The 288358-nt window shown below is 45.0% G+C and overlaps 1 protein-coding gene across 8 annotated transcripts; it reads left to right on the top strand.

The window, feature by feature from the left end:
- The first annotated feature begins 18796 nt into the window (after nucleotides 1-18796).
- LOC128405944 (integrator complex subunit 6-like) lies at nucleotides 18797-156911 on the top strand. 8 transcript variants are annotated; one of them, XM_053372986.1, is made up of 18 exons: nucleotides 18797-19360; nucleotides 19563-19640; nucleotides 65016-65165; nucleotides 78025-78114; nucleotides 78768-78951; nucleotides 90347-90475; nucleotides 91308-91471; nucleotides 95231-95383; nucleotides 100029-100161; nucleotides 102406-102500; nucleotides 104044-104154; nucleotides 122928-123143; nucleotides 123259-123382; nucleotides 127316-127458; nucleotides 127596-127827; nucleotides 152848-153225; nucleotides 155284-155377; nucleotides 155690-156911. In XM_053372986.1, exons 1-18 carry the CDS (start codon nucleotides 19250-19252, stop codon nucleotides 155787-155789), a joined length of 2685 nt encoding a protein of 894 aa, XP_053228961.1. In that variant the 5' UTR covers nucleotides 18797-19249; the 3' UTR covers nucleotides 155790-156911. The 8 variants fall into 8 exon arrangements, 6 of the variants coding, with proteins under 6 accessions (XP_053228961.1, XP_053228963.1, XP_053228965.1 ...); XM_053372988.1 differs by having other exon boundaries at nucleotides 156476-156911; XR_008328380.1 differs by lacking the exons at nucleotides 155284-155377; nucleotides 155690-156911 and adding an exon at nucleotides 129876-130003 and having other exon boundaries at nucleotides 152848-152933.
- The last annotated feature ends 131447 nt before the right edge of the window (nucleotides 156912-288358 follow it).

The following is a 288358-nucleotide window of genomic DNA, read 5'->3' on the forward strand; positions in this document are numbered from 1 at the left end:
GGACAGTGCTATTTGGAGTGATGAAACCAAAATAAGTATTAACTGACATGGTGAGAATTTTTGTATATCTCATTTTTTCTATGTGTCTCATGTTTCTTCTTGATGACTGCTGTTGTAATAAATAATCCTTCATAAAATTTATTGCATTACATTCTTCATTAAATTATCTTTCCATTGATATATAATTTTATGGTATTACTCCAAAAAATAGTGGTGTTATGAGCCATCAAACCTCGGAAATACACTTTTTCCAAAAGGTTTCCACAATTTTGGCCACTAGTGTATACAGAGTGCCTCCTACATTCCTCACAGAAAGTAAACTTTTCATTCAAGAAAAGCTTGCTTTGCTGTGTGTAACTATGAATTTCACATTGGGCAGCATGGGCACCACAGAGTGCAGACATCATATGGGGACAGATAAAGGGAGAGCAGCATTAAAGAAAAGAAAACCAGATTCTGTAAGTGAGAGCAATTAACATAACGGGGAGACTTGTTTGGAACAAACAGTGACTGATTCCCTACACCGGCAAGCAAGCACCATCTCGCCTGAACTTGTGAACTGCAGGGAAGGCAAGGGAGGGAAAGTAGCAAAGTGATTGGAAGACCCAGCCCCAGAAATCTTTTTGTCTTTGCAGACAAGTTGTTTATGATTTACTGTACAGAGAACACAGACAGGCAAAGCAGCAAAAGCTTCCCACAAAGGTGATAAAGGATTTGCCCATCTGCCACACACCTTTGCTTTGGGCAGTGTACAGAGAAGAGACAACATGCAGAGCATCCCAGAATGGCTTCCCAGAGCCCATCACCAAGAGTATCCTGCTACTGCTGCCACTGTCCACTCCACACCTGCTCTTTCAATCTTCCAGGGCTCATCCAGATGGTGAACACAGGAGCAGCCACCTCACTGCTTCACCGGAAATTTATAGGTGCCACAGTAACACTCACTTGCCTTGTATGGAGGCAGTGGCCCCCTTTTTCTCCCAGAGTCCCACACCAACATTAGGAAGGCATTCTGCTTCCCACGTAGGGGACTTGAGAGGGTGGTGAAGGGGAGGGGGAGAGACATGCTCTGCTGCTATGGGGGTAGTTAGGAGGGTGAGAGCCCAGACAGAGGCTGGTGGGAATGCAGTAGCAGAGGAAGATACTCAGAGGCAGCGGGGAGCAACCTAGAAACCAAGTCAGGACTGGGGCTCAATTTCATATACTTGTCTGTTTGGAAGTATAAGTGACAGAGAGGACATAGGAAGTTGCTTTGTGCTGCTGAGGACCATTGGCCCAACTTTCTCAGTATTGCATACCCTTGCACACCCTTCAAGTATCCCTATTTTCCAGGGAGAGTCCCAGAATTACGAAAGCCATCCTGGCTTCTGATTTGATCTGGGAATGTCCCTGTTTCCCCATGTCAGTGCTGCCGCCACCAAACTCAGGGAGGAGCTGCGGCGGTGAGGGAGCATCCTGTGGACTCTCCATGGCCATTGCCGCCGCCACCAACCCCCTCCCTTGGGTAGCTCATAGCGGCTGCTGGAGAACGGGTGAGGATGTGGAATGTTGGAGGGCAGAGTATTAGCTACACTGAACCACTTCCCTGAGGGCACCACTGAAAACTACAAAGGCTTACATCTCCAGAAGCACTGATGTCCATATCATTCACTTGGGTATCAACTTGGGTATCCATATCCATATCCATATCATTCACTTGGCCAACTCCTTGGGGTCGAGGTACATTCGGCCCAGGGTTCAAAACGAACACGTGCTTTTTGCAATTCAATAGCGCCACCTTGCAACCAAGTTTAGATTTCCTGTTGCAATGTTGCGACTAAAATCTCCAGCAAGGGCAACATCCCTAAGAGCAAGCACAAAAGCTGAAAACCTGTTACCAGGTTGTTGAGCTTAAGGCACTCTGCAAGAAGCCTTTAGATACGCAGGAAGAAGAAATCTGATTCCATTGTGCTACTGTTTGCAAGAGCTGCAAAGCAAATTGTCTGCTGGTCTGCTGTAGAAAAAACAGCAGAGCAGCTGGTTTTTCAGCCCACCCCCACACCTCCCCTCCAGAGCTGCTTGTGTTTAAGCCAGCAGTTTTTTGTCGCTCTTTTAACGGGGCACGTTTTTGGAGAGGGGGTGGATTGGTTTCTCTCTGCTTCTTCATTCTTCCCTGGGCGGTCAACTTCCCTACCCCACTTTCTGCTACCACCCCCTTTTGTCAGAAGAGAAGAGCCAAAAGAAGAGAAGGGGTGTGTATGAGTGTGTGTTTTTTGTTCAGTTTCTGTTAATTGGTTCTCATGGGAAACTTACAGATTCTGGCTTCACACAATTAACTCAAGGCGGTGTCAATTTAGTCTTGGCAGAAAGCCAAGGTCAGCTTGACCTAGAAACTACTTACTCTGATTGGTTAACGACCAGCACTCAACTCTGTTATCTAGGGATTGCTAGCACAGTTTGGTGTGTTAGGAGTAGGAGTGCTGTGCATGGTTAAGAGAGAGAGAGAGAGAAAGAAAGGATTTATTTTGCTTTGTTTTGTATGCAGAAGCTCTGCTGGTTTTATTTTTCCTTTTAATAAATCCTGTAAATAGTTATTCTGAGTCTAGCTGACTAGTCATTTCCACCTCAACTAGCTTCTTCGCTGTGCAGGAAAACTCTGCTACGTTTGGGCTAAAGCCATTAGAGCTATGCCTGACACTTCAAAGTTCCATGAGGTTATGGGTATTGTGCTGCCAGCCTGAGTTGTGGTGGTGTCAGCATCAACGGTGTTGGTTCCAGTAGTTCCAGAAGTTGTTGTTCCTGTTGGTGCAGCAGATGGACACTGGCTGGTTCCTGACTGTGGTGAGCTGGTGACGCAGCGGACACAAGGACAACAGCTGCAGTGTGTGAGTGCTGGGTGCTGTGGTTCCTGTTTTCTCTCTCGGTGGTCGTGAGTAGCTGGTTCCGGGTTCCAGGGACATCGCTCTCAAGATGGCCTCACAACCAGTTCAGATGGCTTTTGAGCGCCTGAATGACTCCAATTACTTGCTGTGGTCAGAACGCATGCAGGCAGTGCTGCAGAGGGATCGTCTCTGGCAAGTGGTGAGTAAGTTTCCTGCGAAGCCTGATGATGAAGACCTCGATAAAGACCAAAGAGCAAGGGCCACAATTGTCTTGGGGCTGGAAGATTCCCAGTTGCCGTATGTGAGGGGAATCAAGACAGCTAGAGGTGTGTGGCAAGCACTTAAAGAACTCCATGTGCGTGAGACAGCGGTTTCCAAGCTGTTCATTCGCAAGGCATTGTACAAGGCAATGTTACAGCCTGGGGTTACAATGCAGGAACACCTACACAGTTTACAGTTAAAGTTTGCTGCGCTACAGGAAAGAGACTGTGCGTTAGACCAGCAGGAGAAGGTGGCTATTATTTTGAGTTCTCTCCCGGAAAGCTGGGATAATTTAGTTTTGTCTCTAGAAGGCATACAGGAGCGTGATTTATCAATCAGTTACGTTACTGGGCGTTTGATTGAAGAGTGGCAGAAGAGGCAAGAAAGGTCGTTGGCTGCAGAGGCTTCTACAGGCGGGCGGTTTGGAAGGAGTTCTCATGCCGTGCCAGGGGTGAAGCAAGAGCAGCGTGCCGGTGAGGAGTCTGCGTTTGCTGTTAGGCGTTGTTTTCGATGTGGGTCTTCAGCGCATCTAAAACGACAATGTCCTGAGTTGGTCAAGTCTCAGCTGCCGGTGCAGGAGCAGAGACGAGATCAGCAGCAGCAGCAGCAGCAGCGGAAAAAGAAATTCTTCAAACGAAAACAGTCGGCTCAGCTGGTGACCGCCGAGGTCAAGATTGCTGATGAGAAGCAAGCTGTCTGGGTGGTCGATTCGGGAGCGTCTCGGCACATCGTAAATTCAGATGAATTGTTTGTTTCCAAGAACTCAGCACAGCGCAGCCAGGTGGCTCTAGCAGACGGAAGTACTTCCGAAGTGATTTCGGGGGGTGCAGTTTTTGTTCCTTGTCTTCATGAATGCCTGCAAAATGTACTTTATGTGCCTTCATTAAGGAGCAATCTGATGTCTGTAGATTGTTTGCTAAAACCTGGGTTTAAAGTGTATTTTGAAGGAGACAGTTGCATTATTAAGAAGGCTGGTGAGATTTTAGGCACTGCTAAGTCAGAGGGAGGCTTGTTTTGGCTTAAAGCAGGATCTCAAGTTGCAGCAGTAGTCAGTAAATCTCAGCCTGCAGTGAATAACAAAGCTATACATGACAACTGTGTGCACTTATTGCATAGGAAAATGGGGCATGCTTGCTGGAAAAGTGTACTAAAAATGTCTGAATTGGCTGATGGGGGTGATTTAAAGAGTTGTAACAAGTACCTTGATTGTAATGTTTGTAAAAAGGTTAAAACCCACAGAGTCTCTTACCCCAGAAGTGACAGAGTTAGTGAGTCACCGCTACAGCTGGTTCACATGGACGTAATTGGTCCATTTGCTGTAAGCAGGGGTGGATCGCGTTTTTCATTAACAATTGTGGATGACGCCACGCGTTATTCTTGGGTTTTTCCCATGAAGAATAAGGGTGACGTGTTCACTAAGTTTAAAGGCTGGGTGGCATCTGTGGAAAGATTTCTGTCCATTAAACTCAGAAGGATTCAGACGGACAGAGGTGGCGAATTTATGTCAAATGCTTTTAGAGATTGGTTACAAAAGCGTGGCATTGGGCATAGAAAAACGAACGCTTTTTCCCCAGAGGAGAATGGCGTTGCAGAGCGAAAAAACAGATCTTTACAAAATATGATGTTTGCCATGCTTGATGATGCTGATTTGCCCATGTCTTATTGGGGGGAGAGCATGCTCACCGCGTGTTATCTCCAAAATAGGCTCTGTCAGAGACTTCCGGGTTAGCGCCAGCGCTGAATGGCGGATTTCTCCCGGAGCTCCGGGAGAGATCTGCTTCGCGGGTTCGGGTCCCGTAGCTCACGGCGGAGCAAGGACCCTCAAAAGTCACAGGCGCGTAGCCTGTGAACCGGAGACTCGGCGGGCACCTTTGCCCCCCCCCGACGTTGTGAAATAGCCTTTTTAAAGGCTATAGATCAGCGGAGGGTGCGTGGAGCGGTGCTGAGAGTCGCTTTCACCCAGCCTGCGAAGCGAAGCCGCGTCGCCATTAGCGGAGAGCGCTGACTTCTTCCGAAGATTTTGGATTAAAAAAGAGCAACTTTCCGTGAGTAGGATTGAGCTTGCATTAATAATTGGACACTAAAATTAAAGAAATTGGGCACCGAGACGGATAAGCATTAAAAAGGAAGTCTGCTTTCCGTCCTGCAGCAAGATTAAAGCGAAAGGCATTTAAGCTGTAACTTTTGACAGGAGAGTTTACGAGCCAAGAAACCCAACACCAAGTAAAGAACTCCCCCCCCAGAAGGCAGGAGGGGGGGGGAAAGAAGATTTTAAAGGGATTCCCTGCCTGTTTTTAAAGGAGATTGAACTGTTTACCGCTGCTCATCTACCTGGGGGTCGGACTGCCGGAGGAAAGGAACCGGCTAAGGACGGTCGTTACAAAAAAGGTTAGAAAGTAACTGCAATATAGACTCTGGTTACTCTCAACTTGAAACATCGTATTTTGCTATATAGTAAGTTACTTGTAGGACATTATTGATTTGGATCTTTTACAAAGAAAGGGGCTTGGAGGGCTTTTGCCTTTTGGAAGTGTGGGAACAACTTAAAGTTTAAGAACTGACTTTACGCCCTCTAGAGGATTTGGACAGTTTCAGCAACAAGTGGAATTTAAAACCTGAGAACTTCTCTCTTTTGACAGCTTAAGAGTGTGGGAATGACCTTGACTGAAAGACTTTGTTATGGCAGATGGTAAACAGAAAGAAGATTCACAAGAAACAACTTTGAGATCTGGTAGACAATACAAAGTTGATCTTTCTATGCAAAGAAGGGCCTCTGTATCAGGGGCCTCGGGAACTGCAGCTGTCACAAAGGCAAAAGTGAAAACAATGTCTTCTGAAGAAGCTTTTGCAAAGGCATTGGGAAAAATAAATGATTCTTTAGAGGAATTAAAGAAGCAAGGCGCTGAAACAAATAAGAAAATTGAAGAAATCTCTGGGAAAATTGATTTAAATACTAAAAGCATAACTGACCTCGGGAATAAAGTGAACTCTAACGCAGAAGCAATTGGAAAACTACTGGAAGATTCATCTACAACACGAAAGATAGCTGAGGAAGCCAAGGAAATTGCTACTGCTGTTGAAGGGAAACTTCCACCGGTGTACAGGAAACTGGATGAGTATGAACTGACACTTTCTATGCAGGATATGCAACGCAAGGAGAAGAACTTAAGGATTAGACTTGTGCTGGAAAAGGAAGGAGACAACTTGGTGGATTATCTGACAAAAGAGTTTTCTGACTTCTGGAAGCAAGATTTGAAAGAAGAAGAGTTCAAAATAGAGAGTGCATTTAGGTTGGGAATAAGGCAGAGGAAGAATAGACCCAGAGATTGCTTGATAACTCTAAGATCCAAAGAAGAGAGAGATAAAATATTGAACCTGCACTACCAAACAACCCTTCGAATTGAAGATTTCCATATTGAGATCTTTAAAGATATTCCCAAAAGTATTTTGGATGCAAGAGGTCCTTACAAGGATTTGGTGACACTACTGAAGAGGAACTACATACTATTCAGGTGGGAGTTTCCCCAAGGCCTGTCTTTTAAATACAAGGGGAAGAAAAGAAGAATAAAAACAGTGAGTGATAAAGACAAGTTCCTGGGAGAACACGAAGAAGACCTACAGAAAGAGACCTATCCAGGAGAAGGACATCCTTCAAGACTAGATACGGACACAGAACCACCGACAAAGGACGAACAACAACTGGGAGCTGTAGGAGGAATTAAATAACCCCATCATGGCTTTGCAACTTCTAACCTGGAATTGTAATGGTCTAAACAATCCCCGAAAAAGGAAAAATATATTTCATGCTTTAAAGAAAGACCAATTGGACTTGATTTGTCTACAAGAGACCCACGTGACAAGAGCACACAGAAAACTATTAATAAATAAGAGACTGGGACAAGAATTTATATCTTCAGACAAAGTAAAAAAAAGAGGAGTGGTGATCTACGCAAAGGAAAATCTGCAGCCGAAACAAATTTTTAAAGATGACCAAGGAAGATATCTGGCAATTGAAATTCAATTTCAAGGAGAAAAACTTTTGATAGTGGGGATATATGCACCAAATGAAGGGAAAGCAGAATTTTTTAAGAAGTTGCATGAGACTTTAATGGACTATATGGATTATAAACTAATCATGATGGGAGACATGAATGGAGTAGTTTCAACAAATATGGATAAAGCACAAAGACAGGTAGTTACAAAAGATGGAAGACTACCAAAAACTTTTTTTGAAATGACTGACAATATGGATTTGATAGACATCTGGAGAACAAAACACCCATTAGAGAGAGAGGGAACCTTCTTTTCTGAAGCCAAAATGACATGGACTCGGATTGACCAAATTTGGGTGACTAGCAACATGGCGTCGAATATAAAGAAAGTGGAAATCTGCCCAAAAACTCTCTCCGACCATAACGCAGTAAAGATGGTGATGAAGCAAACAACAACTGGTTCCTTCAGATGGAGAATGAACGACACCTTATTCAGAGACGAGGAGATCTGTAAAAAGGCCCAAAAAACTTTGAAGGATTATTTTGAAATTAATCTAAGATCTAAAGTAGAAAAAAGAATAATATGGGACGCAAGTAAAGCCGTGATGAGAGGGTTTTTGATACAACAAAATACATTAAAGAAAAGAAAGCAAAATGAGAGGAAAGAGAAAATTCTGGAAAAGATAAAGGAAGGGGAAAGGAAACTAAGATTGAAGCCAAAATCGCAAGTGGTTTTAAGAGAAATTAAACTGTACCAAACACAATATATGGAACTGATGAATCAAGAAATAGAATGGAAAATTAAACAAATGAGACAAAAGACCTTTGAATCTGCAGATAAATGTGGCAAGTTACTGGCTTGGCAAATAAAGAAGAGACAAAAACTCAACACGGTAACAAATTTAGAAGTGGAGGGAAAGAACATATGCAACCCAGTGGAAATTAGGAACTGTTTTCAGAGCTACTTTAGACAATTGTATACACAAGGGCCGCAGAAAGATAAAGATATACAACAATTCCTCGAGAAAAATGGGCTGAAAAAGATTTCTCAGGAAAGTAAGACAATTTTGAACCAGGAGATATCAGCACAGGAAATAGAAGATGCCATTCAAAACATGACGTTGGGCAAATCACCTGGACCGGATGGATTGACTTCCAAATACTACAAAGTTTTGAAGGAAGGGCTTATACAACCTTTGAAGGAAGTCTGCAACGAGATCATGGAGGGGAGAAGGGCACCCGATACGTGGAGAGAGGCCTACATTACACTTATACCAAAGACAGAGACTGAAAAGACCCAACTTAAGAACTACCGACCCATCTCCTTACTAAATGTGGATTACAAAATCTTTGCTGATGTTTTAGCAAAGAGACTGAAAAGAGTTTTGATGGAGGAGATTCATGGGGACCAGGCAGGCTTTCTCCCGAAAAGGCATTTGTCGGACAATGTAAGGAATATAATTGACATTTTGGAGAAGTTGGAAGTGAATATAAACACTAAGGCTGTTTTGATATTTGTGGACGCCGAGAAAGCCTTTGACAATATTTCTTGGAGCTTCATGTTGAAGAACCTCCGGGGGATGGGGGTAGGCCAAGGGTTTGAAAATGGTATAGGTGCAATATATTCTGAACAGAAAGCAAAATTAATTGTAAATAATGTGGTAACAGAAGAGTTTAGGATTGAAAAAGGGACACGTCAGGGGTGCCCTATCTCCCCATTACTTTTTATCTCGGTCCTGGAGGTTTTGCTTAATATGATTAGGAAGGACCAGTTGGTGAAAGGGGTTCAGGTCGGAGTTAAACAATATAAACTGAGAGCATTTGCAGATGATCTAGTACTTACTTTACAGGAGCCAGAAGCTAGTACGAAAAGAGTTTTGGAGATAATTCAAGAGTTTGGCCAATTGGCAGGATTTAAACTGAATAAGTCAAAGACTAAGGTATTGGAGAAAAATTTAACACAGATTGAAAAAGAAAGGTTTCAGAATGAGACGGGGTTGACTGTGGTTAAAAAAGTGAAATATCTGGGTGTGAATATGACAGCTAAGAATGTGAATCTATTTAAAGACAATTATGAAAAAACTTGGACAGAAGTGAAAAAAGACTTGGAGATTTGGTCAAACCTGAAGCTTTCCTTGTTAGGTCGAATTGCAGTTATAAAAATGAATGTATTGCCAAGAATGTTGTTTCTGTTTCAAGCATTACAAATAATGGATAAAATGGACTGTTTCAAGAAGTGGCAGAAAGATATATCTAAATTTGTCTGGCAGGGCAAGAAGCCCAGAATAAAATTTAAGATATTAACGGATTCAAAGGAAAGAGGGGGGTTTGCCCTGCCAGACTTTAAATTGTACTATGAAGCGGCAGCTTTCTGCTGGCTAAAAGAATGGCTGCTTCTTGAAAACACAGACATTTTGGATTTGGAAGGATTTAACAATATTTTTGGGTGGCATGCATATTTGTGGTATGACAAGGTTAAAGCGCACAAAAGTTTCAAAAATCATATTGTCAGGAAAGCACTATTAAATGTCTGGGTTAGATATAAGGACTTGCTGGAAAATAAGACTCCAAGGTGGCTATCACCAATGGAAGCTAAGGCAGTTAAAAAGCTAAATATGGAGTCGAAATGGCCAAGATATTGGGAAATTTTGGAAAAGGAAGGGGACAAATTGAGATTGCAGAGTTTTGAAAAACTAAAAGGGAAGGTGAGAGATTGGTTACATTATCATCAAATAAATGAAGTGTTTAAATTGGACAGTAAAATAGGCTTCCAGGTGGAAAAATCAAAATTAGAGACTGAACTGTTAGAATCCAGTACTAAGAACTTGTCAAAAATGTATGACCTGCTGCTGAAATGGAATACACAAGATGAAATGGTAAAATCAAGTATGATTAAATGGGCTCAGGACATTGGTCATAACATTATGTTTGCTGATTGGGAAAAGTTGTGGACCACCGGGTTGAAATTTACGGCATGTAATGCCTTAAGAGAAAATATAATGAAAATGATTTATAGGTGGTACATAACCCCAGTCAAGCTTGCAAAGATCTACCATTTGCCTGACAATAAATGTTGGAAATGTAAAGAAAAGGAAGGTACATTCTTTCACCTCTGGTGGACGTGCCCGAAGATTAAGGCATTCTGGGAAATGATTTATAATGAACTGAAAAAGGTATTTAAATATACTTTCCCCAAGAAACCAGAGGCCTTTCTCTTGGGTATTGTCGGCCAGGGGGTGCTAAAGACAGATACAACTTTTTTTATGTATGCTACAACAGCAGCTAGAATACTCATTGCAAAGTACTGGAAGACACAGGATCTACCCACACTGGAAGAATGGCAGATGAAGGTGATGGACTACATGGGCTTGGCAGAAATGACGAGCAGAATCCGAAACCAGGGAAGAGAAGCGGCGGAAGAAGAATGGAAAAAGTTCAAGGACTATCTAAAGAAATACTACAAAATTAATGACAGCTAGAATGATGTTGGATTAAAATAAATGGTTACTATTAGTAATGGTTAAGACAAAGAGAATAAGGATGATTAACTTAAACTTGTAGTAAAATAAGGGAAGATTCGCTGAATAATTAATTAGAATTTGGAATACAGAAACGGGAGGCAAGAGGAAGTCGAAGAAGAAAGGTTTAAGAAATTAGGATATGAAATGGTACTTGTTTTTTTTGTTCTGTTATTGTTTGTTGTCTGTTTATGTATGTTTTGTTTGCATTAATATAAAAATTGTTTAATAAAAATATTAAATAAAAAAAAAGAAAAAAAAAACAAAATAGGCTCTTTCATCAAACAATAGGTACAACTCCGTACTTTAAATTGTTTCAGAAAAAACCCAAAATTGACCATTTGCATGTGTTTGGATCAAAAGCCTGGGTGTTAATTCCAAAACAAATGAGGAAGAAGGGAGATCCTAAGACCAAACAATTAGTGTTTGTGGGTTACCAGGAGCTGGGAAAAGGTTTCCGCTTTGCTGAAGGGACAAATGGCATTGTGATCTCCAGGAATGCCAGTTTTTGTGAACATAGTGGCTGGGAGAGACTACATGCCAATACTGAGGTTTGGTTTGAACCTTCCCAGGAGCTTCATGACTCTGAAGGTAAACATAGAGAATCAGAGTCTGAGGGGGAGGAAAGTTCAGATAAGAGCTCTCAAGAAAGTGGAGTTGCCCAAAGACCAGTTGTTAAGCAACAAAAGAGAGGTCGTAGTTCTGAGGAGGAAAGTGGGTCAGAAGAAAAAATTTCTCCCAGAAGATCTAAAAGACAAAACAAAGGAGTGCCTCCGGTGCGTTTTTCTCCAGATACTGCAAATGTGTTTAGTGTAATTGCAGAGCCCAAGAGTTTCCAGGAGGTGTTAAAGTTACCAAAAGAGGAGGCAGAGCTCTGGAAGCAGGCAATGGAGGAAGAGATGTCCTCTCTGAATGAGCACAAGGTTTTTACACCAGTAGCAGCGCCTGAGGGGGCAAAGATTGTAGGCTGCAGGTGGGTGTACAAACTTAAACCTCTGGTGACAGGAGAGTACAAATACAAAGCTCGTTTAGTGGCTCAAGGATACTCTCAGAGGCCTGGAAAAGATTATGACGAGATTTTTTCCCCTACTGCTAAGGGGGACAGTGTAAGGCTGATTCTAACGCTTGGAGCAAAGAGAAAACTCCTGTTAAACCATTTTGATATCCAGACTGCATATTTACATGCATCAATATCAGAAGACCTGTATCTAGCCGAACCGCCTGGTTATGAGACAGGTTCCAATGGAGTGTTGAAATTAAACAAAGCTCTATATGGTCTTAAACAGGCTGCAAGATCTTGGAACAAATGTTTCCATGAGGCCTTAGTGTCATTTGGTTTCAAGCAGAGTACAGCTGACAATTGTGTTTATGTACGTGGTACAGGCAGTGATCAAGAGTTTTGTCTGATTTATGTAGATGATGTATTGTATGCCTGCAAAACAGATAAACAAACTAAAAGGTTTGCCAAGCAATTGTCCAGTAAGTTCAAAGTGAAAGACTTAGGCCCGGTTAGGACATATCTAGGGTTGGAAGTGTGCTGGGCCCAAGATGGCAGCTGCCTAATTAGTCAGCAGAACAAAGTTAAACAACTACTGACTACATACAGGATGCAGGATTGCAAAGGGGCAGTGGTGCCTATGGATCCAGGTTTCATATAAACACTTCATACAGATGAGAGTCCTGAATTTGAACATCCTGATGTATATCATTCTGTAATTGGAAGTTTATTGTATCTAGCACAGTGGTCCAGACCTGATATTAGCTATGCAGTAGGCATATTAAGTAGATTGGTCTCAAAACCCACACTAAATGCCTGGAAAGGGGTAAAACAAGTTCTGAGATACCTCAAACAGACAATTGGCTATATGTTACAATTAAATTCTTCAGAGGATGAAATGTTGAGTTGCTACTGTGATAGTGACTGGGGAAATTTGCCGGATAGAAAATCTGTCACAGGACTGGTCATAATGGTCGGTGGAGCTTTAATCAGCTGGCGGTCACGCAAGCAAGACGTTGTAAGTGTGTCATCAACGGAATCAGAGTACGCCGCGTTGAGTGAATTGTGCAACGAGGTGATTTATTTCAAGCATTTGTTAGCAGATTTAAATGTAAATTGTGGAGAACCAGTACAAGTTCACATTGATAATCAAGCTTGTATAACCTTAAGTAAAACAGAGGGTTTCAAATCACGTTCCAAACATATCTCTGTAAAATACCAAAATGTACGTTGCTGTGTACAAGACAATGTAATCACCTGTACTTATGTATCAAGTGAAGAAAATGTAGCAGATGTGTTAACTAAACCATTGGCAAAGATAAAGAACAAGCAAATGTGCAAGGGTTTAGGTTTGCTGGAAAAATAATCTCCTACATAGGTGTATTTGATGTTAATTGTCCAGCAGAATCTGTGAGGGGGTGTTCAGTTTCTGTTAATTGGTTCTCATGGGAAACTTACAGATTCTGGCTTCACACAATTAACTCAAGGCAGTGTCAATTTAGTCTTGGCAGAAAGCCAAGGTCAGCTTGACCTAGAAACTACTTACTCTGATTGGTTAACGACCAGCACTCAACTCTGTTATCTAGGGATTGCTAGCACAGTTTGGTGTGTTAGGAGTAGGAGTGCTGTGCATGGTTAAGAGAGAGAGAGAAAGAAAGGATTTATTTTGCTTTGTTTTGTATGCAGAAACTCTGCTGGTTTTATTTTTCCTTTTAATAAATCCTGTAAATAGTTATTCTGAGTCTAGCTGACTAGTCATTTCCACCTCAACTAGCTTCTTCGCTGTGCAGGAAAACTCTGCTACGTTTGGGCTAAAGCCATTAGAGCTATGCCTGACACTTCAAAGTTCCATGATTTTTAAGCAAAATGAGCTTTGTTTTGGGAGTTGGGGGGGTGGAGAGGCTGGCAAGTTCCTTTCTTGTTTTAAGTAAGGCTGGAAGGCAACTTTGGAGAGGTCTGAGACATCATCTGTTCCCCCAACCCCATTTTTTAGGAGGAACTGCTCATAAAACTATATTTCTACTTCCCCTCCCTCCTCTTCTCACAGCCCCTCTCCAAATAATCTAGTAGTTGCACATTTGTTTCACTTTCTCAAATTTCTTTCAAGTTCAGTAATAATAGTAACAATAATAATAGTAATAATAATCCACAGTAGTCTTACAAGTATAAAACAAATTACAAAATATGTAATAAATATGCACAATAAAATCATTTCATTGAAACATTAAAATAAGCATCCACATATAAAAAATAAGAGCAAGCACATTCAAACACTGCAACAGTTAAGAGTTAATACAGCAAGTAAACATTAAATATAGTAACAGTAACAAGTGTTTGCATTGTGCTCAAGTGTTCAGATGCTGCAGGTATGTATTCTTTTAATCTTTACAACATCTCTGTCAGGTATGCCTCGCCTCCTTTACCCACCCCTTCCTTGGAGGTTTTTAAGCAGAGGTTGGATGGCCATCTGTCATGGATGCTTTAGCTGAGCTTCCTGCATTGCAGGGGGTTGGACTAGATGACCCTCGGGACCCCTTCCAACTCTAAGATTCTATGATTTCCTATGAGCGGCCAGGTAATTTCCTTAATAACGGTAAAATTAGCTCTCTTCGAGCACCACAGTACAGCGGGCAGTATATAAGAATGTGTCCAATGGATTCAACCTCACTAGAGTTGCATGGACATAACATTTGTTCAACAGGGGTCATGGTATCTGCACTCTAGTAGTGCTGAAGCGAGAACATTAAGACAAGCTCTGGAAGATGTCCAACGATGTTTAGGGCAGGCATAGGCAAACTCAGCCCTCCAGATGTTTTGAGACTACAATTCCCATCATCCCTGACCACTGGTCCTGTTAGCTAGGGATCATGGGAGTTGTAGTCCCAAAACATCTGGAGGGCCAAGTTTGCCTATGCCTGGTTTAGGGTATCCAGTGTACTTATGTAATTTGCTGGATGGGATCGTTGGGGTTCGTGTAGAGATTTATAGATTTTAGAAGATTGGATAAAATCGGTACGGAATTCTATGTCCCAAATTCGTTCTTTGATTATATATCTGACCGCTGGGGAAGCAAGAAAGCAGTTTTATACTCTCCAAGCCAAATTCTCCACTATGAACAATCAAATTTAGACTTTAAAAACTTATATTGGCTGCCAAGGAACAATTACCATAAAAGACGTTTCACCAGAATAGAACTCCATCTAAGCTTTTGCAAATGCAAGATCTTTTGGCAAAGTCCCAAATATACTTGACAAGAGTTTTTAAAGACAGTACCTGCCCTCCATTGTGCAAACTAAGGGTTAAACAGATCCAGGGAACAAGCAACTGCCATAGGAATGGAACAATGACCTTGGTGAGATAAAGAGCTCAGCCAAGAACAGCAAAGCCAGAGGAACAGAAGCTCCCATCTCCATAGCAACAAGACCAGATTTACATACCTCACAGAAAACGGGGACTATGACTCAGTTGAGGGAGTCAGTAAGTAGACTTACAAGACTCTCCCCAGACTCCAAAAAGCATCCAGAATAAAGGGTCCTTAGAACAGAAGATGGACCAACAAAACAAAGAGGCTGCAGATAGTGTGGAAGCTATGGGACTTAGGGAAAACAATTATTTAAAAGCAATTTAAAACAATTTACTGTCACAGAAATAAGGTGGGTTCTAAAAATATGCCCAAGCAGGCAAATGGATAATTTTGCAACCAGCCAACCCTTGTTGATTTTTTTTGTGGGGGGGGGGGTGTGGAGGCAACCAGATGGGGAGAAATGGATTCAAGTCCCTAACCTGCCCCCCAATGTTTTATTCAAGTAGACGCCCTTGCATGCTTAAGTTACAGTATAAAAAACCCCAATTGTGCAACGATACAATATAGCTCTGTATTTAGGATACTATCTAAAACGCTCCCCACTCCAATTCCCAGCAAGTGACAGGGCCATAGCCTGTCCCATCAGGCTCTCTTTTAAACCAATTCAGACCACTGTTTACACAGACTAGCAGCAACCATCCAGAGTTTCACACAGAGGACATTTCCAGGGCCATCTGGAGATGCTGGGGATTTAAACTGGGACCTTCTGCATGTGAAATACTGTATATGCTCTACCAGGAAATTATTTCAGCCTAGGTGGTTGCAGTGGGGATGGGGGTGGGGAAATATAAATGGGCAGTTCTCTGGTGGGTTGAAGTATGTGTCATAGGAGGTCAAACACACAAGAACCCTCTCCTGTGTGTGTGCAGATCAAGAAGGAAAGTCACATATTTGGGGGCTCTCCCCAGGTGTGTATTAGAAGGGAAGCAGCAAATGCATGGGGTGTTGTTTGTTTGTGTGTGTGTGCCCGTGCAAGAGAGATAAAAAAAAGGGCGGGGGAAGAAAATGCGGAAAGGGGGGCTCCTGTGTGCCTGCTGTGAGGGGGAAACTGAGTCGCATGGAGAACAAATGAGGTGAGAAAATATGTCCGTTGAGGGCATGGGCGTAGCCAAGGGGGGCAGTTGCCCCCCTAAATCAAGTAAATCCATACAAAATACTTAAATGAGGTTCCGCCCCCCCATAAATCCTGGCTAAGCCCATGGTGAGGGGCAAAAAGTCAAACACATGCAGTGGGGGGACGGGGTCTCTGCGTGTCCGTCAGGAGTAGAGATGTAAAATTTCCAGAAATTTTGAAGCCACGAGAAAAAAATGTTTTCCCTCTGTTTTTTCCTGGGGAAAAATGGAAATTTTGGAAAAATTGAAAAAAAAGTTCAGTGTGGAGTACTTTTACAAATTGCGTAAAACACAGTGTAGATAAAAGTATTATGCTTGCAATAAAACAGGTAACCAACCCCTTTTCCTCAAAAGCAACAAAAAAAGCAAGAAACCATCAACATTAAAAATAATCAGATTTGCCCCTTAGAACCAACAGCAAATAAAGTTAAGGTCCACCTCAATATTTAAGCTCCATAGAAGGTCTACCCTTTGAGTAGTGCTTAAAAAAATTATCCAAAACAAATTCCAAAACAAAAACAAAACCAGAAGAAACAACATATACAGTTCATTCTATCTCATTTTCTGAACTACTGCTATCATTTTCCATTTCTTCTTCCTCTTCCTCTTTGTCATTTTTCTCATGGACTTCTAAAAAAAGGCTTTGGGGGAAAATGGGGGGGGGGGGACACACATGTTTTTCCCCGTTTCCCCCCAGGTCTTTCAATCTCTACTTGACCACAGGCAGCGCAAAGCATAACGCAATTTTTCTGCATGCCAGGCCAAGAAGTAACCAACATCCAGTTACTGAATAGTATGTTGCACTACGGCTTAAACTCTGAAAGTAAAAGGCGTGTATGTGGTTTTTTTATTGAATTTGTTGTTATATATTATAAACCGGACGCGGGTGGCGCTGTGGGTTAAACCACAGAGCCTAGGACTTGCCGATCAGAAGGTCGGCGGTTCAAATCCCCGCGACGGGGTGAGCTCCCGTTGCTCGGTCCCTGCTCCTGCCCACCTAGCAGTTTGAAAGAACGTCAAAGTGCAAGTACAGTGGTACCTCGGGTTAAGTACTTAATTTGTTCCAGAGGTCTGTTCTTAACCTGAAACTGTTCTTAACCTGAAGCACCACTTTAGCTAATGGGGCCTCCCGCTGCTGCCGCACCGCCGGAGCACGATTTCTGTTCTTATCCTGAAGCAAAGTTCTTAACCCGAGGTACTATTTCTGGGTTAGCGGAGTCTGTAACCTGAAGCGTATGTAACCCAAGGTACGACTGTAGATCAATAGGTACCGCTCCGGCGGGAAGGTAAACGGCATTTCCGTGCGCTGCTCTGGTTCGCCAGAAGCGGCTTAGTCATGCTGGCCACATGTCCCGGAAGCTGTACGCCGGCTCCCTCGGCCAGTAAAGCGAGATGAGCGCCGCAACCCCAGAGTCGTCTACGACTGGACCTAATGGCCAGGGGTCCCTTTACCTTTATTATAAACTGCATGATGGTAAGAGAGCTTTCTAAACAGTTTACAAAAATATACAACAGAATATTAAAATGATTGATAAAACACAGTTAAAAGCAGGTATTTAAGAGTATTCAAAAGATCTTTAAAGTCAGCAGTGGTTAAAAGGAAGTAAATCACATGCAGCTTCTACGTGTTCAGATGGGCTGGCCCTAACGAAAATGTTTTGAGCAGCACCCAGAAAGAGTACAGTGAGAGCACCTGCCTGGTGTCAGGTGGAAGGCCTGGGGGGGTGTGTGGAAAAATTGGGGGGAGGGAACAGTTTTTTTGTTTCCCCCCCAAGCCATTTTTTTTCAGGAAAAATTGGGGGGAAAGAGTGTGTGGAATATTCAACCTATATCAAACTTTCCCCCCCAATTTTTCCGGAAAAAAGGGGCTTTGGGGAAAAACAGAAAATACCTGGGGGCTTCCCCCATTTTCCCCGGTTCCCCCCCAGGCCTTCCCCATCTCTAGTCAGGAGAGAAACAGCCATATATAACGAGAGCACCCCTCTCCTGGCATGGGGGAGAGGAGGAGAAGCAAAGGCACCTTCTAGGATGTGATAGAAGTGACGGGAGAGTTGTGAGGAGTAGCCGAGAGAGAAGGAGAATAGAAGTACCAGCACCCCATAACAATAATTCATGATAATTAACTGTTGTTGTTATGATGATGTGTTTTTGTACTCCCCCTTCACCACCGCCCCTTACCTGCTTCTCCGGGCAGGAGTCTCCGGGGCAGTCAGCTGCGCTCTCTCACTCCTTCCCAACCCTCACACCGCCAGCCCGTTCTCCTGTTCTGGGGCTTTGCCTCGCTCCCTCCAGGCATTTCCGGTCGGAGTGGCCCATGCCACTCCGCAACAGAAAATACTCATCCTAGGAGGTGGCCGCGCTCTCCTTCTGTCCCGCCTCTGACCGGAAAGAGTAAATTTTAGACCAGTATTAGGAAGAACCCCGGAGCCACTTCCGGCTCTGCTTCCCGCTTCTCGGTCTCCTTACGGACTCTGCATAGACTTAGAAATCTATGATTGTTCTCATTCTAGAGACGAGACTTCCGAGTTATCTAGGAAATGCCTTGCTCACACACTGCGGCTGCGCGATATGATTAGACTGAGCAGAAGTAAAGCGAGGCGGCAATACGGGACCTGAGCACGGCGGTGATTGGGCGGCAGAGTGCTTATAACCATGTTTTCCCGTCATTGTGGCCCCACGAAACAGTGGATGCATGATTTTTTTATGCTGCCTACAGACAAAGACAGTATCATTGTGGTTTTATTTAATATGAATGAAAAAATCATATGAATTCATGAGGATCCGTTTAAAATCATCTGGATCCGCCTTTTAACCAGTCCCGCCAATGGCGTTCAACTTTTGATCACATCCTGTCCTAGCCGGAAGAGGCTACTGCAGAGTAGCAGCTCAGGCAACAGAATTTGAGATTCTTTTCAGTAAACCCGGCAGCTTGAGCAAGCCTAGACGTACACGCAGCGGCAGCTGAGGGGACGTTGGCGGAAGCGAGCAGCCAGTCAGCCGGGGAGGAGGACCAGAGAAGGCAGAGCCGGGACGCGGCCGGCCGCTCAGCTGGCGGGACCGGGCACCGGTACGGAATAGGACGGAGCGGGCTGATACTGCCTGTCCCGGCGTCGTCGCTGCCTGCCGTAGGGGTCGTCCGAACCATGCCGATCCTCCTCTTTCTCATAGACACGTCCGCCTCCATGAACCAGAGGACGTATCTGGGCACCAGCTACCTGGATATCGCTAAGGGCGCAGTCGAGGTTTTCATGAAGGTAGGGTCCAGCCTGGCCGTGCTTTTCTCCCTCCCTGTTACACCCCCCCCCCGCGCGTGCCTCCATCAATTCCGGCCCCTCCCTCCCTTCGCCTGGGACGTTCTTCCGTAATACGCGCGCTCGCACACGCACAGAATATAGTAGTGTGTAGTGTGTGTGTGTATATATATATATCTAAACTTTTTCTCTTCCTCCTTCTTAGGTTCGGGCCCGCGACCCGGCTAGCCGCAGCGACAGGTACATGCTGGTCACCTTCGACGAACCGCATTATTGCATCAAGGTAAGTATAAGCGCTGGTGGGGTGGGGAAGGATCCCCCTGACTCCGCATTTGTTTTCCCGTTCCTCTCCTCAACCTCCCTCTCGGTTCCTTCCCCGCTCTCCCTCCCCAAGTGCTGCCCTCGTCGGGCGCAGGAGCCCCGGGGGCACAGCTGCGAAAATGGCGGACATTTTGCTTTTGTATGGAAGCGAGCGAGAGGCTGAAGACGCTGCTGAGATGGAGGCGGGGCGTGGGAGTGGGGAGGGAGGAGAAGAGAACGGGCGAGCGAGGGAGAGGCCTGCCCACCTCCTCCACCACGTGACGCCTCCCCTCAGCCCGCCCTGCGACGTAGGCTGGGGGCGGGATAGATGGGCTTGGTCGTTCTACCGTTTAAGTGTGGGCGGGTTGCTACCTTTATTAACACACTACTTTTGAGGAAGGGTGTGCAGATATCACCAATTCTTTCCCTCTGCCTCTTCAAAGTGGGACTAGGCTGTACCTGGCACCCTCGCAGTGGTTCTCAACCTGTGGGTCCTAAGATGTTATCGGACTACAACTCCCATCATCCTTGAGCTCTGGCCTTGCTAGCTAGGGGTGATGGGAGTTGTAGTTCAACAACATCTGGGGACCCACAGGTTGAGAAAGGCTGCTGGGGCTGGTGGACTACAGCACCCATCATCTGTCAGATGGCCCTGCTGCTTAGGGACTGATGGGAGTTCAACATCATCTGGAGGCCATCAAGTTAGGGGAAAGGAGATCTGAAAATCTTCCTCAGCTTTCTCAGCTCTTGCTTCTCATGTCCTGGAAGGTACAGAGCTGCTGTTGTGGCTAGTAGGTTTGATGGAAACGTAGGTTATATAAATCCCTCAGGTGACAGTCCTCTTGGCACACTTAATGGGGCATGTGAACAAGCATAGTTGCACTACTAATAAAATAGATGGCTCACACCCCAAATTTTGTGTGTCTGCTGCCTCTTCCCATTGTTTCAAACCCCTATAAAGATTTTCTGTTCATATTTACAAGGTGCCCCCCCATCTTGTTAGACTGAGTCTGCATACAGAAGCATATTCAATTCCAATCCTGTGCAGCATCAATACTGCATTAGGCACTTGTATAAATATCAAAGGTTCTGTATTTCTACCACCACCAAAAGGAAGCTTCAGGTTTTTTTCACACGCCTCACAAGTGGGAAGGTAGTTCTAAAGCTGAAGAATAATGTGGGGCCTCCCTGCCAAATGGCATCCACATTTTGAGTTCTCAGTCCTCTTCCCTATGATGTCTACTAAAGATACCACAAGTGTGCATTTTCCCTCTCCCTGTGTGATGATATGGCCCCTGTGCAGGAGTTTTTCCAAGCTGCTCGCCAGGCAAGAGGGAGGTAGGGAGGCTGGGGCTGCCTGTGGCTCCCCTGACAATTGTTCAAGGCTCCCCAGGGAGCTGCAGTTCCCTGGTTGATAACTGCTGAACTAAGGAGTGTAGGGGGAAAGATTATTTATAAGCTGGTTGTGAAGCCTGGGTTTTAAGCATGGGTTTTTAAGCACCGGTATAATGGCAGCAAGTAATGGGCACTAACACTAAGTTTTGTGTTTGACGTTCCAAAATTGCTTTTGCTCTTATCCTTCTGGCCTTACTGTGTCCTCTGCTGCTTTGGCCTCTTAAATGAGCTGGCTGGTCCCAGTGGATCTGTCACTGGAAAGTGCTTTTGAATCTGGCCAGGATGACACTTACTGTTTTTCCAGTTCAGCTTGCATATTCTGTCTGGAGATGGTGTAGGCCACGTGCACATGACCCTTGAGGCCTTTTTTTGATGGCCCTCAGCAGCATTTGATACCTCCCACCCAGCCCTTGTGCTGCCTTCCCAAAGCTGGGTAAGTGAGGTGCTGGGCTTTGGGGAGGAGGTGTGAGGGCTCTGACGGGGCCTTTGAGTCCTCCATCCTCCTTCCCAAAGCCTAATTGGCGCTTTCCCAGCTTTGGGAAGGAGGTGGGAGGATTCCACAACCCTGCCAGAGCCCTCATACCTCCTTCCCAAACAAAGCCCAACGCCTCACTTACCCAGCTTTGGGAAGGCAACATGACAGCAATGTGTGTGTGTGTGTCAGTGTGAGTCAAATTTTGGCTTTGCTCCACCCTCACGTGACAAGGCAGTGTGTGGCCCACGAGTTCCGTGTTGAAGTACTCTTCCAGCCCACTTGGTATGAAAAGGTGGACCGCCCTGGTGTAGGCATTTCTTACGTAATAATAAAAGTTCGTTTCCATTAACACTATAATTGATGTCTCCTTGCTGCAAAGTCTAATATTAAAATATTGCTGTAAGTCTAATATTAAAAAAAAATAACTCAAAACTTACTAAGGTACGGTGGTACCTCGGGTTACATACGCTTCAGGTTACACACTCCACTAACCCAGCAATAGTGCTTCAGGTTAAGAACTTTGCTTCAGGATGTGCTCTGGCAGAGCAGCAGCAGCAGGAGGCCCCATTAGCTAAAGTGGTGCTTCAGGTTAAGAACAGTTTCAAGTTAAGAACAAACCTCCGGAACGAATTAAGTACTTAACCCGAGGTACCACTGTATTTGTTAGGGAGTGTGCCACTTTGAGCAACTGATGGAATAAGGAAGCAATGGCAAATAAATAGTTCAATAGCCAAGCGGAACAGAGCAATTATTAAAATGCCACTTGCACCCAGATAGCAATTATTGCAATGCCTCAATGGGAGTAGCTGGACATGACATTTCTGCAGTAGAGGAATTAATAATGCTTAACTCATCAGCCCTGCCTCCTGCCCCCCAAAATTGGCAAGAAACACTACTAAAAATAAATCAGTAGGGCAGCTGAAGAATTTGATAGAATAAATATTAAATGTGATGTCCCACTATTCTTACTGAGGTCTTGCAATAATTGTGGCTGCTGAGCTGGCCAGTTCCATGGGTTTTAGCAGATAGGGAGGAGGGGTGCTGTCCCTGCTGGTGGAGTTTTATTTCCTTCTTTCCCGTGTCTTGGGATGGAAGCAAGCAAGCAAGCACTTGCTTTCCCTCTGAAGAGCTCAACAGCTGCTCTTGGGCCAGCAGTGCCTTGAAATCTTTTTAAAGAGAGAGGGAAAGGGGAGGAGAACAAAGGAAGGAAGGAGGGAGGACAAGTCAGAGCCTTGGAGGGTGAGAGAGAGCCAGGAGCAGCCACTGCCTCAAGATCTCACATCAATACAGGCAAAGAGGGATAATATTAGTCAGCTGCAGAACCTCCCCCACCTTTCCATCTAACCCAAGAAGGAAGGGCACCGGAAACAAAATAAGAATTAGCCCATGAAAAAGAGAGAGGAACCCTGCAAGTGATTTACACAGCATCATATCCTGAACAGCTTCACTTGGATGTCTTTCTGTGGCACTTACTTCCAAGTAAGAGTGTCTGAACATATCCCAATCCTAAGCACAGTATTTGGGAGTTAATTTCATGAGAAACAGTGAGTTTCTCCATATATGTGTCTAGGTGTGAAAGGCAAATCAGAACACGTCTGTTCATAGAATCATAGAATTTTAGAGTTGGAAGGGACCCCAAAGGTCATCTAGTCCAACCCCCTGCAATGCAGGAATCTCAGCTAAAGCAGCCATGACAGCTTAAGCCTTCCAACCTCTGCTTAAAAACTTCCAAGGAAGGATAGCTCCTTGATGGGTCCCCACCCTGTTTTCCAGGTGGTATAGAGAGGGAGGGCAGGAGATGGAAAAATAGAGAGAAGGGCGAGGTCACAGTGCTTTTTCCCTGTTGTAATCCTAACCATGCTTACTTGGAAGTACCGGTAAGTCCTATTAAACGTGATGGGGCATACTCCCCTGTAAATGGAATCAGGCTGGTAGCCTGGAGCACATTTTCCCAGCTAGCTTGCCCCCATCTCTAATTGCTATTGGAAGATGCTTGCAGGGTGGGGGCGGAAAAAGACAGTCAGTGGGCTTCTGTTCACAGTATTCTCTTTCCCCCACCCCACCTCAAAAAGAGTCTTTTGACATACAGTGGTACCTTGGTTCTCAAACTTAATCCATTTTGGGAGTCTGTTCGACTCCCAAAATGGTTTGAAAACCAAGGTGCAGCTTCTGATTGGCTGCAGGAGCTTCCTGCACTCAAGCGGAAGCTGCGTTGGACGTTCGGCTTCCGAAAAATGTTCACAAACCGGAACACTTCTGGCTTTGCGGCGTTTGGGAGCCAATTTGTTCAGCAACTAAGCCGTTCGAGAACCAAGGTACGACTGTACACATCCTACTGCTGTCTCCATAGGAGAACATTTGGGGGTGGGGGTGTAAGATGTGAGAAGTGAGTCCTAAGTCCCTTAAAAAGGTCAAGGTACCCCTGCCCGTACGGGCCAGTCTTGACAGACTCTGGGGTTGTGCGCTCATCTCACTCTAGAGGCCGAGAGCCAGCACTGTCCGGAGACACTTCCGGGTCAAGGTACCCCTGCCCGTACGGGCCAGTCTTGACAGACTCTGGGGTTGTGCGCTCATCTCACTCTAGAGGCCGAGAGCCAGCACTGTCCGGAGACACTTCCGGGCCAGCGTGACAAGCTGCATCTGGCGAGCCAGCGCAACACACGGAACGCCGTTTACCTTCCCGCTGGTAAGCGGTCCCTATTTATCTACTTGCACCCGGGGGTGCTTTCGAACTGCTAGGTTGGCAGGCGCTGGGACCGAGCAGCGGGAGCGCACCCCGCCGCGGGGATTCAAACCGCCGACCTTTCGATCAGCAAGCCCTAGGCGCTGAGGCTTTTACCCACAGCGCCACCCGCGTCCCAAGTCCCTTAATCTCGCTCCTTAAAATACAATCTGAACAAAATTGGTGAAGCAGCAAAGAGTTTATTGAATACAATATGTTTTTTCAAGAGCGGGTGTCCAAAGTAGGCACACTCCAGCTTTGGCAAAGCATAAGGTTATATTCCCTATACCTGAAGCACAGGTTCCCTCCCTTGTCTCCCCATTGGCAGGGTACCACAAGGTTTACAGCCTATCACGACCACCTAATTACCCTACTAACATTATTAATTCTCTTATTTGGTCTATATTCCTATGCAATTGCTTGCTAAGTCAATCAAAAATACTGCTTTCTGATCACAAGCTCTAACATTTCCAGTTAAAAAGTGTGAGTTGATCTGGACTGCTGACACTGGTCTACTTATTACAACCACATCCTGACCACAAGCTCTAAATATCTCCAGTCTAAGAAAGCAACATCCTCATTCCTCACAGGGGGGCAGGACTGGCATTTAATGCTTGTAGTACATCATAGCTGAGGGGTGATTGGTTGCGTTTTGAGAGCTACTCCCTAAAAAAAAATTAAGAGTCCAGATTATGCTCTGTGTTCCCCCTCTTTCCACAATCAGTGTTTTCATGGAGTAATCAGCTGTAGATTTCTTTAGGGCGCTACTGGGGTGGCAGCTGCTTTTGAGGTTGCAATCATGTGATTTTTGATGTGTGTGTTTCACAAGTGTGTGTATGTGAGAGGGAGGGAGGGAGATGATGAATAGGAAACCCCTTAATTCTTTGAGACAATAATAATAATTTCTCCTAGCTTTCCTATCCCAGTTTCTGATAAGAAACAAAAAAATCAGTTTGAGCACCATTTGGGGGAAAAGGGTTGTTTCCAATCCTGATCTGGATGCTGTCTTCTACTCTGAAGTAAATCCCAACAGTTCAATGGGATTTCCTCCCAAGTAAAACATACATGGATTGGGGACTTCAACTGGATGTGTGTCAGGGTTTAAAACTAGGGGGCGCTAGTTGCATTTTGTGACATGGAATTTGCAGATTCTGAGCACTTTGAGAAGTTTTGTTGCCATCTGTGGCGACTGAGAAAATTGCAGGCTCTCTCTCTAAAAAAGTGGCTGTTGCTGTCTGATTGAATTGTCTCTGCTTGCCTCACAGCAGGGAGGAGTTGGCTTATGCAGTAGCTTTCTAGCAGAGTCTGCTGCTGCCAGCCAGCTGTTTCATACAGCAGTGTGGAAGCAAAGTTTTTTTTTACCTACATGTTTTGGTCTCTCTGAGCTTGGGCTGACATTGCGTTGTTAAGTGCAGCTCAGAGCCAATGGGGAACATCAAGGTGCTGGCAAGTAAAAGAGGCACAACTGCTTGTTGTGCAGGGGTAGGAAGGAGGTGACTGGAAGAGAGAAGGAAGTGGTCAGCTGCAAAAGGAGAGACTCCGCTTCTTCCAATAATCTACTTTTTCCCTCCTTTCGGCTCAATGCTGCTCTGCAGCTTCTTCTTTCTGTAGCCTCCCTCTTTCTCTGAGTTCTGAGCACTGCCAGAATGTGCCTTTTTAAAATTATTTTTTAATGTGCCTTAAAAAAAAAGTAAGGAGGAAAGAGCGAGAGCGCAGTCCCCTCAGGCTGATAAGCCCAGCCATCCTCCATGTCCTAAAGAGGGCTGCAGCAGCACACAAAGCCTGTACTGTTGTTTTTCTATGTTTTTAATTACTCCTATACCATCACTAGGCAATGTTTATTAAAGTTTTTGTAACATAAAAAAATCAAAACAATTTGCACTTTACATTCAGGCTGTGCATTGGGGGTTGCATCCCAAAATTAAGCTCTTGGGTTTCATGAGTTTTCTCTGTGCTTGCAGGTTTCATGTATGTCTTCAAACACCACTCAGGGTTACATCATTCTGTGTAATTCCTTGTTCCTGCCTGTGATTACCAAAGCAGTTTCAAATTCATGCAAGGAATCTATACTATATGCAAACCTTGTTCTTGAAGGCAAAAACAGAAAAAGAAATTCTATGTATTGTTGATGCTTTAGCCTGAATGCCTCAAAGATGCATTTGAACTTCCAAATGTTTTGATTGTGTCTGCCCCCACTTGCCCCATAACACCCATATAATATTAGTTTTCCGAACAGTTAGAACATTATATTTAAAAAGAAATCAGAGAAAAGGAAAATCAGTCTTATTCTGGAAAAGAAATAATAACTATTTATGGAATTAGTGAGGAACTATACAGTTCATTTTCCTGCACATGCGCTTAAAAAGAAAGTCAGTGTGAAGAAATAAATTAATACAATTAAAATGGCGACTAGATATTCTTTTTTGGCACCCACAACCCAGGTCCCAGGAGCCATATGGCTCCTACCTTTTCTATCCCAGTTTTGAACAATGCTGAGCGTGTGTGATTGTTAAGGCTAGAGTGGAAGGGCACTTACTTTCTTTTGTTAAAAGTGAGTTCAAATCCTTCCAGCACAATATTTACATAACACATATACAATATGTATATGGTGGTCTTTGTAAAAGGTTGGGGAAAGGGGGAGAGGAGATGGGGCGGTAAAGCTTAGATTCTTTTATTTAGTGTCAGGGTGGATTTGATTTAAATCAAAGTGATTTAAATCACTAGTCAGGCTTGATTTAAATCATTTTTTTCAGACAGACTCATTCTTGTTGGCTTCATTTTTGGAATAATAAATTTTCACAGTAGTTTTTACAGTTATATCAAAAATTACTGATTTGGTTATATTATTAGAAATACATAGAGAGATAATTCTGAAATTATTGTGAGGTTTAATAAGTTAACTATTTATATTTGGACAACTTTTCTGCTGTACTTTTTGGGGGGGGGAGGGGGAAGGAGAGATACAGTTGGTAGGCCTGGGCTGGAAGAGGCCTGCAGAAAGAGCAGGCTGAGGAGAAACAGGCTGGTGGAAATCTGGAAAAGGGGAACCAAGGACTGGAGCAGAGAACTTCAGGGATTCCTGCCGCAGGACTGAAGTTCCGGGTAAAGACTATTGCTTGGACAATGTCGGGCAAGCCCTGGGAAAAAGGGCCTGGAACCAGTCAACTTTTATTAGTTGACTGGCAAGCACTTCAAGGTCTCACCAAGGACTTACAGATCCCAGCTACTATTTCCACCTCCCCACCCCCCTTTGGATTTGCTTCTGCATTCAGGTGCCTATTCTGCACAGTTAAGTGTGAGCGCAGTTGTTGGAACCCAGTGGGATTGGGAAGAGGCTGCCAGCCCTGAAGTGCCTTCAGCACTTGCCTCAAGTCGGAGTTGCACAATTACTCCACAAAGATCCCAAGACTTGTGGAGTATTCTGCTCACAAGGTTGCACTTTCATTTTTACTGCTTCACACTTAGCTACTTGTGCAGATCTATTCCACTCCAATCTGTTCATTGAACCTCTTGGAACTTATCGTTTAAGAGGTATGGGGTTGATTCTGTGTATATAAATTTGCAAAGGAACAGTGGAATTAAGGTTTTTTCCTCAGCCCTGTATGTTTATTTTATAACACGTTTCCTGTGAAGAAAAGGCATGTTATCTCTGCAGACACAAATTCACACTTTTGAAAACTTTTTGAAAACAAGCATCCGTGATAATATATTCTCATTAGAAAAACTGCCCCAAATAATCTTACAGAAACCTCTGGAAGAGCATGACATTGTGAATGGATTAATGGAATTCATTTATCAAAAAATTTAAACCTTGCATATAATGCCTTATGCTACATAATTAAAAACAAATCCTTATTTCCTGATGAATAGCCTTTGGACTATAATGTAACTTAAATAGAAAACTATCTTTAAAAAGATTTTTCCTCCAAAAGCATTTTATTTTAAAAAAATCCAATTTAAATAAAAAAATCCGATTTTTAAAAATTTTATTTTATTTAAAACATTGATTTTTATCCACCCTGCTTAGCGTATGTGTGGGGTCTTTGTGTCAGTGTCACTTGTTATAGTTCTTTGGTAGTGAGCGAGATTTGGGGTGGCCTTGGGTTTGATTGGTTGTCTTTGGTTGGCTGTAGTGAGATTCGTTTGCATGTGTGGGGGGGGGGACTGTTGGTTTAAGTTAGCCATATTGATTTGTATGCTATCTGTGGGTTCTTGTTGTTGTCCTGTTGGGTGATAAAGGGGAGCTTTACCAGAGTGAAGGCATCCACCTCTATTTGTCCCTGTGTCAGTTTCAGTCTATTGGTTAGCTTTTCTAGTAAGGCTCTTCCCCATACAGTTTGATATGGGTGGTCCATGTTCACTGCAGACAGGTCTCTCCAGTGTCTGGCTATGATGCTTCTGGCTGCTGAGAGTAGGTGGGTTATAAGCTCTTTATAACGTGAGTGGGTATTATTGTCTTGGAAAATGTTCAAAAAGGTCAGTTCTGGGGTGACTTCTAATGCCTGTTTAATTATTTGGTTATTTCTTGTAGGACTGTTGTCCAAAAGGGTTGGATTTTGGGACATTCCCATCACATGTGTAGGTACGTGCCTATAGAGGTACAGCCTCTCCAGCATTTTGGTGAGGTTCCTGGGTGTATCAGCACCAGTTTCCGTGTTGTTAGGTACCACCTGTAGGTAAGTTTCAGAGTGAGTTCCCTTCTTTTGGCTGAGATGGATTTAAAGAGATGTTTAGACCACATTCGAGTTCATTGGGTAGGGTTTATTTCATAGCCTATGTCGTGTTCCCATTGTTTTTGATTGTGTCAAGGGGGTTTGTGGGGTTTTGGAGCAAGATTTTGTATATTGTAGATGCCATCCCCTTTCCATGTCCCTTTGCTATTGGGAGAAAGTTTTCAAAGGTGGTCAAGGGCCTAGTGGCTGCTGATTTTACTACTGAATTGTTTAAGAAGTCATTTAGTTGGTGGTGTTAGCTAGGGTATTTGTATTTCTTATGTCAATATGGGTTTGTTATTTTTGTAGAAATCTGCTAAATGATATAGGCCTTTGGCTTGCCAGGTTTTTATCTGGAAGTTTTGTGCTGCATGGTGGAATAGTGGGTGATGAGCCAAAGGGATTAGTGGGATAACACAAGAAATAAAAGACAAACTAGGGGACACCCTGGCTAACATGCTACCAATTGCATGCCTTTTTAAACAATCCAGTAGTAAAATCGGCTGACACTTGGCCCTTGACCACCTTTGAAAGCCTTCTTCTAACAGCAAAGGAATACAGCAAGGAGATGGTATCCACAATATGCAAAATACTACTCCAAAGCCCCACAAACCCCCTCGACGCAATAATAAAAAGACAACATAGACTATGAAATTAACCCCACCCAATTTTTTTGTCATTTTTGCATGGTAATATCACAAATTCTATGTTCTGTTTTAGCGCTGTGCGATTTTTCAATATATTGGCCAAAATCAGTTTTGAAATCGCACTGCAATAATGATTTTAACCTGGCAGTACGCAGAAATATATTGCTCTTCGCCGATAACGCTGCTGATCTGAGCTGCCTTCCCTCATGCCTCATACTGAGGGAGACCAGGGCAGCCGATAATGCTGCATCCTTCCCTCATGTTGAGGGAAAACAGGACAGCTGATCAGCCTCACTTCAAGGCACTGTGGCACTACCTTCCCCTGGCACTGAGGTGGAGCAGCTTTTCTCAGCAGGAAAGCAGCAGCCAAAGTGGATCACAGTTTGATGACAGCGGTTTGATGCACACCCCATCCCCTCCTACTCAAACCATGCAGTGGAGGTGATTCTGCTTCTCCTCCTCCTCCCCCCCCCATCCGATCTCTGTGGCTGCTCCTTCCCTCATCCTCATACCTGATCTCTAGTTTCAGACATCGTGATATATCTGAATATCACAGTGTTTAGTTGCTGATATATCACAGTGTTTGGGGACTGCGGGTGGCGCTGTGGGTTAAACCACAGTGCCTAGGACTTGCTGATCGAAAGGTCGGCGGTTCGAATCCCCGCGCGACGGGGTGAGCTCCCGTCGTTCGGTCCCAGCTCCTGTCCACCTAGCAGTTCGAAAGCACTCCTAAGTGCAAGTAGATAAATAGGGACCGCTTTCTAGCGGGAAGGTAAACGGCGTTTCCGTGTGCTGGTGCTGGCTCGCCAGATGCAGCTTCGTCACGCTGGCCACATGACCCGGAAGTGTCTCCAGACAGCGCTGGCTCCCGGCCTCTTGAGCGAGATGAGCGCGCAACCCTAGAGTCGGTCACGACTGGCCCTGACGGGCAGGGGTACCTTTACCTTTATATCACAATGTTGAAAACCAGATATCGCTCAGCTGTAGTCTGATTTTTTAGTATATCTAAAATCCTTTGCTTATTAGGGGCTACCCCACATTTTGTTCAAAAAATTGCTTTGCAGAGGTAATTACCATAGAATTATCAACATTTTCAAAAGGGGGTTCGTGGCTTGGCTTTTGAAAAATAGGGGGTCCTCAATAATTAGCTAATTGGGAACCACTAGATTAGAATGTGATCTAAACCTCCCTTTAAATCCATCTCAGCCAAAAGAAAAGAACTTGCTCTGAAACTCACTTACACATGGTACCTAACACCATGGAAACTGGCACTGATATGCCCAGGAACCTCACGAAAATGGTAGAGATTCAACTCTTCTGGACAGTAATCATACAAGAAGCATGCAAAATAGCTAAACAGAACTGGCACTGCTAAACATCTTCCAAGTTAGCAACGGGTTTGTTTCTTTTGTAGAAGTCTGTTAGGCAATATAGATCTTTGGCTTGCCAGGTTTTTATCTGGAATTTTTGTGCTGCGTGGTGAAATAGTGGGTGATGAGCCAAAGGGATTAGTGGGGATGGTGTTGGGAACAGTTTGCCTACTTTTCCCTTCCATGATTTAAGCATGGTCTTGGTGAATCTGTTTAGCGTTGTGGTGACTTTCCTGAGTTTACTTTGGAGGAATGGGTGTCGGGCTTCAGGGTGTCTGCTTCCTCACCCCTCTTTGGCAGTAGAGAAGCAGAACAAAGCAAAAGGAGTCTCTTACCAGTTAGAAATTTTAATGATTACAGTGAGAGAACAAAGAATCTATTCCTACGGATGAAGGTGCTTGCAATTAAGGGTTCCACCCACTCCCCCCCCCCTAGTCATCCCCGTCACTTCCTGATCTTGCAACCACTGTGCTTTCTGTTCTGCCACCTTATCTGCTCTCCTTGACCTTGGACTGAGTAGATGGACACTTTCTAGTGACAGTGAGTCTGTTCACTCTCTCTCTCCCAGTTCTCCTCCTAGCTGTTCACCACCCAGTTCTTTCCAACTTCTGTCTTCTGAACTATGTCTCTCTGCAAACCACTGTTCCAAATCTGTACTGTCCCACTGATCCTGGGAAGATTCAGGAACCTGAGCAGGAGGGGGGGGGGCTCTCACTATTCCTCTTCGGTGCAGCCCTCCTCAGCACGGTCCCTGACAATGGGTATGCTGTGGTGGGGGTGTTTTCGATTATGTTTCTCTCCAAGTGTAGCCGTTGTTTTGTCTCATCTTCTAGAATGTATGGGATTATGTGGCATAATTGGTTGGCGATGTAGTATAATTTTATGTTGGGGATTCCCCATTCTCCTGAGGGGAGATGCAGGTGTTTGGGGCGTATTCTGGGCTTTTTGTGTGAGAAAACAAGTGTACTTTTTCTGCCATTTGCAAAGTTGGGTTGAGGGAATCCAGATTGGGAGGGTTTGGAATAGGCAGGTTAATTTTGGGAGGGTGATCATTTTGATCATGGCAATTTTGTTTGAGAGGGTGAAGTTGGTGTTGTTCCATTTCCTGAGGTCTTTGTTAATTTGTCGCCATATGGGGTTGAAATTGTGGAGATATACCGTATTTTTCGCCCTATAGGACACACCGTCCCATAAGGCGCACCTAGTTTTTTGGGGGGGAAATAAAGGGAAACAAATTATTTCCCCCCCAGGCGCGGGGCTGGGGCGGGGGAAGCCCGAGCTTCCCAGCCCCCAGAACAGGCAACTCTCCGCAAGCTGTGGGAGCCCAGCGCCGGGCTCCCGCGCCTTGCGGAGAGCCGCGTGAAGTCTGGGCGCGCTGAGCTCAGCGCGCCCAGCCTTCGGCATGCAGGCAACTCTCCGCAAGCCGCGGGAGCCCGATGCGGGCTACCACGGCTTGCGGAGATCTGCGGGAAGCCTGGAGAGCAAGAGGGGTCGGTGGAGAGCGAGGGGGGGAGTGCGTCCTATGGGGCGAAAAATACGGTAATTTGTTGAGGTTTCTGGTTATTTGTATCCCTAGGTATCTGAACTTGGTGTCACAGAGTTTTATCTTTGTGATGTTGGTGAATTGTTTTTGGATATGAGGGGGAGTGTTGAAACACATAGCCTCATATTTTGCAAAGGTTACTTGTACGCCTTAGGTAAAGGTAAAGGTACCCCTGCCCGTACGGGCCAGTCTTGACAGACTCTGGGGTTGTGCGCCCATCTCACTCAAGAGGCCAGGGGCCAGCTCTGTCCGGAGACACTTCCGGGTCACGTGGCCAGCGTGACAAAGCTGCATCTGGCGAGCCAGCGCAGCACACGGAACGCCGTTTACCTTCCCGCTGGTAAGCGGTCCCTATTTATCTACTTGCACCCGGGGGTGCTTTCGAACTGCTAGGTTGGCAGGCGCTGGGACCGAGCAGCGGGAGCGCACCCCGCCGCGGGGATTCGAACCACCGACCTTTCGATCGGCAAGCCCTAGGCGCTGAGGCTTTTACCCACAGCGCCACCCGCGTCCCTTACACCGCCTTACACCGTTGCAAATGTGTGGAGTTCTTTGGTTAGGGTGGTTGCTGTGTTTATGGGTTCCAGTGTTCAACTCCCTTGATGTTAGTGCTTGCTTGGCTTCAGATTGCCAGGGGTTCCAGGGCCAGTATGAATAGGGAGGGGACAGTGGGCACCCTTGTTTTGTGCCTCTTTGGATTGCTATGGTATTAGAGTCCATATTGTTAACCCTGCAATTTGTGGATGCTTGGGAGTTCTTTGAATTTCCTATAGAATTCTGCTGTGAAGCTATCTGGGCCTTGGGCTTTGTGTGGTTTCAGGTTTTTGAGGACCGTCTCTCTTTCCTCTAGTACTGTCCATTAATACTTGTTCCTTGGCAGTTAAGGTTGGCATGGTCAGTTCTGTTAGCAATTTTCTGATTTCCTGCTCGGATGGGTTGTGGGAGGTGTATAGTTTGGAGTAAAATTCAGCAAATGCCGAGGTTATTTCTTTTGAGGAGAATGTTGTGTAGCCATCTATTTTGGTTATGTGATGTATTCTTGTTTTGAGTGATCTTTTCCTACACCTGTTTGTTAATAATCTGGAGTTTTCCCCTCCATACTTGTAGAAGCATTGTTTAGAGTAGAGAACGTTGGTCATTTTGTTGATTTATAGTAAGTCAAATTCCCTTCTTTTTTGTTCTAGAAGTTCAAGGAGTCTTTTAGCTCTTGTTTGTTTGTAGCGTGATGAGAGGGCTGTGATATCTTGTTCTAGTTTGCTAATTTTTGATGAGGTTTGTTTTTTAAGGGATGCTTTCTCTTATATGCATGCTCCTCTGATAACTGCTTTCATTGTGTCCCAGGGGAGGGGGGTTCTTATACTGTCTATCACACTTTCTTTGAAGCAGTTCTGGAGAATTTTCGTGAGACTCTCTGGTGTGTGTGTGGTCTGTGATTTTGATGTTACCCAAGTTTGTTGTTTCAACGAAGGGGGTCAGGTCTTATGTGAGCAGAATGCTATCCAGTCTGAACATTGTGCCATGGCGCCTGGACTGGAATGTGTGGCTGGTGTCATCTTGGTATTTTTCGCCCCATATTTTTTGAAGTATTTTTGTAAGAGTCTCTAATTATTTGGGGTTTCCCTTGGAGGAAGGTTCCCCATGGGGTTGTGGGGTGGATGTCTTTCAGGGAGATGCCCCTCATGTTTAGGTTGAGGTCACCTCCCAGGATTGATTCCCCTTCCAAGAAGAAGAGGAATTTGTTTAGTGTTTACTGGATGATTTCTAGTTGTTTTGTTTGGGGAATATAGGGAGCCAATTGTTAGTTTAGTTTTGTCATCTAGTGTTACTTTAGTGAAAACGAACCTGCCTGTTTTGCCTTTAGCAATGTGGTGGCTTTAAAATTCAGGTCTCTACTGAGTATTAGGCTACAGAGTTGTTCCACCAGGCCTTTGGCCAGGGCACAGCCTGACTCCCTCCTTTGGCAATCTTCACAGAGCTCTGGCCCAGTGGTTGCCATCAGTTTGATTTGAGTTAATTTTATAATGAATGATTTTGGTATGTTGTACTATTTTATTATTGTAAGCCACCCTGAGCCCGGCTTCGGCTGGGGAGGGCGGGATATAAATAAAATTTATTAATTATTATTATTATTATTACCCCACGAGCCTTTCCTGAGCCAGGTGCAACCCATGGTTGGCTGAAGCGGGGTTCGTTCAGGAGTTTGCTTCCTTTGGGTGGATTGTGTATTTTCTGTGGGACGGCAATGTGTGGTTTAATGGTATTTACGTACGAGGTGGTGTGTTTTCTTTTGATAGGGTTTCCCAACCCCCTCATATTTACTGTAATTGCTTTTGAACTAGCCATTCTGCATATCTACTTTATAGGATGATTCCCTAATCCCTTCCAACCTGTCTGGCCTGTCCCGTGTCTCTCACCTTGTATTGTCTATTGAACTTAGTGTGTTGCACTGACATAAAGTGTGATTATTATTATTATTTATTTATTTATTCAACTGATACACTGCCCTATACCTGAAGCAAAGTTCTTAACCTGAAGCACTATTTCTGGGTTAGCGGAGTCTGTAACCTGAAGCGTATGTAACCTGAAGCATATGTAACCTGAGGTACCACTGTATTTCCATACACTCAAAACATTTTCCATATACTGTATACAATACTGGGATTATACAAACCCCACGGATGTCCCCCTGTCCCACCCTGGTTTCCATATTTGCCCTCTTTTCTTGTATATAATTATAACTTATCCATTCTATTTCATCTCCTTATTTACTACTTTAATTCATTTTACTTCATAAATGTTATATCAATCCTGCTGTTTCTAAATAGCTACAGTGGTTTTTAAGGTATTCAACAAATTTTCCCCATTTTTGTTTAAATTTTTTATCATCTTTGCCATTTCAGTATAGTCCATCATTTTGGTAATCCACTCTTCTTTGGTTGGGACCTTCTCTTCCTTCCACATCTGGACTAACAACATTCTTGCAGCTGTTCTCGCATACATAAACAGTCTTTTTAGGTCTCTTGGTATTTCTTCTCCTGTTAAACCTAGTAGAAAGGCTTCTGGTTTTTTAACAAATGTTATCTTAAATGTTTTTATTTAATTCTTTATATATCATTTCCCAGAAGCCTTTTACTACCTTACATGACCACCATATATGATAGAAAGTACTATCCTTACATTTCCAGCATAACTTAGATATATTTTTGTACATTTTTGCCAACTTTACTGGAGTCAAGTACTGTGATGGTTTGTGTATACTCTTCGCAATAAGCACCCTCTGCTCACTCAGAGAGATATTTACAGTTCTTTATTTTACATACGTACAAGCGGCACAGTACAATCATGCATCCGAATTGTCAGGTTCAGATTCGGGGAGTGGTCTTTTCCTGCTTCTCCTCCAACAGAAGAGGCGGCTGGAACGTTCATGGGACGTCTCTGATCCCTGCACTTTAACCCTCTCCTTTCCTGTGCCGAAGGTCTGTACCTGTCAGCATCGCCCTTGAGCCAGTGCCACCAACTGGACTCATCCACTCCAGCCCTGACTGGGCTAGGCGAGCTGGGTAGCACTTCCAGAGACCACCTTCTACACAGGAACAGGTCAAAGTGCTGTGGACTCAAAGCTTAGAGTTGTGAGCACCGGATTCACTCCAACAAGAAGACAGTCGTCGCACAGCAGAGTACAGCAGAGTATAGCAGAGCATAAACCACTCGGAGAGGAGCTCTGTAGAATATCTTCTTTATTCTATCTACAACTATAATACAACTATATACAGAGCTAAATAGGTCTAAGCATAAATGAATGCTGAACCGCACTGAGTGTCTGCAGCTGCTCTTAGCAGCAACCTTATCTAAACACACAATATCTCTCTAACACTCAGTGTCTCTCTCTCTCTCTCCCGACACTTTGATGTGAGGCTGGAGCGGAATAAGTAGAGAGCAGAAACCGCCCCTCCTCTCTGGAGAATCAGCAGAGAACATCAGCAGATTCTTGGATATGGGAGGGGTGAACTCTCCTCAGTACCTGAGCTCCCTGTGCGGTGCTGGGGCTTTGCTTTAGCATCGGAGAGCCTTGCCTCCTCCTGGCTCTCCCCCTCTTCCCCTTGCATCATCTCCCGACCGTTTCCTTCTGACTGTTCCTGCTCTGACTCTTCTCCTCGCCCTGACTCCAAGGTGACCCTTGGCAGTCCTGTGACAATTACCAATGACACATCATTTTCATATGCACAACGAGCCATAAATTTTAAATCCTCTTTCCACAACCTCTCCCATAGATTAATTGGTATGTTATAACCTACATCCTTTGCCCAGTGTGTCATCACTGCTTTTTACTTCATCTTTTTTCTCCCATTCCATACATTTTTTATTTTTCAAACCTTGAAAATTCCTTCCCAAACCCACTCTTTTATCACACCTGAATACATCATGAAGTTGGTGATATTGTAACCGGTCTGTTAAGAAATACCTTATATCAATAAATTTTTCCAATTTTATTTGGTTTTCAACCTCTTTTAACAATTCCTTATAAGTCGCACATTCTCTTTTCATGTTGACTTTTTAAACTGATATTGCTTCTAATGGGGAAAGCCACCATGGTGTTTCATTTTCCAAGAGAAAATACACCTACAGGTGTATGATGAAGGCGCCTTGAGGAGGAGACACAGGGAGAACGGCCTCAGAAGATGATCTCAGGGTCCGGGTAGGTTCATATGGAAAGAGGCGGTCCTTGAGGTATTGCAGTCCTGAGCCGTATAAGGCTTTATAGGTCAAAACCAGCACTTTCTATTGGGCCAGGAAACTAATTGGTAGCCTGTGGGAATAACGAGACGACAAGAGGTTGGATGCAAGTGAGCTGTGCAGAAGCACGCTGGCAAGCATGCTCCAAACAAGCTGCCAGCTAGCTCTGTAGAGGCTCCTTTTATTAGCAGAAGTCAACAATTGGAAACGGTAGTGAAACCACTCTGAACATGATGTATTTCCATCTAAGCACATTTCTACCATTAGCAAATACATGTGTCAGCAGGTGTTTCCCTAAAATGTTCCCCGATACTTGATTACGTCTGTGTTGCCGGTCATGCTCCAGCCAAGCGTTATGTCTAGTAACCAAATCCGTGAGAGGACAAACGGTCAGGGGAAAAACCCTGTTTGCCAGCCAAGAAGGCAAAAGGTCAGGGAGCGTGGGTGCAACGCTCCTTGGCACACTGTTGCATGCCTGGTGCGAGGTTTGTCTCAGCACAAGCAGAGCGTTACCTCCAGTGCAGTTGGACCGGGATCGGTGTAATATGCTCAAACCGTCTTGCTCCAGTGAGCAACCTGGCTGCTGAATTCTACACTAGCTGAAGTTTCCTAACTGTCTTCTGAGGCAGCCGTAGGTATGACGCATTGTAATAATCTAACCTTGAGGTTACTGGAGCATAGACAACAGTAGTTAGGCTATTCCTGTCCAGACAGGGGCGTAGCTGGGCCACCAGCCGAAGCTGATGGAAGGCACTCCGGGCCACTGAGGCCACCTAAGCCTCAACAACTGCAGAGGATTCAGGAGTACCCCCAGGCTACGAACCTGCTCCTTCAGAGGAAGTGTAACCCCATCAAGAGCAGGTGACCTCCCAGCCATCTGGTCTAGGGAACCACCCACTAAGAGTGCCTCAGTCTTATCTGGATTGAGCTTCAGTTTGTTGGCTCTCATCCAGTCCATTACCAAGGCAAGCCACTGGTCCAGCACTTCCACTGCCTCACCTGCAAATGTAAAGGAGAAATAGAGCGGAGTGTCATCAGCATACTGCTGACAATGTACTCCGAACCTCTGGATAACCCCACCCAGCGGTTTCATGTAGATGTTAAACAACATGGGGGATAGGATTGAGCCCTGTGGAACCCCACATTGATGGTTCCACAGGAATGAAGAATATCCCCCAAGTAACACCCTCTGGGAACTACCATCCAAGTAGGACTGGAACCATCACAAAATGGTGCCACCCACTCCCAATTCGGAGAGTCACTCCAGAAGGATACCATGGTTGATGTTATTGAAAACCACCAAGAGGTTGAGAAAAAATAACAGGAACATGTTTCCCTTGTCTCTCACTCGACAGAGGTCATCATACAGGGTAACCAATACAGTTTCTGTGCCAAAACCATGATGGGCAGGGGAAGACGGGGATTAGAGTTAGAGTGTGCTGCAGAGTGGGGGGTGGGTTGCAGAAAGTAGCCTACATGTAGTTATATAACTACATGTTCTTGAAGCGACCAGCATGAGTCTGACCAAACTGCGGGAGGCATTGGAAGACAGGAGTGCCTGGCATGCTCTGGTCCAGGGGGTCACGAAGAGTTGGACACGACTAAACAACAACAAACATTGCTGGGCATTGTGTCATTCACCATTGTCAGTTCTGAAATGCACGCTACAGAAAACATTTTTATTTTAGTTTTAAAAATGCTATACATTTATTTTGATGAACATTTTTTTTGTCCCCCCCCCCTTTTGAATATTTTTTATTAGGAATTTCAACATAACAATTTATCAAAAACTCATCATCCTCATTCCCTCCCATTTTTTCCCTCCCCCAAAAAGGAAAAAAAAAACCCTCTCACCCCCCCCCGACTTCCCTCAGCTCCTCTCTCTGGTTTTTCAGCACATTATTCTCTGCATGTTATAAAATTGTAAATATCCTTAATTTATCTGTCTATATATTACCAATATAAAGTTTGTGTATGTTTATTCAAAACCTGCCAAGGAGTCCAGTTCATTTTGTTGTTTCTTTAAGTACTTTGTAAAAGGTTCACATTCTTCTCTAAAATCACAATTGTCCTTATCATATAGTTTGTGTGTCAATTTCGCCAGTTCTGCATAGTCCATCAGTTTCTCTTGCCATAGTTCTTTGTTCGGGATTTCTTCATTCTTCCATCCTTGTGCTACTAAGACTCTTGCCGCCGTTGTCGCATAAATGAAGATGTTTTTCAATTTCCTTGGCAGGTCTTTTCCTACAATCCCTAACAAAAATGCTTCAGGCTTTTTTTTACAAAAGTTAATTGGAACATTTTCTTCAACTCATTGTATATCATTTCCCAGAATTTTTTAATTTTGCTGCAATCCCACCGCATATGTTAAAAAGTCCCTTCTTTTTCCTTACATTATTTTGATTAAAATTTGAATTCATATGTATTTCAACTATATGTAATAGCCTTTTTCTATTTTGTTGTGACCTTATTCTTAGTAATTCTATACCCTTGGCCATACAGTGTGATTTTTTTTTTTTTACAGAAAATAGCTTTAATGCTTTATACACTGAAAGTACCTAGACCTATACAATTATGTGTAACAGCATGTGAGGTGGTCTTGATGTATAAAGTTGACGTTCCTATATTTTTATTTAGTGCCAGTAAGTGGTTTTTGCATTGCCATTCAATGGTACAAGGTGCCATTTACCAGAGACTGACATACTGAAATATATTATATAATGATAATATATTTAATGTTAATGGTTTCTTTTTATATGTGTGCATAAGTTTTGTTTATCACGCTGTGTTTTAGTCACCAAAACAGTTATTAAGTTTTAGAAGCGCAAGATAGCCTATTACTGAATTTACTTGTATCAAACCTTAACATGCCAATTTCACTTCCTTTTTTAAAAAAATAATATTTATTAAAAGTTTAAAGATTACAAAAAAATAAAAAAAGAGGAAACAACAAAAAGATTCAACAAAACACGCACAAAAAAGGAAAAGGAAAAAAAAGTACATAAAAACCAATACAACAATACAACAACAACAAAAAACCACAGATCCCATATTGCATATCTTTATCTTTCATTTGCTTGTTTCATTGACCTCCTCACACCTCCCTTTTTGTATTCTAGTTTAATTAGTTGTTTCAACAAATTCTTTCCATCTTTCTCAATTTTTATTGAATAATTTATCTTAACAGTCTGACCTATTAATTAACTCAGCAGATCCTTTCCATCTTTCACCATATTCTGTTATTCAATTTGCCTTAATTTATTTAACCTTGTCTTACCATAAATTACCTTAAAACTTAATACTTATTTATGCATAACTCCTTATATCATTTCTACTAAAGCCAGATAGTTTCATTCCAACATTTTCCCTAATATTCATTAATTTTACACTAATTCCCAAAATAAAAATTTTCCTTTATAAACTTTCTTCCAATCTTCATCCAACGTCTCTTCTTCCTGGTCTCGGGTTATGTCAGTCCTTACTGTCCATTCCATCTAGTCCATCAACCTGGTAATCTTATGTCCGAGGCTCTTAAGTCTCTTCCATGTCCCTTCTGCAGATCTTCTTCTTCTTGTTTATATCTGCACTTTTCCTTGTCTTTTGTTGGACTCTTTCTTAATTTCTTTCCTTTCTCATTGGGGAGTAGGTCTCTGGGAGATTCCAGCCCAAAATTATCTCCATCTCCCCTCATCAGACCAGCCCATTCCCCACAGTCCCACTCCCCACAGTCAGCAGTATAATCCAAAAAATACTTAAAAGCATGTTTCCAAATCCCTCCGGGGTTAAGAGCCCCCTCAGCTCCAAACTCCCCCTGGCCCACTCCAAATTCAATCTTCAAAAACAGCGGCTTATGCTCCTGCAGGGCCTCGGGTCTCTCCATTTGTATTACTTGAGTTGCAACCGCAACCTCCTCCATTATCTTCTGCACTTGCACTTGCCCAGTCAAAACAGGTTCCTGAGTTGGGCCCTGGATGGTTTCTGTATCAGTATTCCCTGTTTGTCCGAAGTTACTGACTACAACAGTCATCAAATCCATCTTCTCAGTCATCAAATCCATCTTCTCATGCATCTGCTCCAACAAGGCACTTGTCTTGCAAAAAGCAAGCACCAAAACTTCCTCCCAACCCATTTTTATTTAAGGTCAAAAGACTGGTCCCACGATCTTAATCTCACAGCTGTAAAGTCCCCAAGTAGACTGCAGCAACAATTTAACAAGCTCCCTCTAGAGGAGACAATTTCTATTTGTATCCATCTTTTTAAAGCAAGTCCAACAAAGGAAAGTTACTTTCATTTTTCGAATATTTTGTTCCTTTAGAATGCAAAAGGCAACATTGGAATCAGTTTGTTTCTTTTTTAGCTATCTGTCAAAATGTTCCATTCACAGTCAATGAACATCTCCAACAATTTCTGTCTCTGAGAACCCGTTCCCAGGTTTGAGACGATGGAAACTTATCTTTCTTTACTCTCTCTCCTGCAGGCTTGAACAGTCAAAGTCCCCCCCCCCTTTTCTCCTGCTTCCAAGGTGGTTTTAGCGGTTATAAATGAAGGAAATTTAGACCTTTATAAACGACTTTCCAGACTTTAGCTTACAAGGTTTTTGCTTCAGTCTATTTACAAAAGCGGAAGGCGGACTTCCTGTTTTGAACCTTCACGCTTCGGTGCCAAATTAAGATGTTTCTTGATCCAATTTTCCGTTTCTACTCACAGGTAATTGTTTAAGATCCAATTTTCCACAGGAAAAAGTCAGCGCTCTCCGGCAATGGCTGTGCGGCTTCACTCCGTGAAAGTAGCAATCAGTTCGCAGCACCGCGCCGCTCACCCCACTTCGCTCCGGAGCCCCAAAATGGGATTCCCCGCGAGTAGGGGAGGCGCTCCTGGTGCCCTGCTGAACCCCACGTTCCCAGGCTTCCTCCGCCTGGGATTTCTAGCGGGTCCCCACCTTCGCCGCGGCGGGAAGACCCAGTTTCCACGGAGCCAGTTCCTCCGGTCAGAGGAACTCCGCCATTCGCCGATGGCAGTAACCCAGAAGTCCCCATGCCAATTTCACTTTCAAGTTTGGTGCAAAAAATCAGAATGTGAATTCACTGCATTGCCCCATTGAATAAAAGTATCTACAGTTTTTGGTTGCCATCTGAACAAGTTTATCCATGAATAAACATGTATATTAACTAATTATATCATTTTCAGTGCATTAAAATGAATATTCTCCTATTTTAAATGAAAATTCTCTAATATTCTCATTAATTGAGAATATTCTTGAGAATATTCTGCAAAAGATTATTCTTGAGAATTTAAGATCACTAGTTTGGGATTTGCGTTGTATTCTGTTGAAGTGAGGGGATGTTGTTCGGTGTTTTGGTGGTGGTGGTTCTTGGGTGTTGTGGAATTACAGAGTTGTACAGGCATTGATTGGTGGCTTTCTTCAGAGCGTCTGGGTTGGGCAGCCATTTTCGTTGTATCTGGGCTTTGACTTAAGGACTTCTCTTGGGTCACCGTGGTTGTCTCAGCAGTATTGACAGAGTGGGCGGCCGGTAGATAGACAGACCAACAGATGGACAGGTGACACAGAAGGACTGACAGTCATGTAGGAGACATGGGGGTGGGGCCAATGGGAGGGGGTGATGGGGGGGTTGTATGTGGCGATTTACTTGCACACATGCCTACACACCCATGTTTGTACTCACATACACACAAACGAGGATGTGGGATCAAATTAAGGGTTGGGGGTGGGGTTAGTTAAAAGTTCACAGTAAAGAATTAAAAAATTAAGGCTGACAGGTTTAAATGGAAAGATCAAAATTCAAAGTGGTGATTCAGGTTATAGTATGATATAAAAGACCAAAGAAAAGGAAAGGAAACTATTGAAAATGGGTGGGGAGTATATGTATATTTTTATATAATTTACCTACCTGCCTATTTATCTATCAAATAAAAAATAAAATAAAATTTAAAAGGGTGAGGGGAAGGGGGATGGTGTGTTTTTTTAATGAAAATTAAATGTTGGGGTGTTGAAATAAAAATATAGTGATAACAAAAAGGAGGTGGTAGGAGGGTTTTTTTAAAAAAAGAAAAGGGATGATAATGGTATTTGTCAGGGGACTGCCATCGGAACAGGGGAATTACAGAGAGCCTCCAACGCTTCTGAGGAGCAGCTCCTCGTCCAGCGGTGGGGAAAGCCACACCTCCGGTGGAGCAGAGGGGGAAGGGGGTAGCCAGGCGAGGGGAGGGCTCAAAGATGCGACTGAGAGCCCAAGCACCTCACCTAGCCCGGCTGGCCAGGAAACAGACATGCCGTTTCCGTCGCCCAGCTTGCGCAGAGGGGTGAAATGTAAGGAGGGGAGGCGGAGATTTGGGGTGTCTTAAGTTCTCACGTTGGGGGGGAAACCGGAAGGGGCCACTCTTGGAATCTGCAAGTGACTAAGACGGACATGAACTTTGGGCTTCTGCACTGTAAATAGTTTGCACCAATAAAACCTGTAAAAGGTCGGAGTCCTGCCTGGTTATTCAGGAGCAATCACCACGCACATCTGGCAGTATTGATAAAAAAGAGATTTGTATATGTAGTTTAAAGAAACAGTGGTGGTTTGGGCTCCTGGGCTGTTTTAGCCCTGTTGCAGAACCCACAAGGCCTGGATGTCGGGTGCCTGGCTCAAGGCTAAGGCCGCAGTCCCGGGAGGTGGGCTCTGATAGTTAAGGCCTCAAGCCTTCTTCACGGGCGCCACCATTTAAATTCTTAAAAAAATTAAAATTAATATATTAAAAATGTAAAATTTCCCCCCTTAGTCTTGGGATCTCTGCTGCGTCCATCTCTGGCCACCAGTGCCCCCCCTACCAGTTAGAGAAGGCCCACACTGTGCCTGTTCTCTCCCAGGGTGATCCCCCATGCAGGATTCCCACTGGGACCTGGCCTGCTATTTTCCTTCCAGCCACTGGGAAGGTTGGTTCAGGGCTAGGCCTGGGCCAGGCAGCGTGCTTCCTTGTGGCCTCGCTGGCTCTCTTGGTCCCCTCTTACCCCTCTCCCTTAGTGGTGGTGACGGTGATGGCCTTGGCAGCGGCAACAATAAGTGTGTGCTTGGCGGGAGCAGCAGCCCCGCTTTCCTTTTTATTTAGCTCTGGAGGTCTCCGGGACCCAGACCTCTGTTGGGTTGCTGCAACAGGACTGAGTGGGGGGGGGGAGCCTGGGGGCTCCGCGCTGCCTCTTTGGTTTTCGTGTTGGACACCCCTGGCTCCCCCCAGACTGCGGCAGTGGTGTTGGCAGTGCAGGGGCCAGCCAGGCTAGTGGTTAGTGTTTCATCATGCAATGTCACCTATGAAAGATGGACTTCCAGGAACTTGAAACTGAAGTTGCTGTCAAGTTGCTTTCCTCTTGTCAGACATTGATGACTGGACCAAGAGTGCTTGTTTCCCATTAAAAGAGCAATGCAGACCCTCTCATGGGAAAACTGGTTATAGCTGGTAGGGAAATTGCTAGCATGTCAGCTAGGGAGAGGCAGGAGAACTCAAGTCGCACATACAACTGCCGTTATCTTTTTAGGGAGGTATAGCTCACTTTGGGAAATGCCCCTATTAAATTCTTTTAAGGCTTTGTCTGTTTGGTTTTCTTATCCCCAAGGGCCATGAGACTGTTGGGATTTTTGCCTAGTTGCTATCTGATGCAGCTTCCCACAGAAGCTATCAAGGAGTTGGCCGAAGGCCAAGAAGACTGAGCAGAGGGAGTTATTCTGCCTAGAGATACGGGGCCTTGGATACAACTCTGCTATTGGTCGAGGTCACCCACATAGGCATGATGACTTTCCTGTGGTTGGCTGGTTGGTTGGTCAGTGTGTTCTGAGAGTGAGTTGGAGTTTGTTCAGAGAGAGTTAAGATCCGTGTCTGTATCCTGTATATAGTAACTTGTGGGTCTGCTGTAAATAATAAACATATAAGTAACCAAGTTACTAGTAGCAACATCTTGTTCCTGCTTCATCCTGCCTGCTTGCAATCGACTTGCTTCTGGACAGTCTTCGTATGCTTTGCAATATTCAACTGGTTATGGTTAAGAGCCTTCAACAGTGACGAGTAGCATTCTCTACTAGTTTCTACAAGTGGAGTCCACAACAAAATGTTTTCCATGTGTGGAAAGTTCCTGTTAAGGATGCAAGCCAGCCATGCCTGCTTCCAGTCTTCCCTTGGTCCTTTTTTTGGTCCAAACTACTATATTTCACCGCATAATGGTCACCAGCGCATAATAGTCAAACCCCCTTTCTTTGGTCTCTAAGCATTCACTGCATAATAGTCGCAGGGTATAATTCTCTGTGTGTGCATTATCAGCACCGGTATATTTCCGTAGGTATGTGTGGGAAGAGCGGTATGTGGTCAGGGGGCAGCAGCGGTGGATTTGAGGAAGGATTATGGTATCTTGAGGAGGCATTACAGTAGAGCTGGAAAGAAAACCGAGGGGAAAACACGAGAAGCACAGCCTGCGACTGCCGAGGCTCCTCTTCTCTCTCTCTCTCTCTCTCTCTCTCTCTCTCTCTCTCTCTCTCTCTCAACTCCAGTGCCTTAGCAAAACTTTGGCTGCCCTGGATCCAGCGTGAGGGAAAGAAAGGGGGACAGGATTGAGTCCAAGGAGAGGAGAAGGACCTGGGTAGTGAGGAGATTAAGGCAAGCGAGCACATGAGGTGTTTCCTCTTTTGCTCTGACTTCAGAGTGTTGGAGACCAGGCTGAGGAGTACTGCTCTGATGAGGAATGGTGGGAGCCTCCCCTTCCCTCTGCTCCTGCACAGGATCCTGAAGCTGCCCAGGAGCAGTGGGACAGTGCAGATTTGGAACAGTGGTTTGCAGAGGGGCATAGTTCTGAAGACAAAAGCTGTGCAAAGTTGAGTGGGGAACAGCTAGGAGAAGATGAACTGAGAGAGAGTTAACAGACTCCAGTTGGCTGGGAAGTGTCCAGCTGCTCAGTCCAAGGTCAAGGAGATTAGATAAGGTAGCTACACAGAAGGTACAGTGGTTACGAGATCAGGTTGCAAGATGAGGAAGTGACGAGAGTGACTCGGGGGGAAGTAGGTGGGAACCTTAATTGGGAGCACTTTTACTCCGAGAATGGACTGTTCTTTTGCTGTGATCATTAAAATCTCTTTAAAAGGTAAGAGACTTTTAGCTTTGTTCTGCTTATCCACGGGCAAAGGGAGGGAGGAAGCCATTTCCACAAAGCCTTACACAGGGAGACACAGAAAATGTGCCTGGAGCCAGCTCAGACTGGCATGCATCCAGGACCGTCTTAAGCATATTGCTCCGGGGTGCAAAGATCCACCCAACGCCGCCACATTTGTTGACCTTTTTTAAGGAAAGGTTGCCACTCAGGGTGCATATGCATACTATTATCTCTGGTTGGGAAAAGAAGGCAGGAAAAATAAGCAAACTTTTTTATTTTTTGCTGATTTACGAAAAATTATTAGTTTATTATTTTTTATATAATTTTTAATTGATTTTTCAAATTATACAATTATATAATACCATAACATAACAACCATTATATCATTTGCTCGGCCGAGCTTTTGACTTCCCGCCATTCTTTTTCTGATTACCTTCTGTTACATTTTATTTTCCACATTTATAATATCTCCACCCTATATTTAACTTACCTTGTCTTAACATTCACTTTTTTCTTAAATAGAATATTGATTCTTCTCACAAAGTGAGTCTTATCTCAGTCCTGCTGGTGTCTTTATATGTGTACAATGAGTCTCTAAGTATAGTATAAATTTAGTCCATTCTTTCTGGAACATTTGGTCACCCTGGTTCTGGATGCGTCCGGTCAGCCTTGCCATTTCCACATACTCCATTACCTTTGTCTGCCATTCCTCTATTGTTGGTAGCTCCTGCTGTTTCCATTTTTGAGCTAGTAAAATTCTTGCCGCCATTGTAGCATGCATAAACAGTTTTTGATCTGTTTTTGGTATTTCCACTCCAACCATTCCTAGTAGAAATGCTTCAGGTCTCTTTGGAAAGGTGTACCTGAACATTTTTTAAAACTCTCATATATATTATCCCAAAAGACTTTAACCTTGTCACAGGTCCACCACATATGGTAAAAATCACTATCTTTAACATTGCATTTCCAACAATTCTTATTCCTCATTCTGTACTGTCAGGGAACTGCCATCGGCTCAGGGGCGAGAGGGGGAAAGGCGGATGGATTACAGAGAGCCCCCAAAGATCGTGGGAAGCAGCTCCTCCTCAGCAGAGGAAGGAAGCCACGCCTCTAGTGGGGAGGAGATGCAGGGCTCAGAGGATGCAAGGCAGTGCCAGGACACCTTGCCTGAGCAAAGCGGGGAGGAGGGAGGTCCCCCTTTACCCAAGCCTTCCTTGCACGGTAGGCTTTCGTGCAGAGAGGGGAGGCGTAGGCTGTTGGGATACTGCCAGGGAGATAAAGTCCATCTGAGCCCCCAAGCTCGGTGCCGGACGATCCATCGACCTCCCGTAGTCAGGCAATATCAGCAATTCAGCGACACTAAGCCTCAGGCTTAGTGCACACTATAACAGCAGAATTCACACAGCAAAAGTTGCACAGCATGAGAGCAGAACATGCATATTTACAGTTTTATTCAGCGTTGGTCAGAACAAAGAAAACATGACCGTCTGCTCCGACTGCTCAGGCAAAACAGCAGAAAACGAAAGGAACTTACAACATAAACATCCTGTGAGACAGGAAACGCGCAGGCTGTTATATAAACATCCTGCTCCCTTTTAAGGTGGAACGGAAATATCCTAACATCCTCCCCCTTTCCGTGTAACCTGTAGTACCTGTGGTTCAACCCAATTGCAACCTTTGTGCGTAAACCTTCAGTTGTTCTCTGTTAACAACCTTAGACAACAGATCAGCAGGAATTTCATTTCCTGGCATGTAGGACACCTGAATGAGTCCTTTCTGAATACACTCTCTTGCACGATGTAGCTTAATCTGCAAGTACTTGGTCCTTTGCTTGCAACTCTCCGAGTTCAGCAAAGCCAAACAAGATCTATTGTCTTGATACACTTGTATAGGACATTTCACAGAAACCCCAATGTCCTTAAACAGTTGCATCACCCATTCACAATCCATGAGTGAAAATGACAGAGCATTGAGTTCTGCTTCACAGGAACTTAGGCTAACTGTTGTCTGCTTTTTGCACAACCAGTCAAACAGGCAGTGGTTGTACATGTAGCATACTCCAGAAGTGCTTGTACCATCCGTGGTGTCACTTCCAAAACTTGCATCTGCAAAGATTTCAAGACCTCCAGTCTTCTGACTGGTGAACCTCAGCCTATAGTGCATAGTCCCTTTCAAATACCGGGCTATGCGCTTCAGAGCTTTCCAATCCTGAACAGTAGGATTGTTAGCATGTCTGCTAAGCAGGTTAGTGCTTACAGCAATGTCAGGTCTTGAACATCTAGCAATGAAATTCAACTTGCCTAGAATGCATCTGTACAGCGTTGTGTCAGAAAACGCTTCAGCAGTACTGTCTACCTGGTAACGTGTCACCATCGGTGTGTCTGCTGGGTTTGCATCAACCAAATTCAACCTGGTTAATACATCAGTAATTTTCTGTGTCTGGTGTACCAGAAAATTACCTGCTTGGTCCCTCTCCACCTGCAGAGAAAGATAGTTGGATACCTCACCAAGATCCTTCATGTCAAAGTGCTCCTTCAGCTGAGCTAGGGTGCTTTGGTAGAAAGCCTGATTCTTCCAAAATATCAGAAGATCATCAACAAAACATAAACAATACAGTTTGTTTTGCCCCTCCTCCTTGACAAACACACACGGATCAGCTTTGCCCTGGTGAAAACCTAGAGAAAGCAACGTTTCAGTGAGTTTTGTGTTCCAACACCTGGCACTCTGCTTGAGACCATATAAGGATTTCCGCAGTTTACAGACCATTCCCTTCTGTATCTGCATTCCATCAGGTGGAAGCATGTACAGCTGCTCGTTCAAAATCCCGTACAAAAAAGCTGTATTTATGTCATGATGGGAAACATGCAGTTTCTCCTCCGCAGCGATCTTGAGCATCAGCCGAATGCTCTCATATTTGACCGTGGGTGAGTAGGTCTCGTGGTAATCCTGTCCTGGTACCTGTGAAAAACCTCTGGCAACCAATCTGGCTTTGTGTCTGACAACCTTGCCATTCTGGTCTGTCTTGGCCTTGAAGACCCATTTGCTGCCAACCAGTCTCATCCCTGGGACTACCGGTACCAGTTCCCAAGTTTGGTTCCTATTCAAGGAATCAACTTCAGCCTTCATGGCATTAAGCCAAGGCTCAGCATCTTTAGAGGTTAACTCCTGAACCTCTTTGAAGCTTGAAGGTTCCCACACCTTCTCTGAGCTACTAAGAACAGCAGTTGCCGTCTTAGCAAACTCATCAGCAAATCTCTTTGGAGGTTTGCCTTTGGTCGCCCTTTCAGACCTGCGAACCAGACGCAAGTCTTCTGGACTCATCTCCTCCTTCTTAGGAGAAAAGTGACCAATGGTGAACAGTGGTTCTTCCAGTTCATTGTCAGACTCATCAGATGGTCTGACTGAGGCTTTTGCGCTCTTGTAGTCTGCTGTGTCATCACTGTCACTGACAGCAGCAGCAGCGCCGCCCACTGAACTGGAATCCGAACTCTGATCATCATCATCATCATCATCCTCAGTTTCCTCAGCTTTCTCAGCATGATCTGCTTTCTTCACATCACCTTCATCCTCCTCTGGGTAACTCTGGAAAATTCCCACATTTTCCCCCCACTTAGGATTGTACTCAACACTCCTTGTGAACTTAATGGATTTAGAGTTAGTCATCCATACCCTGTATGCACCTTTTTCGTACCCCATGAACAAACCATGTGCCCCACGCTTCCCAAGCTTGTTGCTTTGTGGGGTGTGTACCCACATGTCAGAACCAAAGATTCTCAAGTGCTTGGTGTTAGGTTTCTTACCAAACATCTTCTCATAGGGAGTGCAACCAATAGGTGATGACATTCTGCGATTAAAAGTGTAAACAAAATTCGAGAGAGCCTCCCCCCAAAACTTCTCAGGGAGGTTGGCATCATGCAACAAGGTTTTTATCCCTTGCAGCAACGTTTGATTTGCTCTCTCCGCAAGCCCATTCATCCATGGCGATCTAGGCGTTGACATGTCATGCTGGATTCCCTTCTCAGTCAGGAAAGCTTCAAAGTGCTGAGAAGTGAACTCCCCGCCCCGATCAGTAAACAGACAGCCAATACGTTTACCATGAGCATTCTCCAACCAAGCACAGAATGCCTTGAACCTAGGAAATGCTTGCGATTTCTGCTCGAGCATAAACACATGAATGTACCTGGAAAAAGAATCAATTAGAACCATGAAGTACCTTGCTCCTCCCAAAGAGGGCGCTAGAGGACCTACCAGGTCTGCGTGAACTAGCTGGTAGGGTTTGGAAGCCTGCCTGCTAGACTCCTTGCCTTTTGGAGCAACCTTCACCTTGTTCTCTGCACAAGATACACATTTCATGTGATATTTACAAGGTTTGATGTCCAAACCTTCAACCAACTCAGGCATCTTGGCTAGCGCTTGCCAAGAGAGGTGACAAAATCTGCGATGTGCATCGTGAATGCATCCTGCATGAAGAACCTTGTTAGTTTGTGCAACACAACAAGAATCAGCATTAGACATAACAGCATTGTCATCATAAGTTAGACTGAACAAACCATCAACTTTGCATGCAAAATGTCCTCTTTGCCTTTTCTGATGACACAGACAGTCCTCTTGAAGGAAACCTCAAAACCACGCCCAGTCAGCTGTGGTACACTAATCAAATTGTCCGCAGCTCCTGGAACAAAAAGTACATCTTTGATGGTAGTATGCAGACTTGCAAGTTTCACAGTCCCAACTCCTGTAGCTTGCAAAGTCCTTCCATCAGCCAGGTGGACCTCTCCATCTTGAGGTGTGAAGGAGATAAACAGATGGCGGTCTTTGGTGAGATGGCGCGTTGCCCCAGAGTCCACAACAAACCTGGCCTTGGCCTTGTTTCCCACCGGCGTGGGCTTTTGCAGCTTGCCTTTAGCCTTTGGTGAAGCTGTGCCAGCAAACATAGCCTTGTTTTCCACTGGCGAGGGCTTTTGCAACTTGCCCCCCTGCTCCTGGCCATCAGACGTGCCTTTAGCCTTTGGTGGAGCTGTGCCAGCAAACATAGCCTTGTTTTCCACTGGCGTGGGCTTTTGCAACTTGCCCCCCTGCTCCTGGCCATCAGACGTGCCTTTAGCCTTTGGTGGAGCTGTGCCAGCAAACACAGCCTTGTTTTCCACTGGCATGGGCTTTTGCAACTTGCCCCCCCGCTCCTGGCCACCTGCAAGCATCTTGCTCTGTTTACATCTAGTCTTCCGGCCTCTGCAAAGGCTCTGACCTTGGTTCTCACGAGAAACAGAGCTCTCAGCTGCCGACTCCTTGGCTCCCCCTGGAGGCTGGAATGCTGCTTGGGATGACGTTATAGTCTGCTCCCCCTGCAGCTTGCAACCGGTGCCCTCAGCATCCCTGCATTCACTAGCATTCTGGGAAACAGCCAGGACCTCCGATGCATTCAAACCCTGGGCTGGGGTGATTGGCAGGTGGGCCTTCTTCAAAGCATCCCACATGTCACGTGCCGTGAGATTTCCAGCAAGCGTCTTTATTTCCTCCAGAGAGACGGATAAGACTATAATATCAATGGCCCTCGAATCCTGGGCCTGCCATTTCTCTGTCCGAGGAACTGGAGTGGCTTCTGATATAGTATGCCAGACTCCAAACTGACGCAGCAAACTCTCACACCATTTTGCCCAGGTCTGATAATTGTGCCGATTTAACTTAGGGCACTCAGTGGCCTCCGAAGCTTGGAAAATCTCCATTCCAGCTTTTTGCTTTAGCCGTGAGCCTTTATGCCTTCTTAAACGTGTTATCTCGGCAGCCCATAAATCACGATGCCTCTGGCTCGGCTCCCAGGCCAATTAGTCTTTGCCGGACATCAAAGGCCTTTCTGCGGCATCCAGAATAGCCTCTGCTTTCACTTTTCCAGCACATACCTTTCAGCAGTCTGTTGCTGTCTTACTCTCCTGCAAGTGCCGTGAATCTGGGCCCGAAACCTGTTGTTGGGATACTGCCAGGGAGATAAAGTCCATCTGAGCCCCCAAGCTCGGTGCCGGACGATCCATCGACCTCCCGTAGTCAGGCAATATCAGCAATTCAGCGACACTAAGCCTCAGGCTTAGTGCACACTATAACAGCAGAATTCACACAGCAAAAGTTGCACAGCATGAGAGCAGAACATGCATATTTACAGTTTTATTCAGCGTTGGTCAGAACAAAGAAAACATGACCGTCTGCTCCGACTGTTCAGGCAAAACAGCAGAAAACGAAAGGAACTTACAACATAAACATCCTGTGAGACAGGAAACGCGCAGGCTGTTATATAAACATCCTGCTCCCTGAAAGGGCGACCAAAGGCAAACCTCCAAAGAGATTTGCTGATGAGTTTGCTAAGACGGCAACTGCCGTTCTTAGTAGCTCAGAGAAGGTGTGGGAACCTTCAAGCTTCAAAGAGGTTCAGGAGTTAACCCCTAAAGATGCTGAGCCTTGGCTTAATGCCATGAAGGCTGAAGTTGATTCCTTGAACAGGAACCAAACTTGGGAGCTGGTACCGGTAGTCCCAGGGATGAGACTGGTTGGCAGCAAATGGGTCTTCAAGGCCAAGACAGACCAGAATGGCAAGGTTGTCAGACACAAAGCCAGATTGGTTGCCAGAGGTTTTTCACAGGTACCAGGACAGGATTACCACGAGACCTACTCACCCACGGTCAAATATGAGAGCATTCGGCTGATGCTCAAGATCGCTGCGGAGGAGAAACTGCATGTTTCCCATCATGACATAAATACAGCTTTTTTGTACGGGATTTTGGGGGAGGAGCTGTACATGCTTCCACCTGACGGGATGCAGATACAGAAGGGAATGGTCTGTAAACTGCGGAAATCCTTATATGGTCTCAAGCAGAGTGCCAGGTGTTGGAACACAAAACTCACTGAAACGTTGCTTTCTCTAGGTTTTCACCAGGGCAAAGCTGATCCGTGTGTGTTTGTCAAGGAGGAGGGGCAAAACAAACTATTGTTTATGTTTTGTTGATGATCTTCTGATGTTTTGGAAGAATCAGGCTTTCTACCAAAGCACCCTAGCTCAACTGAAGGAGCACTTTGACATGAAGGATCTTGGTGAGGTATCCAACTATCTTTCTCTGCAGGTGGAGAGGGACCAAGCAGGTAATTTTCTGGTACACCAAACACAGAAAATTGCTGATGTATTAACCAGGTTGAATTTGGTTGATGCAAACCCAGCAGACACACCAAGGGTGACAGGTTACCAGGTAGACAGTACTGCTGAAGCGTTTTCTGACACAACGCTGTACAGATGCATTCTAGGCAAGTTGAATTTCATTGCTAGATGTTCAAGACCTGACATTGCTGTAAGCACTAACCTGCTTAGCAGACATGCTAACAATCCTACTGTTCAGGATTGGAAAGCTCTGAAGCGCATAGCCCGGTATTTGAAAGGGACTATGCACTACAGGCTGAGGTTCACCAGTCAGAAGACTGGAGGTCTTGAAATCTTTGCAGATGCAAGTTTTGGAAGTGACACCACGGATGGTACAAGCACTTCTGGAGTATGCTACATGTACAACCACTGCCTGTTTGACTGGTTGTTCAAAAAGCAGACGACAGTTAGCCTAAGTTCCTGTGAAGCAGAACTCAATGCTCTGTCATTTTCACTCATGGATTGTGAATGGTTGATGCAACTGTTTAAGGACATTGGAGTTTCTGTGAAATGTCCTATACAAGTGTATCAAGACAATAGATCTTGTTTGGCTTTGCTGAACTCTGAGAGTTGCAAGCAAAGGACCAAGTACTTGCAGATTAAGCTACATCGTGCAAGAGAGTGTATTCAGAAAGGACTCATTCAGGTGTCCTACATGCCAGGAAATGAAATTCCTGCTGATCTGTTGTCTAAGGTTGTTAACAGAGAACAACTTAAGGTTTACGCACAAAGGTTGCAATTGGGTTGAACCACAGGTACTACAGGTTACACGGAAAGGGGGAGGATGTTAGGATATTTCCGTTCCACCTTAAAAGGGAGCAGGATGTTTGTGTCACAGCCTGCGTAATTTCCTGTCTCACAGGATGTTTATGTTGTCTGTTCCTTTCGTTTTCTGCTGTTTTGCCTGAGCAGTCGGAGCAGACGGTCATGTTTTCTTTGTTCTGACCAACGCCAAATAAACTGTAAATATGCTCTCATGCTGAGCAACTTTTGCTGTGTGAATTCTGCTGAAAGAGTGTGCACAAGTCCAAGAATGTGGCTATCTTTTCTTGAGGCTTCGTGTCGCTAAATTGCTGGTACTGCGTGACTACGGGAGGTCGACGTCCGGCACCGAGCTTGGGGGCTCAGATGGACTTTATCTCCCTGGCAGTATCCCAACACTCCCCACCGTCAGCCTCCAAACCACTTCGGGAGACAGCGAGGTGGCGGCGTTCCGCCTCCCTCTGTCCCCCGACCTTGTGGGGCTGGCGCTGGGGCTCTCCTGAAGCCTGGAGAGCGAGAGGGGTCGGTGCGCACCGACCCCTCTCGCTCTCCAGGCTTCAGTGAAAGCCTGCATTCGCCCCATAGGACGCACACACATTTCCCCTTTATTTTTGGATGGGAAAAAGTGCGTCCTATAGGGCGAAAAATACGGTATTTCCCATTTTGTCATCACCTCTTTGATTTCCTCATCTTTTGTATGCCATTCCGAAAGTAAATCATACATTTTTCATAAGGTTTTTTTTTTAACCTTCCAGCAACTCGGTTTGCAGATTTGATATTGAAATTTCAAAGCCATTATTATTATTGTCTTTGTGAAAAAAACATAATTAATCTGATGATACTGTAACCAACCTGTTAATTTGTCACATATTTCTGCGTATGGTTTCATCCTTAGCTCTCTGTCACCTTCCATTAACAACTCCCTATAGGTAGGCCAAGTGCCTTTCATAGTTAACCTTTTTACAGAGATTGATTCTACTGGTGATAGCCACCATGGTGTTTTGTGTTCTAACAATTCCTTATACCTGGACCAAACCTCATAAAGTGGCTTTCTTACAGAATGGTTTAGGAAGCTTCTGTGTAGTTTAACTTTATCATACCACCCATATCTGTTTCCGTATCCCTCTAAATCTAATAATCTTGTATTTTCCAATTTCATCCAGTCCCTCAACCAGACCAGGCAGGCCACTTCATAATATAACTTTAGATTGGGCAGGGAAAAATCTACCTCTTTCTTGGCTGTAAGAAGTTTAAACTTTATCCTAGGCTTCTTTCCCTGCCAGATAAATCTTGATATTATTTTTTGCCAATCTTTAAGCTGTCCTATCCCACTGATCACAGGGATTGTCTGAAACAAGAATAGCATTTTGGGTAACACGTTCATTTTAATCACAGAGAAGAACAATTTCAATCTCTCCCAAATTTCTAAATCTCTTTTCATCTCTTTCCAAACCAATGCATAATTTATCTTTAAATAAATTAATATTTTTAGGAATCAACCAAATGCCGAATTATTTAACCCTTTCCACTGCCATGATTTCTATTTTATTTTGTAAATCTTCAATTTGTTTTTATCTATGCTTTTAACCAGCATTTTTGTTTTGGCTTTATTTAATTTAAAGCCTGCCAATTGCCCAAACTCTTCAGTTACTTCCAGTACTTGAATTGCACTGGTCTCAGGCTCTTCTTGTCGGCATCCGGGGGTCGAACGGCCAGCTGGCTAGCCCCCAGCTGGATCGTCTCCTTCCAGCTGTCACACTGCAAAGACCCTTTGACCTCTGGTACGACATAAATCAGTGACCCAAGTCTGCTGACAAGGGCACACTTTATTTAGCAGAGCAGACTGCGCAATGAAAGAGGCTTGAGGCATGTGATCTCTCTCTATTTCCAGAGATAGGTTGTTGGTTACCTCACCAAGATCTTTCATGCCAAATTGCTCCTTCAGTTGAGCTAGTGCGCTATTGTACATTTTGACATGCTTCCAAAATAAAAGAATATCATCAACATAAAACAAGCAATACAGCTTCTTCTACCCTTCGTCTTTGACAAATACACATGGATCAGCTTTACCTTGATGAAAACCTGGAGAAAACAACACTTCAGTGAGTTTAGAGTGCCAGCATCGTGCACTTTGCTTGAGACCATATAGGGACTTCTTCAGAGAACAAACAAATCCCTGTTTTACCTGTACACCATCAGGTGGAATGTAAAGTGATTCACCTAAGGTTCCGTACAAAAATGCTGTATTCGCATCGTGATGAGAAACGTGTAGATTTTCCTCTGCAGCAAGTTTGAGCATAAGCCTAATGCTCTCATATCTCACGGTGGGTGAGTAGGTCTCGTGATAGTCTTCTCCTGGTACCTGTGAAAAACCTCTGGCTACCAATCTGGCTTTGTGTCTGACTATCTTGCCCTTTTGGTCTGTCTTTGCTTTGAAGACCCATTTGCTGTCAAGCAGTTTCATCCTTGGAACTGTTGGAACTAGCTCCCATGTTTTGTTCCTCTCTAGGGAATCAAGCTCAGCCTTCATGGCAGTTAACCATGGTTCAGCATCCTTCGAGTCCAAGGCCTGGATCTCTTGGAAACTTGAAGGTTCAAATACCTTCTTGGAGCAGTTACAGCTTTAGCTGCTTTAGCAAATTCATCAGCAAATCTCTTTGGAGGTTTACCTTTTGTGGCTCTTTCAGACCTGCGAATCAGATGTAAGACTTCAACGCTCTCCTCTTCTTTCTTAGGAGAAAAGTGGCCTATAGTGAACAGTGGTTCCTCCAATTCTCGATTAGAGCCTTCAGAGGGTCGCAAAGCGGCCTTAGTACTCTTGAAATCCTCTGAATCATCTGATTCAGTTTCAGATTCAGAACTTTCATCAGTGGGTGTGGGGTTTTGCTGTTGTTTATCCTCAGACTCTTCACTGTCATCAGGATAACATTGGAAAATCCCCACATTCTCCCCCCACTTGGCATTGTACTCAACACTTCTAGTGAGTCTAATTGTATTAGTGTCAGTCATCATTACTCTGTAAGAACCTTTCTGATATCCTAGAAAGATACCATGCAAACCACGCTTGCCTAGCTTGGAGCTTTGTGGTGTGTGAACCCACATGTCAGAACCAAAAATTCTCATGTGCTTGATGTATGGTTTCTTGCCAAACATCTTTTCATAGGGGGTACAACCAATCGGTGATGATAATCTGTGATTATAAGTGTAAACAAAACAGATGAGCGATTCTGCCCAATAACTCTCTGGAAGATTGGAATCATGCAGCAAGCTTTTCAAGCCTTGAAGCAATGTTTGGCTTGCCCTCTCACAAAGTCCATTCATCCAAGGAGATCGTGGACTTGACAAATTATGTTGAATTCCTTTCTCAGTCAGAAAAGCTTCAAACTGCTGAGAAGTGAATTCTCCCCCTCGATCTGTAAATAAACATTTCACCTGTTTACTATGCACATTTTCCAACCAAACACAGAATTCCTTGAACCTAGGAAACGCTTCTGATTTCTGCTTGAGATTGAACACATGAATATACCTGGAAAATGAATCAGTGAGAACCATGAAGTATTTGGCTCCACCCAAAGAGGGTGCTTGTGGACCAACAAGATCAGCATGCACTACCTGGTATGGTTCTGTAGCTTGTCTACTAGACACCTTACCTTTTGCAGCCATTTTGACCTTGTTTGCTGCGCATGCCTTACACTTCATGTGGTACCTGCAGGGTTTAATAGTCATACCTTCAACTAAGGCAGGCATTTTGGAAACTGCCTCGAAGTGTAAATGACCAAATTTCCTGTGATAATCATGAATACATCCTGTATGCAAAACCTTGTTAGTACCTGCAATACAACAAGTTTCATCCTGCACAACATCAACAGAAGCATCATAATGCAATACAAAGAAATGATCAACATAATCAGCATGCAATAAACAGTCATCTTTCTTGGTGATGGTGGACTTCCTTTTCTTGAAGGAAACGTCTATGTCCTGTTCAGTCAGCTGCGAGACACTCAGTAGGTTGTGTGCAGCATCTGGAACAAAAATAATGTTGCGTATCGATGCATCCAAGCTGTGAAGAGCAACCATTCCATAGCCTTGACTGGAGATCGTGTGGTCATCCGCTTGGTGAATCGCACCTTCCTGCGGAGTAAAGGACACAAACAAATGTCTGTCTTGCCACACGTGCTGAGTGGCTCCCGAGTCTACGATGAAGAAAGATCTAGACATCTTCTGGACCTTTGGAGTGTAGCGTGAGACCATAGCCTTGTGTTGCATTGTCCTGGACTTCGGACCTTTGCCTTTTCCACGCGTTGAGCTTTCGCTGCTCTGTTGCCTTGGCCTGGAATGTTTACAATCCCTCTTCACGTGGCCTAGACTTCCACACGAGTAGCATTTCACTGCCTTCAAAGCTTTGGCGCCATCTAGTGGTTGCACTGCATTCTGGGATGGTGTCTGTGAGGGCTCCCCCTTTGTGATACAGCTAGCACTACGCCGATCCTCTTCATTTAACACCACAGCAGTGACATGCGCTACCGTCAGCTTAGCAGTAGGCAAAACAGCAAGCTGGCTGGCAATTGCTTCCCAACTGGAACCCAAAGAATGTAGAATCGTGAAGGAATACACAGCCTCTGGAACGGTGATTCCATGCTGTTGCAACTAATGCCTGAGGTTCTGCATTTCCATGATGTGAGCACGTACACCTGCTCCTTCAGCAAGTGCCATATCATGCAACTTGGCATAAAAGAACAAAGAAGCTCCCACTTCCGTTCTTAAATGTGAATCCTTAAGACTGTCCCGCATCAATTTGGCTGAGGCCTTATCGTGCAAAAGACAAAGCTCTTCAGGGGACACAATAAGCGTCAGAATTCCCCTTGCTGTGGAATCCTTAGCCTCCCACTCTAGGGTCATTGGAGCTGGGGGGGGCATCTGTTATCACATGGCGGATGTTATCGTGGCGGATGTTCTCCTAAAGACACCTAGTTTGGTTATCCATGGGGATTTTAACATCCATACTAACACGACCTTACAAGGGGCCGATCGGGACTTCGTGGAAAGCATGGCCTCCATGGGGCTGTCCCTAAATAAGTTTGGCCCAACCCATAGTCATTGACATGCCTTAGACCTGGTGTTCACCTCTAGCAACGTGGGTGATCTGACACTAAGTAAAAGTGAAACAAAAGAAGTGCCATGGTCAGATCACTTCCTGGTGCAACTGGACTTCTCCGCACCCCTTCCCCTCTGCAGGGAGGTGGGACCAATTCAGATGGTCCGCCCCCGCCACTTAATGGATCCAAATGGTTTCCAGAGAGTGGTAAGGGATGCTTTATCCCATGTTGATGGCCTTTCAGCTGATTCCCTGGTGGCCCGCTGGAACGTGGAGTTAACCAGGGCTATTGACTATTTGGCTCCGAAGCGCCCTCTCCGATTGCATGGAGCCCGGACAGCCCCGTGGTTTTCTTCGGAGCTGAGGGCGATGAAACAATCGCTGAGATGCCTAGAGCGTCGGCAGAAAACTCATTCCGAATCTGACCGGACACAGGTTAGAGCTCAACGTCGAGCCTACCAAGTGGCAATAGCGACGGCGAAGAAGACTTTCTTCACCGCCTCTATTGCATCTGCAGAAAATAGTAGCAGGAGACTCTTTCAGGTGGTCCGCAATTTAACGGAACCACCTTTACCACTGGGGCCTTGTAAAGACCCCAAGATCTCCTGCAACGATTTTGCAGTTTTTTGCAGATAAAATCACTCTTATTTGAAAGTAGCTAGACACCACCGTGGGAGCAGGGCCGGGGTGGGAGAGTGCTAGAGTCCTGTCTAGTCAAGTTGCGTGGGATCAATTCCAATCTGTTACCTCCGAGGATGTGGACAGGCTGCTTGGACAAGTGAAACCAACCACCTGTCTCCTTGATCCTTGCCCATCCTGGCTGATAAAAGCGAGCCGGGAAGGGCTGGGCGATGGGCTCTGCGGGGTGGTGAATGCTTCCCTCCGTGAGGGAGCCTTCCCAGACCCGCTGAAAGAGGCGGTTATTAAACCGCTTCTTAAAAAAACATCTCTAGACCCGGCCAATAGGGCCAACTATCGCCCAGTCTCAAATCTTCCATTCTTGGGCAAGGTGATTGAGCGAGTGGTTGCTGAACAACTCCAAGCACATCTTCAGGATGCGAACCATTTGGATCCATTCCAATTGAGATTCAGGCCTCATCATGGGACTGAAACTGCCTTGGTCACGCTGGTTGATGATCTCTGGCGAGCTAGGGACAAAGGTGAGAGCTGTTTCCTAGTTCTGCTGCATCTCTCAACAGCCTTTGATACAATCGACCATAAAATCCTTCTGGACCGTCTAGAGGGGCTGGGAGCTGGGGGCACTGTCATACAGTGGTTCCGCTCCTTCCTCCTGGGCCGTGTTCAGAAAGTGGTGGTGGGGGATGAGTGTTCAGACCCCTGGGCCCTCACTTGTGGGGTGTCTCAGGGTTCCGTCCTCTCCCCCATGCTTTTTAACATCTATATGAAGCCGTTGGGAAAGATCATCAGGGGGTTTGGACTGGGTGTCCATCAATATGCAGATGATACCTAGCTCTACCTCTCTTTTAAATCAGAACCAGTGAAGGCGGTGAAGGATCTGTGTGAGTGCCTGGAGGCGGTTGGAGGATGGATGGTGGCTAATGGCTTGAGGTTGAATCCTGACAAGACAGAAGTACTGTTTTTGGGGGACAGGGGGCGGGCTGGTGTGGAGGACTCCCTGGTCCTGAATGGGGTAACTGTGCCCCTGAAGGACCAGGTGCGCAGCCTAGGAGTCATTTTGGACTCACAGCTGTCCATGGAGGCGCAGGTCAATTCTGTATCCAGGGCAGCTGTCTACCAGCTCCACCTGGTACGCAGGCTGAGACCCTACCTGCCCGCGGACTGTCTCGCCAGAGTGGTGCATGCTCTAGTTATCTCCCGCTTGGACTACTGCAATGCGCTCTACGTAGGGTTACCTTTGAAGGTGACCTGGAAACTACAACTAATCCAGAATGCGGCAGCTAGACGGGTGACTGGGGGTGGCCGCCGAGACCACATAACACCGGTCATGATAGACCTACATTGGCTCCCAGTACGTTTCCGAGCACAATTCAAAGTGCTGGTGTTGACCTTTAAAGCCCTAAATGGCCTCTGCCCAGTATACCTGAAGGAGCGTCTCCACCCCCATTGTTCTGCCCGGACGCTGAGGTCCAGCGCCGAGGGCCTTCTGGCGGTTCCCTCATTGCGAGAAGCAAAGCTACAGGGAACCAGGCATAGTGCCTTCTTGGTAGTGGCACCCGCCCTGTGGAATGCCCTCCCATCAGATGTCAAATCGATAAACAACTACCTGACATTCAGAAGACATCTTAAGGCAGCCCTGTTCAGGGAAGTTTTTGATGTGTGACATTTTAGTGTATTTTTGGTCTCTGTGGAAGCCGCCCAGAGTGGCTGGGGAAACCCAGCCAGATGTGTGGGGTACAAATAATATATTATTATTATTATTATTATTATTATTATTATTATACAGACCCTCTTTGCATAGCCGGGCTTCTGCATACTGCACCCATTCCCGGCGTAGTGCTAGCTGTATCACAAAGCCTTTGAGAGCTTCGGTACCCTCATCGCGCTTTAAAGGGCTTCCGTTACTTTAGCATTAGCCATGTCTGTGTCTTTAAAGCAGGCTGCGGTTCGAAAAGCACACTGCATGAGGCTTTTGCTTCTCCTGCCGCAGCCGGTCAGTGCTTTTGTCTAGAAGTTCAAACTCCACCCTTATTGCCAATTAATTAGGGACTGGCAGGCTTCCTGGGGCAAGAGCACATACCTCTCATCAATCTTCTTGACACACAGAGAAGATAAGCTGCAATCCGTCTTCTGGAGCCCATGACCAAAAATCTTTGAGCCTCCGCTACGACTGAGCTGAAAAAGCTCATCCTCCAGTCGAGTCCTCTGGAATCTCCTCCAACGGTGATTAACGACCTGAGCCTTTGATGAGGCTCCAGGCACGTTCTCATTACGCAGAGTATCCAAGCAGCAGAAGGACAAGAAATATATGTGCTACATCGCTAAATTTTATTTCTAACTACGCAGACAGAAATGAATATACATCGTATCTCTGTGAAAGGCAGAGAGCAACTGGTACAAAGAAACAGGAAACCAGTAATATCAACATCCGTCTCCCGTGAGACTTCCAACAGTCTGGAATGTAAACAGAGTCTTGTGACTCTAAGCACTGCACAGTGGCATAACAGAAACATAACACTATATACTACGGATTTATTAAACTTAAATCAAGACAAAGAAACATGCCATCTCTCCTTGCCGTGTCTTCTGAGAGAGAGGCAAAAGCAAAAGCCAAAAGCAACACAATGGAAGTTCCGCTTATTCCAGCAAACAGTGCTGGAATGTAAACAGACATGTGATATGCAACATTTCCATGTCTGAACCAAAAGGTGGAATGGAATCTCTCAACACTTCTAATGTTAGTACCAAATCATCTCCAGATAATGGTTGAATACTGCCTTCAGATTGTTGCGATGATTGACATAAGGTAGCATTCTGGCTGCCACTCTTTTGAACTTCTATATTAATGATTTGCTGCCATGTTTAGCCAGCGCAAACTTTCACTCTTACCAAAGACGCTAACCAAGAATATATGAGCAAAACAGCAGCCAGTAGTCTTGATCTTTATTCCAAAAACTGCTGCGACAGGACTTCGACCCACCACATGGGAGAAACAGGAAGAAGCCTTGAACAAAAGGATGCTCCAACTTTTATCAGTTTCTCAATTTCCCATAAACACCCTTGGGGAAACATCACACATACATCACGGATACATCATACACATCACAGAAAAGTTTGCCCCCAACCTCTCTTGCCCATCACCATACACCCATCAAGTGATACAGTAGGGATATTTACAAGTTCCTGGTGCTCTCAGCGAAGCAATTGCACTCCTTTGTCTTGACTGGGAGTGCTATCTAGTCTTGAATAGCCCACTATTATCTGTTGATGACTACTCGTCTAGAACCCATCTGCCAGGATGCCAGGGATTATTTCTTGAGCAAGAGGTTCCTGCGTATGCTTCAAGGATTATGGCTGTCCCCCCTTTGGTAGTCCTTGGTTCCCTGAGTAAAATGAAGTTCGGACGGTGTTGATCCAATATAAGGTTAATTTTATACAAATATTTGTAGGTTTCTGCAGTTTGGAGAAGCGAGCGCTTTAAGAAGTCCTACCCTTGAACTCAAGGAAACAATTAGAAGTTGATACAATGGAGGTTTCGATTGACTGCAACATTTCTGTGTACCGAAATATTGTTCCAATAAAGAGATGCTGAAAGACAGCCTGCAGTACCAGTGTGTTCTGCCTCAGAGGGTGTTGTTAGCTAATGCTGGTAGGTTGCCTTTTGACTGGTCATTTGAAAGCACTGGGTTTTGGAAACCTCGTCTACCCAGCTTTCAGATGGACCCTGTAATCTTCCCTTTCTGAAATGCAGTTTCCAGGCTGCCCTTATTTATGGGGGCCCTTTTTGATACAGAATAAAATATACATCTGAAATAGTGTATGTATTGTGTGGTGCTTTGTCCTGTGAGTGAGTCTGTTAAGGCACTGGGGTGGGCAGAACCCCCACCCCACCCCAACCTTGGTCTAAATTCCTGCAAAACTATTGTGCCTCAAAAATTTCTTCTGAGGTGTTCAGTACATACTGTAAGCAGGAAAGCCTATTTATACATATATATGGGGAAGGAAGGTATGCAGAATCTGAACCTACTTCATAGAATTGGCAGTGTTCTCTTTCTCACCGCATAAGAAAAAGGCTTGGGGAATTAGTCTTCAGGAAAACGTGTCTTGTACTGGGACTTTGTTTGATATGAAGGAGAGTGACCTATTCAGCATGTGTTCCTACCTAGTGAAATTCAGTTTAACTTAATGATACCCAAGGATTCAGGATTCAGACATCCTCTGTAATTGTTCACTTAAATGCACTGGAATGGGTTCTAAAAGACACTGCCAACAGGGGAAAGCACTGGGCAAGCTGCCTTCTGTGGAAATGAAAAATTCTGTAGTGGTTAAAGTGCTGGACTAGGACCTAGGAGACCGCAGTTCAAATCCCCAGTTAGCCATGAAGCCAGTTGGGTGACCTTGAGCCACGCAGTGTCTCTCAGCCAACCCTATTTTATAGGGTTGTTGTGAAGATAAAATGGAGAGAGGGAGAAGCGTATGCCATCTTGCTACTTGGAGAAAAGGTGGGATATGAATGTAATACAGTGATACCTTGGGTTAAGAACTTAATTCGTTCTGGAGGACTTAATTAAGAACTTAATTCGTTCTTAACCTAAAACTGTTCTTCACCCGAAGCACCACTTTATCTAATGGGGCCTCCTGCTGCTGCACGATTTCTGTTCTCATCCTGAAGCAATGTTCTTAACCCGAGGTAATATTTCTGGGTTAGTGGAGTCTGTATCCTGAAGCGTATGTAACCTGAAGCGTATGTAACCTGAGGTACCACTGTAAATAATAGATGAGATGGAAATACTTCTGGTCGATGGTTTTGCTCACAGCTTACCCATGTGAGGAGTGTTGTGCATTCTTTCATCCTCACCCCCAATGTTTTGAAGAAAAGCTGCTATTTGCCTTGCAGATTTTTTAAAAAAATTAGACTATCACAAAGTAAGTGTGGAATAATGTTACTTTGTAGGCTGGATGGAAGGAGAACCATGCCACTTTCATGAATGAACTGAAAAATCTACAAGCGGCAGGATTAACCACCCTTGGACAGGCTCTTCGATCATCATTTGATTTGCTAAACCTCAACAGATTAGTGTCTGGAATAGACAACTATGGACAGGTAATGGATGATAGCATTTAATACCTTCACTTCATCATCTGAAAAATCTTTACATCTCTTTTGTAAAGAGGATGTGAGAATTTGCTGACATGATTAGTCAGTCAGTCAGTTTTATTGCACATAGCCAAAGGCTGCCACAATGTACACAGAATCATTCAACAATTAAAAGAAAATATATTGAATTGATACAAAAAACTTAAAACATTTATATTATCAAGACATTACCTACTCTAAACAGAGCTATAAAAGTACCTTAATATATAAATTAAGACATTAAACATTAAAATTTATAAGCTAAAATTATCAAATGGCCACTAATATATTAAAAATAATGTTAATTAATACAGTGTGCAATTATATACGGAATTTGGTGATAAAGTTAGAATATAGCTTGATGTAGATAGTGTCAAATAAATTCATCTCCTTTACAGTTGGTGGCTACCTTGGCTATATAATTTGCTCTAATTTTCCTGGTGGCAATTGCAAAGAGTGCTACACGCCAGGTCACATACTTATCTATGTATGTGAGGAGAAATAAAATCATGTCAGAGGGGTTCTGGCCAGGGGACCTTGTCATTATAGGTGCTAAAAATTGTTCTCTTGCTTCATTATATAAGGGGCAGCGCGAGATATAATGCATAAGGTCCTCTACTTCAGAACATCCCCTTATGCAAACACGTTCGTTTTTTGGTATGCCTCTATGTCTCCCATCTCTATAAGCAGAGCTTATTGTATTTAGTCGTAGCTCTGTAAAAGCTTTTCGAAGCTGTGCAAAAGTCAATTCATTAAAATAAGAGATGTGTTCATTGACCTCTCTAAGTTTAAAATACAATGGGGCGCATGTGGATGTGCACATAGAGTTTAGATCGTTTTTAGTTGCCACTGCCCTTATGGTTCGTTTAAAAATATTTTTCTGTGAATATAAGGGGAGTTCTTTAATCTCAGTCACTGAGAGATCATATTTGCCCATCAGTTGGGCAGCATGATGTACCCAGTTTTTAAGGGGTAATCCATTTGAGAGCTCAATCAGGCATTTTTTTGGTAGCCTAGTGTTATCCATCTGTTGAACTCTAAACCAGTAGCAGAGAATTCTTTTATCTATTTGGCTCTCTATGCTCAACATGAGAGTTTCCAACCTGACCATGGCAGATTGCACGTCTTTGGGTAAACCTAAAAGAACTCTTAAAAAATATTTCTGTGAGGGTTCCAAACCAGAGACCTTTGAGGTACCCGAAACCTCTTCACCATATAAAATCTGGGCCGTTGTTTTTGCTTTATACACAGATAGAGCTGGGTTGACCAGATTTCTGTTGGAAAACAAGCCTTCGGGAGAGTGTGGCCCCTCTCCCAGGCTCCCGGCTTGTTTAACGGTGACCTCCCTGGCTGCAATCCCCACAAGTCCAGGATAGGTCTCAATAGGCGACATCTCCCAGTGTGGGAAAATGCACACCCCCTCCCTCCTTGCTTCCCAGCAGGCAAAGGAGATAGCCAGAAATCTATTTACATCGCTTTATTTCTGACTCTGCAGCACTACAGAAAACATGTCCGATCACTTCAGACTCCATCCAGCAAGTGGCAGAGACTTCCTGTACATACGCAAGAGGAAGGTCTCATATTACACTCTGAGCAAATTCCGGTGAATTGCCCTGTGAACTGACTGTAACACTGTTTCCCACAGACAGCCCCATCATGTGATGTTTTCAAGCTGGCTGTTTCCAGCTGCATTGCTCTCATATCGTAACAATTTCCACCTTTACAAGCAGTGAATTTCAAAATAGCTTTTGCTGATTAAAAGGCTTGCAAATTTAATATTGGATAGCTGCATATTCCAAGATGCCATTTCTGAATAAACCAATCCCAGATATTTAAACGTATTTACTTGGTATATGATGTGTTCATCCAGGTGCCAAACATGCTTCCCAAATACAATGACCTGCATCTTATCACAGTTTATAGATAAAGCATTCCTCGTGCAATATGAACTTAATTTTGCAAGCAGCCGTCTCAGGCCCACCTGGGTTCTAGATACAAGTGCTAGGTCATCAGCATACATTAAGACTGAGAGTTTTTGGTCGAGAATTGTGACAGGGGCAAACTGTGGGCCCTCCAGTTCTTTAACCATGTCATTAATATAAAAATTAAACAGGAAAGGCGCCAAAATGCATCCCTGTTTGACTCCAGTAATGGTCTTAATTCTAGTGGTGAGATGGCCAGCCAGATCCACCTTTACTTGTATCGATGTGTCAGTATATAATGTTTTGATGAGAAATAATGGATGGAGGTTTAAAACAAACCAAATAGGCTGCTTGAGTAACGCATTGGGGTTTTTTATGTGCAGACAAACAAACATAACACAGAGACATACATTATATAACAAATAAAAATGAAAAAAGAAATAGGAAAAAGGAAAAATAGAAAAGAAATAACAATATTAACAAAAAGAACCATAGCAGAAATAAAAACATACCTAAAAATACTCTATATGGACAGTATATTTTAACCAAATTTCAGATCGTTTTCTTTTATGACTTCCTTCATCCTCGATGCGGGTCTGTTATTGTGAGGGATGTGTTTGCTGCCAAGCTAGTTTGGAGATAACATTCCAGGCACCGAGCCATTTATTACTGCAAATTACAAGCCAACTCCGGAGCTCCAAACAACGCGTCCGTGTTGCTTAGTCAGTTGACGCTTCTGAATTTTCGTGACGTTTCTTTCTAGACCAGCATGCCCAGCGAGGCAGGGAACGCCTCTTACTTCCCCTCTTCTGAAAATAGCTAGTTCCTGGAACAGACTGGCCACTCCCTAATTCAGTCTCTTATTCAGAGGACTGGCTGGAAAAGGGCTGTTTAGGCTCTCGGTAAGTGCTTCCATGCCCCCCCCCCTTCTCTGGCTGCCTCCCTTTCCCTGACATCCACCCCCTCCTCAAAGGCCCCCTCCCCTCCGGGAGCCTCGACTGCCTCCATTTTTTCTCCATCCGGGGTGGCGGGTGGAAAACCCGTAAAACTACCCTCCTCCTCATCCGTCACATCAAAAACCTCCCTCAAGTCCCCCATTCCTCGTGTTCCCCAATATACTACTACTTCTTCTTCTTCTTCTTCTCCTTCTTCTTCTTCCTCCTCCTCCGATGGTGGGAAACCCTTGAACTCCTCTTCATCGTCCGTTGTCTCGAACACCTGTTGCAACGACCTACCCCGGGGTTTGGGCTTGTCAGGGAAAAAATTGTGAAACTCCTCCACTAGATCCTCTTCTGTGACACAGCTTTCCAGAACCCAGGTGTTCTCTGAGCTTGGGGCCCCTTCCCACGCCACCAGGTACTGTAACTGCCCCCCATGCCAGCGAGAATCCAGTATTTCCGTCACCTCGTTGCACTGCTCCCGTTCCTCCATTTCAGGTGGTAGGGGTTCCCCACCCCCACCACCCTGCCTCCTACCCCCCTTCCTGTAGGGGGAGAGCAGTGACCGGTGAAACACTGGATGGATTCCCATGCTCTCTGGCAACCGTAGCTTAAAAGCCACCGGGTTGATTTGTTGGATTACCTCAAATGGTCCCACCCTCCTGGGTTTGAGCTTCTTGCAACCTCCCTTCCAGGGCAACCCTTGCGTGGACAACCACACCTTATCCCCAACCCGGATCACTTCCCCTGGCCGCCGATGCTTGTCGGCCTCCCTCTTGTAGACCTCCTTGGCCCTTTCCAAGTTCAACTGCAGCTGCAGGTGGATCGCCTCCATTTCTTCCACAAAGCGTTCCGCTGCGGGCACACTCCATGACTCCTCCCCCCTTCCCGGGAATGCCCTTGGGTGACAACCGTGGTTAGCAAAAAACAGAGTCATTCCCGTGGAAACATTATCCGCGTTGTTGTAGGCAAACTCAGCCAGAGCAAGTTTGTCCACCCACTCGCTAGGTCTCTGACTAACATAACACCACAAATACTGTTGCAAAACAGCATTTGCTCTCTCCGCCTGCCCATTGGTCTCCGGGTGCCTGGCTGTGGTAAAACTCACCTCCACCTGCAACAGACTCATGAGTCTGTGCCAGAAACGTGAGGTGAACTGAGTCCCCCTATCTGAGACCACCCACGTGGGCACCCCGTGTAACCTAAACACGTGCTCAACGAACAGCTTGGCTGTTTCTTCTGCCATCACGGCATGCGAGCAGGCCACAAAATGGCACATTTTTGTTAGAAGGTCCACCACCACCATGATCGCTGTCTTTCCCCTGGACCTGGGCAGATCAGTGATGAAGTCCACCGCCACCACCTCCCATGGCCTGCCCGGTGTGGGCAAAGGTTCCAGCAAACCAGCGGGCGCCGCCCTTTCCCCTTTGGCCCTCTGGCAGGTGTCACATCCTCTCACGTACTGCTTAACATCTTCCCTCACCTTGGGCCACCAAAATTCCCTGGTGACCAGCAACATGGTTTTGTGCTGCCCAAAGTGCCCCGCCGTGCAGCTATCGTGAAGCTGTTTGAGCACTCTGTTCCTAAGGTTTTCCCCCGGGACATACAAAGCTCCCCTATAGTACAGGAGCCCTCCCTTTACTTCGAAACCTCCCTCGGAACCTGCCATTTGCCTTAACTCCCCCATCTTTTGCCTGGCAGTCATCCTCTCTGAGCAGCCCCATCAGTTCATCGTCCTTGACCAACGCCCCCCCACACATCCACTTGCTCTTGGGGAACATCAGTCTTGCCACCGGGGGCCCCTTCTTCCGCCATATACAGGGCATTGGCCCTCACGTTCTGTTTTCCCGGCACATACTGGATCTGAAAGTTAAAGTTGGCAAAGAACTCCGCCCACCTTATCTGTCTCTGGCACAACACCCTCGCCGTTTGCCAGTACTCCAAATTATTGTGGTCGGTGCACACCAAGATTTGGTGCCTCGCTCTAATCAGAAAATGGCGCCATTGTTTGAACGCAGCGATGATCGCAAGCAATTCTTTATCGTAGATAGTATACTTCTGCTCCAATTTATTCAGTTTCCGTGAAAAGAAGGCACACGGACGCCACTCCCCTTTTTGATCTGGCTGCAGAAAAACCACCCCAATCGCCGAATCAGAGGCGTCCGTCTCAACCTGTAGTGGTTGATCGGGGTTGACGTGGAGCAGTTGCTCCTCTGATGCAAAGACCCTCTTTAGCTGCTCGAAACCTTCTTGTGCCACCTCCGTCCAGTGAAACTTCTTCTTGGCACTAAGACAGTCCGTTATGGGCGCCGTCAGTTTCGTGAAACGTTTGATGAATTTCCTATAGAAATTGCTGAAGCCCAGGAAACGCTGAACATCCTTCTTGGTCTTAGGGCTTTCCCATTCCACCACCGCCTTCACCTTCTCCGGATCCATGGCCAGACCCTTGTCTGACAGCCTGTAACCCAGGAAATCGACCTCTTTCGTGTGGAACTGACACTTCTCCAGCTTCACCCACAATCGATGCTCCTTAAGTTTGCTCAGGACCTCCCGTACATCCTTGACGTGCTGTTTCTCGTTGTCTGAGTACACCAGCACATCGTCCAGGAAACAAACGCAGTTCCGGTACAGCAAAGGCCCTAGCACGTGGTGCATGAAGGCTTGGAAACAGGGACTTCCGCACTGTAATCCGAAAGGCATAACGAGATACTCAAACGCCCCCAGCGGGGTGAACATGGTGGTTTTCCACTCATCGCCCTCTCGCACTCTGATGAGATTGTACGCCCCCCGGAGGTCCAACTTGGTGAAAATCTTCCCCTTTCGCACCCTGGCTAGAACATCGTCAATCCTGGGCATTGGGAAGGCCACTGGTTCCGTCAGGCTGTTCAGGATTCTGAAATCTACGACCAATCGGTGTTCATTAGTCAATTTCTTGTCCACGAAGAACACAGGGCTCCCACCAGCCGCCTTGGATTCTCTGATGAATCCCCTCCTCAGATTTTTCTCAATAAAGTCCTTTAGGTTTTCGATTTCTCCTTCCGACATGGCGTAGGTCCGTCCCACAGTGTGATGGCCTGGGAATCCGATTCAGAGGATGAACCGGAGGAATCCCAGCCTGCACAGGAGTTCCCGCCTCCGGGGCCGGCTGAACTGGGGCAGGGCCTTGATTCTGAGGCGCCTGCACCTGTGCCGGATCCTCAGGAGCAGGCACCAGGTGAATCCATTCTGGCTCCAGAGGTAGTTGAGGACTCGGTGCCTACAAGTGAGTCTCCCCCTGGGCCCAGTAACCCTTCAGCCTCTCCTGAACTGCAGAGGCTCAGGGCAGAGAGGCAAAGGGAACTGGTTTCTCCCAGGAGGAGTGCTCGCCTTAAGGCCAGGAGAGGCGGGTCTCCTGGGGGCCGGAACCGCCCCTGGCCTCAGAGAAGATAAAGGCCAGTCAGCCCGGTCCCAGGTTGCGGGAGCAACGTCGTCGTTGAGTACCTGATCTGACCCTCCAGTGTTCCTGTCCCCGCTCGGCTTCCTGCTTCGGACCTCGCCCCGCTCCTTGCGAACTGTTTCCAGGCTAATGACCCAGGACCGGACTTCGACTACGTCAACGGTAACCTTCCCCCCGGGACCAGCACAGTTTGCTCCTGCCATACCCGCACTCCCTCTTCGTTGGGGTGCGTTCGGGAAGAGCCAGAAGCCATGGCCGACCAAGCAGCTACGCTGGTGGCATTGGCCAGGAGAACCAGGCCTTGACTAATACCGTGCAGCAGCTCAGCAATGCGGTTACGGCACTTCAGCAGCGGTTGGACGCCCTACCGGCTCCTGGGGCCGACGCCCCGGCTCCTGGCAAGTACCCAGTGGCCTTGCCAGAGAAATTTGTTGGGGCCCCGGCCAGCTTTCCCATGTTCCACAGCCGAGTCATCGGAGGAGCCTATGCAGCTCAGTCTTGTCTCAGCAGTACGGACCTGATGCGCCACTCTTACCCTGCGCCTTCTATTCCCGCCAGCTCCTTCCAGCAGAGCGTAACTATACTGTATGGGAGCGGGAACTACTGGCCATCAAGGTGGCCTTTGAGGTCTGGCGCCACCATCTTGAGGGGGCATGACACCCGGTGGAGGTGAGAACTGACCACCGGAACCTGGAGTACCTCCAGACCACCCGCAAGCTGAACCAAAGGCAGATCCGGTGGGCGTTGTTCTTTTCCCGGTTCCAGTTCCAAATCCGCTACATCCCCAGCTCCCAAAACCAGAAGGCGGATGCCCTGTCCCGGAAACCTGAAGACAACGCAGACATGGTACAGCAGGCAGTACCCACCACGATCCTACCACCGGCTGCATTCCTGGCCACCCAGGAGGCTGAGCCACTGCAGGCTCGGGTGCGGAAACAGCAGCGGGTCGACGCTTGGGCCCAGGAACGACTCCGGGAACTGGCCGAAGGGTCATGCCCTCAGTATCCGGGGCTGGTCTTGCATCAGGGCCTTCTGCTGCACCACGGTCGCCTGTACATCCCGCCAGGGCCACTGCGGGCTGAGGTTCTCCGGATGACCCATGATGCTCCAGCAGCGGGGCACTTTGGGCGGTATCGGACCACCCATCTGGTAAGCCGCGAGTTTTGGTGGCCCCGCCTGAAGGCTGATGTGGCTCGCTACGTCGCTGGTTATGTCTGCCGGCGGGCCAAGGGCCCTACCGGGCGACCCCCCGGCCTACTTCAGCCATTGCCAGTCCCACCACGGCCTTGGCACACGGTTTTGCTGGACTTTGTAGTGGACTTACCCCCATCTTGTGGCTGTACCTGCCTTCTAGTTTTCGCCGACCATTTCACTAAGATGGTGCACTGTGCCCCCTGCCCATCCGTACCCACAGCTAAGGAAACCGCTCAGCTGTACCTTCAGCATGTCTTCCGCCTGCATGGCCTACCTGAGCGTGTGGTGTCCGAACGGGGTGTTCAGTTCACATCCCGGTTCTGGCGAGCATTGCACCAAACCCTCAGGACAGAGGACTGTCTCTCGTCAGCCTACCACCCACAGACCGATGGCCAGACAGAACGGGCGAACGCGGTGCTGGAGCAGTACCTCCGGTGTTACTGCAGCTACCAGCCGGATGACTGGGTCAACCACCTAGCATTGGCAGAGTTCGCCTACAACAACGTGGTGAATGCGTCCACCCAGCAGACCCCGTTCCAGGCCAGTTACGGTTATCATCCACAGCTGTTTCCAGGTGTGCTGCCGACATCCGCGGTCCCTGCGGTGACGGAGTGGCTTCAGGAGCTCCAGTCCCAGCAGCAGCAAATGTGCCAGGCCAAGGAGGCGTACAAGGCCCAGGCCGACTGCCACCGCCAGGTGGGGCCGGAACTCAACGTCGGTGACCTGGTATGGCTCTCCACTCGCCACCTCCACCCCTCTTGACCTTCGCGGAAGTTGGACAGCCGTTTCACCGGCCCGTTTCCTATTGTGGGCCAAGTCTCACCTGTGGCATTCCGTCTCCGGTTGCCCGCAACCCTGAAGGTTCACCCGGTCTTCCACAGGTCCCTTCTGAGTCCGGTGGCCCCGCCCGACAAATTCCACCCGAACCGTCCCCGACCGCAGCCAGTTTTGGTCCAGGGGGAGCTTGAGTATGAGGTGGAACGCATTCTGGACTCCCGATACCGCAGGGGAAAGCTACAGTATCTCATAGACTGGAAGGGGTATGGACCGGAGGACCGTTCCTGGGAACCAGCAGCCAACGTCCACGTGCTTGCTTGCCTCCGAGATTTCCATGCGGCGTACCCCAGCAAGCCGGGTCCAGACCCTCGATTGAGGGGGGGGGCCTGGGAGGGGGGATGGTGTGATGGCCTTTCCCCCGGGACCAGCACACACAGGCAGCGTGGCCCCCGGCTTCAGGTTGATCTGACAATCATATGGCCGATGGGGTGGCAACGTGTCAGCCTCCTTTTCACTGAACACCTCCTGCAGGTTCCTGTAGCACGAAGGTATTTCAGTAGTTCCTGCTCCGCATGCTGCTGCCATCCTGGCCTCCGTCAGCCGGTGTTGCTCTAGGCCCAGGCAGTTCTCTATGCAGTCCGTCGAACCAAAAGTGAGGGACCGTTGGTGCCATGATACCACCGGGTCGTGCAAGGCCAACCAACTCATGCTTAATAATGATCGGCGGACCCGCCAAGGTGGCCACGTGAAAGGCGATGACCTCGGAGTGGGTAGACACCCGCATCCTCATGGGAGGCGTTCGATGTGTGACTTCACCACCCAACAATCCTCTCCCATCAATGGTAGTAACTTGCAACGGAAAATCCAAAGGCCTCAGGTTCAGTTGGTGCCGGGCCGCAAACTCCTTGCTAAAAAAGGATGCAGAAGCACCTGAGTCCACTAAAGCGAATTCCTCCACTGTCTGGCCATTGCGAAGCTCTAGAACCACTTTCAACATTATGCTTGCTTTGGGTTGTCCAAGCCGGGGACTTTCGCTGTCGCTAGCGCCTGGCTGTTGCCCCGGTTCATCACCAGCCAGGCCTCCTCGTTTCCCAACATCTTAGGAGCCTCTGTCTCAGTCTGTTGAGCAGCCCCAACCATTCCCTGCCATTTACGACGCTCAGGACACACTCTGGCAAAGTGCCCTGCTTTCTGACAGACAAAACATTTCTTGGCCGCTTGCCAGTCTTTTTTCTCCTTTCCGCCCGGCCGTTGCGTTTTCAAACTTTCCCGCGCACGGGCAGCATCTATCTCCATTGGCTCTGTCATTTGCTGACCCTCTGAGGCAGCTGCTGGCATTTCAGGAATGCGGTTACCATGGTAACTCCTTTCCTTGCCTTGTCTCCTTTCCCGCTGTCTGGCTTCTTGTCTCAACCCCACCGCAAGCGCAGCCTTCGTTAACCCATCCATGTCCTTAGGGCGTGGACCCCTGGCCAGTTCGTCCTTAACTTCCAAGTTCAAACCTCCCTTAAATAGAGCTTGTACTGGCTTTGACTCCAATTCCCAGCCCAGTTTGTGTATAAGCATGGCGAACTCGGACCAATAATCACGCACCGTGGATTTGCCCTGCTTCAAAGCTAACAACTCCTCCTGTGTCTTGTCAATTAAACTTTCATCTGAGTAGATAAAGTCCATAGCCTGCAAGAATTTGGACAGATTCTTGAGTGCTTCATTCCCCGAGGCAATTAATGGCCTCACCCAGCTCTTGGCAGAGCCCAACAGGTGACTAATTACGTGAGAAACTTTCTGCGCGTCATCCACAAACTGAGCGCTGTGCAGTTCCAAAAAATAACGCATCTCCGTTTTGAAATCCAAATAAGTCCCAGGGTCTCCACAAAATTTTTCCACCCACGCAGACCTGCCCCCTGTTCCTTGCCGAGATTCCATAAGCCGAGATTCCAAGTCCGAAGCACGAGCCTGAAGAGCCGCATTTTTTTCCTCAAGTCTGCCAATTCCTTTTCCATAGTGGGGCCGTCTGCTTTCTGTCACTAGCTTCCAGCAGCAGTGTTTTGAGAAGCGTCAAGCTGTGAGGGATGTGTTTGCTGCCAAGCTAGTTTGGAGATAACATTCCAGGCACCGAGCCATTTATTACTGCAAATTACAAGCCAACTCCGGAGCTCCAAACAACGCGTCCATGTTGCTTAGTCAGTTGACGCTTCTGAATTTTCGTGACGTTTCTTTCTAGACCAGCATGCCCAGCGAGGCAGGGAACGCCTCTTACTTCCCCTCTTCTGAAAATAGCTAGTTCCTGGAACAGACTGGCCACTCCCTAATTCAGTCTCTTATTCAGAGGACTGGCTGGAAAAGGGCTGTTTAGGCTCTTGGTAAGTGCTTCCATGCCCCCCCCTCTCTGGCTGCCTCCATTTCCCTGACAGTTATCAACCATAATAATCTGCTTTCTTGTATCTTCTTATGAACTCTCTTTATATTTCTATTTAAATATTTTATTCTAACCATAAATCCATTTGCAAAAGTTAATTAAAACAAGTCCAAGTAGTAATTTGCAGGCATTGCTTTTTCTGGTAATCTCTGTATTTCTTCCAATCTTTTTGATTGCTATAACCTCTGATTGCATCTGTAAATCTTGCCAATTCAACATAACTAAATAAAGTGGTACCTCAAGTTAAGAACTTAATTCGTTCTGGAGGTCTGTTCTTAACGTGAAACTGTTCTTAACCTGAAGCACCACTTTAGCTAATGGGGCCTCCTGCGGCCGCCGCTTTGCCGTGGCACGATTTCTGTTCTCATCCTGAAGCAAAGTTCTTAACCTGAAGTACTATTTCTGGGTTAGCGGAGTCTGTAACCTGAAGCATATGTAACCTGAAGCATATGTAACCCGAGGTACCACTGTAATTTATCTTCCATTCTTGTTTTGTTGGAATTATTTCTTTTTCCCAGTTTTTCGCAATCAGGGTTCTAGCCACCGCCACCGCATACAAGAATAATTTCTTATCCTCTCTGGCTATATCCATATCAATTATTCCCAACAAAAAGCCCCCCCCCAAAAAATAATAAATTATTTCCCCCCATCTCTTCAAAAACCAAATCCCAGAAGCCCTTAATTTTTTCACACTGCCACCACATGTGTATAAGCGTGCCCCCCACTCAATTGCACCTCCTATTGTGTTTTTCGCAACTTTCTGACCTTAACCAGACCTTGGCAGAGTATACACAGAGTTCACGAAAGCAATCGGCTGCAGGCAGGGTGGACGAAGCAGGAACCAGTAACTTGTACTTATTGGTGTTTATTATATACAGGAACAGAACAGAACACGGATCTTTAACTTGCTCTCTCTTGCGGCTCACAACTCTCATACCTCCAACTCCTACTCTCTGACTAGCACATTCCAGTCAGTAGGCCATAAATCATTATTCCCATGAGAACTTGGCCAATGATGGAGCTGTCTCCAGGCCTTGTATCACCAGGCAGATTTTACTCCTTCACATTGCCTTGGCTGTCGGCCAACTCCTAATTGACTCTGTGTGAAGCTGCACGTATTCAAAATCCCAACACCTCCAACATAAAGTTAATTTAGTTTCATACATTTTATGAATTTTGGTAGGTGTTAAGCACCACCTAAAGAGCATCTTTATCATATTTTCTTGTATTGCTTCGCATGCTGTGAATTTCCAATTTTCCCTCCATAGTTTTCCCCACTGTGTTATTTGAATGTTTTTACCCAGATGCATAGCTCATTTAATCATTACTTCCTTGATTTGTTCGTCCTTAACTTCCCATTCTAATTATAATCCATACATTTTAGAAATTACCTTTACTTTACTTTGTAATATGTTTTTATCTAATAGTGAGACTTCTGTCATAAATCTTTTGTTTTTGTCTTCGTTGAATTTCCCAAATAACTGGTGGTATTGAATCCACTCTGTCAGGTAGTGCTTTATTTCTTCATAATCCTTTAATTTTAATTTATTATCCCTTTTCTCTAGCAAATCCCTATATGTAGCCCAGGTTGTTTCCATACTTTTCTTTTTAATCATTATCACTTCAATGGGAGACAGCCACCAGGGTACTTTAGGTTCTGAAAGTTATTTATATTACCCCCATACTTTATACAATGATTTTCTTATAATATGGTTAAGAAAGCCCTTATGCACCTTCACTTTTTCGTACCCTAGGTAGGCGTGCCAGCCGAAACGATTATCGAACCCCTCCAGGTCCAATAAATCTCCATTGTTTAGTGTTAGCCATTCTCTGAACCACATGAAGCAAGCTGCATCATAATATAAATTTAAATCGGGTAACGACAATCCGCCTCTATTTTTACTATTAATAATTTATATTTAATTCTCACCGTTTTGAGTAACTCATTGTTACCTGCTTCTGCAGCTACCAGAGCCTGAAAAAAATGCATTTTTAGTTCCTTACATGGTGAAGTGATATATTTTCTACCAAGCGTTAGAGCAGACCTTGCGGCTTTTAAAAAAATAATGTGTTTACATGGTGAGTGTTGTGACGCTCTAATGATTCAGTGTTTAAAATGTTAACATTTCCTCCTTTGTAGGGAAGGAACCCTTTCTATTTAGAACCATCAGTTTTAATTACAATCACAGATGGAAGCAAATTGACAAATACTACAGGTGTGCAGGAGGAGGTAAGAGATGCTCCTAAGCTTTAAACTGTAATATGGCTGCATGGAATGTGTTCTCCTCTTGGGAGTTTAAAAAAGTACTCCTGTTCTGATATTCCTATGGTGTTAAAGGTGTTTCATAACAATTTTGCACAGAATTATTGTTTATATTTCTATCCTGCTCTTGCTGTGTTGCTAAGAGAGAGATTAGACTGAGAGAAGGAAGGAAACCTGTCTTACATACAGATTCAAATTTGTTGGTCCATCTATAGTTCAGGATTCTCTGCCATGACTAGCTGCAGCTCTTCAGGGTTTCAAACAGGGCGTTTACCAGCCTTACCTGGAAATGCTGGGGACTGAACTTGGGACCTTATTCATGCTAAGCAAGTGCTCTACCATGCTTAATCACAGCCCAGAGATAACTGTAAACTTCATAGCTGACTAGAAATCATTCCTATGAACAGCTGGAATATAGACAAAATTAGATGAAGAAAATAAATCTCCATCTGGGCTGTTTTCTTATTTTTCACTGTTTAAAAACACACAGAGGGCTGGATGTCATTGATCTTCCTTGAGATTTTAGCAGAAAATGGAACTAGCTACATGTTCCGTTTCAGTTAGAATCAAATGGGCTTCTTCTTCTAGCAAAGCCCTTAGATGGATGTCTGTCTTTTTAGCTTCATCTTCCTTTGACTTCTCCCCTGCCTGGAAGTGAGTTAACCAAAGAACCATTTCGCTGGGATCAGAGGCTGTTTGCCCTTGTGCTGCGCTTGCCTGGAGCGTCTTCAGTGGAACAGGAACAGCTAGGAAGTGTCCCTACATATGAGTCTGCTATTACACAGATGTGTGAAGTCACAGGAGGTAGCTGCTGCTTTTTTCTCCCTATTCTTGGTTTGCAAATCTAAATCCATCTACTTTGAAATAATGGTGTTGGTGAATTATATGGCTCAAATTCTCATTCATGTCTATATGTTGTGTGTATGCCTGCATACAGGGGGTATACAATTCCCTCTTTCATTTATCATTACTGACTAGCTTGGAAATCTGGTAGAGCACCTTCAGAGTAAAAGCTGGAAAGTGAGGTGGGGGAAACTGCCAGATGGAATAATGGAGGTGGGCCCAGAGTTCCTTGGTGTGCTTCAAATAATGGTATTTCTGTTTTGCAAAGTCTGTCTGCTCCTCAGGGTGGCAAAAAAAATAGCTATCCTGTTCTATTCTTACCAAGGCACTGAATACTGTGTGTGCATGCTTTTTCTAAGTTAAAAATCATGCAAGTTTGAAATTCAGGTCCATATTCCTAATCACATAAAGCTTCATTTCTTTATTAACTTTGAATCCCTATTACTTCAATGTAGTGCCCAAGTTAAAAGTCGCTTAGTGGTATACTAAATGCACTAGTGGAATCACTTGCACAAGAGAAGGCCCAGGAAACCAGTGCAGTTCTTGTGGCTGGTTGCACAACAGATTGCTGTAGTCCTGATACTTCCTGTTGCACATCTGGTTGCACAGCAACTGTTATTCTCACCCTTATGCTTGTGCAACAGCCCTTGCACTGGTGGTCAGAGAACATTGAGTCTGGGACACAGTTTTGCTCCGAGACACAATTAGAGCAAAACCACTGCATGATCTTAGTCTGCTCAGTGGCTGTTCTTAACCTCACAAAGGGCTAGAACCAAATTCATCAGCCCCTGTGTGAAGCTAAATATTCTCAGCTTTAGTCAAACCAGGCATTTGTGCCCTAGGGAGGTGGATGGTCTTCTTTGGTGATCACTCGTAGCCAAGTAAGATTGTCTTCCATGAATATGGTCTTAACAGTGTGTCCATAGGTGACTGTGGAGGCCAATTCTGGATCTGCATATCCTCTTTTTTTTTTTTTTTAACTTACTGGATTTCTTTATTAGCAACAGAAGTATTTTCTTTTCTTTTTTATAAATATTTATTGGAATTTTCAAAAAATAAAGAAAAAACAAAAAAATTAAAAACACATAAAATTTACATTTCTTACTGTCAATGACCAATTTCCTTGACTTGCCCACACCTCCCCTTCTTGTATTCCAGTTCCAATTTTTAGCTCAGCAAGTTCTTGTCCCCAAACTTTACCTTATTTTCTCAAATTCATTTTAGTTAACCAATTTTAACTTATAAACCTCAATCTTTATACATCAATACTTATTCTTAAAAATCTTTTTCTAAGGTCGGCCCCAATTCCCTTCCCCGAATTCCCCATTTTTATGTTATTGGCAAAACAAAATTAAATGAAACAGAATATAATTGTACACCCTTTGGATTCCCAAAGCCCCACCACCCCCTTTCCCGGTTTCGAACCCCAACAAAAGTCCATCAGTCCATCTGCAGTCAGCCTGGCGACCTCACGTCCAAGGCTCTTAATTCTCTCTCAATTCCTCTCTGCCGGTTTTTTTGATAGTCCTTTATATTGAACTCCAAATCTCGAAGAAGCTCTGTCCCAGTAAGGTCCATGTTTCTTCCAGCCAGGCCTCCATATTTAAAAGTGGAGCCAAAATCTTGTTTCTTACTTCTCTTAAGTCCAAATGTCCCAAAAGCTCCAGTTTCCACTTTAGCCAGGTTTGTATTCCATAGGTCTTCAGATCTCCACATAGGGAGATCTCTCCATTCTCCATTCTTCAATTCAAACCAGATTTTCATCATCCTGATCTTATTTTCCTTTATATCCATCTTAACCGGCCTCTGGCTCTCCTCAATCATCTGTGGCATTATAGCTCCTCCTTCTTTTTCCTTCAAATCATCATGTTCCTCTTTCATCACATTCTCAGATTTCTCAAATTTCTTTTCTTGTTCAGCTGCAAAATTTTTTAATTCGACTGCAAAACTTTCCTGTTCAGCTGCAAAGACTTGAGTAAAGTCCCTCCCAGGCTCAGTAACTTTATTTACTGTTCCATTCAGTATTGTAACATTTGTAGCCAAAACATCACTCTGTTCCTGCAACTTTCCCAAGAGGAAAAAAGTCCTCTCCAGTTCAGCCAGTGTTTTTCCACTTACAGCCATTTTTGTAATGTCCTAAACCCCCTCTAGAGGGATTCTGGTTTCTTAGTATCTTCCAGTTCCAACCCAAAAGTCAAGTTAGCGTTTTCTTCTTTATTTTTAACAATTTGTTACCAAATTGTAACGAATATAACCAGCAAAGACAACAGAAACAAAGTTCTCCTTTTTTCCCAACTTTGACAGCTAGTTTGACAGCTGTCAAAGTCTTTATGTCTCTTCCGCAGGCTCTCTCACCGATCGCTCCCGGGTCTTGGGGGAGGGGTGAATTCCGCTCTCAATGTTAGCTCTTATCCTCCAGCACAATCACTTATATTGCCAAAACGTGGAGTTAATTGCTTTTATCCACAAAAAAGAAAGGTATTCTCTCAACCTTAGTTGTAAAATCCTTGCTTTAAGATGTTTACAAGGCGGGTAGGCGGACTTCCTCTTTACACCTTACCCGGTCGTGCCTAATTCCCCCAAAAATTTCCCTTTTAAGTCCAATTTCCGTATTACTCACGGGTTGTTACTTTTAGTCCAAATGTTCAGAGAAAGAAGTCAGCGCTCTCCGTCCATGGCATGCGGCTTCCCTCAGTAGGGGAAGCAGTCGACTCACAGCACCGCACCGCTCTCCGTCCCCCGTTCCGGAGCCTTTAAAAAGGCTCCTTCGCGGGTCGGGGGGGCGCAAATGGTGCCCGCCGAGTCACCAGGTCCACAGGCTTCAGCGCCTGTGGTTTCTGAGGGTCCCCGCGTCGCCGCCGCGGCAGGACCCGACCCCTACTAAGCCGATTCCCTCCGGAGCTCGGAGGGAATCCGCCATTAGGCGATGGCGCTAACCCGGAAGTCCTGAATCGGCACATCCTTCCACAGTGGGGACATAGGTTTCTGGGCAGGCGTTGACCATAGTAAGGATTTGCCAAACGTGCCTTCCTCTTAGCTCGTTTCTCGCTTTCGTCCTGAATTTGGGCTTCTTCAAAGTCCATGACGCCTTTGGTAAAGGCTGTTCTCCAACTGGAGTGAACACAGGTCAGTGTTTTCCAGTTGTTAGTGTTTATACTACATTTTAAAGGTTTGCCTTGAGAGCGTCTTTAAACCTCTTTTGTTGTCCACCGGCATTACGCTTTCCATTCTTAAGTTTGGAATAGAGTAGTTGCTTTCCAAGAAGATAATCGGGCATCGGAACAACACGACCAGTCCAACAAAGTTGATGTTGAAGAATCAATGTTTTGACACTGGTGAACTTTGCTTCTTCCAGCACACTGGCATTAGTTTGCCTGTCTTATCAAGAGATACATAAAAAAATTCAGAGACACCACTGATGGAATCTTTTGAGAAGTTGGAGATGGCGTTTATAAGTGGTCCATGTTTCACAAGCGTACTGTAAAGTTGGTAGTATAATAGCTTTGTAAACAAGCATTTTGGTTTCCCTATGAATGTCTCAGTCCTCAAACACTCTGCTTCAGTCGGGAGAAAGCCACACTCACAGAGCTCAGGCTATGCTGGATTTCAACACTTTCCAAGGTCACAACATTAAGTTGGATTTCCGGCGCTGCTGAGGGTTTGTGACACCATTAAGTTGGATTTGTGATGCTGCTGCGCCGCCGGAGCACGATTTCTGTTATCATCCTGAAGCAAAGTTCTTAACCCGAGGTACTATTTCTGGGTTAGCGGAGTCTGTAACCTGAAGCGTATATAACCTGAGGTACCACTGTACCAGACTTTTAGAAGACATTTGAAGGCAGCCCTGTTTAGGGAAGCTTTTAATGTTTGATGCATTACTGTATTTTAATATTTTGTTGGAAGCCGCCCAGAGTGGCTGGGGAGGCCCGGCCAGATGGGCGGGTTATAAATAATAAATTATTATTATTATTATTATTATTATTATTATTATTATTTGTTTGAGAATTTGTAGGAAGTTGGGGGCAACTTTCATGCTAGTTAGTACTGCTAATAGGTATTCACACTCTAAGCAATCAAAGGCTTTGAGGATGTCCAGGGACATAATTGTCACTGGGAGTTTGGTTGTCTTGCTGTGTTCGATCAGGTTCAGTAGTTTCCTGATGGGGTCTGTAAAACTGCGACCAGGGACAAAGCCAGTCTGGTCTGGGGCTATTACGGTAACTTGCATAAGAAAAATTTTAGGCGGTTGGCCAAGATTGATGTGAATATCTTGTAGTCATAGAATCATAGAATCATAGAGTTGGAAGAGACCACAAGGGCCATCGAGTCCAACCCCCTGCCAAGCAGGAAAAACCATCAGAGCACTCCTGACATATGGTTGTCAAGCCTCTGCTTAAAGACCTCCAAAGAAGGAGACTCCACCACACTCCTTGGCAGCAAATTCCACTGTCAAACAGCTCTTACTGTCAGAAAGTTCTTCCTAATGTTTAGGTGGAATCTTCTTTCTTGTAGTTTGGATCCATTGCTCCGTGTCCGCTTCTCTGGAGCAGCAGAAAACAACCTTTCTCCCTCCTCTATGTGACATCCTTTTATATATTTGAACATGGCTATCATATCACCCCTTAACCTCCTCTTCTCCAGGCTAAACATGCCCAGCTCCCTTAGCCGTTCCTCATAAGGCATCGTTTCCAGGCCTTTGACCATTTTGGTTGCCCTCCTCTGGACACGTTCCAGTTTGTCAGTGTCCTTCTTGAACTGTGGTGCCCAGAACTGGACACAGTACTCCAGGTGAGGTCTGACCAGAGCAGAATACAGTGGTACTATTACTTCCCTTGATCTAGATGCTATACTCCTATTGATGCAGCCCAGAATTGCATTGGCTTTTTTAGCTGCTGCGTCACACTGTTGGCTCATGTCAAGTTTGTGGTCAACCAAGACTCCTAGATCCTTTTCCCATGTACTGCTCTCAAGCCAGGTGTCACCCATCTTGTATTTGTGCCTCTCATTTTTTTTGCCCAAGTGCAATACTTTACATTTCTCCCTGTTAAAATTCACCTTGTTTGTTTTGGCCCAGTTCTCTAGTCTGTCAAGGTCGTTTTGAAGTGTGATCCTGTCCTCTGGGGTGTTAGCCACCCCTCCCAGTTTGGTGTCATCTGCAAATTTGATCAGGATGCCCTTGAGTCCATCATCCAAGTCATTGATAAAGATGTTGAATAAGACCGGGCCCAAGACAGAACCCTGTGGCACCCCACTAGTCACTCTTCTCCAGGATGAAGAGGAACCATTGATGAGCACCCTTTGGGTTCGGTCAGTCAGCCAGTTACAAATCCACTGAGACCGCATTTTACCAGCTTCTTTACAAGAATATCATGGGGCACCTTGTCAAATGCCTTGCTGAAATCAAGGTAGGCTACATCCACTGCGTTCCCTTCATCTACCAGGCTTGTAATTCTGTCATAAAACGAGATCAGGTTAGTCTGACATGACTTATTTTTCAGAAATCCATGCTGACTATTGGTGATCACAGCATTCCTTTCTAGGTGCCCACAGACTGTTTGCTTAATGATCTGCTCCAGAATCTTCCCTGGTATTGATGTCAGCCTGACTGGGCGATAATTATTTGGGTCCTCTCTTTTGCCCTTTTTGAAAATAGGGACAACATTTGCCCTCCTCCAGTCTGCCGGGACTTTGCCTGTTCTCCAGGAATTCTCAAAGATGACTGCCAGTGGTTCTGAAATGACATCTGCCAGTTCTTTTAATACTCTTGGATGCAGTTCATCTGGCCCTGGAGACTTGAAGACATCTAAACTAGCCAAGTATTCTTGTACTATCTCCTTAGTTATTCTGGGCTGTGTTTCCTCTGCTGAATCATTTGCTCCAAATTCTTCAGGTCGGGCATTGTTTTCTTTATCGGAGAAGACTGAGGCAAAGAAGGCATTGAGGAGTTCAGCCCTTTCTGTGTCCCCTGTTTGCATTTCACCATCTTCTCCTCTGAGTGACCCCACTGTTTCTTTGTTCTTCCTTTTGCTACGAACACACCCATAAAAGCCTTTTTTGTTGCTTTTAACCTCTCTAGCAAGCCTGAGTTCATTCTGTGCTTTAGCTTTTCTGACTTTGTGTCTACACGTGCTGGCTATTTGTTTGAATTCCTCTTTGGTGGTTTCCCCCCTTTTCCATTTTTTGTACACATCATTTTTAAATCTTAACTCAGTTAAAAGTTATTTAGATAGCCACCCTGGCTTCTTTAGGCACCTTCCATGTTTCCGTCTCATTGGTATTGCCTGAAGTTGTGCTTTTACTATCTCCCTCTTAACAAACTCCCAGCCATCATGAACTCCCTTTCCTTTTAGTATTACTGTCCATGGGATCTCACCCAGCACTTCCCTAAGTTTTATGAAGTCGGCTTTCTTAAAGTCAAGAAATTGAGTCCTAGTATGCTTGGCTGCTCCTTTCCGCTGTATAGTAAACTTCAGAGGAGCATGATCACTCGCGCCTAATTCCACTTCTACCCCACTAACCAGGTCATCAACACTGGTTAGGACCAGATCTAAAATGGCTGTTCCTCTTGTTGCTTCTCCCACTTTCTGGACAATGAAGTTGTCTGCAAGGCCAGTGAGGAATCTGTTTGACCTTATGCTCTTGGCTGAGTTTGACATCCAACAAATATCCGGGTAATTGAAGTCCCCCATTACTACTATCTCCCTTCCTTTTGCATGCTTGGCCATCTGTTCCAGGAAGGCATCATCTATGTGTTACGAAAAAGGAGCAATGCAGAAGCGAGCTCCAGGTGGCTGGAATGGAAAACAGGATGTTGATGTTATGGGACTGTACCGTGGGAACAAGGGACAGTCTATTCTGTGCACTGAGCACCGGATGTTAGCTCAGAGTGTCACATGACCCTGTACTGGAAGTACATGGGTGGAGTTATTCTCTCTCTGCAGTTGGTGATGAGAGAGTTCAGACATGATTTCTCTGTACTGCTGGAAAGACAGGAATAAAGGCATGTAAATATATTTCTGTCTGTCTCTTTCCCCTCCCTGGCAATGGGAGGGGGAGAAGTGGTGTGTTCTTCTCACGTTAGAGGAGGATCGCCGATTGAAGACCTCCCCTGGTCTTGCCGGGAGTCGCTGACAGGGAGGTCAACAAGAATTCAAGCCGGGCACCTGGAGGGTGGCCAATTCTTCTGAACTTCGCTGGCTTTTGGCTTGAATTCAACATCTGGTAGCATTGCCGATGGTTACTGATCCATGGGAATCAGCATGAGAGGTGAGAGGTCGATGAATCGTTGCCATCCTCTGCACCTAAAGAGATAAAGAAAGCGTCTGCCTGCAGCAAGAAGCTGAACAGACAGCTGGACACCGAGAGGAGTGTTTTCCAGGCAACGGAGCCCAAAAGGTATGCTGAATTTCGGGCTAAAGAGTGTGAACGCAGAAAGATTCATTCTCTGGTTCACGAGAGCTACGTTTGGAAAAACAGCTCTGAAAGCAAGGCTGGCATACCAGGAATTCTTGTGGTTGATAAGATTTCCTGTCCAAAGTAGTGGAATGCACAGTTGCTAGGCAACGCCAGTAGGCTTGGAAAGTTACTTACTGGCTCAGTCAGAGAGCCTGGGAAGAGGAATTGTTTTGGCTAACTACGCAGCTGTGGAACAGCGTGCAGATTGCCTGCCAGAGAAGGCAGAAAAACAGCCTTTTGGAGAAAGACTTTTGGATTTTACAGGCTTGAGATTGAGAGCAAGGACTTGGATTCAGCATGGAACCCAAGAAGGGGGGAGGATTTCCCTATCCACCTCCCTTGAGTGTCGTGGTTCTGGATGAACACAACCGGCTTGCTGCACTGGAAGTAAAGGACAGGGGGAGGGAGGAACGGAGTTCTAATTCCCCCACCGATGAGGCTACTGGAGAGAAAGCTGTAGCTTTGAACGTTGTCCAATGTTACAATTGTGGACAGGCTGGGCATCTTCAGCGGAACTGTAAGAAGCCACGTCAGCCAAAAGGAGCTAAGGGCCGCTCAGCAAAGCCTGAGGCGTCAGGCAAAGGTCATACTAAGCCTATGGTGAAACCTCCAAAGGCTTTGATGGCGAAAGGAACCACGCCAGATGTTGGGAACGCGTTTGTAATCGACGCAGGAAGCACGGTTCATATGTCCCCACACAAAGGACTCTTTTCAACGTTTAAGAAGCAAAGCTTCGCTGTGAAACAGGCCAACGGTCAGGAGCTGGAAGCGATCGGGATAGGGACTGTGTATCTTAAGAGTCTGAACTTGACTATAAACAATGTTTACTTGGTTCCTGAATTGAAGTTCAATCTGCTGAGTGTTTCACAGATTGCAAAGAAAGGACTGAGACTGTCCTATGATGCTGAGAGCTGCAAGATCTACAAAGATGGAGAGTTGTTTCTTTCTGCCAGACAGAAAGATGGACTGTATTTGTTGAGTTATGCACAAAGTGATTACATGGAATGTAATTCATCTGTGTCTAACCAAGTTTCTCTTGCAGGTGTGACCAAGAAGACGACCGGGGTCAACAGAGCATTTCAGCGGGTGTATGCTGATGTGATTGGTCCTCTAGAACCATCTAGAGGCAATGCAAGATTTTATCTTGTGTGTGTGGATCATTTCTCTAACTTTTTCTGGATTTATGTGTTGAGAAAGCCACACGAAGCCTTGGTAAGGTTTCAGGAGTTTTGTGATAAGGTTAAGAGTATGCATGATGCTAACATTGATTTTCTTTTCACAGATGAAAAGAAAGTTTTTCTTTTACAGGATTTCCAGAGGTTCCTGCAGAAGAAAGGGATAAGACACAAGGTTGCTGTTTCAGAAGAGGCGTGGAACAGGGGTGTCTGTGTACGGGTGAACAAAGAATTGCAAAAGGGGATGAAAGCGCAATTGCTTAGTTCACATCTGTCACATGAGTACTGGGCCGAGTCGCTAATGTCGTATAATTATACGAAGATGAGAAAGGTTTCAAAAGAGTTGGGAAGTCTGAATCTGGTCAGGTGATTCTCACAAAATTTCTAGAGAGTGCTCCTGAACAGGAGAGAGTGATAGTACACACATTTCCCACTGAGGACGATTCAGATGATGATGTTGATTTTACAGATTACAGTGGTACTGAAAGTGATGACAGTGATAGCTCGGAGAGCTCAGTTGTCACAGTCATTGAGAGGAAATCTCACACAATGGATAGGCCTTCACAGGTGAAGGATGAACCACTGTTTACTATTGGAACTGGTTCTCCGAGGAGTCCAGAGACTGAACCAGTGAGCAGAGAGGATCAGCACCTCATACGAAGGTCTGAGAGAGTTACAAAGGGTGCACCACCCAAGAGGTACTCAAAAGAGTTTGCTAACTTAGCTGTTGCATGTGTTGCTGTTGTACACAACCGAGGACAGGTTGGAGCTGTGTCTAAGTCAGAGACAAAGACACAACAGAGAGTTGCTAGCCAAGGTAATGCAAATGCACTCATTCCTTGGAAACCAAACAACCAGAGAGGCACACTGGGGAAACCAGTGGCAGGGAGTTCCAAGGGTGGAACTGTAACAACAGGGGAGTGTTATGTGTATAACAACTGTTTGTTTTCTTCTCTGGATCACGCTTTGCTTGCCGCAACACACATTGATTCTTTTGGGGGAGGATGTTACGAAAAAGGAGCAATGCAGAAGCGAGCTCCAGGTGGCTGGAATGGAAAACAGGATGTTGATGTTATGGGACTGTACCGTGGGAACAAAGGACAGTCTATTCAGTGTACTGAGCGCCGGATGTTAGCTCAGAGTGTCACATGACCCTGTACTGGAAGTACATGGGTGGAGTTATTCTCTCTCTGCAGTTGGTGATGAGAGAGTTCAGACATGATTTCTCTGTACTGCTGGAAAGACAGGAATAAAGGCATGTAAATATATTTCTGTCTGTCTCTTTCCCCTCCCTGGCAATGGGAGGGGGAGAAGTGGTGTGTTCTTCTCACGTTAGAGGAGGATCGCCGATTGAAGACCTCCCCTGGTCTTGCCGGGAGTCGCTGACAGGGAGGTCAACAAGAATTCAAGCCGGGCACCTGGAGGGTGGCCAATTCCTCTGAACTTCGCTGGCTTTTGGCTTGAATTCAACACTATGTCCTCCGTTTGGCTTGGGGATCTATAGTAAACTCCCACAATGAGGTCACTGTTATTCTTCTCTCCCTTAATTTTGACCCAAATGCTCTCACTTTGGCTTTGAGGTTCTAAATCTTGGATCTCTTCGCAGGTATACACATCCCTGACATATAACGCCACTCCTCCTCCTTTCTTGTCTGGTCTGTTTCTCTGAAATAGATTGTATCCCTCCATTATTACATTCCAATCGTGGGACTTATCCCACCAGGTTTCAGTGATGCCCATTATGTCATATTTAGTTTGCTGTACCAAGACCTCAAGCTCATCTTGTTTATTTCCCATGCTTTGCGCATTAGCGTACAGACATTGAAGTCCATTAATCATTCCCTCGTGTCTCTTATTTAAGGATTTTTTCCTCCCACCACTAGGTCTGCGTGCTGTTTGCTCCATTTGGTCTATGACATTTGGATGATCATCTTCATCAATTGATAGACTCCTACCTTCAGGAGCAGTGTCTCCCTCCCCCACATTAGTCAGTTTAAAGCCCTCCTGATGAGGTTTCTGAGATTTTTTGCAAAAACATTCCTCCCAACCGTTGTGAGGTGCAGCCCATCGCTTGCCAGAAGTCCATCTTCAAGAAACTGCAGTCTGTGATCTAAGAATCCAAACCGTTCCTGTTTACACCATTTGCAAAGCCAGTTGTTCACTTCCACTATTTTTCCCTCTCTCCCTGGGCCACGTCGTTCAACTGGGAGGACAGATGAGATGACAATTTGTGCATTTAATTGCTTCAATTTCCTGCCCAGAGCCTCGTAGTCTCTTTTGATCTTCTGAAGGCTATTGCTTGCAGTGTCATTGGTTCCCACATGAACCAAGAGGAAGGGGTATTTGTCAGTGGGTTTTATGATTCCTTGCAGTCGTTCAGTTACATCTTGGATCTTAGCCCCGGGGAGACAGCACACTTCCCGAGACATCTTGTCAGGCCCACAGATCACTGCTTCTGTTCCCCTCAGTAGGGAATCCCCTGGGGACCAGCCAGGCAGTGCAATTGGTGCTAGCTGCCTTCAGGTACGTCGTGGCGCCCACCATTTTGCCTCCATTGGGTCTTTCCTGAGCGTTTTAAAAGTATTTCTATGTGCACAACACATTAGGTTTAACATCAGTGCAGTTCTTCGGTTCATGGTACTTTTGGTTCTTGCTATTCTGCTTTTTACCTGAAGTTGCCAAATCTTGCCTTCAGAACCTTCTTATTTCTCTGCTTTATGTTATAGGACGCTCATATTGTGTCCGGACACAAAGAATGTTGAATCAGTGTTTAGAATCCCTAGCTCAGAAAGTTCAGAGTGGTGTTGTCATCAACTTTGAGAAATCAGGACCAGACCCACCACAAATTGGGGAAGGTACAGTAAATTGTTTATGGTCATTGTAAACTATTATGTTAACAACTGTACAACTGTATTTAAGGTTTAGAAAGTACTGTATGACGTTGCTAAATCAGTGTAGATTATGTGCATAATATATTCTAGCTTTGCCTCTGACAATTAGATTGATTGGATACTGCCCTTCACTTATTTGAACAATTAAACTGGTTCATTTATTACTCCATAAATTATTCTCCTGGTGGACACTGAAAAACCTGTAACAATGTCTTCAAGTGTTTTCTTTCTTAGACACAAAACCACTAAACTATCTTTTTCCTGAACACTTTTTTTGGGGAAACTTTTTAATCTTCACTGTCCCAAAATACTAGTCAAAACTTTGGTGGTCATTTGCGCAATTTAGAGAAAATATATCTAAGTAGAAATTGTAAAGCTAACGCTGGGAACCTAATGTAAAAGGTAAAGGTACCCCTGACCATTAGGTCCAGTCGCGGACGACTCTGGGGTTGCGGCGCTCATCTCGCTTTATTGGCCGAGGGAGCCGGTGTACAGCTTCCGGGTCATGTGGCCAGCATGACTAAGCCGCTTCTGGCGAACCAGAGCAGCGCACGGAAACACCATTTACTTTCCCGCCGGAGTGGTACCTATTTATCTACTTGCACTTTGACGTGCTTTCGAACTGCTAGGTTGGCAGGAGCAGGGACCGAGCAACAGGAGCTCACCCCGTCGCGGGGATTCGAACCGCCGACCTTATGATCGGCAAGTCCTAGGCTCTGTGGTTTAACCCACAGCGCCACCCGCGTCCTAATGTACAATGTTACTGAATGTTCTGTTCTTCTTCTTTGGAACTTAGATGGAGTTGTTGATGTCACAAGACCCATCACTTCTTTTGCTTCTCAGCCATGGCACAGCTGTCATAAACTCATCTATGTGAGGCCTAATCCTAAAACAGGAGTTCCTGTTGGCCATTGGCCAATTCCAGAATCCTTTTGGCCTGATCAAAATTCACCAACACTGGTATGAAATAGAGCTTTAGAATTTCTATGCAGATCCTAGTGATACAAAAGTGAGCTTAGGTAATATGATGAAAAGTTTGTTGTAACTGGGGAGCAGTTCAAATCACAGTGCATCTCAGGGATCACTGGGTTGGCTCTAAGCGAGGACTGCCTTGCTGAGAGCCTGAGGGCCCTGTTCCTGTCTCACTCCACCTGGCCTAGGGCAGGGCCTGACAGGCTCTTAAGAACTATTGTTGTTATTTTCATATCCTTTTAAATTCTTTTTTTAGTGTTTTAACTGTTTTTAACTGAGTTGTAAGGGCATTTTGTGGGATGTGCCTGGGAGGAGAGGAGCAGGAAAGAGCCAGGGGTAGGCCCAATTTCTGTGGTTCTGGGTAGGAGGAGGTATGGCATGGGAGATGGGGCAGGCCGGGTAAGGGGCACGCGGCCCAAGCTGTTAGTGACTGCCGTGTGCCAGCCCCTCCTCCAACCTGGGGAACTGGTTGTCATTTCAGCTAGCACTCGGGTCTGCAACTGCTGTTGTGGAATGCCAGGTCGGCTCAGAATAAAATCTCCCTCATCCATGACCTGATTATGGATGAGGAGGCTTATCTGGCATGTATCACTGAAACCTGGGTGGGTGAACAGGGTGGAGTTGGTCTTACCCAGCTGTGCCCACCTGGGTACTCAGTGCAGCAGAATCGAAGGTTGGGGAGGGAAAATTGCTGTGGTCTGTAGAGATTTTCTATCTCCAGGTTCTCTGTCCAGTTTGGGGGGGGGGATCTAGAGTGTGTGTTCCTGGCATTGGGCAATCGGGACAGATTAGGGCTTCTGCTGGTTTACTGCCCACCTCGCTGCCCAGCAGTCTCCCTGCCTGAGCTAACAGAGTTGGTCTCGGAGGCAGTGTTGAGGACTCCCAGACTGCTGGTTCAGGGAGACTTCAACATCCATGCCGAGGCAGCTGGCTCCGGGGTGGCTCAGGACTTCATGGCCACCATGACAACCATGGGGCTGTCCCAACATGTCACCAACCCAATGCACATGGCAGGCCACACTCTGGACCTTGTTTTCTAAATGGGGCAGGAAGAGAGTGATTTGAAGGCGGGGGACATTGACATCAGTCCCTTGTCATGGTCAGATCACTTCCAGTTGAGAGTTAGGGTGTCAGCACCTTTTCCCCTCCGCAGATGCAGGGGATCTACAGGGGTACCTTGGGATGCGAACGGGATCCGTTCCAGAGCCCCATTCGCATCCTGAACGGAACACAAGAGGCGACAGCGCAACTGCGCGTGCACAGGTTGCGTTTCGCCGCTTCCGCACATGCGCTCAAAATGACGTCACGCGCTCCGTTACTTCTGGGTTGCCACGGAGCACATCCCGAACACGTTCAACCTGAAGCACATTCAACCCGAGGTATGACTGTATTAGGAAGGTCCTCTCTTGGAGGCTGATGGATCCAGTAGGATCCCAAACCCCTCTGCGGGGTTTTCTGGCTGACATGACTGGTGCTCCTGTCAAAGCCCTGGCCGACCTCGGGAAAACACTTGAATGGCTTGGGCCATTGACATGAGCGCCCCTGAGTGCACTCTCCCACCTTGTGGAGCCCGATTGGCCCCCTGTTATACTCCAGAGCTTAGGGCGAGGAAATAAGCTGGGAGACGGCTTGAACACAAGAGGAGGAAGGATCTGAATGAATGCAACCAAACACTGGTAAGGGCTCATTATTTCTGGGTTGTACGGAGCCTTTTAAAGACTGGCCCAAAGGAGGTGGTAGAATCAATGGTAGCTCTCTGTGACTTGTTTGCATGGCATTTTGAGGATAAAATTGCTTGCATACACCAAGACCTTGACTCTGTTGCTATAACAGATGAATCTCATGAGGTGTCCAGAGTACAGTCTAGTCCAGGTGTATTGCATGAGTTTCAGTTGGTAAGGCTCAAGGATGTGGATAAGGTGCTTGGATTGGTCAGGGCAACCACTTGCGCTCTAGACCCTTGCCTCACTTGGCTGATAAAAACCAGCAGGGAGGGAATGGCTGGTTGGGCCAGGGAGGTGAACGATGCCTCTTTATGAGAGGGGGTGGTCCCTGCTTTTTTGAAGGAGGCAGTGGTAAAACCATTCCTTAAGAAACCTTCCCTGGATTCAGAAAACCTAACTAACTACCGGCCAGTTACTAATTTCCCTTTCCTGGGCAAGGTCCTGGAGTGAGTGGTCGCGGACCAGATCCAGGCACTTTTGGAAGAAACTGATTTTCTGGATCCATTTCAGTCGGGGGTTAGGTTTTGGGACAGAAACTGCTTTGGTCGTCCTGTATGATGACCTCTGTCGAGTGAGAGACAAGGGAAACATGTCCCTGTTAATTGTTCTCAACCTCTTAGCAGATTTCAATACCATCGACCATGGTATCCTTCTGGAGCGACTCTCCGAACTAGGGTTGGGTGGCACTGCTTTGCAATGGTTTCAGTACTACATGAAACCACTGGGTGGGGTTATCCAGAGGTTCGGAGTACATTGTCAGCAGTATGCTGATGACACTCCGCTCTATTTCTCCTTTACATTTGCAGGTGAGGCAGTGGAAGTGCTGGACCAGTGGCTTGCCTTGGTAATGGACTGGATGAGAGCCAACAAACTGAAGCTCAATCCAGATAAGACTGAGGCACTCTTAGTGGGTGGTTCCCTAGACCAGATGGCTGGGAGGTCACCTGCTCTTGATGGGGTTACACTTCCTCTGAAGGAGCAGGTTCGTAGCCTGGGGGTACTCCTGAATCCTCTGCAGTTGTTGAGGCTTAGGTGGCCTCAGTGGCCCGGAGTGCCTTCCATCAGCTTCGGCTGGTGGCCCAGCTACGCCCCTGTCTGGACAGGAATAGCCTAACTACTGTTGTCTATGCTCCAGTAACCTCAAGGTTAGATTATTACAATGCGTCATACCTACGGCTGCCTCAGAAGACAGTTAGGAAACTTCAGCTAGTGTAGAATTCAGTAGGCAGGTTGCTCACTGGAGCAAGATAGTTTGAGCATATTATACCAATCCTGGTCTGACTGCACTGGCTACCAATTAGTTTCCTGGCCCAATTGAAAGTGCTGGTTTCGACCTATAAAGCCTTAAACGGCTCAGGACCGCCTCTTTCCATATGAACCTACCTGGACCCTGTGATCATCTTCTGAGGCCCTCCTTCATATGCCGCCTCCTCAAGAGGTCCGGAGGGTGGCAACACGAGAATGTGGCCTTCTCTACAGTAGCTCCCCATCTGTGGAATGCTCTCCCCAGGGAAGTTCGCCTGGCGCCTTCATTATACATCCTTAGGCGCCAGGCAAAACGTTCCTTTTTAACCAGGCCTTAGGTTGATCCAATTTACATCCTATGCCCTTTTTAATTTTGTTTTTTTGGGGGGGGGCTATTGGGTTGTTGTTTTTATTTTTATTAGGTATTTTGTGGTTTTATATATTGATTTTATTCTGTGAACCGCCCTGAGACCCCCAGATGTAAGGCAGTATAAATTCAAATAATCATCATCATCCCCCCCCCCGCAACCTCTGTCTCCTGCTATGGGGATCATTATCACAATAATACAAAAGGCATGTGGACATTTCAAACATTTAGAAATAGCGCTAGATAACTAGTGTGTTACCCTATTTTTCTTTGCAACTGTTGAGGCTTATGAAAAATGTTATATTTTAACCTTCTTGAATAGCAGATAAAGTACCTCTGGGGATAATGTAAAGCAAACTTGTGGCTTTCCTTCTCCTCTAATTGGCTCTGATTCCCTTTCTTCCTTCTAAGCCTCCCCGCACAGCCCATCCAGTGGTGAGGTTCTCCTGCATGGATTGTGAGCCTATGGTAATCGATAAGCTTCCATTTGACAAGTATGAGCTTGAACCATCACCCTTAACGCAGTACATCTTGGAGCGGAAATTACCTCATTCCTGCTGGCAGGTATTTGCTATATACTCAAAGCTAATGCTGGGCAAACTTGCAGGAGAGATCAGTGAAGTGGGTGTTGGATATTAGTGAGTATATTTTCCAACTCACAAAGGTGTACACATTTCCACATGGTTTGCAGACAATCACCAATGCAATACAAGCCCACGGCCCAGGCAGTAAGGTTTATTGCCAGTTTACAACTTAATGGTTCTATACATCATTAACCCATAAATCAGTCATTAGCATGCTGCTAGGATGGTCCGCTGCTTAAGAAGAGCAGAGAAAGAAAGGAACAAAGCTCAGTTCTTTCTCTCAGTCTCTTATCCAGGCCTAAAAAACATTGCACATGAACATTAACTCATGTTTCTTACCTAGAAGCCACCGGCTTCTAGTTTCCAGAACACAGTGCTGATAAGGATCAACTACTAGTTTCAGTTTCGCATATACCAACAGGGGGGGGAAGTAGAGAGAATGCTGAGCTTGGAGATGGCAGAAGCAAGCTAAAATTTTCTCAGCCTTGCATGCAGAAGACCCAAGATTTGAACCTTGGCGTATCCAGGCAAATTTAGCAGAGCTACAAAATAACACTCTCTTCCTGAGACAGTTTTCAGTCCCAGCCATAAGGTAGCAGCTGCACATGTTTATACGCCATGACTGAAATTGCAGAGTTGTTAAATAACCTGCAGTACTTCAGTGGTGATGTGTACTGTCAGGGAACTGCCATTGGAACAGGGGCGGGAAACAGAGGGGCAGTTGTGTTACAGGGAGCCTCCGAAAATCTTGCGAAGCAGTTCCTCTTCCACTGATGAGGAAAGCCCCACCTCCAGTGGGGAAGAGGTAAAAGCACCAGAGGATTCTGGTGGGAGCCTCAGCACCACTTCTGGCAAAGCCGGCCAGGAGGGAAGCACGCCCCCTCCGTCGCCCATCCTGCGCAGAAGTCTAAAGCGCAGAGAGGGAAGGAAAAGGCTGGGAGTAACGAGACTTTTATGTTGGCAGAGGTCCAGGAAACAACCACTCCCGGATTCTGCTAGCAATTGAGGCAGACATGAACTTTGGGGTTCTGCACTGTAAATCGTTTTGCACCAAAATAAAACCTGTAAAAGACAGGTCAGAGTCCTGCCTGGTTACTCGTGAGCAACCACCCTTGCCATCTGACATGTACCAAACTTCTTCGATGCAAGTTCAGGGAAGCTGCACCATTTTAGAGATGCTCTTATTTATAATACCTGTGTGATATGTTAACAATAAATAATTTAGTACCAAAACAAGTTTCATATTATTTAAGCCTAACCTTATTTTAATCCCTTATGAATACACAGTGGAAGTGAGGAACAGGTTTAAGGATTTAGATTTGCTGGACAGAGTGGCTGATGAACTATGGACGGAGGCTCGTAACATTATACAGGAGGCAGCAACGAAAACCATCCCAATGAAAAGGAAATACAAGAAAGCAAAGTGGCTGTCCAACGAGGCCTTACAAATAGCGGAGGAGAGAAGGCAAGCAAAATGCGAGGGAGATAGTGAAAGATACAGGAAATTGAATGCAGATTTCCAAAAAATAGCAAGGAGAGACAAGAAGGCCTTCTTAAACGAGCAATGTAAAGAAATAGAGGAAAACAACAGAATGGGAAGAACCAGAGATCTGTTCAAGAAAATTGGAGATACGAAAGGAACATTTCGTACAAAGATTACCATAATAAAGGACAAAAGTGGAAAGGACCTAACAGAAGCAGAAGACATCAAGAAGAGGTGGCAAGAATACACAGAGGAATTATACCAGAAAGATATGGATGTCTCGTACACCCCAGGTAGTGTGGTTGCTGACCTTGAGCCAGACATCCTGGAGAGTGAAGTCAAATGGGCCTTAGAAAGCACTGCAAATAACAAGGCCAGTGGAAGTGATGGTATTCCAGCTGAACTATTTAAAATTTTAAAAGATGATGCTGTTAAGGTGCTACACTCAATATGCCAGCAAATTTGGAAAACTCAGCAGTGGCCAGAGGATTGGAGAAGATCAGTCTATATCCCAATCCCAAAGAAGGGCAGTGCCAAAGAATGCTCCAACTACCGCACAATTGCACTCATTTCACACGCTAGCAAGGATATGCTTAAAATTCTACAAGGAAGGCTCAAGCAGTATGTGGATCGAGAACTCCCAGAAATGCAAGCTGGATTTAGAAGAGGCAGAGGAACCAGAGACCAAATTACAAACATGCGCTGGATTATGGAGAAAGCTAGAGAGTTCCAGAAAGACATCTGCTTCTGCTTCATTGACTATGCAAAAGCCTTTGACTGTGTCGATCACAGCAAACTATGGCAAGTTCTTAAAGAAATGGGAGTGCCTGATCACCTCATCTGTCTCCTGAGAAATCTCTATGTGGGACAAGAAGCTACAGTTAGAACTGGATATGGAACAACTGATTGGTTCAAAATTGGGAAAGGAGTACGGCAAGGCTGTATATTGACCCCCTGCTTATTTAACTTATATGCAGAATTCATCATGCGAAAGGCTGGGCTGGATGAATCCCTAGCCGGAATTAAGATTGCCGGAAGAAATATCAACAACCTCAGATATGCAGATGACACAACCTTGATGGCAGAAAGTGAAGAGGAATTTAAGAACCTTTTATTGAGGGTGAAAGAGGAGAGTGCAAAATATGGTCTGAAGCTCAACATAAAAAAAACGAAGATCATGGCCCTGGTCCCATCACCTCCTGGCAAATAGAAGGGGAAGAAATGGAGGCAGTGAGAGATTTTACTTTCTTGGGCTCCATGATCACTGCAGATGGTGACAGCAGCCACGAAATTAAAAGACGCCTGCTTCTTGGGAGAAAAGCAATGACAAACCTAGACAGCATCTTAAAAAGTAGAGACATCACCTTGCCAACAAAGGTCCGTATAGGAAAAGCTATGGTTTTCCCAGTAGTGATGTATGGAAGTGAGAGCTGGACCATAAAGTAGGTTGATCGCCGAAGAATTGATGCTTTTGAATTCTGGTGCTGGAGGAGACTCTTGAGAGTCCCATGGACTGCAAGAAGATCAAACCTCTCCATTCTGAAGGAAATCAGCCCTGAGTGCTCACTGGAAGGACAGATTGTGAAGCTGAGGCTCCAATACTTTGGCCACCTCATGAGAAGAGAAGACTCCCTGGAAAAGACCCTGATGTTGGGAAAGATGGAGGGCACAAGGAGAAGGGGACGACAGAGGACGAGATGGTTGGACAGTGTTCTCGAAGCTACCAGCATGAGTTTGACCAAACTGCGTGAGGCAGTGGAAGACAGGAGTGCCTGGCGTGCTCTGGTCCATGGGGTCACGAAGAGTCAGACACGACTAAATGACTAAACAAACAAAAAACACACCAAAAAAACCTTATTTTTGTTCAAATTGCATCCCAATACTTTAAAATCAGGGATAAAAAAGAAAGGGTGCTACGCAGTTCTTCACAAATTATTTAACAGGTTGTTTGCTATTGTCTTACGATTGGGCTTTGTACCCATTTATAGAAGTGTCGCTCAGCAGAGCTGAGTTTTGGTGGACACTGTTTTTCCTTTGATTCTAGCCATGTATTTATCTTCAGTCAGTGAAGTGGTGATACAGCTTTAATTTATTTCTGTCCCACCTTTGAATCCAGAAAGATCTCCAAAGCCCTATAACTTCTTTAAAAAATCAAAATACAATTAAATTGGGGCTGCTTCTACATCCTCTCAACACCTGGGATTGTTCTGGATTGTAGTGTACCCTCTCCCTCCCTAACTCTCCAGTTCTTATCAAGAAACTATGGCTGTTTGATTGGAACTTCATCCTATTGCCTTTGTCCCAAATGCTGGCAGTTGGGTGATCTGTCGTCTTCCATCTAGAACAACATGTAGGGATGGGGTAGCCATGTGCTTCAGGCAGTTAAAATTTTCTGATTTTAAAATTGTATATCCCACCATCTAGACAAGAAGCAGGGCCTCAAGGAGCCTCAGTCCATACAATGTTAAAGGGAGCCAATACCACTCAAAACTGCAACAGTTACTTAATATATCTACTCCAGCATCAGGGAAGACTAAAAGGGCCTGCCTACACACTTAAATTTTGAATGAGAAGAAGCCTTGATGCAGTCTCTAGTACAGAGGTGGGGATCATTTGGCCCTCTAGCTGTTCAGCGGCAGCTGAAGGGCCAAAGGTTCCCCATGCTGGCTCTGGTATTCCATTGACTGGGATTGGGATTTTACAAAAGTTCAGTCAGATAATCACATCTTCTTTTTGTAAACTTGAATCAGAATGTCATGCAGGCCAGCTGCCTTTTCATGATATGTTAACTGGTGGTACTGTGTCAAGATATCAGCTGTACATAAAGGATTAAGGATAATTTTATTATAAATGGAATGATTTTAGGATACTTGGATTAACTCTGATTAGAAAGCTCTCATGAAACTGCTGTTTCTGTATCTTGTAGTACGCTGAATGGGCCAAACACTAGTAAACTGTCCAGGACTTCTCCCCTGTGCTTTCAAGAGAAGGAGGCGAATAATTGGGCAATGACTATCTCTCAAAAACATGCACCACTTTTTTTTGTAAAAATGTTCCCGCTGGAGTTCAAAAATGTGGTTTATCTGAAACCCAGTAGCCCCTTGTGTATAATAAACCTTGTCTCTTCCGTTGTCTTTTCTAGGTATTTGTGAGCAGCAGTGGGAAGTACAGTGAACTGAGCCATCCATTTGGGTATTTGAAGGCCAGCACCACTCTAACATGTGTCAATCTCTTTGTGATGCCTTACAACTACCCTGTCCTCCTCCCTCTGCTAGGTGAGTGATGCAGAGCCATTGCAGTGCAACCAACTAGAAAAGGAACTATCTGTCTTGTCTTGTCTTGTCTTGTCTGCTGTTTACTTGCCAGCCATTTTCTTAAATGGGTTGGGAGACTGGAGAGTCTAGAGCAGGCTTTCTCAACCATGGGTCCCCAGCTGTTGTTGGACTGCAACTCCCATCATCCCTGACCACTGGTACTGCTAGCTAGGGATGATGGGAGTTGCAATCCAACAACAGCTAGGGACCCAAGGTTGAGAAAGATTGTTACAAACTGCTTCATTGGGAGGAGAGGATTTTTACGCACACCCTCTTTTCTCTGCAGTAGAGGAGGAAAGTCACCTGCTTCCAGTGCATTTTTGATGCTCCTCACCTAGGCTAGATCTACACTGACCTGTTTAACATTATTAGAGCGATATTAGATATATTGTTTTAAAACATCACAGGGCAGACCTGTAAGCGTTTCTTACCTCCAGCAAAATGCTATTTCCCTTCTGCTCTGCAATGCCCTCTGGTGTCATATTATAATAATGCATTATGAACGTTAAAAGTAGAACACCATGTAGCCATATGGTTATTAAAACTATTCCTTAACGTTAAAAACCATGATTGTAGATCCTCCATTCTTTTCCCTCTTTCAGGATGTGGCATGTTTCAGAGAGAGAAACACCCCTCCCACTGTATATAGCTGTCACGATTCACTCTGTCACTGAAGAAGAAAAATCATAAATAAACTGTCTCATCCAGGTCTGAGTGTTACATATAATCGAGTGCAAGAACTATCAGCCACAGTAACAAATGTACTGTGTGGACAATACAGAGAAAATGGTGTGTGCCCACCCAAGCTGTGTCCCTGTTGTTGTTATTTATACCCCACCCATCTTACTTGGTTGCCCCAGCCACTCTGGGTGGCTCCCAACAAAGAAGTAAAACACAATGCAGCATCAGACACTAAAAGCTTCCCTGAACAGTGCTCCCTTCAGATGTCTTTTAAAAGTCACATAATTGCTTATCTGTTTGACATCTGATGGGAGGGCGTTCCACAGGGTGGGCACCACGACTGAGAAGGCCCTCTGCCTGGTTCCCTGTAACCTCACTTCTTGCAGTGAAGGAACCGCCAGAAGGCCCTCAGAGCTGGACCTCACTGTCCAGGCAGAGCGATGGGGGTGGAGACGCTCCTTCAGGTATACAGGACCGAGGCCGTTTAGGGCTTTCAAGGTCAGGACCAACACTTTGAATTGTGCTCGGAAACGTACTGGAAGCCAATGTAGATCCTTTAGGACCAGTGTTATAGGCTCCCAGGGGCCACTCCCAGTCACCAGTCTAGTTTTGGGTCCAGCTTCTATTGGGAATAGTTTGACTGTTGAATAGCTTCTCAAATATCATTTTATTGTTCTTTTTATTTATTACATTACATGGTTCTCCTCCCCATTTCATCCTCACAACAACCCTGTGAGGTAGGTTAGGCTAAGAGATGGTGACTGGCACAAGGTCACCCAGTGAGCTTCATAGCTGAGGGGGAATTCAAACCCTGCTCTCCCAGATCCTAATCCAGCCCTCTAACCATTACACCACACTGGCTCTCAGTATTTAGTGCCATAACTTAAACACACACAGTATCTAAGATTAGCAGAATCCAAGGTGTTTAGGACTTCAGAAGTCTTCAGACTAAGCAGTGCTGGTTCTCTTCATTAAAAGTTGTGATTTTTACTCTGCTAAGATCTAGCCTGACTTGGGGTGTGTAAAAGTTGAATGTTACAGAAAGGTAGCCGTGTTGGTCTGCCATAGTCAAAACAAAAAAAAATTTCCCCTTCCAGTAGCACCTTAAAGACCAACTAAGTTAGTTCTTGGTATGAGCTTTTGTGTGCATGCACACTTCTTCAGATACACTGAAACAGAAGTTGCCAGATCCCTCTATATAGTGAGAAGGTGGGGAGGGGTATTACTCAGAAGGGTGGTGGGAATGGGTGATTGGCAGATAGCTGTGATGAGCCTGTTGACGACTCTTAACGACTGCAATAGGTCTTACAGGAAAAAGCAAGGGGTGAGAAGGTGAAAAATGGCTTTGTCATGTATAATGAGATAAGAATATAAAAGTTGAATATACAACATAAGGAGGAGAGAGCCCTGTCCTTGGGAGTATTAGTACTCTCTGGATCTTTAAGGGACAATCCTATGGAGCATGATGCTGGGATACTTGCACTGTTCTGTACATTTGTGACTTGTATTGTTTCTCCTTTGCAGATGATTTATTTAAGGTTCACAAACTTAAGCCAAATTTGAAGTGGCGGCAATCTTTGGATAACTACTTAAAAACCATGCCTCCCTACTACTTGATGGTATGTACCTCTCATCAGTTTGATGGGTCTTGTGTGTTATGCTGGAAGCAAAACTGTTGAATGTTCACAAGTCAGGATTCAAAAGCTTTGCAACATGGAATGACTTACTCGTCCTTCCTTAAATGCTCTCTTGCAGTTAGTGTTTAGCACAACTCTAGTACCTATTCTTTTGTTTCTCCTCTCCTGCTTGTTGGAAAGATTGCTTTATTGCTGGCCGGGTTTTGGCACAGAAACTGCTTTGGTCGCCCTGTTGAGAGAGAGACAGGGAAAATGTGTCCCTGTTAATTCTCCTCAACCTTACAAAGTGATGGTTTTGACCTATAAAACCTTAAATGGCTCAGGACCGTAATACGTCCAGGGCCACTTCTCCTTATATGAACTGTCCTGGACCCTGCAATCATCATCTGAGACCCTTCTTCATTTCCTCTACAAGAAGTCCAGAGGGTGGCAACACAAGAGTAGGCTTTTTCTGTATTTGCTCCCCGTTTGTGGAATGCACTCCTCGGGGAGGCTTCTCTGGTGCTTTCATTACATATCTTTAGGCACCAGGCAAAAACATTCCTCTTCTCCAGGCCTTTGGCTAATGAAACAATCTATATATATAAAAAAAATTAAATTGTCTAGTAGCACGTTAGAGACCAACTAAGTTTGTTCTTGGTATGAGCTTTTGTATGCATGGACACTTCTTCAGATAATAAAATTATCCTTAATCCTTTATGTACAGCTGATATCTTGACACAGTACCACCAGTTAACATATCATGAAAAGGCAGCTGACCTGCATGACATTCTGATTCAAGTTTACAAAAGGAGATGTGATTATCTGACTGAACTTTTGTAAAGTCACTTTGTTTTATTGACAGGCTTTAGGTATTTGCTATAACATGCTGTGACCCACCCTGTGATTGTTCTATGATAGTCTCTCTCTCTCTCTCTCTCTCTCTCTCTCTCTCTCTCTCTCTCTCTCTCTCTCCCCCAAGAACAAACTTAGTTGGCCTCTAAGGTGCTACTAGGCAATTTTTTAATTTTTTTTATATATTTCTACTGCATCAGACCAACACGGCTACCTACCTAAATATAGAAAAAAATCTATGGCCTCTAAAGATGTGAGGCAGAGTTATTGTTTGTGTTTGTTGTTATGATACATATTTTTGTGTTTTTTCTATATTGCAAACTGCCCAGTGATCCATGGATAAACCACATTTAACAGAAAAACTGGGCTGAGGAGGAAGCTAGATGGCAGAGTGGCAGCGACATAAATCACCTGCATAGCTTGGGCAAGATGCCACAGTATGGACTTGCATCATCCCAGCAGTCAGGGTCTGTAGAATCTGTGTGAAATCAGCTGGTGGTGCCATACTGCATAGTACCATGTGGCTATGTGATCTAATGCCCCCTGTGAGCCATCCGAAACCCACCTTCCAATTCTGCCTTAGCTTTATATAGCACTTAATAGTGAGAACCTTTTTTAAAAGACCATATTTTTTTAAAAAAGCAAAGATCTTATATTCTTCTTATTCTTACTTATTTTGTTTTCCTTACAGCCATTAAAGAAAGCACTAAGGATGATGGGAGCTCCAAATCTGATACCAGAAAATTTAGATTGTGGACTTAGTTACAGTGTTATCGCTTACCTTAAAAAACTCAGCCAACAGGTAGTATTGACAAAACCTTTTAAATTAGAAGTGCATTGATAGTGATGTGTGTGTGTGTGTGTGTGTGTGTGTGTGTGTGTGTGTTGCTCTGGTTATATAACAACAAGAACAACAATTTATTATTTATACCCCGCCCATCTGGCTGGGTTTCCCCAGCCACTCTGGGCAGCTTCCAACAAAGTATTAAAATACAGTGGTCTGTTAAACATTAAAAGCTTCCCTAAACAGGGCTGCCTTCAGATGTCTTCTAAAAGTCAGATATCTCTTTAATATCTGATGGGAGGGTGTTCCACAGCATGGGTGCCACTACCTAGAAGACCCTCTGCCTGGTTCCCTGTAACATGGCTTCCCGCAGTGTGGAACTGCCAGAAGGTCCTCTGTGCTGGTCCTCAGTGTCCGGGCTGAACGATGGGGGTGGTATACTGGGCCAAGGCCTCTTAGGGCTTTCAAGGTCAGCACCAACACTTTGAATTGTGCTCGGAAACGTAAGTAAATCACTAAAGGAATGTCCTTTTTTCCTGTATTTTAAGATAGGTAAAGATTTGACTGTTTCCGTTTTCAGGTAAGTGGTGGTGGGGCCCTTGGAGGGAATTACACAGGTAGAGGAAGGCAACTATTTAGCTTACCTGCTCCATTGTTTGTCAGAGTTTAGTTGTTTGCTGCCAATGAGCGTTGCAGTCATTTTTGCGAATGATTTGAGATAGTGGCAACTAGTGATGTTAAATTCTCGAGAATATTCTCAGGAATATTCTCAAAAATATTCTTGATTAATGAGAATATTAGAGAATTTTCATTTAAAATAGGAGAATATTCATTTTAATGCACTGAAAATGATATAATTTTAATGCATTGAAAATGATATAATTAGTTGATATACATGTTTACTCATGGGTAAACTTGTTCAGATGGCAACCAAAAGCTGTACAGATACTTTTATTCAATGGGGCAATGCAGTGAATTCACATTCTTTGATTTTTTGCACCAAACTTGAAATTGAAAATTGGCATGTTAAGGTTTGATACAAGTAAATTCAGTAATAGGCTATCTTGCGCTTCTAAAACTTAATAACTGTTCTGGTGACTTTATGCATACTTATAAAAAAGCCATTAACATTAAATATATTAACTTTATATGATAATATATTTCAGTATGTCAGTCTCTGGTAAATGGCACCTTGTACCATTGAATAGCACTGCAAAAACCACTTACTGACACTAAATAAAAATATAGAAACGTCAATTGTTTACATCAAGGCCACTTCACATGCTGTTACACATAATTGCATAGGCCTAGGTACTTTCAGTGTATAAAGCATTAAAGCTACTTTCTGTAAAAAAAAAATCACACTGTATGCCAAGGGTATAGAATTACTAAGAATAAGGTCACAACAAAATAGGAAAAGGCTATTACATATAGTTGAAATACATATGAATTCAAATGTTCATCAAATTAAATGTATAGCATTTTTAAAACTAAAAAAAAAAAGTTTTCTGCAGCTCGCATTTCAGAACTGCCAATAGTGAATGACATAATGCCCAGTAGTGTAACTGGATAAAAAAAATCATTATTCGTTACTTACCCTGGCAAAATCACAGCTTGACTTATTTACTAGATTTTTTTAAATGTGGGTTGTAAAACTGGTTCTTACATTAGAATTTACAGTTTGTGGAGAATATTCTCTGGAGTATTTTCTAGCAGAGAATATTCTCCGGACAATATTCTCACCTCACATCACTAGTGACAACCATCAATCTTTGTGGTTGGTGGCTGAGAGCTATATGTCTGTCTGAAACCAGTTTTATAAAGGACTATCTACATTTGTAACTTCAAGGAAAAATTATTCTTTCCCCTTGGTCAAATTATCCCCCTCCCCATGATATGTAAGCAAAGCTGCCAATGCTTTGTTGAGGGGGCTCAGAACTGACAGGGTTAAGAGTTCTGAGTGATGACGCCTCACATTCTGAGGGCGGGCAGAGAACACGGAAGGGGCGTGGATTTCTCCGTGTGTTTTTCAGTCTGCGTGTTAGGCTCCATGGAGAAAGGAGCAACATGAGCTGCGTCTCACCGGGAAGATTTACGATGTGTTGATTTGTACAGCAATAAAGACTTTAAGATAAGGACACTGCTGCGTGTCAGCCTGAGTTATTGCTGCCACACGACAGAACGTTCAAGCTTCTACTTCTGCTGTGTTTTATGCTCTGCTGAGTCAAAGGTCCCGGGGGGAAGACCAGAGCTGCGCGAGGGAAGTGTGCCGGACCCCGGTCGATCTTGACCCCGAACAGGTTATGGGGACCAGCATTAAAGATAAGCAACGTTCGTGCGTGTGAGGAGGCCAGCTGATGAGACGCTGGGAAAGAGAGACTGCAGGCAAAGAGGCCAGCAGCCAAAGGCCAGCTAAGGAGTAGCTGGAGCCAGCCGGGAGGAGCCCGCTGGGAAGGATCTGCCGGACCGGGAGGTACCTGTAAGTAAGCTGGGCCCCCGGGGAGAGATGGCAGACAGCCATGAATCGCGTGCAGTCCCTTTTGAAGAGGCAGACGGGAAGGAGCCCTGGGTCGGTCGGCAGGCACTGATGAGAGTGGGAGCCACACCAGAGGGGGCTAGACGCCAGCCTGAGGGACGCCCAGCAGGGGCCAAGAGCTGCACAGAAGCTGGGGAACGCCCAGAGAGTAAAGGAGGGGCTGTGGGACGCCCTGGAAGTCCAAAGTGGGCTGGAGCCGTGTCTAAAAGCTGCTGCGATGCTTTGACACGCCAGAGAGACAGGCAGCCGTGTGCTGGAAAGCTGCTGGAAGCAGGGAAGAGGAAAGCAGAGGCAAGCTGTTCCTCTGGAGGCTATGCATCCAAGTTTGGGGATGCAGGCCAGGAAGGCCATTCCAAGAGTCTTGAGAGTGCCCAGGCTGTTTGGCAGGAGCTGAGAGGGGTTTGCAGAGAAACCACAGCAGAAGCCAAAAGCCATTTCCCCAACAGCAGAAAAGCCTCGAGGAGGAGGGCTGCTGGAAAGGTTGGGGGGGCGCTGACGTCCAAAGGCAAGTCTGCAAAGTTTTCCACTCGGAGATGTTTTGTTTGTGCCTCGGCTGAACACCTGCGACGCAACTGCCCACAGAGAGCGAGAGAGCCAAGGCAGGATGCGCCCAAGGTCGTTTCCCATGGGAACCAGCCCGGGAGAAGAGGCCAGCGTGGAAAGTCCCAGGGTCGGCCGGAAGGGGAGGAGAGCGTTTTTCAACTGTCTGCTTCGATGGCGGTTTTGGACAACACCACCTGCAGCGAAAGCTCCAAGGTCAAGTCAGTTGCTAAGGCAACAAAGAAGGACAACTCCAGTGGGGGGAGGGTCCTACGTTGGGTTGTTGACTCAGCTGCGAATGCCCATTTGGTAACAGCGCCACCTGATGGACAAATGTGGAACTGCAAAGCTGTTTCAACTGAGAAAACTGTTAGATTTGCTACAGGTGCACAGGGCCGTGTAACCCATATTTCTAACTTGTTTGTCTCTTTTTTACAGGCTGAATTGAAGGTTTATGTTCTCCCTGAGATAAAGCATTGCTTGCTGTCTGTACCTGCTCTTTTACAGGAGGGATATTCTGTGAGTTTTGAAAAAGATGTTTGTACAATTTCCAGAGATGGGGAGGAGCTCGTAAGTGTTGAAAGAAATCAGAACAACCTCTTTGTTCTGGAATCACCTCTCGAGGGTGAGGGGAAAGCCACTGACCACACTCATGTGTCGTGTGCTTGCGTGTGGCACAAGAGGATGTCACATGGGTCCTGTGAGGACGTCCAGATGTTATCAGAGTGCACCAAAGGTTGCAAGGTAAAAGAATGTGGTAAACCTTTGAAGTGCAAGGCTTGCAGGAAAGCCAGAAACAAGGGGTTTAATGATCCCAGGGTGGAGAGGGTCACCACAAAGCCTTTTGAGCTTGTGCATGCAGACCTTTTAAGTATGCCACAGCCAAGTCTGGGCAAGGCCAAGTGGCTGATGGTGCTGACAGATGATTTTACAAGGAACGCATGGGCGTTCACGCTGAGAACGAAGGAGGAAGCAGCGCAACTGATCAAGGATTGGGTTGTGGAGGTGGAACAGAGGTTCTCCACCAAGGTGCAAGGTTTCCAGTTTGACCGTGGTTCTGAGGTCACTGGGTCAGGAAATGATCTTCTGTGGGTATGAACCCGCGACAAAAGGGTGGAGGTTCGCATATCCAGAAGGTGATCAGACCAAGCTTCTGGTCAGTAAACAGGCTGAGTTCTTTGAGCAGGCTGGTTGGGCAAGGCGCAAAGCGCGCTCTGACGTTCACTCAGATTGTCTGTCTGACTCTGAGGAGGAAAGAGAGCCAGAGCCTGAACCTGCTGGTGGAGACCAGGTCCCTGAACAGAGTAGGGCGTCTCCACAGGTTGTTAAGGGAGTGTCCAAGAGTGAGCCCTCATCTCCTGTGCGCATAATGGAGAAAGCTCACAGACGTGTCAAGTCAGAGGGGGAGTCTTCTGATGAGGAAGACGCACATGCTGGCCCCAGTGGGTCAGGAGGAGCACCCCAGTTTGTGCCCAGGCGGTCTTCAAGGGCTACAAAGGGAATTCCACCTGAGAGGTTTCAGGTCACAAATGCGTGGGTTGGTTTCGCACAGTGCGAACCTGAGGTTTGTGAGGTTCAACAGGTGCCTAACAACGATGCCAGGAAGGGGCGGAAGGCAATGGGGAAGGTGTTGAACACTCAGAAGTCCTCTCAGAATGTGATTCGAGAGGGGGTGTTGAGGGGGCTCAGAACTGACAGGGTTAAGAGTTCTGAGTGATGACGCCTCACATTCTGAGGGCGGGCAGAGAACACGGAAGGGGCGTGGATTTCTCCGTGTGTTTTTCAGTCTGCGTGTTAGGCTCCATGGAGAAAGGAGCAACATGAGCTGCGTCTCACCGGGAAGATTTACGATGTGTTGATTTGTACAGCAATAAAGACTTTAAGATAAGGACACTGCTGCGTGTCAGCCTGAGTTATTGCTGCCACACGACAGAACGTTCAAGCTTCTACTTCTGCTGTGTTTTATGCTCTGCTGAGTCAAAGGTCCCGGGGGGAAGACCAGAGCTGCGCGAGGGAAGTGTGCCGGACCCCGGTCGATCTTGACCCCGAACATGCTTCTGTTCTGATTTTGCTTGAGTTGCAGGTCACAACATTAAATGGAATAATTCAAATGTGAAATGCTAGCTAAAGCTTTCTACAGTGGAGACTGAACAGTCCTGTAGATAAGGACTGAAGAATTAAATTGGACTCTGCTCAAACATAATTTTCCGTGGTGTTCCTTCTCCTCTACCCACAGTGGCATTTCCACTACAGTGGTGCCCCACAAGACGAATGCCTCGCAAGACGGAAAACCCGCTAGACGAAAGGGTTTTCCGTTTTGGAGGTGCTTCGCAAAACGAATTTCCTATGGGCTTCCTTCGCAAGACGAAAATGTATTGCGAGTTCCTGCAGGGTTTTTTTCCTTCCCCCCCCCCTTTTTCCCAAGCCGCTAAGCCGCTTATCAGCTGACCCGCTAAGCTGCTAAGCCGCTTAACAGCTGATCCGCTAAGCCGCTTAACAGCTGATCCGCTAAGCCGCTTATCAGGTGATCCGCTAAGCCGCTAATAGCGCTAATCCGCTAAGCCGCTAATGGGCTTGCTTCGCAAGACGAAAAAACCGCAAGATGAAGAGACTCGCGGAACGGATTCTTTTCGTCTTGCGAGGCACCACTGTACTTGTGGAGTAATATAAGCTCTATCTTTTTAATAACATTTTTTAAATTAACTTTTCAAATTTTACAAATTATTTTAAGCAGCCATCAGAACAAATCTCTCATTTCCATTGACTTTTGTTAAAGGAAATTCCTGGGCTCCCCTTGGATTAGTAAACAAAGGAACTAGCCAAGAATATAGGAGCAAAACAGCAGCCAGTAGGCTTGATCTTTATTGCAAAAAGACTGTTGCAACAGGAGTTCATGGGAGAAGCAGGAAGAAGCCCCAAACAAAAGTATGCTCTAACTTTTATAAGTTTCCTATTTTCCCATAAACACCCTTGGTGAAACATCACACATAAGTACATCACGGATACATCATACATACATCACAGAAAGGGAGGAGTTATCTGGTGGAAACCAGTTTGTCAAGTTTGCCTCCAACCTCCCTCGCCCATCACATACACTCATCAAGTGATACAATAGGGATATTTACAGGTTCCTGGTGCTCCTGGCCAAGCAATCACACTCCTTTGTCTTGACTGGGAGTGCTATAGCCGGCACTCATGATGCACAGAGTTTCTTTAAAGCCACAAAGACCATCTATGGGCTAATAAATCATGGCATATTCCCCCTATGCTCAGCAGACGGTATCACACTTCTAAAAGATAAAGAAGCTATTGCACTGCACTGGAAAGAACACTACCGATATCTCCTTAACCGCAACTCCCCCGTAGCTGCTGAGGTCCTCTCACAAATTCCGCAAAACCAAGTTAGAGATGAGCTTGCAGTATCTCCAAATCTGGGAGAGTTGTGTACAGCTATTAACCAAGTGAAAAACAACAAAGCCAGTGGACCTAATGGGATACCTGCTGAAATCTTCAAAGTGGGTGGAATTGAACTTACACGACAACTTCACAAGCTCATCGGAAAAACCTGGGAAAGAGAAGCGATCTGCAGACTTTAGGGGTGCCAAAATTATCAATCTCTTTAAAAAAGGTGACAGAACTGATTGTGGAAACTATTGAGGCATCTCTCTATTAGCTGCGGCCGGCAAAATTCTTGCAAGGATCTTAGCAAACCATCTCTTAACAATATCCGAGATGACCCTTCCTGAATCCCAAAATTGTTTTCGGCCTTCTAGGGGGACAGTGGACATGATTTTCACCGCTCAACAGGTTCAGGAAAAATGCAGAGAGCAAAACCAAGCCCTGTATATGGTGTTTATCGACCTGACTAAGACTTTCAACACTGTAAATCGTAATGCCCTGTGGACTGTCTTTCTGAAAATTGACTGCCCAGATAAATTTTTAAACATAATTCAGCTCTTCCATGATAATATGACAGCAACAATCGCAGCTAACAATGGCTCCCAAAGTGAACCATTCACAGTGGAATGAGGTGTTAAACAGGGTTGTGTTAAAGGGAACTCCCCACTGGAGTAGAAATCATATATCGAACAGATGGAAAGCTCTTCAATCTGAGCAGGCTGAAAGCAAAGAGTAAGGTTACCATAACTTCCATCATAGAGCTTCAGTATGCTGATGACAACGTACTGTGTGCACGCTCAGAGGATGATCTCCAAACCATCAAAAATATCTTTGCGGAAGCTTACGAAAAGCTTGGCCTGTCGCTCAACATCCAAAAAACCAAAGTGCTGCACCAACAAGTACAAAATAACCCCTCTGCAGCGCCACAAATCCAACTCAATGGTGTAACGTTGGAAAATGTTGATCACTTCTCCTACCTAGGCAATTATATTTCCACAAGGGTCATCATTGATGCCAAAATCCAGCATCTCCTGAGCTCTGCGAGTGCGGCTTTCTCCCGATTGAAGTCACAAATCCAACTTAATGGTGTCACAAACCCTCAGTAGCGTCAGAAATCCAACTTAATGGTGTGACCCTGGAAAGTGTTGAAATCCAGCATAGCCTGAGCTCTGTAAGTGTGGCTTTCTCCCGACTGAAGCACAGAGTGTTTGAGGACCGGGACATTCTCAGGGAAACCAAAATGCTTGTTTACAAAGCTATTGTACTACCAGCCTTACTGTATTCTTGTGAAACGTGGACCACTTACAAACGCCATCTCCAACTTCTCAAAAGATTCCATCAACGGTGTCTCCGAAAAATCTTACACATCCCTTGGGAAGACAGGCAAACTAATATCAGTGTACTGGAAGAAGCAAAGAACACCAGTGTTGAAGCAATGATTCTTTAACATCAACTTCGTTGGACTGGTCATGTTGTGCGGATGCCTGATGATCGTCTTCCAAAGCAACTACTCTATTCTGAACTTAAAAATGGAAAGCGTAATGCTGGTGGTCAACAAAAGAGGTTTAAAGACTGTCCCAAGGCAAATCTAAAAAAAATGTAGTATAAACACCGACAACTGGGAAACACTGGCCTGCGAGCGCTCCAGTTGGAGAACAGCCTTTACCAAAGGTGTCCTGGGCTTTGAAGACACTCGAACTCAGGACGCAAGGGAGAAACGTGCTAAGAGGAAGGCATGCTTGGCAAATCCACACTGTGATCAGCTCCCGCCCGGAAACCAATGTCCCCACTGTGGAAAGACGTGTGGGTCCAGAATTGGCCTCCACAGTCACTTAGGGGCTCATTGTTAAAACTGTGTATATGGAAGACAATCTTACTTGGCTACGAGTGATCGCCAAAGAAGAAGAAAGAAGCTGTCTAGTCTTGAATAGTCCACTATTATTTGTTGATGACTACTCGTCTAGAACCCATCTGCCAGGATGCCAGGGATTATTTCTTGAGCAAGAGGTTCCTGCGTATGCTTCAAGGATTATGGCTGTCCCCCCTTTGGTAGTCCTTGGTTCCCTGAGTAAAATGAAGTTCGGACGGTGTTGATCCGATATAAGGTTGATTTTATATAAATATTTGTAGGTTCTGCAGTTCAGAGAAGTGAGCGCTTTAAGGAGTCCTTCCCTTGAACCCAAGAAGGAAACAATTAGAAGTTGATACAATGTAACAAAATGTGGTTTCAATTCCATGGACTTGAAATATTGTTCCAATAAAGAGATGCTGAAAGACAGCCTGCAGTACCAGTGTGTTCTGCTTCAGAGGGTGTTGTTAGCTAATGCTGGTAGGTTGACTTTTGACTGGTCATTTGAATGCGGTGCTTTTTTGATACCTTGTCTACCCAGCTTCCAGATGGGCCCGATAATCTCCCCCTTCTGAAAAGCAGTTTCCAGACAGCCCTTATTTACGGGGGCCTTTTTTTATATCAAATAAAGTACCGTATTTTTCGCTCGATAACACGCACCTGACCATAACACGCACATAGTTTTTAGAGGAGGAAAACAAGAAAAAAAAATTCTGAATGAAACAGTGGATGTATCATTTTTGTGCTTCATGCTGCGGCCACAGACATGTGATTTGACGGTGAGTTTGGGGTAGCCCAATGCAAAGATCCTGAGGATCCATGTGGATCCATGCTTTGTAACCACGTTTTTGCACCATTGCAGCCCCAGGCAACAGTGGGTGCGTGATTTTTTTGGTGCAGGCTGTAGCCATGGACATGCTATGTGATCTGATGGTGAATTTGGGGTGACCCAATGCAAAGATCCTGAGGATCCATGTGGATCCATGCTTTGTAACCACGTTTTTGTACCATTGCAGCCCCAGGCAATAGTGGGTGCGTGATTTTTTTGGTGCAGGCTGTAGCCATGGACATGCTATGTGATCTGATGGTGAATTTGGGGTGACCCAATGCAAAGATCCTGGGGATCCATGTGGATCTGTGCTTTGTAACCACGTTTTTGCACCATTGCAGCCCCAGGCAACAGTGGGTGCGTGATTTTTTTGGTGCAGGCTGTAGCCATGGACATGCTATGTGATCTGATGGTGAATTTGGGGTGACCCAATGCAAAGATCCTGAGGATCCATGTGGATCTGTGCTTTGTAACCACGTTTTTGCACCATTGCAGCCCCAGGCAACAGTGGGTGCGTGATTTTTTTGGTGCAGGCTGTAGCCATGGACATGCTATGTGATCTGATGATGAATTTGGGGTGACCCAATGCAAAGATCCTGAGGATCCATGTGGATCCATGCTTTGTAACCACGTTTTTGTACCATTGCAGCCCCAGGCAACAGTGGGTGCGTGATTTTTTTGGTGCAGGCTGTAGCCATGGACATGCTATGTGATCTGATGGTGAATTTGGGGTGACCCAATGCAAAGATCCTGAGGATCCATGTGGATCCATGCTTTGTAACCACGTTTTTGTACCATTGCAGCCCCAGGCAACAGTGGGTGCGTGATTTTTTTGGTGCAGGCTGTAGCCATGGACATGCTATGTGATCTGATGGTGAATTTGGGGTGACCCAATGCAAAGATCCTGAGGATCCATGTGGATCCGTGCTTTGTAACCATGTTTTTGCACCATTGCAGCCCTGTTTTTGCATCAGATCATTGCTATGTGATCTGATGGTGAATTTGGGGTGACTCAATGCAAAGATCCTGAGGATCCATGTGGATCCGTGATTGGAACCACGTTTTAAGTAGGGAGGGAAGGAAAAACATAGAAGCGACAAGGAGAGGGGTGTGCAGAGAAGCAGCTGGCTAAGAATGCAGGAGAGGTGTTTTACCGGAGGGAGGAAAGGAAGGCAAAAGTCCCCCCCCCCACAAGCCAGCCAGCTCTCTCTCTCTCTCTCCCCCCCCCCAACCTGCATGTTGCCTTCGAGTCCCAGACGCACGGAAAGGAATTGCCTGGAGGGGAGGGGTTTTCTCTGCTCTTTGTTCCGTTTGAGCAAACACAGTAAGGAAACAGAAGCGGGTGGGCAGTAAGACCCTGAGGCAGAATGCAGGAAAGCAGCAGCTTCCTACTTTCCTCCCTTCTCCGGACCATTTGATATTTGCCTGATTTTTGCCTTCACTCGCGCTTGTCAGCTCCAGGGACCACACATTCGCTCAATAACACGCACAGACATTTTCCCTTACTTTTTAGGAGAAAAAATCTGCGTGTAATAGAGGGAAAAATACGGTATATGCGGGTGGCGCTGTGGGTAAAACCTCAGTGCCTAGGACTTGCTGATCGTATGGTCGGCGGTTCGAATCCCCGCGGTGGGGTGAGCTCCCGTTGTCCGGTCCCAGCTCCTGCCCACCTAGCAGTTCGAAAGCACCCTTAAGTGCAAGTAGATAAATAGGTACCGCTTTATAGCGGGAAGGTAAACGGCGTTTCCTTGTGCTGCACTGGTGCTGGCTCGCTAGCTGCAGCTTCGTCACGCTGGCCACGTGACCCGGAAGTGTCTCTGGACAGCGCCGGCTCACGGCCTCTTGAGCGAGATGAGCGCACAACCCTAGAGTCTGTCAAGACTGGCCCGTACGGGCAGGGGTACCTTTACCTTTACCTTTAAAGTATATATGTGTGAAATAGCAAGAATATAGTGTGGTGCTTTTGGGACGCGGGTGGCGCTGTGGGTAAAACCTCAGCGCCTAGGACTTGCCGATTGCATGGTCGGCAGTTCGAATCCCCGCGGCGGGGTGAGCTCCCGTTGTCCGGTCCCAGCTCCTGCCCACCTAGCAGTTCGAAAGCACCCTTAAGTGCAAGTAGATAAATAGGTACCGCTTTATAGCGGGAAGGTAAACGGCGTTTCTGTGTGCTGCTCTGGTGCCGGTTCGCCAGAGCAGCTTCGTCACGCTGGCCACGTGACCCGGAAGTGTCTGCGGACAGCGCTGGCTCCCTGCCTCTAGAGTGAGATGAACGCACAACCCTAGAGTCTGTCAAGACTGGCCCGTACGGGCAAGGGTCCCTTTACCTTTACCTTTAGTGTGGTGCTTTGCAGAACGTCCAGTGAGTGGGTATATTTAGGCGCTGGGGTGGGCAGAACCCCTTCCCCACCCCAAGCTTTGTCTAAATTCTTGCAACACTTTCCCATCCACCCTTCCATGGTGTTCTTTTCTTACCTTATAATGCTGCTATATTACTTACATTTTACCCATTATATACTTTAATTGTAATTTATTAAACTGCAATTCTCATCTCTTGCTGTACTTCAAATCCTGCATACGTTTTAGCATAACCATAATATTTTTTCAAATATTCCAAAAAATATTTCCATTCTTCAATAATTTTTTCTTCATTCTGATCTTTAATTCTCAGTTAGTCTAGCCATCTGAGCATATTTTATTATCTTCATAAGCCAATCGTCTTTCATTGGGACTTCTTAAAGTAAGCAAAGTCAAAGTAGTGAACTTGTTCTTTCCCTTGGCAGCAATATGGGTACCTATGTCCCCCACTTTTTGCTGATTTTGGATAGCTTAAGGAAGTTGCTTGAGTATCTTGCTACTTCTAGGCAATATAGCAGTTTTAAGAGCATTCCCCTTGAGGTAAAATGCTTTGAAATACTCAAACAAGGTTTTATTGTCCAGTGAAAACCTAGTAGAATAAATGAATTAAAAGAGCAAAGGTGTGCAAGTGGAAGGATAAGCATGAGTATGTTCATTGAAATAACTGGGTCTCTCAGTGGGACTGAAGCATCCATAACTTTCTCTGGGTGGTGTCCCTACACGTTTTGTGACACATGGAAACTCAGCCAGATGGACAGGGTATAAATAATAAAAATATTCTTATTATGGAATAAAAGTATTGGAACACTTTGAAGTAGCTTCTCCTATGCCAGTCAGGGGCAGACTTTAAAAAATGTGTCAATGCTGCTTGCGTTGTGCTAGCTAGCCTAAGAGTCCTTTCTAGGCCTGGGTGAAATATTGATATAACGTCCAGGACTGGTATGAGGAGCAGACCGTGATGTCTGCTTCACTCAGCAGTATATTATTAGTGAAACTGCCACCACTCCTGAGTCCCTCTGCTAGCAGTGTCTGCTGGAGGGAGTCAAGAGTTCCTTCCTACAGCCAGTGATATACCGCTGAGTGAAACTGCCATCCCATTCTGCCCTCATGGCACAGAGGGAGAAACAAACTACTGTCGAGGCGCCGATACAGCTTGTTCCTCACTCTGCATCTTTAAACAGCTCAAATGAGGGGTTGGCGCTCCCCACAGCGAGCAGTTAAAGGAGCCCTGATGCTCCTGCCACTTGCCTGTGAGCATGGGGAGCACCAGAGCTGGCTCAGTTGGAGGGGGGAGCCTTTCCTCCCCCCAGCTGAGCCACGCAAACAAGCTTTGTTGTCCCAGCAAGGCACTGGGGGCATTCACATAGCACCTCGTGGGCAGAGACCAGCGCAGCTTGTTTTTTCAACATTGTGGTATATCGCCAAACTGTGATGTTTGGCTGGCGATACACCACGATGTTGAAAAGCTGGTATCGCCCAGCCCTAGTCCTTTCAAGATGTTGTTAGAAACAGCCAGGGTGTATAACCCAGGTTCAACATACAACATACATAATGCAGTATAAGAACATAAAAAGAGCTTAGCTGCTGGATCAAGCCAAAGTCCCAGGGAGTCAAAAATCCTATTCTCACAGTGTCCAGCCAGATGCTCCAATGAAATGAAATTTATTACGGTCCCAGACCAGATTCACATACCATACTAAGCGAACATAAAACACAATAGAATTAAGTTTGAATTAACAATCAAATATAGCAATAAACAATATGAATATGACAGCCATTAGAAATGTGGTTTAGGTCTTAATCTAAAATATTATCTAGAGTTTGTATCTGAGGCCTTGTCTGTGTAATAGCACAGCTTGTTCCCTGAGTTTTATGGCAGCAGTGCAAAAATTCGCCACCCTTAGTGTGATCTCTGGATCCTTATCCTCTATCAGGGATTTTAAGCATTGAGGTTTGGACCCACTTGGAATTTTCTGTATAACAGGGGTGATAAAGACCGAGTGTGTATTCTCATAAAAACGACATAGTAGCAAGACATGAGAGACGGATTCCACCTCTATCAGGCCAAGGGGCAAACTGGCTCCGCATATGGTTTACCCACATATCTGCCCTGCAATAAAGTAGATGGCTGCACGTTGAATCTAACAAGGGTGAACGACCGTCTATATTTACATATTTGTAATTTTGACAGATATATTGCTGGGGTAAAACCTCTCCCATTGCCTTTAATTGCTGGGTACTTATTTATCTGACTCACATGACACTGAAATTTTATGTCCCAGATTCATTGACAAATTGTTTGTATAATGTAGTTTTCCATTTTGATTGATAGGGATCCAGGAGGGTTAAGGGTGCCAACCCGCCAGGAAAGAAGATGAGTTTTATCCAGTAATGGATCTTCAGGATCCATATCCGAGTGCTAACAGGGTTTTGGCCAACCTCCAAGCGGACAGCTATATTAGACACGCAAGAAGGGATCCCTAGAAGGGAACAATAAAACTTGGTTTGAAAGGTTTCTAAGGGGTCAAGGTTCTGAAAGCTGCAGATCTGGGAGCCATAAGTCAGATGTGATAGTACCTTTGCAGCAAAGACCCGGGAGGCTGCTGGAATATATTTGCCACCTTTTCCATAGAAAAACCTTACGAAAGCTTTAGAGGATCTTTGGGCATTGGCAATAGGGTTTTTAACCTGACTGTTCCATGAACCCTTTTCCTGGAAAGTTATGCCCAGATATTTTAAAGATGATACCTGTTCAATGAGTCGATTGTCAATTATCCATTTGTGTCGCGATCTTTTTTGGAAAACACCATAACTTTAGTTTTGGTATAGTTGGTTGGTTGTTGTTCAGCTTTACAGTAAGCTGTAAGGGATCTTAGAAGTTTCCTTAGACCCACACAGGAGAAGGAAATTAGGACTGCGTCGTCTGCATAAAGGAGTATCGGGATGGACGTACCGGCCAATTTTGGGGGATGAGGATTTTCTTCCTCCATTTTTTCTGCTAATGAATTAATATAGAAATTGAATAAAATGTGAGTTAGAACACAGCCCTGTTTGACACCATGATAGGATTGGATTTCCTTAGATAAATGGCCCTATCGATCACACCTAACCCGGACCCAGGTGTTTTCGTATAAACTGCAGATGAGAAGCAGTAATCGTCTTATCTATGTTTGAGGCACTTAGTTTTTCCCAAAGTCTGTCTCGTGATACCAAATCAAAAGCAGATTTAAAATCTAAAGGCTGCATAAAGGGATCCTCCTTTTTTTAGGTATATTTTTCCACAAGGTGCTGGAGTACTAGGCCTTGATCTATGGTTTGACCGGTTTGCTCTGAAACCAGCTTGTGCTTCTGTAAGCACATGTTCTTGCTCCATCCAGTCCACAAGTTTATTGCGTAAATGGGCAGCGTAGAGTTTACTGATGATACTTAGTAGGCTAATTGGTCTATAATTAGCACGGTCGGATTTGCTCCCTTTCTTGAATATGGGAATAATGATTGCTAGTCCCCAATCCTTCGGGGTAGCCGATTGATCTATGCTGGTAAACAGGGCTGCAAGCAGTGGGGCCCACCAATCAGCATTGGCCTTGAGAAGCTCGGGGGAAATACTGTCCACTCCAGGAGCTTTCCCAGATTTAAGAGATTGAATAAGCCTGCAAGCTTCTTCAGTTGACACCAGGGGCCACTCAGCACCGGCATAGCTCAGAGGCAGCGACTGTGACTAAGTGTTGGTTAGTCATATGTAAGAATTGGAAGTATGACTCCCAAACCCCAACCGGGATGGAATACTCCACTTCTGAGGGGGTATCTTGCCAACCGCTTGCAACTGTTTTCCAAAAGGTAGCTGAATCTCTCCTTCGGGAAGCCTCTATTAAGCATTGCTACTCTCCCCTTTGGTCCTGAAGCTTTTAATTTTTAATTAAGGCTTTATAGTTTTGTTTGGCTTCAAACCACTCTGCAGGGAGTGAAGGTAGATTGGCAGACCTATAGTTCCTATATTTACCCAGCAAAGTAAGCTTCATAGCGCGGCATTCCTGATCGAACCAGGGTTTAGATTTATAAGGATGTAATGACAGCTGAGTTGCTTTTTTTTTTTAATCAAACAGGCTTGAAGGAATAAAATCAAATCCTGAAATAAGTCTATTCTTGTTTCAGGGCATGCAGAATTTAAGAGGTTATGTCTCATAATGAGGTATTTCTCTGAGAACAAGCTCCTAGAGATTTCCTCATCCATCTTGTCAGACCATCTAATACGCGAAAATCTCAGCTTCATGTTGGTGGACCTGGGGGGCTCAAGTTTGTCATTACAGAATAGATCCTTTTTTACATCAAGATGAAGGCAGAGCAGTAAATGATCACTATCTACCCGTTCTTCCACTTTCTATTCAAGGGTTCTATTCAGAAGGTCATGTGACACTATAATATACAGTCATACCTTGGGTTAAATGTTCATCAGGTTGAGTGTTTCCAGGTTAATGACGGCATGTGCGGAAGCGGCAAATCGCAACCTGCACATGCACAGACGCGGGTTGTGTTCGCTTCAGGATGTGAATGGGGCTCTGGAATGGATCCCGTTCGCATTGAGAGGTACCACTTTAATCAATTGTAGAAGCGCCTACATTTGATATAAACGTGAATTCCCCAGCCTTCTCCCCTTTGGCACAGCCATTCAGTATGACCAAGTCCATCTTGTTAGACAAGTGCAGCAGGCACAGACCTGCATAATTGCAACCCTTATCTTTTGAATGTCTAATTGGTATGGAGTGGGCGTCCTCTGGGGTGGGTGATAATTCATGAAAATGTTCATATAAAGCCTCATCGGACTTACCAATTCTAGCATTTAAATCGCCTGCCATTATCACTGAATCAGGGAACTGATTCGTCAATTTGTCAATGTACAATTCCAGCCTGGACCAGTTATTTTTTATCCGCTGTTTTCCTCTCTGAGGTGGGAGATATACGTTAATCAGTAGCAGGCTATAAGCATCTCATTAACGTGACTGTGGCCAGGTGGTTCAGAGGCTCCAGTTTTACACGGGTAACCCTTAATCTTGTTGATACCAAGGTACTCAAACCGCCTTTGGTCCGCATCCCCTTTAATGCTTGGTGAACCCTGGAGGCAGAATGAGGAGAAGCCGTTTACATCTATTTTGCTTATGCTCCAAGTCTCCTGTAGGAATACAAGGGCGTATCCTTGGATGAATTTAACAAAAGACAGGTCGGATGTCTTTTTTGACCAGCCTGCAATATTCCATGTTATAAAGCTAAGGTTGGATTTGGCTCTGCTAAGATTTGATCTTTGTCAATTATTGTCCAAAGAGTTTTTGGGGTTAGCCTTTTTGTGTGGCAACTGGATGTTATTTGTTTTATCAGCGTCTTTGCATGGGGAGCAACCCAGGCGTTCAATGAATTCAGACAGTGGATGTAGGGTACTCACATTGGTAATCATAGAGCCTTTGTTTAGCAAGTCATCCTCCGGGGGATGTTCCATCTGACTGGAGCCTAGTTTCCTCCTCATCTAAGTATCTCATTTTAGTCCAAAAGCTCAGTGAGGTCACCTTGGGGTTGGTTTCCCTTTTCAGGGGTAATCTACTACCTTCCCCTGTACGTTTTGCTTCCGTAATTGCAGGCCGATTTATCTCTGCCGTTACCTGCAAATTGTGACAACGACAAACTACTAAGTTGTGTCCCTGGGTAGGAAATTCTTCCACCGTGAGAACCTTTTTGAAGAAAGTCTGGTCCTCTGCTAGGTCCTCCTCCCTAGCAACATTACGTTTGACCTCCCCAGCTAATCTATTTCTAAGTGTTTCTAGTCTTTCAAAAATTTCAGTTTGTGCTAAGGAAGGCAATGACCAGAATTGACTTACTAGCGTGTTTTCTTCTGCTCACTCCCTGGGCGATGCAGATCATATAAGGATGCAGTTCCCCTTATTGGTTTTAAAACCTCTTGTTTGTGATGATCAAGGAGGGTCTTTTGAAACCTGTTTCCCTTCCTAAATTTTTCCTGTTCCTCATTTACTGTTAGTTTGTTGGGCTTAGCATCAGAAAATAAAGTCATTGGTGACCTATTTTCAAAAAGTCTTGTTATAATCATTTCCTTCAGGAATAGGTGTCTTAATCTGTAGATTAGTTTGGCCAGATTTTGGTCGTGAAAAGTAATCATTGCTTGTACTGAATACCCATCGCAATATAAATACTCTATAGAAGCAATGTCGTTTGGCTTTACTACACCTGACAGCCTGTCATTTAAGATGTTCAGAAGATGCATTATGCGGTCTATCCATGAGAGGAAGGTCCGCAGAATGACCTCCAATGAGAAGCCCACAAACAACAGCTGCACCATCACCATTTGTGATTCCCAACAACTGTTATTCAAAGGCTATTGTGGCCATCATGATACACTTTTATTTATTAACCTTACTTCTCGCTGGGAGGGAACCGCCAGAAGGCCCTCAGAGCTGGCCTTCATTATCTGGGCTGAACGATGGGGGTGGAGACGCTTTTTCAGGTATACAGGGCCGAGGCCGTTTCAAAAGGGCTAATGCACAGAACTGAACAGACTGTTCTTTGAATCCTGGCTCTGGTTTCACAAATCATAACTTCTTTGTATTATTATTTATTGAATTTATATACCGCCCTATACCCACAGGTCTCAGGGAGGTTCACAGAATAAAATCAGAATATAAAACTATAAAATACATAATCAAAATAAAAACAACAATAATAGCCCTTATTGGATCAACTTCTGTTCATGTGAATGCCACATACGCAAGCTTTTGAGTTGCACAGATAGCCTTTGTACAGCAGCATACAAATACAGCTAATCACACTTGGATAGATGTGAACCAGGCTGTATTTTGTGACTAAAAGTTGCTTCTGACTAAATTTGCTTCTCTAGAATGTTATTCTATCCTGGCCAATGAGAAGAACTGTGTTCATTGTTTGTATTTTCCATGTTGTTAAATAAATAAAAAAACTGCATTGTTTTAACTTTCTGTCCCAGGTAACTGAATTCATTTGTTATGCATTTTGGACTAAAAGGCATTTGTTCATTTATGAAAAGGCCCTGTGTGACTCAAATGCTTATGTAGTCTTAACAGATGGTCGTGACAGCTAGATATATGGCTTGAATCTTGGAGGAGATGTATTAAAAATAATCCTCAATCTCTTTCAGCATGTAGAGAGCAGGTTTGGGCTACCTTTTGATGTAGTAAGAATTTGTTGTATACCAGAATCATCTGCTGTGCTGTTTACTTCCCTCAATATACTATGTGATTTTGTTGTAGACGAAAATAGAGTCGGAGCGGATAATAGGGTCAGTGGGCAAGAAAGCACCACAAGAGATAGGCATTAAAGTGAAAAATCACTTCAGTGGCCTCTCCCTGATCCAGAAGAGGGATTTGAAACAGCTCCTTCCCGGGATCTCAGGTGAATCTCCGCTTAGGCTTCCTGAAACGAACGTTAAGGAATTTGCTGGCTTCCACATAGGGCTCTTAAACAAGGTGGGTGTGATGTGGTACCAGTGGGAAGCAAAATGCTTGCCTTACATCTTCCAACTTTGTAGTATTCAAACAGCAATGAGTTGACCAACATTCTGTTTTTGTTTTTAAAATTCAGGATCTAAAGCCACAGGCATACAGGAATGCTTATGATATTCCTCGCTGCAGCCTTTTAGACCAGCTGACCCGAATGAGGACTAACCTGCTGAAAACACACAAAGTTATCCTGGGCCAGGATGAAGGTAACTTGTATCCTGCCTTGTTGTCATTGGACTGAATTGAGGTTCTAGTTCGGTTCCTTTCGGTGAAGAGTAGAAACACAGGAACCAGCTTTATTCTGAGGCAAACCATTAATCCACCTCCTTCACTATTGTCTACACTCTACACTGTTTGGCAGCAGCGCTCTCAGACAGGACATGTCCAGCCCTACTTGGAGATGTTGCCAGAGATTGAACCTGGGAGCTTTGGTATGCAAAGCATTAGGAATGTAGGAAGTTGCCTTGTATTTAGTCAGACCACTGATCCAACTGATTAATGGTTGGCTATGCTGAATGGCAGCAACTCTTCAGGATTTCAACAGGAATCTCTTCCAGCCCTACCTGGAGTTTCTGGGAACCAGGGACTTTCTGCATGCAAGACAGATGCTCTACCACTGAGCTGTCCCTGGTTTGGGACTTGGAATACATGGATTTTATGGATTCTTCTAGCCCTGAATCCTGCCATACGGCAACCCTTAATCTGTGTGATTAATGTAAAAATTATTTAATCATTTGCAATGGCAAATCAGGTTTATTATCAAAATTTACAAACTTTCAGCTGTCGACAATGAGCAAATCAAGCAAAAGCAGTTGAAATAGCTCAACATCACGGATGCTTAAAGTAGTTTCCCCAAATTCAGCTGAAAATGCAACTTATACTGGCTTCTCCAATCTCAACCCCCTGAATAGAATCCCTCACAACAGCACAAATACAACAGGTGTTGTCTCAAGCACACCTGATGCAACTAATCAAGGGCTTCATCAGTTGCACCAGGTGTGCTTGAGCTGCAACACATGAAATACCTGAGCAGGCTAGGGGGTTGCAGAGTGTCAAATTTGGCTGCACATTAGAAATATGGCTAAGTCAAGAGAATGGTCCAAGAAGGTAAGAGAAAAGATCATCGGCCTTCACAAACAAGGAGCAGGATACAAAATGATAATGAAGGCACCATATGTTCCTAGAGACACTGTTAGAAGCATAGTTTGCAAGTTCAAAGTTAAATGAACAGTGGTTACACTACCAGGACAGGGCAGAAAAAGGAAGCGATCTGTGGCAGCAACCGGATTTCTGAGACGGTAGGCTGGGAAAAATGCACAAGTGACTGCAAACGAGCTGCAAACAAGTGACTGGCAGCAGGCATTGAGGTTTCAATGAACACAGTAAGGCATGTACTGAACACAGAAGGGAGAAACGTCTTGCCATCAGTGAGGAAGCGGAATCTTGGGCGTCTTTGGACTTTCCAACAAGACAGTGATCCCAAGCATTCCTCAAATTCCACCAAGCCTTGGTTGCAGAAGTAGTCCTGGAAGGTTCTATAGTGGCCATCACAGTCAGCTGACTTGAACCCCATAGAAAATCTCTGGTGGGATTTGAAGAAGGCGGTTGCAGCATACAAACCCAAGAATATTACTGGACTGGAGGCCATTGCTCATGAGGAATGGGCTCAGATTCCTCAGGAACGCTGCCAGAAGCTGCTGTCTTGCTATGCATCTTGTTTGCAGCAGGTCATAGCAGCAGAATTCTGCTCTACTAAGTAGTAAAGATGCTTGCCATGAAGGGGTTGAATAATAGTGAGACTGAAAAAGTGAGTATAAATTGCAATTTTAGCTGAATTTGAGGAAATTGGCATGATTTGGGTCAGGAATCATATTCCAAAAGCTCCAAATTGGGGGCGAAACCCCCCCAAAACCTGGGCACATAATCTGACATGATTTGGCTTAAATTCCAAAGCACTCCATGTCCTGATGCAGAAGCGTAATTTTTATAATAAACCTGATTAGCAATGGGGGGTTTGAATAATTTCGATTGCAACTCTGTCAGCTGGTGTATTTTGTGTTAGTATTGCAGTTGAAGCCTTGGAATTAGAGTAATAGGGATATTCTGTATCTGAAAAGCCTGCCAGCTGGAACTTACTTTTTCTGTGTATAACTTTGTCCAGAGCTGTTTCCTGTGTCTGTTACTTCTGCAGCAGTAAAACATTTGTTTTTTTTAAAAAGATATTAAAATTTCAACATTTTACAAAAATAAGAAAAAAGAAAATACAAAGTAAAAACAGTTAAAAACAAATCAGTTTTTCCAAATCTTATCTTTCATTTGCTTGTTTCCCTGACCTCCTCACACATCCCTTTTTTGTATTCCAGTTCAATTAGTTAGTTCAGCAAATCCTTTCCCTTTTTGATTTTATCTTAATCTTTTATCTTAATATATTATAGCTTTATATTATCACCTGTTAACCATTTTATATATTCCTTTATAACATTGCTACTAAAAACCGCTTAACTTCAATCCAACACCATTCTAACATTCCTTAATTTTGCAGTGTTTCTGTAAATAGTCTTTCAATTTCTTTTTTTTTTTTTTAAATAATTTTTATTAACAGGCCAATCACATCATATTGTTCAAATCACATTAGTTCCAAATTATACAGCCAAATTTTAAATTTTTGGGGGGGTACCCATATATCAAGCTCCACACGAGTCCAAAATTCCGGCTAAGTAAAGACTTCACTTATTTTACTGCATTAATTAATCAGTCGTATCCAGTTCAGTCCAGATAGGTCTTTATATATTTTCTTCATCTTGTTGTTGTCGTACATTCCTTTCTTTGCGATCTCTGATGATTCTCATAAGCAGACTGAAAACTGGTTTCTCTGTGTGGGATTAGTCCAGGACAGCCCTGTTCAACACCTCCGTAAACAAAATTAATCTTCATTGTCTTTTATTTTTCCAGGCTAGCTGAATAAATCAAATAGATCAAGGGGCTCTGTCAGATCAAACTTCAGTTTCGTACTCCTTCTCTTTCCAGCATTCCTGATTCTCCTCCCCCATCTCTCTTTTCTTTTCTCCGGCAGCCTGTCATGGCGAGACGCCATTTTTTTACTGCATCATAAAAATTCCTCAGCGTCCACCGATCTTATTTTCCACCTCCCACACAGTCTTAAACTTCTGCTTATGCTTCTTAAAAAAAAACGCAACGATCTTGTTTCTTTCTGGAGTGGAGGGTTATTTTTGTCACATCATATAAAGAAAAAAAAAGAGTTTTTCCTCCACCCCCCTTCGTTCCAAACATACAGTCTCTTGGTGATGACATATCAAAAGATTTACTTTTCCATCCGTCGCTTTCAGTCGCAGAGATCCATTATTCAGCAGCCTTATCTGTTGAGCTTTGCTTGATATATGTGCTTCAGCTTCATTTCCAATCATCTGTTTCCAATTATAATTCCAGGCTGAAGCAACCAGCACGCGCTAATCGGAATCGGCGTCAGGAAGAGCTGACCTCACCGAGGGCTCGTGCCAAGTGTTCTGCACCCCCATCTCTCGGATCAGGGGGTGCATTGTGAACACCGCTGGCCAGGCAGCACCCCACCACATCCTGGTGGGGAGGGAAGGCTGCCTACTTCCCATAGCAGCCCCTAAACTACCTCATGTGGGTCAGAGAGATGTTATTGTCGGCCCCCAATAGTCTTTAAATTTCTTCCAATCTTCTTCCACCGACTCTTCTCCCTGGTCTCGGATTCTGCCAGTCATTTCCGCCAGTGCAGCAGTAAAACATTTGGACCTTACTGACTCTGCTTCTCTGTGATGACTTTTACAGCAAACATGACTTGGAGCCACACTTCACTGTGTGTGGTCTTACCTTAGATTCCCAACATACAACTTTCATTCAAGATTGACATGTGTTACAAGGGAACTCTTAGCAAAATGGGAAATCTCATATCCTTAGATATCATGCATCAGGTTCAAAGACACTTTCCCTATGCACATCTCCAGTCTGCACTTAAAAGTGTGTGAACACATGCTTAAGAACAATGGGACTATAAATGGCACAGCTGGAAAAACTTAACAAGTTAACTATTTAACTTTAGGGAAGTTCAAAACTTCTGAAAATGATATACATTGTTTCTGTTTCTGTTGCAGACTGCATTCATAGTGTTCCAGTGGCTCAGATGGGGAACTACCAGGAATATCTAAAGAGAATGCCTTCTCTACTTCGGGAAATTGACCCAGACCAACCCAAAAGACTTCATACTTTTGGTAACCCTTTCAAGCAGGATAAGAAGGTAGGTAGAGCCTACTGTAATTAACCCAGGGCACTCGCCCAAAAAAATTTCATGACTCTGAGTGAGTGGAGTTGGTATTTTGTTCCAAAATAACAATACTGCTAACTGATCTTAATGGTTGATTATGTGTTTTCCAGGGCATGATGATTGATGAAGCAGATGAGTTTGTCACCGGTCCTCAGAACAAAATCAAGCGTCCAGGAGAGACCAACACCCCTGCCTGTCTGAAAAGAAGGCACAGTATGTCTCCACTGTTAAGGAAGTCCCAGTCCTCACCAATGATAGTCAATCATGTCAGTGTGAAGGGGGCCTCCTCTGCTACAGGGTCCCCAACCAACGCCACCCTCAAAGCTATGCCAGCCTACAAAGGTAATTAGAACTACAGCTTAGCTGCAACCTATCTGACTTTTACTTTGTTCCTTTTACTTCTCCTTTGTGCTTTTTCTGCTAAACCCTCACTAAACAATTCCCTTTTGCCTGCTTAGGTATTTATATTATTTATATTATTATTATTTATTACCCTGCCCATCTGGCTGGGTTTCCCCAGCCACTTTGGGCAGCTCACAGCGTATCTAAAAACATAATAAAAACATCAAGCATTAAAAACCTACCAATACAGGACTGCCTTCGGATGTCTTCTAAAAGTTGTGTAATTCTTTATCTCCTCGAAGGGAGGGCATTCCACAAGGTGGGCACCACTACCAAGAAGGTCCTCTGCCTGGTTCCCTGTAACTTCGCTTCTCACAGTGAGGGAACCACCAGAAGACCCTCGGAGGAGGACCTCAGTGTCTGGGCTAAGCAATGGGGGTGGAGACGCTCCTCCATGTATACTGGACCGAGGCTGTTTAGGGCTTTAAAGGTCAGCTTCAATACTTTGAATTGTGCTTAGAAATGCACTGGGAGCCAGTGAAGATCCTATAGGACTGGTGTTATATGATCCCAGCGGCCACTCCTAGTCACCAATCTAGCTGCTGCATTCTGGTTAGTTGCATTTTTCGAGTCACCTTCAAAGGTAGCTCCACGTAGAGCGCATTGTTGTAGTCCAAGCGGGAGATAACCAGGGTATGCACCACTCTGGCGAGACAGTCTGCGGGCAGGTAGGGTCTCTGCCGGCGTACCAGATGTAGCTGGTAGACAGCTGGCCTGGACACAGAATTGACCTGCGCCTCCATGGACAGCTGTGAGTCCAAAATGACTCCCAGGCTGCGCACCTGGTCATTCAGGGACACGGTTACCCCATTCAGGACCAGGGGGTCCCCCGTACCCACCTGTCTCCCCAAAACAGTACTTCCGTCTTGTCAGGATTCAACCTCAATCTGTTAGCCACCATCCATCCTCCAACCGCCTCCAGACACTCACACAGGACCTTCACTGGTTTCAATTTAAAAGAGAGGTAGAGCTGGGTATCATCCACATACTGGTGAATACCCAGCCCAAACCCCCTAATGATCTTTCCCAGCAGCTTCATATAGATGTTTAAAAGCATGGGGGAGAGGACGGAACCCTGAGTCACCCCACAAGTGAGAGCCCAGGGGTCCGAACACTGATTCCCCAACACCACTTTCTGGGCACGGCCCAGGAGGAAGGAGTAAAACCACTGCATAACAGTACCCCTTGCTCCCAGCCCCTCTAGACAGTCCAGAAAGATGTCATGGTCAATGGTGTCAAAGGCCATATTGGCTGGGTCCGAATATGTTTTTTTAAGAAGCAGTTTAATAACTGCCTCTTTCAGCAGGTCTGAGAAGGCTCCCTCACAGAGGGAAGTGTTCACCGCCTCACGGAGCCCATCGCCCATCCCTTCCCGGCTCGCTTTTATGAGTCAGGATGGGCATGGATCAAGGAGACAGGTGCCTGGAGTTAGAATGGCGTCCAGCAAGACTTCTTCCTGGCTCCAAGCAGAGTATCGCAGCAGCGGTGTGTGCCTTGTGTAGGTGCAATACGCATAGTCCGTACACAAGCTTCTTGCTAATCTAAGAAGGCTTTAATCATGTACAGCAGAACATCATAAACCAGCCGGGAGATCGAGCAGACATTCTCTCTGGCTCATCAGCGAAAAGTGAAAGCAACTCACACACAAAGATTCCCGTATGTGAAAGAAACCACACCTCAGTAAGCAGAGACGTCACACAGAACTGTTTAACCCTGTAAGTTCTGATTCTCCTCACAAGGTGGTCAGTTTCACTCATCCAAGCAGCCTGTCCACATCCTCGGAGGTAACAGATTGGAATTGATCCTATACAACTTGACTAGACCCTAGCACTCTTCCACCCTGGCCCTGCTCCCACGGTGGAGTCTACCTCATTCCGAATCTGAGCGACTTTATCTGCTAAGAACTTTGTAAAATCATTGCGGGAGATCTTGGGGTGGTTCCATTAGATTGTGAAACAGCTGAAAAAGTATCTTGCTGTTTTCTCCAGATGCAGTAGAGGCAGAGAATAAAGTCCTCTTCGCCGTTGCTGTTGCCACTTGGTAGGCTCGACGTTGAGCTCTATCCCGTGTCTGGTCCGATTCAATCTCGGTGATTGTTTCATCACCCTCAGCTCTGGTGAAAACCGTGGGGCTGTCTGGGCTCCACATTCCTTTATATATATTTTTGCAATACTTCCAATAATGCTCCTTACAAAACGTCTTGCAAACCTACAAACGTCGTCTGATCTTCACAAATACTTTTCAAATAGTCCGTAAATTTACTCCAGTCTTCCATTAATTTCTGGTCCCACCGGTTTCGAATCCTTCCTGATTATCTAGTTCTGGGCTCCACATTCCAGTGGGCCACCAGGGAATCAGCTAAAAAGCCATCAGCATGGGATAAAACATCCCCTACTACTCTTTGGAAACCATCTGGATCCATTAAGTGGCGGGGGTGGTCCATCTGAATCAATCCCACCTCCCTGCAGAGGGGAAGGGTTGTGGAGAAGTCTAGTTGCACCAGGAAGTGACCCGATCATAGCACTTCCTTTGTTTCACTTTTAATTAGTGTCAGATTACCCACGTCCGTAGAGGAGAACACCAGGTCTAAGGCATGTCCGTGGCTATGGGTTGGGCCAAACTTATTCAGGGACAGCCCCATGGAGACCATGCTTTCCACAAAGTCCCGAGTGACCCCCCTCCCTTTTAAATGTTTTTTATTGATTTTTCATTTCAACAAATTTTCAACAATCATCTATCCACTTCCTTACCCAACACGATGCTGAGCACTGACTTCCCTCCCTCCCTTCAACGGGTTTTCTTATTTCAATCTCCTTTTTGCAATTTATTATTATATCCTGTCCATATCATAAGATTTATTTCAGTCCGCTAGAGTCTTCAAATTTCTACAGTTATTACAGTCATACCTTGGGTTGAAGTAGCTTCAGGTGAAGTATTTTTGGGTTGCGCTCTGCGGCGACCCAGAAGTAACAGAACGCGTTATTTCTGGGTTTCGCTGCTCGCGCATGTGCAGACGCTCAAAATGACATCATGCGCGGAAGTGGCAAATCGCAACCCATGCAGGTGCGGGTTTCGCTCTACTCATGATGCGAACGGGGCTCCGGAACGGATTCCATTTGCATCCAGAGGTACCACTGTATTTAGATAATCCATAAATTTACTCCAACGTCTTTGGAATTTTGTTTCCTCTTGGTTTCGGATCCTGCAGGTCAGTTTTGCTAGTTCCGCATAATCCACCATCTTCGACTGCCATTCCTTCACTGTTGGTCAAATCAAATTTATTAAAAACGGTCACAGACCAGATTAACTCGTACAGCTAGTCAGCAAAGCATAACACCGGAAAAAACAAAGGACAATTTCAATACAGATTAGGCCATAACAGCAATTTAAAATTAGACAGCATAAATAAAATTAAGTATTTGCCTTCGCCTGCATATTGGCATTGGAAAGCTCTTGTTTCCTGCGCCTAATAGCGGCTACACAGAATTTGGCAACATTGATCGTAATTTCAGGAACCTTATCTTCTACCAAGGCTCTCATACGTTGGAGTTCTGGTTCATTTTTAAGCTTTTGTAGAACTGGGGCAATAAAGGTCAGGCGTAGATCCTCGTAGTAACTACAGTGCAGCAATACATGCAGATTTGTTTCCACTTCCGATGAGCCACATGGGCACACACGTGACTCATATGGTTTGCCCTCATATCTGCCTAGCAGCAGGGCAGAGGGCAGAACGTTAAATCTGGCCAGGGTAAAGGAGTGTCTGTACTTAGGTATTTGTAAATCAGCCAGATAATTTGCGGGTGAGAACCCTCTCCCAAAGTCTCTAATTGTGGCATGTTTCTCCATTTTGCCCATATGACATTGCAGCTCTATGTCCCTAATGCGTTGAAGCACTTGACTTCTGGCTCTCTCGTATCCTGCCGCTATCAAGATCTGCGGGGAGAATCCCAAGCTTCTTATCTTTTCAAACAGGGAAGCTTTCCAGGTAGAATGAAAGGTGTCTAAGAGTGTTAAAGGAGCCAAACCGGCCGGGAAAAAAATAAGTTTTAACCAGTAGTGTATCTTTAGAATCCACAACCGCGCGTTAACGGGTGGTTGTCCAACTTCTAAGCGGACAGCTATATTAGATACACAGGGGGGGATCCCCAATAAACACCGATAGAATTTTGTTTGAAATGCCTCCATAGGCGCAAAATTTTTAAAACTGCAAACCTGGGATCCATAAGTGAGTTGTGGGAGTATTTTTGCAGCAAAAACCTGGGAGGCCGCCGGAACGTATTTACCCCCTTTCCCGTGAAAAAATCTTGTAAGGGCTTTATTGGCCCTTCCTGCATTGGCAATGGCGTTTTTCATCTGTTGGTGCCACGAGACCCTTTCCTGAAAAGTTATTCCCAGGTATTTGAAAGTTGCTACCTGGTCAATAGGTTGACCATTAATTCTCCATATGTGTTTCCTTCTTTTCTTTGAAAACACCATAATTTTAGATTTGCTGTAATTTATTGATAGTTGTTCCGCTTGACAATAGTCAGCAAGTGATCTCAAAAGCTTCCTCAAGCCAACGCAGGAAAAGGAGAGTAGGACTGCGTCGTCCGCATACAGAAGCACCGGGAGGGGCATACCTGCCAGATTGGGAGGGTGGGCATTTTCTTTCGCCATATTTACTGCTAGAGAGTTGATATAAAAATTAAATAGCGTTGGCGCGAGGACACATCCTTGTTTAACCCCATAGTGCGTTTGAATTTCTTTAGTTAGATGGCCTGACTGATCGCATCTTACCCTCACCCTGGTGTTTTCATATAGATCACGGATAAGGCGTAATAAGCGTTTATCTATGTTTGTAGCGCCAAGCTTTTCCCAGAGTCTGTCCCTTGGTATTAGATCAAAAGCCGATTTAAAATCCACAAAAGCTGCATATAAAGACCCCCCTTTTCTAGAGTATTTGTCTGCCAGGTGTTGAAGGATAAGGGCCTGGTCTATAGTTGAACGCTTTGCTCTAAAACCTGCTTGTGCTTCTGATAGAATATGCTCTCTTTCCATCCACTCCACTAATTTATCACATAAATGAGCAGCATATAATTTACTAATAATACTTAATAGACTGATTGGTCTGTAGTTAGCTGGCTCAGTTCTGCTTCCTTTCTTGAATATTGGAATGATGATGGCTAAACCCCAGTCCTCGGGGATAATAGCCGTTTGATTTATACTAGTGAACAAGGCGGCTAGCACAGGGGCCCACCATTCAACATTTGCCTTAAGAATTTCTGGTGGGATATTGTCAGCACCCGGGGCTTTCCCTGATTTAAGAGATTGAATAAGGCCAGTAATTTCTTCTGTGGTTACAGGGGGCCATTCCTTGCCAAATTCACTTGAAGCAGGAAGCAGAACTGGGACCAGTTGATTTGATGAATATAATGAGAGGAAATAGGCCTCTCATGCTCCAGCTGGTATAGAGTATTCGACTTCGATCGGGGAGTCTCTCCAGCCCTTTGCGATTGTTTTCCAAAACGTGGCAGAATCTTTCCTTCGGGAGGCCTCCACTAGGCACTGCCATTCCTCCCTTTGTGACTGGAGCTTTTTCCTGTTAATCAAAGCTTTATAACTGCGTTTTAACTCAAACCAGTCTAATGGAAGCGAAGGTAAGTTCGCTGATCTATAGTTCCTGTACTTGTCCAGCAGGAGGCGTTTCATAGCCATGCATTCTTGGTCAAACCAAGGTTTGGATTTATTAGAGTGTAGAGATTGCCGTGGCGTTTTTTTGTTGGTCAGATAAGGTTGTAGAGACGAAATCAGTTCCCGGAACATATCTAATCTAGCCTCAGGAGTTGGGGAATTAACGAGGTTCTCCTTTCTAGCAAGAAAAGTATCTGAGTGAAGTCTTTCCGATATTTCATCACTCAATTTGCTGGACCATTTAATGCGTGAATATCTTAGCTCCATGTTTTCGAAACATGGGGCTACAAGTTTATCAGAGCAGAATAGATCTTTTCTTACATCCAGTATTAAACAGAGCGGTAGATGGTCGCCGTCAACCCTCTCCACCACTTTACATTCCCGTGCTCTGCTCAAAAGGTTAGATGACACCAGGACGTAATCGATAGTGGAGGCTCCCATGTTGGATATAAATGTAAATTCCCCACTGGGTTCTCTGTCAACACGACCATTTAATACAGTCAGATCCAGATTGTTGGAAAAACGTAGGAGGCATAGGCCTGCGTAGTTGCAGCCCTTGTCTTTTGAGAGCCTTGGGGGAATAGAAAGGGCTTCTTCAGAAATGGGAGGTACGTCATGGAAATGAGCATATAACGCTTCGTCTGATTGGCCAATTCTGGCATTTAAATCCCCAGCCAGCAGCACTGCCGCTGCAGGAGTTTGATTCATTAGCTCATCGACATATGATTCTAGCCTATGCCAGATATTTTTGATAAGCTGCTTGCCTCTTTGGGGAGGGGCATATATATTAATCAATAGAAGTGTGCAATATCTGCATTTCATTAATAATGCCATGGCCACACTGCTCAGAGGCTCCAGCTCGACGAAAGATGCTCTCAGCCTTGTGGATATTAGAATGCCTAGCCCACCCTTAACTCGTCCCCCTTTGTTGCTTGGTGAACCTGCGAGCGAAAATGAGGCAAAACCATTTACATCTAAATCCCCTGTTAGCCATGTCTCTTGCAGGAAGACTATATCATGATCTTGAATAAAATTGACAAATGATTGGTCAGTCGCCTTGTTGAGCCAACCAGCAATGTTCCATGATAAAAATTTAAGATTGGCTTTATCACAGTCGAGTCTTTGTCAATTATTAGCTAATGTACTTTTAGGGTTTATCGCTTTATGTATCGGTCGCCTATCGACTTTGTATGGCGGGCTATCCAGCCGCTCTATGATTTCAATAGGTGGATGCAAAGTGCTCACGTTTGTGAACACCGGATCTTTATTATGCATAAATTCCTTCTGTGGATATTCTGTTGCGGCCTGATTTTGGCCCAATTCTGTTTCATCTAGGTATCTCATTTTGTCCCATACGTCTGGTGGGGTCACCTTAGGGATATTTCTCCTTCGAGGGGGTGATGGAGTGCTCTCCTTGAAGGGTGGCACGTTCTCTCTTGGTGGAAAGTTAATCTCCGCTTTGATCTGAAGGTTACGTGTTGTGGTCTTTTTTTGGTCCCCCTTAATAACCTCGTTGCCAGAAGCTCTCTCGGCCAGCTTATCTCTTAGCTTGTCTAGTCTTCCCAAGATGTCAGTTTGTATTAATGGTGGGAACATCCAGAATTGGTCAATTAGGATATTTTCTTCTATAGTAAATAAATCCTCACCTTTGCTCACAAGGCATTGCGGATTCTGTTTGTCAGGCCAGAATTTTGAGAGTTGTTTCCCCTTTCTAAGATTTGCCTGCTTAGTTCTCAAAAGGGGGCTCAAAGGAGCCTTATTTTCAAAGAGCCTAAGTATTGTTATCCGTGCTTTTAAAAAGGCAGGTCTTGACCTAAAAATAAACTTGGCCAGGTTCTGATCCCTAAAAGTGGTCAGTGCTCTCACTGAGTGACCATCATAATGTAGATATTCCACCGAGATGATATCATTAGAATTAACCATTCCTGGCAGTATGTCATTTAGGCTAGATACAAAGTTCATTATTCGCTGTTTCCCTGTAAGGAAGCCCTTAGGCTTCGGGAAGTTCGTGAGTACCAATTTGTGGGGATTTAGGATCAAATTCCAATCTCTTTCCTGACTGGAGGCTTGCCAGGTCTGAAGGGGGGTATCATCTCTACTGAACACTTCCTCCTCCCCGCTGTTCGATTTGCTAAGTGTTTTATTGCCTTCATAGGTAGAGGCCTCAACTTCCGCAGCATCAGGTTTGTTAAATAGTTGGTTATCCAGGGACTGAATTGTTACTTCTGCCTTCTCACTTGCTACTGGAGTCAGCCTTGGCGAGTCCTCCTTAGCCGGTTGCTGTGTAACTATCTTTGTTTCTCTCTTTTTACCCTTCTTTTTGCTGCCCCGTGTGGTCGATTTATTTGGGGCCGAGGGAGGAAGTTTAAACAATTTCTGCCAATGTATGCTTCGATTACTGCAGGTATACTTGGCTTTCCTTGTTGTTTTGATATTTTTACTTTTCTTCAACTTCACTGTTGGTAATTCCTGTATTTTCCATTTTGGGCCTAACAAAGTTATAGCAGCAGTCGTGGCATACATAAATATGCTTTGATCTGCTTTTTCTATTTCCTCTCCCATCAAGCCTAGCAAAAAAGCCTCTGGCATATTTGGGAAAGTATACTTGAGTATCTCTTTCACTTCGTTATAAATCAGTTCCCAAAACTGTTTTAATTTCTCACATGTCCACCACATGTGGTAAAAATCTCCATCCTTCTCTTTACATTTCCAGCATACTTTACTGCTCATCCTATACATTTTTGCTAATTTAACAGGTGTTAAGTACCAGCAGTACATCATTTTCATAATATTCTCTTTTAAGGCAGTACATGCTGTAAATTTTAAACTCTCATTCCACATTTTCACCCAAGCATCGTACTCAGTGTTATACCCAAAATCTTATAGGTCTTCGATTTCCATCCTTTATCTGTTCTCATTAAGATCTCTTCGTAAGTAGCCCACCTCCCTTTCATATTCAACTTCTTTACTGTTAGTACCTCTACCAATGATATCCACCACGGTGTTTTCCTTTCCAACAAATTTTTGTTTCTATCCCAAACCTCGTATAGAGCACTCCTTATCAAATGGTTTGTAAATCCTCTGTGCACTTTCACTTTATCATACCAGAGATAGGAGTGCCATCCAAATCCGTTCCGCGATTCTCTTCGTCTAGCGGTTTTTTCGTCTTGCAAAGCAAGCCCATTGACAGCTTAGCGGATTAGCGCTACAGCTGTCAAGCGGCTTTCAGCGATCAGCTGTTAAGCGGCTTAGCGGCTTAGGAAAAGGGCGAAAAAAGCGGAAAAACCCGCGGGGGGACGCAATATTTTTTCGTCTTGCGAAGCAACCCCATAGGGAAATTCGTTTTGCGAAGCGCCTCCAAAACGGAAAACCCTTTCGTCTAGCGGGTTTTCCGTCTTGCGGGGTACCACTGTATGTCTTACATTATCTCTTAATTGTCAGCCAGGTAAAAAACCTGCTTGGTCTTTGTGAATCAACTCGTTTAGAATTACTTTTAGTCTATTCGCCATAATGTCTGTGAATAGTTTGTAATAATTATTTAGCAACGATATTGGTCTAAAGTTCTTGACATTCAAACAATCTGTATCTTGCTTAGGGATTTACATTATATGCGCCGCTTTCCATGTATTTGGTATCTTTCCTCCTTTCAAAATATTGTTCAATCACCTCCCAAAGGGTCAACTGTCCACTAAGAGTTTTATAATATTTTGCAGTGAGACCATCAGGTCCTGGAGCTTTACCTTGTTTCCTTCGCTTTATTGCCTTTTGAATCTCTTGTATAGTTATTGGAGTATTCAATTGTTCCCTTTTTTCTAATGGGATCTGTTTTCCTTTATGTATTTCCAGATATCTCTCTATTTTTTTATATCTTGCTTTTCTTTCCTATATAGTTCCTTATAAAATCCTTGAAAGGCTTTCCTTATTTCTTTTGGATCTTCTGTCAGTTGTTCTCCTATCTTTATTTTGTTAATTATGTTTTGACTTTGACGTTTCCTTAATTGCGAAGCTAGTAACTTCCCAGTCTTATTTGCTGATTCAAAGTTCTTCTGTCTCATTAATTTTATCTTCCATTCCACTTCCTGGCTCACCAACATGGAGAATTGAGTTTCCAACCTCTTGATAGTTTGTTTTATTTGTTCATCTTTTGGTTTTACTGATAGTTTTTTTCTCATTTTCCATGAGATGAGTCAGGATTTCCTCTTTCTTTCTTTCTTTCTCTTTTTGGGGGAGGCTATTTTGCTGTATCAGAAAACCTCTCATTGTCAATCAAATCAAAAAACGTCTTTGGAAGTTTGCCCTCTTTTGTTGTTTTCATTTTCGATGTTCTATCTAACTCTGGCATCACCACTCCATTACAATTCCCCATTATTATTATTTCCTGATCCATAAATTCCATCAATCTTTCCTCCAGTTTTCCAAAGAATTCCCCCTTTATTTTCATTTGGTGAGTAGAGTCCCACCACAATCAATCTCTCACCTTGCAGCATTATTTGGACCACAATCACTCTCCCTTCCTCATCTTTGGAGATCAACTTAGGTTCAAGTTTCTCTTTTATATACAAAACCACTCCTTTTTTATTTACATCTGAAGTTATAAATTCTCTACCCAACCTTTTATTAATCAAAATGTGTCTGTTTCTATCCAAATTCCGTCTTTTCAAAACATGCTCAATTTTATTTCTTTTAGATTTGTCATTAAGTCCATTTACATTCCAGGTTATCAATTTCAATGCCATTTCTCTAATCTGTCAACCCAGTGGCTTTGTTATCAGTATCTTCTTCCACCTCTTCTTCTTCCTCTTCTCCTCCCTCTCCTTCCTCTTCTTCCTTATTTCTTTCCTTCTTCTTTTTCTCCTCCTCTAGGCCATGATGGGGTCCAGCAAATCTGGGGCCAACAGTATTTACCTCCATCTTTCCTAGTTCCTTCTCATATCTTCTTGAAAATTTCTTAACTTCCTGAGCATCAGTTAATTTAATCTTTTGTCCTTGTAATAAAAAGAGATCCCTTCAGGAAATTCCCACCTGTGTTGAATTCCATTTTTCTTCAACAATGTCACTAATTGTTTATAACCATCTCTCTTTCGTAAAAATCTGGTAGGGATCTCTTTAAAAATTATGATTGGTGTTCCATCTATGAGTAGTTTGTTGTTATAACTCATTCTCAGAATTGCATTTCTCATCTCTAATGAGTTAAAAATCATCAAACAGTCTCCAGGTAATTTTTTTTTATTTAGTCTTTGCTGATCTTACTTTTATTCTAAATGCATTCTCAGCTGACTACTCAATTTCATGTTCTTTAAGGTCCATCCATCTTGCCAATTATTTAATCATTTTTTATTTTATATCTTCATTTGCCTCTTCTGCTACACCTCTGAATTTTAAATTCATCTGCCTCTGATGCATCTCCATCAAAGCCACATTGTCCCAGATTTATTCTTGTACTTTGCTCAATTCTGTTACTTCTTCCTTGATCTGATCTGTCTCTTTTCTTGCCTCCTTAACTTCTTTCTGAGTTATTTTCACTGATTCCTCCACTGTCTTGGACTGAACCGTCAAGTCTTTAATTTTATTTGAGAGTTACCCCACCACTCCCTCTATTTTCTTATCCAAGGTTTCTTGTACCTCTGCTAACTTTTTCTCAATATGTTGTTCATTTTGTTTAAATTCTTTTATTTTTAGGCATAAGTTATCCAAATCTTTAATTTCTTCTTATTTGGACAGTCTCCTATCTCCTGGAGTTCCTACAATTTTCCCCCCATTTTTGACATTTTAAAAACTTATATATCACAATATATTACTTTGTCCACCAGAGGGAGCGTATGTTCAAGAAGAGCAAAAAGAAGGTTATTCAGTAATTATAATTCAAATATTTACCCCTAGATGTCACCTGGTGTCTCTCCCTTCCCCCCACTATGACTTTCAATTTCTTTGTCTAACAGACAAAACGTTACTCCAGGGAGATCAAGAGAGACCAGTATATATCCACATAAGTATAGTCCAAAAATCAAATAATGTAAATTAATATTAAAAGTCTCACTATTAGTCCCACAATCTCAGAGTATCCTCTTTTGTTCTTCCACCACTTGTTTTATTCGGGTTCATCAGGCAGGTGCTGATGTTGCCAGGGAAACTCCAGTGGCCGAGGCAGCCACTTGCAAGCAGCGCCAGCAGCTGGCAAGGCAATTTCAGCAGCATGGTGGGCTCTGCAGCAGCCAGCTAATCGATTGCTAGGTTTCAACAATTCATCATTACAGGATCCCTCTTAAAGTGAGAACTTTGCAACCCCCACTTCCCCACTTCATTCTCTTTGATCAGACAACGGAGTGCGGGAGAGGGGGAGAGGACTGCTGAAAAAGGGCAGGGGAGGTCCTGGGAGGTGAGAAAGCAAGCAAGGCAATGCAGCTGGAACTGGGAAAAGACGTTTGTTGAAGTGGAGCAAGGAGGAAACCCTCCAGATTGCCTCTGAATCATTTAAAGACACAGCATCCCCTGGGGAAGGTTGAGATTTCTTCATCAAGCCCTGCCATTATCCCAAACCAACTGTCACTTGGTCTCCAAGGCCTGTAATTTCCTCCCAAACCCAAGAGAAGGGCAAAAAAACTTAGGAAGAGTTAACTCTTACCACAGTCTTTGGAAGGAAAAAATGCCTTCCCACCCTCTGCCCAGCTTAACGCTTGTCCCCCCTGCCCTGGTGACCCAACAAACAGACACAAGGTCTCAGTTTACTGCCAGTTTCATTATTTCACCCAGATTGGCTCTCTGTAGCCCCAAAAGCACGTCAAAGTGCAAGTAGATAAATAGGTACCGTTCTGGTGGAAAGGTAAACGGCGTTTCTGTGCACTGCTCTGGTTCGCCAGAAGCGGCTTAGTCATGCTGGCCACATGACCCAGAAGCTGTACGCCAGCTCCCTCGGCCAATAAAGCGAGATGAGCGCCGCAACCCCAGAGTCGGTCATGACTGGACCTAATGGTCAGGGGTCTCTTTACCTTTACCTACCCCCAAAAGAAGAAGCCATGGTTGAACTGCCCCTTTAAAGAAATGGATATGACACATGAAAAAGGAAAGTTAAAAACATTGCTACTAGCAATATATCACAGCTTCTATAGTAGGGGTATTTAAAATGAGTCGTCACAGCAACACATAGTTAAAAGTAGAAGTCAGCAAATGTGTCCCTTTTTGCTCTTTTTAAAAATTTATTTAATCGTTTTTTCAATAATCACCACCACCACAAAAACACATACAACAAAAACCGCAATAACACTAATAACACAATTTAACATTTCAGATTTAAGTACTGATATACCTATGACTACACCTTTTTAACAATATTTCCCCACCTCTCATCCCCCTACTTCCCACCACCGTCCACCTTATCGCTTAAATATTCCTTCCAGATTTCTTCATATTTATCCATTCTTAATTTGCGTCGACATGCAATTTGTTCATATGTGGCTAGTCTGTCCATATTGTCAATCCATGTGCTCAATGGAATCTTTTTGCAGCTCTTCCAATTCATCAGAACAAGTTTTTTTGCTTCTAATATGGCACGGTACATCCATTTTTTTTGACCCCTTGTAATCTCCCACGTTTCCAGTATATAATTTAGAATTAAATTTAATTCCCCTAAATAACAATTTATTTTTATTACTCTTGCTATATATCTCTTCACCTTGCACCAAACTGATCTTATCGGGCAGTTAATCATCATATGTACTAAGTTTGCATTTTTATTTCCACATCTCCAGCAGTTGTCTGCATTTGTTGTTTTCTTCTTGTAAAGTTTTGCTGGAGTCCAGTGGACTCTGAATATTATTTTCTGCTGAATAAGTCTTAGTCTTAGATCCATAGAGGCTACTTCTGATGATTTTATACTTGACTCCCATATATCATCTGTTATTGGTACCCCTAACTCTTCACTCCATTTTTGTCTATAATATTCTAAATCATATTTCTTCCTGTTAAGTAAGGTTTTATATAGTGCAAGTGTAGAGGTTTTTGTTTTTGTTGCAGAAATTAAATCTTGTAGCAGCATGGGTGATTCCGATGCTGCTATAGCGTCAAGACAAAACTTCCTTTCCGACATATGTTTCAATTGGATGTATTGCCATTGTGTTCCACTGGTTAATCCATACTTTACTTGCAAGGTCTTAATATTCCATAAATGTGTAATTTTCATCAATTAATTGATTCAATGTCAAAATACCTTTTTTATCCAATTTTGCCAAATTATTACCGTATTTTTTGCTCCATAGGGCGCACCTGACCATAGGGCGCACCTAGTTTTTAGAGGAGGAAAACATGAAAAAAAATATTCTGAATCAAATGTTGCACTACACTATTTAAAGCAGCAAAGCCTCTTGGGGGCTTTTCCCGCCTGCCTCCCCCCTGCATTCGCTCCATAGGACGCACACACATTTTCCCTTGCTTTTTATGAGGGAAAAAGAGCGTCCTATAGAGCGAAAAATACGGTACTTGATTTCCAATTTTTAATTTTGGGTTTGCCCATATTGTTAATTTCTCATGCTGATAAGGGTCATCCTTATTATTTTTATTTATATTCGTCCAAATTTTTATAGGTGCTTTAATAGTCTCCAGAATAATAGGATATTTCATAAAATTAGAGCCGAGTTTAGTCCACCCTTCAAGAGGTTCAAAGAAACTATATTTGAGAGTAGCCCAATTGGGATTCCTGCTAGCTCTCCAGTCGTTAGTCTTACTCAGCAGGTAGGCCTGGTGATATAGTTCCAGATTTGGGAGACCAAAGCCACCTTCCTCAGTTGGAAGTTGCATTTTATGTAGTGATATTTTTGGTGGCTTTGTACCCCATAGGCACGATCTAAATAGTTGATTTATTTTTTGGAAGTAAAATTTTGGAATATGTATTGGTAATCCTCTAAGAATGTATAAAAGCTTTGGAACAATAGTCATTTTGAGGACATTAACCTTTCCCCAAAGGGAAAGGTTTAGAGGTCCCCACCTTTCAATATCAAAAGTAATCTCATTTATAATTTGATTGAAATTTAATTTTACAATTTGGTCTATATCTGATGAAATCATTATACCCAACTATTTAATAAAGTCTTTGTATATCTGAAATTGATGGTTTCTATACAATGTAGCCCTTGGCCCAATTGGTAAAATCTCTGATTTTGTCCAATTTATAGAATATCCCAATATTCTGCCAAAGGTTTTTATTTTCTCCATAATTTTTGGAATTGTATCTTCTGGTTTTGTAATAAATAAAAGGATATTGTCAGGGAACTGCCATCTGAGACGCAGGAGGTGAAAGGGCTCACAGAGGGTGAGAGAGAACATTCAGCTGAGGAGGGGACCAGCAGGGGGAGAAGTGGATTTCCAAGGGAAAGTGAGTCGGAGGGAGGGCTCAGAGACACTTCAAGCGAGAACAGTGGGGAGGTTTCAAGACCTCCTGTAGGGACACCCACTCCTCGCCGGAAACTGTCACGTCGAGAGTCCAGAAGACGCGTTTCCGTTAAGGAGCTTTTATGCTGGAAGAAGTTCCGTAAACGCCCACTGTCCGATTCAACGAGCGACTGATGGAGCCATGCTTAAGGAGCTCCATCAGAGACAGAGGTTTGTGGACTTAGCCAAACTCTGAGGGACTAGGATTTTACGCACAAGCAGCTCACCATCCCATCACAGATATCAAATCGCAAATAATACAATTTTGTAATTATCTTTGTTGTGTTTTGCACCCTTGATATGCTCATCCTGAATTATTGTTCTTGTTAATGGTTCCAGGCACAGATTAAATAATAACGGAGAAAGAGGACATCCTTGTCTCATTCCTCAATTTAAACTAATCAAATTCGAAATTCTTCCATTGTAACAATCCGGGACGTTGGTTTTTTATAAATCATTTTAATCCAATTACAGTATTCTATAGGGAAACCAAATTTACGTAACACAAACCCTATGAATTCTTTATATATTCTGTCAAAAGCCTTTTCTGCATGTAATGACAATATCATAAACTCCTCTTCATCTTTATTTAAATTTATCAAATCTATTGTTAATCTGATATTGTCTGTGGCTTGTCTTGTTTTTATAAAACCTGTTTGATTACTAGGTATCATGTCTTGAATAACCTTTTGTATTTTTTCCGCCAATATTGCATTCAAAATCTTTGCATCAACATTCATTAATGATATTGGTCTATAATTTGCACATTTATAGGGTCTTTGTTAGGTTTTGGTATAATTATTATTAAAGCTTCATTGAATGTTGTAGCAGATATACCTTTATGAGCTATTTCCTCATAGACTTCTAGAAGTCTGGGGACTAGTAGATTTTTGAATATTTTATACCATTCTATAGGAAGACTTCCCATTTCCCATTGTTTCTATTACATTCTCAATATCTGATATATTTAGGGGTGCTGATAGCATATCTTTTTCATATTCGTCAATAGTTGGTATTTTAATATCTTGAAAGAAGTTTTCCAGCTCATCTTCTGATATATTTTCCGGCCCTTCATATACCGTATTTTTTCCTTTATTTCCCCCCCCCCCAAAAAAAGCAGGTCGGGGCAACCGAACCAGGTCGAGGAACAGCGGGATGGTGGCGCTGCGCCTCCCTGCTGTCCCCCGAGCTTGTGGGGCTGGCCGATGTCTGCCCGGCGCGAGGGGCGCTCTGCTTCAGGGCGCCCCGCCCACCGGGCGGCAGGCTGCTATCCGCAGCGTGGGGAGCCCTGCGGGGAACTCCTGCAGGGCTCCCCACGCTGCGGATGTCTGCCCGGCACGCGGGGCGCTCTGCTTCAGGGCGCCCGGCCCACCGGGCGGCAGGCTGCTATCCGCAGCGTGGGGAGCCCTGCGGGGAACTCCTGCAGGGCTCCCACGCTGTGGATGTCTGTCCGGCGTGCGGGGCGCTCTGCTTCAGGGTGCCCCGCCTGCCGGGCGGCAGGCTGCTATCCGCAGCGTGGAAAGCCCTGCGGGAACCTCCCGCAGGGCTGCCTAGGCTGCGGATGTGTTCCCAAAGCGCTGGGAGCTCTGCTTTCAGCGCACCCGGCGCTCCGGGAAGCAGACTACTATCCGCAGCCGACCCCTCTCGCTCTCCAAGCTTCAGCGAAAGCCTGCATTCGCCCCATAGGACGCACCCAGATTTCCCCTTCATTTTTGGAGGGGAAAAGGTGCGTCCTATAGGGTGAAAAATACGGTAAATTTTTTGTAGAATTAAAAAAAGTCATTATTGATATCTATTGATGAGGTTGCTGCGATGTTATTTTCATTTCTTATTAAGGGTATTATTTGGTTCGCTTTCTTTTGTTTTAAATGATTAGCTAGAATTTTTGTCGGTCTTTCACCCTGTTCCCAATATATTTGTCTTAGACTTAGTAGGCTGAACTCAATTTTTTGAGCTAGTATATTATTCAGTTCTAATGTTAGTTGTTGTATTCTTTCATATGTAGCATTAGATGGGTTATTTGACATATAGTGTTTTTAAAGAAATTTTTAGATTTTTTTTTCTTTTAATCTTTGCAGCTTAGCTTTGTTGGCAGAGAAGGATATTATCTTCCCTCTGATGTAAGCTTTATATCCTTCCCATTCCATCAGTCTTGACGTTGAAGATTTGTAGTTATTTTAAAAATATATTTATGTTTCTTGGGTTATATACTGAATGAAATTTTTTTCGTTTAATAATGATATATTAAAATACCATCTCCTCACACCTTCCTGGGTTTTAGATAAATTATATTCCAGCATTACTGCTGAGTGATCAGCTATAATGGGAATATCAATGTCACATTGGCTAGTAAAGGAATGTAATGATTTTCATGTTAGAAAAAAGTCAATTCCTTTTTTGCTCTTCAAAATATGGCAACCCTGCCTGATTTGGCTCATAATTGAATCTATTAACCTTTTCCAGGCAGTGGGCATCCAAAAACAGCTTAGGCTTAGGTGGATGACAGCCAAAGTCTTAGTCAGGACCTTGAGCTTGTTTGGAGGTTCTAGCAGGGGAGCGCAGCTATCGTATACCCTTGACCGAAGAACGGTACACTCCTTCTATCTGGGATGGTCGTCCTCTTCCACCGAGCGCGCAGCTTCGGGAGGAAGGGGACACCCGCCTAGCCAGCCAGATCAGCCAAATCAACCCTGGCGATCAATGGGGTGACAGATGTCGCAGCCAGATCGCCCTCACATCCCCACTCATGGTCTTCTATGTGCCGCTTTTATAGACCTGAAGGCGGCTTTTGACAGTATCTCTAGAGAGCTGCTATGGGGGAAATTGGCAAAGTGGGGCATAGATAAAAGGCTGTTGTGGCTTATGATCAAATTACATGAAGGGACGGCCGCTAGGGTGAGGTTAACACCTGAGGGCGATCTCACAAACTCTGTACCAATAAATAAGGGGGTACGACAAGGGTGCATCCTTGCCCCCTATCTCTTTAACCTCTATATTAGTGACATGAGAACTCCCCTAGTTGAGGCCCAAACCACCATTCATGCACCTAGGCTTGCAGACTATCGCTGCCCCTTACTATTGTACGCTGACGATGCGGTGATCCTCTCATATTCAAGAATCGGTTTGAGGAGGGCCTTTAAGATCTTCGCGTTATATTGCCAAACAAATTTACTTACTATTAACCATTCCAAATCTAAAGTCCTAATTTTTTTCAGGAGTCGTAAATTGTATAGGTGGGAACTCGAGGGGAAGCCAAATTAAACAAGTCTACAAATTTCAATATCTAGGAATTTACTTCCAGCATAATATGGGATGGAAAGCGCATATCACATACTTACAAAATAAGGGCAAAGCCCTTATCTACGCTCTATTACGCTTTTTCTTTACAGAGGGGGCTATGCATGTTCCATCTGCCTTAAAAGTTTATAGTGCAAAAGTGGTTGCAACTATGGCCTATGCGGTCCCTTTATGGGGCGCTTTTGTAAACCTCATGCCTCTGGTGACATTGCAAAATCTTTTTCTCAGACGCCTTTTGAAACTACCCTCCTGTGTAAGCAACTCGGCTATTCGCTTAGAACTTAAGACCCCCTCCTTAGAGATCCTGATGTGGAGACATGCCTTTAATTACTGGCTGTCCCTTTGGCATAAATTGCCCAATTACCATCTTATTCAGTGCCTTTGGAGAGATGAATTTACCAGCCCATGGGCAACAAAAATCCATTCCAAACTGTTGTCTTATGGAATCTCGCCTTCCGATATACTAAATTTAGATCTAATTACAGCAAAAAAGGTCATCAAACAAAGATTGGAGGAGGTTGATTTGCAACAAAATCTTACTACAGATGGAGGTACATGTTCCCCGATAAATCAGGGCATTACGTTTATGTCCCAGATACCTCGATATCTGTCTACCTTATCGGTTGCGTCTCATAGATTCGCTTTTGTTAGAGCCAGATTTAATGTGTTCCCCTCAAATGTGCTGAGCAATAGATTTTCTAACGGTAAAACCTCTGTTTTATGCGCATGTGACAACAAATCAATAGAATCCCTTTATCATATCTTGTTTAATTGTCCTTTATATATTGTTCCCCGATCAAGGATTCTGAGCTCAAATCATTTTGGAAACTGTTGCTAAACCACCTGAATTACATCTAGTTTATCTACTCCTGGACATTGACTCTTATAGAACATTACAGGTTGCCAGATTCCTGAATTCAGTTCTTTCATATAAAAGACTTCATGGAATGCTGCATGACTATTAAAAATCTAGTAAACTCTATCCACCATCTTTATATTCAAGGCCACAATATGGTACATCTAGAGATTGTATGTAACGTGAAGGAGATTATGCGTTGAAATATTTTAGTTGATATTTTAGAATGTAAAATGCTATTTTATTTATTGATTGGTTTTACCTTGTGGGCTTATAGCCGAATAAAGTTTTATCTATCTATCTATTAGTCAGGCTTCCTCAACCTTGGCCCTCCAGATGTTTTGAGACTACAATTCCCATCATCCCTGACCACTGGTTCTGCTAGCTAGGAAGCATGGGAGTTGTAGGCCAAAAACATCTGGAGGGCCGAGTTTGAGGAAGCCTGTTCTTAGTCTTTGAGTGATTCACATAAAGCTGTTCTTCATATGCATCCCCAAACAATTTCAGCAGCCTCCATATGCCAATTTGGGTCTAGAATAACAGAAGCATATCATCTGTATAGCAATAAGTTCAAATTTCATGGGCCTGTGGACACAGGAAAAGTGGTTTTTACCACACAGATGGGCAATAATATTCACGTATACCGTATTTTTCGCCCTATAAGACGCACTTTTCCCCCTCCAAAAATGAAGGGGAAATGTGTGTGTGTCCTATGGGGCGAATGTAGGCTTTCGCTGAAGCCTGGAGAGCGAGGGGGGTTGGTGCACACCGACCCCTCTCGCTCTCCAGGCTTCAGGAAGCTATCCGCTAGCTGTGGGAGACCCAGCTCTCCCAGGGCTAGCGGAGACCTTGCCTGCAGCCAGAAGCTTGGGGCGCGCTGAGCTCCGCACGCCCCAAGCTTCGGGATTAGCGCAGTGGTCCGCTAGCTGTGGGAGAGCCGTGTGAAGTCGCGGGGCTCTCCCAGGGCTAGCAGAGACCTTGCCGGCACCCAGAAGCTTGGGGCACGCTGAGCTCCGCACGCCCCAAGCTTTGGGATTAGCGCAGCGGTCCGCTAGCCGTGGGAGAGCCGCGTGGCTCTCCCACGGCTAGCGGAGACCTTGCCAGCACCCAGAAGCTTGGGGGTGCTGAGCTCCGCACACCCCAAGCTTCGGGTTTAGCACAGCGCACCTGGGAGGGAAATAAAAATTTTTTTCCTTTATGTCCCCCCCAAAAAACTAGGTGCGTCCTATGGGCCGGTGCGTCCTATGGGGCGAAAAATACGGTATATTAAACAAAAAATGGATTAATAGACAACTGTGCCTTACACCAATCATTGTCTATTTCTGCTGCTAGCTGACCTTCCTTGCCTATTCTGACTTTTCCTATATTTCCAGTATGCAAAACCTTGATTAAAAGCAACAGTCTTCTATCTATCCATCCCCAACCTTCATAATTTGAACCAGAGTATCTCTCTGTTGATTCTTTTTTTTTTTTTTTTAAGGCAGAGGTCAAATCTAAAAAAACTGGCATATGAATATATTTTGGGGGCAATGGAATATTTCTGTCTTGGATGATTTAGAACAAAGCACTGGGCAGTCTCCTGTACATTGTTGTTGTTTAGTCGTTTAGTCGTGTCCGACTCTTCGTGGCCCCATGGACCAGAGCACGCCAGGCACTCCTGTCTTCCACTGCCTCACGCAGTTTGGTCAAACTCATGCTGGTAGCTTCGAGAACACTGTCCCACCATCTCGTCCTCTGTCGTCCCCTTCTCCTTGTGCCCTCCATCTTTCCCAACATGAGGGTCTTTTCCAGGGAGTCTTCTCTTCTCATGAGGTGGCCAAAGTACTGGAGCCTCAGCTTCAGGATCTGTCCTTCCAGTGAGCACTCAGGGCTGATTTCCCTAAGAATGGAGAGGTTTGATCTTCTTGCAGTCCATGGGACTCTCAAGAGTCTCCTCCAGCACCAGAATTCTAAAGCATCAGTTCTTCGGCGATCAGCCTTCTTTATGGTCCAGCTCTCACTTCCATACATTACTACTGGGAAAACCATGGCTTTAACTATACCTCCTGTACATTAGCATAGCCAATATAAACCTGCCTGCTAAGCATATGAAGATCTTGTCTCGCTTGTCTACATCCCATGTCAAACCAACTCAGAGAGTGATTGCATGACTTAGGATGGGAATTAGTGTAATAGTAAGCGCCCAGATGATCCACAACATATTGATTTGCAGAGGATTACATGACTCTTTCTCTAAGAGGCTTATTCTAAGATTCAACATTTGGTCAGTGGATATGGCCTCTTCATTTTTTACCTAGATGTCATGACCCCATCTTAGCCTGTGTTTCCCCTGCTGTACGTAGGAGAGCACATATGGCTCACCCTTAACAACATCCTGTAAAAAAAAAACAGAACTTAATATCAAATATCTGTTCCTCTTTTTTGTCGAAACTCAAATGTTGGTTTAAATACAATAAATACATAAAGAGAAGGAGGGGAGGGGAAAGAAAGGGGGGGAAAGAAAAAGAAAAGAGGTTAAAAGGGGGGGAGACACAATTCAGAAGGTAAGGGCCTTACGATTCTTGGTCTGTTTTCTATATATAAACATATATGAACATAGTAAATATATAAACAATATTCACTTTATCCACTCCAATGTAATACCCAACAAAGCCACTTTCTATAAACAAACATTATTTTCAGTCCTCAAATCCGAATGTCATATTATTCTTTTCCATGCAAAAAATCTATGAGAGATTAATCCTTAGTAAGTGTTAACAATGACTTTTCTCCAAGTCGGTTACTTATGACAGCCATTCTTCCATTGTTGGTAATAATGGGTCCTTCCATCTTTGTGCCTATAAAAGTCTGACTGCTGTTATAATATATTGTAACAAAGTTCCATAGTCCTTTTCTAACTGTATATCTGTAAGTCCCAGCAGGAAGAGTTTTGGCTTCACTTGAAAATCAATCGTCAAAATTCTCTGTATCAGTGTATGTATTTGTATCCTTCTTATTTTGCTTTTTTACATTTCCATCAAGCATGATAAAATGTCCCTTTGAGTTCCTTACATTTCCAACAGGTATTTAGAATTATTTATTTATTTATTTATTTATTTATTTATTTATTTATTTTAACAACTATTTATTTACAGATTTTTTTTGGGGGGGGGTTACGACGACATTTTCCAATTTACAATCATTTAACTTTGGACTCAACCACCCCACCCCTCCAATTCCTCCATGGTTTCCCTAATTTTCCAAATTATTCTATGTATTATAGTTACTCTGTGTTATCTTCTCCACAGTATTTTCAAATATATATATTTTTTACTGCTGCTGTTACTCTAAACGCCACTTGCGTTTTAACATGTTGTAATATCACAAATTTTATGTCTGTTTTTTTTAGTATACCTAAAATCCTTTGCTTATTAGGGGCCACCCCACATTTTCTTTAAAAGGTGCTTTGCACAGGTAACTACCATAGAGTCATCAAAATTTTCAAAAGTAGGGGGTCCGTGGTTTGACTTTTGAAAAATAGGGGATCCCCAGTAATTAGTTAATTGGGAACCACTGCATTAGATATTTTGAAATATTTGAATCCTCATAAAGCAGTGATTTCAAAATTTCCAGCAGGCAGTGTATTGCGAATTCCCAGCCCCGCTCACATCCAGCATTATGCACTTCAATCAGGTCGCCTGATGCTCGCCCACTCCCTCCCTCTGCAGCCCAGCTGCAGGCCTCAGGAGTGGGGCTTGCCTGCCTGTTCCTTTGTTTCCTCCTCTGGAAAATAAAACTATTGTCAGGGCAAGGCACTGTGGGCAGTTCGAGGGAGGTTGGCGCCTCCAGAGTGCCATGCCATGCAACACCCCAGCTGATACACTCCACCCAGGGCAGTGCCACTCACCAGGCCTTTCCGGGAAGAGGCAAAAGCTGTGCACACTGATGCTAATCGTCTCTGTGGCCAGCAACTGCCTTCTTCCTCTCCACCTCCTTTCTGACATCATAATGTACTGCCTTATCGCAAAGTTTAGCTGGCAATATACAGTATTATGATGTTGGAAAGTAGATACTGCCCAGCCCTATTACGTGGGGATTGCATTCTGAGGCACCATATGCGTCAACCCACCCTGCTCTGCCCTTCACTCCACCCTGTTGCGCCCCCTTCTGGTGCTGAAAATTGGTGCATGCCGAACATGCACAAATGGGGAGTTGTCTGTATACAAACTGTGAATTACAGCATTAATAGGTAGAGAGCGCCATGTCACACCACCCCGACACTTGACAGACAAATGAAGCTTTTCAGGGTTTATGAGACAACTAACTACACCTATTTGAAAAATGCTATGTGACTTCCTTCATGGGCAAGTCTTAGAGTAATTAAAAACAGATCTCAAAGGCAGATAAAATCCAGACTTCTGTCTTTTGGTCTCCACTCCATAAAAATATTGATATGACGAGTTAAAACCGATTAACACAAAGTTGAAATAAAGGTAAAACTAATAAAAAAACTTGAGACCTGTGGAGTGACCAGAATATACATCCTCTACACACATGTTCAGAAGGGGGAGCTCAGTGGCTGGTTGTCAGTTCAAGCTGTGGGAGCAGGCACAGGCTTATCTTTGATCTTGATGGTGTGGCCCCACCAAGCTTCCAGGTCCTCTAATCCAAAGCTAGTAGAAGGCACTCCAGTGCCACTGAGGAACTACTTCCTGCTTTTTCATGGGGGTCAACCCCATCCAGAATAGGTTGAACATCAGTTTCTTGGATCTGGGAGCCATTTATCCCACAGTGCTTCCCATCTCTGTCACTATGCAACTTCAGCTTATCAGCACTCTTCCATCCCATTACTGAATCCAGATACCACTCCAGCTTCCCCAGACTTAGATGCCAGAGAGAAATGGAGCTGGGTGTTAAATCACCATACCGACAATATTGCATGATGCTCTGATTAAGTGCCGTGGGATTGAGCAGACCCTCCCCCCCTTGCTACTTTCTGGAACTGATCCTGCATACAGATAGGACATTGTATTGCTCCCTACACCCAACCTACAGAGCCATGGATGGGTGGTATCAAAACTTACCAAGAGATCAAGGAGGTTTAGCTGTGTCTTGGCGTCCATTTCTCATACTTATCTGAAATGCTTCCATCCTGCCTTTCAGTATAAAATTCAAGGCTGATTACACCCATTCAATGCAGTGATTTAGAACAGCAGTAAAGCTGTCAGGACAAGACAAGTGTTCATCTAGAGCAAAAAGCCACCAAATTTGGTACACCAGATAAACCATTTAAGTGAAAGAGTGCCACAGATGAGCCTCTGCTGTCCCAAAAGGGCCTTGATGGGATCCCATAGCTGAGCTTCTGAAGAAAACTCTGGACTGATTTGCATGGGAGCAAGAGACGTGGTGTGGGTTGGGGGTCTTCACATACCTTGATCCTAGGCCATTAGAATTTAAAGGGGGAAAATGATGCACAGGAACTTTCCCTGTGTTAGTTGCTATAAATGTGAACTAAAGGCATCCTACCACTGTAAAAGAGCTATTTAAATGTAGCCTAGCTAGTTTTGTTACTTGACTCTGATTAAGTTTCCACCATGAAATTACTCTCTGCACTTTTTTTTAAGCTCCCATTACTAGAAGTTGGATCTTCAGCCTTTTGACCTCTTCTGAGGTGCCATCTGCTTTTTGCAGCTAAGTTCAAAGCCGTTTTTGTTTTGTTTTGTTTTGTTTTTTTTCAGATGCAAAAAGCAATGTAGTACAGGATGGCAATGGTGAGAAGAAAGTAGAGAACTTCCAGTCCCTGGACAAGCACGGGGATGGGCTGACTATGCACCTGATTGCCCCGCTCCCAGCAGCCCTGACAGATGATGACCTGCCAAACAATGTGGACTCTTTGCCCAGTGAACTGAATTGCATTGAGGAGGATAGATTGGACCATAGGCCTGTTACCAACTCCCTTGTTTGCAGACCTGTAAATTACAGTATGTCTTCAGAGGAACAAAAACTATTGGTGAAGTCTGTACCTGGAACCGTGAAAATAATGCCCAGTATGTTTGAAGGGAACAATGAAGTTCTCAGAATCAAAGTTATGAAGGAGGTTCGCAAGCCTGGGAGAGGTAAGTGTTGCAAGGGGATTGGAGTCATCCTAAGGGAGGTCCTGTGTTGTTGCCGCCACCCTACCAAATATAGAGGGGGCAAAATCATTTCTGATGTTTAATGGGTGTGAAATGGAAGGTGGATCTGATGAAGCTCTTGGTATTTCAGTCTGCTCTCTGTCCTGAGCCAGATGACTTGGAAACAACCGTCATTGATTTTGATGTAGCTTATTTTCAGTTGAGGTGCATTATGATAGCAGACTCACTTTGCACCTTTAAAAATTTGTAAGGATCCCCTTTTTAGAATAGGCAGAAAATAACTAATAAATTGTAGAGTTCATCTGTAAATTGCAGCAGTCGCACATCATAATGGACTTCACATTTAGAAACCTAGAACATAACAACTAGAGAAAGTAATTTTTCCAATTTTCAGGAAAATTACTTTCAGTGTTAATGTGGTGGGTGCTGTTACAAAGGAGAGAGGAGGAAATTGCAGCCCCACGTAGGAAAAGAGGTGACAAGGGAACAGCTGGCTACTTTAAATGAATTCAGAGCTCCAGAGCCTGATGAGCTGCACCCAAGGGTACTAAAGGAACTTGCGGGTGTAATCTTGGAGCCTCTGTCTATGTTGTCCCCATCTTCAAAAAGGGGGGAAAGAAGACCTAGGTGACTACCGTCCAGTGAGCTTGACATCGATACCAGAAAAGGTAACAGAACAGACCATTCAACAGTAGGTCTGTGAGCGCTTAGAAGCAGTGGGTTTCTCAAAAACAAGTTATGCCAGAGAGATTTTTTTTGATGGAGTAACTAGCTTGGTGGATCAGGGGAATGCTGTGGGCTGGACAAGATGGATTTGTAGCTGGTTGACTGACTGAAGCCAAAGACTGCTCACTAATGGTTCCTTGTCATCCTGGAAGAAAGGGACAAGTGGGGTGCCGCAGGGTTCTGTCCCGGATCCGATCAATGTTCAGTGTCTTTATGAACAACTTGGCTGAAGGAATTGAGGGGCTTCTCATCATATTTGCAGATGACACCAAACTGGGGCCAAGGGGGCAGGAAAATGCTGCAGAATACAGAATTGGGATTAAAAATGACCTTAACAGATTGGAGAATTAGGCCCTTACTAACAAAATGAACTTTAATAAGGACAAGTGTAAGGTTCTACACATAGGCAGGAAGAACCAGCTGCACAAATGCCAGTTGTACATCTGAAAAGGATCAACGGGTCTTAATAGACCGCCAGCTGAACACGGGTCAACAGTGTGATGCAGCAGCAAACAGCTAATACTATTCTAGGCTGCATCGACAGAAGTATTAGTCCTGCTCTATTCTGCCCTGGTCAGACCACACCTGGAATACTGTGTCCAGTACTGGGCACACAATTTAAGAAGGATATTGGCAAACTGGAACTTGTACAGAGGAGGGGGACCAAGATGATCAAGGGTCTGGAAACCAAGCATTATGAGTTGGGTAGGTTTAGCCTGTCATGTGGAGGATGGAGCAAGCTTGTTTTCTCCTGCTCCAGAGTCTAGGATACGAACCAATGGATTCAAGTTACAAGAAAGATTCTGAAAGATTCAAGAAGAACTTTCTAGGAGTAAGATCTGTTTGACAGTGGAACAGACTCCCATGAATGGTAGTGGAGTCTTCTTCCTTGGAGGTTTTTAAGCAGAGGTTGGATGGCCATCTGTCATGGATGCTTTACTTGAGATTCCTTCATTACAGTGGGTTGGACGAAATGACTCTCATGGTTCCTTCCAACTCTGATTTTATTAAATTGTTACTAGTAGAAGAGTAGAGTTAATTTGTGGCATCAGACTGACTCTTTATCACCAAACAAGCCCCATGAGATCCTGCACAAAACAGCTAAACCCCAAGAGAGAAAAGGCACAACCTTCAGGAGGACACTGAGAATCTGGAAAGAGCAAAGGCTCCACCATGGTTAACTGACAGCATTGTGGGACAGTTGAGAAAGCAGGCCAGTGCCTAAAATCAATCAAGCAAAGAGAAAGGAAGGGAGATTCTGATGGCCTTGCCAACACTACAATGATCTCACTTTTTCTTTCTTTTGCATTGTAGATTACAAAAGAATTTTCTCTCTCCTTGAAGAAGTTCAAGGCCCTGTGGAAATTCAAAAATATTTCATTGAATTTGCTATCAAGGAAGCAGCAAGGTTTGTATCAAGATGACAAGCCCCAAGTTTGAACAAATAAAGTGTACATGTTTTGATGGTGGCCTGTATTTTTCTTACATATGTTGCAAATGTTCTTTGAAACTGCTGCCTTCAATGGTGGGATGTGCCTTTTATTTTGTAGATTGATGGGCCTTATCTGTTTTCAAACACAAAGGCAGGTGTGTCAGCCCTGTCCCTCCATAATTTCTGCATAGTAATGCAAAGGTCACTCTTCGTTTCAGAGGGGGAACTTGAAGACAAGTGCAGAACCCACATTAAATTGCTCTCCTTCTCCCTCTCTCTTTTTCTTAGGTTTAAAAAGCGGGTGTTAATTCAACACTTAGAGAGAATACTAGAGGAAATAGAGTTCAACAGCCTGCCCAACAGAGATAATCATGTCAACAGTAGATAATAGTGTCCCAGCAAGAGGAATGCACAGGCCAGGGAGAATAAGTTTACTATGTTGCAGAGGAGTGAAAGAGGACGTTGTGGCAGCTACCACTGGTATGGTGGCTAGGCAGTTTTTCTGTTGGAGTTTGTACATTTGCAAACCTCTCTCAATGGAAGATGGGCTGTGACCCTGATGGATTTGCTGCAGGAGGTCTGGCTTCCTTCCTCTCTACCCTACTTTGGAGGGCCTGATCTGCTCAATGGGCTGAAGAAAAACACTCAGTGCTGCCCTCCTCCTGCAGGTGATAAGAATTTACTCGTTTGAACCTTTGTTCTAAGACACTTGAAAGCACTGCTTCAGGCAGCGGGTCAAAGCTGATAAAACAAAAATGGCACACCCTTTATCTGCACTTGTGTTGGAAAAATCCTTTGTTGTTGAGGAGGAGAAGAAGAAGAAGAAGAAGAGGAGGAGGAGGAGGAGAGTGAAAATGCCCTCTGTGGTGATAGTGCATATTGTCGCTACAGACACATAGAGAACAGTTCCTGAGAACTGCTAGCCGACCCAGGAACAAGTTTTCAAGGCAAAATGAATTTGAAAGGAAAGCAGCTGCTAAAACTGGGTTGAGGGAAAGCAGTCCAGAGCCCTGTGACTACTGCCTGGTAGCCACTAAGCAACCCAACTCAGCCTCTCTTCTCTTTTGTCTGCAGACATTATGAAAGTGTGTGCCTGCTGCTCCCCAGGTCCCAACTTCAGTTCTCTTTCATCTTATGAGGAGGACAGAGACTCTTCATGGGAACTTGGCCTTGAAAGCACTTAAAGAAAACTATTTTCAAAAGCAAGTCATGTCCTGTACCCCCAAATCTTCTATCTATGGATATAGTTTACATTTTGAATGTACACATGAGAAGAGATTATTTTGGACAGTGTTGTTTACTGGATCCTAAATTTGATATATCAGAGTGTGTGTGTGTGTGTGTGTATATACACATACCTGTGAGAATTTTTTTTTTGCACTTAAAATAAAAATAATTTTATGATTTCTTAAGTGCCTAATCTGAATGAGGTGCTGATGAATAATCTCTAGTAATTTCACTTGCCTGTAAAGCACAAAGCAGAAAAATAAAAACCCCAAAACAATGAAAAGTGCTGTATATCTCTATTGTTCTCCAAAAGACCATTTTGACACTTGCAGTGTGTATTTCTTCCATGCAGAAAGAGCTAGGCCATGTGTTTTTCTTTGATTCTTTAGATAGTTGTTATTTGACTTTCCACAGTATGGTGTTCAATTACTGGAATTGCCATTTTCATTCTGTGGTAGTGCTTAGCTAGGAGTGGGGTGACTCCTCCCACGTGCCTTGGAGATTGGGGCAATGCAAATGACTTTATGTTTGGACCCCTTCAGTAGGATAGGAACCTCATTATTTTAGGCCTAGCTCCACCTGTTTTGAAATCACAGTCACAGCACTGAACTACAGCTGCTGTAACACTAGTTTACCTGACATTTTATTGACCCTTCACTAGGGAAGCTTCTACCGTGTGACATCAAGTAGACTTGGAACCAATTGCAAAGAGGCATGGAACTCCCAGGTGCAAGCACCCCAGCCCCAAGGAGCATCCTTTCAGCTGACAATGGGGGCTGACTCTCCTACACAGAGGAGGAAAAGCTAACCACAAACAGGAGCCAGGAGGAGCTCTAACCTAGTTCTGGCAAGGAGGTGCCAAGTATCTTCCTGGTGTCACTTCCTGCTGCCATTTTAGAATAGGAAGTACAGACTCTGAAGAGGATTGTGGGACTGCCTGGCTTGCAATTTAGGAGAAGGAATGGTGTTGGGTGACCTTTGCCAGGTTTTCTGCCATTTGTTAATGCTTGCTGTCAACACCAATGCATGAGCTAACTGTGGTTGTGCAATAAACACCACTACTCTCTCAAACTGCCAGCTCTTTGTTGTATGAGCTTGATGCAGAGAGCACTTGAAAACATGCTTTTGAGTAATCCTTTAAAGCTCCACTAAGTGACTTTGATTTGCTGCTTAGTAATTGCTGCCTAAACCAAAGTTTGATGAAGGGAAAGAGGAAGCCCACTGACATGACAGAGACTGACATTACTCGCTTTGTGTGATTCCAGGGTGGCTACACACCAGTCCGTGTTAATCGTGTCTCAGTTTTGTGCTCCTGAAGTAGTAATGCCTTTGATCTTGCACCATTCCCTCCACTGCAGTAAAAATAGAATTGGCTTTATTAAATAACAAAACAAAATTATTATCTAAAGTATATGATGTGCTACTAGAATGGGATTTAAAAGATGAATTAGTGAAGGAAACTATGGCCAGATTGTTGGAAAACAAGCCCCCTCGGGAAAGGCTGCCCCCCCCCCTTCGCAGGTTCCCGGAGCTTGTTTACCAGTGATCTGCCCTGGCTGGCATCCCCGCAAGTCCAGGAAGATCGTGATAGGCGACATCTCCCAGCGTGGAAGATGCACACCCCCTTCTCCCCCTTTGCATACCAGCAGGAGAAAGAAGATAGCCAGAAAGTCTACATCTCTACAGTTTATTTCTGATTTTACAGCTGTACAAAAACATGACCGTACAGTTCAGTCTCCTCCAAGCAAGTGACTCAGACTTCCTTCACATATGCAACAGGAAGGTCTCATATTACACACAGAACAAAGCTCTGTAAATCCTGTGAACTTCCGGGAACATTCTTTCCCACAGCTAGCCACATCATGTGATGTAAACACAGAGCTGCCAGTTTGCAGCTGCGTTGTATTCATATTCCAACACAGATGGGCTCAGGATATCGGTCATACGATATATCTGGAACAGTGGGAAAAACTCTGGCAGGTGGACATAAAGTTTACTACCTGTTATACGATTAAAGAAAATTTCATGAAAATGTTTTTTAGATGGCACTTGATGTTAGGATTTCACTGCACCGTTGCTGTGAAATGTGATTAGTGGAAATCACACGGTCTGTCTGAGAAGACTGGGAAAGGAAGAACGTCTTATCTCTCTTCTGCTGCGGTACTGTTAAACTGTACTTTCGCTTTTTCTTCTGTCCCTGTTCTCTCTCGGAGCTGAATGAGAGAGAGTGCCATGATTCTTTGTCTGTATATAGTGTAAATAAATATGTAGTTTAGATCTACGGATGGTTCATTCTTCTTGCTGTTCTATGCCAGAAGATTAGTGTGCATCTTTCATCTGGGATATGTCGCTGAAGGGCACACTGGAATGAAGGGATGTGCCATTCCAGAGTTGTGCTTACCGGGAGGACGCTCGGAAAGGTCAGTGAGACTGAGGGGGCCTCCGGGCGAGCACAGTGTTGTAAATCCCAACACTTGACACCTTCTAAACTAGCCGAAATTTATAAATTAAAATCCAATTTATGTTGGAAGTGTCAAGAATTGGAAGGGACAATGTTCCACGTCTGGTGGGGCTGCAAAAAGGTCAAATGTTTTTGGGATATTATACATGAAGAAATAAAAAAGATACTGAGGAGTCCCATAGAAGAGAAATCCGAGGCCTATCTATTAGGCTTACTGGGGAAAGATATTCCACAAGAAAAGAAAGTAATTTTTCTGTACGCTACAGCAGCAGCCAGAACAGTATTAGCCAGCAAACGGGAAAGCGAAAAAATTCCCTCCAAAGAGGAGTGGATATGTAAAATGAGTAACTATATACAATTGGCAAAAATAACAGCAGCCATAAGGTTACAGTCAAATCAAAAGTTAAAACTACAATGGAAATGCTTTGAAGAATATCTAGATAAACACTGTTCACAAAACAATATGTTGATATGTATAGACTAAGACTGTAGGGTGTGTAAGAATGATGTTTGAAATGAGATACAAAAGTAAGTTAAGATAAGGAATGCAATGTTAATATTTAATATAATCAAGAAGAGATATTGGGTAGTGGTGGAGGGGAGTTAAGGGTGGGTGGTGGGACTACGTATGTACTTTTATTTATGACTTGTCTTTTGTCTTTTTTGTATCCTTTTGAATTATTTAAAATAAAACTTTTTAACCCCCCCCCCAAAAAAAAGAAAGAGTGGTGAGAGGGTATTAGAAAAGTAATGGAAACTGGGAGCCTTGTAGAAGTGGCTTGAGGCCATAATGCCCCTTAACCTAGACAGCATCTTCAAAAGCAGAGACATCACCTTGCCAACAAAGGTCCGTATAGTTAAAGCTCTGGTTTTCCCAGTAGTGATGTATGGAAGTGAGAGCTGGACCACGAAGAAGGCTGATCGCCGAAGAATTGATGCTTTTGAATTATGGTGCTGAAGGAGACTCTTGAGAGTCCCATGGACTGCAAGAAGATCAAACCTATCCATTCTGAAGGAAATCTTCCCTGAGTGCTCACTGGAAGGACAGATCCTGAAGCTGAGGCTCCAGTACTTTGGCCACCTCATGAGAAGAGAAGACTCCCTGGAAAAGACCCTGATTTTGGGAAAGATGGAGGGCACAAGGAGAAGGGGACGACAGAGGACGACATGGTCAGACAGTGTTCTCGAAGCTACGAACATGAGTTTGACCAAACTGCGGAAGGCAGCGGAAGACAGGAGTGCCTGGCGTGCTCTGGTCCATGGGGTCACGAAGAGTCGGACACGACTAAACGACTAAACAACAACAACTTGTTATAAGTTTCTTGATTTACCTTTCTTCTAGAACCCTGAGCACAAGTTGATGTGTACAGGTGAAACTCGGAAAATTAGAATATAATGGAAAAGTCCATTTATTTCAGTAATTCAACTGAAATGTGAAACTAATATATGAGATATATCTCACTTTGCATGTCATGAGTCTGTCAAGCCTTTATTATAATTGTGATGATTATGGCGTACAGCTGATGAAAACCCCAAATTAACAATCTCAGAAAATTAGAATATTAAATGAAATCAGCAAAACAAGGATTGCAAATAGAGCAATATTGGACTTCTGAGAAGTAGAAGCATGCATATGTACTCAGTACTTGGTTTGGGCCCCTTTTGCATCAATTACTGCCGCAATGTGGCGTGGCATGGATGCTACCAGCCTGTGGCACTGCTGAGGTGTTAAGGAAGACCAGAATGCTTCAATAGCAGCCTTCAGCTCCCCAAATCTCTTTTCTGATGAGAGCAGTTTTTGCATCTCATTTGGAAACCAAGGACCCAGAGTCTGGAGGACTTAGCCAGGTCCTCTTTGGAGCTCAATTTCTAGATGCAGCCCAAACACAACTTGCTGGCTATGGCAGGCTGGTATTGAACAAAGCCATCAAGACTCCCTGTTGAGTTTGCGAAACTAACATGGACAAAAAATACCCATGTCCTCACTCCATACATAAACAACTAAAATCAAATAGACCAATTAGAGAAATAAGCAATATCTACCTCTGCATTTTCGGACTACACCCCCCCCCAAGCCAGAGAGACTAGGGATTGGGGCTGCCCAGCCAAGAATGTCCAGCCTGTGGGCCAAAGAGAACTCTCAGTTTTTATCCATATAAAAATTTCAATTTACTTTCATTTCACACACACACCTTTTTAAACCTTTATTTTCATTTTTGACTTTTTAAATCTCTACCTTTTATTTTATCTTATCTTTCACCCTTAATTGACATGCGCTGTCCACCAAAGGATTCATTCCTAATGTATTCCATTTTTCAATTTTCAAATCTCCCTTTTACGTTTTTCACTTGCCCTCTCTCAATCGTAAATTCATTTTTTTTATTTTCCCTCCCCTTCGCTTTACCTAATTTTACCTTGTTCTATTTTTTTATTTTTTATTTCATCTTTTTATTATAGGTAGATATACACACACACACTTCCCCCCCTAGTTTTTTTTAAATAATAAAAGATTTTTTAAAAGAAAGGATCCAATAATAAAAATAGCCATACATTACATAAATATATATGGAACTGTAATTGTTAACTCTTACAATGATATAATACACATTTTTTCCTTTATGCTGTTCAATTAAATTGTTCTTTAATAATAATAAAACATATTGAGGGGAGTTCACTATTTCTGAATCAGCTAGTGAATGGGATTACATATGCCTAATGATGTAAGAATTAGAACTGATATAAGAATGCCCTTCAAAGTTTCAGCCTAAATTGATCTTCAGTTAGAGCAAATCAATGGAGTGCCAACTGCTTAAACCTTTGATAGTTCTGTGCATCATCTTGGGGTAACTCACCCAGCTCTCCTGATATATGAGAGCAAAGACTCCAGCTGTACTCCCTTTCAGGCACATTGTGTCCTTCGCAGGTCACTTCAAGGTGATTTAAGTACATGAAATTCAGGGGATATTTCTCCTGTTCCAGTCCTCTCCAGATTTATGGTTGGACTGAGCTAATATTCTGTCCATAGTTAACTGATGGGCTGGCATGGAAGTCTTTAGCCACTGCCTCCAGTCCTCTTCATCTCTCTGTTCTCTGCTTCAGCTGCATCCAATGGCACCTCCTGCTAAACAATCCTCTACTCCTGCCTCTGAGTCACTGTCCATGTCCAGATGTCCACAACTTCTTCTCTGGCCATTACCTGGGTAGAGTCTACCCTCCTCCATTCCAGCATTCTTGTAGGGGACTCCCAACACCCACACAACTCTTTGTCCACCATCACAATGTTTATTTCTGGATCGAAAACAGTGACGTCCACTTCAGCTGCCTCATGCACTGTATTATTTAATCTCTCTCCAGCCTTCGCTACAAACGTTCTAACTATCCAGCTAGCTAGCCAAAATAACAAACTTGCTTCTGAGCATTCAAAACTGTGTGTTATAAATTTTACTCAAGAGTAACAACCTACCCCACCTCTCGCCACCATGTGATGAATGACCCACTTCCAAAAGTGCAGTCAAAATCAGGAGGTTCCTAAAAACATACAAGAAACTTTATTAAAAATACTTTGTTAAAAGGAAAAACTTCACATGATTACAGAAATTAAGACTGCTCAGAAGCCAAGAAAATAACAAAACTATCTTATCTAGCTAGTTGACAGAAACCACACACAAATCATAGCAGGCTGAGCAAGATTCTGTCTGGGGTCCAAACAGGCACTGATCATCCCTTCATGAGGAGAGCTTTGATATACCATCTCCAACCCAGATTTAAGGGAATGTTAACTATGGGCCTCCACCCCAAAGGAATCAACACCTGTTTCCATCACATGTCTTTGATTAACTTTCAACACTGGCCTTGAGACCTTAATGAGGAATATCTGTGTTTAAACTCATTATTCCAGAATCTCCCACACAACCCACATGCTAGCCTTATATCACCACAACTGTTTGTCAGAGTTGGGAGCCTTGCTGGTGAGGAAAGAACTCTGCGTGTTTCAGCAGGATGCCATGGTCTTGAAGCTGGATCCTACTTTTGTTCTCAATGTGAATTTTGTCTTTCATAGGACACAGGATGTAATCTTATCAACCTTCTGCCCTTGTCCTAAGTCCAATCAGGAATGCAAGTGGCGCTCCTTGGATGTTTGTTGAGCCCTTTGCATCTATTTGTGTTGTACCAAGACCTTCCGCTTGTTTGACACTTTGTATCTTTTCAGTGTCAAACCATAGGAAGGAAAATTTCAACGGTTACACTATCCTGTTGACTACGAGGGTGCATCACCAGGTGTTATGAGGGTCCTGGATCTGCTGTGCCTTCTCACATCATGCACCCTTGAGGGACATTTGTAGGGCTGCCATCTGGGCTTTGGCCTCTAAGTTTGTTAAGCATTACAAACTAGATGGGTATGCATATGCCAAAGCATCATTTGGCAGGTGGGTACTATAGCAAGTGGTTTCCCAGTAGCAAGGGGGGCCACAGCTTGGTTCCACACATCAGGTACGCTTTTGTACATCCTTTCTGAGGATCCCCTTTCCCCGTGAGTCTCTTTTAACCAGTACACAACACTCAAATTTAATGATGTGCTGCCCTATCATTGTTATTGGTGTTGTAAGCCGCCCAGAGTGACTGGGGAAACCCAGCCAGATGGCAGAGGCATAGCAAGGTCAGATGGTACCAGGTGCAGAATTTTGTGTGTGTGTGTGTCCCCACGACTATGGGTAGGCTTGGGAGTCACGGATGGGCAGTGTGCCAAATGTCACCCCCCTCAGCGATGACACCCGGGGTGGTCTGCCCCCTGCCCCCCTTCCTACACCTTGTTGAATGGTCTCTTTAAATTTGAAGATTCATTATTGTTCCACAAAATGTGTATTTCTTTAAGGGTCAGAGCAAATAACGTGACCTAGTTTTACAGCTGTGAAACAGTATAGCAGGTGCTGTTATGTTGTATTAATTAAGCTGTGTCAGCAATTGGGTATAGTATATAGTATAGTCTGGAAGAGTCCCAGAATGGTTGACCGGGTTCCAGAAGCCGAGAAAGCTCTGACCTTCCCACAGCTGACAGATGAGAACTATAGTTTATGGTCGTTTTGGGTGGAGGCACTTTTGACCTCTCGGGAAGTGTGGACCTATGTAACTGATGACCCTCCTGACCCTGTGACTAATGCTTGGTCGAAAGGAGATGCAAAAGCCAGGGCGATAATTAATTTGGCGACCAGAAAGTAGTATATATAAGGAATAAGAAAACTGCCAAAGAAATGTGGGACAGTCTTGCAGCAGTACATATTAGAAAAGAGTTGGCGTCTGCATTGACGTTTTTCAAGCAGCTGTACCAGACGAAGTTGCAGCCTGGTGGTGATTTGGCAGCACACTTGAGACGTCTGGAGGCGATATGCGGCGAATTGATTCGAAGGGACATGGAGATACCTGATATTCAGTATGTATTAACATTCTTTGTTCCCTTAATGAGGACTTTGATGGTGTCGCTAGCCAGATATCTGCCGTTCCACCAGCACAATTAACTGTGGAAGGGGTAACGGCAAGATTAATGGGCAAGTTGGACAGAAGGGAGGCTTGCGCGATAAGCACTCCTATTTCCAGAAATAGTAAGGAACGCCATATGCAAACTTGTGGTGATACGACTGCATTTAAAGCTGCCAAGCGTTGTGGGTTCTGCAATAAACAAGGACATTTTGCAAAGGACTGCAGATCCAAAAGAAAGCAAAGTACTCCCAAGTCTGTTTCTGTTCATCAATCACAGTCGTGAGCCCAGCAGCCAACATCATATCGTAAAGACAAAAACTAGCCGCGAGCTTTTCACACTCGGACAACAGATCGTAAAAGAATTAAAGGTGCCAAGTGGAATTCTTTTATTGTGGACTCAGGAGCATCCCAGCATATTTGCAATGATTGAAGCTTATTTCTTTTGAAGAGGAAATTGGTAATGTACATTTAGCCAATTCACAAGTCTTGCAGTCACTTGGCAGGGGTACTGTTAAACTTGACTCTTTAAACATTACGATAGCGAACTGCATTTACTGCCCATCAGTAGATAATTTATTGTCAGTAAGGTGCTTTGCTCGTCAAGGCATAACTGTGCGATTCTTAAAGTCAATGTGTGAGTTTTTTGATGGGAACAAACGTCTATTGTATGCCCGGGACTCTGATGGTTTATATAGACTGTATTTCCGCACCTACTCACAATCACCTATAAATTGCAGAGCAGCACAGTCAAGCCAGGGGTTGAGGAATGTAAGGCCACATTCCGGGTGTGTCCATGAAGCACACAGACTTTTAGGACATCTGAATTTTGCTGATGTAATTAAGACAAATATTGTTAATGGCCTTAACTTAAAACCATGTAAATTATTTATGCAATGTCTATCCTGTTGCAAGAATAAGATTAAGGTTGCACACAAGGGTAGATGCTCAGATAGGAAAGTAACTGAGCCATTTGAGTGTGTACATTGTGATTTAGTTGGGTCACTCCCATCATCATTAGGAGGTTCTAAGTACTGGCTTACCCTGATAGACCAGTATAGTAGATATTGTTGGACCTATGCAATAGCTGAGAAGTCCCAAGCATTTGAGAGGTACAAAGTTTTTTGCAGTTGGGTAAAAACGCATTTCAACAATATAATAATAGTAATAAATTTTATTTATATCCCGCCCTCCCCAGCCGAAGCCGGGCTCAGGGCAACTAACAGCAATAAAACAGTACAAAAGTACAGCACAAACATCACTCTAAAACCATTCATTATAAAATTAATTCAAATCAAGCCACTGGCAACCATTGGGCCAGAGCTCCGCGAAGATTGCCGAGGGAGGGAGGGAGTCAGGCTGTGCCCTGCTGTCTTGCAGGCCCTGCGGAAAGATGTCAAGTCCCGCAGGGCCCTGGTCTCTTGTGACAGAGTGTTCCACCAGATTGGATCCACAGCCGAAAAAGCCCTGGCTCTAGTTGAGGCCAGCCTAACTTCTCTGTGGCCTGGGACCTTCAAAATGTTTTTATTTGAAGACTGTAAGTTTCTCTGTGGGGCATACTAGGAGAGGCGGTCCCATAGGTACAAACCTATTAAGAACCTGTTTTCCGACCGGGGCAGGGAATTTGTTTCTGAGGATTTCCTGGAAGCGCATGAGCTATCTTGCCCCCAAAGTCCCTGGCAAAATGGGCTTGTTGAAGTTGTGCAGCGTGACTTGCAGGCAGGGGTTAAAACTTATCTGCACGATGCTAATCTGCCCAAAGTTTTTTGGGCTGAAGCCCTCAATGCTTTTTGCTATGTTAAGAATCGTAGTTATTCTGGTTTAGATGTCACCCCCTATGAGATGTTGTTTAAAAAATGCCCTAATCTGAAATACCTACGCATTTGGGGTTCAGATGTAATTATGCATTATCCCGCTAAGCAGAAATTGGGTGAGCGTAGTGTTCAGGGAAAATTAATGGGCTACCAGCAGGGAGCATACAGAATTTATGTACCAGCAACTGGCAATTTTCATATTACCAGAAGCATGATACAAACTGTAAATTGGAATGGAGTTGCTGTTTTCCAAGATACTAACGGTATACATAATACTGAGGAAGAAGATGTTGGTTTCTGCTTCCTCACTGAGCAGCGAATGCATGTCACAAGACATTGTTTTGCATTCCACAGTCAGAGTTACTGTTGGGTTCCCACGGGAATGGGAGACTGGATGTGACGTACACTGGTTTCCTGTTTTTCAGTGTTCTCTCGGTTTCTTTGTTAGAGAGACAGTTGCTTCTCTGCTCTCACAGAGGCAGGATGCATGTTTGTATGCTCTCAGTAATGCTAGTTCAGGTTCATCCCCCCCCCCCCGCTCCTGCTGCTAAGGGGGAAGGTTCAGATTCAATGTCTAGGTTGAGTATAAATAGAGCTATCTTCCGTCAAATTGCAGCTTGTTTATCGTTGCTTTAACTGTCATGCAGTCCGGGAAAGGCAGACTTCCTTATTTTAACTCTTTCCCGTTTTCAGCCAAATTTTCAAACCGTTTTGCTTTAAATCCCGGAGATTTCCCAATCTTACTCACGGGTAATTGTAAATCCAAATCCGAATGCCAGGAAGGAATCGGCGCTCTCCGTTATGGCGACGCGGCTTCACTCCGCGAGCTGGGTTGCGACTCTCAGCACCGCGCTCTCACCCGATGCCGCTCCGGAGCCTTTAAAAAGGCTCCTTCGCAGTAAGGGGGGGCGCTTCAGGTGCCCACCGAGTCTCCTTGTTCACAGGCTTCCGCGCCTGTGATTTTAGGGGTCCCCGCTTCGCCGTAGCGGTCGGACCCGAACTCACGGAGTAGTCTCCCTGAGCGGAGCTCAGCAGGAGACCGCCATTAAACGCTGGCGCCGACCGGAAGTCCCCTGGTTTCCTGTTTTTCAGTGTTCTCTCGGTTTCTTTGTTAGAGAGACAGTTGCTTCTCTGCTCTCACAGAGGCAGGATGCATGTTTGTATGCTCTCAGCATAGCTTGTAAATAAAGTCAGCATGTGGCACATTACCTGCTTATCCTTCTGCTGTGTGACGACGCTCTGCTTGGGCTCAAGATAAGACGAGCCTGTATCAGCTTCAGAGGGGCCGAAGCTGGTCAAAATCTCACAGTTTTGGTTCCGGGCCCAGAAACACGGAATCGGACTAATGGCTGCTGGCAGAGGAACAGAGGAACGGATCGGACGTTATCTGCTCTGCGTGTCAAGATGATTGATGAGAGGTATGTGCTCTTGCAACGGGCAGCCTACCAGTTCCTAATGGCTATAAGGCTGGACTTTGAACTTTTCAAGGCGTATGCAGCAGCAGAGGCTCAAAGGCTTGAGAGGCTTGAAAACCGAAAGTGCTTTTACAAGTGCTTTTGGAAGCAGCTGTACTCAGACGCAGCTTGATTGATGACGCAGAAGGCTAATGCCAGAGTCATGGCGGCCCTTCGGGATGCTTTCGGGATTCCAAAGCTCGATAAGAAGAATTATGCGGAGTGGGCATTGTATGCAGAAGCTTTGCTACGAAAAGAGGGTCTGTTCAATGTTATTACAGACACACACACACACACCCCAGCTCCAATGATGGATGAATGGGCAGCTAAGGATTCCAAAGCAAGGGGAACTCTTACATTGATAGTATCCCCAGAAGAGCTCTGTCTGTTGCGTGATAAGACCTCAGCCAGAGAAATTTGGGACACTTTAAGAGATTCTCATTTGAGAACAGAAGCTGGTGCTTCTTTGTTCTACTATGCCAAGCTGCATGATATGGCACTTGCTGAAGGTGCAGATGTGTGTACTCATCTGATGGAAATGCAGAATCTGAGACATGCGCTGCAACAGAGAGGACTTACCTTTCCAGAGGCTGTGTATTCCTTCATGATACTACATTCTTTGGGTTCAAGTTGGGAGTCCGTTGCCACTCAGATTGCTGTTCTGCCAACTGCTCAGATCACGGTAGAGCATGTTACTGCTGTGATTCAGGATGAAGCTGACCGCTGAGGTGCTAGCTGCATGGGTAAAGGGGAGTCTTCACAGACGTCATCCCAGAATGCAGTGGAACAACCAGATGGCGCCAAAGCTTTGAAGGCAGTGAAATGCTACTCGTGTGGACATCTAGGCCATATGAAGAGGGAATGCAGATTTCCCAGGGCCAGGACAGAGCAACGCAGCGAAGGCTTATCGTGTGGAAAAGGCAAAGGTCCAGTGTCCAGGACAACGCAGCACAAGGCAATGGTCTCACGCTTCACTCCAAAGGTTGCAAAGGTCCAGAAGACGTCTAGATCTTTCTTCGTGGTGGATTCAGGAGCGACCCGCCACTTATGCAACGACAAGCGACTGTTCGTGTCTCTTACACCGCAGGAAGGTGCGATTCACCAGGCGGATGACCACACAATCTCCAGTCAAGGCTACGGAACTGTTGTTCTTCACAGTTTGTTTGTGTTTTTTAAAAAATGATATTTATTAAAGGTTTAACAGTTACAGAAAAAAGAAAAAAGACAATAAAAAGTTACAATACCTAAAAAAAAAACACAAAAAAGTACAACAAAACAATAGGAAAAAGAAAAACATTTAAAAACACATCCAGTATTTCCATATCTTTATCTTTCATTTACTTGTTTCATCGACCTCCTCACACCTCCCTTTTTTGTATTCTAATTCAATTAGCTATTTCAGCAAATCCTTTCCATCTTTCTCAGTTTTTGTTCTATAATTTATCTTAACACAATTTGACCTTAAATTTTACACTTTGACCCATTAACAATCCATTTTTACTTAGTTCTTTATAACCTTTCTGCTAAAACCATGTAACTTCATTCCAGCATCCTTCTAGCATTCATTAATTTTACAGTGTTTCTGCAAATATACTTTGAATTTTTTCCAATCTTCTTCCACCGACTCTTCTCCCTGGTCTCGGATTCTGCCAGTCATTTCCGCCAATTCCATGTAGTCCATCAGCTTCATCTGCCATTCTTCCCGGGTGGGTAGATCTTGTGTCTTCCAATGAGTATTCTTGCTGCTGTTGTAGCATACATAAAAAAAAGTTCTATCCTTCTTTGGCACCAATTGGCCGACCATGCCCAGGAGAAAGGCCTCTGGTTTCTTCAAGAAGGTATATTTAAATACCTTTTTCATTTCATTATAAATAATCTCCCAGAAGTTCTTAATCCTTGGGCATGTCCACCAAAGGTGAAAGAATGTACCTTCAGTCTCCTTACATTTCCAACATTTATTATCAGGCAAATGGTAGATTTTTGCAAGCTTGACTGGTGTTATGTACCACCTATAAATCATTTTCATTAAATTCTCTCTTAAGGCATTACATGCCGTAAACTTCATACCTGTGGTCCATAACTGTTCCCACTCAGCCATCATAATGTTATGTCCAACATCTTGTGCCCATTTAATCATAGCAGATTTCACCGTTTCATCCTGAGTATTCCATTTCAACAGCAAGTTATACATTCTTGACAAATTCTTGACTTTGGGGTCTAACAATTCTGTTTCCAATTTTGATTTTTCCACCTAGAAGCCTAGTTTTTTGTCCAAATTATATGCCTCCATTATTTGATAATAATGAAGCCAGTCTCGCACTCTATTTTTTAATTTTTCAAAACTCTGCAGTTTTAATCTATCTCCCTCTTGCTCCAGAATTTCCCAATACTTCAGCCATTTGGCCTCCATATTGAGTTTTTTCTGAGCCTTTGCTTCCATTGGTGACAGCCATCTCGGGGTTTTATTTTCTAACAGATCTCTGTATCTTATCCAGACATTAAACAGTGCTTTCCTGACAATATGGTTTTTAAACGCTTTATGTGCTTTAACCTTGTCATACCACAAATATGCATGCCAACCAAATACATTGTTAAAACCTTCCAAATCCAACACGTCAGTATTTTCAAGAAGCATCCATTCTCTCAGCCAACAAAAAGCGGCTGATTCATAATAAAGTTTAAGGTCTGGCAGGGCAAATCCACCTCTTTCTTTAGCATCAGTTAGTATCTTAAATTTTATGTGAAGCTTCTTGCCCTGCCAGACAAATCTAGAGATATCTCTCTGCCACTTCTTGAAACAGTCCATTTTGTCCAAAATTTGCAATGTTTGAAAGAGAAACAGCATTCTTGGCAATACATTCATTTTTATCACAGCAATTCGACCTAACAACGATAACTTCAAATTTGACCATATTTGTAAGTCCTTTTTCACTTCAGTCCAACATTTTTCATAGAATCATAGAGTTGGAAGAGACCACAAGGGCCATCGAGTCCAACCCCCTGCCAAGCAGGAAACACCATCAGAGCACTCCTGACATATGGTTGTCAAGCCTCTGCTTAAAGACCTCCAAAGAAGGAGACTCCACCACACTCCTTGGCAGCAAATTCCACTGTCGAACAGCTCTTACTGTCAGGAAGTTCTTCCTAATGTTTAGGTGGAATCTTCTTTCCTGCAGTTTGGATCCATTGCTCCGTGTCCGCTTCTCTGGAGCAGCAGAAAACAACCTTTCTCCCTCCTCTATGTGACATCCTTTTATATATTTGAACATGGCTATCATATCACCCCTTAACCTCCTCTTCTCCAGGCTAAACATGCCCAGCTCCCTTAGCCGTTCCTCATAAGGCATCATTTCCAGACCTTTGACCATTTTGGTTGCCCTCCTCTGGACACGTTCCAGTTTGTCAGTGTCCTTCTTGAACTGTGGTGCCCAGAACTGGACACAGTACTCATAATTATCTTTAAATAAATTCACATTCTTAGCAGTCATATTAACCCCTAGATATTTCACTTTCTTAACCAATGTTAATCCTGTCTCCTTCTGAAACTTATCTCTCTCGATCTCAGTTAGATTTTTCTCTAAAACCTTAGTTTTCGTCTTGTTCAACTTAAAACCTGCTACTTGACCAAATTCTTGGATCAGTTCCAGTACTCTTTTAGTACTCGATTCTGGCTCCTGTAAAGTCAATACCAGATCATCAGCAAATGCTTTCAGTTTGTACTGTTTGGCTCCCACTTGTATACCCTTTACCAATTGGTCCTTTCTAATCATATTTAGCAAAACCTCCAGTACCAATATAAAAAGCAATGGAGAAATTGGGCAACCTTGTCGTGTTCCTTTCTCAATCTTAAATTCTTCCGTCACCACATTGTTTACAATTAATTTTGCCTTTTGTTCAGAATATATTGCACCTATACCATTTCCAAAACCTTGACCAACCCCCATCCCCTGTAAATTCTTCTTCATAAAACTCCAAGAAATGTTGTCAAAGGCTTTCTCCGCGTCCACAAATATCAAAACTGCTTTAGTATTAATCTTCACTTGTAATTTTTCTAAGATATTAATTATATTCCTCATATTGTCAGACAAGTGTCTGCCCCCGCGGGAGAAAACCCGCTTGATCTTTATGAATTTCTTCTGTTAACACCTTTTTTAATCTTCTAGCCAAAATGTCTGCAAAAATTTTATAATCCACATTAAGCAATGATATGGGGCGGTAGTTCTTAAGATGTGTATTTTCAGTCTCTGTTTTCGGTATAAGTGTAATATATGCTTCTTTCCATGACTCTGGTGCCTTTTTCCCTTCCAATATTTCCTTACAGACTTCTTTTAAAGGTTGTGTTAACCATTCTTTCAAAGATCTATAGTATCTTGAAGTCAATCCATCCAGTCCTGGGGATGGATTGCATGTTCTGAATGGCCCCTTCTATTTCCTGTTCTGTTATTTTATAATTCAGCATTAACTTATTTTCCTGGGAAATTTTTTGTAGTCCATTAATTTTCAAAAATTTATCAATGCCCATTTCTTTCTGTGTCTCCTGTGTATATAGTTTTTTAAAATACCTCTGGAAGCACTTTCTGGTTTTTTTAAAAAGATATTTATTAGAATTTTACAAAATGAAAAAAGAAAAAAGAAAAATACAAAATAAAAATAGTTTTAAAAAAAACACCATTCCATCTTTCCATCACTTATCTTTCATTTGCTTGTTTCCCGGACCTCCTCACACCTCTCTTTTTGTATTCCCGTTCAATTTGTTAGTTCAGCAAATCCTTTCCCTCTTTGTTTATCCTAGTCTTTAATCTTAAAATATTGTAACATTAAATTTTTGTCTGTTAATAGTCCATTTTTTCATACTCCTTATAGCGTTATAGCTAAAAACCACATAACTTTTCATCCAACATCATTCTAACATTCATTAATTTTACAATATTTCTGTAGGTAGTCTTTAAATTTCTTTCAATCTTCTTCCACCGACTCTTCTCCCTGGTCTCAGATTCTGCCGGTCATTTCTGCCAGTTCCATGTAATCCATCACCTTCATCTGCCATTCTTCCAGGGTGGGTAGATCTTGTGTCTTCCAATACTTTGCGATAAGTATTCTTGCTGCTGTCGTGGCATACATAAAGAAAGTTCTATACTTCTTTGGAACCAATTGGCCCACGATGCCCAGGAGAAAGGCCTCTTGTTTCTTCAGAAAGGTATATTTAAATACCTTTTTCATTTCATTATATATCATCTCCCAGAAAGCCTTAATCCTTGGGCACGTCCACCAAAGGTGAAAGAATGTACCTTCAATTTCTTTACATTTCCAACACTTATTATCGGGCTGATGATAGATTTTTGCAAGCTTGACTGGGGTCATGTACCACCTGTATATCATTTTCATAATATTCTCTCTTAAGGCATTACATGCCGTAAACTTCATACCTGTGGTCCATAACTGTTCCCAGTCAGCCATCATAATATTATGTCCAACATCTTGAGCCCACTTAATCATAGCAGATTTCACCGTTCCTTCCTGCGTATTCCATTTCAACAGCAAGTTATACATCCTTGACAAAGTCTTAGTTTTGGGATCTAACAGTTCTGTTTCCAATTTTGATTTTTCCACTTGGAATCCAATTTTTTTATCCGAATTGTATGCCTCCATTATTTGATAATAATGAAGCCAATCTCGCATTTTGTTTTTTAGTTTTTCATAACTCTGCAATTTCAGTTTGTCTCCCACTTGTTCCAAAATTTCCCAATATTTCGGCCATTTGGCCTCCATATTGAGCTTTTTCTGAGCCTTCGCTTCCATCGGTGACAACCACCTTGGGGTTTTATTTTCGAGCAAATCCTTATATCTTGTCCAAACATTAAACAGTGCTTTCCTGACAATATGATTTTTAAATGCTTTATGTGCTTTGACCTTATCATACCACAGATATGCATGCCATCCAAATACATTATTAAAACCTTCCAGATCCAAAATGTCTGTGTTTTCAAGGAGTAGCCATTCTTTCAACCAGCAGAAAGCTGCTGATTCATAATAAAGTTTAAGGTCTGGCAGGGCAAATCCACCTCTTTCCTTTGCGTCTGTTAATATTTTAAATTTTATTCTGGGCTTCTTGCCCTGCCAGACAAATCTAGAAATATCTCTATGCCACTTCTTGAAACAATCCATTTTGTCCAAAATTTGCAATGTTTGAAACAAAAATAACATTCTTGGCAATACATTCATCTTTATCGCAGCAATACAGCCTAGCAGTGAAAGCTTCAAATTTGACCAAATTTCTAAATCTTTTTTCACTTCCGACCAGCATTTTTCATAATTGTCTTTATATAAGTTCCCATTTTTAGCTGTCATGTTAATCCCCAGGTATTTCACTTTCTTAACCACTGTTAAACCTGTCACATTCTGAAACCTCTCTCTTTCAATCGCTGTTAAGTTTTTCTCTAAAACCTTTGTCTTTAGTTTATTCAATTTGAATCCTGCAACCTGGCCAAAATCTTGAATCAGTTCCAAAACGCTTTTGGTACTAGATTCTGGCTCCTGTAATGTCAGTCCTAGGTCATCTGCAAATGCTCTCAGTTTATACTGTTTAGCTCTGACTTGTATACCTTTAACCAACTGGTCCCTTCTAATCATATTCAGCAAAACCTCCAGGACTGATATAAAAAGCAATGGAGAAATTGGGCAACCTTGTCGTGTTCCTTTTTCTATCTTAAATTCCTCCGTAACCTCGTTATTAACAATTAACTTAGCCTTTTGTTCAGAGTAAATTGCACTTATACCATTTCCAAATCCTTCTCCCACCCCCATCCCCTGTAGGTTCTTCTTCATAAAACTCCAAGAAATGTTGTCAAAGGCTTTCTCCGCGTCCACAAATATCAAAACTGCCTTAGTATTAATATTCACTTCTAGCTTTTCCAAGATGTTAATTATATTCCTCAAATTATCAGACAAATGTCTACCTGGAAGAAAGCCTGCTTGGTCTTTATGAATCTCTTCCATCAACACTTTTTTTAATCTCTTGGCCAAAATATCTGCAAAAATTTTGTAATCCACATTGAGTAATGATATGGGGCGGTAGTTCTTAAGCTGGGTTTTTTCAGTTTCTGTTTTCTGTATAAGTGTAATGTACACTTCTTTCCACGACTCTGGTGCCTTTTCCCCTTCCAATATTTCATTACAGACTTCCTTTAAAGGTTGTACTAACCATTCTTTTAAAGTTCTGTAATATCTTGAAGTCAGTCCATCTGGTCCTGGAGATTTGCCCAATTGCATGTTCTGAATGGCACCTTCTATTTCCTGTTCAGATATTTTATAATTCAACATTAATTTATTTTCTTGAGAAATTTTTTGTAATCCATTTATCTTCAAAAATCGATCTATGTCAACTTCTTTCTGTGGCCCTTGTGTGTATAATTGTTTAAAATACCTCTGGAAACATTTTTTAATCTCGGCTGGGTTCTGTATGTTCTTTCCTTCCACTTCTAAATTTGTAATAGTATTTAATTTTTGTCTTTTTTTCATTTGCCAAGCCAACAATTTCCCACATTTGTTAGCTGATTCAAATGTCTTTTGTCTCATTTGTTTAATTTTCCATTCTATTTCTTGATTCATCATTTTCATATATTGTACTTGATATAACTTTATTTCTCTCTTTCATTAAATATTTATTAGCATTTTCAAATAACACACAACAAACAAAAACAAAAAATAAACAAAACAAAAAACACAAAAATACATAACATTCAAGACTAAACAGAAAAAAAAAATAGAAAAAACACATAAAGTTTCTGATACTTATTATTCTTAACCTTATTTCTCAGACTTCCTCACACCTCCCCTTCTTGTATTCCAATTTAAATTGTCAGTTCAGCAAGTCCTTAACTTATTTCTTTACCTTAACTTAAACATTTGTTCTAACATACTATTGTTTTACTTTGCTTCTTTTTTCCATTTCCTCAATTTATTTTTAACAGCCTTATTTTCAATTAATTTAAAAAGAAAAAACCAATTTTACCTTATTAAAATTACACATCAATACTTATACCTCATTAATCATTCTTAAACCTTTTTCCTAAAGTCGACCAAAATTTCCCTTCCACGATTTACCCAATTTCCTTACCACTAACAAAAAATATAAAAAGCAAATTATCCTTATGTACCCTTTGGATTCCCAACCTCCACCCACCCTTTTCCCGGTTCCAGTCCCCAACCAATGTCCATCAGTCTTTATGTTATTTATTTAGCCTGGAGATCTCACATCCGAGGCCCTTATATCTCTCTCAGTTCCTTTCTGCCGGTCTCTTTGATAGTCCTTGATGTTAAACCCCAAGTCTCGGAGGGGCTCCGGCCCAACAGAATCCATGTTGCTTCCAGCCAGTCCTCCATACTTAAAAGCAAAGCCTATGGGGTGCTCCAACTCTTGTTTCAAATTTCTTTCAGATCCAGATGTCCCCAAAGCTCCAGCTTTCACCAACAAATTTGTAATCCTCAGGTCTTCAGATCTCCTCCAAAAGGGATCTCTCCATTTTCCAGACTCCCATTCAGACCAGGCTTTCCACATCCAATTTTTATTGTCCTTTTTTATCATCATGTCAGGCCTCATATTGTAACTCTCCTTTGACTCCTGCCAATCTCCTGATCCTCCTTCATTTTCTTCAAAAACAACATATTGCTCCATCGTATCTACACTTTCAGTTTCATTCATTTGTTCAGTTGAATGGGCTTCCTGTTTCAAGTCCTTGTCAGGCTCAAAACTGTTGTTTACTTTCCAGTGTAGTAGTGATACCTCTGTAGACAAAGCATTGTACTCATCTTGCAAGTTTCCCAAGAGAACGAGTGCTCTGTCCAGTTCTGCTTGGATTTTACATACTGCAGCCATTTTTGTGATGTAATGTCCCTATTACCCCTCTAGGGGGATTTTAGTTCCTTAATGTTCCTTTCAGCTCAAAACCAAAAGTCCAGTTATTTTGTATCAGCCCTCCTTATTTTCAACAAGTTATACCAAATAAACCAGCAAAAACAGCAGAAACAATGTTCTCTTTTTCCAGCTGACAACTAGCTGACTAGCAGCTCACTTGACAGCTGTCAAAATCTTCAATGCAACAGGCTTTCTCATAGGACGTTCCCGGGTCTCGGGGGGGGGTGTGAAATTTCAGCTCCCAAAATTCTTTTTATCCTCCAGTAAGTCTTCTTATAGTGTCAAAACCGTGAAGTCAGGATCTTTCATTAAAAAACCGAAAACAGATTCTCTCGACCTTAGCTCCCCAGTCCTTTGCTTTAAGTTGTTTACAAAGAGGGGGGGTGAACTTCCTTTTTAGCCCCTTCCCGCTCGTTCCGAATCCAAAATTAAAAAATTTTTTAAGGTTCCAATCTCCGTATTACTCACGGGTTTATGTTTTAGAGTCCAATCAGTCTTGGAAGAAGTTGGCGCTCTCTGTCAATGGCTTGCGGCTTCACTCCGTAGGCGAGGGAGTACTCTCAGCACCACGCCTCACCCTGCCTCCGTTCCGAAGCCTTTAAAAAGGCTCCGTCGCGGATTGGGGGGGCGCAAATGGTGGCCACCGAGTCTCTGTGTTCACAGGCATCCGCGCCTGTGATTTTAAGGGTCCCCGCTTCGCCGCAGCGGCCAGACCCAGACGCTACGGAGCCGATTACCTCCGGAGCTCGGAGGGAATCCGCCATTAAACAATGGCGCCAACCCGGAAGTCTATAACTTTATTTCTCTCAGGATCTCTTGCGACTTTGGTTTTGCTCTCAATTTCTTCTCACTTTCTTTTATTTTCTCCAAAATTTTGTCTTTCTTCTCATTTAAACTTCTCTTCTTTGTTGCATTTTGTTGTATCAAGAACCCTCTCATAACGGTTTTGCTTGCGTCCCAGATAACTCTTTTTTCAACATTAGTGTTCATATTTATCTCAAAATAGTCTCTGATAGTTTTTTGGGCCTTCTTAATCACATTTTCATCTCTAAATAAGGTGTCATTCATCCTCCATCTAAAAGAGCCAGTTGATATTAGTTTCATCTCCATCTTCACAGCATTATGGTCGGAGCAAGTTCTTGGACAAATTTCCGCCTTCTTTATCTTTGGTGCCATTCCTCTAGTTACCCATATTTGGTCAATTCTGGTCCATGTCATTTTGGCTGTCATCTGTCATCTCGAAAAAAGTTTTCGATAATCTACCATCCTTGGTGACCACCTGTCTTTGTGCCTTATTCATATTTGTAGATACCACTCCATTCATATCTCCCATCAAAATCAAGTTATAATCCATGTAGTCCATTAAGGTCTCATGCAACTTTTTAAAAAATTCAGATTTCCCCTCATTCGGTGCGTAAACTCCTACTATCAAGAATTTCTCTCCTTGAATTTGAATTTCAATTGCCACAAATCTTCCTTGGTCATCTTTAAAAATAAATTTTGGTGATAATCTCTCCTTTGCGTAGATCACTACTCCTCTTTTTTTAACTTTGTCAGATGAAATAAACTCCTGTCCCAATCTTTTGTTAATCAATACTTTTCTATGTAGCCTTATCACATGTGTTTCCTGTAGGCAAATCAAGTCCAATTGTTCCTTTTTCAATAAATGAAAAACATTTTTCCTTTTCTGGGGGGAGTTGAGACCATTACAATTCCAACTTAATAGTTGCAGAGCCATAATGTAGTTACTTTGCTTTCCCTCCAACTGCACCAAGTGTTTGTTCTTGTTCTGTCGGTGGTGTCACTTTCTCTGAACCAGGCAATCCAAAAGATAAGTTTGCTATATCTAGTATTCCTCTTTCCAGTGCTCTTGGCTCTTCTCCAGATTCCGCTTCTTTCTGTAAGTCTTCTCCGTGATCTTTCAAAAATCTATGTCGTCAGGTGATCTTATTTTAATCTTTCTCCCTTTATATTTAAAAGACAGGCCTTGAGGGAATTCCCACCTAAAAATGATTCTGTTACTTCTCAGCAAAGCGACCAGATCTCCGTAGTTAAACCTGAGATCCAAAAGATGTTTCGGGATGTCCATAAATATCTCCACACTTGACTGATAAATTTCCAAGGTCTTTCGGAAATGCAGATTCAAGATTTTGTCTCTCTCCTCTTTTGTTCGAAGAGTAATGAGGCAGTCTCTCACCTTGTTCTTCTTTCCTCCTCTTCCAAGCCTAAATGCACTCACTATCTTAAATTCTTCCTTCCCCAAGTCTGATTGCCAGAAGTCTGTAAATTCCTTTGTAAGAAAGTCAGCCAAGTTATCTTTCTCAAGTTCAGGTACAGCCCTGATCCTCAAATTCGTTTGTTTCTCCTTCAATTCAATCATAGAAAACATCAACCTGTAGTCGCCAAGTTGCCTGTGTATCGGTGGTATCTTCTCTTCAGTGGCAGTTGCTATTTCCTTTGCTTCTTCAGCTGTCTTTCGAGTCTGGGTAGATTCCTGAAGCAGTTTCTCAATAGTCTCTGTATTAGTATTCAACTTCTGTCCCAAGTTATTTATGCTTGTAGTGTTTTGGTCAATTTTAACTGATGCTTCAGCTACTTGTTTGTTTGTTTCAGCTACCTGTTTGTTTGTTTCAGCTACTTGTTTGGTTAAATTTTCCAAAGATTCATTAATTCTTTTTTTAAAAATTTTTTTTATTGATTTTCCAACATAAATTATAACACATTACAACTGACAATACAAAAACAAACAAACATATAAACATGTATAATTTCATAACCTTTTTTTCCTTAAACCCAATTTCAACAACTTCCCCATGCCTCCCTTTTCTGCATCCCTGTTTTAGACTTTTTCAGCAACCCCTGATCTCAATTGCTTATAATTCACTTTCTTTAACCTTTTTCTCTTATCCAATCATTTATCGCTGCAAATCTGCTTTGCCTTACCCATGACATTTTAACACTCAATAATTTTACAACAGTTCTTAAGATAAAGTTTAAATTTCTTCCAATCTTCTTCCACCGTCTCTTTCCCTTGGTCACGGATTCTGCCCGTCATCTCAGCCAATCCCATATAGTCAATCACCTTCGTCTGCCACTCTTCCAGCGTGGGTAGTTCTTGTGTCTTCCAATACTTTGCTAAAAGAACTCTTGCTGCTGTTGTAGCATACATAAAAAACGTCCTATCTTTCCTTGACACCAATTGGCCTACCATGCCCAGGAGAAAAGCCTCTGGTTTCTTATGAAAGGTACACTTAAGAACCTTCTTAATTTCATTATAAATCATCTCCCAGAAGACCTTAATCCTTGGGCACGTCCACCAAAGGTGATAGAAAGTACCTTACATTTCATTACATTTCCAACATTTGTTATTGGGCACAAAGATTCATTAATTCTCCCTAGTGCCAGAGCTAAAACATCCTCAGACGACATTCCTTTTAACTTCGCTTGTACAGGTGCAGCCCCTGATGGTCCAGGTGTTCCAGAAGAGCCAGATGCTGATGCTCTTCTCTGTAGCCCAATATCTGTACGGAAAGATTTACCAGACCTCGTTGTTTTCTCTTGAGGCAACTCTGACTTTTCTTTTCCATCTGCCATAACACTCTAGATAAGTTCAAGGTCAGTCCCACGGCTAGGATTTGTTATGAAGTGGAAAATTCCCCTAGCCCAGTTATTTTTGTAGCAATATCCAACTTCCTCTAGGGGGACACAGTAACAGTCAATCTTGCAACTTTAAAAATAACCTTTTAAAGTCCCCCAGTTCACTAAAAAAGGACTGTTTCAATTCCAGTTACTTAAAAGTTACTTTAAAACCAGGAGAAGTCAGCCAGAAACACTGTATCTCTTTTGCAAAGTTAGCTGTCAAAAGCGCTGTGTTTACCAATAGTGCCTTTCACAGTACGGCATTCTCATTGTCTAAAGGCAGTCCGTTCCCAGGGTCTAAGCGGTGGATTTTAGCTTCTTTTCCTCTCTTTTTTACAGGAAAATACAGTTCAAACCTTTTCCCCTCCTCTCCTGCAATCCGGAGGGGAAAGCTCCTGTTTGACGTTAGGATTTGAGCCCTTTTAAAGACGTCTTTCAAAGTTTTAGCTCACAGTCTCTTTGCTTTGATCTATATACAAGAAACGGAAGGCGGACTTCCTGTTTATACCTCCCTGTTTCGGTGCTGAATTAACTCTTTTCCTTCGTTTAAATCCAATTTTTTCCTACTCACGGGTAGTTGCTTTTTGTAGCCAAATTGTCCCAGGAAAAAGTCAGCGCTCTCCAATAACGGCTGTGCGGCTTCGCTCCGCGGAAGAAGCAGTCCACTCACAGCACCGCGCCACTCACCCCGCTTCGCTCCGGAGCCCAGAAAAAGGGTTCCTTTGCAGATTGGGGGGGGGGCTCTGAAGGTGCCCGCTGAGTCCCACGCTCACAGGCTTCACCCACCTGTGACTTTTAGAGGGGTCCCCGCTTCGCCGCAGCGGTCAGACCCGATCCCGCGGAGCTGGTCCCTCAGAGACAGAGGGAATCCGCCATTACCGATGGCGCTAACCCGGAAGTCCTAATTTCAACTGGGTTCTGTATATTCTTTCCTTCCACTTCTAAATTCGTAATAGTATTAAGTTTTTGTCTTTTTTTCATTTGCCAAGCCAACAGTTTCCCGCACTTGTTTGCCGATTCAAATGTCTTTTGTCTCATCTGTTTAATCTTCCATTCTATTTCCTGATTCATCATTTTCATATATTGTACTTGATATAACTTTATCTCTTTTAAAATCTCCTGCGACTTTGGTTTCACCCTCAATTTCTTCTCTCTTTCCTTTATTTTTTCCAGGATTCTATCTTTTTTCTCATTTTGAGTTCTCTTCTTAATTGCATTCTGTTGTATCAAGAATCCTCTCATGACCACTTTACTTGCATCCCAAATTACTCTTTTTTCCACAGTAGTGTTCATATTTATCTCAAAATAATCTCTCAAAGTTTTTTGGGCCTTCTTAGTGAATTCTTCATTCCTAAACAAAGTATCATTCATCCTCCATCTAAAGGAGCCAACTGGCATCAATTTCATTTCCATCTTCACGGCATTATGATCCGAGCAGGTTTTGGGGCAAATTTCCACTTTACTAGTCTTCGGAGCCAGTCCTCTCGTTACCCAAATTTGGTCAATTCTTGTCCATGTCATTTTAGCCTCAGAGAAGAAGGTTCCCTCTCTTCCCAGGGGGTTCTTCGTTCTCCAGATATCAACTAAATCCATATTTTCAGTCATGTTAAAAAAAAGTTTTTGGTAGTCTACCATCCTTGGTAACTACCTGTCTCTGTGCCTTGTCCATCTTTGTAGACACCACACCATTCATATGTCCCATCAAAATCATATTGTAATCCATATAGTCCATCAGAGTCTCATGTAACTTCTTAAAGAATTCCGATTTTCCTTCATTTGGTGCATAAATACCTACTATCAAAAATTTTTCTCCTTGAGTTTGGATTTCAGTTGCAACAAATCTTCCTTGATCATCTTTAAATATAAATTTTGGTGATAGGCTCTCCTTTGCGTAGAGGACCACTCCTCTTTTTTTGACTTTATCCGATGAAATAAATTCTTGGCCTAATCTTTTATTATTTAATAACTTCCTGTGTAGCCTTGTCACATGTGTTTCTTGTAAACAAATCAAGTCCAAATGCTCTTTTTTCAATAAATGAAATACTCTCCGCCTTTTTTCGGGGGAGTTCTGTCCATTCACATTCCAACTCAGGGCCTGCAGCGCCATCGTATGGTTACTTTGGTACCCCCCCAACTGCCCCCAAAGCTTGCTCCTCTTCTGTTGGTGGTAGTGATGGCACGTTCACGGGGGGGGGGGTCCAATCCAAAGGATAATGTTGATATGTCCAGCGTTCCCCTGTTTGGTGATCTTCTCTCCAATGCTCTTTGCTCTGATCCTCTATCTGGTGATCTTCTGTCTAATACTGTTGGCTCTTTTCCAATTCCCTTCTGCAGATCTTCTTCGTATTTTGACAAAAACTTTATTTTATCTTCTACTGATCTTATTTTTATTTTCCTTCCTTTAAAGCTGAAAGATAGGCCTTGAGGAAATTCCCACCTGAAGATGATTTTGTTCCTTCTCAGCAGGGCAACCAAATCTCCAAAATTGGACCTAAGGTCCAAAAGGTGTTTTGGGATATCTTTAAATATTTCTACTCTTGACTGTTGTATTACCAAAGTCTTCTCGTAGTGCCAGCCCAAAATTCTATCTCTCTCTTCTTTAGATCGGAGGGTAATCAGGCAGTCTCTTATTTTGTTCTTTTCCTTCTTCCCTTCTCTTCCAAGTCTGAAGGCCCTCACAATTCTGAACTCCTCTTTTCCCAAGTCCAAATCCCAATAGTCTGCAAATTCCTCCGTAAGATAGTCTATCAAAGAGTCCTTTTGCAGTTCAGGTACAGCTCTGATCCTCAGGTTTGTCTGTTTTTCCTTGAGCTCAATCATAGAAAGTGCCAACTTGTGGTCAAGTTGCTTCTGCAGGTCTGGAACTCTCTCTGTTTCCAGTTGAGTTACCTTCGCATCCACAGCAACAACTTTTTCCTTGACTTCCTCTGCGATCTGTCGAATTGAATTAGATTCCTGAATCAATTTCTCAATAGTTTCTGTATTTGTATTAACTTTTTGTCCCAAACTATTTATACTTTGTGTGTTCTGATCTAATTTTTTATTCATTTGTTCCAATGATTCATTTATCTTACTTAATGCAAGCGCCAGAGCCTCTTCTGATATCATTCCTTTTGATTTAGAGTGCATTAAAACAGCCGCAGATGGGGCAGGAGGGCCAGATGTAGAAGCTCTTCGCTGCCACGACTTCCCAGACCTTGTTGTTTTGCCTTGAATTGGCGGATCTATTTTTTCTTTTCCATCTGCCATAACACTTAAGCCCTTCAAGTTCAGTTCCACAGTCCCAGAGTCTTATCTTTAGAATTGGAAAATTCCAACCCTTGTAGCAATTTCAGAACCCTCCTCTAGAGGGAAATAGTTACTGACTGTATTGTGTTAGTCCAAAATGTCACTTTTTAAAACACAGTTTCACCAATATATTTAGTAACAAGTCTCAGTTACTATTGCTCAGTTGCTTTTACTTCTTTTAGTCCTTTTTATAGTCAGAAGAGGATTATTGAAACAATGTATCACTCCTGTTTCACTAGCTGTCAATGAACAGTCTATTCACAGTCTATGCAACACTCCAAAGTGCAACAATCTTAATGGCAGCCCGTTCCCAGGCTCTGAGCGATGGAAATTTGGCTTCTTTCCCTCTCTTTTTGCAGGCAAATATTGTCCAAAACTCCCCCCCCCCTTCTCCTGCTTCCAAGGGGGGGTTCGCTATTCTTAATGCTGGAAATTTGAGCGTTTAAGATAGTCTTTCCAAGGCTTTAGCTTAAGCCTATTTGCTTCCGACTATTTACAAAGGAGGAAGGCGGACTTCCTGTTTTAAACCTTCCCCCATTCCTTGCCAAATTCAACTTTTAAAAGCTCCGATTCTTCGCTTTACTCACGGGTAGTTACTTTTAGATCCAATTGTCCACAGGAAAAAGTCAGCGCTCTCCAGCAACGGCTGTGCGGCTTCACTCCGTGGAAGTAGCAGTCGATTCAAAGCACCGCGCCGCTCACCCCACTTCGCTCCGGATCCCCGAAAACGGGTTTCCCTGCGAGTAGGTGAGGCGCAAAAGGTGCCAGCCGAATTCCCACGTTCACAGGCTTCACCCGCCTGTGATTTTTGAAGGGTCTCCACCTTCGCCGCAGCGGCCAGACCCGATTTCCCCAGAGCGAATTCCTCTTATTCAGAGGAATTCTGCCATTGCTGATGGCGCTAACCCGGAAGTCCTGTTCTTCACAGTTTGGACTTGTCGATACACAATGTGCTCTACGTTCCAGATGCTGCGCACAATCTACTCAGTGTTGCGCAGCTGAATGAAAGGAACATTGACGTTTCAAGAACAAGAAGTGCACCATCACAAAGAAAAACGATTATGTATTGCATGCTGAATATGTTGATCGTTTGTTTGTATTGTATTTTGATGATGTTGTGCAGGATGAAACTTGTTGCATTGCAGGTTCTAACAAGGTTTTGCATGCAGGATGTATTCATGATTATCACAGGAAATTTGGTCATTTGCATTTTGAGGCAGTATCCAAAATGCCTGCCTTGGTTGAAGGAATGACTATTAAACCCTGCAGGTACCCCATGAAGTGCAAGGCATGCGCAGCAAACAAGGTGAAAATGGCTGTGAAAGGTAAGGTGTCTAGTAGACAAGCTACAGAACCATACCAGGTTATTCATGCTGATTTGGTTGGTCCACTGTCGCCCTCTTTGGGTGGAAACAGGTACTTCATGGTTCTCATTGATTCATTTTCCAGGTATATTTATGTGTACAATCTCGAGCAGAAATCAGAGGGTTTTCCAAGGTTCAAGGAATTCTGTGCTTGGTTGGAAAATGTGCATGGTAAGAAGATAAAGACTCTTTTCACTGATCGGGGGGGGGATTCACTTCTCAGAAGTTTGAAGCTTTTCTGACTGAGAAAGGAATTCAACATGATTTGTCTAGTCCTCGTTTGCCATGGCAGAACGGACTTTGTGAGAGAGCAAATCAAACATTGCTTCAAGGGTTAAAAACCTTGCTGCATGGTGTCAATCTTCCAGAGAGTTATTGGGCAGAATCTTTGGCCTGTTTTGTTTACAGTTATAATTGCAGATTATCTTCAGCGATTGGTTGTACCCCCTATTAGAAGATGTTTGGCAAGAAACATTACATCAAACACATGAGAATTTTTGGTTCTGACATGTGGGTTAACACACCACAAAGCTCCAAGTTAGGCAAGCGTGGATTGCATGGTATCTTTCTAGGGTATCAGAAAGGTTCTTACAGAATAGTGATGACTGACTCTAAGACAATTAGGCTCACAAGAAGTGTTGAGTACAATGCCAAGTGGGGGGAGAATGTGGGAATTTTCCAATGCTATCCTGATGACAGTGATGAAACTGAGGATAGGCAACAGCCACAGCAACAGCAGCAGCAACAGCCACAGCTGCTGCAACAACCCACAACCACTGATCAAGGTCCTGATCCTGAATCTGAGACTGAATCGGATGATTCAGAGGATTTCAGGAGTGCGAAAGCCTCTATGCGACCCTCTGAAAGCTCTGATCAAGAATTGGAGGAACCATTGTTCAATATAGGCCACTTGCGTGGCAAGTCCCCTCCCCCATGTGAAATGAAGACACTGGACACATTATTTAACGTTAATGGGCATAAAAGGCCACAACTTTATTGATTACAGAATTGAAAGGTATTGGCTTTAGGCATTGGCTCCTATCGACTACCCGGCATGGGAACCGGGAAGGGTTGTCCACAAGCCGTGGGAGTCCTGTTGAAGTACGCCAACTAGGATCCCACGGGTGTCACCACTCGGGGGCGTGCCGGAGGCCCTTACCTCCCTAGGTTTCGGACAAGGCCACGCCCCCCGGAGTCCTCTACCGGACTACCCCTTTCATTGGGGGGAAGGTGATGGCGCTTCCTCCCCCCCCCCATTCATTTGTATAACAATTAACCCCTGCCAATGCCTAACCGCCAATACCGCGGAAGTTGTGACATTTGCTACGAGGTAGGCGAAAAAACCAAAAGGCTCGAAATGCGCCAAGTTGGAAAAATTCCTACCAGGCCCCTTGCGGCGACCAACCGAAGTCCATAGCAAGGTCATCGCTAGCCTAGCCTCAGGGAGCCTAACCTCAGGGTGGGCGGGATGGGAAAACCTCACAGCTGGCAAGGGGAAAAGAGGGCGGTCCCCGGGCGTGCCTGGGCTTAAATAGGCTATGCCCCACCTCCCCGACCCGCTGATTGGCGGGCCGGGTCGGAGACACGCCCGGGGATTCCCTGTTCACGCGGGGGCAAAGGCTGGCCCCTGCGCGCGTGTGGGAGGGATTAGCCCGCAACCCCCTCTCCTCCCAGGTCGGAAATGGCTTTGTGTGGCAAGTCCCCTCCCCCATGTGAAATGAAGACACTGGACACATTATTTAACGTTAATGGGCATAAAAGGCCACAACTTTATTGATTACAGAATTGAAAGGTATTGGCTTTAGGCATTGGCTCCTATCGACTACCTGGCATGGGAACCGGGAAGGGTTGTCCACAAGCCGTGGGAGTCCTGTTGAAGTACGCCAACTAGGATCCCACGGGTGTCACCGCTCGGGGGCGTGCCGGAGGCCCTTACCTCCCTAGGTTTCGGACAAGGCCACGCCCCCCGGAGTCCTCTACCTGACTACCCCTTTCATTGGGGGGAAGGTGATGGCGCTTCCTTCCCCCCCATTCATTTGCATAACAATTAACCCCTGCCAATGCCTAACCGCCACCCGAGCGAAGCTCGCCGCCAATACCTTCAAACCTGTAACCAATTCCTAATCCCTGCTATGATGTCCTCTAACCAAATATCGTTTCCAGCATCTGAAAGATGCACGCCATCCCGTCTGTAGAGGGCCTCGTTGCTGTACTGGATGCCAGGGTGGCCGATGACACACCCGTCCAGAGCCGCCACTACGCTCCACAGCCCGCTGCAAGACTTTTCTTGCTTTATTGATTCCGACTGGGCTCGAACAATCCTTCCATATCCTCCTTTCAAGCAATGAGGACCACAATATAGCAATGTTTGGGTAAACCGCCCTCAGATCAGCAAAATCGTCAAAAATGTTCCATCTCAAATCAATCGCTTTGCGGTACGCCAGGTCGTTCTCCCTCAACTGGATAACCAAAGCATCAGGTGGGCCCTCAGAGGCGGCTCTCGCCAACACGGCGGGCTTAAATTCGCGCCATCGCATGCCTCTTCTCGCCATCCACGTCAGCTGAACACCTTCGGGTAAGTTCAAGTTTGCCCCTAGCCCGGTACTCATTGCCCGATGCCTGGCCCAATGCACGATGCTATGGCCCACCAACCAAATGCGTACCTTTCGGCATTCTGAAAAGCAAATAGACAGAGAAATCGAGGTCAGGCGCACGCTCACTAGTCATAGATTCTCTCTTACGTAAGCTCTGTATGCATTAGATTTCCACCGGCCCAGATCCTTTATCCTCTCCGTGGAGAGCCCGAGGTGCACCGCAGTGGTTGCAGCACCGATCCGAAAGGAGTGAGCCGCAAATTCAGCCGCGGGCAGCCCGCATGCAGCCAAAGCCCTGCGCATCACCCGTGTAAACTGGTGCCTAGCCAAAAGCGAGCCATCGGCATGAATTAACAGGGGGCCTGGGCTACTGGGTCTTAGGTAGAGGAAACGCCTCGTATCCCTAACCGGGCAGGGGCCACTGCCTTGCGCGGCTGGTAGCCGTAGAAGGGCCCCCCTGCCCAGCTGATCGGTCTTGGAGCTCCGAACTTGGACTATAAGCTCGTTTGCTGACAGGGTCAGATCACTTAAGAGGATACCCCTCTGGGCGCGGGGAGCCCCTCCCTCGCAAACCACTTCCCCTATGCGAAGGGCCCCAAAGAAGGCTATGGTATAAGCAGCCGAGAATAGGCGAGCTTCGTATTTTGACCAGCATATTGCACGTAATTTTTTGTGTATCTGGGTCAGAATGTCAAAAGTTATGGGCCTCCTCATGTCAGAGCTGGGGGGCTGCAGCCGGCGCCACCCTTCTAAAGTCTTACGCACTATGAATTTAGCGCATGGGTCGGTGGCAAAAAAGGTTTTGCAAAAATAAGAAATTCCTGCGGACTGAATGTTGAGAGTCTTGGGCGCCCTGCCCAGTTCCTTCAGGTGGGCTAAATAGTGGAGGACCTCCCTCGTTGAGGGAACAGAGTTCCGTTTTGCGCTGGGAAACTTATTGCGGAACTTTAGGAAGTCGGCCCACGCTTTCTTGTAGGATCTCATTGTGGAGGGGGCGACTGCACCGAATACTCCCTTCATCACTTCTTCCTCCCAAGACTCCAGAGATGCTCCGGGAAAGGCATCGATGATTGTTCCGCGTCCGGCGCTAATGAGCGGAAGCGCTCCATCTGAAAGCGAGACAGAGCATCCGCGATGTCATTATTAATACCGGGTACAAATTTGGCAGAGAAATATATATTGTTCTCGAGACACAGGAGGACGAAGGACCGCAACAAGTTTCCCACCCTAGAGGAGCGCGCGGACTGCCTGGAAAGAATCGCTACCACTGCCTGGTTATCTGTGTTGAAACAGACCCTATGATTGCGAAACTGCTCTGCCCAGAGATGTACTGCCACTAGGATAGGGAAAAATTCCAAGAATGTAAGGTCACGAGAAATCGGCTGGCCCTGCCAGTCTTCTGGCCACCTTTCTGCACACCACTGACCCCTGAAATAAACTCCGAAACCCAAGGACCCTGCTGCATCTGACTGGACTTGGAAGTCAGCATTGAGTGCCATGGAGTCCTGCCACAGGGATATGCCATTGTATTTATCGAGGAATTGCAGCCAGACTTCCAAATCTGCCTTGACTTCCTTAGAGAGGCGGACCCTATGTTGCGGTGCCCTAAGACCTGCCGACAGCCTGGCCAGACGTCCACAAAAAGGACGACCCGGAGCCACTACCCTACAGGCGAAATTTAGGTGACCGAGCAGGGATTGAATTTGCCTTAGAGTCACCTTCTTTAGAGGCAGCAGCTGTTGTATCAATTCCTTAAGGGCTGACAATTTTTCCCGAGGCAGTCTGGACGTTTGGGCCACGGTGTCTAACTCAATGCCTAGATAGACCAATGAAGTAGATGGACCCTCCGTTTTCTCCGCGGCCAGAGGCACCCCCAGCTCACCTGCCAGCGCCGTAAAAGCCTCCAGAAGGGCGGAGCATCGTTGCCTGTTATCTGCTACCAAAATAAAATCATCGAGGTAATGCGATACGCCCGACAACCCTGTCCTGAGGTGTAAGGCCCAATCCAGAAAGGTACTAAACGACACCCCTGTTGTACTCCCAGCACTGGCGGCGCCGTTTCACCTCTGTCTTACCCGCCTTGGCTGAATCCTGGTTTTTCTTTTCGATGTAAGGATTGACGTCTTCGCCCCAGTAATTAGGATCAGTTAGATCCCATCGGGTAGAAGGCAGGAGAGATGCGTTTCTACGGAAATTCTCATCGTAAGGCAAGGCGGCATTTTGTCCAGCAAGCGCGTGTGCCCTCCTCACGTGGGCCAGATAGGCAACCAAATCCATGGAGCGCCGAGGATAAGCCGCGCAAACGACTCCCATGAAAACCTGGTACCCATCCAGCCAATTCTCAAAGGTGCGCTCCGCCCTAGGCGTCCTATACCTCCGCTTACCGAAGGAGCGCCTCTTCTCACCTTTTCCTGTTAGTTTAGTCGGAGGGAGAAGGGTGAACATGTCCACGTAGTCCCCATTGAGGATTTTATTCCTCTTCTTCTGGGACAAATGGTTCCCCAATATAAAGTCGGTGGACTGATTGGTGGCAACTTTTACATCCTCCACTAAAGCCCCATCCTTCCAGTCCAGCACACCGTTAAAGGTCTTACGATGAGAATTGGCCCTCCTTTCATGCGCCCAAAGTGGGATCCCATGATTCGATTCCCCCAGACCCCAGTAGCTATCCATGGGGCCCTCGCTATCCGAATCCGAGGATGACGTACCTGAGTCGTCTTCAGTCTCGGACTGCTTACTTCTTTTCTTCTTCGAAGACGTGTGCTTCTTTTTGGACTTTCTTTTTCCTCCTTGCGCCTCGACGTTGGCTAGGTTCACACTGGTGGCTGTCTGAGCACCTTGAGGTTGCACATGCTCCTCCTCCATGACGGAACCCGCGCTGTCATCGGTAGAGCTGTGCTGGGGCTGCTGCTCCTGAAACACACTAGGAATGTCTACAACCTGTGAAACCACGTTACCACTGGCACCCTTGGCCATAGCCCCCCCTTTGCCGGGACCTTTTGCAGGAGCCTTTCCTTTTCCACTGCTTTGGTTGGTTTTCCTAGCCATGGCTGCCTGGGCACGGGTATTAGGGCGACCTACGATCGCCGTGTCCGACTGGTTGCTAGCGCCTGCAACGACTGGGATGTCTTGCTGACCCTGACCACTGGGCGGAGTATCGGGTATCACGTCTTGTGATGGTTCCGGGGCTGGAAGGGCGAAAGCCCCCCTAGGCCTACACTGTCTGTAAAAGGTTTCAAAAGCCATGAAAAATTGGGCGAAGGCTTGAGGGTCACATGGCATGGCCGGCAGCTGGGCGCCCCCATTGCCTGTGAGAGGTGCCATCTGATTACCGGAGGTGGATGGCTGTTGGTCCCCACCGGAAGCCATTACTTAAGCTAGAGCGTCAAACAATAGCCACTGAAATTAATCGCCTAAATATATGATGTCACCCACCTAGGTGGACTGTGTACTCCCCCCTAGTTCAGTAAATCCTAAGCACTTAAATGCCACCACTGGCCACTGCCAGCGATCGGCAACACCGCCTAAAGCTGCACCCAGCTCAGTATTGTCTACAGTGACTTGGCACCAGGTTGAATCTGGAAGGGCTGGTTGCCCTAGTTCAGTATTATCAACACTGATCCAGCTGTTCCTTTACCTGTGGTACTGGCTGCCAAGTTCAGTATTATCAGCACTGGCTAAGGTTCAACTTAAAATTAGAAATGCTAGCTGCGACCAAATTCGATAATCTCAACACTGGCTTAGCTGTTACTTAACTCTTTAGACATTAGCAGAACCTATTCTAATAATACCTACGTCGGTGCCACTGTAACTTAAATCAATAAAAGCTAGTTCAGAACCACTAGCCCTCTTCAGTAAAAGAATTAAATTTTTCCTATATATATTAAATACTGCTATTATTAGGCTTTAACTATATATTGAATTGTATTTCCTATCCAGTAAGCTCAAATTAAATTTCCCTAAACCAATTGGTTCAGGCAAAACCCAAATCCCAGTGAGAGAGGACGTTTATATTTGTAGAAGGCTATTAGTTCCACTTCTTGAATGAAGGAGAGGGCTTAACTAACCACTGCCAAATAATCTCCACTATACCAGGCACTGTGCCCCAACAGCATAAAGGCCACTTAAAAATATTTACAGCACTCAGCACATTAGCCCCAACAGCATAAAAGCCACTTAAAAATATTTACAGCACTCAGCACTTTAGCCCCCCAGACGAATGAAAACCAAGCAATCAAAAGAATTAACTCCCAATGCCTTCAGACTTACTGCCAAAATCAATGCGCAACTAAACCCCAAAAAGGAAAGTTCCTAAGCAGTAAAACTATAAAACCGCGTCGTAAAGGGTCTGATTGAACTGTGCGAAAACCTTGCTTGCCTGAACGCCGCTTGCTTAGGCTGCTACCTCCGCTTTTTTCAAAGAATACTCTGCTTGCGTTCAGAATATATTCCTACCGCCACACCTAAAATGGCCGCCGGGGCCTCTACTAGTGTCCCTTCCCAAGATGGCGACCGTAGTCTTTTCCCCTCACCTCAACAAAGATGGCCGCTCACACTACTACCACGTGTGCCCACAAAGATGGCGCCGGTTCTCTGCCCTTAACAAAGCCCTTATCAGAAATGGCAGCCGCAGGTTCTCTGCCCTTAACAAAGCCCTTAACGGAAATGGAAGCCGCAGCTTCAAAACCCACGCCCAGGGCACTTCCGGGTTGGCGCCATCGTCTAATGGCGGATTCCCTCCGAGCTCCGGAGGGAATCTGCTCAACAGGGGTCGGGTTCTGCCGCGGCGGCGACGCGGGGACCCTTAGAAACCACAGGCGCTGAAGCCTGTGGACCTGGTGACTCGGTGGGCACCATTTGCGCGCCCCCCCCGACCCGCAAAGAAGCCTTTTTAAAGGCTTCGGAACGGGGGATGGAGGGAGGTGTGGTGCTGAGAGTTCGACTGCTTCCCCTGCTGAGTGAAGCCGCATGCCATGGACGGAGAGCGTTAACTTCTTCTTTTGAACTTTTGGATCAAAGTAACGACCCGTGAGTAACACGGTAATTGGACTTAAAAGGGAAAATTATTTCTGGGAATTCGGCAAGATCGGGTAAGGTGCTAAAAAGGAAGTCAACCTGCCCGCCTTGTAAGCATCGTAAAGCAAGGATTTTATTACTAAGGTTGTGTGAATGTCTTTTTTTTTTGTGGAAAAGCGCAATTAACTTTATATTGGGCCAATTTAAGTGACTGTGCTGGAGGATAAGAGAACGGAATTCACCCCTCCCCCAAAACCCGGGAGCGATCGGGCAGAGAGCCTGTGGAAGAGGTTTATAGACTTTGACAGCTGTCAAATTAGCTGTCAAAGCTGGAAAAAAAAAGGGAGAACTGTGTCTTTGCTGGTTACATTTGATACAATTTGGTAACAACTTGTTAAAAACAAAGAAGAAAAGGTTAATTTGTCATTAAGTAACTAGAATCCCTCTAGAGGGGGTTCAGGACATTACAAAAATGGCTGTAAGTGGAAAAATACTGGCTGAACTGGAAAAGAAGAAGAAGAAGAAGAAGAGTTTGGATTTGATATCCCGCCTTTCCCTCCCTTTAAGGAGTCTCAAAGCGGCTAACATTCTCCTTTCCCTTCCTCCCCCACAACAAACACTCTGTGAGGTGAGTGGGGCTGAGAGACTTCAGAGAAGTGTGACTGGCCCAAGGTCACCCAGCAGCTGCATGTGGAGGAGCGGAGACACGAACCCGGTTCCCCAGATTACGAGACTACCGCTCTTAACCACTACACCACACTGGCTCAGACCTTTCGTCTTTTGGGAAATCTACAGAAGCAGACAGATGCTTTGACTATGAGTGTAATAACAATGAAGGGAACAGTAAACAAAATTGCTGAACCTGGAAAGGATATGATTCAAGCTCCTGCAGATGAACAGGGAAGTGTTGCTGCTGATATAAAAATCCTTATAGCCAAACAGGAGAAAGAGTCTGAGTCATTTGAGATGCCATTTAAAGAATATGAGAAAGAAGGAGGCGCTGGGATGTTGCAGATGGCTAAAGAGAGCCAGAGGCCTATTAAGTTGGAAACAATTGAAAATAAGAACATGACAATGGAAGTTTGGCTGGAAGTGAAGAATGGAATCTGGAGAGATCTCCTCTTATGGGGATCGGAAGACATATGGAATATAAATATGGACAGTACAGAGTTTGGAGTCTTTGGGACATTTGAACTTATGAGAAGCAAGAAACAAGATTTTGGATCCATTGTTAAATATGGAGGTCTGGCTGGAAGAAATATGGACTTTACTGGAACAGAGCCTCTTCGAGATTCGGAATTTAAAATAAAGGACTATCAAGAAAACCGGCAGAGAGAAATTGAGAGAGGGTTAAGTGCCTCGGATGTGAGATCGCCAGGCTGATTTTGGATGGACTGATGGACTTTGGTTGGGGATCGAAACCGGGAAAGGGGGTGGGAGGGCTTCGGGAATTTAAAGGGTGTAAAAATATGATTCTGTTTTAATTAAGTTGGCTTTTGCCACTAACATAAAAATGGGGAATTTGGGGAGAGATTTGGGGCCGACCTTAGCAAAAGATTATCAAAAATAAGTGTTTCGTGTATAAAGATTGGGATTTTTAAGTTTAAATAGGTTAATTAAATTGATGGAGGAATTTAGGGAAAGTATGTTAAGAATAAGTTTTGAAATATAAAGATAGAGGTTTAGAAGTTAAAATTTGTTTAAGATAATTGAAGTAGAGGAAATAAGGTAAAGTGGGGGGGATAAAAATTGCTGAGCTAAAAATTGGAATTGGAATACAAGAAGGGTAGGTGTGGGGAAGTCAAGGAAATTGGGTATGGAATATAATTATGGTAAACTTTTAAATTGCTGTTTTTCTTTTTCTTTTCTTTTTTCTTTTTTTCTTTTTTCTTTTTCTCTTTTCTGTTTTCCTTTGTATTCTTTTTTGAAAATTTTAATAAACATAATTTTTTTTAAAAAAACCCACGCCGGACTTCCGGTTGAGAGCGACCCCATCGCAAGCGGGGATTTTCCTCTGCGGAGAATCCCGGGTTTTTCGGAGGAATTAGGGGTGTCACAGGGCGCCGTGACCCCCAGAAGCAGTGTCTGGAGGGTGTCCAGACACTCAGGTTCCCGCGGAGAGCCGAAACGCAGACCACCCGGCCGCCAGGTAACTCCCAAAAGGAGCGAAGAGAGCGGCGGGGAGGGGAAGCAGGCTGAAGGGAAGCCATAGCTAGCTCCGGAAAACGAAGCCCCGAGCTTGCAGGGGGAGCGCTTAGCTCTCGATAACAAGGAATTCGGACCTAAATTATTCGTAAAAGATACATTTGAATTACAAGGAAAGGTACCGGATGAGAAATAACTAAGTACGAGATCGGCTACTATCTGCAATCAGTTGGCACGCATTTGGAAAGCAGAGCGGTCAAAAGTGAAAGTGAGTTCACCGCTCGCGGCTATTGTTTCTTCTCCCCTTTCAGACTTGCTGCAAACTAACAGTGTGAAGTTACAAGGTACTTAAAGAAGAATTTAAGCTAAAAGGGGAGACAGAGTGCTAAAATCTGTTAACAAAGGTCCTCTTTGAAATTGTGAAGGGGAAAGTTAAGAGAGGGATTGTAAATTTGCTTCTTTAAAAAAAAACCTGCGTAATAGAAGAAGCTTCGACTCCATTATTTTCTGACGTCGGTTCCTTTGTTTGCTTCTGGTTTTTTGGAAAGTGATTTTCTTCTCTGTTTTTTATTGTGGGATGATCGTGGATAGACTATTTGGATTTTACATAATATTTAACAGTCTGCATGGAATTTGGTGAACAGTCTATTACTTGGAAATATACTTTTATTTATTTTGTTTTGTTCTCCTAACTTTCGGAGGCTTTGGCCCCTGGTGGTCAGAAGGATAACTACAACTTGTTTTTCTTGCTTGTGTTTTTCTCCACTTGTTCCGCATGCTCTTTTGGGTCCATTTGAATGCATAAGGATTAGCCTAATTGGTGGCAGAAGAAAGGAGACTTTTTTGTACTTTTTTCTTTTTTTGCTTTCTCTTTTCTCCGTTTTCCCCCCGGATATAATTGGATTATAATTAAGAGGAATTTTGGGTTACAAATGGAATATCACGCTTTCTAAAAGGATTAGCCTAATTGGTGGCAAGAAGAACTCCCTTCAAGGATTTGCTGATTTAATTAAGTATTCTCCTGCAAATTTTGACTGGGCAGCAAACCTCACAAATTGGAGAAATTATTAAAAGTATCAAAAGAAGGCAATATAAAGAGGGACTTTATGAACTATAGAATTTGATTTTAAATGTTATAATTGTATTGGGGTTGAGCCCACATAGGATTGGAGTGATTTGGGCTTGGGATTATTTTCAAGTTCTGAAGAATATCTTGGGAGAATGTCTCACATACCTAAGAAGGGTGGGGAGGGAGGAACACCAGGAGATAGAAGAGGGTCAAAACCAGAAGCAGATTTTAAGGCAGAAATTTTGAAAATGTTTGCGGAGATCAGACAAAGTGAGAAGAATATGGAGGACAAATTGGAGCATGTGGATACAAGAATAGAGCAGGTAGATACGAGAATTGGGAAAATGGACCAAAAAATTGATGAAACTGTAAAAGAATTGAAAGGTCAAATCAAAGAAGTCTCTAAGAGGACACAGTCTCTGGAAGAAGGTATGAAGAAAACAAGAGCAGAAATGAAGGAGGTGAAGCGGGAAGAAGAGAAAATAAAAGTGGGACTTTCAGAAGTTAATAAGTCGCAGGAGGAGATATGGGATGCAATTGCTATGAACGAATTGAGACAACGGGAGGTGAATCTTAGGCTGAGAGCAGTCCCAGAAACTCAAGGAGAAAACATCAGAGAGAAACTGATAACAGGGATAGCACAATGGTTGGAATTACAAAAAGAAGAAGTTGAAAGTACAGTGCAGAATGCATTCAGAATGAGAGTAAGAACAACCAGAACAAAGAAAATGCCGGGAGATTGCCTGATTACCTTTAAAGACAAAGATATGAGAAACTTAATTCTTCAAAAAAATAGAGAAACAAGATTGAATATTGAAGGAAATTATATAATTATTTTTAAAGATATTCCAGTTAGATTGTTGAAACGAAGAGACCCATATAAACCTTTGGTCCAAATTCTCAAGAAGAATAAGATTGAATTCAAATGGGAGTTCCCTCAGGGGATCTCCTTTGTCTACAAGAGCAAGAAACACAGACTTACTAGTCCGGAGGAAACAAGTAAATTTCAGAGGCGCTATAAGGAACTAATGGAAGAGACAGAGGAAGAAGAAGAAAGAGGAGCGGTAGGAGGAGTTGATCCGCTGAGGAGAAGGCTTTCGGAAGAAAAGGAGAAGAAGACTGGAGAGACGGATGAAGAATCAGAAGGAATAGAACAAGAAGAGGATAGATTATAATAAATAAAAAATCAATCAAATTTTTAATCAGAAGGAAAGATGGCGCTTAAACTTTGGAATTGGAACATTAATGGAATGAACGATAGGAAAAAACGAAATAAAATTGAACAATATTTGAAGAAGAAAAATTTGGATATCATTTGTCTCCAAGAAACACATGTGGCAAAGAAACATAGAAAAATTTTGATTAATAATAGACTGGGAAACGAATTTATATCTTCTGACAAAGGAAAAAAGAGAGGGGTCGTACTATATGTAAAGAAAAATATTGAAGCTCAACAAATCTTTAAAGATGAAGAAGGAAGAATGTCAGGGAACTGCCATCTGAGACTAAGGAGGTGAAAGGGCTCATGGAGGGTGAGAGAGACCATTCAGCGGAGGAGGGGACCAGCAGGGGGAGAAGTGGAGTTCCAAGGGAAAGTGAGTCGGAGGGAGGGCTCAGAGACACTTCAAGCGGGAGCAGCGGGGAGATTTCAGGACCTCCTGTAGGGACACCCACTCCTCGGCGGAAACTGTCACGCCGAGAGTCCAGAAGACGCGTTTCCGTTAAGGAGCTTTTATGCTGGAAGAAGTTCCGTAAACGCCCACTGTCCGATTCAACGAGCGATTGATGGAGTCATGTTTAAGGAGCTCCATCACAGACAGAGGTTTGGGGACTTAGCCAAACTCTGAGGGATTAGGATTTTACGCACAAGCAGCTCATCATCCCATCACAGCAATCGGACAGACCCTGAAAGCAGCTTGTGCAGAGAGGCATCATGAGTAACCCAGCCGGAGCCGGAGGAGCAGCAGGAGCTGGAGAGGGTCCAAGCCTGGAAGAAAGGTACAGAGTGTTGGAACTCCAGCTAGCAATGCAAACGGCGAGGCTAGAAGAAAGGAGGGCGCAGGATGCAGAAAAGGCAAAAGGCGCTACACTAGCAAGAAAGATGCCAGGAATGGTGCAGAAGTTTGGGGGGGACCCCAGGAACTACCAAGCCTTTAGGACAGAGATGCAGTATGCTCTTGAACTGCAGTTTAATGACTTTCCCGACGAGGCATCGAGAGTGGCGTTTGTGATTGGCCATCTCGAAGGAGGGGCGAGAGATTGGGTCAGACCCCTGATGGCAGGGAATAGTGACATGCTGAAGGACGCGAGGAAGTTTTTTCGCGCCATGGATTTGATGTTTTCCAGCGAGATTGAACAGGGGCTGGTGCGCAGACAATTGATGGCGTGCAAACAGGGGAGCCGATCGGTTCGTGAGTACTGGACTGAGTTTACAATGTTGATACATAGATTGGGGTGGGACCTTTCGGCGGAACCCATTCAAATGCTCTTTGAAGAAGGGCTTTCTTCGGCGGTGAAAGATGAACTTTCCCGGGCGCCCAGGGCGGAGTCTATGGACCAGCTGACCAAATCAGCGCTGACCATTGGAGCACGCCAGGAGGCGAGAGCCTTGGAGAAGCGGGAGGGGAAAGGAGAGCGTTGGAGGGATTTCCGCATTCCAGAGATTCCAGAACCAAGTTTCCCGCCAGGAGAGCCGATGGAAGTTGGAACAGCGCGCGCGCGCGCAGTTTCAAATCCCAGTGAAGGGAGGAAGAAGGAGGGGAAGAGTGCCAAGAAATGTTATCTCTGCCAGCAGCCAGGTCACTTTGCCAGAGTCTGCCCGCAAAGAAAGGAATGGCAAGGGATGGCTGGAGCTGTTGGGGGGAAGGAGGAGGAAGTCCAGGAGCCAGTAAAAGCCAACGCCTGTCTGCCTCTGTCAGGGCACTGCAGACAGGCCAAGGAGCAGTAAAAGTGCCCACTCCGGAACCTCCAAGACCAGCCCTAGTAATAGAGGTGTTGCTAGAGCTGGCAAACGGATACCCACTAAAGACTAAGGCGCTGCTGGACTCAGGCAGCTCCTGTAATTTTATGAGCAAGGAGTTTGCAGCTGAACACCAGATACAGACACTCCCTTTAAGCAACCCCCTGCAGGTCACCACGATCGATGGGAGGGAGCTGCTGGGAGGAGAAGTCAGCCTACAAACCGTCCCAATGGTTATGAGGGTGGCCAGGCACACTGAGAGGATAGCGTTCAATGTAGCCACCCTGGGGGGGGCTCCAGTCATTTTGGGAATGAGCTGGCTAGCGTTGCATGACCCGCTAGTGGGCTGGCATCAGAGAGTGGTCTCCTTTGGGTCAGCACATTGTCTGGAACACTGCAGAGAGGGAAAGGTGCCAGAAGGGGCAAAAGCCTCTCTAGCAGGGACGGAAGTGGCGGACAAAGGGAAGGTGCCCAAACAATACGCTGACCTGAGCAAGGTCTTCAGTGAAAGGGAAGCAGATAAATTACCACCGCACAGAGACTTTGACTGCCAAATTAATCTGGTCCCTGGGGCCCAGCTCCCCGTGGGCAAGCTGTACGCCATGTCAGACAGGGAAATGCAGGAGTTAAGGGAGTTTATTGATAAAAACCTGAAGAGGGGCTTCATCAGAGAGTCCAGAGCGGTGGGGGGGAGCCCAGTGTTTTTTGTGGACAAAAAAAACACGGATAAACCGAGATTGGTCGTGGACTACCGGGCCCTAAATGCCGTGTCAGAACCAGTGACTTTCCCCATGCCCAGGATTGATGACATTTTGACCAGGGTGAGGAAGGGAAAGATATTCACGAAACTGGACCTGAGAGGAGCATACAACCTGATACGAATAAAGAAGGGGGATGAATGGAAAACCACCATGTTCACCCCTTTGGGGGCGTTTGAATATCTCGTTATGCCATTCGGATTACAATCAGGCTCCGCCTGTTTTCAATCGCTCATGAACCACGTACTGGGACCTTTGCTCTACAAGAATTGCGTGGCCTTCCTCGATGACGTGCTGATATATTCAGAGAATGAGGAGCAGCATGTAAAGGATGTCAGGGAAGTGCTGAGCCAGCTGCAAGCAAACCAGTTGTGGGTGAAATTGGAGAAGTGTCAGTTCCACACCAAGGAGGTGGAATTCCTGGGGTACCGCTTATCAGACAAGGGATTAGCCATGGATCCAGGGAAGGTCCAGGCGGTGCTGGAATGGAAGACACCGAAAACGAAAAAAGATGTGCAAAGGTTCTTAGGGTTTGGGAACTTTTACCGTAAATTCATCAAGAACTTTGCCCACTTAACGGCTCCCATCACGGACTGTCTAAGCAGCAAGAAGAAATTCGTTTGGACGGCGGAGGCGGAGCATGCTTTTGAGGAATTGAAAAGGGCATTCGCTTCGGAAGAACAGCTCCTGCATGTGGATTTACAAAAACCCATGAGAGTGGAAACTGATGCCTCAGACCGGGCGGTGGGGGCGGTGCTGCTTCAGCCAGGGAGCAATAAGTCGGAATGGAGACCGTGTGCCTTCTTTTCGCGTAAGCTGAACAAATCCGAGAGGAACTACACGGTATATGACCGAGAACTACTCGCCATTCACGAAGCGTTCCGGAGATGGAGACACTTACTAATTGGCGCACAACATAAGGTGCAAGTGTGTACGGACCACAAGAATTTGGAGTATTGGAGAACGGCACGGGTGCTCAACCAACGACAAGTGAGATGGGCCCAGGAGTTCTCCAGATTCCATTTTGAAATTTGCTATGTGCCAGGTCCAGAAAACATCAGAGCGGACGCTCTCTCTCGCAAACCTGAATATTTGGAGGGGGAGGGAGCGCCGGAAGAGAGACATATTATCCCAGAGGACCACTGGGTGTGTGGTGCGGCCTGGGTGGGGCAAAGAGAACTGGTAGAGGGAACGGTAAATGATGAGTACGCCCAGGACAAGCTCAGAGGTCTAAGGAGAGAGGGAGAAGACCCCGGGGGTTTTGAAGAAAGAAACGGGGCATTGTATTACAGAGGGGCGCTATATATACCCGAAGGGGAATTGAGGGGGAGAGTACTCAAACAGCTGCACGACAATCCCACAGCGGGGCATTTTGGGCAACACAAGACCATGTGGTTGGTAACCAGGGAGTTTTGGTGGCCCAAGGTGAGGGAGGATGTACGGGAGTATGTGAGAAGGTGTGACCAATGCCAGAGAGCCAAAGGAGAAAGGCGGGCACCAGCGGGGTTATTAGAACCGTTACCCACACCAGAACGACCGTGGGAGGCGGTGTCGATAGATTTTATGACTGATCTGCCCAAATCCCAGGGGAAAACCGCCATACTAGTCGTAGTAGACCTGTTAACTAAGATGGGTCACTTTGTAGCTTGCTCACATGCAGTCACGGCGGAAGAAACAGCGAAATTGTTTGTAGAACATATTTTCAGACTGCATGGCGCCCCCTTGAGGGTGGTTTCCGACAGAGGGAAACAGTTCACGTCCAGATTCTGGAGGAAACTTATGAACTTATTGCACGTAGAGGTCAACTTTTCGACTGCCAGGCACCCTGAGACCAATGGGCAGGCGGAGAGAGCAAACGGTATTCTCCAACAATACCTGAGGTGTTATGTCAATGACAGAGAGAACGATTGGGTTGAAAAGTTGGCACTAGCGGAATTTGCTTACAATAATGCTGAGAATGTGTCCACCGGGATGAGCCCCTTTTTGGCTAATTATGGGTGCCACCCCAGGGCGTTTCCAGGGGAAGGAGGGGAAAGATGGAGTGTTCCGGCCGCGGAACTTTTTGTAGAAGAAATGGAAGCGATCCATCGTCAACTCCAACTCAACTTAGAAAGGGCTAAGGAAGAATATAAGAGGCAGGCAGACAAGAGCAGAAGGGAAGGTGAAACAATTAGGGTGGGGAGTCGGGTCTGGCTATCAACCCAAGGGTTGCCGTTCAAGGGGGGTTGCAAGAAATTGAGACCCAAAAGATTGGGACCATTTGAGGTCATCCAACAGGTCAACCCAGTGGCGTTCAGACTCCAGTTACCGAACCACATGAAACTGCACCCAGTATTCCACAGGTCATTACTGTCACCATACAGGGGGGAAGGTGAAGGGGTATCCACATGGGGGCCAGCCATAGAAGAAAGGGAAAGCCGCAACCATGTGGCGGAAATCATCGACTCCAGGTGGAAGGGTAATCAGGTGGAGTATTTGGTCGCGTGGGAAGGGGAACCGGAGTCGGAAAACACCTGGGTGAAGGCAGAGGAGGTCCGTGACGAGATCTTGATCGAAACGTTTCACCAAAGGTTCCCCAGGAAACCTCAGCCAGTAGCGAGGTTTCGGAGGGAGTACTTTGGCACCACCGACGATGAGGAGGAACTGGAGGGATTCAGGGAATCGGAGTTGGAAGGAGGAACAGACTCCGATGAGGAGGAGTACTTGGAAACCGGAGACAGCAAAAGGTGGAGGGAAGTGTTCGAAACTTCGGAAGATGAGGGAGGTTCCTTCAGGGGTTTTGCTCCCTCGCCTCCCGCAGAGGAGGGAAGGGGAGGTGGTGAAGGGGGCCCTGGAGGGGAGGTGGATGTCAGGGAACTGCCATCGGAGAAGCAGGAGGTGAAAGGGCTCACAGAGGCTGAGAGAGACTTATCAGCTGGGGAAGGTACCAGCAGGGGGAGAGGAAGAGCTCCAAGGGAAAGTGAGTCAGAGGGAGGGCTCAGAGACACTTCCAGCGAAAATAGTGGGGAGGTTTCAGGACCTCCCATAGGGACACCCACTCCTCGCCGGAAACTGTCACGCCGAGAGTCCAGAAGACGCGTTTCCGTTAAGGAACTTTTATGCTGGAAGAAGTTCCGTAAACGCCCACTGTCCGATTCTACGAGCGACTGATGGAGCCATGCTTAAGGAGCTCCGTCACAGACAGAGGTTTGTGGACTTAGCCAAACTCTGAGGGACTAGGATTTTACGCACAAGCAGCTCACCATCCCATCACACTTAACTTAAAGCATTACAGCTTATAATATCACCTTATTTTCTATCCAAACCCTTTTTTTCATCCATGTTCCTTTATATCATTACAGCTAGAAACCACTCAATTTCAATCCAACATCATTCAGCATTCCTTAATTTTACAATATTTCTGTAAATAGTCCTTAAATTTTTTCCAATCTTCTTCTGCCGACTCTTCTCCCTGGTCACGGATTCTGCTCGTCATTTCTGCCAATCCCATACAGTCGATCAGTTTCATCTGCCATTCTTCCAGAGTGGGTAGATCTTGCGTCTTCCAATACTTTGCAATGAGTATTCTTGCTGCTGTTGTAGCATACATGAAAAAAGTTCTGTCCTTCTTTGGCACCACTTGGCCGGCCATGCCCAAGAGAAAGGCCTCTGGTTTCTTCAAGAAGGTATATTTAAATACCTTTTTCAATTCATTATATATCATTTCCCAGAAAGCCTTAATCCTGGGGCACGTCCACCAAAGGTGAAAGAATGTACCTTCATTTTCCTTACATTTCCAACATTTATTATCGGGCAAATGATAGATTTTTGCAAGCTTGACTGGGGTCATGTACCACCTGTATATCATTTTCATAATATTCTCTCTTAAGGCATTACATGCCGTAAATTTAATCCCGGTGGTCCACAACTGTTCCCAGTCAGCAAACATAATATTATGTCCAACGTCTTGTGCCCATTTAATCATTACAGATTTAACCGTTTCATCCTGAGTATTCCATTTCAACAGCAAGTTATACATTTTTGACAAAGTCTTAGTTTTGGATTCTAACAATTCTGTCTCCAATTTAGATTTTTCCACCTGGAAACCAACTTTCTTGTCTGTATTGTAAACCTCCATTATCTGGTAATAATGAAGCCAATCTCGTACTTTATCTTTCAGTTTCTCAAAACTCTGCAATTTCAGTCTGTCCCCTTCTTGTTCCAAAATTTCCCAGTATTTTGGCCATTTGGCCTCCATGTTAAGTTTTCTCTGAGCCTTAGCCTCCATTGGTGACAACCACCTTGGAGTTTTATTTTCCAATAGATCCTTATATCTAGTCCAAACATTAAACAATGCTCTCCTGACAATATGGTTTTTGAAAGCTTTATGTGCTTTAACCTTGTCGTACCACAAATATGCATGCCACCCAAATACATTGTTAAAACCTTCAAGATCCAAAATGTCTGTATTCTCAAGAAGCAGCCAGTCTTTCAACCAGCAGAATGCTGCTGACTCATAATAAAGTTTAAAGTCTGGCAGGGCAAATCCACCCCTTTCCTTTACATCAGTTAATATCTTAAATTTTATTCTAGGCTTCTTGCCCTGCCAGACAAATTTAGAAATGTCTTTCTGCCACTTCTTGAAAGAGTCCATTTTGTCCAAAATTTGCAATGTTTGAAACAAAAACAACATTCTAGGCAATACATTCATCTTTATAGCTGCAATTCGACCCAACAAGGAAAGCTTCAAATTTGACCAAATTTCTAAATCTTTTTTCACTTCAGCCCAACATTTTTCATAATTATCTTTAAACAAATTCCCATTTTTAGCTGTCATATTAATCCCCAAATATTTCACTTTCTTAACCACAGTCAGTCCTGTTTCATTCTGAAACTTCTCTCTTTCAATCGGTGTTAAGTTTTTCTCAAGAACCTTAGTTTTTAACTTATTCAATTTAAACCCTGCAACCTGACCAAATTCTTGAATTAATTCTAAAACTCTTTTGGTACTAGATTCTGGCTCCTGTAATGTCAAAACTAGATCATCTGCAAATGCTCTCAATTTGAACTGTATGCCTTTAACCATCCGGTCCCTTCTAATCATATTCAGCAAAACCTCCAGGACCGATATAAAGAGCAGAGGGGAAATTGGGCATCCCTGTCGTGTTCCTTTTTCTATCTTAAATTGTTCCGTAACCACATTATTTACAATTAATTTGGCTGTTTGTTCTGAATATATTGCACCAATACCATTCTCAAAACCATGGCCTACCCCCATACCCTGCAGGTTCTTTTTCATAAAACTCCAAGAAATATTGTCAAAGGCTTTCTCCGCGTCTACAAATATCAAAACTGCCTTCGTATTTATGTTCACTTATAGCTTTTCCAAAATGTCAATTATATTCCTCAGGTTATCAGAAAGATGTCTTCCCGGAAGAAAGCCCGCTTGGTCCTTATGAATCTCCTCAATCAGTACTTTTTTCAGTCTCTTAGCCAAAATGTCAGCAAAAATTTTGTAACCCACATTTAATAAGGATATGCGACGGTAGTTCCTAAGTTGAGTCTTTTCAGTCTCTGTTTTTGGTATTAGTGTAATATAGGCCTCTTTCCACGATTCCGGTGCCCTTTTCCCCTCCAAGATTTCATTACAGACTTCCTTCAATGGTTGCAATAGCCACTCTTTCAAGAGTCTGTAATAGCTGGAAGTCAACCCATCCGGTCCTGGAGACTTGCCTACTTGCATATTTTGAATGGCACCTTCTATCTCCTGGTCAGATATTTTACAGTTCAACATAAGTTTACTTTCTTGTGAAATTTTTTGTAATCCATTTATCTTCAAGAATCGATCTATGTCCATTTCGTTCTGTGGCCCATGTGCATATAGTTGTTTAAAATACTTCTGGAAGCAGTTTCTAATCTCAATTGGGTTATGTATATCTTTTCCTTCCACTTCCAGATTTGTAATTGTATTTAATTTTTGTCTTTTTTTCAGTTGCCAAGCTAGTAGTTTCCCACATTTGTTTGCTGATTCAAATGTCTTCTGTCTCATTTGTTTAATTTTCCATTCTATTTCCTGGTTCATCAATTCCATGTATTGTACCTGAAGTAATTTTATTTCTTTCAAGATCTCCTGTGACTTTGGCTTTACTCTCAGTTTTTTCTCTCCTTCTTTTATTTTCTCCAGAATTTTATCCTTTTTCTCATTTCGGCTTCTCTTCTTTATTGCATTCTGTTGAATCAGGAACCCTCTCATCACGGCTTTACTGGCATCCCAGATTACTCTTTTTTCAACATTAGTAGTCATGTTTATTTCAAAATAATCTCTCAAAGTTTTTTGGGCCTTTTTATATACTTCTTCATCTCTAAATAGAGTGTCATTCATCCTCCATCTAAAGGAGCCGGGTGTCATTTGCTTCATCTCCATCTTTACTGCATTATGGTCTGAGCAAGTTTTAGGGCAGATTTCCACTTTTTTTATCTTTGGAGCCATTCCTCTAGTAATCCAAATTTGGTCAATTCTAGTCCAGGTCATTTTAGCTTCAGAGAAGAAAGTTCCCTCTGACCTCCTCACACCTCCCCTTCTTGTATTCCCATTTAAATTGTCAGTTCAGCAAGTCCTTAACTTATTTCTTTACCTTAACTTATACATTTATTCTAACTTACTATTGTTTTACTTTCCTTCTTTTTTCCATTTCCTCCATTTATTTTTTAACAATCTTATTTTCAATTAATTTAAAAAGAAAAAACCAATTTTACCTTATTAAAAACACACATCCATACTTATACCCCATTAATTATTCTTAAACCTTTTTCCTGAAGTCGACCGACATTTCCCTTCCACGATTTGCCCAATTTCCTTACCATTAACTAAATTATAAAAAACAAATTATCCTTATACACCCTTTGGATTCCCAACCTCCGCCCACCCTTTTCCCGGTTCCAGACCCCAACCAATGTCCATCAGTCTTTATGTTATTTATTTAGCCTGGAGATCTCACGTCCGAGGCCCTTATATCTCTCTCAGTTCCTTTCCGCCGGTCTCTTTGATGGTCCTTAATGTTAAGCCCCAAGTCTCGGAGGGGCTCCGGCCCAACAGAATCCATGTTGCTTCCAGCCAGTCCTCCATACTTAAAAGCAAAGCCTATGGGGTGCTCCAACTCTTGTTTCAGATTTCTTACAGATCCAAATGTCCCCAAAGCTCCAGCTTTCACCTTCAACCAATTTGTAATCCTCAGGTCTTCAGGTCTCCTCCCGAGGAGATCTTTCCATTTTCCAGATTCCCATTCAGACCAGGCTTTCCACATCCAATTTTTATTATCCTTTTTTGTCATCATGTCAGGCCTCATGTTGTAACTCTCCTTTAACTCCTGCAAATCTCCTGCTCCTCCTTCATTTTCTTCAAAAACAACACATTGCTCCATCGTTTCTACGCTTTCAGTTTCATTTATTTGTTCAGTTAAATAGGCTTCCTGTTTCAAGTCCTTATCAGGCTCCAAGCTGTTGTTTACTGTCCAGTGTAGTAATGATACGTTTGTAGACAAAGCATTATATTCATCTTTCAAGTTTCCCAAGAGAACGAAAACTCTGTCTAGTTCTGCTTGGAATTTACATACTCCAGTCATTTTTGTAGTGTAATGTCCTTATTCCCCCTCTAGGGGGATTTTAGTTCCTTAATGTTCCTTTCAGCTCAAAACCAAAAGTCCAGTTATTTTGTATCAGCCCTCCTTGTTTTTAACAAAGTTGTACCAAATAAACCAGCAGAAACAGCAGAAACAATGTTTTCTTTTTCCAGCTGACAGCTAGCTGACTAACAGCTCACTTGACAGCTGTCAAAATCTTCCATACACCAGGCTTTCTCATAGGGCGTTCCCGGGTCTGGGGGGGGGGGTAAAATTTCAGTCCCCAAGTTCTTTTTATCCTCCAGTAAATCTTCTTATAGTGTCAAAACCGTGAAATCAAAATCTTTTCATTAAAAAAAAAACAAAAAGCAAATTCTTTCGACCTTAGCTGCTCAGTCCTTTGCTTTAAATTGTTTACAAAGAGGGGGGGTGACTTCCTTTTTAGCCCCTTCCCGCTCGTTCCAAATCCAGAATTAAAATTTTTTATAAAGTCCCAATCTCCGTATTACTCACGGGTTTATATTTTAGAGTCCAGTCGATCTTGGAAGAAGTTGGCGCTCTCTGTCTATGGCTTGCGGCTTCACTCCGTAGGCGAGGGAGTACTCTCAGCACCACGCCTCACCCTGCCTCCGTTCCGAAGCCTTTAAAAAGGCTCCGTCGCAGATTGGGGGGGCGCAAATGGTGCCCGCCGAGTCTCTGTGTTCACAGGCATCCGCGCCTGTGATTTTAAGGGTCCCCGCTTCGCCGCAGCGGCCAGACCCAGACGCTACGGAGCCGATTCCCTCCGGAGCTCGGAGGGAATCCGCCATTAAACAATGGCGCCAACCCGGAAGTCTCAGTGAGGAGGTCTGAGAAATAAGGTTAAGAACAATAAGTATCAGAAACTTTTATGTGTTTTTATTGTTGTTTAGTTTTGAATATTTTGTATTTTTGTGTTTGTTTTTTTCTCTTTTGTTTTGTTTATTTCTTGTTCTTGTTTGTTGTGTGTTTTTTGAAAATCCTAATAAATATTAAATTTAAAAAAAAAAAAAAAAAAAGAAAGTTCCCTCTCTCCCTAAGGGGTTCTTAGTTCTCCAGATGTCAATCAGGTCCATATTGTCAGTCAATTCAAAAAAAGTCTTTGGTAGTCTACCATCTTTGGTGATTACCTGTCTTTGTGCCTTGTCCATATTTGTAGAAACAACTCCATTCATATCTCCCATTAAGATTATATTATAGTCCATGTAGTCCAGAAGAACTTCATGCAACTTCTTAAAAAATTCAGATTTCCCCTCGTTCGGTGCATACACCCCTACAATCAGAAATTTCTCTCCTTGAAGTTGAATTTCAATAGCCAAATATCTTCCTTGTTCATCCTTAAAAATTTGTTTCGGTGAAAGTTTCTCCTTTGCATATATCACAACTCCTCTTTTTTTGACCTTATCAGATGAAATAAATTCTTGTCCCAATCTCTTATTAATAAGCATCTTCCTGTGTAGCCTCATTACATGTGTTTCCTGTAGACAGATCAAATCCAATTGTTCTTTTCTTAATATGTGAAAAACACTTTTTCTCTTTCGAGGGGAATTCAGTCCATTACAATTCCAACTTAGAAGTTGCAGAGCCATAGTGAGTTACTTACTCCTCCCACCAGCTGCACCAAGTTGTTGTTCTTCTTCTGTCGGTGGTGTATCTTTCACCGGTTCAGGAAGTCCAAATGATAAGTTTGCTATGTCTCCAATTCCTTCTGATGCGATTGGCTCCTCTCCAGCTTCCACCCCCTTCTGTAGATCCTCCTCGTGGTCGTTCAAAAATTTGTCTTTATCATCCACTGTCCTTATTCTTATTTTCCTTCCTTTAAATTTGAAAGATAGGCCTTGGGGGAATTCCCATCTGAAGAGAATTCTATTTCTTTTCAATAGGTCCACCAGATCTCTGTAGTGGGCCCTAACATCCAGTATAAGTTTAGGTATGTCCCTGAAAATCTCCACAAAAGAATCCTCAATTTCCAGGGTTCTTTGATACTGTAGATTCAAAATTTTATCTCTTTCTTCTTTTGTTCTTAAAGTGATCAGACAGTCCCTTGCTCTATTCTTTCTTTGTCTTCTGCCAATCCTAAATGCACTTACTATCTTGAATTCTTCCTTCCCCAGGTCTTTTTGCCAGAAGTCTGTAAATTCCTTTGTAAGATAGTCCACCAAATTGTCCTTCTCCTTTTCCGGTACTGCCCTGAGTCTTAAGTTCCTCTCTTTCCCTTGCAATTCGATCATAGACAAGGTCAAGTCATGGTCCTCAAGTTTCTTGTATACCGGTGGTATCTTCTCCTGGACAGCAGTTGCAATCTCCTTCGCTTCCTCAGCTAATTTCTGAGTCGAGGCTGATTCCTCCAATAACTTATCAATAGACTGTGTATTTGAGTTCACCTTCTTTCCCAGTTCAATTATACTTGTAGTGTTCAAATCATTTTTTGCTGAGGCCTCAGCTACTTGTTTATTTGTCTCTGCAACCTGTTTGGCTAGATTTTCCAGAGATGCATTAATTTTACTAAGTGCCTGAGCCAATGGATCTTGTGATGACATAGCCTTTGGCCTTAGTTGTGAAGCCGCAGCTCCTACTGAACTTACTACTCCGGATGTTGAGGCCCTTCTCTGCTGAGCAATATCTATTTTGTATTGTTTACCAGACCTGAGCGTCTTTTCTTCCGTCTGCTCTATCTTGCCCTTCTCATCTGCCATAGCACTCCCATAAACAGTCCAAGGTCAGTCTCACGCCTAGTCACTTTGTTTTGGAAAGGAATTTTCCAGGCTCAGTTGTTTAGTAGCTTGGTGCTTGCTACAACATAATCTCCTCTAGGGGGACACACTTCCAATTTCAGTTGCAACAAATAAAGTCCTAGTAGCTCCCCTTTGTTCTCTAGAAATACACAATTTCAATCAAAAGTTACTTTTAAGTCCAAATCCGTTCTGAAAGCAATTGTATCCTTTCACAGAGTATCAATATTCTTTGCCCTTAGCACTTTGACAGCTGTCAAACGCAGTCCGTTCCCAGATTTTAGAGGCAGCAGATAAAACTTTACTTCTCACTGTCTTTGCAGGAAATTAATGCTCCAAACTCACCCCTCCACCCCTGCTAAGAGGAGGGGGATACTTCTTTTTTGGTGGTGGATTTAAGGTCTTTAAAAAAGTGTCTTTCAAAGTTACTGCTTTACAATCTCTTTGCTTTGCTCTATCTACAAGCCGGGAGAAGCAGACTTCCTGTTTATACTTCTCCCGTTTCAGTACCAAATTTAGATCGTTTTTTAAAATTTTGGCTTCTTGCTCCTACTCACGGGTAGTTGCTTTCAGTTCTAATTGTCCAGAAAGAAATCGGCGCTCTCCGACAATGGCTTGCGGCTTCACCCCGCGAAGAGGGTAGACGACTCTCAGCTCCGCGCCGCTCACCCCCGCTCCGTTCAGAAGCCTTTAAAAAGGCTCCTTTGCAGTCGGGGGGGGGCGCAAATGGAGCACGCCGAGTCTCCAAGCTCACAGGCTTCACCGCCTGTGATTTCTTCGGGTCTCCGCTAGATGTGGAATGCTTTGAAAGCTGCCCATCTGCCAATCGTCCCAGCCCAGAGTTTGACTGCATCGGAGGTCCTGGCTGTTTCCCAGAATGCGAGTGAATGCAGGGATGCTGAGGGCACTGGTTGCAAGCTGCAGGGGGAGCAGACTGTCACGTCATCCCAGGCAGCATTCCAGCCTCCAGGGGGAGCCAAGGAGTCAGCAGCTGTTAGCTCTGTTTCTCGTGAGAACCAAGGTCATCGCCTTAGAAGAGGCCGGAAGACCAGAGGTAAACAGAGCAAGATGCCTGCAGATGGCCAGAAGCAGAGGGAGGGTGAAGAGCCCACGCCAGTGGAAAACAAGGCTTTGTTTGCTGGCACAGCTTCACCAAAGGCTAAAGGCAAGCTGCAAAAGCCCACGCTGGTGGGAAACAAGGTTTTGCTTGCTAGAAAACCTGCTCCAAAGGCCAAGGCCAGGTTTGTTGTGGATTCAGGGTGCACCCGCCATCTTGCGAAGGACCGCCATCTGTTTATCTCCTTCAAGCCTCAAGATGGTGAGATCCACCTGGCTGATGGAAGGACTTTGCAAGTTGCAGGAGTTGGGACTGTGAAACTTGCAAGTCTGCATACTACCATCAGAGATGTACTTTTTGTTCCAGGAGCTGCGGACAATTTGCTTAGTGTCCCACAGCTTACTGGGCGTGGTTTTGAGATATCCTTCAAGAGGAGCGTCTGTGTCATCAGAAAAGGCAAAGAGGACATTTTGCATGCAAAGTTTATGGATGGCTTATTCTGTATAACTTATGATGACAATGCTGTTGCTGTCTCAAATGTTGATTCTTGTTGTGTTGCACAAACTAACAAGGTTCTTCATGCAGGATGCATTCACGATGCACATCGAAGATTTTGTCACCTGTCTTGGCAAGCGCTGGCCAAGATGCCTGGGTTGGTTGAAGGTTTGAACATCAAACCCTGTAAATTTCACATGAAGTGTGTATCTTGTGCAGAGAACAAGGTGAAGGTTGCTCCAAAAGGCAAGGAGTCTAGCAGGCAGGCTTCCAAACCCTACCAGCTAGTGCACGCAGACCTGGTTGGTCCTCTTGCGCCCTCTTTGGGAGGAGCAAGGTACTTCATGGTTCTAATTGATTCTTTTTCAAGGTACATTCATGTGTTTATGCTCGAGCAGAAATCGCAAGCGTTTCCTAAGTTCAAGGCATTCTGTGCTTGGTTGGAGAATGCTCACGGTAAACGTATCGGCTGTCTGTTTACTGATCGGGGTGGGGAATTCACTTCTCAGCAGTTTGAAGCTTTCCTGACTGAGAAGGGAATCCAGCATGACTTGTCAACGCCCAGATCGCCATGGATGAATGGGCTTGCGGAGCGAGCAAATCAAACGTTGCTGCAAGGACTAAAAACCTTGTTGCATGATGCCAACCTCCCTGAGAAGTTCTGGGGGGAGGCTCTCTCGAATTTTGTTTATTCTTTTAACAGGAGACTGTCATCACCTATTGGTTGTACTCCCTATGAGAAGATGTTTGGTAAGAAACCTAACGTCAAGCACATGAGAATCTTTGGTTCTGACATGTGGGTACACACCCCACAAAGCAACAAGCTTGGGAAGCGTGGGGCACATGGTTTGTTCATGGGGTACGAAAAAGGTGCATACAGAGTATGGATGACTGACTCTAAATCCATTAAATTCACAAGGAGTGTTGAGTACAATCCTAAGTGTTGGGAAAATGTGGGAATTTTCCAGAGTTACCCAGAGGAGGATGAAGGTGATGTGAAAAAAGCAGATCATGCTGAGGAAGCTGAGGGTGAGGATGATGATGATGATCAGAGTTCGGATTCCAGTTCAGTGGGCAGTGCTGCTGCTGGTGTCAGTGACAGTGATGACACAGCAGACTACAAGAGCGCAAAGGCCTCACTCAGACCATCTGATGCGTCTGACAATGAACTGGAGGAACCACTGTTCACCATTGGTCATTTTTCTCCTAAGAAAGAGGAGATGAGTCCAGAAGACTTGCGTCTAGTTCGCAGGTCTGAAAGGGCGACCAAAGGCAGATCTCCGAAGAGGTTTGCTGATGAGTTTGCTAAGACGGCAACTGCTGTTCTTAGTAGCTCAGAGAAGGTGTGGGAACCTTCAAGCTTCAAAGAGGTTCAGGAGTTAACCTCTAAAGATGCTGAGCCTTGGCTTAATGCCAAGAAGGCTGAAGTTGATTCCTTGAACAGGAACCAAACTTGGGAGCTGGTACCGGTAGTCCCAGGGATGAGACTGGTTGGCAGCAAATGGGTCTTCAAGGCCAAGACAGACCAGAATGGCAAGGTTGTCAGACACAAAGCCAGATTGGTTGCCAGAGGTTTTTCACAGGTACCAGGACAGGATTACCACGAGACCTTCTCGCCCACCATCAAATATGAGAGCATTCGGCTGATGCTCAAGATCGCTGCAGAGGAGAAACTGCATGTTTCCCATCATGACATTAATACAGCTTTTTTGTACGGGATTTTGGGGGAGGAGCTGTACATGCTTCCACCTGACGGGATGCAGATACAGAAGGGAATGGTCTGTAAACTGCAGAAATCCTTATATGGTCTCAAGCAGAGTGCCAGGTGTTGGAACACAAAACTCACTGAGACGTTGCTTTCTCTAGGTTTTCACCAGGGCAAAGCCGATCCGTGTGTGTTTGTCAAGGAGCAGGGGCAAAACAAACTGTATTGTTTATGTTTTGTTGATGATCTTCTGATGTTTTGGAAGAATCAGGCTTTTTACCAAAGCACCCTAGCTCAACTGAAGGAGCACTTTGACATGAAGGATCTTGGTGAGGTATCCAACTATCTTTCTCTGCAGGTGGAGAAGGACCAAGCAGGTAATTTTCTGGTACACCAAACACAGAAAATTGCTGATGTATTAACCAGGTTGAATTTGGTTGATGCAAACCCAGCAGACACACCGATGGTGACAGGTTACCAGGTAGATAGTACTGCTGAAGCGTTTTCTGACACTACGCTGTACAGATGCATTCTAGGCAAGTTGAATTTCATTGCTAGATGCTCAAGACCTGATATAGCTGTAAGCACTAACCTGCTTAGCAGACATGCTAACAATCCTACTGTTCAGGATTGGAAAGCTCTGAAGCGCATAGCCCGCTATTTGAAAGGGACTTTGCACTACAGGCAGATTTTCACCAGTCAGAAGACTGGAGGTCTTGAAATCTTTGCAGATGCAAGTTTTGGAAGTGACACCACGGATGGTACAAGCACTTCTGGAGTATGCTACATGTACAACCACTGCCTGTTTGACTGGTTGTGCAAAAAGCAGAAGACAGTTAGCCTAAGTTCCTGTGAAGCAGAACTCAAAGCTCTGCCATTTTCACTCATGGATTGTGAATGGTTGATGCAACTGTTTAAGGACATCGGGGTTTCTGTGAAATGTCCTATACAAGTGTATCAAGACAATAGATCTTGTTTGGCTTTGCTGAACTCGGAGAGTTGCAAGCAAAGAACCAAGTACTTGCAGATTAAGCTACATCGTGCAAGAGAGTGTATTCAGAAAGGACTCATTCAGGTGTCCTACATGCCAGGAAATGAAATTCCTGCTGATCTGTTGTCTAAAGTTGTTAACAGAGAACAACTTAAGGTTTACGTACAAAGGTTGCAATTGGGTTGAACCACAGGTACTACAGGTTACACGGAAAGGGGGAGGATGTTAGGATATTTCCGTTCCACCTTAAAAGGGAGCAGGATGTTTGTGTCACAGCCTGCGTATTTCCTGTCTCACAGGATGTTTATGTTGTCAGTTGCTTTCGTTTCCTTTCTTCTTGCCTGAACATACCGAATCAGGCGGTCATGGTTTCTTTGTTCTGACCAACGCTGAATAAACTGTAAATATGCTCTCCTGCTGTGCATCTTTTGCTGTGTGAATTCTGCTGATAGAGTGTGCACCAGCCTAAGAATGTGGCAATCTATTCTTGAGGCTTCGTGTCGCTAATTGCTGATATTGCGTGTCTACGGGAGATCGATGGATCGTCCGGCAGCCGGCTTGGGGCTAAGATGGACTTTGTCTCCCTGGCAGTATCCCAACAGTTCGGAATTTACCTAAGCATCAAGCTGTAAATTGGTATAAAGCTATGAACTCTGAGATAGCTTCTTTAAAAGAGCATAACACTGGGTCTCTTGTACCACAAACCCCAGATATGAGACTTATTGATTCAAAATGGGTTTATAGAGTTAAAATGAATGACAAAAATGAAGTTGTAAGGTACAAGGCTAGATTAGTTGCTAGGGGTTTTCAACAAATTCCAGGTGATGATTATGATTTGTGTTATTCACCAAGTGTAAAATATGAAACAGTTAAGCTTTTGTTAAAAGATGCGTCACAACGTGGACATTCTGTTTATCATTTGGATATAAAAACTGCATATTTGTTTTCAGATTTAAAAACACATTTTTATGCATGTTCCTGAAGGCATAGATGCCGCTGAAGGTTTGGTATGCAAATTAAATAAATCCCTTTATGGTCTGCACCAAAGTGGAAGGAATTGGCACCAAACTTTAGCAAAAGAATTGCTGGATATTGGTTTTTCGCAAGGAAAGGCAGACAATTGTGTGCTTATAAAGGAAAGGGCAAACTCTGTAACAAAAATATGTGTGTATGTAGATGACGTGTTAATTTCTACAAAAACTAAACAGGAATATGAACAGGTAGTATCACAGTTACAGAAGAAATTTGATGTGGTGGAATTAGGAATTACTTATCCATGCAAATTGAGAAAGGCAAAAATGGATCTTTTCTGGTTCATCAAACTGTAAAAATTGATGATCTTGCTGAAATGTTATGTTTAGAAAATGCAAATGGGAAGGAAACGCCTCTAGTGTGTGTTTTCACCTTTACAGGTGAAGATAAGCCATTTCCTAACAAAACTTTGTATCGTTCTGCTATAGGCAAGCTAAATTTCATTCAAAGAATCTTGAGACCAGATATAACTTATGCTTTTCACTTTCTGGCAAAATTTGTGGAAAAGCCCACTATGCAATGTTTCTCTGCTCTTAAGAGAGTGGTAATGAACCTTAAACATACCAAACATAGGTTGCAGTTTACGTTAAGTATTGACAAAGGTTTTGAAATTTTCTGCGATGCATCTCATGCAGTGGAACAAAATAATTGCAGGGGTGTGTCTGGTATGGTGTTTTGTTATAGCAGTTGTCCATTTGAATGGAAGTCCCAGACACAAACCATTATTTGTCTCTCCACAACAGAGAGTGAATTATGTGCATGCATTCAGACCATTCGTGATATAGAATGGTATCTGCAAGTATTTGCAGACCTACAGATTCAAGTAGCACTACCAGTAAAAGTTTACCTTGATTCCCCAGAGTGGACTTGCTATCCTATGTTCAGAGACCAATACGCAGCGCACTAGAGTCTAGTGTAGATTACGTTTACAGTTTGTAAAGAAACTAATTGCTGACAAAATAATTGTATTTCAATATGTTCCAGGTGACAATCAAATTGCGGACATTTTTTCTAAAGCACTTCCAAAGGTTACACATGAAAGATGCTTTACGTTTTTGTTCCACAATAATGAACCACGGGAAATGGTGAATGGTCTCTTTAAATTTGAAGGTTCATTATTGTTCCACAAGATGTGTATGTCTTTAAGGGCCAGAGCAAATAACGTGACCCACTTTTACAGCTGTGAAGCAGTATAGCAGGTCTGTTAGGTTGTGTTAATTAAGCTGTGTCAGCAATTGGGTATCGTATATAAAGAGCAGCACCTAGCTCTCTCAGTACCCTGGTGGATGGGTTGGTGGTTGGGTCATGCTTATTGATATGTTTAGTGTAAAATGAGATTTTGTTTTTGTTATTAAAACCTTGCTAAAGTTATTTTTGTGTTCCTTGTAATGTGTGGTCTCCCCAGCACGCCTTCTGCAAATAGCCAACACACCTCTGTAACTGAGTGCCTGTGGGGAGCCCACAAATAGGACGTGAGTGCAATGACAGTCCTTTCTCCACCTGTGTTCCCCAGTAACCAGGATTCAGAGGCATATGGTCGCCATCTGTGGAGGCAAAGAATAAAAATCATGGCTAGTAGGCACTTGTTATTTAATTTATTTTAATTGGTGTACCCCACTTCTCACCACATGCGGGTCTCAAAACAGCCCTTCCATCTATTGCCATAAAAGGTGTATTTCCTTTTTAAAGCCATCCAAGCTTTAACTATGGTTGCAAATTCCATAGTTGGATGCTGCTGCATAATCTTGATTTATTTTATCTGTTTTATTGGGTAGATTATTATCATTAGATATATAAATTTAAGCTTGTGTAACTTCTTAGGGACTTATTTTTTACTAAGTGGTCCAGAAATTTTGGGTTGTTTAACACACACACATGCACAGACACAAGCCTTGTTGGATGAGGCCCATCTAGTCCAGCATCCTGTTCTATGGAAAGTCCTATAGAAAGTTCACAAGTAGGACATAAGCACAACAGCACCCTCTCTCCCACCCATGTTCCTAACAACTGATGCTCAGAGCCATACCATTTCCCATACTGGAGATGGTTCATGGCAATCATGACTGACAGCCTTTCCTTCTAAGTGACTTCCTTGGCACAAACACCATGCAAAGTAAATTTTTACTCTCTGAGATCTTTCTCGCTACTTTTAATGGTAACTTTTATTGTTGTTTTAATGAATATTTTAATGAATACTTTATACTCATATGTAAACCACTTAGAGGCATTTTTTGTTTCAGCAGTATTACAGATGGGTGGATCTGTCAAGTTTGGGGAATTTCTTGCCCATTTTTATATGGAGTTTTGTCTAATATACACATTTTTGCAAAGTAAATTTCCCTAGTATAATGCATTTTGCATGTTATTTTCACTAATATCGGTATCATCATCACCTTGCTTAGATGCCTAAATGGGTTCTAAGCAGTTTACAACTGTAATACCAATACAGAATTTAAAAACACAATTAACAACAACAATGTCTGTCCTCCAAATGTCAAATTTATACCAGTATAAATGTCATGTTTTCCCTGTTGGGAATCTGAATACGTGCAGCTTCACACAGAGTCAATTAAGAGTTGGCCGACAGCCAAGACAATGTAAAGGAGTAAAATCTGCATGGAGATATAGAGGCCTGGAAATAGCTCTTATCATTGCTCAAGCTCCCACACAGGCTTAATGATTTATGGCCTACTGACTTGAATGTGAGTGAGAGAGTTCGTGTTGGTCAGTGTGTTGTCTAAGAGTCGTGTGGTGAGAGAGCTAGTTAAAGATCCGTGTTCTGTTCTGTTCCGGTAAATAGTAACTTGAAGTCCACTGTAAATAATAAACACCTATAAGTAACAAGTTACTGGTTCCTGCTTCGTCCATCCTGCCTGCTACCGATTGCTTTTGTGAACTCTGCTAAGGTCTGGCTAAGGTCCTGTAACAAGTCAGAAAGTTGCGAAACTCCAACATTCCCCATGCCCCAAATCTGAATTTGGTGAAGTTGCTGAGAATTCTTAGCTAGAGATTCCTAGCTGCCTTACACTCCTCAGGGAGAATTCACTGTTAAACCAGATGAAGTCAATTGTATAGAGATGCTCAACCACCTCACCCCAAAACTAAATTAACTCTGGGCTTATTGTCTCCTTTCCACCCCCCACAATAAAGAACGACTTGGGGGTGCACAACATGAGTTTACCAGGAAGCTTGCTCCCCAATAAGAATGTTTAGCAGTGCAGCCTTTGACAAACAGACGAATAATGTCCCGGAACTACTATGGCAGAGAGGGTTACAGCTAAAGTAGATACACAGTTGTATTTTATTTTTAAAATGCTTAACTTTGGTTGGGTTGTGTGTTCTCTCTCTTATTTCTGTGGCTTCACTGTTGATTTTTCATTTGATCCCTTTTTGAAACACGGGTTTGTGCGTCAGCCTCGGCACAAACTCATGGAAAGGGGACTCACACAAATAAATAGGTGTCCCAAAGCCGAACACAATTAAAGCACCGTTAAGTGCCGGGGTTCTGCAGAGGAATCATAGAATTGTAGAGTTGGAAGGAACCTCAATGCAGGAATCTCAACTGAAGCATCCATGACAGATGTCTAATGAGCGTGTGTTTACATCACTCCATCTTAAATCTGATTGTTTTAAAACTGGCTGGATTGTGGCTGGTTAAGTCAATAAAATAGCTTCTGTCAGAAACAAAGTGGAGTGAAGCGCTCAAAAGTGGCTTGAGATGTTGGTTGGTCCGCTGCAAGCAAAAACAAACCATTTCCACCCCATGGAGCAGGCGCAGTGGGTTGTTTTGGGGTTTTTTTTTACGTTTTTGGTGAGAAATTGGCCTCTCCCTTCGGTTCCTTCATGTCAACTTCTTCCCAAGAGGGGTCGCGTGCCAGATGGCTCTGGGCAGGGCAAGTGGGAGAGGGGTTGCGGTAGGAGGCAGGCTGAATGTCCCCCCCCCTCGAATTCGAAATGCGTTTACAGCGTCCTGAACCTCTCCACACTTTAATGGCTCCTCCAGCGCAAATTAATGCACTCCAGATGAGCCAAACTGTAAAACAAAGCACGCACCCTTCCCCCACCCCACCGCCACACACTGCACTGCTTGCCAAAGTTGGGGGAACAGGAATGCCACCACCCAAGACTAGGACCTCCCAAAGCTAAAGGAAGGGGAGCAATGTGGGTGGGGGCAGTGGCGGAGCTAGCCGCTCCGGCACCTGGAGGGGCGCACATGGCGTGCATCCGGGGGTGAGGCCATCCATCGGCGAGTTGGCAATCTGCCCGGGGGGGGGGGGGGGCTGATTGGCGAACTGCCGATCCGCCTGGGGGTCGACCGGCGTGGCAGTGATCCGCCCAGGGAGGATTTTGTCACCCCCCTCTGGGATGATACCCAGGGCAAACCGCCCCCCCTTCCTACGCCCCTGCAAGATGGGTAGGGTATAAATATTATTATTATTATTATTATTATTATTATTATTATTATTATTATTATTAGTCCAAGTCCTTGTTGCAATCCATTTGAGACCACTTGTTCCTTTACACTTCCTGAGGGTTAGCAGTGATTTTTTCCTTCCCTGTGGGAGCCAGCAGGTGGAACTATTTTCCTGGCTCTGTGAACCAGACAATTTTTCCCCCAAGTGATGTTGTATAATGGACAGTTATTCCTGTTTCTGTTATCCAGGAACCTTGCAGGAAATGACACCTTGAAACTGATGGGCTTTTGCTCAGTGCTGATGCAGGATGGAGGCTTTTACAGTAACCAGACTGCTTGCTTTGGGAATGGGAGCACTTGTTATTCCTTGATTTATTTATTTCCATTAATGCATTTCCTCAACCAGCTCTGAGATCTGCAGCCAAGTGTCTGAGAGACAGAGAGGAACGCCTCTTGGTCTCTAAACTCACCAGCTTAAGAAGATTGATCACTGGGAATTCTCCCCCAAAATGACAGGATCCCTGGCCTGGTTCCACTGAGACAGAGCAAAGCCCCCCTGACAAACATCAATCACTTCACTTCCCTGGACACTAACAGCCATTGCTCTCACTGCTCCTGGAGATTTTAACAGCCACGGGAGACTGCATTGAAAGCAACTGCACAGTCTGCAAACCTTGTACACCACGCTGCTCCAGTAAGGATAGAAAGACTCCTGCCTTTTAGCCCACAGAAAAACTGCCTTCAGGCCTACCAGCTTAGACTGCTGCTGTAGCTTACCAGCTAACATCTTCACCTCATCCTTGGAACTCACCGCCACTAGAGCATAGACACCACCACATAGGCAAAACCTGACCATCTAGTTATACAAAACATGAGTCAGCTGCTCCTGAAATTTACCTCAGGAAATGGGAACACCAAGCATTCAGCTTAAATCCCATAAAAACAGCTTTTATACCAGCTTAACCACCTGTGCCCAGGAATCACCTGGCACAGGCTTAGCATTAAATAAACAGTGTCAGTTGCTGACACACCACCAGCTATTTCAGCTGCCACCGTTAAAGCAACCGTGGGAGTAGAACCTGGTCACTTGAACCGCTGCTCTCACTGAGCAGAACCTTTAGTCAGCCACTAAGCATCATTTGATGCCAGGGTTCTCCTAGAAAAAAACCATCTAGAAGGAAAGAAAACAGACAAACAGTCCCTACTCTAGATAGCAAACTCCTTAAAGTAAACCACCACCTCTTGTGAAGGATAGAAAGCCAGCTCTTTACCATGGCCTTAAAACCACTTGAGCTATAGTCTAGAAACAAAAGTCCAGAAACTTTTGAGTCCCCAGGCAACTGAATCTGTCCATTCCCTGCCATTTCAGTACCAGTTTCTGGGAGTGAGATGGATGCCCTTTGTGGGCCTTCCACATCTTTCCCAGATGCACACACAGACTGAGACAAGCAAACTGTCAGCCTGCGGGGAAATAACCCCCCCCCCTTCTTCCAGCCTAACTTCCAAAGCAGAAAAAAACAGATAACACAGTGTGAGATTTCCCTTCACATAGCTGAAAAACTATTAGTCACTCAGAAACTGCACACCTTGCCTCAGTGAAACAATAAAGACCTAACCATAACTTCAGCTGTAAACAAATCTGTGTTGCTGCCACCAAGAAACCAGCAGCTCCACAACAGCAGGCCCTCCAGTCAGTGTGACCAACTGTTCTGCTTTCATTTTGGGATTGAATTTCAACGCTTTCTCTGGGAGACTCAATAAACACAATCACTGGTTCCCAGTACACCTCCCAGCATCAAACGTAGCAGTTTTTCTTCTCCCTGTTCTGGAAGCATGTCCTTACTGGGAAAGTCCAGGACAGTAGACAGCCTCACAAATGCCTGCAATGCAAAATATGCAGCTGCACAATACAGGGCTTGAACTTGCAACCTTGGCATTATCAGCAGCACGCTCCAACCAACTGAGCTATCCAGGCTCCATGAGTAATTAATACTATGCTCCAAGCACTGAGTCATCCTGCCTAAGATGTCAGGTGGGCAGAAATAAGGAGCTGTCGAACTTGTATGGGGGTCGAACTTGCAACCTTGGCATTAACTACACCAAGCTCCAACCAACTGAGCTAACCGTGCGGTTACCCCATATGGAAAAAAGCACGCACCCATAATTTGCCACAAATCACATACTTGCAAAATACAAAGGGGTCATCAAGGCCTCCAGTCCCCTTCCCTGCCCTCCTGCAATGCAGAAGCCCCTTTGTATGGTGAGCAGGCTACTAAGGGTGGGCATGCAGCTAGCAGACCGCCTAAGACACCCCCTTTCACACAGACTGCCAGCAAAATAAATCCATAAGCACACTCCACCCCCACTCCCCGCAAAAGGCAAGCATTTTTAATTTTTTTTTGTATAGACAGCCAATGACTTAAGAGCCCAAGATCCATGAAAGAAATCACCACAAAATTAAGTAGTGATGCAAGGAATGCTTATTACAGTGCAGTTGTACTTACCCTCCCCAATCAGCAAAGCAGCCACGTGCCCCCAAAATGGCAACCGTCACATGTGAGCTACACTGTTATCAACAGAGGTGACTCCGGCAATTGCTGCCCTTGCCTGGCACCCTTCCGTGTTGTGCCCGCTGTGGGAGGGAGCACTGGAGTGGCGCTGGGCGTTTAAAAGCCCCAGTGGGTTAAAAGACCTCAGTGCGCTAATGTCAGTGCACAGCTCAAGTAAGCTGCGCCCTGCCATTGGTATGACCTGTGACCCGGAGTGCGCTGATGCCAGCACTCACCTCCAAAGGCTGCACCCTGCTACCGGAGTTTCGTTCCTGACCTTAACGGCCACGCTGCCTATTTGTCCCTCAAAGCACCTCTCTCTGGGTCTTCTTAGACGTCCTTCTCCATTGATGCTCTGGAGCAGACTACACTGCTGGCATCAGCGCAGGTCTCCTTTTGTCCTTTAGAAGCGGACCAGAGTGAAGACTTTCACTCCTGGTCCACTCCCTTTGCCCCGCCCCCTCAGGCAGCCGCGGATAGGCCAATTTAAAATGGGTTTTGGTAGGAACCCAGAGAAAGACTCTGCAGCGACCAATGGGGGTGGGGTGGGGAAGCAACTGTTGAATGGTTTATTTAAATGTAAAGGTTCATCATTGTTCCACCCAATGTGTATGTCTTTAAGGGGCCAGAGCAAGGGCCAGAGTAAGATAACGAGACCCAGCTTTACAGCTGTGAAACGTAGCAGGTGCTGCTGAGTTGTATTTGATTAAGGTGTGTCAGCATTTGGGTGTAGTATATAAGGAGCAGCACCTAGCTCTCCCATTACCCTGGGGGATGGGTTGGTGGTTGGGTCTGGTTTGGTTGTTAATGTATTTAGTGTAAAAGGAGTTTTTGTTTTTCTTATTAAAACCTTAAGTTATTTTTGAGTCCTTTCTTTTTAATGCATGGTCTCCCCAGCAAGCTCTCTGCAGCGTTACCATACTGCAAACAGCCAACATCTTTGGTTATGGGCCCAGCTGCTGAGTGGATGACTGCATATTTTTGGACTCTGAGAAAGGTTTGAAAACTCCTTCTCCTGTTAGCGTAGTTCTGTGGGTCTGGAAGAGTTCCAGAATGGTTGACCGGGTTCCTGAAGCTGAGAAGGCTCTGGTCTTCCCACAGCTAACAGATGAGAACTATAGTTTATGGTCTTTTCGGGTGGAGGCGCTTTTGACCTCTAGAGAAGTATGGACCTATGTAACTGATGACCCTCCTGACCCTGTGACTAATGCTTGGTCAAAAGGAGATGCAAAAGCCAGGGCGATAATTAATTTGGCAGTCAGCGACCAGCAAGTAGTCTATATAAGAAATAAGAAAACTGCCAAAGAAATGTGGGACAGTCTTGCAGCAGTGCATGTTAGAAAAGAGTCAGCATCTGCATTGACGTTTTTCAAGCAGTTGTACCAGACGAAGTTGCAGCCTGGTGGTGATTTGGCAGCACACTTGAGACGTCTGGAGGCAATACGCGGCGAATTAATTCGAAGGGACATGGACATACCTGATATTCAGTATGTTTTTATCATTCTATGTTCCCTTAATGAGGACTTTGATGGTATAGCTAGCCAGATATCTGCTGTTCCACCAGCACAATTAACTGTGGAAGGGGTGACGGCAAGATTAATGGGCGAGTTGGACAGAAGGGAGGCTTGTGCCATAAGCACTCCTATTTCCAGAAGTAATGAGGAACGCCATATGCAAACCTGTGGTGATACAACTGCATTTAAAGCTGCAAAGCGTTGTTGGTTCTGCAATAAGCAAGGACATTTTGCAAAGGACTGCAGATCCAAAAGAAAGCAAAGTACTCCCAAGCCTGTTTCTGTTCGTCAGTCACGGTCATCAGCCCAGCAGCCGACATCGTATAGTAGAGACAGAAACGAGCCGCGAGTTTTCCATGCTAGGACAACAGATCGTAAAAGACTTAAACGTGCCAAGTGGAAGTCTTTTGTTGTGGACTCAGGAGCATCTCAGCATATTTGCAACGATCGAAGCTTGTTTATTTCTTTCGAAGAGGAAATTGGTAATGTACATTTAGCCAATTCACAAGTCTTGCAGTCGCTTGGCAGGGGTACTGTTAAACTTGACTCTTTAAACATTACGATAGCGAACTGCATTTACTGCCCGTCAGTGGACAATTTATTGTCAGTAAGGTGCTTTGCTCGTCAAGGCATAACTGTGCGTTTCTTAAAGTCAATGTGTGAGTTTTTCGATGGGAACAAACGTCTATTATATGCCCGGGAATCTGATGGTTTATATAGACTGTATTTTTGCACCTACTCCCAATCGCCTATTAACTGCAGAGCAGCACAGTCAAGCCAGGGGTTGAGGAATGTAAGGCCTCATTCCGGGTGTGTCCATGAGGCACACAGAATTCTGGGACACCTGAATTTTGCTGATGTAATTAAGACAAAGAATATTGTTAATGGCCTCAACTTAAAACCATGTAAATTCTTTATGCAATGTCTATCCTGTTGCAAGAATAAGATTAAGGTTGCACGCAAGGGTAGGTGCTCAGATAGGAAAGTAACTGAGCCATTTGAGCGTGTACATTGTGATTTAGTTGGGCCACTCCCACCATCATTAGGAGGTTCTAAGTACTGGCTTACTCTGATAGACCAGTATAGTAGATATTGTTGGACTTATGCAATAGCTGAGAAGTCCCAAGCATTTGAGAAGTACAAAGTTTTTTGCAACTGGGTAAAAACGCACTTTAACAAACCAATTAAGAACCTATTTTCTGACCGGGGCGGGGAATTTGTTTCTGAGGATTTTGAGAAATTCCTGGAAGCGCAGGGGACTACTCATGAGTTATCTTGCCCCCGAAGTCCTTGGCAAAATGGGCTTGTTGAAGTTGTGCAGCGAGACCTGCAGGCAGGGGTTAAAACTTATCTGCACGATGCTAATCTGCCCAAAGACTTTTGGGCTGAAGCGCTTAATGCTTTTTGTTATGTTAGAAATCGCAGTTATCATTCTGGTTTAGATGTCACCCCCTATGAGAAGCTGTTTAAAAAACGCCCTAATCTGAAATACCTACGCATTTGGGGTTCAGATGTAATAATGCATTATCCCGCTAAGCAGAAATTGGGTGAACGTAGTGTCCAGGGAAAATTAATGGGCTACCAGCAGGGAGCGTACAGAATTTACATACCAGCAACTGGCAAATTTCATATTACCAGAAGCATGATACAAACTGTAAATTGGAATGGAGTTGCTGTCTTCCAAGATACTGATGGTATAGATAATACTGAGGAAGAAGAGGAAGAAGCAGCAGCAGCAGGAAATGGTGCTTCTGAATTAATGGAAAAAGACAAAAAGTCTGTTGAATCTGATTTGTTTGATGATTTAAAGTCACAGGCACCCAAGGGGAGGTTAGATTCTCTTGAGTTTTCTGACCGTGAGCTTAGCTTACAGGCATCTCTTCAATCTGACAATGATTTACAACCTGAAACTAGTGGTTCACTTAGTCCCATTAAGTCTGAGGAGTCTGACTCTCCTTCCGGACTGAGACGTTCAGATAGAAAGAGGCAGAAGCCACAACGATTTGCAGATGAACATTTTAATACTGTGTATGCCAATAAGGCAGTTTTTGAGCCAAAAAGCTACAATGATGTTCAGAAATTACCCAAGCAACAAGCTGCAAATTGGTATAAAGCTATGAACTCTGAGATAGCTTCTTTAAAAGAGCATAACACTTGGTCTCTTGTACCACAAACCCCAGATATGAGACTTATTGATTCAAAGTGGGTTTATAGAGTTAAAATGAATGACAAAAATGAAGTTGTAAGGTACAAGGCTAGATAGTTGCTAGGGTTCTCAACAAATTACAGGTGAAGATTATGATTTGTGTTATTCACCAAGCGTAAAATTTGAAACAGTTAAGCTTTCGTTAAAAGATGCATCACAACGTGGACATTCTGTTTTGAAAGACATGTACAAAATATGCTTTATGTTTTTGTTCCACAATGATGAACCGCAGGGGAAATGTTGAATGGTTTATTTAAATGTAAAGGTTCATCATTGTTCCACCCAATGTGTATGTCTTTAAGGGGCCAGAGCAAGGGCCAGAGTAAGATAACGAGACCCAGCTTTACAGCTGTGAAACGTAGCAGGTGCTGCTGAGTTGTATTTGATTAAGGTGTGTCAGCATTTGGGTGTAGTATATAAGGAGCAGCACCTAGCTCTCCCATTACCCTGGGGGATGGGTTGGTGGTTGGGTCTGGTTTGGTTGTTAATGTATTTAGTGTAAAAGGAGTTTTTGTTTTTCTTATTAAAACCTTAAGTTATTTTTGAGTCCTTTCTTTTTAATGCATGGTCTCCCCAGCAAGCTCTCTGCAGCGTTACCATACTGCAAACAGCCAACAGCAACGACCAGCAGAGCAGTGTGGCTGTTAGGTTTCTGTTTATGCCACTATGCGGTTCATAGATTCACAAGACTCTGTTTACATTCCAGAAAACATTCCAGGCTGTTGGAAGTCTCACGGAAGACGGGAGACAGATGTGATGTTACTGTTTCCTGTTCCTTTGTTTGTTCAGTTGCTCTCTGCTTTCACAGAGAGAGCATGTATATTTCTTTTCTGTCTGCGTAGTTAGAAATAAAACCTTGCAATGTAGCTCATAAATCTTGTCACTTCTGCTGCTTTGATACTCTGCATAATGGGGAATGTGCCTGGAGGTTTATCAAAGGCTCAGGTCGTTAATTTGCAGCAGAGGATGAGGGGTAGCTCGGTCGTAGCGGAGATTCTGACATTTTTGGTTTCGGGCCCAGCCCAGAAGAACGGAATGCAGCTTATCTTCTCTGAGTGTCAAGAAGATTGATGGGAGGTATGTGCTCATTGCCCCGGGAAGCCTGCCAGTCCCTAATTAATTGGCAATAAGGGTGGACTTTGATCTTCTAGCCAAAAAGCACTGATCAGCTGCGGCAGAAGATCAGCATAAGCAAAAGCCTCATGCAGTGTGCTTTTGGAACACAGCTGCTTGTAAACAGGCTGAGCCTGCTTTAAAAACACAGACATGGCCAATCAGGAGGCCCTTCAATACGCGATGGGGATTCCGAAGCTCTCAAGGGGGAACTATCAGGAATGGGTGCAGTATGCAGAAGCCCTGCTACGAAAAGAGGGTCAGTTTAATGTGATATCAGAAGCCCCCCCCCCAGCTCCAGTAATCCAGTTGCGTTTGCAAAGTAAAGAAAGGACTGGACCCTGATTAAAAACAAGACACGAGGCTTTGACCAGCAAGGCTCTCGGAGAAAAGTACGTAAACCACACCCCTCACCAGGCCATTTTATTAGCAAAAGAATCTTTTACACAGTGCTCGTAAGAACCAATCATATTTCCTCTGAGCATTTCATCAAACCCCACGTGGCGAAAAAGTTACACTACATCACTAGTTAGCATGCATATATTTTGGGGTAAATGAATCCCAAGCCGGAATTAAGATTGCCGGAAGAAATATCAACAACCTCAGATATGTGGATGACACAACCTTGATGGCAGAAAGTGAGGAGGAATTAAAGAACCTTTTGTTGTTGTTGTTGTTTAGTTGTTTACTCATGTCTGACTCTTCGTGGACAGAACACGCCAGGCACTCCTGTCTTCCACTGCCTCCCGCAGTTTGGTCAGACTCATGTTTGTGGCTTCGAGAACACTGTCCAACCATCTTGTCGTCTGTCGTCCCCTTCTCCTTGTGCCCTCCATCTTTCTCAACATCAGGGTCTTTTCCAGGGAGTCTTCTCTTCTCATGAGGTGGCCAAAGTATTGGAGCCTCAGCTTCATGATCTGTCCTTCCAGTGACCACTCAGGGCTGATTTCCTTGATCTTCTTGCAGTCCATGGGACTCTCAAGAGTCTCCTCCAGCACCATAATTCAAAAGCATCCATTCTTCGGCAATCAGCCTTCTTTATGGTCCAGCTCTCACTTCCATACATCACTACTGGGAAAACCATGGCTTTAACTATACGGACCTTTGTTGGCAAGGTGATGTCTCTGCTTTTTAAGATGCTGTCTAGCTTTGCCATCGCCTTTCTCCCAAGAAGCAGGCGTCTTTTAATTTCGTGACTGCTGTCACCATCTGCAGTGATCACGGAGCCCAAGAAAGTAAAATCTCTCACTGCCTCCATTTCTTCCCCTTCTATTTGCCAGGAGGTGATGGGACCAGTGGCCATGATCTTCGTTTTTTTTATGTTGAGTTTCAGACGATATTTTGCGCTCTCCTCTTTCACCCTCATTAAAAGGTTCTTTAATTCCTCTTCACTTTCTGCCATCAAGGTTATATCATCTGCATATCTGAGGTTGTTGATATTTCTTCCAGCGATCTTAATTCCAGCTTGGGATTCATCCAGCCCAGCCTTTCGCATGATGAATTCTGCATATAAGTTAAATAAGCAGGGAGACAATATACAGCCTTGCCGTACTCCTTTCCCAATTTTGAACCAATCAGTTGTTCCATATCCAGTTCTAACTGTAGCTTCTTGTCCCACATAGAGATTTCTCAGGACACAGATGAGGTGATCAGGCACTCCCATTTCTTTAAGAACTTGCCATAGTTTGCTGTGATCCACACAGTCAAAGGCTTTTGCATAGTCAATGAAGCAGAAGTAGATGTCTTTCTGGAACTCTCTAGCTTTCTCCATAATCCAGCGCATGTTTGCAATTTGGTCTCTGGTTCCTCTGCCTCTTCTAAATCCAGCTTGCACTTCTGGGAGTTCTCGGTCCACATACTGCTTAAGCCTGCCTTGTAGAATTTTAAGCATAACCTTGCTAGCGTGTGAAATGAGTGCAATTGTGCGGTAGTTAGAGCATTCTTTGACACTGCCCTTCTTTGGGATTGGGGTGTAGACTGATCTTCTCCAATCCTCTGGCCACTGCTGAGTTTTCCAAACTTGCTGGCATGTTGAGTGTAGCACCTTAACAGCATCATCTTTTAAAATTTTAAATAGTTCAGCTGGAATATCATCACTTCCACTGGCCTTGTTATTTGCAGTGCTTTCTGGTATAGTTCCTCTGTGTATTCTTGCCACCTCTTCTTGATGTCTTCTGCTTCTGTTAGGTCCTTTCCACTTTTGTCTTTTATTATGGTAATCTTTGTACGAAATGTCCCTTTCATATCTCCAGTTTTCTTGAACAGATCTCTGGTTTTTCCCATTGCGTGGCAAGTCCCCTCCCCCATGTGAAATGAAGACACTGGACACATTATTTAAGGTTAATGGGCATAAAAGGCCACAACTTTATTGATTACAGAATTGAAAGGTATTGGCTTTAGGCATTGGCTCCTATCGACTACCCGGCATGGGAACCGGGAAGGGTTGTCCACAAGCCGTGGGAGTCCTGTTGAAGTATGCCAACTAGGATCCCACGGGTGTCACTGCTCGGGGGCGTGCCGGAGGCCCTTACCTCCCTAGGTTTCGGACAAGGCCACGCCCCCCGGAGTCCTCTACCTGACTTCCCCTTTCATTGGGGGGAAGGTGATGGCGCTTCCTTCCCCCCATTCATTTGCATAACAATTAACCCCTGCCAATGCCTAACCGCCACCCGAGCGAAGCTCGCCGCCAATACCTTCAAACCTGTAACCAATTCCTAATCCCTGCTATGATGTCCTCTAACCAAATATCGTTTCCAGCATCTGAAAGATGCACGCCATCCCGTCTGTAGAGGGCCTCGTTGCTGTACTGGATGCCAGGGTGGCCGATGACACACCCGCCCAGAGCCGCCACTCTAAGCTCCACAGCCCGCTGCAAGACTTTTCTTGCTTTATTGATTCCGACTGGGCTCGAACAATCCTTCCATATCCTCCTTTCAAGCAATGAGGACCACAATATAGCAATGTTTGGGTAAACCGCCCTCAGATCAGCAAAATCGTCAAAAATGTTCCATCTCAAATCAATCGCTTTGCGGTACGCCAGGTCGTTCTCCCCCAACTGGATAACCAAAGCATCAGGTGGGCCCTCAGAGGCGGCTCTCGCCAACACGGCGGGCTTAAATTCACGCCATCGCATGCCTCTTCTTGCCATCCACGTCAGCTGAACACCTTCGGGTAAGTTCAAGTTTGCCCCTAACTCATTGCCCGATGCCTGGCCCAATGCACGATGCTATGGCCCACCAACCAAATGCGTACCTTTCGGCATTCTGAAAAGCAAATAGACAGAGAAATCGAGGTCAGGCGCGCGCCCACTAGTCATAGATTCTCTCTTACGTAAGCTCTGTATGCATTAGATTTCCACCGGCCCAGATCCTTTATCCTCTCCGTGGAGAGCCCGAGGTGCACCGCAGTGGTTGCAGCACCGATCTGAAAGGAGTGAGCCGCAAATTCAGCCGCGGGCAGCCCGCATGCAGCCAAAGCCCTGCGCATCACCCGTGTAAACTGGTGCCTAGCCAAAAGCGAGCCATCGGCATGAATTAACAGGGGGCCTGGGCTACTGGGTCTTAGGTAGAGGAAACACCTCGTATCCCTAACCGGGCAGGGGCCACTGCCTTGCGCGGCTGGTAGCCGTAGAAGGGCCCCCCTGCCCAGCTGATCGGTCTTGGAGCTCCGAACTTGGACTATAAGCTCGTTTGCTGACAGGGTCAGATCACTTAAGAGGATACCCCTCTGGGCGCGGGGAGCCCCTCCCTCGCAAACCACTTCCCCTATGCGAAGGGCCCCAAAGAAGGCTATGGTATAAGCAGCCGAGAATAGGCGAGCTTCGTATTTTGACCAGCATATTGCACGTAATTTTTTGTGTATCTGGGTCAGAATGTCAAAAGTTATGGGCCTCCTCATGTCAGAGCTGGGGGGCTGCAGCCGGCGCCACCCTTCTAAAGTCTTACGCACTATGAATTTAGCGCACGGGTCGGTGGCGAAAAAGGTTTTGCAAAAATAAGAAATTCCTGCGGACTGAATGTTGAGAGTCTTGGGCGCCCTGCCCAGTTCCTTCAGGTGGGCTAAATAGTGGAGGATCTCCCTCGTTGAGGGAACAGAGTTCCGTTTTGCGCTGGGAAACTTATTGCGGAACTTTAGGAAGTCGGCCCACGCTTTCTTGTAGGATCTCATTGTGGAGGGGGCGACTGCACCGAATACTCCCTTCATCACTTCTTCCTCCCAAGACTCCAGAGATGCTCCGGGAAAGGCATCGATGATTGTTCCGCGTCCGGTGCTAATGAGCGGAAGCGCTCCATCTGAAAGCGAGACAGAGCATCCGCGATGTCATTATTAATACCGGGTACGAATTTGGCAGAGAAATATATATTGTTCTCGAGACACAGGAGGACGAAGGACCGCAACAAGTTTCCCACCCTAGAGGAGCGCGCGGACGGCCTGGAAAGAATTGCTACCACTGCCTGGTTATCTGTGTTGAAACAGACCCTATGATTGCGAAACTGCTCTGCCCAGAGATGTACTGCCACTAGGATAGGGAAAAATTCCAAGAATGTAAGGTCACGAGAAATGGGCTGGCCCTGCCAGTCTTCTGGCCACCTTTCTGCATACCACTGACCCCTGAAATAAACTCCGACACCCAAGGACCCTGCTGCATCTGACTGGACTTGGAAGTCAGCATTGAGTGCCATGGAGTCCTGCCACAGGCATATGCCGTTGTATTTATCGAGGAATTGCAGCCAGACTTCCAAATCTGCCTTGACTTCCTTAGAGAGGCGGACCCTATGTTGCGGTGCCCTAAGACCTGCCGACAGCCTGGCCGGACGGCCACAAAAAGGACGACCCGGAGCCACTACCCTACAGGCGAAATTTAGGTGACCGAGCAGGGATTGAATTTGCCTTAGAGTCACCTTCTTTAGAGGCAGCAGCTGTTATATCAATTCCTTAAGGGCTGACAATTTTTCCCGAGGCAGCCTGGACGTTTGGGCCACGGTGTCTAACTCAATGCCTAGATAGACCAATGAAGTAGATGGACCCTCCGTTTTCTCCGCGGCCAGAGGCACCCCCAGCTCACCTGCCAGCACCGTAAAAGCCTCCAGAAGGGCGGAGCATCGTTGCTTGTTATCTGCTACCAAAATAAAATCATCGAGGTAATGCGATACGCCCGACTACCCTGTCCTGAGGCGTAAGGCCCAATCCAGAAAGGTACTAAACGACTCAAAAGCTGAGCAAGCCACGGAGCAGCCCATAGGCATTGCTTTGTCAATGAAATATGCCCCCTCGAATCTAAAGCCCAGCCAACGGAAGTCCGCTGGGTGGACGGGAAGAAGGCGAAACGCTGACTCAATGTCACACTTGGCAAGGAGTGCCCCTCGCCCAAATTTGCGGATCATTTTTACTGCTTGGTCGAAGGAGGCGTATTTCACTGTACAAAGCTCCTGGGGGATCGCGTCATTGACCGAGCCTCCCCTAGGGTAAGAGAGGTTGTGAATCATGCGGAATTCCCCTGGGGTCTTTTTTGGTACAATGCCTAACGGGGATAGGTGAAGTCCTTCTACTGGAGGCTCCGCGAAGGGACCTGCTACCCTACCTGCACTGATTTCTTTCTCTATCTTTTTCCTGACTATCTCTGGCCTTTCCCTGACTGATTTTTGATTTTGTGGGTCCCCGGTGTTAGGGGGAAAAGACACGGGGATTCTGAAACCCGCGGAGAACCCCTCCCAAAGGTACTGCGCGGCTTTCCGATCGGGATATTGATCCAACAGGGTTCTGAGGGGCTGAAGACAGATGGGGGAGAAGGCCAAGCCAAGATGCAAGTTACTGGCGGCTACCAGGCCCTTGGTGGGAGGATCCGGGGGCGCCCCTGTTATTGTTGTGGAAGAACCCCCTGCCCCCACGAAAGGGCTGCTGTTTGTTCTTGAAGCACGCAGAGGCGGGGTGGTTGCCCCAGCACCGCTCACATTCGTGAAGACCCTTACAGGAGGGTCACGAGCATACACCCCTGTTGTACTTCCAGCAGTGGCGCCGCCGTTTCGCCTCTGTCTTACCCGCCTTGGCTGAATCCTGGTTTTTCTTTTCAATGTAAGGATTGACGTCTTCGCCCCAGTAATTAGGATCAGTTAGATCCCATTGGGTAGAAGGCAGGAGAGAAACGTTTCTACAGAAATTCTCGTCATAAGTTAAGGCGGCATTTTCTCCAGCAAGCGCGTGTGCCCTCCTCACGTGAGCCAGATAGGCAACCAAATCCATGGAGCGCCGAGGATAAGCCGCGCAAACGACTCCTATGAAAACCTGGTACCCATCCAGCCAATTCTCAAAGGTGCGCTCCGCCCTAGGCGTCCTATACCTCCGCTTACCGAAGGAGCGCCTCTTCTCACCTTTTCCTGTTAGTTTAGTCGGAGGGAGAAGGGTGAACATGTCCACGTAGTCCCCATTGAGGATCTTATTCCTCTTCTTCTGGGACAAATGGTTCCCCAATATAAAGTCGGTGGACTGATTGGTGGCAACTTTTACATCCTCCACTAAAGCCCCATCCTTCCAGTCCAGCACACCGTTAAAGGTCTTACGATGAGAATTGGCCTTCCTTTCATGCGCCCAAAGTGGGATCCCATGATTTGCTTCCCCCAGACCCCAGTAGCTATCCATGGGGCCCTCGCTATCCGAATCCGAGGATGACGTACCTGAGTCGTCTTCAGTCTCGGACTGCTTACTTCTTTTCTTCTTCGAAGACGTGTGCTTCTTTTTGGACTTTCTTTTTCCTCATTGCGCCTCGACGTTGGCTGGGTTCACACTGGTGGCTGTCTGAGCGCCTTGAGGTTGCACATGCTCCTCCTCCAAGGCGGAACCCGCGCTGTCATTGGTAGAGCTGTGCTGGGGCTGCTGCTCCTGAAACACACTAGGAATGTCTACAACCTGTGAAACCGCGTTACCACTGGCACCCTTGGCCGTAGCCCCCCCTTTGCCGGGACCTTTTGCAGGAGCCTTTCCTTTTCCACTACTTTGGTTGGTTTTCCTAGCCATGGCTGCCTGGGCACGGGTATTAGGGCGACCTACGATCGCCGTGTCTGACTGGTTGCTAGCCCCTGCAACGACTGGGATGTCCTGCTGACCCTGACCGCTGGGCGGAGTATCGGGTATCACGTCTTGTGATGGTTCCGGGGCTGGAAGGGCAAAAGCCCCCCTAGGCCTACACTGTCTGTAAAAGGTTTCAAAAGTCATGAAAAATTGGGCGAAGGCTTGAGGGTCGCATGGCATGGCCAGCAACTGGGCGCCCCTATTGCCTGTGAGAGGTGCCATCTGATTACCGGAGGTGGATGGCTGCTGGTCCCCACCGGAAGCCATTACTTAAGCTAAAGCGTCAACAATAGCCACTGAAATTATTCGCCTAAATATATGGTGTCGCCCACCTAGGTGGACTGTGTACTCCCCCCTAGTTCAGTATATCCTAAGCAAACTTAAATGCCACCACCGGCCACTGCCAGCGATCGGCAACACCGCCTAAAGCTGCACCCAGCTCAGTATTGTCTACAGTAACTTGGCACCATGTTGAATCTGGAGGGGCTGGTTGCCCTAGTTCAGAATTAACAACACTGACCCAGCTGTTCCTTTACCTGTGGTACTGGCTGCCAAGTTCAGTATTATCAGCACTGGCTAAGGTTCAACTTAAAATTAGAAATGCTAGCTGCGACCAAATTCGATAATCTCAACACTGGCTTAGCTGTTACTTAACTCTTTAGACGTTAGCAGAACCTATTCTAATAATACCTACGCCGGTGCAGCTGTAACTTAAATCAATAAAAGCTAGTTCAGAACCACTAGCCCTATTAAGTAAAAGAATTAAATTTTACCTATATATATTAAATACTGCTATTATTAGGCTTTTAACTATATATTGAATTGTATTTCCTATCCAGTAAGCTCAAATTAAATTTCCCTAAACCAATTGGTTCAGGCAAAACCCAAATCCCAGTGAGAGAGGACGTTTATATTTGTAGAAGGCTATTAGTTCCACTTCTTGAATGAAGGAGAGGGCTTAACTAACCACTGCCAAATAATCTCCACTATACCAGGCACTGTGCCCCAACAGCATAAAGGCCACTTAAAAATATTTACAGCACTCAGCACTTTATCCCCAACAGCATAAAAGCCACTTAAAAATATTTACAGCACTGAGCACTTTAGTCCCCCAGACGAATGAAAACCAAGCAATCAAAAGAATTAACTCCCAATGCCTTCAGACTTACTGCCAAAATCGATGCGCAACTATACCCCGAAAAGGAAAGTTCCTAAGCAGTAAAACTATAAAACCACGTACGTAAAGGGTCTGATTGAACTGTGCAAAAACCTTGCTTGCCTGATCGCCGCTTGCTTAGGCTGCTACCTCCGCTTTTTTCAAAGAATACTCTGCTTGCGTTCAGAATATATTCCTACCACCACACCTAAAATGGCTACCTGGGCCTCTACAAGTGTCCCTTCCCAAGATGGCGACCGTAGTCTTTTCCCCTCACCTCAACAAAGATGGCCGCTCGCACTACTACCACGTGTGCCCACAAAGATAGCGCCGGTTCTCCGCCCTTAACAAAGCCCTTAACAGAAATTGAAGCCGCAGCTTCAAAACCCACGCTCAGGGGAGGCGGGCGGATGCTGTAGCAACCCGGCAAACCAATCCGGCGAGACGAGGCAAGCGAAGTTGGAAAGCAGAAACGCGAGGACAAAATGCAATGTGAACCAGGGGGCTGAAAAACAGCGGGGGGGGGGGATTTAGAACGGGATGCGTGAACCTGGCGCTAAGAGGGAGAAAAGCAGGAGGACAGCTGAGCGAGGCAACCAGCCGGTAAACCTAAGAAAGTAAACTGAAGGGGGGAAACCAGGAAACCCGTGAGCAAAGCAGGGAAGACAAGAAAACAAAACCGCCGGCAAGTACTCCCACGACCCAAACGAGAAGGAAGGAGCGGAAGGTGGCTGCGGACCGGGGTGCTCCGCTCCATGTACTTTACCCCTCCTGCTCTCCGGTTTCAAACGCGACGCTCCCTGCGTTGCCTGATCGTGGGGTGTTCCAGCCGCTGCACTGATCCTCCTACGACTCCCAAACTGACGAGGTAAGTGTCCTCCACGCGCAAGTAAGCAAAGCGTAAAGTTCCCACGGAGCCACCGGAGTCTCCCAACCTTCTTTCTGACGGCAAACCACCCCAGCAAAAGTGATTTCAGCTCTAGTGGAGACCGTGGTCTCCTTAGTGATTTAGCTCCGTAGGGGTGAAGCCAAGCACGAGGCAGAAGGTGAGGCTGGCAAGGGGAAAAGAGGAACCTCACGGCTGGCAAGGGGAAAAGAGGGCGGTCCCCGGGCGTGCCTGGGCTTAAATAGGCTATGCCCCACCTCCCCGACCCGCTGATTGGCGGGCCGGGTCGGAGACACGCCCGGGGATTCCCTGTTCACGCGGGGGCAAAGGCCGGCCCCCGCGTGTGTGTGGGAGGGATTAGCCCGCAACCCCCTCTCCTCCCAGGTCGGAAATGGCTTTCTACTGTTTTCCTCTATTTCTTTGCATTGCTCATTTAAGAAGGCCTTCTTGTCTCTCCTTGCTATTTTTTGGAAATCTGCATTCAATTTCCTGTATCGTTCACTATCTCCCTCGCATTTTGCTTGCCTTCTCTCCCCCGCTATTTGTAAGGCCTCGTTGGACAGCCACTTTGCTTTCTTGCATTTCCTTTTCGTTGGGATGGTTTTAGTTGCTGCCTCCTGTATAATGTTACGAGCCTCCATCCATAGTTCTTCAGGCACTCTGTCCACCAAATCTAAATCCTTAAACCTGTTCCTCACTTCCACTGTGTATTCATAAGGGATTTGACTTAGATTGTATCTTACCGGCCCAGTGGTTTTTCCTACTTTCTTCAGTTTAAGCTTGAATTTTGCTATAAGAAGCTGATGATCTGAGCCACAGTCAGCTCCAGGTCTTGTTTTTGCTGACTGTATAGAGCTTCTCCATCTTTGGGTGCAGAGAATATAATCAATCTGATTTCGATGCTGCCCATCTGGTGATGTCCATGTGTAGAGCCGTCTCTTGTGTTGTTGGAAAAGCGTGTTTGTGATGACCAGCTTGTTCTCTTGGCAGAAATCTATTAGCCTTTGTCCTGCTTCATTTTGTTTTTTTTTTAAAGAATATTTATTAAATTTTCCAATTTTTTAAACAGACAAACAAAAACAGAACAAACAAAAACATTAAACAAAAGCATAAAATTCATAAACCATACTTTTAAATAACAAATTTCTCAGACCTCCTCATACTTCTCCTTCTTGTATCCCAATTAAGGTTATTTGTTCAGCAAATCCTTCATTTAAAGCATTACAGCTTGTAACATTACCTTATTTTTCAAACCCTTTTCCCCCCCCCTTCTATGTTCTTATATATCATTACAGCTAGAAACCTCTCAATTTCAATCCAGCACCATCTAACTTTCTTTAATTTTACAATATTTCTGTAAATAGTCCTTGAATTTTTTCCAATCTTCTTCAGCCCACTCTTCTCCCTGGTCACGGATTCTGCTCGTCAATTCTGCCAATCCCATACAGTCGATCAGTTTCATCTGCCATTCTTCCAGAGTGGGTAGATCTTGCGTCTTCCAATACTTTGCGATGAGTATTCTTGCTGCTGTTGTAGCATACATAAAAAAAGTTCTGTCCTTCTTTGGCACCACTTGGCCGACCATGCCCAAGAGAAAGGCCTCTGGTTTCTTCAAGAAGGTATATTTAAATACCTTTTTCATTTCATTATAGATCATTTCCCAGAAAGCCTTAATCCTTGGGCACGTCCACCAAAGGTGAAAGAATGTACCTTCAGTTTCTTTACATTTCCAACATTTATTATCGGGCAAATGATAGATTTTTGCAAGCTTGACTGGGGTCATGTACCACCTGTATATCATCTTCATAATATTCTCTCTTAAGGCATTACATGCCGTAAATTTAATCCCGGTGGTCCACAACTGTTCCCAGTCAGCAAACATAATATTATATCCAACGTCTTGTGCCCATTTAATCATTACAGATTTAACCGTCTCATCCTGAGTATTCCATTTCAGCAGCAAGTTATACATTTTTGACAAAGTTTTAGTTTTGGATTCTAGCAGTTCTGTTTCCAATTTAGATTTTTCCACCTGGAAACCAACTTTCTTGTTGTCCTGCTTCATTTTGAACTCCAAGGCCAAACTTGCCAGTTGTTCCTTTTATCTCTTGCCTCCCTACTTTAGCATTCCAATCCCCTATAATGAGAAGAACATCCTTCTTTGGTGTCATTTCTATATGGTGTTGTAAGTCTTCATAGAATTGCTCAATTTCAGTTTCTTCAGCACCAGTGGTTGGTGCATAAAGTTGGATTACTGTGATGTTAAAAGGTCTGCCTTGGATTCGTATCGAGATCATTCTATCATTTTTGAGATTGCATCCCAGTACAGCTTTTGCCACTCTTTTGTTGACTATGAGGGCCACTCCATTTCTTTTACGGGATTCTTGCCCACAGTAGTAGATATGATGGTCATCCGAACTGAATTCGCCCATTTCCGTCCATTTTAGTTCACTGATGCCCAGGATGTCAATATTTATTCTTGCCATCTCATTTTTTACCACATCCAACTTACCCAGGTTCATGGTTCTTACATTCCAGGTTCCTATGCAATATTTTTCTTTACAGCATTGGACTTTCCTTTCGCTTCCAGGCATATCTGCAACTGAGCGTCCTTTCGGCTTTGGCCCAGCCGCTTCATCAGCTCTGAATCTACTTGTACTTGTCCTCTGCTCTTCCTCAGTAGCATGTTGGACGCCTTCTGACCTGAGGGGCTCATCTTCCAGCGTCATAACTTTCATATGCCTGTTGTCTTTGTCCATGGAGTTTTATTGGCAGGGATACAACGAGGGTGAAAGAGGAGAGCGCAAAATATGGTCTGAAGCTCAACATCAAAAAAACGAAGATCATGGCCACTGGGCCCATCACCTCCTGGCAAATAGAAGGGGAAGAAATGGAGGCAGTGAGAGATTTTACTTTTTTTTTAAAAAAAAAGATATTTATTGAAATTTTCAAAAAAATAAAAACAAAACATAAAGAAAAAAAACAATTAGACACACATACAATATACATTTCTTACTGTCAATGACCAATTTCCTTGACTTCCCCACACCTCCCCTTCTTGTATTCCAGTTCCAATTTTTAGCTCAGCAAGTTCTTGTCCCCAAACTTTGCCTTATTTTCTCTAAATCATTTTAGTTAACCAATTTTAACTTATAAACCTCAATCTTTATACATCAATACTTATTCTTCAAAATCTTTTTCTAGGTTCACCCCATCAATTTAATTAACCAATTTTAACTTATAAACCTCAATCTTTATACGTCAATACTTATTCTTAAAAGTCTTTTTCTAAGGTCGGCCCCAATTCCCTTCCCCGAAATCCCCATTTTTATGTTAGTGGCAAAACCAAATTAATTAAAACAGAATATAGTTATACACCCTTTGGATTCCCAAAGCCCCACCACCCCCTTTCCCGGTTTCGAACCCCAACAAAAAGTCCATCAGTCCATCTGCAGTCAGCCTGGCAACCTCACGTCCGAGGCTCTCAATTCTCTCTCAATTCCTCTCTGCCGGTTTTTTTGATAGTCCTTTATATTAAACTCCGAATCTCAAAGGAGCTCTGTCCCAATAAGGTCCATATTTCTTCCAGCCAGGCCTCCGTATTTAAAAATGGAGCCAAAATCTTGTTTCCTACTTCTCTTAAGTCCAAATGTCCCAAAAGCTCCAGTTTCCACTTTAGCCAAGTTTGTATTCCATAGGTCTTCAGATCTCCACATAGGGAGATCTCTCCATTCTCCATTCTTCAATTCAAACCAAATTTTCATCATCCTGATCTTATTTTCCTTTATATCCATCTTAACCGGCCTCTGGCTCTCCTCAATCATCTGTGGCATTATAGCTCCTCCTTCTTTTTCCTTCGAATCATCATGTTCCTCTTTCATCGCATTCTCAAATTTCTTTTCATATTCAGCTGCAAAAAATTTTAAGTCAACTGCAAAACTTTCCTGTTCAACTGCAAAAACTTGAGTCAAGTCCCTCCCAGGCTCAGCAACTTTATTTACTGTTCCATTCAGTATTGTCACATTTGTTGCCAAAACATCACTCTGTTCCTGCAACTTTCCCAAGAGAAAAAAAGTCTTCTCCAGTTCAGCCAGTATTTTTCCACTTACAGCCATTTTTGTAATGTCCTAAATCCCCTCTAGAGGGATTCTAGATTCTTAATATCTTCCAGTTCCAACCCAAAAGTCAAGTTAGCCTTTCTTCTTTATTTTTAACAATTTGTTACCAAATTGTAACGAATATAACCAGCAAAGACAGCAGAAACAAAGTTCTCCTTTTTCCCCAACTTTGACAGCTAGTTTGACAGCTGTCAAAGTCTTTATGTCTCTTCCGCAGGCTCTCTCACCGGGTCTTGGGGGAGGGGTGAATTCCGTTCTCAATGTTAGCTCTTATCCTCCAGCACAATCACTTAAATTGCCCCAACGTAGAGTTAATTGCTTTTCTCCACGAAGAAGAAAGGTATTCTCACAACCTTAGTAATAAAATCCTTGCTTTACGATGTTTACAAGGCGGGTAGGCGGACTTCCTCTTTACACCTTACCCGGTCGTGCCTAATTCCCAAAGAAAATTTCCCTTTTAAGTCCAATTTCCGTGTTACTCACGGGTTGTTGCTTTTAATCCAAATGTTCAGAGAAAGAAGTCAGCGCTCTCCATCCATGGCATGCGGCTTCACTCAGCAGGGGAAGCAGTCGACTCACAGCACCACACCCCTCTCCGTCCCCTGTTCCAGAGCCTTTCAAAAGGCTCCTTTGTGGGTCGGGGGGGTGCAAATGGTGCCCGCCGAGTCACCAGGTCCACAGGCTTCAGCGCCTGTGGTTTCTGAGGGTCCCCGCGTCGTCGCCGCGGCAGGACCCAACCCCTGCTGAGCCGATTCCCTCCGGAGCTCGGAGGGAATCCGCCATTAGGCGATGGCGCTAACCCGGAAGTCGAGAGATTTTACTTTCTTGGGCTCCATGATCTCTGCAGATGGTGACAGCAGTCACGAAATTAAAAGACGCCTGCTCCTTGGGAGAAAGGCAATGGCAAACGTAGACAGCATCTTAAAAAGCAGAGCCATCACCTTGCCAACAAAGGTCCGTATAGTTAAAGCCATGGTTTTCCCAATAGTGATGTATGGAAGTGAGAGCTGGACCATAAAGAAGGCTGATCGCCGAAGAATTGATGCTTTTGAATTATGGTGCTGGAGGAGACTCTTGAGAGTCCCATGGACTGCAAGAAGATCAAACGCATCCATTCTTAAGGAAATCAGCCCTGAGTGGTCACTGGAAGGACAGATCGTGAAGCTGAGGCTCCAATACTTTGGCCACCTCATGAGAAGAGAAGACTCCCTGGAAAAGACCCTGATGTTGGGAAAGATGGAGGACACAAGGAGAAGGGGACGACAGAGGACGAGATGGTTGGATAGTGTTCTCGAAGCTACAAACATGAGTCTGACCAAACTGCGGGAGATAGTGGAAGACAGAAGTGCCTGGCGTGCTCTGGTCCATGGGGTCACGAAGAGTCGGACACAACTGAACGACTAAACAACAACAACAAATGTTGAGAACTACAAAGGGGTAGTAAATAACTTGAGAACTACAAAGGGGTGCATCTGGCAACCCCAGAGCTGAGAAATAAACATGATAAGAAGGATGGCCAGAAAGACCAGATCACTACCACCTTCATGTGAGATCTGTTTCCTGGCTCCAAGATTAACATCTTAAGATTATATATAAGAAACTACATCAAAGAACTTGCCCACTATCTTATATGGCCCAGGATGCCTGCCTGGCGAAGCAACTGCTGTGTACGTTACGTGAGGAGAGAGAAATGGGCAGTAGAGGCAAAAGGGCATCAAAAGGGCATGAATGTAGAATCTTATGAGATTTAATCAGAAATTATCGTCAATATATCAAACCCAGTCAACACAATGCTTTCATTGTGGACACGATGGCTTGATGGATATTTTATAATTCCTCATGGTAATCCCATCTGACCCCTACATAATCCCAGAATGGGAGGCTAAGGATTGCAAAGCAAGGGGAACTCTGACGCTTATTGTGTCTCCTGAAGAGTTATGTCTTTTGCGTGACAAGGCCTCAGCCAGGCAGATGTGGCACAGTCTCCAAGAGTCACATTAAAGAACAGAAGCGGGTGCTTCTTTGTTCTTTTATGCCAAGTTGCATGATATGGCACTTGCTGAAGGAGCAGGTGTATGTGCTCACCTCATGGAATTGCAGAATCTCAGGCATGAGTTGCAACAGCATGGAATCACCGTTCCAGAGGCTGTGTATTCCTTCATGATTCTACATTCTTTGGGTTCAAGTTGGGAAGTGATTGCCAGCCAGCTTGCTGTTTTGCCTACTGCGCAGCTAACGGTAGCGCATGTTACAGCTGTGGTGTTAAATGAAGCGGATTGCCGTAGTGCTAGCTGCATCACTAAGGGAGAGTCCTCACAGACGTCATCCCAAAATGCAGTGGAACCACTAGATGGCGCCAAATCTTTGAAGGCAGTGAAATGCTACTCGTGTGGACGTGAAAAGGGAGTGCAAACATCCCAAGGCCAAGGCAACAGAGCAGTGCAGCGAAAGCTCAACGCGTGGAAAAGGCAAAGGCAAAGGTCCGAAGTCCAGGACAACGCAGAACAAGGCAATGGTCTCATGCTTCACTCCAAAGGTCCAGAAGACATCTAGATCTTTCTTCATCGTCGACTTGGGAGCTACCAGGCATGTTTGTCAAGACAAACATCTGTTTGTGTCCTTTACTCTGCAGGAAGGTGCGATTCACCAAGCGGATGACCACACGATCGCCAGTCAAGGCTATGGAATGGTTGTTCTTCACCGCTTGGATGCATCGATACGCAACATTATTTTTGTTCCAGATGCTGCACACAACCTATTGAGCGTCTCGCAGCTGACTGAACAGGACATAGACGTTTCCTTCAAGAAGAGGAAGTGCACCATCACCAAGAAAGATTACTTTGTATTGCATGCTGATTATGTTGATCATTTCTTTGTATTGCATTATGATGATTCTGTTGATGTTGTGCAGGATGAAACTTGTTGTATTGCAGGTACTAACAAGGTTTTGCATGCAGGATGTATTCATGATTATCACAGGAAATTTGGTCATTTAAACTTCGAGGCAGTTTCCAAAATGCCTGCCTTAGTTGAAGGTATGACTATTAAACCCTGCAGGTACCACATGAAGTGTAAGGCATGCGCAGCAAACAAGGTCAAAATGGCTGCAAAGGTAAGGTGTCTAGTAGACAAGCTACAGAACCATACCAGGTAGTGCATGCTGATCTTGTTGGTCCACAAGCACCCTCTTTGGGTGGAGCCAGGTACTTCATGGTCCTCATTGATTCATTTTCCAGGTGTATTCATGTGTTCAATCTCAAGCAGAAATCAGAAGTGTTTCCTAGGTTCAAGGAATGTTCTAGGTTCTAGGTTTGGGAATGAAGGAATGGGTTTCTGTGCAGTCAGTTTGAAACTGACCCAAAATCCCCATTTTTCCTCCTCCAAGGGAGCATTTCTAAAATGCATTAACTTGAGCTTTTCAAGCTCAGGAAGCTTGAGCTTGAGTCAATGTATAAACAGAAAACCCAGCTGTATAAGCAAGTGCTCAAAGCCCTCTCCCTTATCAGTCCGTGACGGCAATGAGTGGCCTTGCCAGTTCCAGTAGAGCAGGGATGGCACATCTGGGTCTTATCTTACATCCTGACCACAAAGACCACAAAGACGCACAGACCTTGTCAAGTCTGACAAGAGACCCGGGAATGGCGCCAGGAGTTGGTGACCTCCTGCCCCAAGATAAGAGTATAGGAACAGGAAGAACCTTTTATGGTCAAGAGTGCCGGAACAGGAATAACTGTTTATGGTCATGGATGTCAACTTATGTGTATAAGCTGACGTGCTTGACTTCCTGGGGCAGGGGGGAGAGGGTGCCTGGAGGATATATATACTGCATGAAATTTCTCATTTCTTTGGACTTGCTGTGAACTGACCACACAAGTGCTTTCTGCTATCCGGAGAGCAGAATAAACTCTTTCTCTGAATCAACCTCGGTGTCATTTGACTTCCTTTCTCCCTCCCGGGAGCAACGCAGACCCCACCAGTCGGTAAAGTCTAATAAGGCTACACTGTGCTTGGTTGCAAAATGTGCATGATAAACAGGTGAAATGTTTATTTACAGATCGAGGGAGAGAATTCACTTCTCAGCAGTTTGAAGCTTTTCTGACTGAGAAAGGAATTCAACATGATTTGTCAAGTCAATGGTCTCCTTGGATGAATGGACTTTGTGAAAGGGCAAGCCAAACATTGCTTCAAGGCTTGAAAACCTTGCTGCATGATGCTAATCTTCCAGAGAGTTATTGGGCAGAATCGCTCAGCTGTTTTGTTTACACTTATAATTACAGGTTATCATCACCAATTGGTTGTACCCCCTATGAAAAGATGTTTGGCAGGAAACCATTCATCAAGCACAGGAGAATTTTTGGTTCTGACATGTGGGTTCACACACCACAAAGCTCCAAGTTAGGCAAATGTGGTTTGCATCATATCTTTCTAGGATATCAGAAAGGTTCTTACAGAGTAATGATGACTGACACAGTGTTATCCTGATGACAGTGAAGAGTCTGAGGATAAACAGCAGCAAAACCCCACACCCACTGATGAGGGTTCTGATTCTGAAACTGAAACTGACTCAGAGGATTTCAAGAGTGCTAAGGCCTCTCTGCGACCCTCTGAAGGCTTTGATTGAGAATTGGAGGAACCACTGTTCACTATAGGCCATTTTTCTCCTAAGGAAGAAGAGGAGAGCATTGAAGACTTACGTCTGATTCGCAGGTCTGAAAGAGCCACAAAAGGTAAACCTCCAAAGAGATTTGCTGATGAATTTGCTAAAGCAGCAAAAGCTGCAACTGTTATTAATAGCTCCAAGAAGGTATTTGAACCTTCAAACTTCCAGGAGATCCAGGCTTTGGACTCGAAGGATGCTGAGCCATGGTTAACTGCCATGAAGGCTGAGCTTGATTCCTTAGAGAGGAACAAAACATGGGAGCTAGTTCTGACAGTTCAAAGGATGAAACTGCTTGACAGCAAATGGGTCTTCAAAGCGAAGACAGACCAAACTGGTAAGGTAGTCAGACACAAAGCCAGATTGGTAGCCAGAGGTTTTTCACAGGTACCAGGAGAACACTATCATGAGACCTACTCACCCACCGTGAGATATGAGAGCATTAGGCTTATGCTCAAAGTTGCTGCAGAAGAGAATATACACGTTTCTCATCACTATGTGAATACAGCATTTTTGTACGGAACTTTAGGTGAATCACTTTACATGCTTCCACCTGATGGCGTACAGGTAAAACAGGGATTTGTTTGCTCTCTGAAGAAGGCCCTATATGGTCTCAAGCAAAGCGCATGATGCTGGGACTCTAAACTCACTGAAGTATTGTTTTCTCTAGGTTTTCAGCAAGGGAAAGCTGATCCATGTGTATTTGTCAAAGAGGAGGGGCAAAAGAAGCTGTATTGCTTGTTTTATGTTGATGACATTCTGTTCTTTTGGAAGGATGTCACAATGTACAATAACGCCCTAGCTCAACTGAAAGAGCATTTTGACATGAAAGATCTTGGTGAGGTAAACAACTACCTATCTCTGGAAATAGAGAGAGATCAAGATGGTAACATTCTAGTACACCAGTCACGGAAAATTGCTGATGTGTTAAGCAAACTAAACCTGATGGATGCTAACCCTGTAGACACACCAATGACAACAGGTTATCAGGTAGATGACACTGAAGAAGCATTTTCTGACACTACACTGTACAGAAGTGTGCTAGGCAAACTAAACTTCATTGCCAGATGTTCAAGACCTGACTTTGCAGTTTGCACAAATTTGCTAAGCAGACATGTCAACAATACTACTGTTAAGGATTGGAAAGCTCTGAGACGCATAGCTCGCTATTTGAAAGGCACTATGCATTACAGACTGAGATTTAACAATCAGAAGTCTGGTGGTCTTGAGATTTGCTGATGCGAGTTTTGGAAGTGACACTTGTTTTGGAAGTGACACTTATTCACTTGTGGATTGTGAATGGTTGTTACAATTGTGTAAAGACATGAGAATTCCTGTAAAGTTCCAATTCAGGTTTATCAGGACAGCAAAGCATGTTTGGCTTTGCTGACTTCTGAAGGTTGTAAGCAAAGCACAAAGCACTTGCAATTGAAGCTGCAACATGATAGAGAATGTGTTCAGAAAGGACTCGTAACGGTGTCCTACATGCCAGGTAATGGAATTCCTGCTGATTTATTGTCCAAGGTTGTTCCAGGGGATCAACACTGTACCTATGTACAGAAACTGGGTTTGTACTGAGGTTGTACATGACACACTGCCCAGTGGTGTTCACAGAAAGGGGGAGGATGTTAGGTTTCTGTTTATGCCACTGTGCAGTTCATAGAGTCACAAGACTCTGTTTACATTCCAGAGACATTCCAGGCTGTTGGAAGTCTCACGGAAGCCGGGAGACGGATCTGATGTTTCCTGTTCCTTTGTTCAGTTGCTCTCTGCTTTCACAGAGAGAGCATGTATATTTCTTTTCTGTCTGCGTAGTTAGAAATAAAACCTTGCAATGTAGCTCATAAATCTCGTCACTTCTGCTGCTTTGATACTCTGCGTAATGGGGAACGTGCCTGGAGGCTTATCAAAGGCTCAGGTCGTTAATTATTGTTGCAGGAGAGAACAAAGGACTCGACCAGAGGATGAGCTCGGAAGAGCGGAGATTCCGACAGTGGATGCTGGAGGATGGCGGTGGCTGCACGCCAGGCCGCAAACCTTGCCCACCGTCTGACCCAGTGAGCGGATAATTTGATGCTTGTGGTATAGGGGAAGCTAGAATAGATCATGCCAGCCACTAGTCATGTTGCAAATACAGGAGAATTCTTTTGTCAATGACTTATTGCCAATAATTCCAAGAAGAAGAGGAGAGCAACCACCCAACAGAGCTAAGGAACCTGCATACAATACAGATCTTTATTATGGTCATAGACCAGCATAAAAGGGTGGGATACAGTCATTTAAAATCTGAAATGCGTTTTGGAAAGCTAAAAGGTATTTAAAAAGAAGGTGAATATAAAAGTCTATAAGAATTTAAAAGAAGCTAAAAAATCTAAAAGAAGGGATAGGAGCATTGGGCAGGTGTGGAAGAGCATAAAAGGTTGGTATATAAAATACTTTATTAATTTACAGAGCACTCTGATATGTTCATTAAATCTAGTTTGTGGCACAGGTCATCCTGCAACGAATTTTGAGCGCTGCTGTGCAGAATCCGGCAACACTGTATGTTGTAGCAGGATTGGTATCTGAGAGCAGTAGGGAGGTATAGAATTGCCCTGTGCACCCTGGGTACTTATGCAGTAGTGGGGAAATCAGGCTATAATACGAACGTCTCTGTAATACAGGCACTGGAGAAGGACATGGTCTACCGTTTCTATTTGTCCTGAGTCACAGGGGCATTGTCTCTCCGGGTAGTCAATCTTCCTGTATCAACCTTCAATAATGACCGAGAGGAGGGCATGACATCAAGCCAAGGTAAAAGCCCTTTGGTGTTTAAGGACCTTGAGTTTAGTTAGATATGCCATAGGGGAGGCAAAGTACCTGGTGGATTCCTTGGCAATAAAAGTTGGAGTCCTGGCTAGATCCAGTTGGCACTCTGTGTCTACTACACGTTGTTTAATGAGTGCTTTGGCCTGATCATATCTCATGCTAAGTAGAAGACCTGGAGAGAAGCCCAGGGATGAGATTTTAGTTGCCACTGCCTGTTTCTACGTGGATTTAAAATCATTGTTCATAGTTAGTGGGGCAAGGCCACAGTGAAATAAAGATAGTTTAAGCCAAATGAGTATGGTCACCCACACTCAAGCCTCCACTTTTGCGAAGCTTGTCTCTAGCCTTAGAGTAGCATTAGAGACACATTTTGGGACTTGAAGGACTGACCTTAGAAATTTGGATTGCACAAGTTCTAGTGGTGCAAAATTGGAAAAGGGACCCAACTGGGCACCATAGAGAAGTTGTGCTATTGGCTTGGCTTCAAATAATTTGGAAAAAAGCTTTTATGTAGATCAGAGGTTTTCAACCTTTTTGAGTCCACAACTGCCTTGACCAGCTACATTCTTTCTGCAGCACCTCTGTGGGGCTCAGAAGCCCAGTTAGGTCCCCCCTTGCTTGCCCAGCTTGCCTCCCCTCCCCCTTTCTCGAACACCCTCCCTTATGGAATGTTTCCTCAGCCTCCTCTCCCCTCTCCTTGGGAGTCCTCTGCGCAGCCACCCTTGGTCTGAGCTCCTGCCCCAAAGAGAGGTGCCTCCTCACACTGTCCCACAGGGGCCTGGGGAAAGGATGCCCCCAGCCTTAGTGGCCCGATGGAGATTGGCCAAAGGTGAGCATGAAGCCAGTACCTTACTTACCTTGGGAGGCAGCAGTGGCAGCAGCGGGTGTTTCTGGGCCTGCATGGTGTAAAGCTCCCCTTCAGCACCAAGCACTCAGCTCCCAGGCAGGTACTGCACACAGCAAGGACAAGAAAAGCCAGTGTGGTGCCTGCCTGCCTAGTCTCCCACTTCTCCATCAGTTCCTAACAGCAAGGGCTGGTGGACTGGCTGGCTGGGCTCCCTCACCCGCTTGCTTACTTCTGAGCTCCTGGCAACCAGCACACCCTAACCAGCCCCAGAGGGTCCATTCACCTGGGGAGCTTGTAGCCAGGGTTGATGCAACAAACATCTACGTAAACCTTTGGGAGGCAGAGACGCAAGAGGGCATCAGACGAGGTTGGGAAGGAAAGGGACAGAGGCCAGTGTTGCCTGCAGTACACCTGACTATCATTCAAGGCACCCCAGGGTGCCATGGCACACTGGTTGAAAACCACTGATGCAGATAATCACTTAGTGGTGAGACCACATTTTGAGCAACAAAGTGGATATGCAGAAAGGCCTGCTGCACACTTGAGAATTGTGGGCCCTCCAGCAAGACATCCAAGAGTGACTGATGTGGTGGGGCAGTGCTGTGGAAAGTTGGCAGGGGGAGGCTTCCAGTTTGCTGCGAAGGGAAGAAGGAAGCCAGAGAAGCTGCTGCAGCGACCCAGCTGCTGATTTGGAGCTTAGGAGTGGTTTGGAGGCAACAGACACTCCATAAAAGATCCTAGGGATGACCAGGAAGGGAGGGGTCCTGCTGCAACCTAAAGCAAGCTCCCAACAGGTCCGTTTGGTTCTATTAGAAGCCGGGTGGCCCCAACAATCAAGCCACGGTTGCTGGACTCAAATGCACTTCTACAACAGGCTGCCACAAGATTCCTCTCCCGGAGCGACAAATTCCCTGCAATTCAATCAAATGAAATAAGGATTATTTTTATTTTATTCAGAATAATTTGGCTGGCGTATCAGAGAACAAACGGGAGTCTTATCCAGAATTGGTTGCTGTCCTGTATGGAAACAAGCTGTGTCAGGGGCTCAGGAGCAGAAGCACAGGGGAGAGAGGAAATGGAGAGCGAAGGGGAGGAATCTGAGGGGAGCGTAGGGGAATATGACAGTGACCCGAGAGATTCCATGAGCTTCTCCAGCGAATCAGAAGATTCCCAGAAGGGGCCGCCGATGGTGAGGGCAAGGGGGGTCCCAGGGGGGACGCACCAGAAGCAGGGGGCCAGCGGGGACTACCAAGGCAGCAGCGGGGGATCAGGACCAGCTCCCCCACCAGAGCGCAGTGGGGGGGAAGAGTCACAGGTGTCAGGGCCAGCCTCTCCTCCAGCAGGGAGAGAAGATGAGTCAGGGCTGACCACGCCCCCATCGGAAAGTGAGGAAACGGAGGGGAGGTCAGTTCCAGCTAGCCTCCCCGAAGGAGGGAGTAGTGACAGCAGTGTAACGGTCAGAAGGAAAGTGGGAGGCTGGGCGCGCGCACCAAGTTCAAATGTACAGGCGCGCGGGACAGCAGGAAACCCGGATTGGGAGCCAGGTCCTAAAGCCCGACGGAGGGAGGGGGAAGAGTCAGGGGACTCAGCGTCAGAGGAGTCTAGGAAGGGAGAGACCCCGACGGGCAGGCGGACCCAGAGGAGGAAAGAACAAAGGAGGAGGTGGAGCAAGGCTAGAATCTTAAACTGGTGTCAGGGGGGAGGAGATTCAGATGGAGCTTCGGCGGTCTAGAGTTTGAGACGTAGTGCTGCACGCTGCGGCTGTGGAAGTGAAACTGAACTTCAATAAAGACTTTTATACTAAACAACGAAGCAGCGTTGGTCCTTGGTGAGCTGGGACCTCGGGCGGCACTGACAGTAAGCTCCATCTCACATATTCAACCCTCGCAGCGTGAGTTGGCGCAGCGAGGGGCAAAACGTGGTGTTTTGCGAGCTCACGAAGATAGGGAAAGATGACTACGGAGGAGAAGGTGACAGAACTGCAGAATGCAGTATCGACGCTTTACGCAGAATTAGCAGCATCCAAGAAAAGAGAAGAAGAAACAGCAGCGCTCTACCGGGATCTGCAAGCCAGGTGGGACCGTTGGGACAAGGAGGGGCTGCCAGGAGCCAAGCCGGAGGGAGTTGGCCTCGGGAAGAGGGGGGGCAGCATAGTAGCCCACTTCGATGGGAACCTGCAGCAGTATCCTAACTTCAGAGCAGACATAGTTTTCGCGCTCAATTTGCTTCGGAAAGACTTTAGAGATGAGGAGGAGAAAGTGGGCTTCATAATAACTCATCTGCATGGGGAACCTAAATCGTGGCTGCGCAGCTTATTGCGTGAAAATGATCCCGCCCTCAAAGATTCAAAAGCTTTTATTGAAGCTATGGACGCTTGTTTTAAATCAACGGTACATGTGGATGTGGCCAGGAGGGAAATGCATGGGCTGAGGCAAGGGAAAGCAACGGTGCGACAATATCACTCCCGCTTTTTTGCGTTAGTAAATGTGCTGGGCTGGCAGAAGGAATCCGCTGCCGTCAGGGATCTGTTCTGGGAGGGGCTGAATGGGGCCGTGAAAGATGAGCTGGCAAGGGGAGAGAGACCCAAAAGCACCACAGAAGTAGTCCAAAGAGCGCTCGCAATAGGAGTGCGCCTAGAAGACCGCCATTGGAGCAGGGAGGACGGACGTAGGGCAAACACACCAGCCAGAACAACTCCCTTCCTACCCAGAGAGACAGAGCGCGCGCACTCCACACCCCCACTGGGGAGGGGAGAAGAGCCGATGGAGATAGGTGGTGCCAGGGCTCAGACAGCAAGCAGAGCCCAAACACCAGGAGCAGTCAAGGCGAAGGCTCCTAGAGGGAGCAGGAAGTGTTACATCTGCGACAGTGCACTGCACATGGCCAAAGAGTGTCCCCAGAGGATCCAGAAGCACACTGCAGCCTCAGCAACAGTAAAAGGAGCAATTCAGCAAGGGGAACAGCTGCAGGGAAACGAAGGAGCCTGGTTGGAAACAGAAGCACTGGGGCTCAACCAGGCGAGTCAGTGAAGCAGTCCCCAGAGATTTTGCAGCCCACAGACCCCCTCCCACCCAAACCAGTGGTGCAACTCACTGCATCGCTCCAGCTGCCCGATGGGCTCACCCTGGAGGTCCCTATTACCATTGACTCTGGTAGCAATGCAGACTTTGAAGGAGTGGACTTCGTCAAGCAGCATCGCATAGCACTCCTGCCAGCCACGATGCCCCTAAATGTCGTCACGGTAGATGGCAGGAAGATACTGGGAGGAGAGGTGGTACAGCAAACACCGCCTCTGGTGATGCAAATTGGAAACCACCGCGAAGTCATCAGCTTCAACGTCACCCACCTGTCGGACACGCCCATAGTGTTGGGCATGAGTTGGCTGGATAGGCACAGCCCGGCATTAGCATGGTACCAGCGGCAATTGACCTTCTTCTCTTCCTACTGCGCAGAACACTGCGTCCAGACCTGCCGGGAAGAAGAGGGGCAAGGGGATGAACCGCAGCTACACCTAGGCATGGTACAAGCGGTACCCAACAAGTACAAGGCCTTTTTGGAGGTCTTCTGTGAGAAGGAAGCGGACAAGCTGCCTCCCCACAGGCCCTACGACTGCAAGATTGACCTCCTCCCGGGGGCGACGCTGCCGACTGGGAAACTGTATTCCATGTCTGAAGATGAAATGCAAGAACTTAGGGAGTTCATAGATCACAACTTGCAGCGGGGATTCATCCAAGAATCCAAAGCAGTGGGGGGCAGTCCCGTGTTTTTCGTGAAGAAGAAGGACATGCCCGAACGGAGGCTCGTAGTGGATTATCGGATCATCAATTCCAAGACAAAGCCCACAGCATTCCCCATGCCCAAGATTGACGACCTGCTCGCGACGGTGAGGAAGGGACGAATCTTCACCAAGTTGGATCTACGAGGGGCGTACAACCTTATACGCATGCGGGAGGGCGATGAGTGGAAGACAGCCATGTTTACGCCTTTAGGTACCTATGAATACCGAGTCATGCCATTTGGTCTGCAAAATGGCTCCCATTGTTTCCAAGCCTTCATGCACCACGTGTTAGCGGGACTCCTCTACAAGAAGTGCGTCTGCTTCTTAGATGACATCCTGATCTTCTCGGAATCGCAGGAGACTCCCGAGAAGGATGTCAAGGAGGTCCTGCAGAGACTACGGGAGCACAGACTTTACGCCAAGCTGGAGAAGTGCCAGTTCAACATGACTGAGGTGGATTTCCTGGGCTACAAACTGTCCGACAAGGGACTCGCCATGGACAGCGCCAAGGTCCGCTCGGTGTTGGACTGGAAGAGCCCGCGCAATCGGAAGGAGGTCCAGAAGTTCGTCGGTTTCGCCAACTTTTATCGCAAGTTCATCAAGGGGTTCGCGAAGGAGACGGCGGCCATCACGGACACCCTCAGCTCCAAGAAGAAGAAGTTCACCTGGACGGACCAGGCGGAGCAGTCCTTTCGGAGGCTCAAGCGTCTCTTCGCGTCCGAAGAACAGCTGCTACACATAAACCCCAGCAAACCAATAAGGGTTGAAACGGACGCCTCGGACAGAGCGGTGGGGGCGGTCCTGTTGCAGCAAGATCCGCAAGGGGACTGGAGACCATGCGCATTCTACTCCAGGAAGCTCAGCAAGTCGGAGCAGAACTACACCATCTGGGACAGGGAGTTGCTGGCCATTCATGCAGCCTTCAAGGCGTGGCGGCACTTCCTGGTCGGAGCAAGACACACAGTGCAGGTCCGCACAGACCATAAGAACCTGGAGTACTGGCGCACGGTGAGGTTCCTGAACCAGAGACACATCCGCTGGGCGGAGTTCTTTGCGGATTTCGATTTCCGGATAGAATACATCCCGGGAGACAACAACGTCATGGCGGATGCGCTATCCAGGAAGCTGCAGTATCTCGAGGAAGCGGCACCGGCAGCGGCCAAACACATTTTCGCACCAAAAGCGTGGGCGTGCGCTTCAGCCGCCGTGGACCTGGACGCAGTGCGTCACGCGCTGCAGGCGGATTCGTTTGCACAATCCAAGATGGAGGAGGTGCGAAACAGCACAGCGAAGGACGACGAGTTCCAGATACGCGACGGACTGCTCCTCCGCAAAGGGGCTCTCTACGTACCGGGAGACGACCTCCGCGCGAAAGTCCTGCAGCAGCTACACGATGCGCCCAGCGCTGGGCACTTTGGCAAGGACAAGACGGCGGAATTAGTCACCAGGGACTTTTGGTGGCCCAAGGTGAGGGGAGAAGTCGCGGATTACGTTTCCAGGTGTGACACCTGCCAAAGGGCCAAACCAGTACACAGGAAGCCGGCGGGTCTGCTGGAACCGCTGCAGACGCCGCTCGAACCGTGGGAGAAAGTGGCACTGGACTTTGTCACAGATCTGCCCAGCTCGCGAGGGAAAACAGCGGTACTCGTGGTCGTAGACCTGTTCACCAAGATGGCACACTTCATTCCGTGCGCGAAGGTGGCCACAGCGGAACAGACCGCCAAGCTGTTCATAGACCACGTGTTCAAAGCTCACGGCTTGCCGCGGTCCATCCTGTCCGACCGGGGCCGCCAATTCATCTCGAGCTTCTGGCAGAAGCTGCTGGGCATCCTGAACGTCAAGATCAACTTAGCGTCGGCACGACACCCGCAGACCAACGGACAAGCGGAGAGGGTCAACGCCATCATGGAGCAGTACCTGCGATGCTACGCGAATCAACAGCCCTCGACCTGGGTGGACTACCTACCGCTGGCCGAGTTAGCCTACAACAACACGAAGCACGGGTCTACAGGGGTGACACCGTTCTTCGCCAACAATGGGCGGCATCCCAGAACCTTCCCGGGGTTATTGACCAAGGGGGAGGGGGAGCCACGGGGGGCAGAGCAATTAGCAGCAGAGTTACAGGAGGTCCACGAGCAACTCCGAAGGCACTTGGAACTAGCGAAACACGCCTACAAGATGCAGGCAGACAGGCACAGGTGGGTCGGGGAAGACATCCAGGTGGGGGACTGGGTCTGGTTAGCAGCCCAGGCAGTGCCGGCCAGAACGTTAGCTAAGAAGAAGCTCAGGCACAAGCAACTGGGACCTTACCAGGTCGCGGCACAAATCAATCCAGTGGCCTTCCGGTTGACACTCCCGGAGGGCTCCAGAATGCACCCAGTCTTTCATAGGTCAGTGCTCACACCCTACAAGGCACCCCACAGGTTTCAGGCGCCAGGGAACGCACCAGACCCACGTAGCAAATCGCCAACAGGGGAGGGGTCCCAGAGGGCGACGACACTCAACAAGGTCACGGAGATTTTGGACTCGAGATGGGGGGAAGAGGGAGTGGAATATCTCCTCGCCAGGGAAGGTACCCCGGCCAGCGCCAACGAGTGGGTACTGTGCTATGCCGTGGAGGAGCACTACCTCAAAGACGAGTTCCATTCAATCTTCCCACACAGACCCATGCCGGCGGAGTATTTCGACGACTGGCTTTTCATACCCACACTTTCAGCCAGTACGTTCCAGGGTTTCTCATCAGCTGAGGAGCCGACGCCAGAAACAAGCTCCCCGGAGGGGTCACTCTCGGGGTTGGTCACAGACCGCTCCTATTGGTGGGACACTCAACCAGAAGTGGGGTGGAGCAGGGAACTGCTGAGGGGGCCCTTACACACAGCCTCACCCGAGGGACCGGGTGGAGAGGAGGACATGGACGTGTTGGGGGAGGATCCTGGATTTGAGCACGACAGCAGAGAAATGGAAGCAGAGGAAATCGACGTCGACGAACCCATCGCGGGCGGGCCTGATCCCGCTGGCCGGTTGCACACCAGGGGGAGAGAACGGCATCCAGCACTCACACCCACAGCACTGGAGCACCCGGAACCCACACCTGAAGAGGGGGAGGGGGGAAGGGGGGGCTTCGAGGGGGGGATGGATGTCAGGGGCTCAGGAGCAGAAGAGCAGGGGAGAGAGGAAATGGAGAGCGAAGGGGAGGAATCCGAAGGGAGCGTAGGGGAATATGACAGTGACCCGAGAGATTCCATGAGCTTCTCCAGCGAATCAGAAGATTCCCAGAAGGGGGCGCCGATGGTGAGGGCAAGGGGGGTCCCAGGGGGGACGCACCAGAAGCAGGGGGCCAGCGGGGACTCCCAAGGCAGCAGCGGGGGATCAGGACCAGCTCCCCCACCAGAGCGCAGTGGGGGGGAAGAGTCACAGGTGTCAGGGCCAGCCTCTCCTCCAGCAGGGAGAGAAGATGAGTCAGGGCTGACCACGCCCCCATCGGAAAGTGGGGAAATGGAGGGGAGGTCAGTTCCAGCTAGCCTCCCCGAAGGAGGGAGTAGTGACAGCAGTGTAACGGTCAGAAGGAAAGTGGGAGGCTCGGCGCGCGTGCCAAGTTCAAATGTACAGGCGCGCGGGACAGCAGGAAACCCGGATTGGGAGCCAGGTCCTAAAGCCCGACGGAGGGAGGGGGAAGAGTCAGGGGACTCAGCGTCAGAAGAGTCTAGGAAGGGAGAGACCCCGACGGGCAGGCGGACCCAGAGGAGGAAAGAACAAAGGAGGAGGTGGAGCAAGGCTAGAATCTTAAACTGGTGTCAGGGGGGAGGAGATTCAGATGGAGCTTCGGCGGTCTAGAGTTTGAGACGTAGTGCTGCACGCTGCGGCTGTGGAAGTGAAACTGAACTTCAATAAAGACTTTTATACTAAACAACGAAGCAGCGTTGGTCCTTGGTGAGCTGGGACCTCGGGCGGCACTGACAAGCTGAAATAAAAAAATTAAGGTCTTATATATATAATAAATGTTCATAAATGCACCAATCAAGCACGTACATTGATATATAAACCACATGTCTGAAACCCCACAGAAAGTCCTGAAACCATTTTGTCCCTCCCAAATTGACCTCAAACATTTCTCTGCAAGGTCGAAGGAAAATGGAAAAGCCTCCCCATTGTCTCCTCCTTCACAAATCCTGTCTTAAGGGTATGTCTGTGTATGAATAGGGTGAGCCTGTGACCTGGCTCAGGAACTAAGTATTTATCATTATAAATACTTAGGCTCCCCAGGGTATGCAATCAAGTGAGCATTAACAGGTAAACCTGTCAGATGAGATAAACAAGTCACTCAGATTTCTGCTGTAGACCGCCTTTTCTGTGATGTAGGTATGATGTATCTGGGGGGTGGTCTTGAGCTACGCCCCTTCTGTGATGTATGTATGTTTCTGGGGGTGGTCTTGGACTCCAAGGCGGGCAATTTAAAATGTCTATATAAGGGCAGGTAACCTTTGTTTGGGGTCCTCCTCCTTTCCTGCGTGTGAGGGGAGCACCCTGTTGCAACAGTTCAATAAAGATCAGGCTTACGATCTGTTTTGCTTCTCAATATTCTCTGGTTGGCCTCTTATTTTCTCCAACTGATGGAGAACCTACAAAGGACTCTATAAGGGCTCTTGTGTTCCCCATAAGGGAATAAGGGCAGATTTTTGATTATTAAGCTGTTTGAAGAAACAAAGGTAAACAATATAAGACTGCCATCGGAATCAAGGAGGGGGAAGGGTTGCAAAGCTGGATGACTGAAAGACTGAGTTAAAAACACACACCCATGATTTAAAGGATTTTTAGCCACTGCTTCTACACCATTAAGAATACGTTGATAAATGTTTGGCTTTTTGTTCTTGAAAGGGGAAGGAGATTGTGTAGCTTATAAAACTAAAAAAAGATAGTGGACTTTTCTCACTCCCCACCCCTTGTACTTTTCTTTCTCTTACTAAACTCACAGTAACTGGGTTCTTATCTCCCTTGATTAAAGTAAAAGTTATTGGAGGACTTATTATGAGATCTCTGAGGAGGTCTGCTTTTGTTTTGTTTTTTCTTTCCATATTATTTGGACAATATACTTAAACCTGAAACCCTGCTTGGACTTTGTGGAATGACTTAACATTACACATATTATAGACTGTAAATATCAATACCTTTTTTTCCTTTCTTCCCCTTTTGGGAACTCCTGCGCAATTTGAATTAGGATTATCCTTTTTCTCCTTTTTGACAGGATTGTGATGGATGTACAATTGATTAAGGCTTGAATTGTTATATATGTTGGTTTGTGAGCCTCTACTCTTGGGTTTTCATTTCTTTCTTCAGCAGAGTTCCTTTTACAGAAAAAATTTCCTGCATCTTTTACTTCTTTAAAAAAAAAAAATTTATTACTTTTACAACAATCCAAACATTTACAAAAAAAACAAAGAAAAAACAGTACATTACAATACAAAGACACTACACAACACCAAGACATTAAACTAACAAGACAAAACAAAAACAATTTAAAAACACATCAAAAGAAAAAAAATTCAATATCTTATCTTTCTTTCACATATTTCCACGGCCTCCTCACACCTCCCTTTTCGTATTCCACTTCTATTAATTATTTCAGCAATTCCTTTCCATCTTCCCCTGTTTTCTATCCTATAATTATCTTAACACATTTTAACCTTATTTTTCCTTTAATACTCTATTAATCTATTTATACTTAATTCCTTATAACATTTCTACTAAAGCCATATAACTTCATTCCAACATTCTTCTAACATTCATTAATTTTACAATATTTCTATAAATAGTCTTTAAACTTTTCCCAGTCTTCTTCCACCGACTCTTCTCCCTGGTCTCGGATCTTGCCAGTCTTTTCCGCCAATTCCATATAGTCCATCAACTTCATCTGCCATTATCCATCACTTCAGTGCTTTCAAGAAGCAGCCATTCTCTCAGCCAGCAAAAAGCGGATGGTTCACAACAAAGTTTAGGAGTCTGGCAGGGCATGTCCACCTCCTTCTTTGGCATCCATCAATATCTTAAATTTTACTCGGGGCTTCCTGCCCTGCCAAACAAATCTAGAAACATCCCTCTGCCACCTCCTGAAACAATCCATCCCATCCAAAACTTGCACTGTTTGAAACAAAAGCAACATCCCCGGCAACACAGCAACCCTCATCCCCACCACAACAGCTCGGCCCAACAATAACAACTTCAAATTTGTCCATATTTCCCAATCCCCCTTCTCTTCAACCCAACGTCCTTCACAGTTATCCTTAAATAGATTCACATTTTTGGCGGTCATACTGACCCCCAAATACCTCTCTTTCTCAACCGATGTTAGTCCTGTCTCCTCCTGAAACTCTGTCAAGCTTTCCTTTCCCAATTCAGGTAGGGCTCTGGTCCTCAAATTCATCTGTTTTTCTTTAAGTTCCATCATAACAAATGTCAGCTTATGTTCATTGGGTTGCCTTTTAATGGATGGGACTCTCTCACTCTCCAGTTGTATTGCTTTACATTCAGCAGCAAGGGTTTTCTCCCTGACTTCATCCGCAGTTTGCCGTATCAAAGTAGATTCCTGTATCAATTTCTGGATGGTTTCTGTATTGGTGTTCACCTTTTGTCCCAGATTATTTAAACTTTCTACAATTAAGTCGATTTTAATATTTGCAGCATCCACTTTCACATTTATCATGTCTGTTTTCTTGTGAAGCTGTTCCAGCGAATCGTTTATTTTCACTAATGCGACCACTAAGGCCTCTTCTGTCGACATTTCTTCTGTTTTTTCCTTTCCATTTGCCACAACACTTAAGAGATTCAAGGTCAATCCCAGAGTCTCACAATTTTTTATCTTGCAGCTGGAAATTCCCCTAGCCCAGCTCTTATAAAGCAACCAATTTCAGAGACTTCCACTAGGGGTGTTGGGTTGGAATAACGACAGACAAGTAGCGAGTGTCATCTGGGCGGCGTCTCTCGAGCAAGTCTCGGGGAGTCCCTTTTATTGCATATTACAACATTGCCACAGGTGCGCTTGTTGCTGATTGGTTAACACAAGTGCGCTTGTTGCTGATTGGTTAACACAAGTACAAAGTAACTTGTTGCTGATTGGTTAACACAAGTACAAAGTAAAGATTACATATAGGCATTAATCACTAATAGATTAAAGGCTGGGAAAGGGAGCACAGAACTAGACAGGCATGAAAACCTCCTAATTAAAGTATAACCAATGATTAATATATTAAGACTTAAACAATTACATTCCAATAAATGTGGTCAGCTAAGCATTAAGAACAGGTCAAGGAAGTGGACTGAACATTCTGGGATGATGAGGGAATGTCTCAAAATTGGAATGGTGAGGGAGTGTCGGTGTGTGTAGCATCATGTGCAGAACCAGAAACAAAGCTTGGCAGCGAGGCTTTCCCATCATGCCACAATCATGTGCTGAAGCAAATGTGTAGAGGCAGATGTGTAGAGGCAAATATTCCTATATCTCCCCCTTTCTTTTATTATTTGTGAGGTGTTAATTATATGGTTTCATGGTGAATAAGACAAAAATATTTCGGGATACGTGGTTTGCCAGCGCATGCCCAAAGTAAGTCTGCCCACATCCCCCTATTAATTACTGTTGGTGCTGCCATTTCGCAAGGTAGGCAGCAATGATTTTGTTGGGTGGCTGAGGGGGAGAGAAGCTGAGAGCAAAGACGTATGAGACCAGGAATGCATTGGATGAAGCAGCATAGCAAAATTAATATACATATTGTGAAAATGGCATATTGAAAAAGATTACGAAGCCAATTCAGGTTTGGCAACCAACTGGTTAGCCACTGGGTGAATGAGTCCCAGAGGCCAGAAAGTCCAATGTCCTGTTTAATGTGGTGTGTAAGATTTTGCAAATGAGAGATTTGTTTTTGAATGGCTTTAGAATTATCAGTAATATTGAAGCAGCACATTTCATCCACTTGTTCACAGCCATAATGATGAAGCATCAATAAATAATCGATAGCAGCGCAGTTCTGCAACAGTCCATGTCGGAGTTCATTCTGTTCTTTATTCAAAAGGTGAAGAGCTTGTGAAGTAGAATTTAAAGCCTTTGCTGCGGAACAAGCTAAAGAGTTAATGTTCCTACTATTGCGTACAGCCAATCCAGGGACTCCTAAAAGAGAAACAGCTAAAGAGATATATTCAGACCTACTGGGAAGAGAAATAGAATCATCACAATCATTAGTCAATTCAACAGAGCGGCGATATCTAGAGCTGGACAAATGATGTTTTTTGGGTAATATGATAGACAAACGGCTTAAACAGCAAGGTGTGCCATGGCTAATGTTTCATAGAATCATAAAATCATAGAGTTGGAATAGACCACAAGGGCCATCGAGTCCAACCCCCTGCCAAGCAGGAAACACCATCAGAGCACTCCTGACATATGGTTGTCAAGCCTCTGCTTAAAGACCTCCAAAGAAGGAGACTCCACCACACTCCTTGGCAGCAAATTCCACTGTTGAACAGCTCTTACTGTCAGGAAGTTCTTCCTAATGTTTAGGTGGAATCTTCTTTCCTGCAGTTTGGATCCATTGCTCCGTGTCCGCTTCTCTGGAGCAGCAGAAAACAACCTTTCTCCCTCCTCTATGTGACATCCTTTTATATATTTGAACATGGCTATCATATCACCTCTTAACCTCCTCTTCTCCAGGCTAAACTGTTGTCTATTTGCAGTATGGTAGGGCAGCAGAGAGCTTGCTGGGGAGACCATGCATTAAAAAAGAAGGACTCAAAAATAACTTAAACAAGGTTTTAATAAGAAAAACAAAAACTCCTTTTACACTAAACACATTAACAACCAAACCAGACCCAACCACCAACCCATCCCCCAGGGTAATGGGAGAGCTAGGTGCTGCTCCTTATATACTACACCCAAATGCTGACACACCTTAATCAAATACAACTCAGCAGCACCTGCTGTGTTTCACAGCTGTAAAGCTGGGTCTTGTTATCTTGCTCTGGCCCTTGCTCTGGCCCCTTAAAGACATACACATTGGGTGGAACAATGATGAACCTTTACATTTAAAGAAACCATTCAACATTCAACATTTCCCCTGCGGTTCATCATTGTGGAACAAAAACATAAAGCATACTTTGTACATGTCTTTCATGTGTAACCTTTGGAAGTGCTTTAGTAAAAATGTCTGCAATTTGATTGTCACCTGGAACATATTCAAATACAATCATTTCGTCAGCAATTAGTTTCTTTACAAACTGTAAACGTAACCTTAAGACTCTAGTTCGCTGCGTATTGGTCTCTGAACACAGGATAGCAAGTCCGCTCTGGGAATCAAGGTAAACTTTTACTGGTAGTGTTACTTGCATCTGTAGGTCTGCAAGTACTTGCAGACACCATTCTACATCACGAGTGGCCTGAACGCATGCACATAATTCACTCTCTGTTGTGGAGAGATAAATAATGGTTTGTGTCTGGGACTTCCATTCAAATGGACAACCGTTATAACCAAACACCATACGAGACACACCCCTGCAATTATTTTGTTCCACTGCATGAGATGCATCGCAGAAAATTTCAAAACCTTTGTCAATACATGTTGTAAACTGCAACCTATAATGTTTGGTGTGTTTAAGGTACATTACCACTCTCTTAAGAGCAGAGAAACATTGTGTAGTAGGCTTTTCCACAAATTTTGCCAGAAAGTGAAAAGCATAAGTTACCGTATATCTGGTCTTGAGATTCTTTGAATGAAATTTAGCTTGCCTATAGCAGAACGATACAAAGTTTTGTTAGGAAATGGCTTATCTTCACCTGTAAAGGTGAAACCACACACCATAGGCGTTTCCTTCCCATTTGCATTTTCTAAATGTAGCATTTCAACAAGATCATCAATTTTTGCAGTTTGATGAACCAGAAAAGATCCATTTTTGCCTTTCTCAATTTGCATGGATAAGTAATTTTTAGCTATGCCTAATTCCACCACATCAAATTTCTTCTGTAACTGTGATACTACCAGTTCATATTCCTGTTTAGTTTTTGTAGAAATTAGCACGTCATCTACATACACACATATTTTTGTTACAGAGTTTGCCCTTTCCTTTATAAACACACAGTTGTCTGCCTTTCCTTGTGAAAAACCAATATCCAGCAATTCTTTTGCTAAAGTTTGGTGCCAATTCCTTCCACTTTGGTGCAGACCATAAAGGGATTTGTTTAATTTGCATACCAAACCTTCAGCGGCGTCTATGCCTTCAGGAACACGCATAAAAATTTGTTCTTTTAAATCTGCAAACAAATATGCAGTTTTTATATCTAGGTGATAAACAGAATGTCCACGTTGTGATACATCTTTTAACAAAAGCTTAACTGTTTCATATTTTACGCTTGGTGAATAACACAAATCATAATCTTCGCCTGGAATTTGTTGAAAACCCCTAGCAACTAGTCTTGCTTTGTACCTTACAACTTCATTTTTGTCATTCATTTTAACTCTATAAACCCATTTTGAATCAATAAGTCTCATATCTGGGGGTTGTGGTACAAGAGACCAAGTGTTATGCTCTTTTAAAGAAGCTATCTCAGAGTTCATAGCTTTATACCAATTTGCAGCTTGTTGCTTAGGTAATTTCTGAACATCATTGTAGCTTTTTGGCTCAAAAACTGCCTTATTGGCATACACAGTATTAAAATGTTCTTCTGCAAAACGTTGTGGCTTCTGTCTCTTTCTATCTGAACGTCTCAGTCCGGAAGGAGAGTCAGACTCCTCAGACTTAATGGGACTAAGTGAACCACTAGTTTCAGATTGTAAATCATTGTCAGATTGAAGAGATGCCTGTAGGCTAAGCTCACGGTCAGAAAACTCAAGAGAATCTAACGTCCCCTCGGGTGCCTGTGACTTTAAATCATCAAACAAATCAGATTCAACAGACTTTTTGTCTTTTTTCATTAATTCAGAAGCACCATTTCCTGCTGCTGCTGCTTCTTCCTCTTCTTCCTCAGTATTATTTATACCATCAGTATCTTGGAAGACAGCAACTCCATTCCAATTTACAGTTTGTATCATGCTTCTGGTAATATGAAATTTGCCAGTTGCTGGTATGTAAATTCTGTACGCCCCCTGCTGGTAGCCTATTAATTTTCCCTGGACACTACGTTCACCCAATTTCTGCTTAGCGGGATAATACATTATTACATCTGAACCCCAAATGCGTAGGTATTTCAGATTAGGGCGTTTTTTAAACAGCTTCTCATAGGGGGTGACATCTAAACCAGAATGATAACTGCGATTTCTAACATAACAAAACGCATTAAGCGCTTCAGCCCAAAAGTCTTTGGGCAGATTAGCATCGTGCAGATACGTTTTAACCCCTGCCTGTAGGTCACGCTGCACAACTTCAACAAGCCCATTTTGCCAGGGACTTCGGGGGCAAGATAACTCATGAGTAGTCCCCTGCGCTTCCAGGAATTTCTCAAAATCCTCAAACAAATTCCCCGCCCCGGTCAGAAAACAGGTTCTTAATTGGTTTGTTAAAGTGCGTTTTTAGCCAGTTGCAAAAAACTTTGTACTTCTCAAATGCTTGGGACTTCTCAGCTATTGCATAAGTCCAACAATATCTACTATACTGGTCTATCAGAGTAAGCCAGTACTTAGAACCTCCTAATGATGGTGGGAGTGGCCCAACTACATCACAGTGTACACGCTCAAATGGCTCAGTTACTTTCCTATCTGAGCACCTACCCTTGCATGCAACCTTAATCTTATTCTTGAAACAGGATAGACATTGCATAAAGAATTTACATGGTTTTAAGTTGAGGCCATTAACAATATTCTTTGTCTTAATTACATCAGCAAAATTCAGGTGTCCTAGAATTCTGTGTGCCTCATGGACACACCCGGAATGTGGCCTTACATTCCTCAACCCCTGGCTTGACTGTGCTGCTCTGCAATTTATAGGCGATTGGGAGTAGGTGCGAAAATACAGTCTATATAAACCATCAGATTCCCGGGCATATAATAGACGTTTGTTCCCATCGAAAAACTCACACATTGACTTTAAGAAACGCACAGTTATGCCTTGACGAGCAAAGCACCTTACTGACAATAAATTGTCCACTGACGGGCAGTAAATGCAGTTCGCTATCGTAATGTTTAAAGAGTCAAGTTTAACAGTACCCCTGCCAAGCGACTGCAAGACTTGTGAATTGGCTAAATGTACATTACCAATTTCCTCTTCGAAAGAAAGAAACAAGCTTCGATCGTTGCAAATATGCTGAGATGCTCCTGAGTCCACAACAAAAGACTTCCACTTGGCACGTTTAAGTCTTTTACGATCTGTTGTCCTAGCATGGAAAACTCGCGGCTCGTTTCTGTCTTTACTATACGATGTCGGCTGCTGGGCTGACAACCGTGACTGACGAACAGAAACAGGCTTGGGAGTACTTTGCTTTCTTTTGGATCTGCAGTCCTTTGCAAAATGTCCTTGTTTATTGCAGAACCAACAACGCTTTGCAGCTTTAAATGCAGTTGTATCACCACAGGTTTGCATATGGCGTTCCTCATTACTTCTGGAAATAGGAGTGCTTATGGCACAAGCCTCCCTTCTATCCAACTCGCCCATTAATCTTGCCGTTACCCCTTCCAGTTAATTGTGTTGGTGGAACAGCAGATATCTGGTTAGCTATACCATCAAAGTCCTCATTAAGGGAACATAGAATGATAAAAACATACTGAATATCAGGTATCTCCATGTCCCTTCAAATTAATTCGCAGCGTATTGCCTCCAGACGTCTCAAGTGTGCTGCCAAATCACCACCAGGCTGCAACTTCGTCTGGTACAACTGTTTGAAAAACGTCAATGCAGATGCTGACTCTTTTCTAACATGCACTGCTGCAAGACTGTCCCACATTTCTTTGGCAGTTTTCTTATTTCTTATATAGACTACTTGCTGGTCGCTGACTGCCAAATTAATTATCGCCCTGGCTTTTGCATCTCCTTTTGACCAAGCATTAGTCACAGGGTCAGGAGGGTCATCAGTTACATAGGTCCATACTTCTCTAGAGGTCAAAAGCGCCTCCACCCGAAAAGACCATAAACTATAGTTCTCATCTGTTAGCTGTGGGAAGACCAGAGCCTTCTCAGCTTCAGGAACCCGTTCAACCATTCTGGAACTCTTCCAGACCCACAGAACTACACTAACAGGAGAAGGAGTTTTCAAACCTTTCTCAGAGTCCAAAAATATGCAGTCATCCACTCAGCAGCTGGGCCCATAACCAAAGATGTTGGCTGTTTGCAGTATGGTAGCGCAGCAGAGAGCTTGCTGGGGAGACCATGCATTAAAAAAGAAGGACTCAAAAATAACTTAAACAAGGTTTTAATAAGAAAAACAAAAACTCCTTTTACACTAAACACATTAACAACCAAACCAGACCCAACCACCAACCCATCCCCCAGGGTAATGGGAGAGCTAGGTGCTGCTCCTTATATACTACACCCAAATGCTGACACACCTTAATCAAATACAACTCAGCAGCACCTGCTGTGTTTCACAGCTGTAAAGCTGGGTCTTGTTATCTTGCTCTGGCCCTTGCTCTGGCCCCTTAAAGACATACACATCGGGTGGAACAATGATGAACCTTTACATTTAAAGAAACCATTCAACAATCAACATAAACATGCCCAGCTCCCTTAGCCGTTCCTCATAAGGCATCGTTTCCAGGCCTTTGACCATTTTGGTTGCCCTCCTCTGGACTGTTACGAAAAAGGAGCAATGCAGAAGCGAGCTCCAGGTGGCTGGAATGGTAAACAGGAAACTGATGTTATTGGAATGTACCGTGGGAACAAGGGACAGTGTACTGAGCACCGGATGTTAGCTCAGAGTGGCACATGACCCTGTACTGGAAGTACATGGGTGGAGTTTTTCTCTCTCTGCAGTTGGGATGAGAGGGTACAGACATGGTTTCTCTGTACTGCTGGAACGACAGAAATAAAGACATGTAAATATATTTCTGTCTGTCTCATTCCCCCCCCCCTGGTTATGGGAGAGGGAGGAGTGGTGTGTCCTTTTCACGTTGAAAAGGATCGCCGAAGAGACCTCGCCTTGATCCTGCTGGAGAATGCAGCCAGGGAGGTCAACAAGGATTCAAGCCGGGCACCTGGAGGGTGGCCAATTTTCCTCTGGACTTCGCTGGCTCTGCTGGCTTGAAATCAACATCTGGTAGCAATGCCGATGGTTTAACTGATCCATGAGAATCAGCATGAGAGGTGAGAGGTCGATGAATCGTTGCCATCCTCTGCACCTACGGAGATAAAGAAAGCGTCTGCCTGCAGCCAAAAGCTGAACAGACAGCTGGACACCGAGAGGCAACGGAGCCCCAAAAAGGTATGCTGCATTTCGGGCTAAAGAGAGTGAACACAGAAAGAATTATTCTCTGTTCACGAGAGAGCTACGTTTGGAAAAAACAAGCTCTGAAAGCTAGGCTGGCATACCAGGAATTCCTGTGGTAGATAAAGATTCCCGTCCCGAGAAAGGTTGCTAGGCAACGACCGCCAGTACTTGGGAAGTTACTGAATGGCTCAGAAAGAGCCTGGGAAGTGGAATTGTTTTGAATTCTGCGCAGCTGTGCAAGGATTTTGAAAACAGCCCAAAAGTTTGCCTGCCAGTGAAGCAGTAAACAGCCAAAAGAGAACTTTTGGATTTTACTGGCTTGAGAGTGAGAGCACAGACTTGGGTTCAGAATGAATGCCAAGAAGGCGGGAGGGTTGCCCTATCCACCTCCCCTGAATGCCGTGGTTCTGGATGAACACGACAGACTTGCTGCACTGGAAGAAAAGGACAGGGGGAGGGAGGAACGGAGTTCTAATTCCCCCGCAGATGAGGCTACTGGAGAGGATGCTGTAGCTTTGAATGTTGTCCGATGTTACAATTGTGGACAGGCTGGGCATCTTCAGCGGAACTGTAAGAAGCCACGTCAGCCAAAAGGAGCGAAGGGCCGCTCAGCAAAGCCTGAGGCGTCAGGCAAAGGTCATACCAAGCCTATGGTGAAACCTGCAAAGGCTTTGATGGCGAAAGGAACCACGCCAGATGTTAGGAACGCGTTTATTATTGACACTGGATGTACCGTTCATATGTCCCCACACAGAGGACTCTTTTCAACGTTTAAGAAGCAAAGCTTCGCTGTGAAACAGGCCAACGGTCAGGAGCTGGAAGCGACCGGGGTGGGGACTGTCTATCTTAAGAGTCTGAACTTGACTATAAACAATGTTTATTTGGTTCCTGAATTGAAGTTCAATCTGCTGAGTGTTTCACAGATTGCAAAGAAAGGACTGAGACTGTCCTATGATGCTGAGAGCTGCAAGATCTACAAAGATGGAGAGTTATTTCTTTCTGCCAGAGAGAAAGATGGATTATATTTGTTGACTTTTGACCAAAGTGATTACATGGAATGTAATTCATCTGTGTCTAACCAAGTTTCTCTTGCAGGTGTTACCAAGAAGGTGACCGGGGTCGACAGAGCATTTCAGCGGGTGTATGCTGATGTGATTGGTCCTCTAGAACCATCTAGAGGCAATGCAAGATATTATCTTGTGTGTGTGGATCATTTCTCTAACTTTGCCTGGATTTATGTGTTGAAAAAGCCACAGGAAGCCTTAGAGAGGTTTCAGGAGTTTTGTGACAAAGTTAAGAATATGCATGATGCTAACATTGATTGTCTATTCACAGACGAGAAGCAGATTTTTCTTTTACAGGATTTCCAGAGGTTCCTGCAGAAGAAAGGGATCAGACACAAGATTGCTGTTTCAGAGGAAGCGTGGAACAGGGGTGTCTGTGTACGGGTGAACAAAGAATTGCAAAAGGGGATGAATGCGCAATTGCTTAGTTCACATCTGCCACATGAGTTCTGGGCCGAGTCTCTAATGTCGTATTGTTATACGAAGATGAGAAAGGTTTCAAAAGAGTTGGGAAGTTCTCCTTTTGAGAAACTGTTCCATAGAAAACCTTCTGTTGCCCATTTCAAGGTTTTTGGGTCTCATGTGAGGACAGAAGCTCCAGGTGGAGTAAAGAATGCCAGAGGCATTTTTGTGGGATATGAAAAGGGTCTCTACAGAGTAATTTTGTCTGAATCTGGTCAGGTGATTCTCACAAAATTTCTAGAGAGTGCTCCTGAACAGGAGAGAGTGATAGTTCACACATTTCCCACTGAGGACGATTCAGATGATGATGGTGATTTTACAGATTACAGTGGTACTGAGAGCGACACTGATAGCTCGGAGAGCTCAGTTGTCACAGTCCTTGAGAGGAAATCTCACACAATGGATAGGCCTTCACAGGTGAAGGATGAACCACTGTTTACTATTGGAACTGGTTCTCCAAAGAGTCCTGAGACTGGACCAGTGAGCAGAGAGGATCAGCACCTCATACGTAGGTCTGAGAGAGTTACAAAGGGTCAACCACCCAAGAGGTACTCAAAAGAGTTTGCTAGCTTAGCTGTTGCGTGTGTTGCTGTTGTACACAACCGAGGACAGGTTGGAGCTGTGTCTAAGTCAGAGACAAAGACACAACAGAGAGTTGCTAGCCAAGGTAATGCAGATGCACTCGTTCCTTGGAAGCCAGACAACCAGAGAGGTACACTGGGGAAACCAGTGGCGGGGAGTTCCAAGGGTGGAACTGAAACAACAGGGGAATGTTATGTGTATAACAACTGTTTGTTTTCTTCTCTGGATCACACTTTGCTTGCCGCAACACGCATTGATTCTTTTGGGGGAGGATGTTACGAAAAAGGAGCAATGCAGAAGCGAGCTCCAGGTGGCTGGAATGGTAAACAGGAAACTGATGTTATTGGAATGTACCGTGGGAACAAGGGACAGTGTACTGAGCTCAGAGTGGCACATGACCCTGTACTGGAAGTACATGGGTGGAGTTTTTCTCTCTCTGCAGTTGGGATGAGAGGGTACAGACATGGTTTCTCTGTACTGCTGGAACGACAGAAATAAAGACATGTAAATATATTTCTGTCTGTCTCATTCCCCCCCCCCTGGTTATGGGAGGGGGAGGAGTGGTGTGTCCTTTTCACGTTGAAAAGGATCGCCGAAGAGACCTTGCCTTGATCCTGCTGGAGAATGCAGCCAGGGAGGTCAACAAGGATTCAAGCCGGGCACCTGGAGGGTGGCCAATTTTCCTCTGGACTTCGCTGGCTCTGCTGGCTTGAAATCAACATGGACACGTTCCAGTTTGTCAGTGTCCTTCTTGAACTGTGGCGCCCAGAACTGGACACAGTACTCCAGGTGAGGTCTGACCAGAGCAGAATACAGTGGCACTATTACTTCCCTTGATCTAGATGCTATACTCCTATTGATGCAGCCCAGAATTGCATTGGCTTTTTTAGCTGCCGCGTCACACTGTTGGCTCATGTCAAGTTTGTGGTCAACCAAGACTCCTAGATCCTTTTCACATGTACTGCTCTCAAGCCAGGTGTCACCCATCTTGTATTTGTGCCTCTCATTTTTTTTGCCCAAGTGCAATACTTTATATTTTTCCCTGTTAAAATTCATCTTGTTTGTTTTGGCCCAGTTCTCCAATCTGTGAAGGTCGTTTTGAAGTGTGATCCTGTCCTCTGGGGTGTTAGCCACCCCTCCCAGTTTGGTACTGTCAGCGCTGCCCAAGGTCCCAGCTCACACAAGACCAACGCTGCTTCTTCCTCGAGTAAAAAAGTCTTTATTGAAGTTCAGTTTCATTTCCAGACGCGCAGCGCGCAACGCTACGTCTATACCTTAGACCGTCGAAGTTCCATCTGAATCTCCTCCCCCCTGACACCAGTTTAAGATTCTAGCCTTACTCCACCTCTTCCTCTGTTCCTTCCTTCTCTGGGTCCTCCTGCTAGTCGGAGTCTCAGCCCTCCTAGACTCCTCTGACGCTGAGTCCCCTGACTCTTCCCCCTCCCTCCTTCGGGCTTTCGGACCTGGCTCCTAATCCGGGTTTTCTGCTGTCCCGCGCTCCTCCACATTTGAACTTGGCGCGCGTGCGCAGCCTCCCACTTTCCTTCTGACCGTTACACTTGTGTCACTGCTCCCTCTTTCGGGGAGGCTAGCTGGACCTGGCCTTCCCTCCGTTTCCCCACTTCCCGATGGGGGCGTGGTTACCCCTGACTCATCTTCTCTCCCCGCTGGAGGAGAAGCTGGTCCTGACTCATGTGACTCTTCCCCCCCACTGTGCTCTGGTGGGGGAACTGGTCCTGATCCTCCGCTGCTCCCTTGGGAGTCCCCTCTGGTCCCTTGTTTATGGAGCGTCCTCCCTGGGACCCCCCTCGCCCTTACCATAGGCGCCCCCTTCTGGGAATCTTCTGATTCGCTGGAGAAGCTCATGGAATCTCTCGGGTCACTGTCATATTCCCCTACGCTCCCCTCTGATTCCTCTCCTCCGCTCTCTATTTGCTCTCTCCCCTGCTCTTCTGCTCCTGAGCCTCTGACATCCATCCCCCCCTCGAAGCCCCCCCTTCCCCCCTCCCCCTCTTCGGGTGTGGGTTCCGGGTGCTCCAGCGCTGGGGGTGTGAGTGCTGGCTTCCGTTCTCTCCCCCTGGTGTGCAACCGGCCAGCGGGATCAGGCCCCCCCACGATGGGTTCGTCGACGTCGACTTCTTCTGCTTCCATTTCTCTGCTGTCGTGCTCAAATCCAGGATCCTCCCCCCACACGTCCATGTCCTCCTCTCCACCCGGTCCCTCGGGTGAGGCTGTGTGCAAGGGCCCCCTCAGCAGTTCCCTGCTCCACCCCACTTCTGGTTGAGTGTTCCACCAATAGGAGCGGTCTGTGACAAACCCTGAGAGCGACCCCTCCTGGGAGCTCGTTCCAGGCGTCGGCTCCTCATCTGATGAGAAACCCTGGAACGTGCTGGCTGACAGTGTGGGTGTGAAAAGCCAGTCGTCGAAATACTCCGCCGGCATGGGTCTGTGTGGGAAGAGCGAATGGAACTCGTCTTTGAGGTAGTGCTCCTCCACGGCATAGCACGGCACCCACTCGTTGGCGCTGGCCGGGGTACCCTCCCTGGCGAGGAGATATTCAACTCCCTCTTCCCCCCATCTGGAGTCCAAAATCTCCGTGACCTCGTTGAGTGGCGTCGCCCTCTGTGGTCCCTCCCCTGTTGGCGATGTGCTACGTGGGGCTGGTGCGTTCCCTGGCGCCTGAAACCTGTGGGGTGCCTTGTAAGGTGTGAGCACTGACCTGTGAAAGACTGGGTGCATTCTGGAGCCCTCCGGGAGTGTCAACCGGTAGGCCACTGGATTGATTTGTGCCGCAACCTGGTAAGGTCCCAGCTGCTTGTGCCCGAGCTTCTTCTTAGCTAGCGTTCTGGCCGGCACTGCCTGAGCTGCTAACCAGACCCAGTCCCCTACCTGTATGTCTTCCCCGACCCTCCTGTGCCTGTCTGCCTGCATCTTGTAGGCGTGTTTCGCGAGTTCCAAGTGCCTTCGGAGTTGCTCGTGGACCTCCTGTAACTCTGCGGCTAAGTGCTCTGCCCCCCGTGGCTCCCCCTCCCCCTTGGTCAATAACCCCGGGAAGGTTCTGGGGTGGCGCCCATTGTTGGCGAAGAACGGTGTCACCCCTGTAGACCCGTGCTTCGTGTTGTTGTAGGCAAACTCGGCTAGCGGTAGGTAGTCCACCCAGGTCGAGGGCTGTTGATTCGCGTAGCATCGCAGGTACTGCTGCATGATGGCGTTGACCCTCTCCGCTTGTCCGTTGGTCTGCGGGTGTCGTGCCGACGCTAAGTTGATCTTGACGTTCAGGATGCCCAGCAGCTTCTGCCAGAAGTTCGAGACGAATTGGCGGCCCCGGTCGGACAGGATGGACCGCGGCAAGCCGTGAGCTTTGAACACGTGGTCTATGAACAGCTTGGCGGTCTGTTCCGCTGTGGCCACCTTCGCGAATGGAATGAAGTGCGCCATCTTGGTGAAGAGGTCTACGACCACGAGTACCGCTGTTTTGCCGCTCTAGCTGGGCAGATCTGTAACAAAGTCCAGGGCCAATTTCTCCCACGGTTCGAGCGGCGTCTGCAGCAGTTCCAGCAGACCCGCCGGCTTCCTGTGTACTGGCTTGGCCCTTTGGCAGGTGTCACACCTGGAAACGTAATCCGCAACTTCTCCACTCACCTTGGGCCACCAAAAGTCCCTGGTGACTAATTCCGCCGTCTTGTCCTTGCCGAAGTGCCCAGCGCTGGGCGCGTCGTGCAGCTGCTGCAAGACTCTCACGTGAAGGTCGTCTCCCGGTACGTAGAGAGCCCCTTTGCAGAGGAGTAGTCCGTCGCGTATCTGGAACTCGTCGCCCCTCGCTGTGCCGTTTCGCACCTCCTCCATCTTGGATTGTGCAAACGAGTCCGCCTGTAGCGCGCGACGCACTGCGTCCAGGTCCACGGCGGCTGAAGCACACGCCCACACCTGTGGTGCGAAAATGTGTTTGGCCGCTGCCGGTGCCGCTTCCTCGAGATACTGCAGCTTCCTGGATAGCGCATCCGCCATGACGTTGTTGTCTCCCGGGATGTATTCTATCCGGAAATCGAAATCCGCAAAGAACTCCGCCCAGCGGATGTGTCTCTGGTTCAGGAACTTCGCCGTGCGCCAGTACTCCAGGTTCTTATGGTCCGTGCGGACCTGCACTGTGTGTCTGGCTCCGACGAGGAAGTGCCGCCACGCCTTGAAGGCTGCATGAATGGCCAGCAACTCCCTGTCCCAGATGGTGTAGTTCTGCTCCGACTTGCTGAGCTTCCTGGAGTAGAATGCGCATGGTCTCCAGTCCCCTTGCGGATCTTGCTGCAACAGGACCGCCCCCACCGCTCTGTCCGAGGCGTCCGTTTCAACCCTTATTGGTTTGCTGGGGTTTACGTGTAGCAGCTGTTCTTCGGACGCGAAGAGACGCTTGAGCCTCCGAAAGGACTGCTCCGCCTGGTCCGTCCAGGTGAACTGCTTCTTCTTGGAGCTGAGGGTGTCCGTGATGGCCGCCGTCTCCTTCGCGAACCCCTTGATGAACTTGCGATAAAAGTTGGCGAAACCGACGAACTTCTGGACTTCCTTCCGATTGCGCGGGCTCTTCCAGTCCAACACCGAGCGGACCTTGGCGCTGTCCATGGCGAGTCCCTTGTCGGACAGCTTGTAGCTCAGGAAATCCACCTCTGTCGTGTCGAACTGGCACTTCTCCAGCTTGGCATAAAGTCTGTGCTCCCGTAGTCTCTGCAGGACCTCCTTGACGTCCTCCTCGTGCGCCTCCTGCGATTCCGAGAAGATCAGGATGTCATCTAAGAAGCAGACGCACTTCTTGTAGAGGAGTCCCGCTAGCACGTGGTGCATGAAAGCTTGGAAACAATGGGAGCCATTTTGGAGACCAAACGGCATGACTCGGTATTCATAGGTTCCTAAAGGCGTAAACATGGCTGTCTTCCACTCGTCGCCCTCCCGCATGCGTATAAGGTTGTAGGCCCCTCGTAGATCCAACTTGGTGAAGATCCGTCCCTTCCTCACCGTCGCGAGCAGGTCGTCAATTTTGGGCATGGGGAATGCTGTGGGCTTTGTCCTGGAATTGATGATTCTATAATCCACTATGAGCCTCCGTTCGGGCGTGTCTCTCTTCTTCACGAAAAACACGGGACTGACCCCCACTGCTTTGGATTCCCGGATGAATCCCCGCTTCAAATTGCGATCTATGAACTCCCTGAGTTCTTGCATTTCGTCTTCAGACATGGAGTACAGTCTCCCAGTCGGCAGCGTCGCCCCCGGCAGGAGGTCAATCTTGCAGTCGTAGGGTCTGTGGGGAGGCAGCTTGTCCGCTTCCTTCTCGCAGAAGACTTCCAAAAAGGCATTGTACTTGTTGGGTACCGCTTGTACCATGCCTAGGTGTAGCTGCGGTTCATCCTCTTGCCCCTCTTCTTCCTGGCAGGTCTGGATGCAGTGCGCTGCGCAGTAGGAAGAGCAGAAGGTCAATTGCCGCTGGTACCATGCTAATGCCGGGCTGTGCCTATCCAGCCAACTCATGCCCAACACTATGGGCGTGTCCGACAGGTGGGTGACGTTGAAACTGATGACTTCGCGGTGGTTCCCAATTTGCATCACCAGAGGCGGTGTCTGCTGTACCACCTCTCCTCCCAGTATCTTCCTACCATCTACCGTGACAACATTTAGGGGCATCGTGGCTGGCAGGAGTGCTATGCGATGCTGCTTGACGAAGTCCACTCCTACAAAGTCTGCATTGCTACCAGAGTCAATGGTAATAGGGACCTCCAGGGTGAGCCCATCGGGCAGCTGGAGCGATGCGGTGAGTTGCACCACTGGTTTGGGTGGGAGGGGGTCTGTGGGCTGCAAAATCTCTGGGGGCTGCTTCACTGACTCGCCTGGTTGACCCCCAGTGCTGTTGTCTCCAACCAGGCTCCTCCGTTTCCCTGGGGTTGTTCCTCCTGCTGAATTGCTCCTTTTACAGTTGCTGAGGCTGCAGTGTGCTTCTGGATCCTCTGGGGACACTCTTTGGCCATGTGCAGTGCACTGTCGCAGATGTAACACTTCCTGCTCCCTCTAGGAGCCTTCGCCTTGACTGCTCCTGGTGTTTGGGCTCTGCTTGCTGTCTGAGCCCTGGCACCTCCGATCTCCATCGGCTCTTCTCCCCTCCCCAGCGGAGGCGTGGATTGAGCGCGCTCTGTCTCTCTGGGTAGGAAGGGAGTTGTTCTAGCGAACGTGTTTGCTCTTCGCCCCTCCTCCCTGCTCCACGGGCGTTCTTCCAGGCGCACCCCAATTGCGAGCGCCCTTTGGACTACTTCTGTGGTGCTTTTGGGCCTCTCCCCCCTCGCCAGCTCATCTTTCACGGCTCCATTCAGCCCCTCCCAGAACAGATCCCTGACGGCAGCTGAGTCCTTCTGCCAGCCCAGCACATTTACTAACCCAAAAAAGCGGGAATGATACTGGCGCACCGTTGCTTTTCCTTGCCGCAATCCATGCATTTCCCTTCTGGCCACATCCACATCTACCGTTGATTTAAAGGAAGCGTCCATAGCTTCAATAAAGGCGCTTGAATCTTTGAGGGCGGGATCATTTTCGCGTAATAAGGTTCGCACCCACGACTTAGCTTCCCCATGCAGATGAGTGATTATGAAGCCCACTTTCTCCTCCTCATCCCTAAAGTCTTTCCGAAGCAATTTGAGCGCGAAAACTACTTCTGCTCTGAAGTTAGGGTACTGCTGCAGGTTCCCGTCGAAGTGGGTTACTATACTGGCCCCCCTTTTCCCGAGGCCAACTCCCTCCGGCTTGGCTCCTAGCTGCCCCTCCTTTCCCCAACTGTCCCACCTGGCTTGCAGATCCTGGCAGAGCGCAGCTGTTTCTCCTTCCTTTTTCTTAGATGCGGCCAATTCTGCGTAAAGCGCTGAGACTGCCTCCTGCAGTTGCTTCACTTTCTCCTCTGTAGTCATCTTTGCCTATCTTCTTGAGCTTGCAGAACACCAATTCCTTGCCCCTCGCTGCGCCCACTCACGCTGCGAGGGTTCAATACTTTTTAAGGAGATGGAACTTACTGTCAGCGCTGCCCAAGGTCCCAGCTCACACAAGACCAACGCTGCTTCTTCCTCGAGTAAAAAAGTCTTTATTGAAGTTCAGTTTCATTTCCAGACGCGCAGCGCGCAACGCTACGTCTATACCTTAGACCGTCGAAGTTCCATCTGAATCTCCTCCCCCCTGACACCAGTTTAAGATTCTAGCCTTACTCCACCTCTTCCTCTGTTCCTTCCTTCTCTGGGTCCTCCTGCTAGTCGGAGTCTCAGCCCTCCTAGACTCCTCTGACGCTGAGTCCCCTGACTCTTCCCCCTCCCTCCTTCGGGCTTTCGGACCTGGCTCCCAATCCGGGTTTTCTGCTGTCCCGCGCTCCTCCACATTTGAACTTGGCGCGCGTGCGCAGCCTCCCACTTTCCTTCTGACCGTTACACTTGTGTCACTGCTCCCTCTTTCGGGGAGGCTAGCTGGACCTGGCCTTCCCTCCGTTTCCCCACTTCCCGATGGGGGCGTGGTTACCCCTGACTCATCTTCTCTCCCCGTTGGAGGAGAAGCTGGTCCTGACTCATGTGACTCTTCCCCCCCACTGTGCTCTGGTGGGGGAACTGGTCCTGATCCTCCGCTGCTCCCTTGGGAGTCCCCTCTGGTCCCTTGTTTATGGAGCGTCCTCCCTGGGACCCCCCTCGCCCTTACCATAGGCGCCCCCTTCTGGGAATCTTCTGATTCGCTGGAGAAGCTCATGGAATCTCTCGGGTCACTGTCATATTCCCCTACGCTCCCCTCTGATTCCTCTCCTCCGCTCTCTATTTGCTCTCTCCCCTGCTCTTCTGCTCCTGAGCCTCTGACAGGTGTCATCTGCAAATTTGATCAGGATGTCCTTGAGTCCATCATCCAAGTCGTTGATAAAGATGTTGAATAAGACCGGGCCCAAGACAGAACCCTGTGGCACCCCACTAGTCACTCTTCTCCAGGATGAAGAGGAACCATTGATGAGCACCCTTTGGGTTCGGTCAGTCAGCCAGTTACAAATCCACTGAGTGGTAGCATAGTCAAGACCGCATTTTACCAGCTTCTTTACAAGAATATCATGGGGCACCTTGTCAAATGCCTTGCTGAAATCAAGGTAGGCTACATCCACTGCGTTCCCTTCATCTACCAGGCTTGTAATTCTGTCAAAAAACGAGACCAGGTTAGTCTGACATGACTTATTTTTCAGAAATCCATGCTGACTATTGGTGATCACAGCATTCCTTTCTAGGTGCTCACAGACTGTTTGCTTAATGATCTGCTCCAGAATCTTCCCTGGTATTGATGTCAGACTGACTGGGCGGTAATTATTTGGGTCCTCTCTTTCCCCCTTTTTGAAAATAGGGACAACATTTGCCCTCCTCCAGTCTGCCGGGACTTCGCCTGTTCTCCAGGAATTCTCAAAGATGACTGCCAGTGGTTCTGAGATCACATCTGCCAGTTCTTTTAATACTCTTGGATGCAGTTCATCTGGCCCTGGAGACTTGAAGACATCTAAACTAGCCAAGTATTCTTGTACTATCTCCTTAGTTATTCTGGGCTGTGTTTCCTCTGCTGAATCATTTGCTCCAAATTCTTCGGGTTGGGCATTGTTTTTTTATCGGAGAAGACTGAGGCAAAGAAGGCATTGAGGAGTTCAGCCCTTTCTGTGTCCCCTGTTTGCATTTCACCATCTTCTCCTCTGAGTGACCCCACTGTTTATTTGTTCTTCCTTTTGCTACAAACATACCCATAAAAGCCTTTTTTGTTGCTTTTAACCTCTCTAGCAAGCCTGAGTTCATTCTGTGCTTTAGCTTTTCTGACTTTGTGTCTACACGTGCTGGCTATTTGTTTGAATTCCTCTTTGGTGGTTTCCCCCCTTCTCCATTTTTTGTACACATCCTTTTTTAATCTTAACTCAGTTAAAAGTTCTTTAGATAGCCACCTTGGCTTCTTTAGGCACCTTCCATGTTTCCGTCTCATTGGTATTGCCTGAAGTTGTGCTTTTACTATCTCCCTCTTAACAAACTCCCAGCCATCATGAACTCCCTTTCCTTTTAGTATTACTGTCCATGGGATCTCACCCAGCACTTCCCTAAGTTTTAGGAAGTCGGCTTTCTTAAAGTCAAGAAATTGAGTCCTAGTATGCTTGGCTGCTCCTTTCCGCTGTATAGTAAACTTCAGAAGAGCATGATCACTCGCGCCTAATGTTCCTTCCACTTCTACCCCACTAACCAGGTCATCAACATTGGTTAGGACCAGATCTAAAATGGCTGTTCCTCTTGTTGCTTCTCCCACTTTCTGGACAATGAAGTTGTCTGCAAGGCCAGTGAGGAATCTGTTTGACCTTTTGCTCTTGGCTGAGTTTGACATCCAACAAATATCCAGGTAATTGAAGTCCCCCATTACTATTATCTCCCTTCCTTTTGCATGCTTGGCCATCTGTTCCAGGAAGGCATCATCTATGTCCTCCGTTTGGCTTGGGGATCTATAGTAAACTCCCACAATGAGGTCTCTGTTATTCTTCTCTCCCTTAATTTTGACCCAAATGCTCTCACTTTGGCTTTGAGGTTCTAAATCTTGGATCTCTTCACAGGTATACACATCCCTGACATATAACGCCACTCCTCCTCCTTTCTTGTCTGGTCTGTTTCTCTGAAATAGATTGTATCCCTTCATTATTACATTCCAATCGTGGGACTTATCCCACCAGGTTTCAGTGATGCCTATTATGTCATATTTAGTTTGCTGTACCAAGAGCTCAAGTTCATCTTGTTTATTTCCCATGCTTTGTGCATTAGTGTACAGACATTGAAGTTCATTAATCATTCCCCCGTGTCTCTTATTTAAGGATTTTTTCCTCCCACCACTAGGTTTGCAGGAATGTAATTAAACGTATAGCCTGGACACGACCAGAACCAGCCTTCAGGCAGCTCTGTGTATTTATATACATAGGAAATATTTACATAATCAGAACAATTAAAATTATCCTTGCCCATTTTCACACAGGTGGTTTTTGTGCAATTCACCATACAGGCGCAAGTAACATTAAAGGAAGCCACGTATGGGGTCAACAAATCAATGGCCAAAGGTGGGCGTCGGCGCACTTGGTTACCCCAGTTGTGGTAACCGGAATAACCAAGGGTGCAGAGAGAATCATTTGTGGGTAAAGATGAATAAAACCAAGTATCATTTTGCAAATCAAGAGGGTCAGGACAAACAGGGATAAGGCAAGAGCCAAGGATCTCACCTATAGATACCTGCTGGGTGAGGCAAAAGGAAGAAACATTAAGGGTCCTTGCAAAAGATTCCCACACATTTATTGGTGAGGAACCACCGCCATTAGGGGCGGAAGCAGAGAGGGGCAAGAACAAAACGCTGAAAAGGAGCACTATCATGGAATTTATATTAAGGCAAGAAATAATACACATAAGCAAATTATCAGGGGTTGCTTCTAGCTGTTTTTCCTTCCTAAGCTGTTCAGCTTGAAATGAGAGTGATTTTATTTGGCCCCATGTAATAATAATAATAATAATAATAATAATAATAATAATAATAATAATATAATAATAATATCTTTATTGTCATTGCCCCCTCTCAGGGACAACGAAATTACTTGACTGCTCCATAAAAACACTAATTAAAACAATACAGTATAGTACAGCAAGGAAGATTAGATGACTTTCAAAGTCCAGGCTTCCCATTCAGGGCCGAGATCGCTCTGGAGAAGAAGCTGTTCTTAAGACGGCTCGTTCTTGTCTTCATCGTCCTGTATCTCCGTCCCGACGGCAGGAGCTCGAAGAGACAGTGACCAGGATGCGATGGATCTTTTACTATGTCCAGTGCCTTCCTATGGCACCTTGTGGCATAAATCTGCTCTAAGGTGGAGAGTGGGCAGCCAACAATGCTCTCTGCTGCCTTAACAACTCTGCACAACCCCATCCTGTCCTGGGTAATACAGCTTCCGTACCACACACATAAGCCATAAGTGAGCACGCTCTCAATGGCACAGTGATAGAAAGCAAGCAGCAGTTTCTGTGGAAGATGGTTTTTCCTTAGAATTCTCAAAAAGTACAGTCTCTGCTGCGCCTTCTTCACAAGCCCCCTTGTGTTGACACTCCAGGACAGATCCTCTTGTAATTCAATGCCCAAAAATCTGAACGTTGTTACCCTCTCCACACAGACCCCATCAATCAAAAGTGGCTGGATATTGCTCTTCTGTCTCCTGAAGTCCACCACAAGCTCCTTTGTCTTCCTTGTATTTATGAGCAAGTTGTTAGCTCTGCACCACTCTGTCAGCCGCTCCACCTCATCTCTACAATCCGTTTCACCCTCCCTTTCAGGGATGAGCCCAATCACGGTTGTGTCATCTGCAAATTTGACAACCCTATTACTAGGGTGAGCAGCGACACAATTGTACGTGTAGAGAATATAAAGGAGCGGACTGAGTACGCATCCCTGTGGTGTTCCTATGTTAGTCTTAAGCATATTAGAGGTATAAGGGCCCAACCGAACCCTCTGGGGGCGGTCTGACAAAAAGTCCAGTATCCACCCACAAAGTGATAACGGAAGCCCCAGATCTTCCAGTTTAGACATCAGACGTTGTGGTAGAATGGTATTAAATGCCGAGCTGAAATCTAAAAAAAGCAGTCTGGCATAACCCCCCCGCTGCTCCAAATGTGCAAGGATGGCATGGAGGGCAATCGCCACAGCGTCCTCTGTCGATCTTTTCGTTTTATAAGCAAATTGGAATGTGTCCAGTCCCTCTGGTAGGCAGGCAATGACATGATTTCGTACCAGCTTTTCAAAGCACTTCATGATTATAGGTGTGAGTGCTACTGGACGAAAGTCATTCAGATCTTCCGGGTTAGGTTTTTTTGCTATTGGAACGATAATAGAGGACTTTAGGCAGGATGGAACAATAGCCTGGGCTAGGGATCGATTTAAAATCCCAGTGAAAACTCCTGCTAGTTGATCTGCACAGTCTCTCAATACCCTTCCAGCTACCCCATCTGGCCCTGTGGCCTTCCTTGGGTTGATTCCCTTCAACACCTTCCTCATCTCTTCTTTTTCCACAGAGACTGCTACATTCCCTTGTACTGATGATGGTGATGGTAGTGATGATGGCAAAGCCTTCCCAGGGAGTGGTGGTGGTGGTGGTGGTAAAGCCTCAGCAGGTGTTGCTGCAGATGTTACTTCAAAACGGGCAAAAAAGGCATTCAAATCCTCTGCGAGGGATGCCCCTCCCTCGTCTGCCAGGGAATCCTTGGATTTATACCCTGTTAATTCTTGTACATCTTGCCACACCTGCCTGGTGTTGTTACTTTGTCACTGGTCCATTACGATTTCCCCGCTTGCGAGTCCTGGGGGGGCCGGGTGCCACATCCTGGGTGATCTGGAGTTGACCGTCGAACTGCGGTAGCGGATCCTGTAGGGTCTGATGCCATGCCATGGTAAAGGCGAACGCAGCGTGCGGGAACCCAGCGAGCACCCTGTGGAGTAGAAACTGCAGCGTAACCCTTTCCCCAGGTAATCAGTTTTACTGGTTCACTCCATTCATTGGAGGGTAATATTTTATAGCGGACCAATGGGGCTGGAAGAATCTCCTTTTGCTGGAAATGTTTCTGAAGGCGAGTATAGGATTGATGATCCTGTATGGAAACATTCAAATGATTGAGAGTAAAAAGCACACTAGCCAGCCAGCCTTCCTTTTCAGAGAGTGAGGCTGGAACTCCGGCCTTCTTTTCCTGCCGATTCAAGGCAGTTTTCAAAGTACGAATGGCACGTTCAACGATCGCTTGGCCTTGAGAATTGTAGGGGATGCCAAATAAATGATGAATATTCCAAGTTTCACAGAACTGAGCAAAGGATTTTGCGCAGTACACTGGGGCATTATCAGTTTTTAAAGAGTGAGGTTTTCCCATGACTGACATGGTACGAACAAGATGATTGCAAACATGTTTAACCTGTTCTCCCCTTTGAGGGGTGGCCCAAATAAAGTCAGAAAACGTATCAATGCAAACATGTATGAACTTCCAAGGTGAAAAAGGGGCGAAGTGAGTTACATCCATTTGCCACAGCTGGTTGGATTCCAGCCCATGGGGATTAACACCAGGGCTGGGGTGGCCAATCTGATTAGAACATTGAGGGCATTGCTGGATAATTGCACGCGCCGCTTCCAACGGAATTTGGAACTGGCGGTTAAGGGCTTTTGCATTTTGATGATGGAAAGCATGACTTTCGATGGGGGAAACAGGCAAAGCCCTAAGCAAAGAATCTGCTTTTGCATTGCCATCAGTAATAAAGCCTGGGAAAGGTTGGTGAGAGCGAATGTGTACCACAAATAGTGGGTGGGAACGATTAGAGAGAAGCAATTGTAAGGACAGGAAAAGGCTCAATAAATTGTCATCCAATAAGGGACTTACATAACTGCCCTGTAAACGAGTTATGACATTTGCAACATACAGACTGTCCACCACTAAATTAATTGGCTTTGAGGAAAAATGATGCAGAGCTTTAACAGCAGCTGCCAACTCAGAACGCTGAGCTGATTTTTGCGGGAGAGTATAGAGGCTGTGCCATTCCTCATTTTGTTGCCAAGCAACCACCCCCCTGAAGGGGGCTCCGTCAGTGAAAACAGTCAGGGCATCCAAAGGGACAGGAGACAATATAGAAGAGAAAGACAGGGAAATTTGTTTGCTCATTTGCAGGCGAGGGTCGGCTGGGATATGGCAACCCACTTGGCCAACAAAATCGGCTAAGGCACACTGCAAATCCATGCTAGTGGAAAGAACAGTTTCCCATTGTTCTAAGGGCATGGGCACAATAATTTGGCGACAATCAATGCCAAAAAGGCTTTTGCATTGACGGCGTCCCTTGCTGATGAGCTGAGCAAGGAGATCCACTAAAGGAGTCACCGTGTTTTTAGGTGTATGATGCAAATATAGCCATTCAATTATATGAACTTTCGATGGTCCTAACTGGATAAGGGCCGCAAAAGGTTGGACAGAATCTGTCATTATGACTACATCGGGCAAAACATTAAGAATTGCTCGATCAACCCAGTGGAGACGCATGATTTCCTTTAACTGGGCAACAGTTAACTGGGCAACAGGAGGTCAAGGTGATTTGCTCACCAGGAGATTGATGGCCTTTTAAGGCTGAAAAAAGCGGCCGTAAAACTTCAAGAGGGATTTTAAAATATGGTCTTATCCAATTGATATTGCCCAGCAATTGTTGTAGCTGGACATATTTCATAGTTTTTGGAACATGAAGCTCAGGGACTATAGGAATAGAATAGCTAGCTATCATTTTGTGTCCCAAATAATGAAAAGGAGAGGATTCCTGTACCTTTTCGGGAGCAATTTTCAAACCATAATTTGACAAACAGGTTACCATATCACGTTTCCATTGGGGGGGGGAGGCGTGGCCCACTGATAAGCACGTCATCCATATAATGGTAAATCGAGAGGTGTGGATACTTCAAACGGAAGGGCTGGAGGGCTTGATTCACATAATATTGGCACATGGTAGGGGAATTCAACATTCCTTGTGGCAGGACTTTCCATTGATATCGTTCCGTGGGCTGGCTGTTATTCAGCAAAGGAACAGTAAAAGCAAAGAATTTACGATCCTTCTCCTGTAAGGGAATGGAAAAGAAGCAATCTTGCAAATCTATGATAGCCAATTGATAGGAATGAGGGATTACATTTGGATTAGGCAGACCACACTGCAAGGGCCCCATGGGTTCAAGGATTTCATTAATTTTCCTTAAATCCTGGAGAAATCTCCATTTCCCACTCTTCTTTTTTATGACGAAGATGGGGGTATTATAGGGGCTAACTGAAGACTCTATATGGTCTGCCAATAATTGTTCATTCACCAAATTTTTTAAAGCAGTTAGCTTTCCCCCCGTTATGGGCCATTGTTCCACCCATACAGGGCTGGTAGATTTCCAGCTGAGGGGAAGTGCAAGCTTACTCATTAAATTGAAAGGTAGCTTGTAATTGTTGTAGTAAGTCTCTGCCCCACAGATTGAGGTGGATTTTCAGCACACAGGGCTGGATGTATGCAATGGTTTCAGAGCTATCAGGCAGAGAAACAGGCAGCCACTGTGCGCTTTTGGAAGAGGTTTGAGGTCCACCCAAACTGCAGAGGCAGACTCAAGGGGCCACGTGGGGTCCCAGCAACTACTGGAAATTACAGAAATGTCTGCGCCCGTGTCAATCAAGCCTTCCAGAACTTTGCCATTGATTTTATACTTACGAAGAATTTTCTTTTCACCAATCCTCTGGATTACAGCTAACAGCTGTGGAGGGAAAGAAGAGAGCTCGTGCAAATTACTATCCATAATAGAAGCAGTAGGATGAGAAGGGAGCACCACCAGATGCGCCCAGGACTCACCCTTTTTTAACTGCATGGGCATATGGCTCCAAAATTGAACCATGATTGTGCCCACATAGTCAGGATCTAGGACTCCTGGAATAACCTGGATTCCTTCTTTGGCCGCAGAAAATTTGGGCAGAATTAAGCCTGCGACCTTAGGTGGTAAAGGGCCCGCCAACTGGGTGGGCATAAGCACAATTTCACCAGGTAAAATAGCATCTTTGGTCTCTTGATTAATCAATTCAATGGTAAAATCGGAAGGCATATTTTTTGAAAAATTTTCAGCGGTGGAAACTAAAGGCGGAAGGCTCTCTATTTGTTCTGGCCCGAGAGCGGGGCCACTATGGAGTTTCCCGGACTCCTGCACTGATTTGCCCAATGATAGCCTTTCCCGCATTTCGGGCATTTTTTGGAAGGTTTAGCCTTATTGGCATCACCATTCCTGTTTGCCCCCCTGCCAGGGGCTCTGCATTGTTTAGCAAAATGGCCTGGGCGCTTGCAATTGAAGCAATTACCTGTAGGTTTATTGGTAGCTTGGATCGCGCCAGCAAGCAAAGACATCGCATGACTCTGGCTTCCAACATCCGCACAGGCTTGAATCATGTCGGCCAGGTCATATTTAACGCGATGTATGATTGACTGCAACGCTTTCTTGCAGTCGGTGTTTGCATTTTCAAAAGCCAACTTTTTCATCAATTCATTTTGAGCTGTGGTGTTATCAATCTGCCTAGTGACTGATTCTTTCAATCTATCTATAAATTGATGGTAGGGCTCTGAATGTTGTTGCTTAATATTAACAAAAGAGCTCAGCGGTTGCCCTGAGACAGGGACTTTCCGAAAGGCGCGCTGTACACAGGTCGCGGTGCGACTGAAATGTAAAGGTGTCAGCGTTGCCTGAGCTGTTATATTATCATACGGACCAGCACCATAAAGTTGATTGGCTGAATGCTGTGGATCAGACAGGGCTGATGCGCTATGTTTAAATTCACTTTCAAAAACTACATACTGAGCCGGGGACAAAAGCATGCGCATCAGATCTTTCCAGTCTTGAGGTAGCATTGTATAACCATTTGCTATTCCCTCCAGCATTCCTATTACATAGGAGGATTTTAAACCGGAATCAGTAATGGCTTTCCTTAATTCTCTCATTACAGAATAAGAAAGCGTCTCGTACAACACCTGTTGTTGCGCAGTGCCTGGGTTTGTATAGGTGATAGGGAAAGCAGATGGCATTTCACCAGCCCACTCAGACTCCTCCTCTAAGGAAAGGAGCCCTTTCTGCCTGGCAAGAGAAAGCGCGGTGCGCACAGCTCCTGTAGGGGCTGTGGCAGGCGAAGGAGGGATGGGAGGGGAGGCTGTGGGAGATGTGGGCTGAGACGGTTGAGACGTAGGGGTTTTTTGGCAGGGTTGCAAAGGAGGCAAAAGCTTTGGGTAAGGTGGGGGATTGTCTGCAATGGCTAAAAGGGCAGGGGCCGTAGGAGATGCCTGAGGTCCTAATTTAGCAACGGCATTTGCACATTTTTGCCAAGTAAGCAGACAATGAATCGGAGCCCTCGGTTCTGCAAAGAGGGTTTTTCCGATCTTTTGCCAAGTTTCTACTTCTAAAGAACCAGTTTCTGGATAAGAAGGGCATTGGCAAGCAATCTCGCATAGCAATCGTTCAATCTCTTTTAAAGAAATATGAACACCCGCCACCCGCTGTCTAACTAGATGGAGCAATTCTTTGGCATGCTCCTTTTGGAATTTAGTCAATTCCCCCCCCCCCTACTCACGAAGTAGCGCACTGAGACTTTTCCAGTCGAGTGAAGTATGGAGGCTGGCTGCGTAAGGGATCTGGCAATCACGTCGGGGTCACCAGATGTTGGGTTGGAATAACGACAGACAAGTAGCGAGTGTCATCTGGGAGGCGTCTCTCGAGCAAGTCTCGGGGAGTCCCTTTTATTGCATATTACAACATTGCCACAGGTGCGCTTGTTGCTGATTGGTTAACACAAGTGCGCTTGTTGCTGATTGGTTAACACAAGTACAAAATAACTTGTTGCTGATTGGTTAACACAAGTACAAAGTAAAGATTACATATAGGCATTAATCACTAATAGATTAAAGGCTGGGAAAGGGAGCACAGAACTAGACAGGCATGAAAACCTCCTAATTAAAGTATAACCAATGATTAATATATTAAGACTTAAACAATTACATTCCAATAAATGTGGTCAGCTAAGCATTAAGAACAGGTCAAGGAAGTGGACTGAACATTCTGGGATGATGAGGGAATGTCTCAAAATTGGAATGGTGAGGGAGTGTCGGTGTGTGTAGCATCATGTGCAGAACCAGAAACAAAGCTTGGCAGCGAGGCTTTCCCATCATGCCACAATCATGTGCTGAAGCAAATGTGTAGAGGCAGATGTGTAGAGGCAAATATTCCTATAAGGGGGAAACAGTTTCTATTTATAATAGTCAATAATGTCCCCTTTAAATGCAACTCATACAATCCAAAGTTAGTTTCAGTTTTCAGTTACTTTTTACTCCTTTTTAGAAGCAGCCAGAGACAGTAGAAACAATGTATTTCTCTTATTTTGCTAGCTGTCAAGCAATGTTCTAAGTGCTGTCAATGAACATTCCAAAATGTCAGTCCTGCTAGCAGCCCATTTCCAGGGTCAGAGCGGCGGTATTTTAACTCTATTCACTCTCTCCTGCAGGCATACTCCGCCCGCAACTTCCCCCCCTCTTCTCCTGCCTCCAAGGGGGGTTTTATGCTCTTTACCGAAGGAAATTTAGTCTTTTACAGAAGGCTTTCCAAGACTTCAGCTTGCAGCCTCATTGCCTCAATCTATTTACAAATAGGGAAGGCGGATTTCCTGTATTGAACCTCCCCGTTTCGATGCCAAATTAAACGTTTAAAATCCAATTCTCCTGCTTTAGCTCTACTCACGGGTAATTACTTTGGAGTCAAATTGTCCACAGGAAAAAGTCAGTGCTCTCCGGCAACAGCTATGCGGCTTCGCTCCGTGGAAGAAGCAGACGATTCGAAGCACCGCGCCGCTCACCCCACTTCGCTCCGGATCCCCGAAACCGGGTTTCCCCACGAGTAGGGGAGGCGCAAAAGGTGCCCGCCGAATCCCACGCTTACAGGCTTCTCCCGCCTGTGACTTTTTGCGGGTCTCCGCCTTCGCCGTGGCAGCCAGACCCAAATTCCCACGGGGCAAATTCCTCCCGATCAGAGGAATTCCGCCATTACCGGAGGCACCAACCCAAAAGTCCTCCTGCATCTTTTACTTCTTTACAGCATCAGCAACATTCCAGCTATCTCTTAGTGAAATTCTCATTACAGGAATAAACATCATTTAGTTCTGTTTCTCAGAGTCTTTATTATTTACAAAACTTTACACTGGTGATTAATAAATAACAAATAAAGCAACATAATCTTTTTATCTTTTAGCCATCTGGCCAGAGACCTAATGCTGTCTCACTCACATACTCATTTACACTGACCCAGACTTAGTTGATCACGCGTCCTAATAAGGACACCTGTTGCTGGGGAAATTTTCCATTGCCAAGCAACTTGTTGAAGACTATTTTTCTTTTCTTCTTTTGGTTAGATCATTTTTATTAATTTTCCAATAAAAGACATCCAATTAACATATCAAATCATAATCCAATAAAAATAAAAAACTAAAATAAAAAGGTCGAATTATCTTCCAAATTGTAACTATTAATTTTACAGCTTCCCATAGTCTGAACCTTGAAGCATGTCCAAACTCAGTCCTGCCTCTCGTCGGTATTTCCATATTTCCACATCTCAATTTTAACTCTCCAAACTTCTTTGTCTCTTGCTCTGTGATCCTCAATCATGTCAGAAATCATATAACCTTTCGTCCGTCAAATACAGATTGGTTTGTGTAGCTTCATCTGGCTCCATTCCAATCCAGGCTGTTATCCAACTCTCTGAAGTTTAATGTCGTGGCAACTCCCAAATTGTTAATCCTTCCTGTCCAAGCTGTTGTCAAAACCTTCCTTTTCAGATTTAGAAATATAGTACCTTCCACCTTATTAAGTTGTTCTTCATAATTATTAAGCAGACTGTTTGCTGTATTGCAATATATCAGTCATTTGGCGATCGATCAGCCTTCCTGGAAACCACTCAG

The sequence above is a fragment of the Podarcis raffonei genome, chromosome W (assembly GCF_027172205.1).
Source record: "Podarcis raffonei isolate rPodRaf1 chromosome W, rPodRaf1.pri, whole genome shotgun sequence".
In the NCBI taxonomy this organism is placed as follows: Eukaryota; Metazoa; Chordata; class Lepidosauria; order Squamata; family Lacertidae; genus Podarcis; species Podarcis raffonei.

Excerpts from the sequence above, each read along its gene's own strand:
- LOC128405944 (XM_053372986.1), top strand. The coding sequence starts at position 19,250 with ATGCCGATCCTCCTCTTTCTCATAGACACGTCCGCCTCCATGAACCAG. Across the intron at positions 90,476-91,307 it reads CCCACCACAAATTGGGGAAG|ATGGAGTTGTTGATGTCACA; the intron begins GTACAGTAAATT and ends TTTGGAACTTAG. Across the intron at positions 123,144-123,258 it reads ACATAGGGCTCTTAAACAAG|GATCTAAAGCCACAGGCATA; the intron begins GTGGGTGTGATG and ends TTTAAAATTCAG.